This window comes from Ipomoea nil, unplaced genomic scaffold, assembly GCF_001879475.1.
Source record: "Ipomoea nil cultivar Tokyo-kokei standard unplaced genomic scaffold, Asagao_1.1 scaffold1421, whole genome shotgun sequence".
In the NCBI taxonomy this organism is placed as follows: domain Eukaryota; kingdom Viridiplantae; phylum Streptophyta; class Magnoliopsida; order Solanales; family Convolvulaceae; genus Ipomoea; species Ipomoea nil.
The window spans coordinates 5,403,250-5,680,917 of NW_017617849.1; the positions used below are offsets into that span (position 1 = coordinate 5,403,250).

The window sequence follows — 277,668 nt, forward strand, 5'->3', positions numbered from 1 at the left end:
TACTAATGCCTCTCATTTATATGTATTATTTATTGCTAGAACTTATTCAAAAGATGAAGTAGATTAGTTGGTTGTTAATCTCAAGTACAGTCCTAATAACAACACCTATGTAATGATGTGCAATAACGAAAGGAAAGAAAAAATATCAAAGCGAGTTTTTTTTTTTTTTTTGAAGATTTATTCAAGTTATAAAAGCTTCATATTTTTGTCCACTACTATTACAATTTGCCTATTTGTCTCAATTCCATATATATGAATGATTATTAAGCTAAATATATATAATTTGTTTTGCATATTATATTGCATTAGTGTCAAATTAATCTAGTTGTGCTTCGGTCATTATCAGTCAGAAGCATTAGGCTAAATATTTACAAGAGTGTAGATGAGGAAAAGATGATTATTTATTTGGAATTGAATGATTAAGGGGCTAAAGATTACAAAATTTGGCAAATATGGAGATGGGACGAGAGTATGCCCTCCACATCTTGTTGTTTGTCTACAAGTAGATTTGTTGGTTTAGAAATCAAAGTTGTACAACATATTTCTTATTTATTTCACATAATTTAATTAGGTTAGAATGAATAACACGTCAAAAATAAAAACTTATCTTAAATTTTAAAAAGAATTTTTTTATATATAAATTTTATAACTCATTGAAAAATACTAAATTACTGATATTAGTTTATTACAATATATTTTTTAAAATAAAATGAATGATTTTTATCAAATCGATCATTTTTGTTAATTGACTCACAATTTTTTAATTAATTAATTAATATTATATCGAGATTAATTTTATTCGTGTAGATATTAGCAAAATCAAAAAGTTATATGATATTAGATATATATAGAATAGGTTATTGGAAGTATGTGTGTTGTGGTGGGAAAGCTTATGGCCTATTGTGTGTGGCCAATAAGATTCGAAAATGACACTGCACAACCGTACATCAATTTTGCTTTTACTTCAATGCCTTTGTAGTTTAATGCAAGTGATCCAGTTGCACTTTATCTCTTTATTTTTAAAAAAATAAATAAAAAAAATAAAACTTAGTGAGGTAAAAACACCAGATATACCCAATGGGATCGGACTATTATTTTATCCTCAAGTTCTGGAGTGATCAAAACACAAAATCTTGTTGGCATTATGCTAAATGTTTTGATAATTTGATTATTTAGTTAAACCATTTTCCCCATGCCAGTAGAAATGCTAATGCGTCAATATTATATTCCTAATTGATGATAAATGTATAAAATATTATTATATTTATTCCATCGTCCTAATCGGTAATAAAATCTTCTACGATAATTATTCGAGTATGAAAAGATTAAAACGTGAATGAAAACTTATGTGCCCAAATCATTGGAGAAAGCCTTTGGATCGGAAGATGTCCCAATTGCCTCGCTAATGGAATTCTTCATGGAGTCTTCCCTCAAGTCCCATCGGTAAGACATTCTTATCATATTAAGAATCTTAACGTCATTTCAGTTATATATTCTCAAATTTCAGTTATATATTCTCAAATTTTATATTCATAGAGTTGGGAGTAATTCGTAAAAGAAAAATGTATTTTACACTTCGCAAGTCTAGGAATGAAGAGATGTCAATATTGTAATTACTGAAATATTCTTTTATTTAACACCAAATTGACAGAATAACAAACGGATGACTAAATGGAGTAAAAACACACAAGTCTAAGACTACATTAGATCACCAAAATCATTTAGAACGAGATTGAAAATAGTCGAGGACCATTATGAGTATTAACTCAATATTTATTCAAATAAATTAATTTAAAATTACAAAAATTAATTAAACAAAAACAAAATGAAAAGCCAATCATGCCTTTTCTATCCAACAGACAAAGAAGCTAGCCATAGCTTCTCCATTCAGATGACCAGCGAAGCACCAGAGAAGATGGAGACTACGAGAGGCAGCATGCTTCTCCGTCTTCTTCGACAACCATTATTTTCTAAAAATTAATTTTTTATTTACAAAACAACGCATTAGCATGCTTTATTAATTTAACCCTAACTTTTAATTTACTAGCTCGCTATTTAAATAAGTGTAACAATTTAACAAGTTATCAATTCAATTACATCAAATCAATGAGTTTATATGTTTAATTGTAACTTTTAAAATTCAGGAACATAATTGCTTTTTTGTATAAATTGATTCTATTCAATTTGTTAAATTATGAGAAATTGTAATTATTTCTTTTATTATTGCTACTAAAAGGTATTATGCAATTATTTTTTGGGGTAATATAATTGAGAAACGCCAAACAATATAGAACAACAGCTACCTCTTAACTTTTTGTGCTGAAGCACCTAAATCGTCAAATAGTTGGAGATCTATATACTCTTTAGAGGTGAGCCTTCACCAAAGCATCCCAGTCGTTGGTCGGCTCCAAATTTTGAATTGAACTTGTTGAATAAAAATATCCAAAGTGTTAAATTTGTTAAGAGTGAAGTTTTATTTGGTCTGAAGGACCTTGTAGAATTATAGTCTATTGTATAGGTTTAATATTTTTTTTATAAGACATATTTAGATCAATTTCTCGTGTATATAAAAAAAAATATATTTTTAAAAATTTACATAGTGATGGTTATATCTTTTTCATACAATTGTTTTAAAAATTATTTTTTATTCTGTTGTACTAAAAAAAAAAAAAAATCTTCTTTATTATTGATTATTGAGTGAGGATTGAAATTGATGGAGGGTGATTTTGAAAAGCAAAGCAGGATTTGTGTTTTTTTTTTTTTTGTTTTTTTTGTTTTTTTTTTTTTTTAAGCAACAACAAAAGTTTGACGGAATGTCGGAATTTATCTTCATATTGTATTTTTGAAAGGAAAGGGAGGAAATGCATTAATATTTAATAATCAACCAAAACGAAATATAGACTGATGGAACAAAAAATCATGATCCCGAGACAGATAAAGAACCAGATATTTGTACTAACACAAGAGCTACATGATTTGATTTGATTGATCAACTATAACTCTTTTTTTTTTTTTTTTTTTTTAAAAAAAAATTATTTTACCTATTATTTTCCCCTTTGTGATCATGAGGAAAATTCTTAATCATTATTAGAAAGTATGTACATGATATACTCCATTCATGTGCGATAAGTTACAAATCACTATTCTTTCTTCTATTTATGATTTTACAAATTATGTAGTCATCTATATTAGGGTTTTACTTTTTTTTTTTTTTTTTTTTTTTTTTTTTTTTTTTTGTAACAAAAGTTCATAATACAAGTATAACAATTAAAATGGAGAAAAGGAGAGAAGGATTGGATAGAAAATAGGAGAGGAGATTATAATTAAGGTGATGTGGAGCAATCATTATACCATGGACCAAGGTTCACACTGCATTATGGACCTTGATTCATGTGTTTGTGTTTTGTGTTATGATTTTTTGTATCTTGCGTTATGAAATTCTATATCTGGAACAAATTAGTAATTGTGTCTTATGTTATGAATTTTCGTGTCTTGTGTTGTGAAATTTTGTGCCTATGAACACAAATTATATACCTAAATCAGATTTGAAAAAATAAGTAAATATATAACATTTGTACGCGTCTTGTGTTATAATTTTTTGTATTTTGTGTTAAAAAATTATGTATCTTACGAATATGAATTATGTATCTCGTCTTTTCAATCCAGTTGGGTCCATAATGCTATGTTATGTGTCTTGTGTTTGTGTTATGAAATTCTGTACTAAAGAATATGAATTATGTACTTCGTTGCTTCAATTCATAGTCCATAATACTATGTGGACCCTGTTCCATGATATAAATTGTTTAATGTAGAGGAGTTGGGTCCAAGATTTGGGGGAGAAAAAAGGATAATCATTATGAATGCCCTAATAACTCGGGATGGTAGCTCAAGTGGCAAATGAGCTATCTTTGTGAGGAAGAATTTGGAAATATCCTGATTCGAATTCTCACAAGTGATGATTCCCTCTAGATCAACTCACATAGCCTCCTGGAGTGAACAAGAATTAGTAAACGGATAGAGAATGATTCAGACCACCTCGTGGTAAAAAATTATAAATGTCCTAACGACCCTTAAAACTTTTAAGTACAAGAAAAAGTTCAATAATGATATGAACAAAATAATCAATAAATAGCATTTTTATTATGCATATCATTGTTTCAAAAAAAAAAATAAAAAAAATACACATTAATCATTAGCACGCCTTTCCTTTCGAGCATCCAAAACGATGAACTAACATAATCGCTTAAGTTTCAATCCAACAACATATTCTTGTCCTCAATCATTAACTTTCCCAGTTTTCTCTACTTTAATCAGTGCAAATTGAAACCACATGTTGATCACGTGCTGCAACACGTACACGTACTGTCTGTGTCTCCGTCAATGTCTTACTCACTCATAACTGATGGGGCCCTTTTGTTTAGAGACCAAATTGTCTCGCAAATTATTCTATGCGGAAGGTGGACCAGTCTAAATGTTCACAATTTATATATTTTGAACACATAATATTAACATATGTAATTAATTATTTTATTTTATATTCATAAGTTTCTTTCAAATATTGTAATCGCACAATATTAATAGATTATGATTTGATGACCCTGTATTGTATTTACAAACTTAAAAACATAATTTATATTTTAAAAGTACACAATTACAATACTAAAAATATATAATTTATACATCTTTTAAGATCAGAAGGTGACCCTGATTCATTGTATAACAACCCAAATTGTCTGATATGGGCTTTTAATAGTAACTCTTAACTATTGGGTCAAAGCCTTATGTATATTGGACGTGAGCCTCAAACTATTTAGATAGTGGACACTTAAATTTAGAGATGTGTATGGATCAATTTGAATTTTTGCTCACTTACAATTATGTTAGCATTTTTCGATTATTTATCAAACAAATGGACCATTGGCATTGCACACCCTAAATATGATTTGTTTGGATTATTAGATTCAATTATTTAAGCAATTTAGATTTTAACTCATTTAACTTGCTCTAGATTAAACGTTGATTTACTTTTAAAGCGAATAAAATGAATTAAGAGCAAACGATATGAAATTCAATTCATTCAATATTAATTTTATCCAATATATCATAACTTGTTAAAAAACACAATTGTAATTATCAGTGCGTGTGAGACTTAGGAGTGGATAATTTCCAGTTCAACTAACAATTCCAACTGATTTTATGATCCACAAATTGATATCCACACTGGTCCTTTTCCGGGTTGTACTTTCTAGCAGTAACGTTGGCTTCATTATCCACAATGTCGAGAGCGCTTGTTCTTCGCCCTCTTCAACTATCTCCCGCCGCCAAACCCCCCGACCCAAATCTGTTCTCCTGCTACACTCCTGGTGGCACTGTACAGTTCCAATTATGCTCAAACTCACATCCCAGGAAGCTACGGCTAACAGTTGCCTCTGCTTCCAAGAAAGAACAGCTTCAAGAATCGAAGCCCCAGGTTCAGAAGCAAGGTATGATTTATATCCTCAGCTTTTTCTTCATGTCTACTGCGCTGTCGGGATTTATTGGTGTTAAAGATTGGATCTTTTGGTTATGCTTAAATGTTCAGACGGTGAGAATGATTCATTTCAAGAAAATGGCACTGTTGAAGCGGTTGATCTGGGTTGGTTACCTGCTTTTCCGCATATTTTGATTGCCTCTATGTCCAATTTCCTCTTTGGGTATCACATTGGGTATTTCCTATTCCTCCATTACTTAGTAGTCTTACTTATCAAATTTCTAGGCTGTAATGGTTTTGGAGACTATGATGAACTGAACAGTAGACTTACTTTGTCGCACTTTCCTTCCTAGTTTTGAATTTTTTATTATGATATGCATGCTTGTTTGGTGCAGAGTGATGAATGGTCCTATTGTGTCAATTGCCAAAGAGCTTGGCTTTGAAGGGAATTCACTGCTTGAAGGGCTTGTTGTGAGCATCTTTATTGGGGGTGCATTCATAGGGAGCATAAGCTGTGGATCCCTTGTTGACAGACTTGGATGCCGTCGCACATTCCAAATTGACACAATACCGCTTATACTTGGTGCAATTATAAGGTAGCCTTAGGATTCCTGTTGAAACTGTTCCTAATTTTATTTCCTTACTCTATACTGTTTAATTCTTGTGCACTTCATATCATGAGGGACTGACTTTCTATGGACTGATAAAGTTAAAAATAATGCTTAATATCACTATATTTGAGGTTTCTTTTCTGAGCTTCTACTTTGTGAAATATATTCGTTCTTGTGTAAGAAGTGTTAAGTTCATTCACATATTCGTTCTGTTTGCAAACACCTCATGCCAATCGATGGTGTCTCGGCAATTGTAGCTGTGTTGATACATGACCTTTGTTTGTGGTTGGTTTTCACCGTTTTAATATGTAAGCTCCTCAATTTATGGCAGCGCACAAGCTCATTCAACAGATGAAATACTATGGGGAAGATTTCTTGTTGGCCTTGGTATTGGTGTAAATACAGTTCTTGTTCCTGTGTATACTTCAGAGGTATCCTTTAAATTAGTGAAATGTCGATTCCATAAGGCAATTCTTTCCTACTTGGCTTGCTTAGGCATAACATTTCCAAGTTCTACAAGGCTACAAACTTCTTCGTCCATCTTTTCTGCTTGATCCTTTTTATTTTTTTATTTTTTGGTTCTCCCCTGTAGCCTGTAGCGGAGGGGTGGAATGTTTGCTTTTAGCAATAAGCAAAATTATTGATTAGTAAAGTGACTTAGATAAACGGTGAAAATTTTCCATCTAATATTTTATTAGGCTTTTAAAGAAAAGAAGATACAAGAAGGATGGCTAAAATGAGTAACTGTAATTATAAAGTAGATATTACCATTTCTGTTGATCACTTAATGTTTGTTTTTTAGGTTTCTCCAACAAAACATAGGGGCACACTGGGGACCTTGTGTCAAATCGGTACATGTCTTGGGATTATTGCTTCACTATTTCTAGGAATCCGCTCAGAAAATGATCCCCACTGGTATGGCTTAACTTTATTATTTTTTTTTTCACTCGTTTTTGGTGATATTTTGGGTGTGTTTGGTTAATGGGTTTACACACCAAGAATGAAAATCAAAATCATAGTTAGTGTTTGGTTGAACACAACTATGAGATTTTATTACCCTTCAATTAAAAACCTCATTCCCTAATTAAAAACGGGTATCATTCCATCTGATTGGTAATATGATTTTTAAGTTTGGATTAGTGTTTTTAGATTTTTGTTTTGATTTTTTTTTTTTTCATATCGGTGCTTTGGATGCCATTATATCTGGATCAATTGTCTTGATTTTTTGTTTTTGTATTTTTAAAATCGTTGTTCCTATTATAGGGTCACACATAACCAAACATGCAAAATATTTTTACAAAAACCTATTACCATTACCAAGCATTTGATTCCCATTCCGATTCCGATTCCCATGTGCGAACCAAACACACCCTTTCTTTGTATAGTTCAATTCTGTTTCCTAATGTTTTATTTTTCCATCCAAATTTCAAAGAATTTGCATGAGAAAGATGAAAACATAGTAGATTTAGATGGTAAAGGGAAAGCCCTAGAAAAGTAATCGTAAAGTGAAAGACAGCCATTAATGTTAACAATTTGTTGGTTTCCTTATTATGTCAAGACCTATTCTTGAAAAGACTTGGGGGAACAGTCCTTTTAGTGATTTTCTCTGAAGAACTTATTGTATATACTTGATTACTTGGACCCTGTATAGCTAAACTTGAAGTTATGTAAGGCCTTGTGCTTGTCTGTTTAACCGTGTAATTGAAATTTACCATTACCAGGTGGAGGATACTGTTTTATATTGCAAGTGTTCCTGGACTTTTTCTTGTGTTTGGCATGCAATATGCTGTTGAAAGCCCCCGCTGGCTATGTAAAGTATGTTCCTTCTTCATTTAAAACACAAATATGTTGGTTACTTTTATCTTTGCTAATTCTGCCGTGAAGGGTCCCCACAGGCTGGAAGACTTGATGATGCCAAAGAAGTTTTTAGGAATCTCTGGGGAGCATCCTACGTGAACCAAGCCATTGAAGAATTTCAATCTGTAATAAGAAATGACGGGGGTGACTTGGACAGCAGTTGGTTGGAACTCCTAGAGGAACCACACTCTAGAGGTTGTGTTAAGGTGGTTTTTAAGTGTCTCTCGTGATTTTGCTTCAACATTTGCGCTTTATATACAAACTGTGCCTTCGTTTTACAAATTCAACTCTTAATTTAGTATTTACCCCATACCAACTCATAAATGTTAAACCATAAATGCTTTGTATTTGCAATCAACCACACAACCCGAAGTGGACCTTTCAAAAGATATTCTTGTTTGGTAAATGACTGTTAGCTGATTGGGTTAATTAGAGGGTATAACTAGTTGATAACATTAGCTGATTTTAGAAATGTGTTTGGTAAATTAGTTGTTAGCTGATAGCAGTTTGGTATAATTTCTTTTCTCAAAAAGCTAATTGAAAAAGTTGTTTTGAGCAGCTTTTTGAATTTTAGCATTTTGGAGTTACAAATAGCTAATTAACCAAACACTTATATTGATTTTTTAACCAAGTCAAACAATTAATAGTGGTCAAATAAGCCAAAAAGCTAACTATTTTACCAAACAGGGCCATTAGAACTGGGTTACCCAATAGTTTGGGATTGTTGGAAGAGGCTTAATACATGCAGATAGGTTACATCTTGCTTTAAAAGCGTTGACAATATTTGAAGTTTATTTTCTTGGATACATGTAGAGATGAGACCCGTGACATATATTTTTTAATCTTTCGTATTTCTTTCACATCTTCAAGCTGTAATACGAGTTTATTACCTTATGATGGCAACACAAGTGTTAGTGTTTGATGTTAGGCTGAACTATTTTGATGCTTGCAGTCGCTTCGATTGGAGGTATGCTATTCGTACTTCAACAGTTTGCTGGCATAAACGGAGTTCTCTACTTTTCATCCTTGACTTTCAAAGATGTTGGAATCTCGAGCAGTGCTTTAGCGAGCTTATATGTTGGACTTACCAACTTTGCTGGTAACGACTTAAAAAATTTAGAAAACCGTACTTGAGTGGATATAGATTACATTACACATATACATGTTTTGCATCTATTACACAAGTTTATATTTGCTCACCTACAGGTGCACTTTGTGCTTCGTACTTAATGGATAGACAAGGGAGAAAAAAGCTTCTTATTGGAAGTTACATTGGGATGGTGAGTCAGAAACTCGTTTTACATATCAACTGATTCAGATTAACAGCATGATTCATAGGGTATCAAATTCACATTCCATATACCTGTACAGATTTACACGTTTGAAGTATATAAAGATTAAATTTTGTTATATCTTGTGTAGGCTGTCTCGATGTTCCTAGTAGTCTATGCCATCAGCTTTCCAGTTGACAAAGGCATAAGTGGTAACTTGTCGATATTGGGGAGTCTCTTGTAAGCTTCATTGATGCCTCGAGTATTTGAAAATATAGCATATCAATTGCTCTGAGTAATTGTCTTTTCTTGGAGTTTCTATCTTTAATGTCTTTTTTAGTCACCAATGCTTCATTTTTGCTTTAACTCTTAGATATATATTCACCTTTGCCATTGGAGCCGGGCCAGTAACTGGTCTAATAATACCCGAGCTTAGCAGCAGCAGGACGCGGGGGAAGATAATGGGGTTCAGTTTCTCTGTTCACTGGGTACATCTCTCGGTTTCTCTGTTCAACAATGGAGTGGTAAATGTTTAACTATACACATTCTTTTCCCCGAGCGTCTCTTACTTGGCAGTGAATGAACAGGTGTGCAACTTCCTGGTGGGTCTTTTCTTCTTGGAACTCGTTGAGAAGCTCGGGGTCGCCCCAGTCTACTTGAGCTTTGGTGGCTTCTCCATTCTGGCAGCAGCTTTTGCTTACTACTTCACAGTCGAAACCAAAGGGCGGTCTCTTGAAGAAATCGAGATGTCACTCAATCCAAACTTTCTGGGGAAGAAGAAGTAACGCTATTATTCTCTCGTTTAAAAAGGCGTTTATAAGTGCTAGGTTGATGTGTGGGCAAAGAAACATTGTACCTAGGATGCTCTAACAACATTTGGGCTTCAGAGAATCAGTGGATTCAAGCAAAAGAGAAAACACCAAGGTGAAGTAGGAGGATTATTTCATTAGTTTCTGCAACTGTTTTAATGTACAAAACTATCCCACTTTTTCTTGAAGTGTGCTTCCTCGTTTAGAGGTCTTTCTTTGTCCTTTTTAATGTTTTCCGACAAGGAATCAAGTATAAAGGTGTTTTCTTCTCATTCATTGTATTTACAGGTAGAGTGAAGAATCCAGTGTAGTAACCAAGTAACTTTGGAGCATTAAGGATTATGTGATAAAAATATAAAATAATGTTACTTGGGTAATCCAACTTGGTCGTTGGTTTGTTAACCAGAAGGTTACAAGTTTGACTTTCACTTGGTTTGAGCTGATTAGTTATGAGCAATTTAGACTGATTTATTTCTTTGTGGTTTTTTGTGAGCTAGGGTCATAAGGCGGGATTTACCTAGTGCACACTTTAGATAGTAAGTGTCAATTTTTCTCGTCACTCAAAAGAATAATGTTAAATTTTAATAGTTTGTTTATGAATTGCAAGTGTAAAATGGTTAAGTTGTATGTTAGTGACTTAGTGGGACGAAGAATACATTGAAAAGAGATCTTTTGGATGATTGTATTTGGAAGGCAATACAAATTATTCCAAATTCCTCACCTCTAAAATCACTATTATATCCTCAATCTTGTGGTCCTCACCTCTACCCTTTTTCCCTTTCCTTTTTATCCTTTTTTTATCACTACCACTTTACAATTCTTTTGGATATGCTATGCCCCCATCCAATTTCATCCTCCTTAATCCTTACTATTAACCTATTTTATTTAATTTTATTTAATTAATGATTTATGCACAAACTCGACCTACAATATAGAGTTTTATACATAATATCTCACGTTTAGTGAATATTGACCTGATACCGGTAAAATTTAATATTAAAAAAAAAAGTAATTTTAATTCTATGATTTTGAGCAAATCGTTAATTCAATTCCTCAGACCTCAACTATACACATTACCATATTTGGTCCCTACATTATAGGGTGAGACGGTATCATATGAGATTGTGATAGAATAAGTCCATATGATCACTCTGACTCAATGGTTCAACAGACAGAGTCAAATGTGAATGCATATAAAGAATGTCACTTTGGACATAATCCCTACACTGTCGTTATCCAGATTCAAACATTGATATCTTCTCTTAAATACTATCTACTGAACCAGTAACTTAAGCCTGTGGGACTCAAAACTAACATTTCTATCATCACAACTGAATGATGATTTTGGTAGCGAGAGGAGTGAGAGTTGTAAAAAAAATAGTGTGGTTGAGTAGGTTTGGGTGTTCATGCGAATCGGATTCGGGGAATTGAAAGGTGCATTGCATGTCTCTGTCGTTGGAATGTAACAAAGATGTGTGAACTGTGAAGAATGGAATCAGATTGGAGCCGAAAGCCAGCCGCGCATGCAATAATAATAATTAAATAAAGTTAATTCTCCACTTTATTATTATTTTAAATAAAACAAACAAAAAAAATGTTTAGGACTTCAAGTTCTCCAGAATTACCATTATGGGCCTGCGCAATTCATGGACAAAAACAACCTTAACCCATATCTTTCGTGTTCCCGGCACTCCGGCAGGGCAGCACCAAAAAATCATTAAAAAACAGACAAACAAAACATAATTAACCAATTCAACTTATTATACGTTTAGATGCAAGTAGCATTTTTATTTGTCTCTTAACTCTTCAAAATCAATAATAAAAAAAAAAAGTGCCTTAAAGTCAATAAAAAAAAAATTAGAAGTAAAAATGTTTAGGATATTTTAATTGAATTACGATTCCGCTTTAATTAAAAAGTTTAAGTTGATAGATTTCGAGTATGTGTGAGGGTAATTAGATTTTGATGGATTATAATTTGAGTCTTAACTCTTAAAGAATGTGTTCCATCTTATGAGATGTGCAATATTTTTTTTAATAATAAAAATGTAATATTTTTATGAGTCTATAAAAAGACATTGCATTTTTGTTTATATATATATATATATATATATATATATATATATATATATATATATATATAACACATCCGGTGTTAGACACTCTTAACAATATCTAAAATATTCAAAATAATAATAGAGTAATTTATGAGACAACTTAAATTAGTGTATTTTTTTGTGGTATTTTATGGATTATGATCATAAAAGGTGAACTTAGTATATATTTATATAGTGATGGTAGATTATTGCTCATTTCATTATTGCTCGATTAATTTTGTACGCAGAGATGCCAATTTGGTAGCTCATGCCTTAGCGAAACATATTGGTGCGGCAGGCGCTCGTTTGGTATGGAGGGATAATCCTCCACCTTTTGTCTCGTTAACAGTTTAATGCAATCGGATTTCCTTGGCTTTGAAATATATATATATATATATATATATATAGTGATGGTAGATTTTCTTCTAAATCAAAGACAATAATAATGGAATAGTGAGAGAGAGTGAGAGGCAGTGGTACAGACTAAACAACAAGGCAACAATGATGACAGGCAAAGAGTGTTGAAAACTCATTGAATTCACACCAACCCACAAATCTGATATTTGCAGTAAACACTGCTATCTCATAATCAATTAGCAAAGCATCAATGTCTCCTCATCTTTTATTACACTTACCTACCATGCATATATGATATATCCATCCACCTTTTAAACTCTAATCTCTACCAACAACAACATTAAATATACTACGAGGATATATTATTTTTAAAATATTACATACTACACTGCACAGAACAAAGATGACAGATGATCATCATTCTTGTTGTCAAATTTAATAAAAACAAAACCTGAAATAATTATCTGCTTGATCCCACAGCCAGTTTAGTGGGAAGAGGGAATTGAAACCCCCTTTTCACACCCAAAAGTTGCCCAACTTTGTGTGCCCACATGCAAATGGTACGAGCCTGCGATTAGCTCAATCAAGAGGCTATAATTCCCAACTTTATTTGTGTATGTAATAATAACAATGAATAAAGAAATCAAGAACCACATAAATTAAAGAACAACATAAAATTGATTGGTTGTTCTGTGTTTGAAACAATTCTTTTATTAATTGTAATGATAATCATTCATTATTCAAAGTCAAAAGTATCACATTTACATATGACTCTAACGGTATATTTACAACACTCCAAGCTAGCTCTAGGTGATGAATATAATGATGATGTATATATATTTGTTCACGTTGGTTTAGTAGAGTTACGCAGGGAGTGATAAAATGGAGTTAAGGTACACAATGTGGTCCCTTGAATTGGTTGTTGTTTTGATTGGGAAATGGCAGGACTGCAATCAATGGTGAAAAGGACTACTTTTATTTTTTACTGCTAAATGATATCTTTATGTTGATTCGTAGGTTTAGATGATTTATACGATTTGGTGAATTTGTCGTCTAACGAATGTTAACAGAGGAGGGATATGTAGCTTGATATAAAAATTAGAGAGTACAGTTTGAATTCTACACTCGTACTTCTGTAATAAAATTGTCTAAGACAGATTATTTTTATTCAAAATGTAACTTTAAATGGATCCTTAAGTTGTCAACAATATATGTATATATACACACATTGTGTGTGTATGTATGTATTGTGTTACTTTATTTGGATAATTTCAAAAATAAAAAGATTATAGAAAAAATAAAGGGTAGAAGTGGAAGCCACACTGTCACAGTACTTCACAAGTGTTTAGACTTCCGTAGCACATATTAACAGTCTTCTCCAACAGATTTCAGATAGGTCCCACATTCCCACTCAGCAAATTTGACTACCGATGGCATATCTGCAAATACAACTAAAAACCAAGGTCAAAATATCCAAACCCCCCTCAGATAAATTTCAAAAGGGAAACTAAATCCTTATCACCATGTACGTGTTAGCTTAATTTGTTTCGTTTCGGGTGAGCAATACCAGCGTAACTATCTCTCATCCTCTCTCTCATCATACATTTATTTTTAAATATTATATTTTTCATCATCTAATTATCTCGTAGTATATATACTTAATTAATGAGTTATATATGTGAACATCTTTAACCTTTCGTTCCTGAAAAAATCAAATGATATCTTGGTGACAGAAATAGTTTTTGAGTAATTTAAATTGTCTCTTTACATATAACTTAGCGATTAATAGCCACTAAATCTGTATCACGAATATAATTGAAGGGTCAAAAATGTAAATTTATTGATATTTTATATTAAGAGAGTAATATATTAATCCAACATTTATTCCTTTCAGGAAAGAATAATTTTTTGGTTTTTTAATTTTGCTTCTCTTTTCTCAACTTTCTATATGGTGTTTTGTTGTGTGTAGTAGTGCTGCCCTGCTCTGCCTGGGTGCTTTACTTTCTTCTTTTGCTCTCCTCTCTCTCTCTCTCTCTCTCTACTTTCTCCTCCTTGTTTTTATTAGCTTCTTCTCAAATATTCTGTCCTTTTTCTCTTTTGCATTATCGTTCTTTCTTGTGTTTGATTCTTTGTGTGTAAGACAGTGAAACAGACGAGTTCTTGGTGATCCTCCACCTTCACCAATGGCAATGGCAGAGATTGCTCACCCTCCTATGGAGCAACTCCAGGACCTCGAGTACTGCATAGACTCTAACCCTCCATGGCGTACTTTCTCCTCTCTCTCTCTCTCTCTCTCTCTCTCTCTCTCTTGTTCGCTCTCTGTATGTATATATATATGTATGTGTATCCCATTTCTGTCACTGTGTATATGTGTGTGTATAGGGTATGCGCTTGTTGTGTATGTAGAATGGTTTGATTGTGAAGGGACAACATTGTTTGCCATTTGTGGGTATCGAAATGTACTAGGTAACTCTGTGTGTCTACCCTCGTTTAGCGGTTTCGCTTGATGTCAATACTAGCTCTTTGGTCATTTAGCTTATTGACATTCTCTTTTGTTTTTCAAAACGTTGTCAGATTTTTTTTTCCCCTTGATTTGCTTCTTGTTGATACATGGCACTCGGTTCTCCTGTGTGTCATGGTGAATTTTAGCAAAATGGGTATCTCTTAACAGGAAAACCAGTGCTAGTTTGGGTGTCTGTTGCTAAATTGATGGCAATGGCTGGCACTTGGAAAGATTGAATTTTTCTATGAGCATTTTGTTTTTTTAGTTTTTCCTTTTTGGGGATGAATGTATTATATTGTTTCTTAAGTTCTAAAATTCACCATCAAACTCTTGAATGGTTTAGAATGAGTTATCCAGAAAATGCAGAAGCAATGCTGCTATTTCTTCCCTTCTTTCTCTGGCTAATTTGAAAGGATGCTTTAGCGGTATAAAGATTGAACAAAGTTTGAAACATTGACAAGTTTGTCACGGTTGTGTATTGGGTTGATGACTTTTGAGCAAAGGTTGAATCTTTCAGAATGTGGGCATGACAATGACGGTGTTTCCTACTCTACTTGTCACTACTATTTCGGTCATTTCTTATTCAAGTCAAAAGTTTTTAAAGCTAAGTAGGGCAATGACTATTAGCATGAAAGAAAGAAATATGACAAATAAATCCAAGAAAAAGCAGGAGATGGAAATAATGATTCATTTTTCCTTGTTGGTTTGTTCTTTTTTGAGTTGTTTTCCCATTAACAATAGCTTAGCCCTCTCATTGCGTGACTGGGACATGGGAAAATTAATTCCGTTTAGTTTGCTAAATTGTTGAATATCAATTCTTCATAACCTGGGTATGAGAATGAAATGTTGCTTGTGAATTTGGTAATGGCTATGAGGAAGGAAATTCTTGTCAAGCAAAATCTATATTGAGCACTTTACGTTTCTTATTGCATTAGAGATATGCTGGCAGAGCATTATTGTTTTGCTATTTTGTCATGCCTACTGGCTACTGATGTTGTTTAAGGTTCTTGTCTGCAGCTGAAACCATATTGTTAGCGTTTCAAAATTACATATTAGTACTTGGGACAAGTGCGATGATCCCTACACTGCTTGTACCACTAATGGGTGGATCCGACGTAAGTTGTCAGATAATAACCTAAGTCTCCTTAAATACCTTTTTTGCATAGTTCACTTATTATTTCTTTACCCAGGGGGACAAGGCACGGGTAATACAAACTTTGCTTTTTGTTGCTGGAATAAACACTCTTCTCCAAGCACTCTTTGGAACCCGATTGCCAGCTGTAGTTGGAGGATCCTTTGCATATGTTATCCCCATAGTCTATATTATTAGCGATTCATCTCTTCAACGGATAAGTGAGCCACATATAGTAAGTGAAAACTTTCGCCATTTTCTCTGCATTTAAGGAGTTAAGTTTTAAATTAAGTTGACATATCAATAGATTTAGTTAATATTCAATTTGAGGTTGTTTACAAGGTAGGTTTTGTTTTTGTGTGTTTTTTTTTTTTGTGTTTTTTTTTTTTTTTTTTCATCTTGCTTTCGAAAGCATGCACTTGATGGTTTCGTTGTGTTAAAGGGCATTGCATGATCTTTTATGAGTAACTGGATTGTAGAGATTTATACAAACCATGAGGGCGATCCAAGGAGCGTTGATTGTTGCGTCAAGCATTCAAATAATCTTGGGGTACAGCCAAGTTTGGGGTCTGTTTTCACGGTATGGTGTCAACATTTCATGTTATTATGATTTATGACAGTGATGAGTCGCTATATACTCGACCTTGATACTACTTTTCAATCTATTCTCAGTTTTTTCAGTCCCCTTGGAATTGCACCCGTCGTTGGATTAGTTGGTCTGGGCCTATTCCAGAGGGGATTTCCTGCGGTATGCTCTCATCAACACTACCGTTTTATATTCACTCAAAATATAATGTTATGGTCAACATATTAGTAATTATAGATGTGTTGTCTATCCAAGTTTCTTATATGTTGCCGGGTGCAAATATTTTTGCAGCTAGGGAATTGTGTCGAGATCGGGCTGCCAACACTATTGTTGGTAATTGGCTTGTCACAAGTAAGTGGTTAACTTTTTCGAATGCAGAAAATGGATGGTAGACATACAAGTAACACTCTGCCAATTGCAGTATCTAAAGCACGTTAAACCACTGAGGGACTTCCCGCTATTCGAACGGTTTCCTATATTGATCTGCGTCGCGATTATTTGGATATATTCCGTAATTCTGACAGCTAGTGGAGCTTACCGAGGCAAACCTCTTCATACTCAACTCAGTTGTCGTACAGATAGAGCAAATATCATATCTACTGCTCCATGGTCCGTTGATGTACTGATACGTGTATTCTTCTATTCAGTAATGCTTTTTGATGGGTGTAAATAATACTAAACTTACTAATCATAATCTTAGGTTCAAGTTCCCGTACCCTTTGCAGTGGGGTCCACCTACTTTCGCCGCTGGCCATTCATTCGCAATGATGTCTGCAGTTCTTGTATCAATGGTTGAGGTAACTTTGAGTTCGTGGTGTTTAGATCTAAAGATGTAGTTGAACTTTCCGGTCCATTTATTGTCTGCTAATGAGTAACGTTCATTTAAAAGTTAAAACCCGGATCAAATACATTTTAAATTATACAACAAAACGTTCCATTTTAACTGAGAGTATATGCAGTCAACTGGTGCATACAAGGCTGCATCTCGTCTAGCAATTGCCACTCCACCTCCAGCCTACGTACTTAGTCGGGGGATTGGTTGGCAGGGAATAGGTGTTTTACTTGATGGTCTTTTTGGAACGGGCACTGGGTCCACTGTATCTGTGTAAGAATTTTGATCCTTGTGAGCCATCGGTTTCTTTACGCTTTGATACTTAGCTTTAGGTAAAGCTTAATAGCTGAAATCCCGAATTTATTTCAGGGAAAATGTGGGACTCCTTGGACTGACTCGGGTTGGAAGCCGTAGAGTTGTTCAGATTTCTGCAGGCTTCATGATATTCTTCTCGATGTTAGGTATAGTGTGCTGTGTGGTTCTCAAGACGAGACTAGAATGTTTGTTAATTTTACGCTTCTTGCAGGGAAATTTGGAGCTGTTTTTGCGTCTATACCTTTCGTGATATATGCTGCATTATACTGTGTTCTGTTTGGCCTTGTAGGTACGCTATTACCAATCTATATATACCACATATCGCTATTGTCACCTTTAAATGTCTCAACCTTTCTGCAGGCTCTGTAGGCTTGTCGTTTCTTCAGTTCACAAACATGAACTGTATGCGCAATCTCCTCATCACGGGCCTTTCACTCTTCCTAGGAATCTCGATTCCTCAGTTCTTTAATGAATACTGGTCCCAAGGTCGCCATGGCCTCGTTCACACCAATGCCGGATGGGTGAGTTCTATCTGAACCATCAAAAACCAGTCCATCAAGAATGGTCTATCTTGTGTTTTCCTCTAACGTCTAGCATTTTGCATAACGATTGCAGTTCAATGCATTCATCAACACGATATTCTCGTCCCCGCCAACAGTGGGGTTGATCGTGGCGGTGTTCTTGGACAACACGCTGGAAGTGGAAAAATCGAAGAAAGACAGAGGGATGCCATGGTGGGTGAAGTTCAGAACATTCAGAGGTGACAATCGAAACGAGGAATTCTACACTTTGCCGTTTAACCTCAACAGATTCTTTCCACCTACATAGCCAGATAGAAACCTTGGAAGAAAAAGAACAGAGCGGTAGTTACTGTCTTAGGCAAATTCAAATTCAATTAACATGATATTCAAATGATGTTTGGTTGAGCTTAATTCATCTCCTGTCCAGTTCCATATCCTAGCTAGACAGATAACTGATGAAATCCTAATTGGTTTTGTCGCCTCAACATTGGGTTTTTTTGGGTTCTTGTGGGGTAGCAAGGTCTTCATGATAGGGAATGTAGAGCACTAGAGCTTACTGCAGATTGATTGATGCTTTGTAGGATTTAAATTTCTATAAAGATAACAATGATGTAGAGATCTCAATGTGTTCTTTTAGGCCCATATTCAACTTTTATGTCAAGGTCTCAACCAAAAATGTGTTCCGTTTTAACGGGTTATATGCTTAACATGTCTCTTTTATATGTACAGGTCGAATACTAAAGTTGAACGATGTATTTTGTCTCAACTAAATGTTAGATTATACATTTATATTTTAGTATTGTTTTTTTTTTTTTTTTTTGAGTACTACTGACTCTAGGGTTCGTAGCCGTGACCTTTCTCATTTGGAAGAGCCACTGCCAAATTACTTGCCTACTTGGCAAATTTTAGCAATTGATGTCTTTTCACTTAAGTCTATGTTTTTTTAGCGGAATTGCTATCGATGAGTGGTATGAGGAGGTTGCCCTTGTTCTCGGTCTGTCAATAAATCTTGACTCACAGTTTGGTAGTCTGGGCCAATTGGCACACGAAGTGCACTAAGTTTATGGAATGCTCGTATGGTCATCCTTGTGAGCAATATAGCCATTAATGTGCAATTTAACTATTAGCTTAGACTTTTAGTTGAGATGGAGCATATGCTTCAATTTGGTATCAGAGCCAAACCAAAGGAGCATATGCTTCAATTATCCTCATCCTCAATATGGTACTCATCATTGAACCAGTCAACTCATAATTCTAAGACACAGTTTCTTGTTTTAGAAAATATAATTTGAGCAATCTTACTATGTTTAGGGTGAGCAAGTTTATGATTATGTTATTGATCTTTAAGAATTGAGTTTTCATGTATAGTGAAGGGCATTTAATATCCAAACTTGTGTATAAACCTTGAACAATGCATTGTAAGTTGTTCAAGTCTTTTAATACTCAATAGTCAATACACTATACTCTTCACACAATTACATTCTTTTGTTCTTAATGAGTATATTGTCCGACCTTTGACCCCGTGTCAAAACCAATAACTAACATTCATGGTAATTAAATAAGCATAGAAAATTGTAGGATGAATGAATTTGGGCACATGGGAAACAAGCATGTACCTCTTGCATTGTGCATTTTTTGTCTTTGTGTTTTTTTAATGAGTTAGAATAATAGAAGTATCCAACTCATTTAGGGGAAAGTGGAACCAATCATCAATCATTCAATCAAAGCTAGCTAGGGTGGCACCACCATTTTTATAGCTCCATGATTGCCAAAATGGGAGAATAAACTGCGTTGCTACCAATATTATTCTCGTTTCTTGCATGTGCTCACTGCCATTTCTTTTTGTTGCCTAGCTATTGTTCCCATGCTACCTCTATCTCAACTATTTTTTTTTTCTTTTTTTTGCAATTTACCGCATATATTTTTGGATACGTTGCACATTCCTACCTACTTTACTATTTTATGCATCACCCCCCCGCACCCCACTCTTAATAATGATTTAATTTACTAGAAAGCAACTTAGATTTTTTATAGTTGACCAATTCAAACTAAAAAGACCAATAAACAGCTCTCACGTGAAGTTAAACTTAGAATATTGTGGTTGACTTATCAAGAAGGACAATAGATAGCTCTTGCGGGTAATTAAACTTGGAATATTGTGATTTGGTTTGTTTGATTTACAAAAAGTTTGCAATCGCTACTCAAAAATGCATCCTGAGTTAAACTTGTCTTGTAATTCTAGCCAGCAAAGGAGCACAAAGAGGTAACCCAACGTAGATTTGCCTATGACCAACTTACTTATACCAAAAATATCAATAAATAGCTCTTATCGAAATTCAAACTTTAAACCATAGTTAGTATTTATATTGTGGTTACTATCTTATTTTAAAATTATTCCTAAGATATAATATATTCCACATTTATTTCATTTATCTAATTATCTTGTGATGGACTATTATTATCTAATTCATGTGTTTCACCACCTCATGTTATACATATGTTATTGTCACGTAAATAACTAAATTTAATATATACCGAGAAATTTTGTGGTCCATCATCGTACATACGTACAAGTAGATGAATGTGTGTGGTGAAGAAAACTTCGTTGTTTGATTAAGAAATTAAAGTTGTAGAAATCTTTGTTGTCCTTGTCTTTTTATGTAACATGTCATGCATCATGAATGCAATCGCTATATTATGGTTCAGGATCTAGTTCAAATTATGTATCTATAATTAATATATTATATACTTTTAATTTATTTACTTACAATTTATATATTATAGACTCAAAACAAAATTAAAATAAATATATAATTAATTTGTTAATTGAATATACATAATATATTAACTACATGTATGCTATATAATTTGAACAATAGTATATAATGTGTATGGTGAACATTAATCCACGATATAATACATGTTATACATGTGTGTAGGCAACATAACATGTCAATAAATTATATTGTGGACCATGAATAAATATACATTTTTAATATACTGAATATAAATTATTTGTGTATTGAAGATTCATCATCTGTAGTATATGAAATAATGTACCTTAAAAATAACATTTAATTTAATTTATTAAAAATATATTTTTAGTATAATAAAAATGTACTTTATATTAATTGTCGATCTTAGGCCATCCACACCTGTGGATAATGCACAAATTCTAAGAAAAAGAGAGCTAAGTTGGCGGAGAGAGAGGGTTGAGATTCATTTGTAAGGGAGGAAAATAATGGCAGAAAAGTGAGACCCACAAAAAAAAATGGAGCAGTCGTGACAGCCTCGCGTGGCTGTCACAAGTGCGCCTAGCGGGCGCATGTACTGCACGTGTCTGTTAGGCAGGTCAAACACGTTGATAGTGTTTATTTTATTTATTTATTTTTTAAATTCAATTTTACTTTTTTTTCCATTCCATATTTTTTTTTCCTAATTACACTCACAACTCTTCAAAAATTACAAAAAAAAAAAAATTACTATTATGGATGCTCTCACAAAATCGATCATGGTCCAAAGAATAAAGATTGATAACATGTCATGTAACATGAGAATACACATACGATTTTTTCTACGACGATCCAAAGCGCGGTTGGATTCGATGGATAGAGTGCGTGGGCGCGTAGCGTTGTCTTATTCCTATTTTATTATTCATACTTTAATGGGCCCTACCATGATATCCTGTCCCGATAATTCATAGATGGGGCCCTTTCGCTAGATAGCCCGGATTAATATGCACTAATGATTTTGACATTTGGACTTTGGAGACCACTGTGGCTTACGCGTAGCGGCGCAGGCATCTTTAACCCCTTCTCCATTTCCCACGTCACTATTTCCATTTTCTTATATAATATTTTATAGTTATAATATAAATAAATTTTGGGCGAATATCATATCTTTTTGAGATTCTTATTAAAGATTTAATATATTTAAGTAAAAAAGAAAAAGAATAATTATTTTGATTTTAGTGGAAGGGAATATAAAATTGTTTCGATTTATTCTCTTTATAGATTTTAGAACAAGTTTATAGAGTTCAAGATATAATTACGCGTTGAGATATTTATTTATTAAAAAATGAAAAAGATGGCTGCGGTTGTTATTATTGTAATCAAATTCATTAATGTATAAATTTGTGAAGATGGTCTGCGAAGTTACGAAACCTACTGTCACAATCTACAAATCGAAGATTCGGCATCTTTCCATATTTGTCCCTTGCGATTTGTTTTTATTACGAAATGAAATGAACTTACCAATCTCCCCCAAATTAAAATAAATAATGCTATTTGATGGATTAATTGAAACCGGTATGAGTCAATAAATTTTGGATAATGAACCAGAACGAAATAACGTGAATGATAAAGAAAAGGAAAAAAATGTCAAATATGCTATTGAATTTTTACGATTTGTGTAATTAAATCATCGAATAAAAAAGTATACAGTTGAACCATTAAACAAATAAAAATAATAAAAATAATATTTTTTACAAGTTACTTCTAAATGTTCGATAAAATATGATGTATATATAAAAAAATTATTTTTTAAAAAATAAAAAAATAAAAAAAATCAAAAGAAGGTGGAAACAGGATGTCTCCCCCTTCGTCTGTTGTGGATGAAGGGGGAGGCAGTCATGGTTATCCCCCTCCTCCGTTCGATCTAGACAAAGGAAGGAGCAACCATGATTATCTCCATCATCGTCTAGGATAAAGGTGGGAGTAGCCATGGCTACCAGCCTGCCACCATATTCATCCACAACAGACGAAGGTGGAGGTAGCCATGACTGTCTCCACATTCTTCTGAAATTTAAAAACAATTATTATTTTTAAATAAAAATAATAATTAAAATAATTTTTATATATAATTTGACATTATGACATATATTTAACGGAAATTTAGAAGTAACTTGTAAAAATGCTATTTGCACAATTTTTGAATTTATAATAGTCTAATTCTACACCTTTTTGTTTGATAGTTAAATTGCACAAAGTGCAAAAGTTCAATGGCATATTTGACACTTTTTCCTAACCAAAATGACAAAGAATGATTTGAGATTACTTGTTGAATGATTCATGTATTATAAATAATAAAAGAGACATAGTAATAATTAGATAAAGTTCTATACTTTCTCAAACAATTTTAACCTATAAAGAATCTAAGTCCCCACCACCGGGGTTTGAACCTATGACCATCCATTTAGAATAGTAACCGTGATGTCATCACACTACATGATAGTTGACCGGGGGTTCTACTTAAAACACACATCCTAACAAATTTCTTGTAAATAGGGCGCTTCCACAATTAATAAGTCTACGCCTAATTGACATGTCAACTGACCTTGAAAGTTGACCTCGTCAGTCAAAAATCTGTGTGGCCTTGCTTCTCATGCCCTGTCGGGCCCCGGTGGTTGAGCCCGAGTCACAATTAACTTAACATCGTAACTCGTAAGCTGACAAGACCTTTACTTCCCTGGGTAGCCTTTGATTAACCTCGGGTATCTTAGGTATACCTTCTAACTTCCGCGACCAACCCCAATGTTGGCTTTCGGTTCGCATGCTTCGTCTTGGATTCGTGCTATGTCCCTTGGACTTAAAAGCTTAGACATATTAATCACTATTTCTTTCTTCTTTATTTTACTTTCTAATGTGACAATAAAATTTTCTAATTTATTAATTACTTATAAATTAGTCGATTCTATCTTACATTTATAAAATACTTTTATTAATCAAATATACACGTAACCAATCACATATTGTCATGTATGATGATGAATATCGGGAGGAAATGTATCTATCACTCAATTAAATTAGGAATTATAGATATATAGAAAAAAAAAAAAGTTTTTTCGCACTTTTAGTCCCACGAGTATTGTGGTACTAACAATGTTGTCCACAAAATTTTCAAAATTTGCATAATTGGTCCACGATTATCAATTTTTAGTGCAAATAATCCTTTGGTGAAATCTCCGTCAATTTTTACGAGAAAAATATTTTCCCTTTATAGTGGGGTATAATGGTCTTTTTCAATTGTAGCGATTTGCTGGAAAGACTATTTGAGCTAAAAAAAAATTGATACTCGTGGACCAATTATGCAAATTTTGAAAGTAGTGGATCAACATTGTTAGTGCCACAATACTTGTTGGACCAAAAGTGCGAAAAAAAACTATAAGGAGAAAATGTGGTGGTAAAAGGAAAATACCATTATGTCCCTAATATAAAGAAGAAATAAAATTTTTCGGTGAAAATTTGATAGAGATTTCAATTGAACGATCATTTGCACTGAGATTTTAAACTCGTAGACCAATTATGCAAGTTTTAAAAAATGTGGATCAACATTGTTAGTGGACCAAAAATGCAAATAATTCTAGAAAAAATAGTAATTTATATTTTGATATCGTCATGACAAGATATATATATATATATATATATATATATATATATATATATATATATATTCACATTTTTTAAAGTATTATTGACTTTATTATAAATCACCAGAATTCAAAGAGAACTTCAGAAATACTATCTAAGTACAATGTGCTTGGCATTCATTCGCATTAATATTCATAGAGGAGATTGTGACTTCATTCAGACCCCCACAAGTTGTAACCACAATGGAACTAAATGATAAAATAATAGGTTTAAAAAAATGATAAAATAATAAGATTTTGGTAGTTTATTTTATCAAAGGATATTTTAAATCCTTATTTTTATATAAATAATTAAATAGTGATACTTTTAATCTAGTCAATCACCATGTCATATGCCATTTAAACTTTGTAATCACCACATCCAATATCATTACAAACTATGGAATAATAAAGACTCAAAATCACACTATTAAATATTAAATCTAAAACTTTTTTTTTTAAAAGTTTACAATAAATCTCACTACTATTACATTAATACTCGGTTAACATTAACATGAAAATAATTAAATTATTCACATTAACAAAAAAAATATTAGCCTGAATATGAGTATTTAGAGAATATCCAAAGCCATTGACAAACGTTACATCATTTTATATTTATAATTATTCATAAATTATCTGATTCCACAATAAGTTAATTAAATACTCCATAAAATCAAATCATATAATATAAAAAATTTAAATTTAGTTATTCTCAATACCTTATTCATGGGCAGCTGGTTTTCTTTGTCACAAAAGAAAAACGATTGAAAAATTTAAAAAGTAAGTATTTAAATGATCTCTCGACATCCCTTGACCATAACATAATTCATAAATCAGTTCTCGACTATGAAGTTTAGCAAAGAGTTAATACCCAAAATAGTCCCTCGACTATGTCGTAATTACCAATTTAGTCCTTGACTATCATTCTTACCCAATTAAGTCCTCAACTATACAATTTTTACCCAATTTAGTCCTTTGTCAATTTGACTGTTTGTTGACTGTCAAAAGTGGAAATAAAGTTGTAATTTTACAAGTTTTCTCCTTCCTCCTCATTTAGCAGCGCCAAACCGTGCAGTAATAAGCTCCGGTTGGGTTCTAAACCTGTCAGTATCGAAGTAGTGGTTATGCATCGGATAGCCCATGAATTTGATTTTCAACGATTTTTTGACGATCGAAATTTGATCGGAGTGTATTGCTGCATGGTTTGGCGCTGCTAAATGGAGAGGAAGGAGAAATCTTGTAAAATTATAATTTTATCCCGACTTTTGACGGTCAACAAACAGTCAAATTAATACAAAGGACTAAATTGGGTAAGAATTGTATAGTTGAGGACTAAATTGGGTAAGAATTGTATAGTTGAGGACTTAATTGAGTAAAAGTTACATAGTTGAGGACTTAATTGAGTAAGAATGGTAGTTGAGGACCAAATTGGTAATTATGGCATAGTTGAGGGACCATTTTGGATATTAACTCTTTAGCAAATTAAGTCCTCAACTATTCAATTATTATTGAATAAAATCTTCAACTATTAAATTCTTACTTAATAATGTGAGCACATAGCCATTAATGTGCAATCCAACTATCAACTTAAGCTTTTAGTTGAGATGGAGTACATGCTTCAATTTGGTATCAGAGCCAGGCCGGGAGCGTGTGAGCACATAGCTATTAATGTGCAATCCAACTATCAGCTTAAACTGAATTATTGAGTAAGAATTGAATAATTATAGACTTAATTGGTAGGCAAGCACCTTGTGCTCAGATGACATATAGTGATCTTTCTTATGTGGGAGGTTATGAGATCGAGGTTGAGAAAGTATGTTTGAATATATACTAGAAGGATATTTTGAATATTTATTCAAAGTTAGAAGAAAAGGGAAAAAAGAAAATGAATATTACTCAAATTTAGAAGAAAAGGGAAAAAGAAAATAAAAGACAGATTGATAAGAGTTTGTTATAACGATGCACATTCAAGGTGCGTCATAATCTAACTGTATCTGGACGTGATCGCACGCGCTACGGTGTCGCGTGAAACGGTTTTCAGGAGTGATAGACTTCCATGGAAGCTAGCTGTATACGGTATTTGTATATTATACTATTATTATCAGCTAGAACAGTATAATACGCGTTGTATACGGCCTCACGGCTCTCTTTCTCTATCTCTGTGTGTTGACGACGACGAAGCTGGCGCGGGAAGCAAGTGACCTGATCCACAGGTCCGTATTTACCTTTATGCCCTCGCAGACGACATTAACTGCAGAAGAGATAACCTCCAATTGAATTCCCTGACGCACGCTTTTTTGCTCTGCGTTCGTCTTCCTGTGTGTGTGAGCAATCAATCACTTCCTTCATTCACACCTTTAATGGCCGCCTGACAACCTGCAATTGCTTCCTTTTCCGAATTTAGTTGCGTGTCCTCTCTCTCTCTCTCTCTCGCCAAACGCGCCTTTCACTGTGTCTATGCTACTCGGTGCTCCCCTCTTTTCTTCTTTTGAATTCTCATGGAATTTGCTTGATCTCAATTTTTCATCTTCAGGTGAAAATACGACAGTTTTTGAATTTGTTGGAAAAAACTGAATGTTGTAGAAATTTTGATTTTGATTTTTTTTTTTTTAAATTTTCTTTTTAAAATTTGATTGAAGCAGTGGTTGGTGAGGCGGTGAGAGTTTAGAGTCAAGGGGCAGGGCTGGAAGTGTCATTGTGCAGTTGATGGGGAGCCGCTGTGTCTTTCCGTTGACAAGCTTGCAAATTGGGTATACAGTTCAGCTTAATTTTTCTTTACTTCTTATGGCTAAATTTATGATCGAATTTCAATTTTTGTTCTTCCGTCTTTCTCATTGTCTGATTGGTGTTTTGTGTTGATGTCAGTACTCGATTTAATAGACAGGCTGGAAATTTAGTACATAATATAGCCCGCAGGTGTTGAATATGAACCCACGAGTGCGGATGAAAAATTTTGTATATTTGAATTCATTGGTTGGTTAATGTTAGAAACCATTTGTGTCTTGTCGAGCTTGTATACATAAGCAGATCGGATAGTTAATGTTTTAGAACTGTTAGAAATAGGTACTCTGTTATAACATTATGGAATGTCAGTTTTTTTTTTTTTTTTTTTTTTTTTTTTTTTTTTTTTTTTGCCTCTAAGGTGAGTGACATTTCTTGTTCAGGGGATTTCTTATCTTAGAGGTGGGTAATGGGGTTCCTAATTGTAATTTTTTGTGATTCAAAATTGATGTGTGGATTTTCATAGTTTTTTCCTGATTCTGGATAGTTGTGAGCATCTCAAAGGGGTTTAAAGATAATATGTGTAATGTGAAATGGTGCTGTTCACATCTTGGTTTGATCTCAAATAGCAAACTCACTCGTGTTTTACTGTTTACATGAGTGTGAGCATCTCATTTACTTTCTCTCTTGATTTACTTTTTGTTTGTGTTTTTGCAGGGATTTGCAATCTTATCTTTCACATCTTAACCTTTTCCTAGCTCTTGAGAGTAATAAAATTTACATATTGGTGGACAACCGGCCATGGTTGAAAGATCTCATCTCCCGCCCTACACACTTGTGGCAGTTAATGGTCACCAAGGTAGCTAACTACGGAGTATATCTTTTGTATCACTAAAGATCTGCAATTTTTTTAGTAAGTTCAATGGTGGTATTGTGTTTAATTATTATCTTTAAAAATAAAGTCCAGGATGTCCCCTTTTGCAAATACTAGAGGCCGGAAGGACAAACAGGGTACAGGAAATATGCAGGAAATGCAAACTAATTCAGAAGCAAGTACAAGTGAATCTGACAAGGTTAAAAGATGGTTTTCTCTGGTTGATGCTGCAACCTTATCCAGGAAAAGGGCACTATTACCTGTGGAGAAATTGAGGAATTCTTTATTATCAAATAGCAAACTGCATAGGACCTTATATGGGTTCATTGTGTTTGAAGTTTCTTGGAATGATGTCCGTGGCCTAAATTATTTAAATGAGCTTCAGGTATCGTTTGTTCATCTCCCATCATATGTTAGTATGAAATCATATGCCAAACCACCAACTTTCCTTTGATTGCAGACAGATACATCACTTGCTATAGAGGCTAAACTCATGAGAAGATGGGAATTTGATAGTGTATCACAAGCTGCTCGATGCATACATTTGTGGTTCCCAGGGACAGACACTGAGCAAAGTATTTTGGGAGAATACTTGAATACAATAGGTATGCTTTTTTGAGCATGGTTTGTTATGTCAATGAAAGTTATTCTACATATGCCTCTGTAAATATATGAAATAATCTCTGTTTCTATATCTGCGAGCAAATCAACTCTAAGAAGAGGAATGATGAAAATGAGGGGAAAAGGCCCTTGTCATCTTTAGCTTTGTTGTATATGCAGATGATATATATTAAGTATGCATGATTGTGTAGTCTCATGGTTGAACTTTTCTGTCTATGTTTATCCATATTGTTTAAACTGTTGTTTATGACACAAAGTTGATTGATAATCTTATCTATTTTCTGAAAAGATGAGGGTTTTCAAGATTGTATTATGTATTAATCTTCTTGTAAAACATCCTGTCTTGTGATTTATAGAGTTTCTATAGTACCTTTGCAAAGTCTGATCATTCTTGCACCTTTTATTGAGAATGTACAGGCGAGGTGTTTTATGACGCTGAAGAAAATATTTTGATGACTAGTGACATAGATGGAAGTGTTGCTACAGTTGATGATATATGTGCCAAAGATGAGAGTCCTTGCGGTTCAAATGCAAGTTTTAGTCTGTACCCAGAAACAATAGAAAACAATCCATTCTGTACACCACCTGCAGCTGGACCTTATAAGAGAAGGAAAGTTTTGAAATACTGCACTAGACCCAATGTGTTCTCTGAAGAATCATTTTGTGAAACCATTGGATCACCAATACATTCACAAAGTAATTATTCAAGTGAGAGTGAGGATGTAGTTGAAGCTACTCAGTACAAGGATATTTTGATTTTGTTTAGGTTTAATGATTGCGACCTCCCTTTTAAATTGAAGGACATTATCATGTCTGATTTGCGGCTTCTTACCCTATTGGAGACAGGGCTTCCATCATGGGCTATCTTCCTTCAGTCTTATCCAGGATTTTCCCGTCTTTATCGTCCATGGATGTGCCCTCTGGCAAGATTTTTATATGTGATAATGTCAGTAATTACCGTTCTTATAGGATTTTATGATCTATACAAAAATGTGCCTCTTCTCAAAGCAACAGCATCTCATTTGTTTGGACCCCTTTTTGATTGGATAGAAACATGGGAAATGATATCAAGAATTAAGTACTTGGGGACAATGTTGTTTCTTCACAATTTTGAGAAGGCCGTTAAGTGGTTCCTCATGATGACACGTCCTATTCAGTCATTTCTTTCATTTCTCACACGGCCAATGGCAGGACCATTACTTGGGTTTTTGGACTTCTTCCTTCCTTTCTGGAACATGTGTACAGAACTTGTGGGGAGTTCTTTTTCAATAATATGGATGACATTGGAGACTTCTTGCAGTCTGGTGGGAGAATTTGTTGAGATTCTATTTTTGCCATTCTGGTTTCTTCTGTCTGTTATCTGGAACATTGGTAGGCAGACATACTGATTATGGTTCTCTTTGGTAATTTTTTTTTTCTCTCTCTCTCTCTCTCACTCACATCAAATCCATGCTTGATTGCAGTGACATTTTTGTTAAACCCTATCTTTTGGCTTCTATGGGAAATACTCTATTCCCCCATTCGCTTGGTCCTGGGATTGTGCAGTCTCGTCTCTGGCTTATGCATTTGTATATATAGTGTGGTTCATGACTTGTGGCTATTTTTGAGTAGTCTTATCCGGTTCACTTCAGAGGTGGAGTCAACAGTGACTTCGTATGAGGTTTCCATGTGGCGTTCACTTTGGAATGACATTTTCTCCCAGGTTGGTCTGTTTTTAGTGATTCAATTTCTTTGATTGGACTTCCACTAACCGTTCTAATACTCACTTAGTTGCCCTGTTAACTTTTATTCCGCATATTTGGTTGATAGATTTTCCGTGCTGTTCGAAGCATTTTTAATGTTCTTGTTGCCGCCTTGACTGCCTGCAACAGGCATCGCCTGAGGTATGGTTTTAGAAATACTCAAATACACTGTGTGTTCGCCTGATTTTTGAAATTTACTTACAGATTACATCTTGCAGCACTTATAATTATTTACAAGGATTTATTCAAAGATTATGTTGGCCGGGTAAGAGTATCTGCTCCAAAGACTATAGTAACAGTAGACAAATATCTCTGGCTCAAAGGATGGTGAGTCTCATTAAGATTCTGTTCAAGTCGCACTTTCTGAGCTTTCTGTTACACAGTTTTACTTCCATCAAAACACAAAATCACTTACTACTATAAGTTCATTATTTGGTACATTACTTAGAAATGAACTTTCAGTATACTAAAAATGAACATTTATTCATGGTCTACATTGGACATAGTATAATTTGCCCTAGTCCACAATCACCGTAACCTTTTGTATCCAATTTCGGAAGCTCTAGGCTTTAGCAATTAACTACTACAGACTTTGATTAGATGCGCTATTTTTCTTGCACAATTGCAGTTGGATGATGAAGAAGTCTATCAACACGGACGGAAATTCAGAAAGAGTAAGAAATGATGTGATGATGGGAAGGAAAAGATCCTCACAATGTACAGAGTAAACCAGGGTCTGAGGTTGACAGTTTTTTTTTTTTTTTTTTTGTAGAGTTGAAGCTCCACATTAAAGAAAATAATATCATACGGAAAATTTGTTTAATTTTTATACCCTTTCATTCTGTTCTTTAATCTTTGTAAGTGCTGCCACTGTTGTAGCTGAGGCATGTACATAAATGTATATATAGAGTTGTAATTAGTTTATACTCCGTAAAAATAAAATAACAATGTAGCAGAAAGCACTGGCACCTAATAGGTGGTCGAGTAATTCGAGTATAACTTCTTCATTTTTTTACTTAAGAGCTGTAACCATAGAAACGAAGGAACTCCACTATTTCTTTATCTAGTTCTATTTTTTTTTATTTACTCTATTTTTTTTATACATAATAAAATAATAAAATTTTTTATGTCTTTCTTATTCTTGTTTCGTGGTAAAACACCTAAAAAAAAAATCGTGGTTGGGAAGGTTATAGTAGCAGAAGCCATTGGAATTTTTATTTTATGCATTGGAGAAATTCGTTTTGTTAGTATATTCGAAAAAGTTTCATTTAATCCATGACCAAAATTAAATGGGGATATATATCTCAAAGACGCCGAAAAAAAATGCATTTCTTTGCATCAAGTTTTCGAGGGGCTCATTCAAGGCTTACTCGAATTATGACTCAACAGGAAAAAAGAGCTTTGGTTTCAGCTCATCGGGATCAAGTTTTCGAGGGGCTCATTCAAGACTTTACTCGAATTATGACTCAACAGGAAAAAAGAGCTTTGGTTTCATCTCATCGGGATCAAGTTTTCGAGGGGCTCATTCAAGGCTTACTCGAATTATGACTCAATAGGAAAAAAGAGCTTTGGTTTCATCTCATCGGGATAGGGATTGACAAAAGAGAGATTTTCATCGGTTGTGAATCACTCGTAATTCGTGAAAGAGAAGTATATCCTATAGTTAGTGAGTTGTTAGACTATTATAATTCCACGAACTAGTCAACTACATATGTTAGATGGTTAGTTGAGTACATAGCTGGAAGAATATAGAAAATGAGCAACCAAGCAGGTAAAAAATACCACTCGGCCGAGTTAGGTACCGACACAGCCTAGTTGGGGACCAACTAAGCAGGGTTAGGCACTCAACTCGGCGCCTAGTCGGCCGACCAATTAAAAACCGCCTAGGGTTGTAATCGTCTCGGTCTTTAAGGACGCGTAGGCCAATTTTTACAACACTGTAAAATAACAGTTCGAGCTCAAGAAAAATATTTAGTTTGAGCTAATAAAACTTTGTTTAACTGATTACACCTATACAACATATACACTGGTCGTGTAATCGTCAATCGTCAAAGGTGCATATAAAAAAAAAAATCCATTTCGCCTATGGTTCTACAAGTGCATATGTATATTGCACTTGACAGGGATTTTGAATACACAATGCAGTTATCAGACCAATGATGCGAGAAGATGCATGTAAAATAATTAGATATTTAGCATGGGACTTAAAGAGGTCAAATAATATGTCTAATTATATGTTTTCGATTAAGCAGAAGAGATACCAAAAGCAATCTGTTAGGTCTTGCTACATTGCAAGAAACATTTGACATTTTAAATTCAAGGTAAGCTCAGGCCACTTGAGCAAACCATATCATGCTTCATTAATAAACTACTACACAACCCCAGGTTATGCACAACCTAGGAAATTCACTAATGTCAGTGAAACTTCAAACATCAACATAAGCTATCTTCAGCAAGAAGTATAGAACGCTTAGTGGTTCCCTCCAGTTTGATGAAGCATTGCATCGATTTCATCACCATCTTCCATCTCCAGCTGAAACAGTGAAGGGGGGAAAATGACAATGACATAAGCAGATGACAGAAAAGCAATAATGCAAACCATCTGATCACAAATTGTTCTCTTTGCTATGTGAGATAGTGTATCAGGCATTCAAATGTAGTGCACATTAACGGGGAGAGAGAGAGAGAGAGAGAGACCTCATCTGGAGTCTGCTCTGCTCGAAGACGGCGCCCATCAAACAGGAAAGCTATAGAGTTGAAATCAACTGACTGTCGATCACAATATGCATTCATGAGCTTCTTCAGTTGAGTGCTTCTTTTGATCCTAAAGAAGACCTCATTGCCATCCTACATTCAACAATGCCATTCAATCTTCAGTCAGCTTTTCAACCCTCCTATATCACTTACCATTTCTTCATCTTTCACGGCAAGATGGATGATGGAATGAACAAATAATACAGCCTTATATCCATGCACTTTTTGTTTTACAAAAAATGGATGATCAAAATGAACCAACAAAATCCAAGAGCAAAGATCCACATAACATTGCATAAATAAGGTACACATTTAAGAATAACTGAATAACAAACCATTCAACAAAAGAAACTGAAGGGATATAAGTTACTAGAACTTTCCAAATCATAGGCGCTCAGTACTATAGAACATTAAAGTGAATAAAAGAAAAGAAAAAAGCTAGCACAAGCCAATCCCATACAACATTACTCCCCAACTAAATGATATTTATGTCTACAAAAAGAAGCTGCAATTACTAACTGTAAGACTTGAGAGGGATACAACTACAAAAGGTTAGGAGGTGGTGGCATGCATTAGCAGAAGTACTAACCTACAAATTATGTTATACAATGCCAAAAACAGAACAATGCAAATATTCCTACAAAAGAAGAATGTGGTTCATTATTCATACAATCACAACAACGATTCCCATAGTTAAGTCACGACCTGTGTTCGCTAATACATGATTTAAGTTGCCATAATTCAATAGAAACCGAGAACATAATCTGAACAAATTACTGTAATGAATCGACAATGTTACCAGAACAACACAAACCTCACTTCAATTCACTCAATACTCCCGTTTGAGTTCATAATTTATAGAACATAAGGAAGCAAATTAGTAAGAGAATACACAAAATGCAAACGAGGAAATCAAAGTATCAAACAGTAGCATCACAAAACATAAAACAGTAAACAATCAACAACAAATAGATAGATAATCAAAAAGTTATACCGTAATTTTTCTAAGAACAAACCCTAAGTTAACAGACATACATATATATACACGCACACACACAAACAGACGCCTAGACATATATAGAGTGGGGATACGGCAAGAGAACAACCTGTCCTTTGACTTTAAGGTTGATGTGAGCAGCCTGATCGGCTCCGGCTCCGGCGCCGGCGCCAGGCTTCTTATCTGCCTCCGCTCCCTGCGACATTCTCTCTGCTCAGTGCTCACTCTCGTTGCTGTTCTGTTACACTTACGAGACTTGGAAACTGGAAAGGCAACAAACGCAAATGGTTACAGAATTTATTTGATCCCACCATTTTGCTTTAAATTCACGCTATATTTTTATATTTATATTTATATTTTTTTGGTGGAATAAATACAATCCGGCCCAATGGGCCCAGAATCAAGAAGCCCATTAATGAGAATACAAGCCCAATTCTACTATTCTAACGGAACATGAAACAATGCGAATCTGGAAAAAGCAATTTATTCTAATGACAATAATTAGCAACGGGAAAATACAACGTTACATTTTGTTTTTATCACAAAACGGTCGAGCTTAGTGGGTCCCTGTTGCTGTCATGTAGTGGGGCCACGTACTGTATTTGGTCATTAGTGGGCCCACTTGCCACCGCTCCAATCGCAAGAACACTCCTTTATATGATCTACAGCTATCATCCACCATCTCCACTGCACTGCAACTCTGCAATCGACTCTGTTTCATCTACCAAAGCAAGAATTTAGCTTAGCTTAGCTTAGTAGAGCAGAGAATGGCGAACTTCGTTTTACTTTATCCTTTTCTCTTACTCCTTTCAATTTTCTCCATTGCAGGTGAGCTCTGATCTTCGTTATTATTACTTGTTTGATTACATTTCAGTCTAATTATGGAGTGATAGTGATGATATTGTGTTTTTTGCAGATGGTGGTTCCGTCGGAGTGAACTACGGACGTATTGCTAACAACCTCCCGTCCGCCGTGAAAGTGGTGGCGCTACTCAAATCTCAGGGGCTTGATCGCGTCAAGGTGTACGACACTGATCCGGCGGTTCTCAAGGCGTTTTCTGGGTCGGGGATAAAGATCACCGTTAACCTCCCAAATGAGCGTCTCTACTACGCCGCAAAGCGGCAGTCGTTTGCGCAGTGGTGGGTGCGGCGTAACGTCGCCGCCTACCACCCGGCTACCCTGATTGAAGCGATTGCGGTGGGAAATGAGGTTTTCGTTGATACTCATAATACCACCCGGTTCCTCGTACCGGCTATGAAGAATATCCACCAAGCTTTATTGAAGCTGAAGCTCGATGGCGCCATCAAGGTTTCGTCCCCCGTAGCGCTCAGCGCGTTGCAGAGCTCGTACCCGTCGTCGGCCGGGGCGTTCCGGTCGGAGCTTGTCGAACCTGTTATTAAGCCCATGCTGGATTTCCTTCGCCAAACCGGGTCGTATTTGATGGTTAACTGTTATCCCTTCTTCGCATACGAGTCGAACGCCGACGTCATCCCGCTCGACTACGCCCTCTTCCGGGAGAACCCCGGCGTGGTGGACGCCGGCAACGGGCTCAAATACTTCAGCCTCTTTGACGCACAAATCGACGCCGTTTTTGCCGCCATGTCCGCGTTAAAGTACGATGACATCAAAATGGTGGTGACTGAAACCGGCTGGCCGTCCAAAGGCGACTCCAAAGAAGTCGGCGCCGGCGTAGAGAACGCCGCCGCGTACAACGGCAACCTGGTGCGCCGAGTGCTCACCGGCGGCGGGACCCCCTTAAGACCTCACGAAGAACTCACCGTATACCTCTTCGCCCTCTTCAACGAGAACAAGAAGATCGGGCCGTCGTCGGAGAGAAACTTCGGACTGTTCTACCCGAACGGGAAAAAAGTCTACGACATACCGTTCACAACGCAAGGGCTAAAGGGGTACCACGACAGGCGGTCTCCGGCCGCCGGCGGCCACATTCTCTCCAAATCGGCTCGGGGAAAGACATGGTGCGTGGCAAACGGGAAAGCCGGGAAAGAAAAACTTCAGGCCGGTCTAGACTTCGCTTGCGGAGAAGGTGGAGTTGATTGCCGTTCGATCCAACCGGGTTCCACGTGTTACAATCCTAACACTCTTGAGGCCCACGCTTCGTTCGCGTTCAACAGTTATTATCAGAAGAAGGGAGGAGGGATCAGCGCATGCAACTTCGGTGGAGCAGCATACATTGTATCCCAGCAACCAAGTACGTATTCTAATTTCTAATCATTTTGGTATCATTAAATTATAGGTCAAAAATGATAAAAATTAAGGTAATTTTAGATATAACTTAAATTGAGTGATTTAAAAATATATAAATAGGCGGGATGTCGGGTGTATGTACGACAGACAGCACGTGATACGTAAGAGGACTGTACGGAAGACTTTAATGTCATCGATCGAAGTCGGACGTTGTCAGCAACGTCATTAGATTTGTCGAAAAGTGGGCAACTGAGTTGTCTTCTTTACAGATCGCACCCACTATTTTGTTTGGATTGTTGTGTATTTTTGTTGTTGACTCGGAAAATTAAAGCTTATTATTTCTACTGTGATTGCAGATTTTGGGAAGTGTGAATTGCCCCACTAGAGATTGATGGTGAAAACACAATACTCAGCTCAGATTCTTCTCCAATGTTTTGGTTTGGGATGCTAAAGTTACGTATGCGTGTGAAATATTGTACGAGAAATTTTGAAATTGATTATTGTAAAAAAACAATTTCTAGTTTTACTATTATCATCATGTATTTATTAGTTGCGAGTGAATGTTTTCATTTACTTTTTTTTTTTTTTTTCCGTTGGGGGTTTGGCCATTTCGCAGGATGCATGTGCATTATTAATCTATAAGTTGTCCAAAATCTTCAAAATTTTTGAGTTTTTATTATTTATTTGTTTATTGACTTAATTAATATTTATCATCAACACAAAAAATTAGCTCGATTCTCTATCTTCATACAAGTATAAAGTATATGCATTATTAACATATAAGAGGCCAAAGTTTTAATAACTTTGATGGCATAAATCCAAATGAGGCCCAACGATGGTGAAGGCCAGAAGATAGGTTAGCAATCCAGTCTATAGTTAATTCGGTCAATTTAATATTGGAGACAACACTTACAAATTAAATGAACGATTCTCAAAATTTGATAAATCCTTAAGTTTGACTGCTCTACACAAATTTTACGTTTTCCATCTTTTTTTTTTTTTTTTGAATGCTACCTTTTCCACCTAAACATTTAGGTACCCACTTATTTTTTCATATTTATTTGGGCTCATGTTCTCATATACAACTAAGAAGCTTCATCTCGTCCTGAAAAAATTTGTTGCGTGGATTGAATATTATTATACCAAAAGATCATGAATTTATTTACTATTAACATCTTTTCGGTCAAATTCATTAAAAAATAAAAATAAGAGGCTTCATCTAATTATTGGTTTTAGGACTTTTAGGAAGTCTACAGAGGGCAATACAACCGGAAGATTGGTGAATTTACCGGAGAATAAAGAAAAATGAAGAATTTGTGTTGCTAGAAAGTAGAATACAAAATAGATAAGAAAATGACACGATGATTTTTACGTGGAAATCGAAAGTAAAATACGGATCTTTTTGAGCGGTGTCAAGTCTAAATTCACTATATATTTTGGTAGGTGCTTTTGTACATGTTGGGTATAGTAGCTATTTTATATAGGTAATGTGGGGGAGGGATGAAACTCTTGTATATCTAGAGTGATATAGAGCCTTCTTGTATGAGGAATTGAAGAGTGATGAAATGAACTCTTCATAAGAGTGGAAGAGTGGTGCAGAAGAGTCCTCTATGGAAGAGTGATATAAGGAAGAGTCCTCTCTTGTCAAGAAGAATAATGTGTGGCCCCTTCCTTGTGCTCTTCCGATCCCTTCTTTTATAGTAGTAAGATTAAAAGTGTCTTTTGGGTGAGTCAATGGGGTAATAAATAGGTAATTAATAGGATTTAATAAGAAAATAATAGGTGATAATGGGGTAGACGTTGGGTGGCTAATGGGTTATTACTAGCAAGTTATAATGGGGTAATTATTAAGTGGTAATGGGTTGATAGAGCATCCTTATCAGTTGAGGATATTTCTCAGTTATTTGTGGGTCCCAGCATCCACCTCATCCTCCACTATCTCATTCAATCACAAAAAATCCTTCTTCACATCAGTTTTGAGTTATTTCTCAGTTTTTTATGGACCCACCATTTAACCCATTATGTTTAAATTATTTCTCTTACCTACTGGGCCCACAAATATACCATATTTTGCAGGAGAAATATTTTTGAAATAACTCCTCACCACATCAGCTATTAACTTTGGATGTAGAGAATTAAAGTAGAAATAACTCTTAAATAACTACTAGTGTGAATGCTCTAAGGGATTTTATTGTGAGTAATTATGTTAGGGGGTTATGGAGAGATTTAGGTGTTTGATCAGATTTAAGAGATCTAATCAGAACTAGGCAATCTAATCGAGTTCTCGTATTAGGTATCCTGTATCCATCACTAATAATAAATCAAAAACAAAAAGAGCCAAATTTGTGAGACACGACATGTTATTCCCAAAGAGATACATGAATCCGAATCGAGCAGTGTGTATATATAGTTAACGACTAGTACGTAGAAGGTAATGGTTGAAAAAGAAAAAGGACGAAGCACTGCACGTGGCTCTGAGATGGCCTCTCACGTGATTTTGCAATTGCTCCCAAATTATTCACACTGCATGCATTGAATGGTCTGCTAACATGAGATGATGAAATTATTAAGATTTTTTGTTGTATAATTATGGTGCTATTGACAACAATTATACAGTGTAATCATAAGTTTTAATTAGTATTACGAGTTCGATTATTATAATACTATCCTAATTGAATTTGTGATATAGAATTTTTAGTGCGATTTAATTCTTTCGCATAAATTATAAACAATTACATGAGAACAGAGTTTTTTCTCATAATATTATCATAATTCACTGAAAAATTAGTAGTATAGAAGAAATCTGGGTTAAATTTGAATCAGTATAATAACGATTGTTGTTTGAATAAAAAAATAATTAAAACATTCATTTTCAAAATTGATCGAATTAACCAACAATTGCATTGGTATATTAGACTAAATAATAATTTCTTAATGTCAAGTATCTTGTGATTTGACGGTTAGCATGTGTGAGTTGTATATTTTGATTAAAAATTCTAGTTAATTTAGTGAAACTCATGTCTGATCTCAATCTAAACTAATTGAAAAATTAAGTTTTTAAAATGCTAAAATAGACTCTCCAACTATGTTTTAACATAATTTTTTTCGAAAGCCAACACCAAAGTAACTGCATTAATTCAAGAAAGCACCAACAAAAGTCAGAGATTTACGAACAAAAACCAGCACGAGAACCAACTACTTCAGCAAAAGCTTGAGCAAGTTGATTTGCTGACAATGTGTTTAGAATAGCACGTCAATCACTAACCATACAACCAACTAACATATGCAAATGGAGACATTTTGTTTATACTTCTCATTATAATACATCTCATGGGGAAGGAGAATGGTTGACGTATAACCAAATTGCATTTTCATTTCATTTGTTTAACCATTCAAACAAAAAAGTCTAACATCACGGTTAGTCGTCGCCACGTTTGGGGTGGTGAGTGACTCAACCAAAATTTACAGATTTTAGAACGCAGAAATTCACAGGAAAAACAAACTTTTCTCCCCCCCTCAAGTTCGCATCTCCACACATTTTATCAATCTTTCAAGAAATTATTATTATATATTTTTCCATCTCCTTTTTGTTCCAATTTTTGGTAATTTTAGCAATCGAATTCCTGACAATGGAGCATTGAATTAGAATTTTTTGGTGTTTTGTTTTCTTTTCTTTTCTTTTCTGGCTTCTTAATTCCAGCAAGAGGCCAAGAAAAGGAGAGGGAAAGAAAATATAATATCAAAATATTGGTTACGAATTTTTTCGTGATCATTAAAAAAAAAAAACTTTAAAGATGGCAAGCAAATTGAAGAAGGCGATTGGGGCAGTGAAAGATCAGACGAGCATTAGATTAGCAAAGGTTTCCGGCAACAATTCCTGGAATCTTGATGTCGCCGTCCTGAAAGCCACCACCCACGACGATGTTCCGGTGGACGAACGCTACGTGTACGAGGTGCTCCACCTGGTGTCGGCCAACAAAGTGTACGCGGCGGCCTGCGCGCGCGCCATCGGCAAGCGGATTGGGCGGACGCGGAACTGGGTGGTGGCGCTCAAGTCATTGATGCTGGTTCTGCGGATCTTTCAGGACGGCGATCCTTATTTTCCCCGAGAGGTTCTGCACGCCATGAAACGCGGAGCTAAGATTCTCAACCTGTCGAGTTTCCGGGACGATTCGCATTGCAGCCCGTGGGATTTCACGTCCTTCGTTAGAACATTCGCGCTGTACCTAGACGAGCGTTTGGACTGCTTTCTCACCGGGAAGTTGCAGCGGAGATACACGTACCGGCCGGAGACGGAGGATTCCGTGGGGCGGAGCAAAAAGGTGAACGTGCCGGTGCGGGAGCTCAAGCCGGCGATGTTGCTCGATAGAATTTCGTACTGGCAGAGATTGCTGGAGAGGGCGATCGCCACCCGGCCGACCGGCGCGGCGAGGACGAACGGATTGGTGCAGAAAGCTCTTTACGCGGTGGTGCTAGAAAGCTTCGATCTGTACAAGGATGTTTCCGACGGGCTGACGCTTATCCTCGATAGCTTCTTCCATTTGCAGTATCAATCTTGCGTGATTGCTTTCCAGACATGCATGAAAGCCGCGAAGCAGTTTGAGGAGCTAAGCGCATTTTACTCTTTGTGTAAAACCATGGGCGTCGGCCGGTCATCGGAGTATCCCAGCGTCCATTCAATCTCGCCGGAGCTCATCGAAACCTTGCAAGAATTCCTCAAGGATCAATCAAGTTTCCCGCCGCCGACTAGTAACCGTTCCGGTTTGCTTCTCTGGGAGCCGTCAACTCCCAGCAGCGCAAGGTCCATAAGGCACGAAAGCAAATTTGAATTATCCTCTACGTCGGAGAGATGGCCGGAAAGAATGTCGACTGAAGAACACCACAGTACACAACGGTGCACCTCCTTAGAGGATCTTTTAATCGCCACGGCGGAGACAAACGCCAAGACTGGCCCTCCAATTTCCATTGATTTGGAGGCGTACTCTGATCAGTTCGAGAAGCAATCGTTTCGGCTGAGCGACTCCGGGTCTACAAGATCCCTGCCGGTATCGGATTCCATGGCGGATCTCTTATTCTTAGATGACTGGAAGCCCGACACAGATCATCAGAGCAGAGAAGATAATAATAATGAACAAAAAGAAAACATTTTTATGAGCGACGATTCTTCCAAAGGATGGGAACTCGTACTGGCCGAAACCATAACATCATCATTATCATCAAAGACCTTCAATGAAGAACAAGAAACCCCCGCTCGCGGCTCAAGCAGCGGTTGGGAGCTCGTGTTATTCGAAACACCGCCGCCACACCGGTCGGAGACATTGTTTGACCAAAACCCACTGTCATTGCAACCTAGTAACAACCTAAATCGTTTGTCTTTGGATGCATTGTACGACCAATATCCACTCCCGGTATCCCACCACTACAATCCTTTTCTCGAAGACGAATTTCCCATAATACCAACCATGGTTTCGCCAACAGCTTTCCCTACCCACATATTTTCTCCTTCTTCTTCTTCAGCTCCGTCGCCGACATTTCTTGCAACTCCCACATTCTCTGCTCAAAATCCCACAGAAACACAGTACGAGAATGACCCTTTTGCAACGTTTTCCGACAACAACCTAGGATTCACCGGACCAAACATGACCCAACAAAACTATCTTCATGAACAACAGCTATGGTTACAACACCAAAACAAGATCATAGCAAAGCATATGGCTTGAACATCATCATCATCAACATCATCATATCTCAGCTCCATGTATCAAAAGTTACAGCGAGTTTATATATCATTGTATGTACATTGCCATCCATTTTCCCTCTTTCCCGATATATCTCTAACAAGCTTTCATCTTATACGGAGAGTTGTGTACATATGTTGTATTATAAACCTCATCAAACAATATTTTTACTGTAATTAAAATTGTGCTCCGATCTCTTGTCAGTTTTTTTTTTTGTGTGTGACCAAAGAAACCAGCAATTAAGGGTATACAGTGGTAAACCTCACATTTATAACCCTATTGAGGTAAAACAGACTAAGTTGTTCATAGCAGCTTGAAAGTCAATAGGTCACTTCAATGACAAGAATTTGAATTTGGAACTTAATGATTACCAAAAGAACAATCTGAACTTGACTAGGTGTATTACTCATTTTAAAAGCATTAAAAGTTGACCAATAAAGCTGCATGAAATTAAAGTTGTAAATTGAAGGAAATAAAGTTTGTGAGAACACAAAGTAGAGTTTTGGTTCTGGGCAACAGCAAATTAAACCAACAGGCCAGCAGGAATGGTCTAAAAAGTAAAATCTCAGATATAAAATTTCCTAGATAGCTAGTATTATTATATTAAGAAGAGAAATATAATTGAAAAATCAATCTAGCTAGCTTCCATAATTATATTAATGTGTGTCGTTTGATATGTAGTGTTGTCTCTGAGATCAGAGCAATGGAGACCTGTGAGGAACACCTTTCCTTGTGCGCTTGCGCCGCGTTTGTGTGGTGCACCCAACTTCTTCATCCGCCGCTACTTCCAATTCTGCATCAACCCTAACCACCTTGTTGTTTGCAATTGCCTTCTTCATATGGCTTTCCACCTTAAAAATCGAAAACTAATTTATGTCTGTCATTAGAAACTTCAATTCATGTGTAAAATATATAGGTGGTGTATGCAATGCAGCATTATATATACCTTGCAAGCAAGACAACAGAAACGATAAAGACGAGGATCATTCAGTCTTCTCCGGCAAAGATCACAAGCTCCACCTTCGTCAACCTGTGACCCGGATCCACAATGCGGCAGCGGGTTTAAAGACACAACCCATTTTTTGTTGCACTTGTACGGCTGTATATATATATGTCCATCATCACACAAAACTCTTTTCTTCAGTCATTATATTCCAACATTTTTGCAGTATAATATAATGAATAATTGAATATACAGCAAAAATAACCAGTTGACTCAAACTACAAATGTTAATAAACAATTATTTTTTTTAGATTACAGGAATAAATTAAAAACACTAACAATGAATATATTAAAGTCATGTTGAATCTCCAAGTTTTAAAAGTCAAAACACACTACAATATTAATGTTTAAAATTCATATTAATTCGACAATTCATACACATAATATTATTTTTTAAATTTAAAAATATAAGAAATAATATAATATATATTTTTTATTTAAAAAGGCTTGACCGTGGGTTGGCGACTTGGCCCATAGCCTTTGTAGGCTATGGACCACTGCAGGCCAAGGCCCATTTGACATACTTTTGTCACCCTAACCCGTTTCACTATGAGACGAGTGCAAGTCAATACGCAAATTTTGACCCTCTTAAATCTTAACATCGCTATATATATAATGTAACCTGAATGTTGGAACAGTCGATATGAACCCCCATCTCAGCAAGGGTAACGACATCTCTGTAAACATGTCTATAAATCTTCAACAACGTATGGCTTTCATGGCTGTCATCCGAGGAGAGGCAGTGTCTGCATGCCGCAACGTCACAGGTTATGCAGTACCAGTTCATTTCATTCTTTTGAACTTCCTCATGAACCAAACACGAGCTGAAGAAAGTCCTTTGCAGGAACAGCTCAACCCATTTTGGCAACTTCATCATCTCATCATCTTCATTTTCAACCATTTTTCCCTTCAATCGTACGTACAGAAATTAATATATGAAACAAATTTTGTACCGTTGTCTGACTAATTTATTATGACAGCATATCCAAGAGTTGGACTTTTTTTTATTTTATTTTATTTTATTTTGTGCCAAGTAGAATAAAGAGGGAAGGGGTCGAGATTCGATAAGAGAAAAGGAAAAATGAGGGAAAAAATTTGACAAAAAGGCAAAAAAAAAAAGAAGTTATATTTAAGTCTGCGATTTTTGGGCGCGGTAGTGAACCAAATTAAACGTGAAAGGTGCACAATAACTTTTTCCCTTTTTTTCCATCCCGTGAGTACTACAAAAATGTGGTATTTGCAAGCCCCCCTTCCCCCCCCCCAAAAAAAAAAAAAAAAAAAAAAAAACTAAACTAAAAGCTCACCCCAGTCCGTCTAAAAATCCCCTCCCGTCCAATTTATTCCTATGAAAAAATTCCCCCAAAAATCCCTTTTCAGGATGCACTAACAACAACGAGAACAATAAATCATGTCAGCTAAATAGAAATTAGTTATATACACTAATTAGACACAACCATTTACAATCTAACTATTTTTTTTTAATACAACAGAACGTGTAAATAACAATTCAAGAAGTTTTTAATGATATAGAAATGTAGCAAAAGAGAGCATGAGACATACCTGTTGAATTGAGAGAGAGAATGAGGTATTCATTTCTGATGTCTTCTACTATACAAGAAAAGAATGAATTGAAAGAAGCTGGCCTGGACTGATTATATTAATGTATAGCATTCAGATTTTGGAAAATTTAACGTTAAAATATTGCATTTGACAGTAAAAACAAATTAAAATCTAGTCAAGATTAATCGTAATGATGATGGGTCCATTTAATTTCTACAAAATCTGGTGACATATATCTAGGTGGCAGATCGATTTTAATTATCTTCATTGATTCTATTGCAAATATTCATTTATTAATTTAATACTATAATTGTAATCAATAGATTATAGAATTTTTTTTCGATGGTATCGAATACAATTTGTATAATATACTTGATTATAACGAATATTATTATTATATAATTGTAGTGATCGGCATTATAGACTTTTCATATATTATATAGTCATTGCGCGCTACGATTGAAGGGAAAAAATTAATGAAAATAAATGAATTGATGGGCATCTTATAAGCACAAATAAAAAATACTAAAATAGTTTAATTCACATTGCAAACTAATTAAATTATGTAAATACGGAATGGAAACTGTTTTTTTTTTAAGTAAAATGGAAACTCAATCATTATGTTTTGCTTTATAACCATTTTGAGAAAAGGTACATACCGCAGCATTAATGCTAGTCTAAAAGAAAAAAATCATTTTATTTTTTTCAATTTAAAATTTAAATCTGCCCTATTTTTAATTTTTAATATTCAATTTGTAACCAAAATAGTCCGAGTGTTTACACAATCACTCTAAGATTGATTTTTAGTGAATATTTTTTCCTATTTGTGTAGGCAGATTTAATTATTTGGACTTTTGACTTTTTTTTCCTATATATCGCATATAGCCCACGCGTAATTAATAATTTAATGAATATTGATGGATATATTAAAAATGGACCAGGAGCAAACTAACCCGGTGGAGCGAAGTAAGATGGGTTCGGTTGGACTCAGGGTATCGGGGTAAGGCCCCGCGCTTGACCCCTAGCCGCCTAGGCCGAATCTCGTGCTCGTCCTAGGCCTCGGCCGCCGGTACCAGGCAGGGGCCTGGCCACGAGGCCAAGCGCGGTCCAAGTTTTTACAACTAACTCCCCCTTTTTTGGGTGATGATTAGAAAGCAATTAGTATAAATAATCATGTAATTATCTTGTTAAGACATCACTTATTCTCTTGTAATATCATTACACAAACATTAATACAATCTCTATCTCCGTGATATACATTTATTGTCTTTATCACTTCTCATTTACCGTATTCATTCGTTCTTTTACTTACTTGGGTATTTGATATGACTCACCCGGGTCAGTTTAATCCATCAAATATATTGATATAATTAAATCGGAAGGTTGTGTTTCAGTAGGTTGAGGAAGTATATGAACAGATATTACAATGTAATAGAGCCAGTAGCATTCAAAAAAAAAAAATCGGAAGGTTGGCATAATTGAAAAATGGATTACTATGTGACTATAAAGTCAACGATACATTCATGATAAGTAGTGTGTGTCATATCTAGCTATTGTATTTATTTATAATAAAAGCAAGTTCTAAAATTCCTTTTGATTAGTTTATTGGTAATTATTCTATGTGGCAGTTTTTCATTGGTTAAATAAATTATATTTTTATTATAATTTTATTATTGGTTTTCATATTGCGAAATTCTTATCTTTTTATGAATTATTATATAAGCTCTATTTATCATCAACCACTGGACAATTTAAAAATAGAATAAAAAGTCTAAGAGAAGTGAGACCATGGACATGCTCTTTTGATAGCTTTTATTTAAGAAAATGCAAATGGAATAGAAATAAGATATAGTAGTTTGAGTATTATGTCTATAAATTCTCAAGGCATTCAAACAAATTTACAAATTCAATTATTGTTTGGCCACAACGTAATTATATCCCCCTCATTCAAGATTTACCCCGGCGCGGCCACCATTTAACAATCCAAGGTCTGTAACATTTCTCTTCCTCTAATTTACAAAGTAATTTTCATTCGCTTAAAAAAGAAATTATATTTTCACCATCCATATTTTTACACAAGAATTAGATTCTTATTAGACAACAAATCTTGGAGATGTACAATGGTAACTCAGCTGAACTCAGAGACTAGACCTTGTTTATTGTGCACAAGGAGTCCCTTATTTTGAGAGGTTGCTCACACACTACCGCGGGTGAGATTCGATCACTGGACATTCTTCCCAAACTTCACCCCTATGACCAACTGAGCTGCCCATACAGGCTAATAAGAACATAATTCATGACCAATGACCTTGTGGTTCAGTGGCATGAAATTGCTCTTTCAAATTGAAGGTCATGGATTCAATCTATCTCCAATGGAGACGATATGCTTTTAGTAGGCTGAGAAAGTAGTTATGAACAGAGAGTCAGAAACATACATTTAAATAATTTTAAGATTTTTATTAAGTGGTGAATTGGATGTTGTAAATTTTAAAAAATAAAATTCACATTTCATCCACTTTTGACGAATGTGGATCAGATCGAAGCAAATTTGGCGAATTCATCCTCACCCTTATGAAGAGGAAGTGACCAGTTTTGAGAGGATTCTATAAATAAGATTTGATATGTTTATAATTTTTTTAAAAAGGAAGTAATAATCAATGTTCTACCTTATTAGAGTTTATTATTGCGTGTGCGTTTCTCAACATGTCTTGTTTAATAAATTACACAAACATATAAAAATTTAAAATAAAAGCATACCATTTTATTTTTAACTATCCATATAGTTGAAAATTATAGAAAACTCCCTACCACTATTAAAGATGTGCAAGAAATAAACTTTACTATTGTGTAATAGTCCGCAAATCACACTAAAAATACTCTGTGCGATGAATTCGATCGGAAACATGTTGACAAGAATCAAACCGAAACCTTCTTATACAAGAATCATGGTTTACTTACTCAATAACATCTTTCGAGCAATTGTATATATATGTTTAATGTTTAATGTTTAAGTAGAAGAGAAGCAGGCAGGTTGCATAATTAATGGTTATAGTTTATAGGTAGACGTAGCTTTAGAAAAGTATAAGCATAACAACTCAATTGGTGGTTATTCATGTTCCATATCAAGTCTCATTAACTTTCTTTTTGAGTTCCTTGGCTCATTTCTTCAGCAGCCATAAATATGCCCACCAAACACCGTCCTCCCCTGATCTACTCCCTCACTCAACTCCAATCATTTAATTTCTTTCTTTTTTTTTTTTTAACTAACTTAATTGTGAATGCAACAATACCAACTCTGAGTATGTGATGTTAACTACATATCTACTAGAGGTGGCCACAGACCGATTCAAGATCGAACCATTGACCTCATGATTGATCTCGGGCTAATATCATCGTCAGTTTTTTTATTGATAGGCTGGGTGTTGGCAATAATAAAAATTGAACTCATGATTTTTAGTACGAGAATGTACCTTTAATCTTTCAGGACACTATCGACATTATATTTCAAAAAAAAAATCAATTGGTTAGTTTTAAATATTATTGAAACTGCCAAAGGCCTTGTGGTCGAGCGACATAACTGTGGCCCCTCAGATGAGAGGTCTCAGGTTTAAGTCTCAATTTGAGGACATTGACTCTTTGTGCTTTCGTAGCCCGACAAAGTGGGACTCGATTCATGTTCTAGCTATCCTTTCATGGGTATAGAGCGTATTCATGGATCTATATAAGAAATTGACTCATTCGCCGGTTCATACAAACAAATGTGCATTAAATGTATAGTGACAACACGTTGATTTTTATCGATAACATAGATATAGTAGGTGATTCCTTTCAAACTATTGGTAGAATTGCAATTAACACAAAGGCCGACATATTAGAACAATGTTGGATTTTATGTGAATTAGGCATGACGTAGTGGTATGTGAAGGTTTTTTGTTTTTTTTTTTTTAATAAACAAATAAGAATGTGATGTATGTCAAATCTTTTGTATATTATCTAAAATGTAGAGTTTTTCATTTTAAAAATATTTTCGTGCAATTTCTTAATAAATCTAAAGTTTTTTTCAAAAGTTTTGCCCCATTTCATAATTAACAAGAAACGGAGCTTACAATTTAAATTTCAAAAAGAGATAATACACAAAATAATCTTTTAATTATCTTATAATTCTCAATTTGGACTTCAATTACCAATTAATTCAAAATAACCACTTGACCATGCAAAAATTTAACCAATTCAATCCTTAGTAAAATAACAGAGAGGGATCATTTGAGCGGCATAGCTGTGGCCTTGTGGTCATGACTAAAATTTTGCATAGTTAAGGGATTATTTTGTGTAAATTAATAATCAGTAACTAATTTAAGAATTATGACAAGATCAAAGGGATCATTTGAAGTATAAACTCTTTAGAAAACTAAATATTAATCAAAATTATGTAGAACTCATCTTGCATTTTTTTTTAATTATAAATAACTACTCAATTTCCTCTTTTGCATTTTCAACGCTAAGAACTAATATACTCCCTATCCACGTTCTTGAAACCCCACCCCGATCCCTGTCCTTGTTTGCGCCAGAGATAGGAAAAATTTTCGAGTTCTACTACATGTACTCCTAAATTCTACTCACTCACTTTTATTTCATGATATGACAAACAATGATTGAATACTTTGAACATGTGAGTCATTGGAAAAGTGTCTATATCAAGAATTTGTGAGAGGGAGTAGAAGTTGGAAGTAAGAAATGGGAGTCCATATAGTATTTTCCAAAAGTTTCTCATCTTTGTCCCCACAATGATTTTTCAAAGACGAAGTTGGAAGTAAGAAACATGTGTCCATATAGTATTTTCCAAAATTTTCCCATCTCCATCCCTGCAATGATTTTCCGAGACGAAGAATCTCTTTCCTCGATCAACTCCTAGTCAAACTAGTATAATTCTTAATATTTTAAGTAAAAAATTCAACTGTTAAATTTTTAATCTTGAAATACTTAAACTCTTATTGAATTATCAATATCAATCAAAATGTCAAACATAATATTCAAAAAATTATCATGCAAATAATAACACAATACATCCCGTATCTAAATACAATACACACCATCTACAACCTTAAAAAAATAATAACAATAATATATTATTATGACATTAAAAAGTTAGGGAAGGAATAGGATGGGAAGGGATATCCACGTCCCCATCCTCATTTCGGACGAAAAATTAAAAATATTTCTCATCCGCATACTCGTAAGGGTAGGAATCGAGAATCCCAATGGAAGACCAGAAAAAAATAAATAAATAATCAACACATCTTTAAATACTTTTACATTAGTATCTATAATAACGTGAAATCCGTTATCATTTTTCATTTGTAGCTACATATTAATTAGTAATTAGTAATTACACAATTGCATAGGAATTATATCCCACTGGTCAGTGGTGGCATTGAATTATTATTATTATTGTAGTGACAGTGCCCTGGCAATCTGGCATGTATAAATTGAAGTTAAGTCATTTCCTCGGCTTCACTCCCTCTTAACCGCCAGCTGCTTCCTCTGTTGCTTCATCACTTGTTTATTAATGAACAGTCTTGAACTCCGTGGACACGCACTAACAATGGCCGCACTCCACCCCCTCTCCCAACTACTCTTCTTATGCCTCGCTATTATTATTGCCTCTGCCACGGCTGCCAAATTCCCGGCAGTCATAGTGTTCGGCGACTCCTCCGTGGATTCCGGCAACAACAACCAGATCTCCACCCTCCTCAAGAGCAACTTCGAGCCCTACGGCCGCGACTTCATCGGAAAACGCGCCACCGGGAGGTTCAGCAACGGCCGGGTTCCGCCCGACTTGATTTCCGAGGGCCTCGGCCTCCGCCCTTTCGTCCCTGCCTACCTTGATCCTGCCTACAAGATTTCCGACTTCGCTGATGGCGTCTGCTTCGCCTCCGCCGGCACCGGATACGACAATGCCACCTCCGATGTCCTGGTATCCAAATCTGTTGAGCATATAGCTATTAATGTGTAATCCAACTATCAACTTACACTTTTAGCTGAGATAAAACACATGCTTCAATTTGATATCAGAGCTAGACCAAAGGTCATGATTCGACTGGGCGAGCATATAGTGCAATCCAACTATTATGAGACAAACTCAATATTTTTTTTTTTTTTGTTTATATGAAACAAACTCAACATTTTTTTTTATTTATATGAAACAAACTCAACAATTTCTGTTTATATGAGACAAACTCAACCATTTCTGTTACAGAATGTGATACCGCTATGGAAGGAAGTGGAGTACTACAAGGATTACCAGAAGAAGCTGAGAGCCTACGCCGGAGAAAAGAAAGCGAATCACATAATCCAGGAATCTCTGTACGTGGTGAGCATCGGAACAAACGATTTCCTGGAAAATTACTATCTGGGGGGCCGGCGGTCGGCCCAGTACACGGTGGAGCAGTTCCAGGTGTTCTTGATCGGGCAGGCGGAGAAATTCGTGAGGGAGATATACGCGCTGGGTGCCCGGAAAATCTCGCTGGGAGGGCTGCCGCCGATGGGGTGTCTGCCATTGGAGAGAACCACGAATTATTTAGGCGGGCATGGAAACGAATGCAATGAGGAGTACAACGCGGTGGCGCTGCATTTTAACGGGCTGTTGAACGGCCTTGTCAAGAAGCTTAACAAGGAGCTTCCTGGGATTAAAATTCTTTACGCTGATTCTTACTTTATCTTGCTTCAGATCATCAGAAAACCTTCTGCATTTGGTAATTTCTTCTTGCCCTTCTTCTCCTTCCCTTTAGTTACTTATTAATAACAAATAAAAATTTTTAAAATTATATTTTTACAAGATGATGTCCTTAGACAAAAAAATTACGGAGTATAATTTTCTCTAAAAAATTATTTTCAATTTAACACATTAAAACCTTTAAAACTAGATACATTTTAAAAATAGAAAATTTGAAAAAATAAAGAATTAAAATAAATGTTACTTTATTTTTTAAAAAATGTTATTTCCTGGTCTGATTTTGATACAGAGTACTAAATTAAATGACTGCACATTTATGTGCTATATAATTTTGGTTATGGTCAAGGACTGGGTACCTTGTACGAGACCATAATGGGTGGCAGATGACCCCCGGGCTAATCTTCATTTAATTCTCAAGTGTGGTCCATTCCTTTATATATAAAATATAAAATACTCCGTGAAAAGATTAGCCAACATCCACCTCCCAATTCCAAACATCTCTTTATTACAAAAATTATTAAAGTATTGTTTAGCATATATTATATAAACTAAAAATGTATAGTTTAATTGTCACTTTAAACTTTTAGTTGAACATATCATTCAATTTGATATGATATTAGAGTCCGATTCATGCAAGAGAAGTCATATAACTCTCAACTTATATCTTTAGTTGAGACGAAACACATTCTTCAATTAATATAAAAATGTATTAAATTTGAGTTCATTTCATTTAAATATAGTTTTACCAACACTCTTTATAGTTGAGTTGGTCACACCGAGTCTTTCTAGTTGGTTTAATCTTTTTGTGTGGTTTGCGGATTATTGTATCAGGGTAAGGTTTATCCCGTGCAATTTTCCCTCATCACCAAATAATAATAATAATATTCTGTAATAATTTTTGCACATTTGGTTTTAAGTTTTAAAATTAAAATTGCGATAATAATGGAAAGAGTCAAAGTTAATAATGTATTCATCCATAAATTCATAGACAATAATTAATGTGCATCTGGTGGCTGTAGAGATTTGTTAAGTACAGTGGATTAATTGGTGTTCCAGAATATATGAAACACTATCAATTTTGTTAGGTGCACTTAACACAGTTCACTTGTTATTAATATGTTGAAAAATGTAAGTTGATGGATCTGAGGTTATTAGTAGATGGGAGTTGGATTTGTATTAATTGTTTTAGTTGATTATGTAAATGTAGGGTTTGATGTGGCATCATTAGCTTGTTGCGGGACAGGGATGTTTGAGATGAGTTACTTGTGTGACAAGATGAACCCGTTTACGTGCACGGATGCAAATAAGTATGTATTCTGGGATTCCTTCCATCTCACCGAGAAAACCAACCGGATAATTGTTGATTACTTGATCAAATATCTCATCCATCAGTTTTAGTGGACTGCATGTGCATGTGCCAGGATACTATCCACCAGTTGCTTTGATTACAACAAGCTTAAATTTGCGTACCATATTATATTGGTCTTAGCCGTACGGGGAATACACTGAATGTCAGGAGTTAAATCTGTATTAGGACTATGTTGTATATGTTTTCAATTAGTATTGTTTTTGTTTTTTGGTACTCGTTTTACAAAAGACTTGTACTTGAGTGCAATATGCCTATTATTTTCTTAGTTCATGGATGTGTTTCCTCGTATATATAATACAAGTTTTGATTGATGGATGGATGCAAAATATTTGATAATATAAATAACATTTGAACATGTTAATTAATGCATGTCCAAGCAAAGCTAGTAATAGATTGCATATACAGGTTATGTAATATATAGCACGTTGAAGAGTTTGTGGTGGCAACTGGCAAGTTGATATTTGTTACACCTAACCACTAATAATCGACGAATAGATTTGCGCCTCCATTTTTGTTCACTAAATAAATAGCCGTCGGGATATATGAAACCTTAATTGGGAAGGGGTACGTGGTTGGACTATCCCCGGTCAAGCACCTGTCGCGGAAGCTACAAGTCCTTTTCATTATTATTTTCTCTTTTGAAATTTGGTATTCTTCTAATCTTCTTTCTTAAATCTGTAATTAATTATACAGAACCGCACTCTGTTTCCTCCAACCACCTACCTGCGTGGCGCATTTGCTGCCATTATACACACACTTTATTAATTAATCGTAACTAACTTAAAAGAGAATAGCATACCACAATGCTACTTGCAACGTGATTCCACATGGTACGAGTATCATTGCATTAAATATGTTTAAAACTTGATTAAGTACAAGATATTAACACATTATCTAACCTGTTAAATCCTCAAAAATTTAAAGTAGAGAGTACCATTCTTTATAATGTTGAAAGAGGAAGTATTGAAGTTTAAGATTCATCCTTGTTAACTGTATCATCTCCCATAAGTTCTTCAAGGGAAAACTCATCCTCTTCCATGATTTCCCCATCTTTACCGTCCCAAGGTTCGGTCTTTACAATTGTAGGGGTGCCAGTTAAAGGCAAATTTCTTCCCCTACCCCCTAATTCTCCAATTTCTCTCACGAACTCTCTGCATATATGAAAATGGTCATGGATCACATTTCAAATCGCAATATCACATCAAGAGCAAAGAAATTAGCTTGGACAAGCACTTACTTAATATGGTCGTGTTGAAATGAACTCTTAAGGGGTGCATATACTTGGTTTTTAACACTTAGGACTACTAGCGCAGGATAGCCATAGCCACCAACACCAACATGCTTCTCGAGATCTGGTTGCTTACCGGCAGCAGCCCAAACATAGCTGTAATTATCATTAAGACTGGTTAAGCTTGACAGCCATGTCAATTTATGAATGAATTTTGTGTCTACTTGCATTGCATTAGTTACGGAGTACTTATTAGCTTAAGCCTTCCAGAAAATAATAAATCAATCAAAATAATTTGCACATTATTGCACTTACCTGTAGGGCTTCGTTTTGAACTTCTCAGCAACAGATAACAATGTCTCAAGGTATTTGTTCCTTCCCTCTGCCTTGGAGTCCAAAATGTCAGGGAGAAATGCCACAAAGCAAAGAGCAGCAGAGCTACATTTTTCTTCCATAACATCCTATATGAAGACATTGAGAAATGTGTTGAATAATGGTATGAATGGACAAAATTACCCATGAAAGAACTCTAGGAGTAAAGCAGGAATACCGGTCCAGTCAATTCAGTTACTTCAGGAGGAGAAACATTTATCTCCAGCTGCTCTAGTGCATATGATTCAATTGCAGAGGCAGTCCTTGCACCATTATAAGGTACAGGATGGTCCTTGTCAGCACCAAATACCAAAATTGTAGGGAACCCTTGGACACTGAACCTGCTCATCAGAGACTGGAAACTAAACCCATCAGATCTCAATCCATTTGAAAAATCAATAACCGACACAAGATTCATGAAAATTAACTTCCCATTTTTTCTTCGGCCTCAGGCAATTATAATATTTGCAAACGAATAAAATATGCACTCTGATATGCATAATGCCGTCTTAGAATGTGCAGTTTACAACTCACCTTCTCTGCATCACAGTCTACATGGCCCAAATTCACCTTCCCCTTGAGGTTCTTTGAAGCTTTCTTCCACTCAGGAGCAAGCTTCTTGCAGTGGCCACACCTTTGCAGAACAAAATAGTAATCAAAATACTATATGTAGACCATGTGGTCATATGAGCCAAACACATTGCCTAAAAACAACTGAAATAGTCTAGGAAATGCGCTCTTGACATTCACATGTAGACACAAAAAAAATTGTGCAGAATAGGATCCTTATTCATGAAGGAGCATATCATTGTATACTTCTTCATCTGTCCATTTCTGACTAAATTACTCCTGTGGTCACCGAAATTTCACTTAATCTGCACCTTGATCCTTAACTTTCAAATTTTCCTGTCCAATCCCCTAACTGTGAGTTTATGATCAACAGGTACCTCACTAATGGCATAAGGGTATTTCATTTTTGTGAATGCCAACTAATAAAATGCAATTAAGGTGCAGTATACAGTCAAAGATGTAACTTATGTCTGTTTATGAAGGAAAAAATTCATGCTAGGAGAATATGAAGGAGGCCACTGAGAAGAAGAGAGATTAAACAAGATAAGGCAATAAGAGGGGCAGAGATAATTCCTTCCATTTTTAAATAAGCAGATAAATGTTAGCCCTATAATAGTATAATTAAGTTGGAGCAGTCAATTATTAATCTAATTAATCTTGCCTTGCCTAAGAATACTATCATTCAATTTTTGACATTGCAGGCTTGACCTGAAAGGAAACTTCACTCCCATTTAAAGTCCGTCAGGCAATGAACATGCCAAGGTTCATTGGTCCAAGGAGGTGGCTCAGTGACCCAAGTTCGTGGCCTTCATGTTCAATTTCCAGGGTCAACATCAGTTCAGTAATCCAAGCATTTTGCATTTACAATCAACAAAGTAAGCAAGTAAACAGCAATATAGAAATATGCAGGAGCACAGGAGAAATCAGGTGAAACCGTGAAACATTAAGAGAGTTAAAATTATGAAGTAGGCAACTTACCAAGGTGCAAAGAACTCCACAATCCAGAGGTCTTTGCTTTTAACCACCAAGTCATCAAAATTTCTTGAGTTCAATTCAACTGAAGCACTAGGTTCAGACTTTTGAGAAGACCCTCCGGTTGCTTTTCCATCTAACCGATCCTTCAACAGATTCCTAATCTGTATATGGAAAATTGATCGTAATCATCTTCTTCTGGTTGGAGTTGCAACAGAAACAGAATGTGTACAGATGCCCTAAGACCATTAAGGGCTAAATATAGTCCAGAAACCATTCTAAACCTACAACTTTTCCACAATCAGATATATATTGTGAACTAACTGCAAGCAGTCTAATGTTATATTTTAGGTAGATATGTTGTTTTTATTATTTTTTATTTTTTAAAAATCCTTTATATTCCGATATTCTTATTTATCTATTGACTAGCTAAATCAAGGACAACCAACATTTAATCGATCCCAATTTTACCTATGCTGCTATGCAAAAAAAGTCTAACTCAATAAGTTCAATCATAAATTCCCTGTCTACTCCTAATTGCCAATTCTGGCGTTAACTGAAATTTAGGTAAAAGGAGGGACGTGGGGAACACATAGGCTATGGAGAAAAGGACAATTCAATAATTTGAAAATTGAAATATATACTTCTGACAATTTTAAGACTGACAGTCTCTTCAATAGAGAAAGTCATATTCAGAAAAAAACTTGTATAAGCATTTGCAGTTGTTCTGAAGCTAGTTAGAGCATCTACATCAGTAGATAATGTGGGGAGAATGCAGCATTAATTCACTCAATTCAAATTTATAGCTAATGTGGGGGAGAATAAATTTGGGAAGAATTCATCTGCAAAGTTGAGGATAATGGCAGAAAAGAAGAAGAAGAAAAAAAAAAAAAAAAAAAACATGGGCTGCTGTGCGCGTTTTGCGCACAGCAGCAGCCCACACGGGCGCGCCTGACCCTTCTGTTTTTTTTTGTTTTTTTTTTTTTTTTGATTTTGGTTTTTTTGCTTTTTTTTTCCTCCCCTACCCACATTCTCCCTCCTAATCACTCTTACATTATCCCCCAATTCTCCCCAACCATTGTGGATGCTCTTAGTAGGCATAAAACTGAAGCAACCTTATACTCCGTATATTGCAAGTTAAATATTTCAAGATATCAGAAAAAAACAATACAAAATGAATAGAAAGTTATAGCTAAAGCAGTATCATGAAATGGGAAAAAATTTAAACAATCTATTGCGGTTGCAAACAAAAATAAAAGAAAAATGTACATCAAGGATCTTTGTGTGAAACCTATATAGCCATTCAAATTGTTTTTCAAGCACACTAGATTTTAGCTTGTTCAATTACAATGCTCATCACTTAAAAGTGGAGTGAACAGAGAGAAAACCATTGTTCTGAATTAATATTTCTAACTTATTACATAAAACAGTAATTACCTGTGCCTTTACGAAGTCAACCATGGATTTAGCCTCCCTTGCGCCTTGATAATCCACAGGCTGCTTTCCAGGTACAAAAACCTTAATGGTAGGAAAGCCTTTAATGCCATATTCCTAGAAGACAAGAATGTCAAATTAGCATCAATCAAATATATCCATCTTTGAAATATCATTTCAGCACATCATAGCTCTACATACACTCAAGAGATTGGCATTACTGCTGAAGCAATTGCATGAAACTACTACCGGTCCTATCAGATCAAATTTAATAATATCCCATGGTCCAAATATTATCTATAACATTAATTACTAAACTCACTACATACCTACAAGTTGTGTAACCGTTAAAAGAGATTTTATACAATTCCAAATATATGTGCAATTGTGCTGGTGTACGGATATGTATCTCTGTCACCCTCACTCTTTTCGAACTAGTACTTCGTAATACTTGTCGTTACTTATTTCAGCTCAATCCTACAAAAGCATTGCCCTAGTCTGTGCTCATCAATTCGGATAGGATTTTCAACGATACAGAGAAATTGGAAGTAAATATAGTAGAGGGAATTGGGAAAGGTTACCTGAGCAAGGGAGCTGTGAGCATCGGCATCTAGTGCTGCGACGGTAGCGACGCCTTTCAAGACAGAAGCGACCTTCTCATACGTGGGTGTTAACGCCTTACAGTGGCCACACCACGGGGCAAAGAACTCTACCAACACTACGCCATTGGAATTCAGAACCTGAAGACAGTATCAATAGAATGGAGAACATCAATTTCTAGCAAATTGCATTGATAAAATGCGATGAAAATCGGAACAGATCTACAGAAATGAAATTGAACAAAAATAGAGACCTTAGACTTAAAATTAGAAGGATTTAACTGAAGAACGGGAGTGGAGGGGCCATATAGAGCATTAACAGTTGTGATCAGTGTAACTAACAACAGTGGCAATGGTAGAAACCTCGCCGATCGTTCCATTCGATCTCTTCCTAATTCCTTCGCTGTTTGTTTCGTTTGGGAGAGTGATGGCGGATGACTGCAGAATAGTAGAATACCCAGCTGCACCGGGAGTCGCGGAGCAAAATAAAAATGAATTAAAATAAAAAAAATGACGATGCTCTGAACGGAGCTGCTGCGTCAGAGACTGCGTGTAGCAGCCAATTACTAGCCTCCACGTCAATCAAGTGACCTATGGCTTCCCCAAACAGTCTCCTTATTGGCGCTTGCTCCTCTAATATGATTAAAATCTAAAAATCCATTCGGTGATCTGCGTAATTGTGTCGTTTATTATTATTATTTTTTATATTCAATAAAGTTATATTTATTTTTTTCATTGTATACCATTATTAAAATATTAAATAGTTTTATTAAGTGTATGATTCATGTTGATTTTACGACTTAAAGACAATCCATGGCAGTTCACTATAACCACTCGGTTTAAACAAGGAATGATATGATAGAATATAAAATGTAGGTTATTGCCATTAAATATAAAGAAAATCGATCCCTCAATCCTCCGCGATATTTATAAATCTACATCACTCATAAATTTTACTAATTATTATACATGAATTTAAGATAGTAGCAAGCATCATTTAAACCTTCATTATTGAGGGATGAACTCAAGAACAACTACATTTACTCCATAACTATATATAGCATCATGTTTTAGCCCTTTCGATTGCCTCAAGCTAATCGAACGAACCGACTATTAGATTGATTGAGTACAACCAGCCAACACTGAGTATGACCATTGAGGCCAGGAGCCCATACCCAATCTCTCAACCCATTATTTAGTCCCCCACTGTATGATCTTCACCATGAATTCGGTGACTAACTGATTTCCCACCCTTAATTAGGGATTTCAAATGATTTAACTTACCTTATGCGTTTCCATCGTTTCATAATCCCATCACGAGTTTTTTCACCTTGCAAAGCCATGAATTAAGACTGATGAGCATATTTGATACCTTAATTTAAATAAGTTTTATTGGTTAATTTTATTATTTATATTTTATATTTCATTATTTTTAGTATATTTTATTATATTAGGATTAGATAAGTTAGTTAATAAATTGTAAGTATAATTAGTCTTAATAGTTAATAAAATAAATAAATGAACTAGGGCCCACTTGTTTAAGTAATCCTAATCACCCATTACTTCCTCTTCTTTTTCCTTGTACGTAAATTTAGTAATTTATATTTTGTTTCTTTTTTGTTTTGTTTACGAACGTCAAGCAGCGGAGCAGAAGGGGAGCGCAGCAAGGCTTTGGACCAGACGACTTTGAGCGATTCATTCGCGAAAGATTTCTGGAGGAAGTTAAACAAAACTTTTTGAAGATGAAATTGAAGAGAAAGATGCGATAAGAGCATAAATTTTAGGGAAGATTGTTGATTTGGAACCCTATAAAAGGAGAGCCATTCTGATGTATTTTGAGTAGATTGTTCCTTCTAAATTCTTAATATTTTAGAATAGTTATTCTATGTCTAGCTAATTTTCTTAATCTGATTCAAGGGATTGAAGTTTGAGTTGTGAATTTAGGGAGGTTCTATTTCAATTAATTTGTTGGATTCATGTACTTCCTGCTCTTTCAGAATAAATTTTACAGGAAGACTGATAGTAAATTAAATTGACAACTTACTTTGTTATTGTTTTCCTATTGCTATCTTATGAGTTTATGATCCGTAATTGTCATAGATGATTAGACTGAGTAGTTTGTATTAATTATTTTGCTTTAATTAGCATATAAAGGCTAGGAAGACTAAGTTGCATATTGTAGCTATCTCAATATGTAATTTAGGCTTAGTTATTTTCCATTTAAGTGTAATGATGTTATTGGGCGAATATGGAACGCTATCGTCCCCAGTTCATTCAATAGCAGTTGTTGGTTCGAATGCTTAGTTTGAATCAATTAAATCAGGGAGATCAAATACTAGTTATGGCTATCCTAATTAGTCTTTGGCTAAGTACTTGATTCTGAATTTTACTTGTAAGAGCCAATGATCTAAGTCACATCTTTAACGTTCATTTTCCCTTGAATCAGAATTCAACATCTCTGAACTCGTTATTAATTATTGTCTATTTTATTTATTCTTCTCAAATCCCCTAATTTTCCCTACTTTGAGTCATTTTATTTTAATTAAAGGAACGAAATTCATTAGTTCTCTTGGGATTCGACCTGGTCTTGCCACTACTACAAATTAGTGGAGTGAGTCGGAATTAAATTTGTAGGGCTTCGACAACCCTGCCAAAGACCACATGTCAAAACCTTACATACTTTCACTAGCTATAAATATGTCATTTTCACCATATTTTTTTTTACCTTTACTATGCTTCCCTCAAGTTTTCACCGTTGCTCCATTTTCTTCGTCCACCCGACTAGTTATGTTGTCTCGTAGCCAAATGTACATCCGACGCTTGTGCCCCCAGTCTGGAATGACTTTGCAAATGGCCCATACATGTTTGTAGCCAAATTTGCGACCATATTTTGTTGTACTCCTCAATAGCACGTCGTGTACAATAATATCCGCATCGCTAGCACCGATAAGGCGCATTCCTTGTAACTTACAATAAATTGCATGAAATTCAAAGCTTTTAGAACGAATAAGACCCCAATGCATCTTTAATCTTTGTTGAGTTCTCCTTGGCCCACCGTTTCGATGATTGTCGTTGTAATATTCTTCGACGCGCTTCCAAAATGTTAGGTCCTTTTGGTCATTGCCAAATTTTTGATATTGTGAGATTGTCATATGAGTGCGTGTCAACATTTTGTCGTCCTCTACTCCAAACTTCTCGACTACCTACTCTTCGAGTTGGGCAGTGGTGGAAATTGAGAATTGTGTGAAGATGCAGGTCGGGAAGAAGAAAAATTGAATTGAGAATTTTGATAACTTGAATCGCCTCTTTCAGTTTCTATTGTGATATGCAAAACAAATTGTGTTGATATGAGATGTAGTGATTGAGAGAATAAATGGTATTTATAGGTTAAAAAATAATAATAATTAGAGCAATTTATTATTATTTTTAAATAATTGGCTGTTGACACCGGCAACGACCGAAAATATGACCGTGTCATTGGCAACAACCAAATGGCATTGAACTGAGAGTGGCCGTCAGCTGGGGGCTACTCTCAATTGTCCAAGCGGACGCGTGTAACACACACGTCTGCTTAGGGACGCCCGTGAGACGCAATTGCATGTCTATCAAGTCATTTTTTAAAAAAACTGCAAAAATCATGTTTTTGCAGGAATAAAACTCAACAAAAAATAGTCTCCATATTTATTAAAAATCAGTCAACAAGTTTTGTACTGTGCTAAAAATTAACAAAGTATCTCTATTGAGGTTACTCTTATGATTTAGTGACCGTTGTTAGCCTTTCAAACGAAAGGTCACAAGTTTGAGTCTCACTTCAGTGGCGGCTCAGTTCAAAGTTAACATATTATGTGGAACAATTATGGATAGAGTGGATTATATAGTAGTTAACTAAAATACGGAGTAAATAAATAAAGTACACGTGGTGTCAAAACATGCAGTCTAATAATAATTGGAAAATTGGAGATACGACATTTCTTTCTACAATTGTTTATCCTGCCATGTAAGGTGGTTAAGTCAATCCCCTTGCTTGTTGCTTCGCCGCCATATAAACCCTTTCGCCGCCTGTAGCTTTGACGCTGCAGATTGGTGTGGAGATTCGTTAGTAGGCAAGTAGTTATCCATACCCAACTCAATTCCAACTACATACTTCATACGCAATTAAGTAACATCATATCGTCATCTGTCGTTGCACAACCGATTACCAAACGCATAGCGAACAAGCCTTAATCCCAATTCCCAATACTGTTTTGTCAGCCACCAAATAAGGTCATTGCCGTATTGGTAGACGAATTGGAAATTGATGCATGAAGTTTTAATTGGAGTTTAAAATATTTTTATTATTTTTAACGATATTTTAATATTTTTTTAGTTACCGGTAAACAATATATTACATATTAACATTTGACAGAACAATATAATATATATATATCTGGTGCAGTGGTTGATATATAGACTATTAAAACCCACTGAAAAAGGCATGCTTAATCTATTAGAATGGGTGCTCGCTAGCTAGACTTGGTTTGGTTCAATGCCAGGCAAAATGAAACTATGTCCGCATATTGCTTGGCCATAAGTTTTATCGAGCCCGGATAATCTTAACCAAATTGATTAAGTTGTTGACTTAATAACCACACGTTACAAGTTTGATTTCTAGCTAGAGTGACCGGACTATTAATCTTTTTAGTTTGAACCATTCACTTATAAATAACCTAAATTGTTTATCTCTTTGTGATCATTTGTTAGTTAGGATCGCATAGAGTTTACGCATTGCACATCTTTAAATAGTGATTCAGAGTTTTCCTCGTCATACAAAAAATAAAGTAATATAAAAATATTTCCTCCCACATGAAGGCCATTTAATTTGAACATAATGTGTGTGTGGTCTCACTAATCAATTTAGTTTTTTTTAATTACGACAAACACATCCTTTAATTACTAGTGTCGATATGATCTTTTTATAAGGAGAATACAACATTACTATAATTATATGTGTTAATTTTATGAACGTAAAAAATTATAACTAATAGCGAAAACATAACTAATTTTATTTTTTTATACATACTTACATAGCAGTGTGCGCCACGTTTCAATACTAAGATGCTAGCTATGCTCAAGCCTCCAACCCTCTACCAAACAGTTATCATAGAAAAAATGGTAAACCAAATATTAAACCTTTACTTAATATTTAATAATTAATATATAGCTAGAAAGAAAGCGTGAGCTGAGGCAAGCAACCAAGTGGTTTTCTTGATGATTAATTGTGGTTTGATATTTAATTTAGTATTAATTAGTTTTAGATTAGATTCAACAGTACAGCTGAACGATGGCTATCGAACATCGCCAACTTCTTGACCTGTCTATAAGGGTAATCTATCTGTACGTAATCATATGGTAGAAATGATTCAATTTATGCATCATATTCTCGTCATTCCATTTGGCACATTAATTAGCTAGATTCTTTAATTTAATATTTTTGGTTACCAAAATGACTATATATTTTATTTTCCTGATGTATTCTTTTTTACACTTTTGATCAGCGAATCTTGTAGCTCATACACTTGCGTGAGCTACGGGCTCATTCTAGTTACCAATTTTGGGGTGTCTCTCCACCCGGCCCGTTTGTATTCGGTCCCTTATTGAAGCTTAATAATATTTCTTTGTTTGGATTTTCAAAAAAAATAAATAAATAAAATACTCAGACGGAATATTGAAATCTAACCCCTTAAATAATGAAGAGTATTAATTACGAGTTGATTTTCTAAAACATAAGAAAAACAATCACCAAAATAATAAGGAAAACGATCTCCGGCCCTAAAATTAGTCCAGGATTGCCCAATTGTACTTCTCATAAATGCGATAACGTGTCCTCTAAATTTCAAACGATACTGAGCTTGGACCGATCAATTGGCATGAGTCTGACCACCCGAACCGAGGCCAAATATTAAACTGCTTATACCTAAGTATCTAACCCATCAAATACAATTGAGTTAATACTCAAAATGGTCACTTGACTACTTCATAATTACCAAATTAATCATCAACTATCAATTTATCCAAAATGATTCCTCATTTATATATAAAATTTTACTTATTTTATTCCTCATTACTTACACTGAAGACTAAATTGAGTTTTTTTTTTTTTTTTTTTTTTTTTTTTTTTTTTTTTTTTTTTTTTTTTTTTGCATAGTAAAGGAATCATTTTGGGTAAATTGGTAGTTAAATAAGTGTTATCTCAATACATTGCTAATTATTTAGAGAGAAATGAAACGTCTCTATAAACAAGGATTTGATATGATTATATATATATATATATCCTCACACGTACGTATGAAATTATTTCTAGTACAACTTGTATCCTTTAGGCTTTATCTAAACTCAATGATATGCATGTGTTTTATTTGTTCTGTATTTTGAGCCAACAAAGGAATTGTTTGTTATACACAAAAACCTAACAAATTTAACAAGTATACAAGTTGTGTACTTAAAATCCAAGTCAGAAGTCACCATTGATGAGATTGGAAGGTTTGTTGAAGTATCATTTTTGTGATACATAATATATATGTATAGTATTAGGAACAAATTGACTTTGCAATATTTGCATTATTAAGATACCAATTCCAAGAAGCAATTTGTTCCTAAATCTTTTGTTTAGATTACATGGAAACTTGACTGCCTATCTACTTTTTTTTTTTTTTTTTTTTTTTTTTTTTAATGTGATGAAGTTAGAAAACTTGCAGTTATTATTTGAGAATATGCACGGGGTATAATAGCTCACTAAGAAGATCTTGTGTCTCAAGCTCAACCAAGAAAATATATTGATAATGACCAGATTTGGTAACATAGTTAGCTTATCAGTCAATTCAATTTTGGCTTATTTGACCATTATTAATTGTTTGATTTGGTTAAATAATCCATAAATGCTTGATTAATTGCTCCAAAATGCTAAAATTCAAACTGCTCAAAACATATTTTTATCAGTTTTTTGAGAAAGTTATTTCGCATGTAATTAGCTATCCGCTGACAACTAATTTATCAAATTGTTTAATTTTCTACCATCAGCTAATGTTATCAATTAGTCTAACATACTAACCCAATCAACTAACAATAGCTATCAACTAATAGCTATTTACCAAACACCCGCTATATATAATCGAGCTCGTGACCTTCTAATACGATAATTATGTTCCACCTACTTAGCAATCCCTTTGCGCCAATACCTATCTACTTCCCTCATCCTCATATAGTCATATGACATTTTCCAATTTCAACTCTATTTTCATTACAGTCCAATTCCATCTGCACACAGTAATCTTCTTCAATCCATCCATTCCTAGGTTGCTTCTTGGAAACCAATAACGCATTTACTTTTTACAGATTGAAAGTACGTATATGTTTTTGTCTTCTTTTTCTCCTATGATTTCACCCTATGTAGTTGTTGCCACCTAATAACTAGCTAAGACATATATACGTTTACCATTCTAATCCGGGTACTAAAATAATAACTACTCTTATTGACTCCACAAATACGTATCCATGATGTTTTTTTCTCCTTTAATTAATGTTAATCATCAATTTTCATATACATACTCTTTTGGACCATCATATCAAAAATTTAGAATTTTTAAAACTTCTCTGAATATTGTTGGGGTAGGCGGGTTGCAAGAATGTGGATGTTCATAAATTTCAACCACTTCTGATGGGTTGCCGTATTAATTTAGCTAGTTGTATTGTAATCTTAGTTTAAAAAGTTGAGATTTCCAACTTTTAAGTTAAGAGTTTAAGTCTCAAGAATGATATTTGCACTCAATAGAGTTCATATACATATTACTATTAATTACCATCGAACATACGAATGCATACCAAAAGATATATTAATTAATGCATAATAGTTTTTTTTTTTTTTTTTTTTTTTTTTTTTTTTGATAACGAGTAAATCCGCAATTACTATCCGAAAGTGTATATACATGAGGTAAACTCAGCTTTCGTGTAATAACTTACAAACTATAATGGAGAGGTAAAGTACACAAAAAAATTTGTGTAACAAATTAAATCGATAGAATATTTATAAAAATTAAACTCGTGACATTCTGGTAATACATAATTGTATTTTTTATCTTGCAGACCATAGACGGTATGCCGCAGCCAAATAAAGGCTTCGGATTTCTTTTCAAGATCCAGCTCAACAAGCCAATTGGCATCCATATATATATACACATAAATTCCATCTTTTTCTTAATTCAAACCTAGGAGTACAATTTTGGTTGTTGAAATGATGATCTCACGGATGTAAAATACACGCATTTGAATTAACCTTATGTTTTGAACTAAAATGTAAATATCGGTCAATATGAGATTTAAAAAAAAAAAAAAAAAACAAAAAACAAAAAACTACTGCACATAGAGTACTAAAACAACAAAAGAATGAGTCAAATGACGTATTACAATGTTGAATATTTTTTTTGGTAGGGATTAGAAAGTTGAATAATGGCTTATTATTAGGATAATGCGAGTCAGATGTGTTCTTTAATCTGCAAGGACTTATTGATGTCCAACTTCAACCGTCTGATAACGAACCAACCTTACGTGCTATATATATTTTTTAATGTATATCATTTTCTTTGTTACGAGAAAATCTACAATCATTACGTAATAACGTACTTTAGATAAACTCTCTTCTTATATAATAACATACAAATCACACACACAAGAGATAAACCGCATTAAAAAGACTTATACAACTGACTCAACTGAGAGAATGTTAACAAGAATCAAACTACCCAATAATTTTCATACTCATTTTAATTTATTCCTTAAACTAGTTGTTCACGCAATCGTGCGTGGAAATGTTATAATGTTATATATTACAGCTCCTAATTAAAGGAGTGATTAAACATAATATAATCAAACCTTGACCAATTAACGTTGTCCTTTGATTAACCACTAATTAATTTAAGTTGCCGTCTGCTTATAGAAGTGTACAACCTCGATCTTCCTATGGTTATATATATAAGGGGACTCCATCCCCATTCCCTTCCATTCTTCAAGAGACAACAATAATATTCCTAGCTAAGCTCCAGACATTCTCGTACTTAGCTTAGCTTAGTATTATTGTTGTCGTGAAATGGCTCGTTCCGTTCTTCTCTTAACATGCGCCATTTCTCTTCTTCTTGCTATGGCGTCCGCAGAAGTTGTCGAGCATACGTTTAACGTAATTACCATCTCTCTCTCTCTCTCTCTCTCTCTCTCTCTCTCTTTCTTTGCATGCATGCATGCACGATGTTTAGCTAGATAGCTCGAGGTTATGTATGTTGCGGGTTGAAAATGCATTTTCACTATTAATTAATACGACTGCAAAGTAAGAGGATGACTTTTACATGTCTTAAATTAGATTAAATCTGATCGAATTAGTCTTATTGTAATAAAAATATCTTATTTCTCAAGTGAAACTGGATGGTCTTTATGTATTTTTTTTTTAAAATAATTTGATTCATATTCCATGGAATTGATATATATGATATATCAAATATAATGCTACCTAATCATATAAGAATGTCAAACTAAATATGTATGTAGCTGTCATTTGATTTTTTTTTTAAATTTTTTTTGGGGGTACAGTTTGGAATAAGCTTTGTACTATAAATTTTTATTTTAATATTAATTAGTGTAATGCATGATGCAATATATGGGTACAGGTGAAAAACCTTACCTTGGAGAGGCTATGCCGGAGACAAGTGATCACTGCGGTAAACGGTAGTCTTCCCGGCCCGATTATACGCGTGAAAGAGGGTGACACCCTCGTCGTCCATGTCCTCAACAATTCACCATACAACATCACTATTCATTGGTGAGTACTAACTTCATATATAATAAGACTTTTTTGGTTTATGCTTGCCATTATGAACAATCTAAACTGATTTAATTACCTTTTTGTGGTCATTTGCCAGTTAAAATTACAAAGTATTAGTCAATTGCACACTTTCAGACAGTAACTCCGTCCTGATTTTTCTTGTTAAAAATATGATTGAAAAATGCCACAACTTAACCAACTAAATATTTTTAAATTTGAGTGGAACTATCATGCATTGTGATGTGATTTAAGAATGATTATAAAAGATAATAAGAGTTGACTATCGCCATTGGAAATATTCTTAGGTACATCTGAGTAATGTGTGTTTACGTTGAGTATTAGTTTTAATATTAGTTAATTTACAGGCATGGAATTTTCCAGATATTGAGCGCTTGGGCAGACGGGCCGGAAATGGCAACTCAATGCCCGATCAGACCGGGCCACAGCTACACCTACAAGTTTAACGTGACTGGACAAGAGGGAACTCTGTGGTGGCACGCTCATTCCTCGGTTCTACGCACCACCGTGCACGGCGCGCTTGTCATCCGCCCTAGAAACGGCCGCTCATACCCTTTCCCGAAGCCTTACAGAGAAATCCCAATCGTGTTAGGAGAGTGGTGGAACGCCAATGTTGTCGACGTGGAGAACGCGGCGCTGGCCATCGGCGGCGCCCCCAACAGCTCCGACGCTTACACCATTAATGGCCGCCCCGGCGACCTCTATAATTGCAGTTCCGATGAAACGTATAGGCTTAAGGTGATACCCGGGAAAACGTACCTTCTGCGGATCGTCAACGCTGCACTCAATAACCAACTGTTTTTCAAAATCGCCGATCACAAGTTCAGAGTTGTGGCGGTGGATGCGTCGTATACTAACCCGTACGACACCGATGTGGTGGTGCTAGCGCCGGCGCAGACCGCCGATGTTCTCTTAACGGCCAGTCAGCCGCCGGCTTTGTACTACATGGCGGCGCACCCTTACGCCAGCGCCGCCGGTGTGCCGTTTGATAACACCACCACTACCGGAATTGTAGTATACGAAGGCGCGGCTCCCACGGCCCAGCCCAAAATGCCGGTATTACCGGCCTTTAACGATACTCCAACTGCCCACAAATTCTTCACGAATCTAACCGGGCTGGTTACGGGCCGGTTTTGGTCCCCTCCGCCAAGGGAAGTGGACGAGAAGATGTTCGTTACCATCGGGCTGGGCCTCGCCGCCTGCGCAAACCCCGGGAACGCCACCTGCAGCGGCGGAATAAACGGGCAGCGGTTTGCCGCCAGCATGAACAACGCTTCCTTCCGGTTCCCGACCAAGATGTCGATGCTGGAGGCGTTCTTCGGCAACGTGAACGGAATCTACACCACCGACTTCCCCGACCAGCCGCCGGTGATATTCGACTACACTAACGCGAGCAACAGCTTCAATCCGGCTTTGTTAACCACCACGAAATCCACGAAGGTGAAGAAAGTAAAGTTCAACGCCACAGTCGAGATTGTGCTTCAGAACACGGCTTTGATCGGCGTTGAAAATCACCCAATACACTTGCATGGCTTCAATTTTCATGTCTTAGCTCAGGGCTTCGGCAACTACAACCCCTCCGTTGACCGGAGAAAGTTCAACTTCTACAACCCCCAAGAGCGAAACACCATCGCCGTTCCCGTCGGAGGCTGGGCCGTCATTAGATTCCGAGCCAACAATCCAGGTAATATTTAATTACTTACTTTTTCTAATGACTAGAAAGAAAATAACCATTATCTAGTGTGCACATGATAAACTGCATAGTTGTCGCTTAGGCAACCTCTCAAAGTGAGGGGCTTCTTGTGCGCAGTAAACAAAGGTTTAGGCTATGTGGTTCATGTTAAATCTAATAGTCTGACTAACTTGTTTGGAGTTGTCCTAATTATTTACTTTTAATTGTATATGATCAGGAGTATGGTTGATCCACTGTCATTTGGATGTACACTTGCCGTGGGGTTTGGCAACCGCCATAGTGGTGGAGAACGGGCCGACGCCGTCAACCAGGCTTCCGCCGCCGCCACCGGATCTACCTAAGTGCTAAACAAGATTCAAAGCGATCTTCATTATTATCTCATTGATTTGTTATTGTTCATGTATGTGAGGCATTGAGTGTGGTTTGTGAATAATTCTTTGCATTAAAAGTCAATTATCTTCTTCGATTCTTTCCGCAATATAAGCATAAATGTATTTTCACTAATTACTTTGCAACAATTTTAATAAATTATGTTATTCCCTTCATATTCCAATTTTCATACGGAGTATTAGTTTTCTATATACTAATTGTTTATTTTATTTTATTTTCGCGATTTATACAATTTATGGGAGAATAAAATGAAGGTTCAAACAATGGGCCTATGGAGTTACCCCAAAACATGGGATTTATGGGCCCAAGCCTTTTCGTAGCAGACTAGCAGTGACTTCTGGATTTGGGCTTCAATCCACTTCAAAAGTGGCTTCCGCGACCGAACCAATCGTTATGCTGTGAGCACGTACCCAACTTGCATGGTGCGCACGAATTTATATCCATAATTTTTATACTGTAGATCTATAATTTTTAAACTTTCAGACTCCAGTGAACTAAAATTTATACTTTAGAAATTATGAATTTACAGTATAAAAATTATAAAGATACGCGATAACACCCACGTCCCAAATCAACCATAAAGAAAACAATGATACGTGCATACAACAACGCCAGTCGTGGAGCTAATTTGGGAATTGGGTATTTGCAGGCAATCAATAAGTAGTCATTACGCACCACTAAATATGAAAATATTTATAGATTTTTGAGTTTGAAATAGGATAAAGTACACCACAACTTGCGCATCACGTCGATATTGAAAGATATGCATACTTGAGCTGTACGCGGACATCAGAAAAAAAAATGCTTCAGATTTTTTTGGAAAATAATTTTGTGTTTTTTAAATTGTGATTATTATTTACTGGTGGTAGTTGTCAAATTAAATGTCAATTTAAATGATTCTTAATTTGACAATCACTCATCAAAAACACGTGGTGCAAGACTGGCAAGACATAATTTTTTACTGTTTAAAGTGTGTAGTACTCCATATTATTTTAACTAGCATTTTATATGCGCGAAAATTCATGTCCAATATTAGAATATTGATAAATACAAATAATTAAAAATTAGAAAAAAAAGGTCAAATAAACCCTTTAATTTTAGTCAAAAGTGCAATTACGTCCTTTAACTTTAAAAAGTGCAATTAGATCCATTCAACTTGCTATTTTGGTGCATCTAAGCCCAATATCAAGTTATTCACCTGGAAGAATCGGTCAAAAAGATTCCGACGATATTTTCGGTAATAATTCCAGTGACAACAATTTTTTTTAAAATTTTTTAATTTTTTTTTTTTTTTTTGTAAAAGATGTCCTACCGGAGAAGGCGACCAAACACACTATTTTTAAATTAAAATGTAATATTTAGGGTATAAGAAGTTAATTATAAAAGAAAATGTAGATGAAACTCGATTCGTAAGACAGTCTCAGGGTATTTGCTTAACAATCATAATAGAATGACAAATACTCTGTAATACTTTGTATCAATTATATAAATATTGTGCAATCGCCAATCGACTCTATCAATGTTAGTATAAACTCTAAACATGCATGTTTACCTTCATAATAGAATGATAAATAATACTTTGTATCAATTATATAAATATTAAGCAATGGACTCTCACCTGCGTTAGTATGGGAGCAACATCTCAAATGAAGGGCTCCATATGTGCAATAAGCAAACGTCTAGTTTATGCTGATAAGTTGAGTCACAATGATTTACCCATCCACAATTATATCGGATCGGATTGTGCGACACTTGAGGTAGACAATTCTACCTTTTTTTCACGAAATATTAAAAAAAAAAAATTGCAATCCGTAATTAATATGGTCATAGTGTATTATTATTCGACTGTTTTGTTTTTTTTTTTTTTGTTTTTTACTTTTACAGCCATTAATATAATAAATCACTTTAAATACACCCATTTCCCAATTATGCTTTAATTATGCCGGCTAATCACATCTAATTGTCCGATCATAATGCCAAAGTTTGAGACATACGAGAAATAAACAATATAGTAAATACAAATGAAATCAAAAGAAATCATTCAACAAAAAACGAGGATTTCGGAGTAGTTCCAATTGGAATTTGCAGAAGACGGAATCATATGGAGACAATCAATACAAATGAATGAATTATAAATTTTTATATCCAATAAAAGAATTGAAATATCATTCATTTTAGGAATAAGGTCAAATAAGATTCAAATTAACCACTGCACGTAATTTGAAAATGCAATTAGGCCACTTGACAAAAAAAAGTATAATTAGGTCACTGAACACTCCAAAAGCGTGCAATTTCACATGATAGCAGGTTACCATCAATTTTAGCAGGTTACCAGCTTACGTGGCAGCTGAGTTGGTATTTTTAATAATTTTTAATAAATTTTAACACTTAAAAAAAAAAAAACTACGGCATGGCTGGTCGTTTTATTTATTTATTTTCATTTTTTAAATTAATTATTAAAAATTATTAAAAATGTCAACTCAGCTGCCACGTAAGCGGGTAACTTGCTAAAATATATGGTAACCTGTTATCAGGTGAAATTGCATACATTTGAAGTGTTCGATGGCCTAATTGTACTTTTTGAAGTATTCATGATCTAATTGTATTTTTTTTTTTTTTTCGTGTAGTGACCTAATTGTATTTTCATGTTACGTTCTGTGACCAATTTGAACCTTATTCCTTTATTTTATTTGTTTGAATTAATGATGGTGATGGAGAAATGTGACCTCAGCCCAAAATGTTAATAAATAATCTTTTAAAGGTTGTTGATATTTGAACAAATCTTTGGGGTTAATGCATGTTTGAATGTTTGATTTTTATTTAGTGGGATGAATAAAATAGTTAAAAGCTTTTCTATATGTTTGATGTTTGATTAAATGGAACGGTTGATATTTATTTATTTATTTATTTTTACCTCCTTATAGTACAGGTTAGGTGAATACTAATTACTAGATTTATCCAAAAGAGAAAGTCTATAGTCTCACTTTCCTCATCCGCTGTCTTGTCGCCATTACAAGCGTTTTTTTGTCTTAAAAATAGGAAATTAATTCCTACCGTTTGAAGAGTTCTGTTGAGCAAGTTTAGAAAGTTTCAAATGCATAAATTTGAATTAATTTTTATAATAAATTGAAACGAAACCAATAATTTTCTTGGCCCCAGAAGAAAATATTGGTTTTTCTCTAAATTTTCGGATGCCTTTTTCTTCGATTTTTCGTGTTTCTCTCATTGTCTGTAAACAGACCAATCATTGAAACCGATCCGTGGCTCCCTGCCACCATTTTTGTACTCATTCTTTATAAATAATCTATCTTGTCATCTGTTGTTGGGTTTCTTTTCTTTCTTCTCGCTTGAATTTCGAACGTTGAGGGCCACTGGGGGGTTTGAGAATTGATTGATTCCTGCGATTGTTGATAGAGAAAAGGATCGGAGGAGGAAATGTACGGGGGGGCGGTAGCTCACACTCAGAGCAAGAAAGATTTGGCGTTGGAGTATCAAGCGCAGATACAGATTCTCCGGCCGAGCATTCATGCCCGGAGGGCGAAGTTGACGGTGAAATTCCAGGATCTGTACGGGTTCACGGTGGAGGGGAATGTGGACGACGTGAACGTGCTGAACGAGGTGAGGGAGAAGGTGAGGCAGCAGGGTCGGGTGTGGTGGTCCCTGGAGGCTACAAAGGGCGCTAATTGGTATCTGGAGACGCAGGTCGCCTCCAATCTCAAGCTCTCCACGCTCGGCAACGCCATCGCCCTCAAGCGCCTCATCCGCAAGGGAATTCCGCCGGCGCTCAGGCCTAAGGTCTGGTTCGCCCTCTCCGGCGCCGCCAAGAAGAAGTCTACGGTCCCGGATAGCTACTATGATGACTTGATCTCTGCCGTGCAAGGCAAGGTCACCGCCGCCACCAAGCAGATTGACCATGTCAGTTTCTCTTCACTCTTTAAACAATTTTTTTTTTTTTTTTTTTATATTATTATTATTATTTGGATTGGATTGGGATGATTTCATGAAAGATCCCATCTTGTTGCTAATCAGGTTCTCAAGTGGCAGCCCCAAGATTTTAGTTGTAATAACCCTATTGTTTATGTCTATTTACTTACATTTGCTAAATCCAATCCATTAGCTTAATACCTGCTGAATCTGGATAAAGATTATCAAACCCCCGCACGGGTAGCTCAATTGGTTCCTGGGCGGTAGATTCTGGGCGATGACACAAGATCAAGTGGTGGGCTCCTTATGGGCACGAGACACTGGTCCTCCCACCTAATGGGTTGTTACCATGATTTACCCTTCTACCATCTTGGTGTGAGGGGATTTTGCCTTTTATGGCAAAAATTATCAACCCTTTAAGACATGATCTGGCAATGTTGTGATTAGAAGTATAAAAATTCTCTAGACAGCTAAACTAATTGATGTGATTGAAAGAAACTCCAAAACTTAATATTTTAGGAAACAGGTGCAATCAGTTTAGCCCCACGATGTTGAATTGTGCATATATCAGTGATATGCACGAGACTGCATGTTGGTGTTTCCTTGTATAGTAGTTGGTTAGCGTTATTTACCAAATTTCTTCTTTGACTTAGAACTCCTGATAATTACCTCTCTGTGTAACCTGAATTTCTTCCTATTACCTTTGGTGGCCAGCTCCTGCAAATTTCCAGTCTTTCATATAAACACAGATGAAACTTTTGTATATCACTCTCGTAGCATATGTATATCTTAAATTGTTAAAATTCCCCATGTTATAAAAGTATTGGAATAAAAGCTTCTATTTTTGTCCATCAGTTTTATGGTTGAACAAAGGAAACTTTTCTAAATTGATGAGGAAGGATGGTTTTTATTTTCATGGACAGAGGTCTTTTAGCAGCCCAGAAAATCATGGGCATTAACATTCAGAAAAGGGGTTTATTTTTCTTGCCCTCCATTCCCATTTTAGATTTGAAGGATATTTAAATGGCTGGCCTTGATCTAGTTTTCAAGAAACATGTTTTTGTTTAATGCTTTTTTAAGTATCACTTCTTATCATTTGTAAGTTACATGTATTTTCAGGATCTGCCACGGACTTTCCCTGGTCACCCATGGTTGGACACTCCAGAGGGTCATGCTGCTCTTAGGCGTGTACTTGTTGGATATTCTTTCCGTGATTCTGAAGTTGGCTATTGTCAGGTGGATTTTCTGTCTTTTAAATAAGATTATACTTGAATGGCTTTTGTCATATGTCTTTTAAATAAGATTATACTTGAATGGTGCAGGGGTTAAACTATGTTGCAGCTTTGCTGTTGCTTGTGATGAAAACTGAAGAAGAAGCTTTCTGGATGCTCGCTGTCCTTTTAGAGAACGTGTTGGTTAGCGATTGTTATACAAATAATTTGTCTGGATGCCATGTGGAACAAAGAGTGTTTAAGGATCTGTTAACCAAAAAGTGTCCAAGGTGTCCTCTCTTTTCTGACTTCGACAATTTAACTTGTATATGCTTAGTTTTTCTTTTTTTGTTTCTTAAATAAATTTAAACCCATCTTTTGATGGTTTTCTGTTGTGGCTCAACTCAACTATAAGCTTTAATCCCGCTCTTGTATTAAGATTAACGATGGGAAAAATGCAGGGTAGCGTCTCATTTGGAATCTCTGGAGTTCGATGTTTCTCTTGTTTGCACGGAATGGTTTCTTTGCCTCTTCTCCAAAAGTTTGCCTTCTGAGGTGCCCCTCCCTCCTTCCCACCTCTTATACGTAAATATGGCCTACTTCTTAATGTATGTAATTTCATTTCAGACAACCTTGCGTGTTTGGGATGTGCTATTCTATGAAGGAGCGAAGGTCCTATTTCACGTGGCATTGGCAATTTTCAAGGTGAATGGTCTTTATAATTTATATAATGGCCCTATTTGGTTAATGGCGGTTAGCTGTTAGTTGATTGGGTTAATTAGAGGGTATAACTAGTTGATAAAATTAGCTGATTGTAGAAAGGTGTTTGGTAAATTGGTTGTTAGCTGATAGCTGTTTGGTATAATTTCTTTTCTCAAATAAGCCAAAATTGGTTGATAGGCTAACTATTTACCAAACAGGGCCATTATCTTCTTCATTACCGTTTTTCATACGCTTTGCCTCTTGCGAATGGAAATGTGTTGAGAAGGGTTGTAAAGTTTTCTAGTTATGATTGTAGATGAATGAGGAAGAGTTGCTATTGACACATCATGTCGGGGACGTGATTAACATCATACAAAGAAGCACTCATCACCTTTTCGATCCTGATGAGCTAACAACGGTATTGCTTTACTTTCCCCACTCTCGTTCTTGTGTTCTACCAATCTTCTCTGTATCTTACAAGATGAGACTAATCCAACCGTTTTTTGGCCATTCTGATTCATAACACTAGTGAAACAATGTCTAATATTTAGTCACGGTTCAACTACTCTTCTTAGAAGTAAAAGCGCGTTTCTTCATGAACATTGCAGGTTGCTTTCGACAAGATTGGGTTTATGACAATCACCAATATATCAAAACAGCGGAAGAAACAGGAGTCAGCAGTGATGGCAGAGCTTGATCGGAGATTTCGACGGTTCAATTCATTAAATGATGGGGAGGAGGTTTAATGAATTGTTGGTTTGTATGTAAAGTGTAAAACATTGTTATCAGGGCCTGCTGCTGTTGCTGCCTTCATAGGACATGAAATTATGTTGGCTGGGCAAAGCAGTGCAGTGGAAATGATGTCTGTGTTTTAGGCATCATAAAATGCAAAGTTCTGTAAACTTTTATACCAACTGAAATATCATCAATGGAATCTGAGAAGTTTAAGGATATATATTGCTTGCAAAAATGATCATTTCCTGAAACAGTATCAGAGCTGTGTTGAGAAGTGCAGAATCTGTGGCTTGCAAAATCACCACTTCATTCATGGTTTCTTACCTCTTTTTGGTTATGGAAATTCTGCTTTATATTCTGCACAACCATTCGGATTCGAGCCAAGCCCCAAGCTGCTTAAAACACTATAAAATTTTAATTGTTAATGTGAAATTCACATAAGATGTGTAATATTTTTTTATAAGATTTTCATATGTATCTCTCGAGTTTATAAGTGGGAACTTAAAGAATTAATTAATTAATTACAAACAAGACATGTATAAGGGTAGGACAAATATTAAAATTACAATCTACCATAACATTTACCAATAAGTAACCTTGTTTGAATTGAAGAATTCGTTTTGTCCAATCCTACTTTTTTACTAAATGGGACAATTTTTCTTGCAAGTATTGTATCTTGTTTCCTAGATAATGAAATTAAAACTTTTTTTTTTTTTTTAATATCTAAAGTGACATGCATTCACTATAAATTTGTACAAAGTTCGTATTTAACTTTTGACCACAAGATCTTAATAGAGTTAAATCAATTTTCTTTTGACAGAGACAAATTCACAATTATGATGGACAAGTTTATGTAACTACTAATAACTTATCTTATGCTTTTATTCAACAAAGAGGTTCCTTATATAGAAAATCTGGTAGGAAACTTACAAAATTTTTACAATTCCTAAGAGATAACTATTACATGAAAAGTCTTCAAACTTAACTATTAAGTTACAAAAAGTCTTTAAACTTAGTACACAGACGTACAATAAGATAAGATCTAATTAGATCTAACTTTGTACAATAAGATAAGATCTAATAAAGTGTATTTGTGACATTTGTGTATTTATTTCTTCCATCTTACATTTTTGTCTTTCTTCCTCCTTTATTGATAAGGCATTTCTTCTTGATTTCTTTTCTCACCATCTAATAATATTTTGCCACTGAATTTGATTTCATCTCTTGAGACAAATTCACAATTATGATGGACAAGTTTTGTCTAAGTATCTATACATATGTAATTAAAAGGATTGCATCCCAATCCCGAGGACTCTGACCATTCTATATTTATACAATGGTGGTTATTAGCCAAGTTTAACTATTAATTTATTTTGACTTGATTAATCAGTTGAGTTGTTCTACATGTGTAATTTAGAGTTGATAACATTAATGCGAACGGAGATACAAGAAGCTTTTATTTTTCAAAAAATTGAGTTGATAAAAAAATGTACTTTTGTACAAAATTTTACAGCATTATTGGAGATGTTGAATAAGGACGTCTCCCTACTAAGTTGCCAATTTGAGAATTGAATATACTACGGAGTATAGTTTTTCTTTTCTATTGCCTCATCTTAAATTTGGTGGTGTGGAGACAACTATTGATTTTCAGACTCAGCCTCTCCTTCGCTTTCCTCCGCCACAACTTCAACAACAGTTTTTTTCTGCAAGCTCCAGAGCATGACGCTTGCTGTGAGAGTGAGGATCATCTTCTGGTTCACCTGTGCCAAATGACGTAGTCCATTCAGAATCTAGCAACTTGGAACTAATTCAGCTGCCTTCAATGGAATCTTCTTCAACATGATGATGACTTACCTCCATTATGTCCTCTGGCAATAAAAAGATTGAGCATCCAAGCTTCCGGGCAACACTGATTATATAATTGGCATTGGCCTTCTGATCCTCCTCTGCAATTGCCAACAATCATCATTTACTGCAAATGCTCATTGCACTTTTACAGGGTTGAGGCCTGTGATTGATATGATGATGGGGACCAAAATCTAATATAAATAACCTCAACATTCCTACCTGTTTCCCCCTTGGTCACAAGGCTCCAGTTCACCACCCTTGGCTCCACAGCACTTAGAAGTTCAAGAAAGAAAACTCCATTTGAAAGACTTTTATCCTTGAAGCTCTCCATTTGAGAGCTCCTGCCTGCACTCTTCACTTTGCTGTTTGCCCAATTCAATATGTCATTGTCTGTTATCTCCTTTCCTTGAGAACGAGATCTCAAGTTTTTCAATAGTTGGAGCATGTTAAACCTCATCAGCTGCCAAAGATAAGCTGAAAAAGAAGACAATTAAGTACTTCCACAAATTAACTATTTAATCATTTATTTTAGACCGAATGGGGAAAGGGGTAGGTAGGAGATCAAGTACACTTGCCTACTATCAACTTCTTGTTTCCTTGGACAATATCATTCCCAGCTACATTCACAAGTGACAAATTTACTTCTTTTCCAATCCTTATAACTTGGTTGCAATTCTCAACCTTAGGAAATGGCAGTTTAATTGGAGGTTTTGTAGCTTGCTTCCAATTAACTGATCCAGGGAATACTTTGTCAAGGACTTCCAAGAGAACCCATCTGTGCATAAATACATAACAGCCTAGTAGCATTTACAAAGTTCAAATAGTATCCATAATTCATAAAACTATAGCTTACCCGGTTCGAACATCCTCAAATAAATTATTGACATATGTTTCAATTCCAAGGCTGTTAATCCACATCCGAAAGCATCTCTCGTCCCTAGAAGTTTCAGTATCATCTGTCATCATCTCAGCAAAAGTCGTCGTCTTTGTGTTGTTAGTAGATAAGCCATTCCTGTAACAAAACTCATATATCAGCTATTAGAAGAATGCAAAGGACATTTCTTAGGTGAAACATGATTTGCCATAATATATTTGATCCAAAGGGCTACAACAAGGGCAATATAAATATATGTTAACAACCAAGTGATCTGATGTTAAAAGGACTAAAGAAGAAAAAAAAACATATGTTTCTGCAATGAATTATGCCAATGAAACAGATTAAAGGCATAATTTCATTACTATGCCACTTATGCAGTAACTAGCAAATCATGAGGGATGTGGGAAAAGGTGAAGTTCCCTTCTCAAATACAGTAATTGAAAGTTGACTGAATCAACATCAGCATTGAAGAAACTCTGATGCAATTCTTCAAGCTTTCCCTTTATCTTTTTCTTGGCTTTCATCCTTTTAAGTTTTAACCACCAATGTGGTTGGACATGTCACGAATAAAATGCAAGTAACACATTAAATATTATAAATAAAGTAAAGACATTCTATAAGTGTGTATTTGCTTTTTAACCACTTCATTCATAATTTTTCTTGTTATATGTGATAGCATTTTTTTCTAGAATGTTATTAATAAGTAATAACACGTCAAATTTTAAAGGATTTATTCATTGCAATACATTAATTTAGTTAATAAAAACAAGGAATAAGGTTCAAATAGCCATTCAACTGTACACCAAATTGCAATTGGGCCATCAATTTTTTTAAAAAAATACAATTGGACCACTGAACAACACAAATTCATGCAATTCAACCCGAAATGACCTGTTTACCTGAAAACATTCTGACGGTTACTGAATTAAATAAAATAATTAGTTACAATAAATAAATAACCCTTCATCTCCGGCGGAGACGACGGGGCAAGCAACGTCTCAGGCCGTCTCCTCGGCCATGGAGACGGCCCAAGACGAAGCCGCCCCTTCGTCTGTTTTTTTTTTTTTAAATTATTTTTAAAAATATTTTTAAATTCTATAACCACCATATCAACATGTTTCTAGGTAAACAAATCATTTGGAGTTGAATTGCATGAGTTTGCGTTGTTGAAGGATCCAATTGCATTCTTTTTTTATTTGATGGCCCAATTGCAGTTTGGTGTACATTTGAGTGGTGATCCTTATTCCTAAAAACAATTAATTTATACTGATATTTGTGTATTGTTTGTTTCTGAACATTCTTTATAGCAATCCTGTGCACTATCATGGTTTATCACGATCAAGATAGTTCCAGAACTTATATGAAGGAAGATTAAACAAGTTAAAATCTCTGACCTGTGTTGGAATATTTGGGCAACAAATGCAAGATTTAAATTTGTTGACCCCTCAACGATGTCAGTTGGAGTAACATATTTTATGCAGTCCAATTTCTCTGCTTGCTCGATAATCAAATTTGCTCTTTCAGTAGGATCGTTCGTTTCAAGTGTTGCAGTTGAACCAAATTCAGGTGCAAGAGCATTGAGCAGGCGAGCATAGGCCTCTCCATCCTGCAAGTGAAAGAGCTTTTGGTATTGCCTAGAAAATTAATTGCTACACTTCCAAAGCATAGTTTGAAAATGTAATTAATGAAGAATGTTGAATTTTACAAATAAGATCCGCCTGTATATCTTTCTTAATTGTGTTGGGAATGTGAGAGGTTTATGGTCATGTGATGTTCTGGTGTTTATCTTCATTAAAATATCAGTCTAATCTAAGTGATACTGAAATGTGCAAAACTTAGCTCTGATGTTAGCATGCAAACCTCACCTTCAAATCAGATGAAAAATTTGTAACCTGCTTCTGATAGCCTGTTTTTTGCAGATGAAAGTTCATCCATTTCAACAAAACTTTTTCTGGAGACAAGGACATGAGCTCCTCCACATCCTGAAAATTTTATTATAATTATTCACATATTGAACAAATGCAACACATTAAACTATCAACTATTTATAGTATAAGGCATACAAAAACCAATCAACTTCTAGCTACCTTACTGTCCTCCACCAGTTCCACAAGTTGAGGAGTATTCTTCAGGTTCAAATCAGCTAATAATTGAATCTGATTCACACAAAATGAAAAATGGAGAAAATTAAGCAAATTGACACCTGCCTTCACTTCAGTAGTTTAATGACAGAAACATTGTGAAGTTGTAATATACCTTGATAATTTGAGAAATCAATCCAAGGATGAGATGTGGCTAATAAAAACAACCAGAAAAGGGGGAAATTTTAGAAGTGTTTATATTTATAACAGAATCTAGACAAATAGCTTAGACTTCACATACTCTTCCTTCAACTAGATCCTGCGTGCCAATGTTAACCACGGTGCAACCAATAGCCTTCGCAGAATTTAGACATAGCGTATGGTTTTCATTTCTTTCCCAAGGATTAAGAACTTTCTTGGTATTAATAGCTCGTTCATCTATTGTGTTAGGGACAGCAACATTGATGAGTTTACTGCATAGAACCAAATCAGTAAAGGGATCAAAAGATGCTGAAGGATGATAAGACCTTAATTAAATAATTGAACAAGTCCTTTCTCCTTACCACAGAAGAACACCATCCTTTGCAACATCAAACAGTGCATTTGTAGCTGGATCCATAGGCAGATAGTTTGACAGGAAACTATCAGCTTGAAGAAATCTATTGACGTGCGCAACATAAGAGGCCTTCTCTGATTCACTAATTGAATGACGGAGTGTTGTTGTGGTGGACTTGAGAAAAGAGGTGGAGGTTTTAAATTTTGAACTAGTGGTAGTCGGTTTCTTCGTGACCTTTGATTGTAGACCGTGATATGCCTGTGCAGAAAGAATCAGGCTTAATGTAAGCAGTAGAATCATATATTAACTGAATGTGGTCTGTGGAGCATAGTAAATGCAAAAAACAAACAGATGCCCAAAAGAAAATAACATGGTAGCACACTGTCAAGCAAATCTCTATTTACCTATAACATAACACAGTAAATTATATTACCATGATGAAATGAAAACATTGTATTAAGTATACATGAAATTGTTAAAGGGGGAAAAAGAGTAAATATATATATGCAAAAAAAAAAAAAAACACACACACACACAATTTAACAACACCTCATACTCACCCGAAGAAAGGATTCAAAATCAATTTCTTCATTTGCATTAGGAATTGACTCGCTCAACATGGTCTTAATTTGTTCTTCATTGAATACCCCAACCAAGCCCTTCAATTTGCACATAACTGGTGGCAAGTATCCAACAGTGAGCTTCCCAGCCTGACTCTTCGCAGAAGCATACTGTGGCACCAATGCCAATGAAAATAACCAACAGATCCACATAAATGTAAATAAAGCACAGTAACACCAACCGGGGAAAAAAGATGATCATGATGAGAACATAACGACAACTGTGTAGGTGAATAAAGAAATACTAAGCACCAAAAATGACAAAAAATTTGAAGAAGAAAGTATAAGTGCAGTTGACGTACAGTGGCTTTGAGGCCACGCAGCTCCACTTGCGTAAATTGGCTCTGAAGCACAGGATCGGAAACTATTACACCCTCATAGCTAGACATTTTTGTGTCTTCTCGCTTTTTAAAACGCAATAATCAATCAATAATCCCCTGCAACGATTAAGAGATGAAATATGCATCGAGGAAACAAAAGGACAAACACAGTGCGCGCAGATTGAGATATCACATTATTGCATCAAAAAATAAAAAAATAATAAAAAAAAAAAGGTAGTGCAGCACAAAGCTTAGCATTCATATATCGGATTTTAACTTTTAATTAACCGCGTAATGAGTCCAGGAGCACTTTTTGCCAGAAACGAATCAAAGAGCAGGATACAAACACATCCTACTTAGGAACAAGGAACAGTCCTCTGTAATGTAGTGGTGCGAGTGTATCTATAGGTGCAGCTTACTATTACAGACAGATGTCGATCTCTAAAACCGAAAATATTCCAAAAATGGAAGAGAAGTTAGAGTAACACATGCAATTAAGCATACCTTCTGGAACGAATCAGATTGTCATGGCGAGTAGGGACGATGAGGAATGTGATTGCAGAAGCGTCTCTTCATTTGCTGTCTGAAGAGAGATGGGAATGAGAGAGAAGAGAGGAGAAAAAACCGTTGGGCCTATCAGACCCGCGAAATTCTGGTATGAAACCAGCTTATGGAGTGGTTATAACTATAAATAAATAAATAAATGCATTTTTATTTTATTTGAACTTCATAAGTCCAAGCATGTGATATACAAATACAAATTGTATAATATATGCTAACTAATTAAGATATATGCACAACTATTTAAATTCCGTTTTTTTTTTATTTAAAAAAAACATATTAACAATGTTTGTGGGATAATACAAATATTATATTATTAAAAAAAATTATAAAATGTTGATTAGTACTGCTATAGTATCAAGTGCTTATTAGCAATTGTTTATAATTGGGAAAATGCTACATATACTCCCATTTTGTACTCTTTGTGAATGTTTCTACTGACTCTACATATACTCCCATATAATGTTTCTTGTACTCCAAGTGCTATTAGCAATGTTTCTTGTGAATACTTAATAAGTTTATTTTGGGGTGACGAAGAAAATCCGCAGTCACTACTCGAGGGTGTACACGGGGTAAGCTTTGCGATATGATTCAAACTTATGACCTTGTAGTTACAAGTTTGTATCTTTAATCATCTTGGCTGGGGTTATCCCACTTAACAAGTCTGTTGATTTTATTTCTAATGGATGAACATATGCTATATATACCGGTTAAAAGGTTCATGTAGGCAGACACATATTGTCAGATAGGTTCCTTTCTAGTTGTTTGGTAAATGCTAAGAGCAATCCCATTTGTGATTTAAAAAAAAAAAAAAAAAAACAAACTTATGGGACCCTAACTAATGTGGAGGAAAGAGAGCCTAGGAGAGATTCTAGGAACCCTAGCTAAATACGAGAAACACAAGTACGACTTGCATTTCTTGTGTTTCACACACACACAAAAAAATATATATATATTTATATTAATTTAAGAAATTCTATTGAGACTTGCGTTTTTTTACCACAAACACAAGTCTAATAGAATTTTTCGTAACAATTAGATATAGTTTTTACCATTAACTACTATGAGATCTAAATCTCATTTTTAAAAAATACAATTATTTTAAATAAATAAAAATAAAAAACCCGGGCCTAGCATGGGACCAACTCGGGGTAGGTCTTGCACGGGAGTGACCCTGAATTACCTTGGTTAGTCCCAATTTGTGTTATCCTAGATCTAGACTTTGGCCATCTCTAATACATGCATGTTCTCTTTTCGTGCTCCTCCCAAAAAAAAAAAAAAAAAAAAAAAAAAAACTCTATAAAGCCACCAATGAAATTGTTCTTACATATTTAAAAGAAATGAAATGAATAAAAATTGTAACTCACTTCAAAATAAAATAAAATATGAAAACGCATGTAATGTTATTCCCACGGCTACCGACCACGAGGAGAAGATTTCGCCAAGCATATGAGCTGGCAATCTACCAATGAAGCAGTGCATTGGCAATTGACCAGTAGGTATCCAAGGCCACATCACTTCTCCATTATGCAATCCTTCGTGTTCGGTCCCCCATTGTTACATCGAATGTTGTATTATTAGGAGTAACATGGGGCAGTGCAACCTGAGGGACATCATGAGAAACACACAGGAAGTAAGAAAACAAAAAGAAATGATAAAATTAGACAAAGAATTAAAACGAAAAAAAAAAGGAAATCTTTAGTGGTTGGGATTTGGAAGCAAGCAAGCTGACAGAGAAACCCCAACTCACATCTAAACTTTTCCTTAAAGACTCCCTCATTCCAAGTTATTTTTTTATAATTGAATATAATCATATCACCAATTTCACCATCATTTTCACTACAACAGTCGCACTCAGCTCAACGGTCAATAGTAATGCCCAGTATTCCCTTTTAACAAAATAAATACTCTCCCCCTCAGCCTTTGTCTTCCACCTCCAAACCCCTCTCCCCTCTCTCTCTCTCTCTCTCTCTGAGTTGCTCAACTCAGCTCAGTTCTCCCCAGGTTAGCTCTCTCTCTCTCTCTAGTTACAGACCACCCTCTTTTCATTTCAAATCTTCTAGTTTTGTTTGTGTAGATTTGGACCCCAGATCTGCTTCTGTTATGTTGAATTAACTGCTATATCTATAATCTATCTACATTGTGTGTGTGTGTTTGTAATGTAGCTCTGAATTCTGGTTTTCTTGTGCTTGCATCTAAAAGGGTACCTGAATCTGTTTTGTTTCTGATTGTGTCCTTTTCTTGGAACTTACGGCAGAATGCTGAGATCTACAGCTTCTGTCGGCTAAAGATTACAACTTTAAAAAAGAAATACAGTACTAATCTGAATCTGATATCCCAATTCCCAAATCCCACTTCCCAGCATGTCTGTATGTACTTTCCTTGTTCACGAAAAGTGACATTCTTTTTGAGATGCTGGGTTTTAGTAATTTTTTTTATTGTTCTTTTAATATTCTTTCTTACTGAACTGAATCATGAATGCTTATCTTATGTGCTTGTCTGTTAAAGGGTGTCTGATCTTTTCATTAGTGGCTTCTTATTATCCTTCTTCTGGATGGAATTGATGTCCAAATGTTGAGATCTTACATATATCTGGGGGCTAAAGAATGTGACTTTATAGCCGTGCAATCCAACTGCTTCAATTTGGTATCAGAGCCAGACCAAAGGTCATGGTTTGAATCTCATCGCCATCCATAAGCGACTATGGTCCACGTGTTGCTTGGAACCCACCTCACACGTGAGGGGTCGCTTTTAGTTGAGATGGAGCACATGCTTCAATTATAAGTAGTATATTTCTAGTTAATGTAACTTTAGCAGAAGTAGTATGATTCTAGTTGAACTGTCTTTGGATCTATGTGTTGCCTATGATGTTTGTGATTTCATTTAATTAGGATCTTGCAAATGCAGGGACTCTAGTCTCTAGTGTTTATTCCAGGGAGAGAGAGAGAAGCACATTATCATACCTGTAAGATGGATTACACTTTTGTGTTTGTGATTGCTAGTCTGATGATCTTTTCTTGCTCGATGCCGGCAGTGAATGCCCAAAGCATTTCTCTGTCTCCGGCACCAGCCCCGGCCCCAGACTTTGTGAACCTAACAGATTTGCTATCTGTTGCTGGACCTTTCCACACTTTCCTTAACTACATTGAGACCACCAAAGTTGTGGAAACTTTCCAAAACCAAGCCAACGATACTAAAGAAGGGCTTACTCTCTTCGTGCCCAAAGACGATGCCTTCTCCAAGAAAACGAAGCAGGCACTCTCGAATCTCACCGCTGACCAGCTCAAATCTGTGTTCCTTTACCACGCATTGCCACATTACTACTCGCTCTCCGACTTAAGAAACCTCAGCCAAGTTGGTCCGATCAGTACCTTTGCCGGTGGGCAACTTAGTGCCCTGAATTTCACTGATGTGTCTGGGACTGTGCACCTGAACTCGGGATGGACCAGTACCAAAATTAGCAGTGCAGTTCATGCAACTTACCCCGTTGCCATTTATCAGGTCGACAAAGTTCTCCTCCCCGAAGCCATCTTCGGGACAGATATCCCCCCCACCCCTGCACCCGCACCATCTCCAGACATTGCCCCGGCTGCAGATGCTCCAGCTTCTGACAAAGGCATCAGTGGCGACTCAACGTCTCCAACTTCTTCACCTCCATCGTCTTCCCACAAGATTATGAGCTCGAGTCCTCTCAATCTGATCTTGGCAATCGTGGGTGGATCTGCTGCCTTCTTCCTGTAAACTTTTGTCACACATTGAATTAAATTAATTTATGCTTTTGTAAGAGGATATACCCCATTCAGATTGGTTCACTTGTTCCCCATTTTTTCTGTCATATACAATATACTGGTCCTTCCATTTGGTGAGAATTGTATTGTATTATTCAGGTCGCTTCATTGTTGCATATACAATACATACTTCACCACTCAATAAACTCATCATGATTCATGCATACAACATGAAGGGAATGGCTATCTTGTGCCTCTATATACAAATATATGTTGCACTATATTTAACTTTTTGCTTCGAGTCTCGATTCGAAGGAGAATTGAAGCATGTGCTCCATTTACGAGATTTGAACCCATGACTTTCGATCTGGCTCCGATACTAAATTGAAGCATGTGCTCCATTATATGCTCAACAAGGAGTTACACATATTAAGCTAACCAAACAGAAGTCAAACTGAGATGATAACAAATCTGAGAAATAAACATCTCAACCACAAATTTAATACCTGATTGAACCTCAGCAAATCTCACCATCTGTCTATATAATTGAGTTGCAGCTGGCGTGCAAGCAAGGATCTTCAGGAAAAAAATTACCATCTTTGACATTTGGAAACAGAGAACATCTTGCCATTAAATCATTGATAGTATTACAGTAACAACTAAAAAGCAGAGAAGGGAAGTCGGTATACACTGCACATCAAAGCAAATATAGCAATTGGTAGAACATTGAGGTTCAGTTTAAACTTTACAGTTAACTCCTTTAGACGATAATTCTGTTTGATGAATTGGAGATCGCTTCCCTTTTATGTTCCTAATCTTCTATTAGCGGCACAATTCAAAGAACAACCTGAGACCTCTCATTTAAGGGGCCAAGTTATGCCGCTTGATCACAAGGTATTTGGCTAAAGGCACATAATATGGTACCAAATAACATGATAATCAGGTACAGAGTATGTTGTAGACACATAAAATATTAGTTAACATGTTATGCGTCTGTAGTTAACATATTTTATACCTACTGTTAACAATTTATGTGTTTGTAGTTGTTAAGTTATGTGTATATAATTATCATGTGATGTGCCTTCAATTTGTTTACATGTACAAATTAGTTGTCCACGATGCAAGGTAGACCCTCCTGATCCATGGTATAATCTGTTAATGATCTAATGTAATCGAGTTAATACCTAATTTAATCATTGACTATAATATTTTTTTCTCAATTTAATTTTAAATGACTTTTTGTACTTAATTGTATCATGAATTTTGATGATTTTACTTAATTGAGTCATTTGCTTCTGCAGACAGTTAGAATCAATAACTAAATCGAAAAAAAAAATCATTATAATTTTTGAAAACGAAAAAATTTATTATAGTTGATGACTGAAATGTAGGGATGGCAATTGAACCCGCCCCCGATGGGGAAAACCGTTCCCCGCCCCGACGGGGATGGGTTCGGGGAACGGGGGCGGGGATGGGGGAATTTTCCAATCCCCGCCGGGGACGGGGAGGGCATTTCCCGCCCCGGCCCCGACCCCGATCCCCGATCCCCGCCCCGTCCCCGAATCCCTGACTAATAATATTAATATTATATATAAATTAATATCTCTCTTGTATATATTTAATCATATTCTTGAATTTCCATGTAATTAGTATTCTAGTTTAGGTACATACATTTTATGTTCATTGTTACCGTAATACCGTATATATATCTTGTATAAATAGGCTATGTTTATTTGTTTAAATTATTATTGAACATCAATGTATTATATTCTTCATTCTCTATCTCTGCATATTCTCATGGTATTAGTAGATGATTTTTTTTTTTCATCTTTGCGATTTAAGATTTTTTCTTAACAAAATTGTGTTTCTCTAGTTTTGTTAAGAATGCATATTATATTATGTGTGTTTTAAAAAAAAAAAAAAAAAAAAAAAAAAAAAAAGTAAGCATGAATCAAAACGGGGCGGGGATTCCCCGTCCCCGAAAAATCCCCGCGGGGACGGGGATGGGGAATAATTCCCCATCCCCGCCGGGGAACGGGGCGGAGACGGGGAATGGGGGGACATTTCGGGGACGGGGACGGGGACCCCATTCCCCGCCCCCGCCCCGCCCCGTTGCCATCCCTACTGAAATGGGTAAAATCATAAATAGTAGGTGCATTGGGTTTTATTGTATCCCAGCAATACTCTGCCACCCCAACTTCTTCATTAGTTGGACAAAAATCTGAAACACTTCATATATAGATAGCGACATTTTATATACTATAGGCAAACAATTTACTTAAAAAATAATCAAACTTCTACCAAAATACATATTTATTTTACATTGTAACACTTTTCAAGTCTTTAGCTTCGCGAAGTAATATAATACGGAGTATAATTTTTCGTCATGATTAATTCTTCTATTATAAATTTGTCAAAGTCAATAGTAGTTAATAACATATGGATCAACAGTGACGGGCCATGTGGGGGCAATTTAGCGTGTTAACTGGTAACCAACCAGGTGCATTTAACACCTGTTATACACGCAAGAAATAGTCATTCATAAGTAGCTAAGAGTTATAAAATAGAGGTGACATAAACGATCTTATAAATAAAAATGTATGAACCAAATAAGGTAATCAGAATAATCTTTTCAACGTTACTAACGTTTAACGGAATCTACTATCTACTATACTAATAAGAGCCCAAGAGAGTTAGGCCTATAATCTACTATACTAATAAGAGCCCAAGAGAGTTAGGCCTATAATGGGTAGAAAAAATGGCGGTCACAGATTTTAATCAAATGAATGGCTCAGATTGATTAAAAGATTGATCAGATTTAAATTTTACATTAAAATTTCCTAAAATACCCACACACCGTTACTAATTCAGTTAAAATTTTAAGAATTGTCGTTAGTTCACCGTTAACTTACTCATTGATTTCAATAAAAAAAAAAAAAAGGTCTTAGGTTCGAACCTCATCCCAATCAAAGTTGGCATAATTAGTACTCTATTTTACTCTTATTAAATTATATAAATAATAATTTAGTAGTTACAACAAAAAATAATACATATGCATTTCTTTAATTTAGAATTATGTGTTCACAATGTCTTTATTCAAAAAAAAAAATTATTCATTATCAATAAATTAAATAAGATAAATAACCAGGACTATGTGGTCTAATGGTACCCGGGTTGGACTTTCATTTGGAAGATTATGAGTTCGAGCCTCAGTGGAGGCGTTATTGGTTCTTTGTGTTTCAGAACAAAAAATAAGATAAATAATTTTATTAGTTATATTGTCTTTATTTTTCTTCAATATAAAAATTCTTTATATTCAAATTTATTAATTGATTATATTCGCTACATTGTCCTTACAATGTCTTTATTCAGTGAAAAACAAATTATTAATTATCAATAAATTAATTAAAAGAAATATTTTCATTAGTTATATTGTCTTTATTTTTCTCAAATGTAAAAATTTTTACATTCAAATTCATCAATTGATTATATCCACTACATTATCTATTATCTTTTTTTGTGCACTATTTTTCTAATTAAATATCAAAGTTATAACATAAAATAATGCTATATATTTATTTACCAAGTATTTTATTAATACCATGAAAAAATTAAAAAAATATAATTAATAAAGCCAACCATATTAACTACTTGAGAGATTTTGTGACAAAGAGAGTATTCAAATTACAAAACAAATTGAAGTGAGAACTACCCCGCAATGTTCTTGTTTGACAATCAGCAGTTAGCGATTAACGTTAGCGGATTATACAAGCGGATTTGACCAGCGAATTTATTTAATTATTAACATTGGGTAGAAAAAATGACCGCCAAAATTATTAAATCAAATGAATGGTTCATATTGTTCAGGTTTTAATTTTTTTTCTTTTAAGATTTTCTAATTTATCCTTAATTATATGATTATCCATTTAACTTTTCCGTTAATTCACGGTTAGTTTAATTCTAATATTAAAGTCTTAATAGAACTTAACCACAAATCCTAATGTCGGAATCTCCTCAAACAATATTAGTATATATTTCATATTTTATGCCCTAATTTTTATTTGTTCTCCCTTATGTCCTGTATTTGGTTTCAACTATACCTATACAATTATTTTATTGACAATTATAATCAATATTGACTATATTATCTTGCATTTGTAAACTTAGAATTACCTATTTAACCCGGACGGGCTTAGCTCAATGGTTTAGTAGGTAGTATTTGGGAGAAAAGACCAAGGTTTGAACCTCGGCGCCGGCAATGCGGAAATTATGTCCAAAGTGGGCAGATTCCTTGTGCGTACCAGCATTTGGCCCTGTCTGCTGAACCATTGAGTCACCGTGATTTACAACTTCCCACAATGCTCTGTCGGGTCGGAGTGTGGGGGGCCCTTGGGGTTGGGGACTCAACCTTTGGGAGAAGAATTACCTATCTAAATACGCAAATTCAACCTTCAATTATCTATGCATGAACAATTTCAATATAATCTTGCCTTAATATACTTTAAAGTACTTATTCAAAAAAAAAAACATTGGGCATTATCCCAATCGCGCAATGCGCGTAAAAAACTAGTAATTAGATAAGTCACTAGACCTGACGCAAAGCACTCTTAATCTAACCTGGAGCAGTCAAAACAATTAAACAATCAAATAATAACGGTTAAAGTATAGAGCATTGCTTTATCAAAGAGCAGGAGTTATGGAGGACCAACGCACTTATAAATAAGAGCACCTTAGTTATTAGGAGGCCATTATACTAATTGTTATGTTTTGTAGTTATTGTATAATATAAAATCTGAACCCATGTAACAACAAAAAACACGCTAAACCTGTACTCAAACTTTGAAGCAATACAATTTTGTTTACTTACAAAAATACCAGGTAAGTATGTTACCGCCAATTACTAATTAAAAATAATATGTCAAAAAGTACGTAAAATTTAAAACATTTAACTAAACAAGTTATATCGAAATTTATTTGTAAAACAAATGACATTTCTCGTTAACCTTTTCAAATAACAATTTCCTCTAATTTTTATACCTCAAAGAAATGAATATTTCTCTAAATAAATTAACTTATATCAATAGTCATTCACAAGACATCAATTCAAAGAAAAACGAAGCTTGTGACAAAAATTAGCAATAAAAAGTCATAAAACCCACCTACCAAATCAATGACTATGAATAATGTATGGAGGTTAGTGTATGACTGGTCATCTTAATTAATTTTCCTGCCAATATTATCGAAATAAAAGTTATGTGAGTTATTTAAATTAATGCAGCATGTAAATAACACGTTGAAATATAGTGGTAATTGATCATAAGCACAAAAAATTGATAATCATACACTATATATTAAATGTAAAAAATTTAATAATAATCAAAATGTAAAAATGATGTATAATAATTATTACGAAATTTGTAAAAAGTTCTAATGTATGTATATATAAAAGAAAGAGGAACATATTACACAAACATCAATAATATAATTGGACTAACTCAAAAGAAATCAAAAAAAAAAAAAAAAAAAAAAAAAAAAAAAAAAAAACCTAACGTCGCAAGGTAAGAATAATAAATAATCTCCAAAAATGAAATGTATACAAAAAAAAAAACACAGTGAAAATCATCTATGGCGGCCGGGCGGGCGTCACAGATCGAAGTGTATAGGCCGGCGAGGCGGCTATCTAGACGGTATAGCCGTTGCCGTTGGCGGCGTGGTGGGGAGCAGGGTGTTGCTTGTTGGCGCTCCGGCGCTTGAGGACAATGAACCACGTAAAGGCTTCCAAGAGGGCGGCGACGGCGCCCAAGAAGATGATAACGCCGGTGTAAGCTTTCTTCCAGTTCTTCTGCCCGTCCAACACGTCGAATCCCTCGTACACGTTGATGACGCTGAGGATGATGACCGTGTATCCGACAACGTGGTGGTAGATGTTCCAGTAGAATCTCAACTTGTGGTCGGGCTTCGGCCTCAGGAGCAACGCGAAAACCTGCCATTTCCGACATCATATTGGTTAATTCGTGAAATTGGTAATTAAATTTGAATTGGATGATTAAGTTTGGTGAATTTTGGTACCTGGAGTGTGGCGAGGGCGAAGAGAGTGATGCCGATGTTCCGGTGGGTGTCGTGGGTAACGCCCTTGGAATCGCTGCCGAGCTTTAGGCCGGTGCCCCAGCCGGCGACACCGACGGCGTAAGCGGAGGTTTGGCAAGCCACGTGGAGATAGAACCAGGCGGGGTCGGCTGACTTGGACACTTTCAAGTACCTAGCTATAATCGCGCCGATGGGCATCAATACTCCCCAACTAACGGCGTTTAGCACTCCGTGACGCTGCCGAGAATCCAAAATTCCGATCAGTAATTAGTGAATTCAGATCGAAATGAAAGAAAGGAAGAAAGAAAGAAGAAATTTAAAGCTTAATTGATGGGATTGTGACTCACGTATCTCTTGCGCAGAACAGATTTGAAGGAGTCGCTTCCGCCTCCGGCGGAAGTCTGGCCGGTGGCGAAGTCCACCGTTCCGGTGGAGATCATGTTGTTTCCGGTCTGAGCGTGGGCTTGAGGGGTGGTGCCGGAGAGGGAGCCGTCTTGCCAGGCCTGGTTGAAGCTAGTGCGACCGGCGGGGAGCGCGAGAGTGGCGAAAATGATGATCTGGCCGCCGTTAAACTCCGCCGAGATATTGGACACCCCGAAGCTGAGAGGGCCCTCTTGAAGCTGAGTTACGTAGCTGTTGGGGATGGGGGAGGTGTAGGCGTGGATACTGCCACTGGAGTTTCGAAAAGCCACCAGACACTGCGTTCCTCGCATCCCGGATCCGCCGACGTTCAGCCCCCATGCCACCCAGTTGGAGGCGGTGACCCCGCCGTGGCGGTAGGCGATATCGGCGGTGTGGTTGGACGGGTGGTAGGTCCAGTGGAGAACGGAATTAAGCACCGGCAGATTGTTGCAGGCAGCAAATAGTCTGTTGCCGGAGAAAGCGAAACTCGAACAATTCTGAGCGTAAGACGAAGCCACCAAACTCAAAAACAAGAACAAAACCGCCACAACTTTACCCATTTCAAATCTCGATCGATCACAAACTATCTCTTCTGATTGCAACGCCGACGGGTAAATAGCCAACGCCTTCAAGAAGATAACCGGAGAAGATGAATATAAAGAACACCGGAATAATGGTTCTAGAGCAGAACTGAACTGATCTGATCTTCAACGGAAGTAGAAGGTGGATGAAAGCTCCGGTTGATGAAGAGAAAAAAAAGCTTTTTTTGACTTTTTATAGATTTCCAGTAGAGGAGGAGGAAAGTTATGGGGGGTGGGTGGTGAAACAGAGTGAAGGGTTGTTGACTGCTTCTTCTAAATTTTTTCTGTATTTTTTATTTTATTTTATAATGTTGAAAAATGAAAAACAGAGTGGTCCAAGTCCAAATGGAAATGGCGGAGGGCTGAAAATGAAGCAGCCGGGAAAAAAAGGAAGATGAGGAGAAGCTGCCATGTTTCCATTTCTTCTTCTTAAATTCAAAGCATTCACAATACGCAAGCTTTCTTAGCTTTTAGCTCTTTCCCCACTATTTACTCTCTAAACTTGGCATAAAGTAAGGATTTCAAACTAAGCCTAAGCAAATATGTCAAACAAGTTGCATTTCTTTAATAATAACATAACTTTTATATTTTTGGATACAATAGAATTGAAAAAATCACAACAAATTAAATAAATTTAGTACAATCGATGTCCTTAATAGACATTGATGAGTGTTAGAGTAGTTGGATCGGTGCTTAGACTTAGGTGGTCGAACTCGGAGCCAACTGCAAAGTGCACAGTCGATTTAAGGAGAAAGTAGGTAGATGGGCAAGAGTTTGGTTTGGCGGTTATGGTGTTAATGTTATCTATCTTTCGGGTTTCTCTCCTAATTATGAGTGTTTTAATGACGAGGATTACTTTCCTAGATTTGTGTAGTATAATTAAAGAGATTTATTACTTTAATTATTAGTAGGATAGACATGTATAAATACTTTGGGAAAGGAGGGTTTGATGTTTGATTTTACCATCTTCAAAAAGGCAATAATAAAATATTCTTTAGCTTTATTATTCATTATTCCCTGGTCATTGTTTACAAACTTTATCCATGTAACTTAGCTTTATTATTAATCTTTGCATTATTCTTGTTTGCAATCTGATTGATTGTGCTCCTAGTGGTAAAACCAACATACATACTCATAGTGCAATAAACTTGTGTGCATATTAGATGGTAAATCATCACAATTCTTCACTCCTAAACTTAAAGTCTTTGACTATCCTATGAGAGCGCAATGGCTCATTTACATATTATTAGTCTTAATAGGCATGGATTTGTCCGATTAAAACATATTAGATGGTGAATTATCACAATTAATAGTCTTGCTAAAAATATTTTAGAAACAAAAAAAAAAATGTTTAATGTAAAGAGATATTGACTTATATTAGTGCCTGATTTCTTATGAAATTTTCATATCCACATTATTTTATCTAGCTGAGCTGTACTGCTTCTTTTGCTCGTACAAGAAAAGTACATCAAAGATTATTCAAAGAATACAAATTCAATCCTCCATTCACTCACTATTTAAATATTTAATAGCTCAAAATTATTACAGATATTTGTTATTTATATAAAATTATTCTTAAAATATTTATTTTAGTAGTAATACTCTCATCACTTATCTTTCATAAATAAATCAATTAAGGAAGAAAAAAAAAAAGTGAATCATCCATGACACCAACAATCTATTAATTAATATATCAGAGAGTAGAAAGTTAAAAATGAATTTTCTTCTCCAAAAATTATATTAAAGTCTAAACTACTCACTCAACGAAATTTTTTCGTAAAGATAGTATTATCTCATTATATTTATTGCTTAGCTGTTAATCTTAGTGCCTACCTCTGATGTATCTAAAAAAAAAACCCTAAACTATTTGCCGAACAAATAATTCCTCAATTAGATTCTGTTTAAGGGCTAATTTTATACTAAAATTCTGTGTCCTTATGTTCTCTGATCTTTTGCAGGCCGGTATTCTTGTGTTCATACTATACACCTTAGCAATTCTGTGCACTAAATTGTTACTTTATATGTGTTCATGTCGAAACAATTCCAAGTTGGTTATATTTTGGTGAAAATTATTGAAGAAGAAATAAGAAATTGAAATCATATCTACCTCAATCTTAGCAGATGAGTTTTACATTAAATTTATTAATCAAATTGGATTTTAAAAAGAGAAAATAAGATTAGTTATTTAAGTGGGAATCGTGGCGGACACACGGTCCTCTTTTTGAGCATTTCCAATTTGGACGTTAGCATTCCATGCTTGTTCAGCGAAAGCAGGCTAAGAAAATCAAAAGAACATAATATAAAATTAAATTAAATTAAATTAAATTATTCCGTAAAATGCTTCTAGAAGAAATCGTCAAAATTGGAAATAGAAGTTCATTCGATATTTCAATCATTGAAATCACCGGAGAATTGAAGAATAACTCAATAAATAAAATAATATATTTTTATTTTCTTTAAAGCGTTGAAAGTCAATATGAAGTAACTAATTTACCATTGTTTAAGAAAGTATAAAACAGATACTACCTTGTAAAGAATTATGAATATTTAAAAAAAAAGACTAATTTACCAAATATTTTTCTATATATTGTTAATGCTATCAACTAACACAATTAATTATCAGTTATAAGCTAATTGCTACATACCCCATATTATTTTTCCTAAATTACTAGTAGGATGGTTGAGAAGTATAATTTCATTAAGAAGACAATATGATATTATAAAGTTTTAAACTGGAATAAACAAATAAATAAAATAATGAGGTCATAGTTGACCTCACATGTGCATTAGCATAACGTTCACATTTCTTACTGCGTATCATTTTGTTTGATGTTGGAGAAACCTAAAAAGAAGGCAAGCTGAAAAAAAACCGCAGGGCCCACCACGTGTTGACTCGGCTTAAAATGACGGGGTCACGTAGCGACCAACTCGCTAGAACTAGAAGAAAATTTTGAATCTTATAAGGTGCATGCATATTGCATAGACCTTAATTATTATTAATCAATTAATTAAATTATTGATTGATTAGTCCGAATAATTTCATGTTGTCGTGTGGTCTGAGGTATTACTTTTCCTTCTCCCAAATTGTTGTACTTTTCCTTGTAGTACAAATTGTTGTTATGGTCAATCACCAAAACTTTACCTACCACATTTCCACTCCTATAACATATTAAATTGCAATTTAGCACATTTTTCTAGGTCACCTAATCCCATAAAATGGGTAATACTTTTTTTTTTTTTCTTAATTTGAAACCTAAAATGGGTAATACTATATAAACGTTTACATACATTTTCTAACCCCAATCCCCCTGTAGAATTTTTAACAAATCAATTGAAAAGTACAATCCACATAAACACAAGACATTGTGTGTTGTGGAAGTTTCTTAAAAAGTTTGAACTTTTATCAATTTCATTTTTTTTTTTTCAATTGGTTATCAAGTTTATATGGAGTTGTGTGACAGGCTCCCGAGTTGTGAGAGGGATGTTGGCGATAGAGGCCTGGAGGGTAGCTAAAATACAACCATATTGCTATAAATGCAAAGAGCTCACGAGATATAACTCAACTGGTTGACCAATTCAAAGAAAAATAGAAATTCTCAGGATTGGAGTAAAATAATCTTTTTGCTAGAAGCTTTTAGTTTAACAACCTCAGTGACAATGAAGTGGTTGTTTAAGGCAATTGGAACTGTTCCACAACTACAACTGCGCGTCAGTTCCTTTTGACTGGCAAGCGTTGTCTAGTTTTGACTGTATCCTGTTCCTGTGGTGGGACAAAAACACTTAACAACCATATCAAACCTTGTTTTGCAGGCTTATCAATGGCACAAAAGGTTAAAACTTTGGTGTGCACACGCTTCCTACTCAGCATCTTCCTATTTCGTCTGCTCAGAACTGCTCAAACTAAATGCCCAAAGTGAGCAGATCCCGTGTACGCACTGATATTTGACTCTGTCTGCTGAGCCATTGTTTACAACATTCTAAATGTTCTGTCGAGCCGGGATATGGGGGGCCCTTGGGGTTCACATCAAGCAGAACCGTACAGACGCCTTCCATTTTTGGAAGTTCATGGCCTTTGGGACTATATTCCATCCACCAAGGAAGAAAGTTCTGATTGCATGTACAACAGCAAGGCAAACTTTGAAAACAGAAGATTTTTGTATGTTTCTGTTTTTTTCTTTTCAATTTCCTTTGAGTGGGGGAGGGGGTGGAAGGGAATAGAGATCCCTTCGGACTACTAATATAAGCAAAAGATTTGTATGGAAGCGATTGAAAGAGTGAATTAGTATCTCTTAGTTGACACAATAATCACAGATCATGGAGAGCTATAAATGCTTACCACATTACCGATTAGCCACAAGCTGAGATGCTATTGCAGAGATTGGGACTCACCTCATAAAAAATCTCACAGTAACAAGCTTCCTAAAAGCAATACAAAGACATGTGGAATTTTATTTCACTGAATGGTAAATGTAAAGCTACACGTAAGTATGCCATGAAAACAAAAGGAAAGATTGAGTACAATATACTGCATGCATGTTTGTTCCCCTTACCGCCTGTTTGGTAAAACTTATTGGATTACAGATTAAATAATCAACTTTCGATATGTTTGGCAAAGACTATGGATGATATATTATAGAACACATTTCAGCTTATTAAAGCCAATCCATAAGTTGTCGTAGGTTATGAATTATCCACAATTCATAATAATATTCAGTAATCATAAGCATTACCAATTGGGCACATCTGTCAAATTGTGCCTCTGCGGCTCTGCAGGCACATACCAATTTTCGGAATAGACACAGAAATTTTTTACTTCTCTAAAAATTTTAGCATCGAAGCTATAGATTTGAAATCAGCAATGCCATCATCATCATCATCGGAACAGATTCTTTATCAATTATTAGGCCCTTTGCTGCAACTATGCTAGCAAGACTTTCGTGTGCAAAAGTAAAATTCCAAAAACAAAGAAAGGGATTTTGAACATAGTAGACAAAAATGAAAATGGCAATTTTTCCCCAAAGAGAGGAAAAGTCAAGAAAATAAATCCAAATACGGAACAGGTAAAACGGACTAACACGAAAATTCACAAACTCAATGGAGAAAATGGCAGGAATAAAATGTAAAAATACATATTTGCTACTGTAAAAAGAAGATGTCTTACAGAAATAATTGAATTTATGACTGGAAAAAAGTATTTCTTGTGCATACTTCTCTAGTTTTTTCTCCTTTTCATTTTCATTTTATCATTATTCTATCTTTCACCAACCAATTAGATATTTATGTATATTGAATTCAGTTATTTCCTTCAGTCTAAGCCTCTAAGGGAAACTCAAAACGGAAAGATCTATGGAATTGTTACTAATAGAAACACCAACCAATAACTGATCAATAGACACAGAATAAGTAAAAGTAAAATATGAAAGGAGCCAAGAAGGTACCTTTCAGGTTCAGCAATCACCATTTCAATCTATTCTGCCTGGGGATCCATCAATTCAAGTACTCAACCATGGCTGCCAAAGACAAGGAGCATTGCAATCAAGAATAAAACTCATAAAACACATGAAGAGATTCAAATTTTCAAATGTAAATCAATAAGAAAAATCCTCCATTCAAATTCTAATCACTTCGAACCCCATCTTCAACACAAAAGCTCTAATCACCCCCTCGCCCCAACCCACCAACAGCTAACAACGAAAAGAAGAAAGTATTAAAAGAACACTTCACCAAATTGATCTTCTGTGCAAGGATCGAGTATCAGTATCAGTGTATCACCTTCTGGCTTTCCTATCTCTCCCTGCATCTAGACGTCGTCACTGTTGCAGTGACAGCAAAAGCCGATTACGCGCGTTAATGGGCTTTCTACAACCGCTTCCCTCATTTGTTTTTGTTCTCTCAGCCCAAAGAAATCTCATTTGGAAGTCCATTAAAAATGTGTGCCTTAGAAGATAATGCCTATACAACATTTTACTTGGTATAAATAAAAGGTCTCAAATTTATGATATCCATATCATTATTATGCCAATTTTCATAATCCCAACACTTATAATTTAATAAATAAGACATATCAATCCTTATACCATGAACCAGGATTCATAGTGCACTGTGGATCCTAGTACATGTGTGTCTTATGTTATTAGTTTTTGTGTCTTGTGTTATGAAATTTTATATCTGAAACAAATTAGTAATTGTGTCTTATGTTATAAATTGCTGTATCTTGTGTTGTGAAATTCTGTGCCTATAAACACAAATTATATACCTAAATCATAATTGAAATATAAATAAATATATAACATGTGTATGTGTCCTATGTTATAACTTTTTATGTATTGTGTTATTAAAATATATACTATACCTTACGAGTATGAATTTTAATTTGTACATTGTTTCAATACCTAACAATACTTAAACAAATAATGTTATTATATTGAATTTATAGTACCCATTAATTTATATAAAGTGATATACTTATTTGATTAGAGTACAAATGTAGAAATGATAATGGTAAATCATGAAGTCTAAATTCTTAGCTTTAACGCAAAGGCTAATCATGTCTCCTCGTCCCATATACTCTTTGCTTTGTCCACCCACAACAAAAGATATGATAGCTAGTGGAAAAACACGTTTACTTAATACTTATTTAATTAGTTTGATACACAAGACAGTCACCTAAACGGTACGGTACGTAGGATTCAACTACTTGTTTCAGGGTGAAGTAAAATTTGATTTAATTTGTTAAAATTGTAAAAAGTCTTTACATATATGTATGTAGTTAAAACAACATAATCATATAATTACAAATTCAACCATTTGAATCAGTCAGCTATGAATAATTTTAGTCGACTTATCCTTGGTGATTCTTTGTCACTTAAGATTATAAGTTTGATTTTTGCGAGTAAAGATTACAATGCAGAATTTATTTAATACATATATATCAGTTAGTAGTGAGTACCAATTTTTCTGATTAGTCAAAAACAATGTTAATTCATTCATATGAGAAACGAACAACCATTCATTAACGCCACGCTTCAAAGCAAAGTTTTAAGGCATAATTGGATGGAGGCCACGCCGGTGATAATATTGCATGGGAATTGAGAGTATATGTCCTAAGAAATCATCAAAGTTTTGTATTCATCACTCTCTATCTCTATCCATTATCATGCTTATCACTTTCATTCTCACTTTTTTCTTTTTCCTCTCTTCTCAACCTGCGACGGTGGTGCTCTCCGCCAAGTGCGCCACCGCCACCGCCGCCAAGAAGTTCGAGAAGTGCACTCCTTTGCCTTCTCAAGATGCGTCCATTGCGTGGACCTTTCATGCCCATAATGCTACATTGGATGTTGCTTTTTTTGGTTCTTTTATTTCTCCGTCCGGTTGGGTTGGGTGGGGAATCAACCCCACCTCCGCCGAGATGACCGGAACTCGGGCCCTCATTGCCTTCCCGGACCCGAACTCCGGCCAGCTTGTGCTTCTGCCCTATATCATCGACCCCACCGTGAAGCTCCAGAGGAACCCGCTCCTTTCCCGCCCCCTCGACGTCCACCTTCTATCGTCTTCCGCCGCCATGTACGGCGGCCGTATGGCCACCGTACACGACGGCGCCACCATCCAAATCTACGCCTCCGTGAAGCTGGTCCCCAACAAGACCAAAATCCACTTCGTATGGAACCGGGGAGTGTACGTCCAAGGCTACTCCCCCACCATCCACCCCACCACCATCAACGACCTCGCCTCCGTCACCACCATCGACGTCCTCTCCGGCACCTCCGCTGAATTCCACGGCGGCGATTTCGCCACGCTCAAAATCGTCCACGGTATCCTCAACGCCATCTCCTGGGGAATCATGCTCCCCGTCGGCGTGGTCACCGCCCGATACCTCAGACACGTGCAGTCACTGGGCCCCACATGGTTCTACGCCCACGCAGGTCAGTTATGTTCCGTCTATGAAATGCATATATATAAAGAATGAAAGTTTAAACTTTCATTACTAGAAATTATTGAATTTCTGATCACCTGAAAATGGTCTGTCTTGTTCCGACCACTTTTGATATCCGGAAAAATCTTTGTTGCTATTTTCCACTACTTTTTAATTTCAACTTGATTTAATATCACTTTCAGGCGGTCAAAAATTCCATAATTTCAAGTAGTGTTTAAACTGATCATATCATTTCTTTGGCTTGATCTTTGAACAGGGATACAACTCTCCACCATTGTACTAGGAAGCATCGGATTCGGGATCGGGCTCCGGCTAGGGGAGCTGTCGCCGGGGAGGGTATACGGGCTCCACCGGAAGCTGGGGCTGGCGACATTCTGCCTGGGGATTCTGCAAACGATGGCGCTGTTATTCCGGCCGAAAACGACGAACAAGTTCCGGAGATACTGGAAATCGTACCACCATTTCGTAGGGTACGCGTGCGTGGTGTTGGGAGTGGTGAACGTGTTCCAGGGATTCGAAGTCATGGGGGAAGGCCGATCGTACGGCAAGCTGGCCTACTGCCTCTGCTTGTCGACGTTGGCCGGAGTATGTGTGGCGTTGGAAGTCAACTCTTGGGTCATTTTCTGCCGGAAAGCTAAGGAAGAGCAGCTCAGAAGAGAAGGGCTAATGGGTGTCTCCGATAAGTTCAGCGGCGGCTCTGGCAGCCATGGTTAGTTGTATGATTTTATTTTTTTTTTTTTCTCTCTTTTTTTGAGAGATATTGAAGTAGCAATGGTGTTCAATTTGTGTGTTAAGCACTGTTTTTTTTTTTTTTTTCTTTGTAAACTATGAGTACGGATTATAAAATCAATTTGAAGGCACAAAATATTATTTTAATGAAGAAATAATGCATTTGGTTTACCCATTTTGGAGTATTTTTCTATTATAAAATGTAACACACCAAGTATATAAGGTGGTTTGGTAGTTTTATAGGGTATCGATTAAATTTATGAGAAAATTTTTCTAATGAATGTATTTGATGAAATAATTTGCATGAAAAATTAATTAATATGTTTGGTGTTACCTGAGAAATAAAGAAGAACAACCACATAACGTAGCGATATTGTATGTACTACTTGGATGCAAATTCTTTCAATATATAGTGACATTGTCCTTTTTAACAGCGGAAGACACACCTATAACTTAGTGTCAAACTGTTAAATAATAAACTTTGTAGATTCCGAGTCACCTGGAGAAAACAAAAATTATACATTCCTTAGATGAAATTTATCCCATATCGTGAAATTAGATTTCCAATTGGCCTGAATTTTTTTGAGTCAAAGATTACACTAAACGTGAGAATACTTTTTCCATACCTTTTAAATTCACATGAAAGTTCAAATTTTTTCCAATTACCAAACATCCTCTAAATGAATAAATTATAAATGTGATTCTTCAATTTTTGTTTAAATTGGGTTCCTCCAAGTACAAAATTGATCAATAATTAATTGATTAAATTGACAATTTGTATTAAAATTAAGGATCAACAATTAATGGACCAAATTAATAATTTCTTATCCCAAAAGGCTGAATCCCCAACCCTAAGGGTCCTCCCACACTCCGACCTGACAAAAAGTGTGAGAAGATGTAAATCACGGTGACTCAATGAGTTAGTAGACATGGCCAAATGCCGGTGCGTACAAGGAATCTGTCCACAAATAGATTTTTAAGATGCGGAGTAATTGGGGGCTAAAATGAAAAAAAAAAAAAAAAAAAAAAAAAGTTAATCCAATACAAAATCGGTCAACAATTAATGGACCTAATTGACAGTTTATATTAAAATTAAAGAATGTTTTAAGATGTGGAGTAACTGGGGGGCTGAAATGCAAAAAAAGGTTTATTCGATTACAAAATTGATCAACAATTAATGAGCCTAATTGACAGTTTGCATTAAAATTTAGGGGTGTTTTAAGATGAGGAGCGGAGTAAATAGAGGGCTGGGCAGCAAAAAAATATAATGTCAAGAATGGGATTCGAACCCATGCCCTTTCGGACCAGTACCTGAAACTGGCGCCTTAGACCAACTCGGCCATCTTGACTTGCTGTTTTTTGTTACTTCTGATTATATACATCAATAAATTAATGAACAATAATGTGTATCTAGCAAAAAAAAAAAAGAACAATAATGTATTTAATCATACTTGTTAACATGAAAAATCTTATTAGAGAATTAAGAGCAAACTTTTGGTGATTTTTATCAGACCACATGTGCAAGAAAGAGAGGGGAGAGAGAAAATGGGGAAGAAAAGATAATGAATAATTCTGGAGAATGCTTCATTTGGCTTTTGATTGAGACCCACAAAGATCCTTGATTTGCAGGAGAAAAATTCAATGAAAAACCATGCTCTCCATTTATAAAAAATTAATGCATGATTTTTTCTTTCCGACAAAAAACCCCAAATGGGGATGCTCTTAACAAAAACCATAAAGCAAGTAATTGATTGTTCAAAAAGAGATTCCAAAAGATAGAAGCTACCTTAAATTTAGGTATTCACAGTACAAAAGTATGAAGAAACATTGTGAATTATTGATGGGAACCCTAGGTGGGTTATCCCTAAAATGTATCTATCATCATCACACCAGTTCAAGAACCACCAATACATCCATTTCAGAAACAAAAACCCCCCAAGGCCAAGGGGAACCACAAAAACCAAATCATAAGGACAACAAATCTTGCCTCTCTTGGCTTAGTCAGTCATTTCACTGATAAATCCCACAATTTTATGCAACAATGGAGATCTTAAAACCTATTGTTTCTTGCATGTCGCAATCCCACCTGAGATGTATGATACATTTCTCGCTATATCCCGCAATCTGATTTTACACCTCACTGTGACAAAGAAAAATAAAAAATCGAACTGCTAAACAAAACTCGAACCCCTAACACAATCCCCACCCCCCACCCCCCTGTAAGCTTACTATCTCTAGTACTTCAAAACAGCCACGCTGGTCAGCTCTTGCAAAGGATTCTCCCAACACATTAGCTTCTCATCTTATATATATATATATACTATGGAAGTTACGCAAAATATAAGCTTCACTTGTTACACCAAACTTCAACTTGTATAACATCCTGATTTGCAGTTTTTTTGTCTAGCCACCGAGTCCTGTATCAAAGTAAACGCAAGCATGTTAAGAATAGCACAAACCTGACATTATATATTGACAGAAAAGTAACGACAACACTGAAGGTTCGATAGGTTAACATGCATATTAAAACGAATTGTAGAATTGGGAACGCAAATACCAACATGTTTGAATAGGCTTTTAAGGAACACCCGAGTGGAACAAGACACTTTATTTTGGTTCAAAATTTTCCTTTTATTCATTGTACAATACTCGATTCGAATGTGCAAGACTCCAACTTCATGTAGGTTGATGTAACAAATCTTACATCTGTGGCTTTAAATCCTCGACATAAAGGATCAATATATAAACACTTCACCACAACATCAAGTGTATTATAAGATAAGAGTATGATAATTGGATTATATAGCTAAATATTTAAAAGCAAACTTATAAATATTTCCATTTCCATAGTTAAGATAACTGCTGCACAAAGCCCCCCACCCCCCTCTTTCTTTGGGGGGGGGGGTGCGAGGAAGTGACTAAAAGTGTCGGTCTCTTTTTACTGTGTTCCTTCCATCATCGGAATGGATCATTGAGTTTGTTCATAAAAGAGTGTTAGACAAAACCACATGATTAATACTGTTCCATTTTCTATAAACAAGTACTCTGTAACTCGCATTAAATAAAGAAATTACCAAAACAAATTGCAAGAATTGCCTAATAAGTTCCGTTAGAGTACACAGATATAATATCATATCACTCAAGGAAAATTTCAAGAAACATTGGCCCCCACATATTGACAGTGTTAAAGAGTCACACATTGATAAAATAAAAAAGAATATATGGGTTTATAAGGTCATGGGTTAAACTAACTAATTGGTTGGATTCTATCTTTTAGTGTGGTTTGGCTCATGTGCATTATAGCCCAATTGAGTAACCCTAGCCCAATCTTAGTTATAACATGGCATCAGGGTTAGATTAGCTAATTGGTTGGATTCAAGAACTAAAATTTTTTCACTACTACATATTAGCCAACCAAACACTAAATCAAGATATTAGAACCAATGTTATATGTGCTTGGACATGTTTATGTTCCGAAAAGCAATTGCCAATGGCATCAACAGCTTTGGCTCTATATTTTCATGGGAAAACCAAACATCGACTGGTAATAGCAAATTCGAATTGTTTATACTTACACTTAATAGCATGTACAAACACAAAGATAAATCAGTGCTTCAATGTTAAGCAGGACACATAAAAGTAGTCCCAAGAAAATATAAAAATATTTACTCTTTAAGCCGGAGCTAGCTAACAGAAAATAAAAAGGAAAAAAAAAAAAAACAAATCCTTAAAATAATGTAACCATCAGGACACCTCCTCCAAAGAACGATGGATCCTGTGATCATTTCTTATCTTAATCACCACCTTACTAGGTTTCCTACAGTCCTCATTGTGGTAAAAGAAGCGGCTCATGCCCCTAACAACTAAAGAACCACAAATAAATAAAAGGGAGAAAATCCATCTCAGTATACTAGTACTAATCAATATTATGTGGACACAAGTTAATGAAAATACTTGAACCTAACTAAACACGATGAAACCTATATATTTTGAGAAGAATATGTCTTGAAAGAAGTCAAGAAAGACTACCTTTAAAGGGTTACCAAGAAGCTAACCTTGGGAGGCCTGTCTCTTTGTAACACCATAACTATCAGCATAATGTGCAGAACTTTGAGAGGGCATATCAGAAGGTGAGTTTCCTAGAGCAAAACCAAATGAACCAGATCCATCTCGCTCTAAATTGGCAGGATGCCATGTCGGATCTGGGTACTTCAAACCACCAGTGCTGTAAAAGTCTGCAAAAGATGCATCATAGCCACCATTTGATGAAGCATACGATGATGTAGGTGCATTACTCATTGCAACATTTCTTCCATAAGCTCCTCCAGTGAAACCAAAAGAATTAGCAGCACCTCCATAACCGAGATTTCCACTTTGGCCGGAAATATTTCCTCCACCCTGTGAAGGAATTGTAGAGGAACCCCAAACTCTACTGTTGTTAAGTGCTCCCTCTCCAATGTTCTCATTACCGGATCCCCCAAGATTGTTGGATGTTATGGAATTCGCTCCATAGTTTAACCCACCAGTACCCCACAAATTTGGAGTAGATGAACTAAAAAATGAAGAATTTCCTCCATTCCCTCCATCAAAACCAACAGGACCATTGAACCTACTTGAGTTAGAAACATAATAAGGATTGGAACCCCGTCCATAGCTCAGAGTTCTATTTAAATTTGCACTGCCCCCATATCCTGGGCTCAACCCAGGCTCAAAATTGAGGCCTATGTCATAACCAGAACCAAATGGAGCAAACCCACTCCTACCTCCAGCCATGGGGCCGAACCTACTGTCCATGCTGACTCCATATGCTCCAACTGTATTTGGAGAGTATCCTTGTGCATGACCATTAAGGAAGTTATTAATCCTACTTAATCCATAGTTGTATCCACCTAGTGGACTTCGGATAGGACTTGGCGTTAACTCCTTTGGGACTGCACGCTTCACCTCAACCATCTTACCATTCAGCTGATGAAAAGTCTTAAGCAAGACTTTATCCACAGCATCCTCGGAATCATATGTTATAAATCCGAAGCCCCTTGGCCTTTGAGTATTGTGATCATACATTACCACAGCATCTGTGATTATTCCAAATTGCTCAAAGTACTTTTTAAAGTCACCCTCGGTCACTGTGGATGCTAGGCCTCCAACAAAAATTTTTCTTGTGCGCCCTGGACCAGGAGACCCCTGAAGGCTATTACTGTTTCTGTCCATTGGGCTTTGGTCATCCCTGGGAACAGCTTTCTTTGCCTCAACCTGTACAACAAGAACTCGGCAATGAATGCTAAGCTTATGAAGCGATTATGGAATCAAATTTAATCAAAAGCATAAAGAGTAAAACTTTACAGGGAAATCTCATAATCAATACAATTCGTTCTTGTTTTATTAGGTAGCTTTAGAAGACACGCAATTCCTTTCCAAAACAAATCAATCACAGAATGAACATTGACAAGTGAACACAGCTTACCATCCTGCCATCAATGTTGTGTTTCTCCGTAATCACTCTGTCAGCAACAGCAGGATCCGCAAACACTATGAAACCAAAACCACGGGCACGCCCAGTCGATCTATCCCTCATAATTACAGCCTCCAAAACCTCCCCATAAGTGCTAAAATACTCCTTTAGATTCTCTTCAGTGGTATCCCAAGAAATTCCACCAATGAATAACTTGCCAAGATAAGATTGCATTTTTCTGCCAAATCAATAAATCTCATAACTCAGCAACTCAAAAAAATAGAGGTCAGCCCAGATTATACCATCCCCTTTCACACCACTTCAACACTACCAAAGTTCACTCCACTCCACCACAAAATGCAGACACAAAACAAGAGCATCAATCAATAAAAATCGAACCTTTGCTATGAAGAACAAAGAGAACCTGGAAGATACACTACAATTGGGATACCAATAATTGATGGCTTAAGTGATTCAATCCAGAAACATCGGATCCTGGTAGGATCAGTGGAATTATAATCGACAAGTATACGCCTGAAAAGAAAAAAACAACGAAATGGGCTCATCTAACATTCAGCAAAGACATCAATACAGACCAACCAAGACAGTGAGGGGAAAAAAACAGAAGCTAAACACAATCATCTAATATTGAATACCCAAATCAAGAGGTCGCCGATTGGACAAGAATCAGTAAGATCTAGAGAGGAGGCAGTAGTGCTAGTAGTACTAGAACCGAGGGCGTTTTCTTGCTTCTTCCTCCTTTTCCGATTCTAACCAAACTTAAAACAAAGTTTTATATAAATTTCAGAAACAATAACATGTTCAGTGGAAGAGGATTGGATTCTTACGTTTGAATTTCTTTTCCTTTTTCTCCTTTTTTTTTTTTCTTTTTAGGAGTTTGAATTTTACTTCATTTTTTGGTAAGAAGGAGAAGAAGGAGAATATGTGGTAAGACAAATGGAAAATAAAGAAAATGGGTCTGTAGTATTCTGTGATGACAACTTGGAAGGATTGCTTCTCCTCCATAGCCTTATATACTTTATTATTTTTTTAATTATTATTTTCCAATTTGAATGTTAATTTTGTTTATTCAATTTTTAAAAATAAAAACTTTTAGTGTTTTAAGATAAATTTTTTTCTTTTCATATTACAGCTTTAAATTTGAGATTATATTCAAAATGAGCAAATCTCTTGTGCGCATCAACATTTAGTCATGTTCTAAATGCTTTATCGGATCAGTGTGCAGGGATCTTGGGGTTGGGGATTCAATATTTAAGGAGATGTAAATTCTAAAGGCAAATTATACTATGGAACATGGTCCACATATCACAAAAAAAAAGGTTATTTTTAATATACTTAATGGAAAAGGTACAAATAGGCCATTGAACTATTTGGGAATAGCAATTAAGCCATCAAACTCAAATAAGTTCCAAATTCATCTATGAACTTCAACAAAAAGAGCATTTAGCATTTTTAGCAGGTTAACAACAAGTTTGTGCTGATTGAGATGCAATGTGTATTTTGTTTTTTTTTTTTTTTTTATTATCCTACTAAACATTTGACAATCAAAAAAAAAAAAAAAAAAAAACATTTGACCCTCAATTATAGATTTTCTATTTTGTGCTTTTTCTCTCTTTTGCTGTTATTTGCGGTATTTTTGAATCAGGAAAAATACTATCTGCGTGTAATTTCCTAAACTGAAATTTTCCTTGATCGAAGTTTATACACTGAAATTTTTACACAAAAATACATATATATTACATGCATAATATAACTACAATTTCAATTTAAAAAATTACACGCAGAAATTAATTTGCATTGCTAATATTAGAAATAAATTTAATTTGCATAATATAACTATAATTTGCATTGCGTGTAATTTCTTAATATACTACATAATATATCTATAATTTGCATTGCTAAGCAGAAATTAATATAGAAATAAATTTAATTTGCAAAATATAACTATAATTTGCATTGCGTGTAATTACTTAATATACTACATAATATATCTATAATTTGCATTAATAAGTAGAAATTAATATATATATATATATATATATATATTTTATTACGTGTAATTTTTTAAATTGAAATTATAGTTATATTATGCGTGTAATATGTATATATTTTTGCAAAAGTTTTTCAGTATATAAATTTCAATCAAGAAAATTTTCATTTTAAGAAATTACACCCAAATATTATTTTTCCTGATTGAAAAATACCATAAACAATTAAAAAAAAAAAAAAAGAAAAAAAAGAAGCTATAGTTGAGGGTCAAATGCTTAGTTTTGTTTTTTTTTTTTCTTTTTCTTTAGGATCAAATACTTAAGTAGGATAATAATAATAATAATAATAATAATAATAATAATAATAATAATAATAATAATAATAATAATAATAATAATAATAATAATAATAATAATAATAATAATAATAAATAATAATAATTAAAAAAATATACATGACATACCAATCAGCACAAACTTGTTATTAACTTGCTAAAAATGTTAATTATTTTTTTTTTCCAGGTTCATGGATGAATTTGAAGCTTATTCGAATTCGGTGGCTTAATTGCTATCTCCCAAATAGTTCAATGGTCAATTTGTACATTTTCCCTATACCTAAAGTTCATAACCTTATGTACATTAAAATGGACTTTTAGTATACTAAAATGAATATTTAATATACTAAAAATAAATTTTATGTTAGTGGTCCACGGTATAATCATTGTTAGGTTATTTAAAATTCAATGATTATACCGTGAATAATGGTCCACATTGTAAAGTAGATAACTAACATAACTTTTTTTTTTTTTTTATTTTAAAGTATAGTGAAAATTCATTTTTATTATAATAATTTTTTTTTTTTAATGTTCATTCTTAATGTACTGAAGGTTTACATTAAAAATTAACATTCAATCTATTAAAATGATCATTCATCTGTGACCCATCTTCTATGTGGATCATGATCGTATAAGTTGGCCCAAGCTAGACTAAGGGGCAAATTATATCGTGCACCAAGGCGTACAATGCCTAAAACGACGTCGTTTTGACTTTTTTTTTTTTTTTAGAAATTCTATTTCCCTTTTCTACCGTTAAATTTAATATAAAAAAAATTATCTGTTTCGAATGTACACAAACTCATAACAGAATACACATAAACTCATAACAAAATACACATAACCTAACATAATACATAATACACATAAACTCATAACAGAATACACATAATCTAACATAATACATAATATACATAAACTCATAGCATAATACACATAAACTCATAACAGGATACACATAAACTTTTAACATAATACACATAAAATCTGAACAATAAAAACAATGTCGTTTTGGTCATTGTGCGCCCTGGTGCACGATATAACGACGGGGACTAAGGCCATCAAATTCCAATTGTTATATCGTGCACTAGGGCGCACAATGCATATTGTGCGCCCTAAAAATTCCTTGGTTTGTATGTACATAATATAGTAGAATACACATAAACTCCTAACATAATATACATAAACCCTTAACATACTACACATGAACTCTTAACATAATACACATAAACTTTTAAGAAACACAATGCATTGTGCGACCCTAGTGCACAATATAATTTGCCATCAAATTCGTTCATCTCTTAATATTAAGAATATCAATAATATATGTCGAATGAACCCAAAACACAACCCTCAAACACAATACTAGTGTGTACATAAGATCAAATGAAAACATGGTCGTCTTCCTATAAAAAATAAGGAATGATCTCAGACGTCCATAAAAAATCATTAATGGATAAGGGTTTAGTAAAAAAAAAAAAAAACTGAGGTTAATTTTATAATTATTCAAAACTTTTAATGTATAGTTCATTTTATAATTATTGCAAATTTGAAAATTTAGTAATGGTAAGATCTTAATATTTAATTTTGCAAGATGTAGGGTGTGAATGTACCAACACTTCTTTTGCAATGGGAGGTGTGTTAGTATATGATGAATCATCTATTCTACGATTTATTCCCAAGCAATCATATTCAATAATAACCTTGTCAATACTCGGGACCGTGTATCCAAGATAGAGCCTCCTTGCATGTCATGGCTTCAAACAAACTAAGTTAGGATCTTGAATACACTTAAGATCAGAAGACCATGTAAGTCATTCCTTAACCAATCTTTAAGTGATCTTATAACTGGCGTGAAAATTTATTAATTTCATATTTAGTATAAAATTAATCATCTAATCATTTGTAAAGTTTTGAAAAACCATATTTCTTTTTTTGTATATATTCTTTTTAATCAAGACCTCATTCACACGCACTTGAGTATTGCTCAATATCAACCCCTTTAACTATTTATTGCGATAAGCTTATTATTGTTGAAAATTTTATCATTCTTGACCTATCATATCTCTCACAAGATACAAATAAATTTTGTTGGCTAAAGATTTGCTAGACTACAAAAAAAACTTATCGATTAAGATTGGGTTATATGGGTTTAATGCACTAGCTAGGCAATGGAATAAATGTCCATATGTCTTGATAGCTTTAGACTTGAATAATGCATCGCAAAGAGTTACATTAGAATGATTGTATCTACTGTCTATGGATGTCGCTAACATAAACCAATATGGAGAGTGAAATAGTATGTTCTATGATAAAATCAAGACCATCTCATTGATCATCATCTATAAAACAAATCAGGTTTCTCATAAGTATTATACTTTACTTAGGGATAATAATAATAGGTCGGAATAAATTAGGAGAGCTATATCCACCACTTGAGTCTTGATCTAATAGGATATATACTCCGGATTCGAATTCCCTATACGTCTAAGTTCTTGTTTTATAGTCGGGTCGGAATCAAACAGTTCGGGTCCCGATCTACGGGTCAAACCCGCCCAAACCTTAGGCTTATAAGTAGGGCCTTAACTCTCATTGTTAGGGGTCTTCACCACTCATCCACTCTCTCTACATTTAATAAAAGAAGCTTATTTACCCTATCTTCTCTCCCTTGTTCATACATATTACATATGGTAAATACATTCATTCTACATACGCGGAAATTAGTACTATCATGACTCATCTTAATTCTTATATTTTTTCTACTCATCCACACCTCCAACCCGCATCGGGTAAACTTTTTTCAAAACTTACCCTATCTCATTGAGCGCGGGTGCCCACTACGGGTACAACAACTTATCATCTTATTAATTTTTTAAAAATAATATTTAAATTATTAATACATAATAAAATAATAAAATTTATTAATGATACTAAAACATAACAATAATATATAACAACTAAATTGTTAATTTTTTAAAAAATAGACTTAGGAGTAAAAATAATAAAAAGTTATACAAATTTTTATAATTAGTTGCATACTTATATTTATTTTATTTACTATCATTTAATTGGTTAAAAAACCGATCCGCTTGACAAACTTATGGTTTTAAGGATCTTTCAGAATTATTTGGGCCCTGATTAAAAATTTGACGGGCCTTTTAGTTTGACTCACGTTACTTTTTATTTTATGTATTTTAAGGGTAGTTGTTATATTTGGATCATGATGCAAGGTGGACACGGTCTAAAATTATGTAATTTTGTAGCTTTAGTTTTTTTTTTTTTTTTTAATTAAGAAAAAAATTTACAATCACTCTCCGAGAATATGCATTAGATAAACTCCGCCTTGTTATCATATTCGCCATGGTGATGTTTTTGTATTATAAGAAATAACTTTGGTATTACATATACATAATCGATTAATTGTAAGTATTAACTGCAAGTTCGTAAAAATGGTAAACTCAATACATTAAGTCCAAAATAAAAACTTGTTAATCTTAAACAAATACCGTTTAAAATTATACCATAATCATGATTACATGGTAAACATAGAGTCAAAACTACATTTAAATGCAAACTGAGTCACATAATTGACACTAATAAATAACGAATAAACTACATCAAGTTTATTTACTTACAATTCACTTATTATGAACTTAAAAATGGTTAAAATTACTTGATTTGATCCGCTTATAATTAACAGATTATGTACTTATATATTTAAATTGATGTATCTACAGTTGATTGATCATGTAGCACTGCAAATGTGAGTGGTGATCAAATTGAAGGGAAAAAAAAAAAAAGTAATTCTAATTTTCAATAAAACAAAATTATATTCTAAAATAAAGTCGAATAGTCGTTGACAATGCTATATCTTAACATTTTCCATTACCATCTTTTATTCATGCCATGTGAGAATTACAAGTATAGTTTGAAAAGGATACCTTCCATTAGGCCTTACTAACATTAGATAAGCTAAGGGCTATCAAATATACAACTATATAATAAGGTCCCTTATAGGGGTAATCAAACAAACTTAAAAACGAATCCTTTCTAAACAATCAATCCAATAAGTCAAATAACCATTTTATTTTAAGTAACCAAAGCTCAACAGTTTCTTAAAAACTCGATAAGGAATCGTATCAATCACACGTAACAATATCTTGAAAGAATGGGTCCTTGAGCAAGTCTGATGCAGATGGCCTGGCTCTTGGTTGCCCAATACACTTCTCAATGAAGTCTTTCAATTCTGGGTCCTTCACCTTGTTCAGAGCTCGAGGCTTCACGCCGGCGGTCACCTTCTTGTATATTTTCGCTATACTGTCACACTCGCTGTAGGGTATCTCCAAGGTCGCCATTTCCAGTAAGCACATCCCAAAGGAGTAAATATCCACAAGTTCTGTATAGTTCTCTTCATAAAGCTCTGGTGCCATGTACTCTGGAGTCCCTAGCAGTGTATGCGCCGCATGGTTCTTTGCAACAATGGCCGCCATGCCTAAATCCCCAATCTTTACCTGAAATGTAGTATATCATGTAATTAAGCTTTCTAAAAGTTGATCCATATATTTCCACCTGCTCAATATTTGGATAACACTCCTGGAAATTATAAAATTTCCGACCACTTAAAAGTTATCTTAAATCAAGTCAAAGGAAAAAGTGGTCGGAAATAGCAATAAAGGTTTTTCCGAATACCAAAAGTGGTCGGAACAAAGCTTTCGACTTGATTTAAGATCACTTTCAGGTGGTCCGAAATTCCATAATTTCCAACAGTGAACATGAGAAACTCGACGTCACTATTTGAGGGTGAACACTTGGTAAATCTTATCTTGTGACTCTAGTTGACAAAAGATTAGTAAACCAGACTCAATTGTTTGGTCAATAAATAGCTATGGTTGAGAGCCACAGTCTGACCAACTTAAGTGTGCATGGGATAAACCCACCACCTTATAAACCCAGTCGGTAAACCAGCCTAAATTGTATATTGTTGATGGGCGGAAACCAAAAAGACTAATAAATCGTTTAATCAGAATCATTAATGGTTACTAGGTTAACAATCTGATGGTGAAGTTGTAAATAGAGAATTTTAGTAAGGCTAGAATAGGTACCTTTCCAATGTTGCCATTGATGAAAATGTTGCTGCAGTTGAGGTCTCTGTGGATGACGCAGGGATCATGGGTGTGGAGATACTCCAAGCCTTGAAGTATCTGTCTGGACCACTTCTTGATCGCCTTGACGGAGACATGGCGGTGCTTGTTCCGGTAATCCCTGAGGTTGCCGGAGGCGCACGCCTCGGTTATGAAATTCAGGATGTTGTGCTCCTCGTCCTTCCAGAAATGATACATGACGATGATGTTCTCGTTCTTCAAGCTTTCTAGCAGCTCAATCTCGGAGTGGATCTTGCTAATGATGCACGGATTGTCCATGAACTTTCTCAGCTTAATCTGGTTCCACGCCACGTCTCGCCCTTCCTCCAAATCGAACGCTCTGTGCACGTTCTTCACCGACCCGTGCCCCAGGAGCTCCTCGTACCGCCCAAACCGCCCCGACGGATCAACCTCCGCAAACGCCTCGCCATCTTCGTCACCACTGGAAAATGGCATTATTATAACGGACCAAATATAAGAAAATAAAGTTGTGTTAGGTGACAGGTGCTAGGAAAATTGTTGGGCGGAGACCAGTGAATTGAATTGAAGAAGTGATCCTAACACTACTCAATATGCATGGAGATGAAGTAGTGTAAATTTAGAGGTGTATTGGAGCATATTTATAGTGTTCAAACTTCAAACCTGATCACTACTTTTCCATCGGTGAAAGCAAAAGAAATCCAGATTTTTTTAAATAGTGGTTGATGCAATTTGCAGGGAGACAGCTAGTTCCAGCACTTTAAGCCATGTGACACTCCCATGAAACAATAAATACCAGTGTATATAAATAACATATATTTCTAGTCTAAACCCATTCCTTAAGTTATTGTGGCATCTATTTTTTTTTTTTTGGTCTCAACTATAACGTGACATTCATGAGCTGACCAAACCGCATGCATGAAGGCGAAAGGTAGCGAGGACGTTTCTTGATGGAAAGAAGATGGAGTTTCATGGAACATCCGTGCCCAAAGATCTGCTGTTTCGTGCATGTGTGCAGAATCTCAACGCTACACAAAAACCAGTCATTTTCATATTTCAATTTAATTTCCCAAATCATTTTATTATAATAATATAATGTTGATATTGATGAGAGATTTGGACTTAGGTCTTGATCAAGTAGAGTAATTGGAGGTTGAGATTGGAGTGTAGGGGGTGTGAATTAGGCCTAAGGAGTTAAGGAGGGGGGAAAGTTGAGCCTAAAGAGTCAAGTAGGGGCACAAATTGAACTTATAAATTATTTAACTTAGAAAAAATGTGTCTCAAGCCAAAAAAAATTATCAAAATACAAACATAAATTATTATATATATGTTTATATATCTTTAAATGATCTATCCATACATACAAGAATACATGATGAGTGATGAGTGTAACTAATATATATGTAGGTGATGCAGCTTAGTGGTAAGGCATGCAACAATTATGTGCACGCGCGTTTGACGATGTCTGGAACGAATGTATTACAAAATGAGACAACCTGCATGTTTATTCATGGACTAACTTTCATGTGTGGTTTGTAAATTATTATATAAAAATAAAATTTATTTAATACATATTTTTGCAATAAATTTTTTTTGTCACTCAAAAACAAAACTTTATATGATTATTATACTTTTAAAGAGTAAAATTCATTTCATATATCTTAATTTTATTGGAGGATGAATTTAAAAAAAAAAAAAATAAAACTTATAACTTTCTTCTAAATCAGAACATGTCACAATTAACATGGGTAAAAATGGAATATAAAGTAAGAATTCATGTACGATATGTTTTAACTTATGAGTTATCTTACCTTTTTCCAATTTAAATCTCTCTATTATTATTATTATTATTATTATTATTATTATTATTATTATTATTATTATTATTATTATTATTATTATTAGGGCAATTGGGCGATACACCGAGTTTACAAGTAGCCATTAGCAAATGAACAATAATTTTTTAAATTTAAATTTTATATAACTATGCCATGTTAGATTTTAATAAGGAAAACTTGCATAATGTTGATTCTCCAAATTGTAATATTTTTTTTTTTTTGAATGCTACTAGCTCTATTACATTGTAGTATCTGTTTATATACTTTCTCAACCTACTGAAACACAAAGAGCCAATAACGCCTCCACTGAGGCTCGAAATCACAACCTTCCACTTGGAAGTCCACCCCGGATTCTCCAAATTGTAATATAATCTTAAACTTATTTTATATTAATTAACCAGTTAAACTACTTAGGTCGTCATTAAAAATTTCCGCACTGGATAAGCAGCAGACGAAAAATGAAAAAGTATTTATAAGAAGAAAAATAAAAGGCAGATAAGGATAAGTATCAGTGGATAAGATTAGATCGTGGTGGCAACAAGGACGATTTTAAAAAATTAATTTATTTTTAAACTCCAAAGTAATTATGAAATATGAATTATATTGAACAATTTTAAAAAGTATTTATAAATTCTCTTATACAGCTTTGATAATTTGTGCTTTGTAAAGTTAAAAGGTATAAATAGGATTCCATCCGTCCCATTTTATGTGTATGGTTCAGTTAAGGAGACTTGACTAGAGTTATTTTTATTACAATTTTTCATAATATTAAGTTTAGTATTAGTATATAAAATTTATATATTTAAAACTATATTAAAAGTACTATTCCGTATTAAACACATAAAAATCAAATTTAAAAATAAATAAAAACATACGAAAGAAAATAAGCAAAGAATAAAGAGTTGGTTTGATCCATGAACAATAAGTATAACAGATAAAATGAAATAGATGAAGTATTCAATCAATAAATAATGATTTTTTTTATTTTTTTAAAACAATAATAACAAATTGTGTACACCTTTAGCCGCAAGTGGAATTATTTATTTTTGGGCTTTTGGCATAATTTAGGAGTCAATATAAAAGATTCACTCTGAATTGAAGTTGTGTAAATTCTATTGAGCAATGAAAGATAAATATAGGCTTTGACCTTTTGGTTCTCATATTCTCTCATGTGATTATGATATGATATTAGAGGTTAATCTCCACCTAAATTAATTCTAAGCAATATCTTAATTATTCATACAACTTGATTTCAAGATTCTTGTACTTTACATATTAAAGTGCATTTCTATCAAAATCATCAATTGTTATGCCATGGAACCGTGTTCACCATTCATGGTAAACACGGTCCAAACGGTGACGGTGCCCGTAAGTGGCACCGTTATCCTTTTTTTTTTTTTTCCCCTTAATTAACAACACGACTTTTCTTCTTCATTTTCACATTTCACGGTTTCACTTTCTCTTCGTGCAAGCTTCTTTAACACTCATAAATTATGAATGTGCAGGCATGGATTTATGAATGTGCAGTTATAAAATTATGAATTTTCTTTTATGAGATTATGAATTTTCTGTTATGAAATTATAAATTTTCTATTATGAGATTATGAAATTTTCTGTTATTAAATTATGAATTTACAGAAAATTCATAATTACATAACTGTAAATTCATAATCTCATAACAGAAAATTCATAATCTGTACATAGAATGCAAAACGCCGTTAACAGTATATTAACTTATTTTATTTTATTTTTTCGTAAAAACGACTCCGTTTTGAAACGTGTTGACAAAGCATGGTGAACACGTTTCTACGCATAATTTGCCCAAAATTATATGGTAGTTGGATTTATTACGAAAAGTTATCAAAACACCTCTTACAATTCATTTACAAGTTCAAACTCAAGATTTTAGTTAAAAAAGATTGAAACCCAATCTGGGCTTTCACTGCAGATAAATTTCAGAGATATGTCTCAATCTACAAATTGTCAAGTACAAGATTAATTCCATATCTTCCTTCATAGGATTTCAACCTTAATGGAGACAAGTCTAGCCGAGTTGGTTGGGCGGATAACTACAAATTTCTAAATTTAATTATCTATGCTAGTTGTCTATTAGTGTTCTTGATTTGAGCTGATCAATTATGAACAATCTAGATCGGTTTACCTCTTTGTGATCATTTGTCAGGTAAAATTACAGGACGTCATCACCCAAAATACACATTCTATAGTAATTGCGAACTTTCGGATAAATCAAAGAATCGATCCCTAATGTAAGGCCATTTTTTTTGGATTTTTGTATTTGTATGTAACAGGTGAGGCTATTGGTCGTAATCAATGTTTTCCATAATCATTAACTTGGTGGCAAAGTAAAGTTTGAGTGGTGATGAGGAACGTCACCATCTATGCACGACCTGAGCTTGACACATCGACGGCGACCTCCGTTGAGGTGGCATTCTTCATCAGACTTGACGGCGACCGGCCCAACAAGTTTTGCGAGCTGCAGGTTTGAAACATACAAAAGTGGTTAATCTGTCACGCCGCTGTTGAGTGTTGACGTTATAATAATTGTTTTCCAAGTCAAAGGTTGTAATGATCCCATCGATCGTTGGTGTCTAAATTCCTGTCATAATTTGTGTTAGAGCACAGCATATGAACAGGAACGACAATCATGGCACCATATGCAGTTCGAAAGAAACTATATTTTTGCAGAAAGATAGAAACCTTTTTGATAACCGACAAGAAAAATCTATAACCACTATTCGAGGATGTGCATCAGGTAAACCCTATCTTATGACTTTAGCCAACAAATGACCATAAAGGAGGTAAATTAGACCTAGGTTGCACGGTTTGAAAGAAATTATATTTTTGTAGAAAGATTTTACAAAAAGATGAAAGCTTTTTTTATGACGAGAGAAACTCATAACTTCCCCCTTTAGCCGACAAAGGACTGCAAAGAGATAAACCAGGCTAAGTTGAACATAGCTGACTAGCTCAAACCAAGAAGACCAATAAGTCAGTCCTTTCACTGGGAATTAAACTTAAAACCTTGTGGTTACTGAGCCAATAATCATTGATTGATTAATGGAACAGTAAATTTACTACAGCCACTGCAGAAGATTAGAAAAAAACATAAATTAAGGAAACGCTGAGACAACTAAGGTTACATCTAAGTATGATGATGTTCTTCTGCAGCCTAGTGGCTTTCACTTCCATGCACAGGAAGCAACCAAATCTCTCTTCATCCAACCAAGATAAAGGGCTCCATCTCTTTCTTCAAGCCTGTATTTGCTAGAATAGTTTCCTAACAGAGTCTTGATCGTGGCATTCACCAAAGAACTCAATGGGTACGGAGAAAACCCGGCCATCCTGAACCGCGACTTCCACTTCCCCAGAAGCTCATGCCTCTCCACCCTTTCTGTTCCCTCGCACGCTATAATGTTGACAACATCTCTTGCCAGGCAATGCTGCTCGACATTTATCCGTTCTTTGTGCTCCCGGGGAAGATTGACATCGATTGACTCAAACATTGCGATGTAGTAGTCTAAGGTTTCGAGGAACCGGGGGAAGAAAGGAGCAGTGTTTGTATTGCATTCTTGCTCGACGAGGGTAACCACCTTAGGATTCAGGCTTTTCACGAGCCTTAGTAGCTGGTCCCGGTGGTTAAGTGTGCTCACGCTCTCGTCTGGCATGTGGTGCAGCATGAACGCGAAATTCACAGCCAGTGCTTCACCGGTTCGAATTCCCAAGTCGGATACCTTAACTTCATAGTCTGACATGGATGCAGCGTGGAATTCGAATGGCACTTTGAAGGACTCAGCGAGCTTGGATAGCTTCTTTCCCACGAGGTTTAGTCCTCCCCTACGTGCATAAGCTGAAGTGGAGTCATCTATCCCGGTTATTCGAATATGGGGTGGCCCTCCTGGCCTAGCAGCAAAAGCTTGTATTAGGGTAACCCACTGGCTGCCTTGACCAATCTGGAAATCGATGATGTGAACTCGATTTTCGCCCTTCATTGCTTCTGCAATGGCGCCATTAGCTGACATGTACCCGAATTTGAAGTAGGGGCAAACCTCGTAAAGGATGTGCATATAAGAAAGCAGCTCGAAACTCTCGGGCTCCTTGCATCTCAGGGATTTGTAGATGGAACTCCCCGATGCATCCAACCGTGCAACGAGCCCTTCGAGCACATATGCCCCGAGCCTCTGAATTGGTTCCCCAGACACAGATACCATCTGTCTTAGCTGAGACATCAAGCATTCGGCTTTTGGTAAATCGTTGATGGATATCGCTTTGGCACAGGTAACGAGCACCTGTTTCAAATCCCCGACGGGTATGCCTTCCATCATTTCTCTCCAGCTGTCCAATTCTGGTGGGGCGATAGTGCTTGGCAAGGTTAGTTCATAGCACTCGGGGACATCTGAGTCAGGTCCAAGCATTACACTCTCGAGTTCCTTTAACTTGTGCCTGAAATCACTCATGTCATCCGTAACGGAAGACACACTGATTGGAGAACTATACTTGGTTTCTGGAGATTGGTGTAGTAGGTCCAACGGGTACGATTGGAATTCTTGTTGCAACATGGGACTTCCATACGGTGAGAAAGTGACGGTTGACGATGAGTTGCAACGAGCATGACTGCCATTTTTCGAGGACAATTCCCGATCAGAATAAGCCTGGATCAAGTAGCTGCCCCCGTTGTCACTGCTACTGTGGCTCAGCTGGTCTAAAATTTGAAACTGAGGCACACAGTAGGCCTCGGCCTTTTGCTGAAAGCACAGCGTATTGGACATCCCTGTTCTCCTGAGACGTGATGCTTGCATTTAAAAGGTTTCGATACAGATAACTCATACAACTCTGGCCAAGAATTGATGTAATCGAAGGATCTCTAATAGTAGGAAAAGTAGTTTACCTAAAGCAAAGAAAAAATCAATTACTTGATATGCAAAATTAGCTGAAGAATTGGAAAACAAGTAAATATGCACAAGAGGCCTCAAAATGTAGATCCCACAAGAAATGGAAGCTTTGCACCAACATACTAGACGAGTTTAGCAAGACTGTATTAAAGTTATTGGTTAACTTAGTCAAACATTCATAAAATCAAAGCAACAAGAAAAAAATTTAAAAAAACGAGATGACATTCTTCTCCTTAAAGTCCACAAACAGCCAAACAAGAGTAGCTGTGGAAGTGTCGCTCAATAATTCTCAACGGAGATGAAACGCAATTTCCATATGACTTTGACCAGACACAAAGGTTACAAGACAAGACAACTCCAAGTCATTCTAATTGAACAAAACAGTAAACCTTCTCATTGATCTACAAAATTTTCCAGACACAAAAAACTTCAAAACAAAGTGCAGAAACTTCAGTTTCACTTTGCCAACTACTAAGAAAGCAAGTTCAAACTGGTCCCAAATTCACCTCAAGCAGATAATTATAGCAATTAAGACTTAAAAGCATAATTTTCTTTTATGTCACATAACAATAAGAATAACCTAAGAACAAAAATATTCCATCAATACCTTTCCTTAACAAATCCAGTTCAACTCAATTGAACAGACCTCCCAACTATCTTTCAACCCAATTAGCCAAATCAAGGATGCAACTAAAGTAAAAGAAAACTTAAAAAGTTTGCAAATGGCAGCCAGAACAATTCAATTAATTGACAAAGCATATATTCCAAGGAAAAAGAACAGACCAAAAGTAATGCCACGCCATTCTTGGTGATAAACCTCAGCAAAAAAGATTCCTCTTCTGAAAACCTTGGAAACACCCACCTCACCCCCACCTGGAAACACAAGAAGATAAGAAAGATTCAGCCTTCCCGTGGAAAATAGGAGAGAGTTAACTAGTGAACGGATAAAAATCCCACCTTTGGCAGAAACATGAACTGCCCATTTTGAATCGCAACAAAAACAAAACATAAAAGGAAAAAGAAAACCCCTAATTGAAACAAAATCGCAGAAAGACACTTATAGGATAAATGGGCAACTCAAAGGAGAAACAGAGTACATAATCACTCAATTACAGAAACTGTAAATGAAAAGAACAGAACAGCAGTATCGGTTACCTTATACCAACCTTAAACTGAAGAATCCCGCGTTATCATAAGATTTCTTTCTTTATTACACTCAAAAGCATAGCCGAGAACGATAGAGAAGAAGAGAAGAAGAAGAAGCAGAGCATAGAGCTCCCCTGTGAAGGAATGAAAAAGGTCGGAAATATTATAAAAACATTTGGTTTTGGAAAAGACATTGACTTTGAGGAAAACTACCAGAATGCCATGAGATTTATTACTGCAATCCAAAGTGTACAAAATATGCATTTACGAAGTAGTGTACAATAATTTGTGCACGGAAGCGGCCTAACAGGTCCATGTGGGAGTACTTCTACTATACTATGCCTTCAACTGTTTTATTGATTGAATTTATGAGAGTTCGTATGGTCCAATTGCTTCCCAAATTATTTCGTGAAATATTATAGGAATAAGGTTCAAATTGGCCACTGAACGTAACTTGAAAATGCAATTAGGTCACTGAACGAAAAAAAAGTGCAATTATGCCATTGAACACTCAAAAAATGTGCAATTAGGCCACTGAACTCTCCAAACGTATGCAATTTTACCAGATAGCAGGTTACCATCAATTTTAGCAGGTTACCTGCTTACGTGGCAGCTTAGTTGGCATTTTTAATAATTTTTAAATAAATTTTAATAATTAATTTTAATAATAAATTTATAAAAAATTGGAAAAAATTAAATTAAAAATAAAATAAAGTCGTTTTTATTTTTTAAAAAAATTGTTTAATAAAAAGTTATTATTAAAATTTATTAAAAATTAATTAAAATTTATTAAAAATGCCAACTCAGCTGTCACGTAAGCAGATAACCTGCTAAAATTGAGGGTAACCTGCTATCAGGTGAAATTGCACATTTTTGGAGTGTTCAGTGGCCTAATTGCACTTTTTTTTCGTTCAGTGGCCTAATTGCATTTTCAGGTTACGTTCAGTGGCCAATTTGAACCTTATTCCAATATTATATGCAATTTCACTTATATTCTTTCTTTTCTTTTTTTTTTTTTTATCCAATTTTGGACTTGCATTTAATTTTATCAAGATTAAGTTGTTTCCGTATCTTGTTAAAATTAAGTGCAAGTCAAAAATTTATTTATTTTATATTTTAACTTTTTGATATAACCATTTTTAAAAAAATCCAAAAAGAATGATGAATTTGAACTATTTTAAAAATAAAAACTAGAAATAAAATAATATAAAATAAAATGATTCAAACCAACTGTTCAAATCGGGACTGTCGGTTCATCATTTTCTGAAATTGGGAACTGTCGGTTCGGAACTGGAACCACGGTCACCCCTAAATCAGTTATAACTTATTGGTAATTTGCTATAAACAGTAAAAATAGTATTATTAAACCATTTTTTTCAAGTTTAGTGATTTATTTGGAACTTTTTAGAGTTCGATGACTTAATTGCACTCTTTAATAAAAGTTGCATGACTTATTTGACCTTATCCCAAATAACAATTGTGGGTCAAATTTAGCAGCATGAATTTATCAACCAATGAAAGCGTGACAGATGGGTGTGTGGGTGGGTGGGGGTGTTGGGGCTAAGGCTACAGAAGATGTAACAATCACTACATATGGTACCGTCGAAATAGTTAAGAATTAAGAGCCCCTAAATCCCCTATTAATATCCATTTTTACACCCTACTAATAACAACATAAAGACTAGTCAGCCTATATACGGGAGTTTGTTTTGTTTTGTTTTGTTTTTTTTTTTTTAATTTATTTATTAAAACTCGATTTAAATTTATTTATATTTTCTGATTAATTTCATTTTTTTTAAATCTTAAATTATATAAGCTTTGTCGGACTAATCCTAAGCACATAGAACACTCCTTTAAAATCACTGTGAAAGTAAATCGCGAGTCGCTCAATCAATATCAACCTCAATCCGTCTCGCACTTACCCCTATTTCTCATAATGTTTTTACACGACAACATGAATTATGTCACATAATTCTTTAAATCTTCACCATTGTCATTAATTACCTTACTCAAAATTGGTCTCATGTAAGATGAGAAAGTGAGAAACAGTACATTTTGTTGAGAACCATATCATCATATATATAAATAATGAATGTATATTTAACTATTAATTTAGAATTTTTTTTAATTAAAACCAATGTTGCAAAAAACGCTAGGCGCCGATTTTTTTTTTTAATTAAAAAAAAAATTAAAATTTAAAATTTTCAAAATTTAGTACTAAAATATAAGGTTTTCATAGTTATTTCTTAGAAACTATTTACAAAAGTGGTTGTAAAATTGTTCAAAAGATTGTTGAAACCATCTAAATATATAAAAAAAAAAACTAAAATTAAGAGCTAAAGAAGCATTTTTTTGATAAATTAGTGGACCAAACTGCTTTCGGTGTATAGATCTCAAAAAAATACGCGATTTGAAAAAAAAAATTGTCCAAATCGGACAACCGAGTCAAAAGTTATGTCTTCCGAAAATTTTTCGACATTTTCAAAAAAAAAACAAAAAAAAAACGCCACACCGGCCGGTTAGGCGATCTAGCCGGCCGGCCGCGGAGGAGGCCGCCGAGGCCATTCCTCGCGGCGGCCTCCTACCGCCTAGGCGCGATTTTTGCAACCTTGATTAAAACATTATAACACTTTATTTAATTTGGTATCATAACTAACTCCATATAAAAACATCATATGATAAAAAGAAATTGCGATTTACATGTTACGCATGACCGTTAAAAAGTAATTATCCCGCAAGCACGAATACTTCCTTCAATTGAGTTTCACATCATTTTGTTTTGTTTTTTTTTTTTTTTTTTTGGTTTTGTTTTGTTTTTGGTTTTTGTTTGCATATATACAGGCAGAGTAATAAGATATTGAGAATCAACATCAAAATCTTTTGCCTTAGATACGACGTACAGTTGGGTGGATGTTGGATCTATCTTAGCGTAATGACAATTTCAAATTAAAGAACATGTCTTGTCATGTAATGACATTTTATGGAACAACTTAGCTAATTAAATCACAATTACTGTTACTAATTATATATCCTTGTCCTTTTCTTCTTTCCACCATGACATGACTCCAAAGAGCCAAGTTCAGTTTCTCATAATAACTTATCATCAAATCTTTTTAGTATTTGAGTGATTTTATTTGTTACATGTCACGTTGTTTTATAAATATTCATTATATATAGTTTTAACAAGTTAAAGAGTAATTTATAATACACTCTTTCAATTCATAAATAACCATTAAAAAAAATAATTAAACATTTCACAATAAAAATGTTACGTTTGTTGAAATCAATATATAATATTTACCATCGGTTTCACATTATTTAAAAATTATTTAACCCTTGTTAACAAATAGATTATCTAATAATCAAATTAAAAATATATAAAATAAAATAATACTACATTAGGTACTAACTATTATGTAGTCATATTTATAGGCGAATGTAATTAACCAAGGGAGGTAGGCAAGGGCCTTAGCCCTCCAAAACTTTTGCTATTAATGGGTGTATGCATGCATGTATGTATATGTGTGTGTGTTTTGTGTGTGTGTGTGTGTGTATATATATATATATATATATATATATATATATATATATATATATAATCCAGATCAGGTGCAACAGTCTCCTCAAGTGCGGACGTACAGATAGATCAAGACCATTGGTTGAGCTCATATCAATGACTGGAAATCAATAAAAATTAAAAAAAAAAAAAAAAAAAAAAAAACAGAACAAAAAATATGACGGTATTTTTGTAATTTTATGCAACAAGTATATTTTTGTGATGTACTCAGTGCTAGTTTGTAGTCACTTTGTAGTGATCTATGGTGCACTGTACTATGTGATGTTCAGTAGTGCACCACCAAATACTAGTATATGTGCACTAAGTGTTGTCTGTGGTGCACACTGAAAATACTTGATAGTGCATTGGACACAATGTACCATCAAGCATATATCTAAATGCACCAACATATCATTGAAATTATGAAAATTCCACCACTTTTTTCTTTTTCCATTTTTTTTTATTTCAAGCTGTTGATTTGAGCTTATCTAATTGTATAGATCAATCTGCACATCCTCTTGGGGAGGATCCACACCATAACCAGACCATATGTATGTATGTGTATGTGAGAGTGTGAGCGCGCGCCTCTAAACTTGTTGAAAATTGCATAGTTCACATATTTATTACTTTGTAATAATTTTTATTTAATGAATGCTTAAATAAAAAGAAATAAAAATTGATAGGAAATATTCTCCGGGTATACCTTCAAGTATATTTTAGGCTCCTGTTCGGTATTTGGGTCAAGGTCGGGTGTTCGTGTTCCGATCAGGATCAGGTGTCCAGGTCAATGTCATGCCTCCACCTATTTAAGAGGAGGCCACGCACAAGTTAAGAAGTCTTTGGTTGGCCACATCTCTTCTGGACTCTCTCTCTCTCTCTCTACATTATATTCTCTAAAGATTCAATAAAAGATAAAGATTGAGAGACTATTTTCTGATTCTTCTTACACTACTTTTACATACACAAGTTTATACATTCCCCTTCGATTTCATATGATAGTTGATGGATTTGTTCACTATACTTGCCAGTTCATTAACACTATCAAAAATGCTTTTAAACGAAACTATTTTTTTATGTAATTAATAATTTTCATCCATTAGAATTATTGATAACAAATTTAGATACTTGGCCCCTCTAAAAAAAATTATTGATTCAGTATTTCGGTGTAGCATAACTTAAACATTAATAAGAGATAATATAAAATTTGAGTTTAGAGATTTATAATATAATGTCTTTGGATAATAAGTTATTTGCTTGTTGTGAAGCTTGATTAGGATATGATATATAATGTCTTTGAAAAAGCTTACGTTAAGCATAATTAATCCCGGACTCCTACTCTGCGGTGCACGGTCCTTTAGCAACTTGTAGGCTTTCATCATATGCAGTAATTGTACGCACTAAAATTAATGTCTTCTAAACATCAACGCAACCCAATTTTATAACTATATGCACATTGCGACAAAACACTCCATAATCATCATTTTGGACCTTAATAAAAACTATATGTTACGTATAACCCTTGCTTATTTGTAGGGTGGACTTTTGTGTACGATAATTAGTCTTTATTTGTACACAAAGCGTTATATATAAAATTATCGTAATTTATTATAATGACATACTCATTGACTATTAAAAAAAACGAAAATGAGCACCATAATATGTCGTTTGATGGCAAAAATAGATTGTGAATAAAATAACATTTTTTTGAAATATGTCTATTTATCAATTAATTTATTTTTAAAATTACAAAGACAATTTTATAAAATTAAGAGAATAAGGGTCAAATAGGCCATCGAACTGTACATGATAATACAATTAGGCCACTGAACCCCAAAAACCAACAATTGAGTCCCTAAACTTATCAATTCCTAACAATTCTTCCCATTTGAAGGTTCCAACAAGTCAACAGGTCATCCTCCAAATTAATTATTTTTTTAAAAATAAAATTTAAAAATTAATTATTAAAATTAAAAAAAAAAAAAAAAAAAAACAGATCGGCTGAATTCTGTTTTTTTTTTTTAATTATTTAAATAATTAATTTTAAAATTTTATTTTTAAAAAATAATTAATTTGGGAGGATGACCTGTTAACTTGTTGGAAACCTATAAATTGGAAGAATTGTTTGAAATTGGTTAGTTTAGGGACCTAATTGTTGGTTTTTTAGGTTCAGTGGCCTAATTGCATTATCTTGCGCAGTTCGATGGCCTATTTGATCCTTATTCCTAAAATTAAGTATTCTATTTATCGAAGAATAGTTATTTTCAAAATACTTATGGTATTAATTATTAATGTCTCATCAAGAATAACTAAATTTATTTATTACAAAAGTACCCATGTGATCCATGTAAAAATGCAGATTAATCTCACCCATTCATCTGGGTTAATAAGGGCGGGAAATTAAGGTCTTTATTTTCATTCTATATATCAATCACTACATAAGTTCAATGTAATAATATATTAGTGATAAAAGGCAATTTATCTCTGTTTTTTAAATTTTAATTTGAAATCTCTTTAATATTTTTTTCAAAAGAAAAGAGTGTAATATGTTTTATTTATCAAATTTTCATAGAGGTACACACACACACACTTTGAAATCTTATTCCCAAATAGGTATACTTTTAAATTTATTTTCCAAACAATAATATTTTTAGCACCATTATCACTTTATCACCACCAACTAAGAACCTTAATTATTTAGGAAATAAGTTTTAAAAATATTCTCTTTATTTTTTTTTTTAAATCTACTTTCACATACATTCTTAAAATTTCTTATTTTTTAAATAAATTCTTTAAGAAACATTTTTAACTACGAAAAAGTTAGATAAATATTGACTTGGAAGCTAGCTTCATGTATTAAGACCAATTCCACTGCAAGTAAGCAGAGACTACAAAAAGGTGTTGACTTTAGAAGCTTCATGCATTGACGAGGGAAATGCAGCATTAAGACTAGCTTATTAATTTGGGTTGAATTATTTCAAGTTGAAAGACTTTGTGCCCTCATATTCTCCATCTTCAACTAATTTTCTTTTCTCCTTTTTTTTTAATTGACAATAAAACTCACCGTTACGATTTTAAAATGTGCATTGAGTCAATCATTTTCTTACGTAATAGCTAAAAAATCACATAGGATAGGTTAATTACTTTAGGAAGGACATGTGCAATAAGGGTACAGAAAAAATTCAGTTTTTGATCGGTTTCGGTTATTGATTTTTTTTTTTTTAAATCAATTATTCTGTATTTAAATTATCATACGGTTATTTAGCTTCGATTTCAACTAACTGACATTAAAAATTATAAATATTTTATTGATTAACTTTTCAATCGATTATGTAACCAACTAACTGTTTGCTCACCCCTATTGTGTAACATGGTCAATCTAGAAGATATTACGAAATACATGTTTATTTCAGTTATAAACTAATCTAGTTGTTTGCAAGCTTGTATGAAAGCTTACCTTTATAATTGTAATAATTTAACGTTGTTTGAATCAAACCTCGTATTCGTAGGTTTTGGTAATTTGATGTCATTGAGCAATGGTCAAACTAAGGACGTCGATCGACAATTAGCTCTCATTTGTATGTTGCAAGTTGCAATTTTTTATTGTACTACTTGACAAGAACACACCACTTCATTTTTTTAGTATATAAAATGGTGAGTAAATACTCTTATTTATAATGAATAAGACATCAATAACTGTTTTTTCATCTATTTAAATTGATCAATTATGAATAATTTAACTTTCTGAGCGTTTTTACTATCACTATGATCTTGAACTAACTCATCATGTGGTGAAGTTAGAGTCTTAATTTGAACCGTATATCATTAATACTTTCGTTGTGAAGTCACTGTTTGACAAAGTGACAATAATTTGAGCTACTAAACGTATATATTATAATATTCGATCATGTAACGTCAGGTTCGCGTACAGTTGTAAACATTAAAATAATTTATTAAATCATGCGCGGAGTGTCATTTATCATTAAGCTTAACTGATGTTGAGTTCTGCGATCAAAGTGCAAAACAGATAATTAAAGAAACTTTTGTCTTTTGTGTACTTGACGTTGTCCCCTGGCCCACACTCTTTATCTTCACCACACATTTACTACGTAGTAATTGATTCAATTATTAGAGTTGATTTAGGTTATTTATAATCTTTTTTTTGACTAATAGGTTATTTATAATCTAATTTTGTATTATTTAATTTATTTGTTAGTAAATAAAATTTATAAATATAGAAATTATTACTAATTAAACCCCAAAAAATTAAACATTGATAATCTAAAATTCACTTTTGTACAAAATTGTAAGTCTATTTTATATTTATTGGCAAGAGATTAATGGACTATAGGGAGTTTAGCTAGGCTAGTGAATGTCCAGATCAATAGACCGTTACACCTTCCATGGTGAAAACCAAGCATGATGTGATTAGAGCACATTCCTATGCATAGCCCATCTAATCTCTACTATATGTGTTGGTATAGGATACCTTTTAAAATTCGTATCTCCCGACAAACACCTCATCAAAGGTTAAATTAGGTCCTCTTAATTGGACTAAACAACCATTGTGACTGAATCTAGCCCGTGAGCTAAGATCCTCAAATTGACACAAGGTGCATGCTTGATTGAGCCTTTGAGCTAGGATCATAGTACTTGAGTTAGGGTCGATAACTTATACTGAACCAATGTGTTTGGATTGGATCGTCGTGCTTTTGCGTTAAGTTGAGATGTTTGGATTAGACCGTAGATTCAATTAGACTACCGAATCCTATTACCCTATTCACCATAAAATATTAAAAAGGAATTAAAAGATTATTATAGAATACTACATGATCATGTTGTTTTAATTTCTTCGTAAATCTCATGCAAAGTGACGCTTAGTATAAGATAATCACAACTCTAGAGGTCAAATCATTGTTCAATACACACAAAAACGAATAGAAATAAAATGTAAAATACATGCAAGTAGGCTTAGAGTATTGTGAAATAGGCTCAAGAAGGGTGTCTAAGTCAATTGAACCGCATGCGCATTACGTTATTAATTATTATAATTATTCATTTTGTCGATTTTTTTTATAGACTAAAGCAAATGAAGTGTGTGTCTGTCTGTCTGCGCACGCTTGTGTAAGCACTCTAGCCATGATGTGCCCATGAAAATCTAAGCAGAACGTATATATATCCTTTATCATTGTGAGATTAATCCAAATTTTATTCTAATTAAATTTATAAAATTTGATTAAGTTTAAAGACAAAATTTGATGTAGAGCGCTTTAATGTGGTACATTAGCAATTCACTTCTCAACAACTTTAAACTGTTCAAAAGTATACATAAACTGCTCGGTTGATGCACATAATTCGGGATTGGTAAAAAAAAAAGAACAACTTTAAAGTGTTTGAAAGTATACATTAAATAAATCACACCCGATAAAAGCCACGGCATGCATGTGGGTCCCAATGCCCTCTCGATTGGATTAGTAGGATGAGGTTTTGGGAAAGAAACGCAGGGGCAGGGGAGGAATAAGGAATAAATATTGTAGCATTCACAACTCACACTACACGAACCACAACATCTTTGTCCTAATACGTACAAAGCAATAATGGTAAATTATCCCATTATAAGACGAAATTACCACCCGACAATATGAACAACATATTGACCCAAGTTAATGTCCGTAATTAATTAATTAGTTGTAATCACATGAAATCAACTGTCGTTATTTGAATCCTAAGACGAAAGAGGAATCTGTGCACACGTGTTGAAGAAATTTTTTTATTTTTTTTTTAAAGGAAAGTAAGTTTAGGGAATTACAGAAGATCGAGATTACTATTTACTAACATGGCAGATTGGCAGGGAGCACAGCTACCTTGACTTACTTTGCAAACTCATGGCCGTTTTTGTAGACAGACTTTTACTCCCTGTCTGGTTTGATTTGACCCAGTAAACCATATGCACTTGACAAGTTGTACATTGTGACTTTAATCGATAAAAAACAAAAAGGAGTAAACTAACTTAAGTTTATATAGCCGATCAATTCAAAAGCTCCTGTTGAGAATCAAATTTTTAATCGTATTGTTACTATAACTTGATCAACATGACTGGCTATCTTAAGAAATGGTTTAAAGTAAGAGTTGTTAGGTCGTGTGGCTAGTAAGGATGACAAAAATATATACTCTCGAGTCTCTTGGAGATTTGGTGACCGTTGCTTTATTCCCTGTAGATGCCTACTCCTCTTATCAAAAAGCTTAAAAAGATCTGGAAATCGGCCCAATGAGGTATTGTGTGTGTTGTGTGTTTGGGTCACAAATGGGGTCCTCTCCCCCGCTTACATTCCCCTTTCCGTTCTTGTGAATTGCCATTTGTCCCCCACACCGAACAAAAAAGGAACCAAAGAATGAAAGCAAAAGAGCTGAGTTATGGCTTCGGAGTACGGCAAGCTTAGCCACACAACAATACAGAGCCAACAAGTGTCAAGCCCTGAAATTCGCTACTCCACGTTTTCCTCGAGTCCTATAAAATTTGAAATTCATAACATTTTTTTAAGAGTTAATGTCATATGGGTCCTTCGAGTATATTAGTTTTGTCACGTTTAATTTTACATTTTCAAATTAACTAGTCTTGGTCATTCGACTTATCTGTGGTCTAAGTTAATCACAAATGGTCCTTTAATTTTTAAAATTTAATCAGCCGTGGTCCTCCTGGAAGGACCATAGTAGTTGAAATTTGATAGTTAAGTGACAACAGATGATTAACTTGGACCGCAGGTGATAACAATTTGAAAGTCGATGAATCACGAATTGTCAATTTTAAAGTTTAAGATTAAACGTGACAACACTACCATACTCAGAAGACCTAGATGGTATTAACTTTTTTTTTTTTTGTATAAAAATAAACCAAAAATAAAAATGGGAATTATTTAAATCGATCTAACCACATCTGAATTATAATTTTGTTAGGTGGAGACTTGAGATTCTCACCTAAATTACATTAGAGTTTAAATAAAAATGCGTCATTTATACATGGGTCTGTGGTACATTAAAGATAACTTGTGCAGAGTTGAAACTGGGCCCAGGCCCAGGACCAAGCCCAAAGGAACTTGTAATGTGCAGGAAATATTTGAAGATGAAGTGCTTGGCAGACAGTGGGACGGCAAATTATGCTATGCATCCGAATGCACCATACATGGTGCATACGGATGCAAAAATGACGTCATTTTGCATCAAAACGTGTGTTCTACTTTAAAAAAAAAAAATCAGTTTTGATTTCCAGCAACAACATTATGTTATTCATTTTTTACTTCATTCATTCTAAATTTTTAGTTATGAAATTTTGGATGTATAGTTATGTAATTCTGGATGTATAGTTATGCAATTCTGGATGTGTAGTTATGAAGTTATGGATATGTAGTTATGCAATTCTGGATTTATAGTTATGAAATTTTGGATGTGTAGTTATGCAATTCGGAATGTATAGTTATGAAGTTATGGATGTATAGTTATGTAATTCTGGATGTATAGTTATGAAATTATGAATGTGATGAAATTATGAATGTGTAGTTATGCAATTCTATTTTTTTTTTTTTTTTAAAAAATTGACATCAAAACGATGTCGTTTTTACATCCGGATGCACTATGCATGGTGCATACGGATGCACAGCATAACGATCCCAGTAGAACCTACATATTCATATATGAGTGGGTCCGAATGGATGGCAGATTTGATTTGAGTATTTGACACTTTGGACGACGCAATTGGAGGGGCTATCCGTATAAAGTTCTCTTTACCGTGTCCTCCCGTCCCTTCCGATAGTTTTTTTTTTTAAACCAAATATTATTAATTAATAAGCAAAACATAAAGGGGTTGTAACACAAACTTTGGAGCAATTACGAGAATCAACAACTTTAACAAGTAAATGAGTCACTCGATTAGTATATTATGTTACTGTATTTTATATTAATATTTAACACTACTATCTACATCTATGAATAATATAAAGACTCAGTTTATTTTTGTCCATGACATTTTCAGGCAAATTTTTTTTCAAATTCCAACAGTATAAGGTGGATTCCGGCAAGATTAAAAGTCAATAAGTGTTTAAGTTAGTGAGTTAATTACCGATTTGGTCTCTCGACTATGAGGTTTTCACCAATTTGGTCATCGACTATCAAAAGTTCTCAATTTAGTCCCCCGATTATGCTTCTTTTACACGAAATGGTCCCCAGTCTCCCCAAACTATTTCCCATGAGGACTGACCGGAAAAAGGCCCAAGGAAAAACATTTCAAATCCAGCCACCAACTCCCCTCACCGTGAAAAATAGAAAGCCATAAAAGGAAGACCATGGTATCGTCAAGTGTTCTACATACCATCGGAATCCACACAGCCACCGGAGACGCACAACTTTCAGCGGGTTAGCACCAGAAAGTGACCCACACACCATGTTGCTTGAGAAAAACTCTCCGGTGAACTTGAGGAAGACAACTATCTTACTAACCATAATACCATCCACTCCATCTCTTCTTCTTCATGACCTTCATCTCCATCGCCTTCTCTAAAGATGCCGCCGTCATGTCCAAGCTCCTCGCCTCCCTCTCTCCGGCTCCTTCCGGCTGGTCCACCTCCGCACCATTCTGCACTTGGACCAACGTGAACTACGACAAACAAGTCTACCGGCAACGACGTCTCCATCAACCTCGACTCTAAGTGCGTCTCTAGCACCCTCCCTTCGACATCACCCAACTTTCTAATCTAGAAACTCTTTATGTCCAGAAAAACTCTCTCGCCGGAGCCTTGTCGTCGTTCGCCAACATGTCAAACCTCCAGGAGCTCTACCTGGACAACAATCAGTTCAGCTCAGTTCCCCAAGATTTCCTCTTCGGTCTACCCAAGTTGTAGACTTTCAGCATTTCTGAAAATGGAAATCTAGGCCCTTGGCAAATCCGTACTTACTTGACCGAAGATGATTTTTTAAAATTTCAAATTTACCATTGTAGTTTGACTAGAAAATTAAACTGAAGACCATTTCGTGTAAAGAAAACATAGTCGGGGGACTAAATTGAAAACTTTTGATAATCGAGGACCAAATTGGTAAAATCCTCATAGTCGAGGGATCAAATCGGTAATTAACTTTAAGTTAAGTGGATTGGAATGACTTTCTTATTGTACTTCACTATTGCTTCAGAGGCTGCCCATGCTTTCTACTGGTACTCCCTCAATTGCCTCAAGTTATACTCTCTGCCATTTAATTTAATTTTATTACAAAAATAAATAAATTGTGTGATAGAATTCCGCATAATTTATTAATATTAACTAATTTATTTATTTATTTATTTTTTTTATAATTGATACTTTTTGTATCAATAGCATCATCCAATTGGAATGAATGTACTTTATATGGAACTTGGATTGTTTGAACTCGAATGATATTATTGAAAATGGTTACAAATGAGGCCCTTTAGGGTATTTATACTCATTCCATCTCTTTAAATGAACGGTGGAGATCTACTTGATCATACACTATAAATTAATTTTTAGAACCTTCCATAAATCTCTACACAAACCTATGAATTTATAGATTTTAGAATATTCTATAAATCTCTACACAAACCTATGTAAATGCTTGTAGAAAATTTTACAAACAATGGGAAGTTATATAAAAGTGTAAGAATGATCTAGAATGATGTAGCAAACCTCAAAAATATGTAGCAAAGATGCACGGGTGCTACATTGTTTCATTATTAGTTTGTGTTTCCAATTTACCCTTATTAGATTGTGTTTCCAATTTACCCTTATTAGACCGTGTTTCTTCATCATTGCCAGTTCCAATTTGAAGTCCTTAAGTTTTAAAGTTTTGGTACACTTTGTACTGTTCTATTTAGATATTCGATTTTGTCAACTATAAAGCATGTTTGAATGAGCATGATAAACCAGTGCCTATGTGATCGTGCAATAGTTTCACTGACCATTTGCATAACGTGCATGTCCACTGCAAGTTAACTTTAACAAAACTCACTTTATATTTGAACCAGCTTACATCAAAATACACCCAGTGACGGACCCATAAATTTTGTTCAGTGGGGGCGAAACATTAGAACAAAAGGGATAGCTTAAAACAGATGAAATAGTTAAGAAATTAACCATAAATATTGTTAGATATGAGCGAAGAAAATATGTATAACAAAATATGAAACATAATTAATTTGATGAAATAATTCTAATAGAAAACACATTATAAATTATACATTTTATTATCAATAGAAAACACATTATAAATTACATATATGAAGTTAGTCATAAATATTGTTAGATATGAACGAAAAATAAAAAAAAAATATTTATAACAAAATATAAAAGACCTTTCTTAGACTTACACGCATATTCTACCATCTGGGCTAACTTCACTTTCATTAATATTAGCTTTTTTCATCTACTTATACTTAAACCTTATACTATATTACATACACATATACATACAAGAATTATATATGAGGTAGGGTAGGGTGAGTGGGGGCAGCTGACCCCACTGCCCTCATTGTAAGTCCGCCCCTGAATACACCTAAAGTTAGTAAAAATATACTTGAATTATCAACAAAAGAATATAAATTCTATTTGGAAGAGATTGGAAATTGAAAAAAGTGCATGCACTTTTAGTACTTCACCAATCACCATCAAATAGACAATTCAGAAATAAAAGAACGACGGGCGCGATTTAAGAAAGAAAACAAATATTGTGGGCGAAAACGGAAATATTCTAAAATTTACTACAGTACGACAGGCGCGTAGCGGGGGCTCAGAAAGGATTCGCGTGGGTAGAAGGGCTGCTCCGGATTGAACTAACATGGAAACTCACTCGCATATAATTCAGCAAAGACAATAATGCAAGTGTTGATAGGGAGGGAGAGAACAGCCCACATTCACTCTCCCTTTGCGCTCGAACCAAATTTTGAGCGATAATTGAAAACCCTAATCTCACACAGTAAGACTTTTTGCTACTTTACGGGCTGCTGATTGCATATTTCAAACGACCACTGAAATTTCAGCTGTCTTAGGAATTTCTGCGATCTGTTTTGCTTTTGTTGTTGCTTTTTTAGGTATTCCGAGGGATGAGCAAAGAGAAGCCGCCGGAGCCTCTTGATTTCTTCATTTGGACTGTTGAGGTATTGATTCTTTTCTTCTTTTGATAATCATTCGTGTAGATCTCGTTATCTACTGTCGTTGTATTAAGCTCGAGTTTGTGTTTTTATTAGAAACCTTACTTCGAATCTGATCATTGGCTGTTCTGCTACTGTTCCGGAGCTGTTGATTAATTCTAATCTAGTACAAGTTGAATAGATGAAATTTAGTGTTTTTAGGTAAGTAAGCAATTCGAACTATGAATATAAGTGCTATGTATTTCTGTGGAAACACTAGACAGGGAGAATTTGGGATTTGGATGGCTGTTGCAGTTTCTGTTTGGCTTATATATGGTGGAGATTTTTGTCTGGTTTAAAAATGTTGCACCTTAACGTGATTGAAACTCAAATAGTCAAGGATAAAACATTGGGCGGAGGAGTTTATTTTCAATGTGCCTGTAATAATAATGTACTTTATGAAATTTTGGCAAAGAGTATTCTAAAAGTGAGGTTATGGATTGTAGAACACTTTTTAGCTTATTTAAGTATAGAGTAATCGATTAGTAACTTGGAAGTTATTAATGAATTGTTCATACTCCATAATCATAATCTTTGTCAAACGGTACCGATGACTGGCAATAACTACATGATTGTTAGTCCATTTATCTTGGAGGTTGCTTTGCTCTTTGCTATAATTACTTCTAAATGAATAATAATTTCCTTTCAAAAAAAATGAATAATAATTTGTATTTCAAGCAGACTCTTCTTTGTAAATAGTTAAGGTTTTGTAAAAAGTATTTACTGATTTAGGAGAAACTAAATGGTCCGTTTTTTAATTTGTGCCAATGGAATGTGATGCACTAAGAAAAGTTTTGAGAGCATAAAGTAATCCAACTAGTATAGGAAAAAGACAAGTGCATTGGATATAGCCATATAGGATGTTCTGCTACAAAAAGACACTGAGTTGGAATGCTTTAAGAGATAACTGGATGCCAAGTATTTAGGTGGTTTTACCACAGAATAGACCAGGGTTGGAGTCCATATGCAACAAGTAGCACGCATATGGAAATTTTTTCTTTCTAGAACCGTCTCTTTATTATTAGAGATTGTTTTAGTCTTTTAGAAGCCTCTGGCCTTATAGAGTCCTCACAAGCATGCACACTAATTTTTTTACCTGTGCCTTAGGAACATCTAGATGGGGAGGGTTTTGCATGTATGGGCCAAATTTTGGTGCTAGGCATCTCAGTTTGACCTAATAGGGCCAATTTTTTTTGAGTCATTACTCATTAGTTAACAAAGGAACTACAAACACTCCTCAATGCTTATAGGTTATTCACCCATTTTGAAAAATTAAACAAAAAACCAATGGCTGAATTATTCAGACCCCTTTCTTTGTGGAGTTAAATAAACTGAAGGATATTTCTTAAAATAACTCAAAATTACTTTGTACCTTTTTAATTGTTTTTTCCTCCTTTTGGTTGCCAGGATGTTGGTTTGTGGTTGGAAGAAATAAATCTTGGTAGCTACCGGCAAATTTTTAAAGAAAACGGTGTCAATGGAGAGTACTTGGAAGGAATGTCCATGTTCACAACTGAACAGATCCTACGGTTTATAAGAAGATGCCACATGAAATGGGGAGATTTCATAACATTATGTAAGGAGCTTAGGCGAATAAAAGGTCTCTCTCTCTCTCTATTGGTACTTCACAGTTCTTGTCAATAACCATTTTGTTGCTGCTTGTTAAAAGTTTAGAAAATCTCCAGCTAGCTCTTTGAAATGGCAATGAAAAGGATCACCTGACATTTTAGTCTTGCCCATTTCAATTGAAATAATGGTAGAAATGTAGAATGGCACTATCATATGCATACACCTGAAAAGGTTATGCCATAATTGACAAAAACAGTTCATTGGTGATTATTACGGGCAAATGGCCTACATGCTTTTTGTTGCTGGCAACCAATTTTAGGAGTCTCAAATTCCTAATAAAGCACAGTTGGACATTCTAAGTGCTCTTAGTGTTCCACTTGTTCTGGTTGAGTGAACATAAACCCTATTTGAACTTTAGCCACATAGTTCTCCCATTGATGAGTGCTATTTCTATTCCCCCCTTATACCAGCTACTCCAATTTCATCTTTACTGATTCGAGGCTTTTTCTTCAGTCGCTTGCTTAAAGGGTGAACAGAAAGTTCACCGACCATGGTGGGCCCCCTCGTGCCTCTCTGCAGTCTTTGTCAAGGCAGCCAAGCGTAACCAGCAGTCAAGAGTTGTTTCATTGAAGCTAGAACCTTGACTTGGATGTTCGCAACTGTATGTATACTTTTACTTCCTGGTGGAAGATGCAGTAATAGGGAAAACTTTTTTTTTTTTTTTTTTTTTTGGTGTGGAATTTCTTTGTGTTTTTTGATGGTGTAAGTCGTTTGTTGTGGCTCTTTTGGGGAGAACTACCTCTCTTGTCCAGCCCTCTTATACGTAGCTTTTTAGTCTGTTCACTCTGTTGTAACAAAAGTGTGATGAAATCACGATCATATAAATTTAGTTTTACTTTCCGACTTGAGAACGTCCTATAACTATAAATTTATTAATTATTTTAGTCACTGGCAGCTTATTAATTTGCACGAGTTAGAACTTATAAGAACTACTAGATTTCATTTTTGGTAGAAGTCTAAGCTTAGCCTCAATTAGGTTCTAAGCTTTTTAAGGACTTCAATTTGATTACGTAGTTTACAGTTAATTTAATCTAGTCTAGTTTCAATAAATGTCATTTTCATCGTTTTTATTATTATTATTATTATTATTATTATTATTATTATTATTATTGACAAAACACAAATATAGTATTTATTTATGAAATATCAACGTTATTCTTATTAGTTTGATCCGAATAAAAATAGGAAAGCCAAAGCCCAAGTTCATAAACAATATATGTGGCACACATACATGTTGCAATCGTATACCAGAACCATGACGGATGATACACATTACAAATTGAATTATTGACATATATGTTTATTTTTAGTATATTACAAATTTATATTAATATATTACATATTCATTTTTAGTGTATTATTTAAAAATAATATTGGAACAAAATGTCAAATATGCCATTCAACTGCATAACAAACTGCAATTAGGCATCGAACTAAAAAAATATAAAATTGGGTTCATGAACAACACAAAATAACCTGGACGAATAATTTTTTTTACAATAATTAATTTAAAAAAAAAAAACTAGAACAAAATGGCACGAATTGCCTCCGGTCGGCTTCGTCTCCCTGGCCATGGAGACGACTAGAGACGAAGGTCTTCGTCTTCAGCCGTTCTGTTCTAGTTTTTTTTTTTTTTTTTTTTTTTTTTAAATTAATTAATTATTTTATTTAAAATTATTTTTAAAATTGGTAACCGTCACGTCAACATACTTTCAAGTAAACAGGTCATTTTGGATCTAATTGCATAAGTTTGTATTATTCAGGGATCTAATTGTATTTTTTTGAATTCAATAACCTAATTATAATTTGGTGTGCAGTTAAGTGACCAATTCCACTCTTATTCTAGTAAAAAATTTTAGTACATTACAAATGAATCATGAATATATTAAAAATAAATATTTTATCATGTGGACGGTGTAATTTGTGTATATGCTGAGTTATTACAATGAAATCTTATGTGACACGTGGCGCAACAGATACCAGTATGAGGAGAAGAAAATCAAGGAGGGAATCCAAATCCAACTTATCCATGGAATGAACCAATGAGGTGCGGCTTAGGTGTAGATATTGCAATCCACAAACTATCCCAGTTTCCATATATAACACTCCGCCCGCCCCGATTTCTATTCACTTCATCCATTCGCAACTGCATACCATCAACTCCAACAGAAAGCTAAGAAGAGCAGAAGAATCATCATCAATGGCGAGTTGCGGTATCCAACAATCAGCATTTGCTGGGCAGAGTGCCTTGAAGTCCCAGACCGATCTCCTCCGCAAGGTCGGCAGCTCCGGCAGTGCTCGCTTCACCATGAGGCGTACCGTCAAAAGTGCTCCCCAGAGCATCTGGTACTAAACTATATATAATTACTCTCATCTCTCTACTTCATATCCATATCCATATTCATATTCATATTACAAGTATTTTCCGATCTTACCTAATTTAATTAGATATATATCCATTATTTCTGATATAATTAGATATATCATACTTGATTGGTGTCACTTGTCAGAGTAGATTAGTAGATAGCAATATCCACTATACTATATTTAGGGTTTCTATTTTTTCTTTTCATGAGATTAAAAAAAAGCATCATAAAAACCTTGAAATTCTATACATTTTATTTGTTTACTATTACTATTATTGGATGAAAATTTTAAGAAAATTACAGGTATTGAGTCTTGTATTATATTTTATTTTTACTAATTTTAATAAAGCAAATGATAAAATGTTTTTTTTTTAAAAAAAAATTAATATGTTTCGTAAAATAAAAAATAAAATGAGGGTAAATACTCTGCATATGCCATAATGCGTTGGGGAGAATTTATTATAAAGCGGAGGCTATTTTGGTCAACTTAATAAATTATGTGTGGATGAAAACAGGTATGGCCCGGACCGCCCCAAGTACTTGGGCCCATTCTCGGAGCAAACTCCGTCATACCTTACCGGCGAGTTCCCCGGCGACTACGGGTGGGACACTGCCGGGCTTTCAGCGGACCCAGAGACCTTCGCCAGGAACCGCGAGCTGGAGGTGATCCACTCCCGGTGGGCCATGCTGGGCGCTCTGGGCTGCGTGTTCCCGGAAATCCTGTCGAAGAACGGCGTGAAGTTCGGCGAGGCGGTGTGGTTCAAGGCGGGAGCCCAGATCTTCTCGGAGGGCGGATTGGACTACTTGGGCAACCCAAACCTGATCCACGCCCAGAGCATCCTGGCCATCTGGGCTTCCCAGGTGGTGCTGATGGGGTTCGTGGAGGGATACAGAGTCGGCGGCGGCCCGCTCGGAGAGGGGCTGGACAAGGTGTACCCCGGCGGCGCCTTCGACCCACTGGGGTTGGCCGATGACCCGGAGGCGTTCGCGGAGCTGAAAGTGAAGGAACTGAAGAACGGGCGTTTGGCTATGTTCTCCATGTTCGGGTTCTTCGTGCAGGCCATTGTTACCGGAAAGGGCCCGATTGAGAACCTCTTCGACCACGTTGCTGACCCGGTAGCTAACAATGCTTGGGCTTATGCTACAAACTTTGTACCCGGAAAGTGAAATCACTGATGATCATGAGTGATGTCATTACTTAATTACCTCTTCTGCATGTGAATTTACCTTTCTGTTCCTGTTAAAGTAATGCAAAATCCCACTATCTTCTATGGTTAATATGGTTTCCTCCTTTTCATTTCCCTTTTTGCCCATGCAAACCTCCTCCTTATTATTATTATTTTGGATATATTCCATATCAAATATTATCAACACTTGAATATAAATATTAAATACAAAATTATTGAGAAATAAAAAGTGGAAAGAGATATTTTGACCAAGGACCTTGTGGTCCACTGGTACTCGGTTGCTCTTCTAAATGGAAGGTCAAAGGTTTGAACCTTAATTGCGGTTGTAATGTGTATATGTAGGGTATCCCCTTCGTTATAAAAAAAAAGTGTGATATTTTGAATTTTTAGAAGCTACAATATTCTATTTTTTATGAAATATACTTTTCCAATATGAAAGTATAGACTCTTTGATGCCACCTTGTTAATAAAAAAAAAAAAATTATTATCTTATATAAAAATGTAGCTAAATATAATTTGACACTAGTCTTGATCGGACCCTAGTCCACAAATGATAACAATAAAGTAAATCGATTTAAGTTGCTTATAATTGGTTGGCTAAAATCAAGAATCTCAATAGTTAGCTTCATGAGAAATTGAATTTAAAATCTTGTAATTATCAAATTAATTGTGACTAACTTGATTGAGATTATCTTGACGGAATAATAAATGAGAAAAGAAAGTAATTTTAAAAAATAAATAAATAAAGATATCAAGAATGTACAAGGAGGAGGGATAACTGGACCATGAGCTCCAAAAATCTTATCCAGTTTCTTTAACTACTAACCCCCATATATCATTATATCCCCCTTCTTATCATCTCCACCACTAAAATATCCAGTTTTGTACGGAAAGAATTGAAGATGTTCGAGCACATAACAGCAAACGAAATTGCAGGCTATGGAGTAGGTGCTTTGCTACTCTGTTCCACCATTTATGCCCCCAAGATTGACTCTTTGGTAGCTGCTTCTCAGCGCAGGTGCGTATACTTTCTCTCTTCTCTTCTCTTCTCTTCTTTCCTGCATAAATGAGAAGAAAAGACAATACTTTTGTACTGTGTTATTGATTCTGCAATAATGTTCTTTGTATGGGCAGCTCGTTGGGCATGTGCAAGAGATGCGGCGATCTGAAGCTGATAGCTTGTAGGAAATGTAAGGGGTCTGGGTTTATTAAACAAGGGGGAGGACCATTCAGTCTCATCTTTGCTAATGATGATCCTAATTACCAATTAGTTGGCTCAAAATCAAGAATAACACACTCTTCTTGCTCCGAGTGTAAAGCTAGAGGCCATTTTCTGTGCCCAGACTGCCCAAAGCTGCCCCAATCTTGATCTTCTGCGTTTCACCCTCAGCTTATGTCATGTATTATTGTTTTCCCCTCTTATCTGCTTTGTGTTTAAGGATTTATATTTCTTCTACAGCCTTGAGACATAAGGATTAGTCTTAATTACATGATTGTCCATATTGCTTTTCTATTCTTTTTGAGTAAGAAGGAAACTCATACTCACTATTGACTGTGTGTTAAACCCGTCTTGTGATCCTAGACGTCAAAAGGACCACCAGGAAGTAAACCAGCCTAGCAGTCGAACTTGTAACATTATAGTTCCTAAGTCAATAGTTTGATCCACTTGGCTGTATTATTATAGGAATTGATCAATAATTCATATGCAACAAGAGTTGTTTATTGTATTTAGTTTGTGCAAGGACAATTCTCATTTGCAGTCCAATAGGAGAAAAACAAACACTAGTTCTTTTATTTGGTTAACTGATTTCCCTAATTTTTACAGTGGGAAATATGTGATTCAAATAAAAGTAAAACAGTAGAAAATCTTGAAAAAAAAAAAAAAAAAAAAAAAAAAAAAAAGAAACAACGATTTGTAGGCCTAAAGATGCAGAGAAGTATCAACATCATAGTTTTCAATCTTATGTAGTGTGTTCAGGGTGGTTCTGTTGGCTGACCATACAGGTGGTTGATGTTGTTCATTGAAAGCTCGAGATTCTGGCTTGTTGGGGCACAAGGTGAGCCCAAGGGAGAGTGCTTCTTGATCAACTGCCTCTGAAGAAAAACCGATCTTTTGTTGCAAGTCCGGGGCCATGAGTTGATGAGGAGGAGGGTCGAAGAAAAGCTTCAGCTCCCTCATCTCTCTTTGCTCTCTCGCCCTCTGCAATTGCCTGAATCTTTCTTGCAAGAGAACGATCGAAGAACCCCCCATCACTGTATGATCTTTTCTTTGCCTCCCCATGAATATATAGAAGCTTAGATGTAATTGCTTCTGAATTGATATGAGAATGGAGATGTATAGGAATGGAAGAACGAGGATCAAGAATCCGTTTGTTTAGAGTGGGAATGGGAATGGGGATAAATAGGAGGGGAATCGAGATTTAATCAGATAAAACCATATAGTACAAGTACCATTATAGAATCTTTAGTTTTTGGCTTTACTCCATGGATTTTAGTTTATGGTAGCTTTGGTGCTAATGAGGATGAATCAGTGATGGAAGGCACAGTCCAAGAAGGAAAGGTTAGAATGATTATGTAAGTGAAAGCAGAAGGTTTTAGAAGAGAAAAATGGCAAGGGAAAATGTCCAAAAAGAAGATGAAGAGAGTAGTGGTTTGATGGAATAAAGAGAGGGTATCTGCTTGTCTTTATTGGCATTACAGAGTATAGGGCTTTTGTGCTTTTTGTTGTCTTTGTGTGTTTTCTGCAGAGTCTACTTTGCTGTCATCAGACCATTTTGTGTTAATGTTTTAGGTAGCGACTAAAACTATGAGGTATGTCATTTCTGCGGTTTGTCTTTTTATTGCAGAAACTATACAAAAATGGTGAGTGCAATGGGACAAATTAAGTAGTAGTAACATTATTGTCACCATGTTATTTATGGCGTGTGAATCACGTTTCGTGTCCATTAAAAAAAATAATAATAATACTTACCCCGAGTTCTATCCACATTATGTGTTCAAAAATCTCGTATCTTACATTACTTAAAAAATAACATTTTTGTTTTCAAGAATGTCATCTTTCCTTACGTTACGATTGACTACACTTTAACTAAAATGAGTACTCAATCCTACCAAATCCATATTATATATGTCCTTATTTGATTTGTAGGGATGCATGATTATTTTATAGTTCATTGTTGTTTAAATATTTTTTTTTTGTTAGGAATGATAACTAGTTAACTAAAATTGAATACCCAATTCTGCCCAATCATATTATATACTCACGTTTGGTTTTCATGGATACGAGATTATTTTATAGTTTGTTGTTGTTACATTTCTCATTAGAAATGATAAGTAGCTATTTAGCTAAAATTGAATACCCAACCCTACCAACTTATATGCCCTTTTATTTGGTTTTTAGGGGTGCTGCATTATTTTATAGTTTATCGTTGCTTACATTTCTTGTGTTAGGAATGCCAACTTGTTAACTAAAATTGAATAGCCAATCATATTATATTCTCTTGTTTGGTTTCCAGGGATGCAAAATTATTTTATAGTTCATTGTTGCTTACATTTTTTGTTAGAAATTATAATTGGTTAGCTAAAATTGAATACCCAACCCTACAAACTCATATTATATGCCCATATTTGGTTGTTAGGGATGCGGGATTATTTATATTTCATCGTTGCTTATATTTCTTGTTAGCTAAATTTGAATACCCAATCATATGGTTTTCGGGAATGCGGGATTATTTAATAGTTCATTGTTGCTTGCATTTCTTCCTAGAAATGATAATCGGGTAGCTACAAATTGAATACCTAATCCTACCAAATCATATTATATGTCATTGTTTCATTTGTTTGGTTTTCGAGGATAAGAGACTATTTTATAGTTTATATTTTACTTGTCTTTCTTGGTAAGTCTATTTGAATACTCAACCCTATCTGAATCATATTATTTGCCATATATGGTACAATAAACCAAATGAACCTCATATATTATTGTTCGAGCATCTTCATCCGTTAAATTTTTTTGAGAGGTTTTTTTACATGTCATGTAGACGAAAATTTGCTAGAGCTTCTTACGCACACATGCAACAGCAATTTCTATTTTTTTTTTCCCATGTCATGAATCCCACAAAACTTGAATTTGCGTGAATTAACAATTTTCTCCTACCTATCATCTCCACTTAACCTAAAAAAATCTTGCTCTCACCTAAACTAAGAAATCTTCAAAAACTTTCAAGACATCACTCATGGTGATGCTCTTATAATCATTAGCTCTTATAATAATTATAATTAATGACTTGTGAAGTCTTGGGTGAGGGATACCTCTAAACTCTCAAAACCTCAATTGCATTGCTTTTAGAAGCCTTCAAGCATAATTCAAATCTTTAAATAATCAATCTATAATGCAACAACAAGCTTTCTTTGAGTATTTTAATTCAGTAAGGGATTAGTTATTGTGTCCGGTAGAAATTTTGAATACACTCAAAAAAACTTTTTTCAAATAAGAATCAAATGTTGCAGTGCGAGTCAAGCTAAATCCAAAATAATCTTACAATAGTGAAAATATCGAATGCCATATGCCAAATTTTTATTTTTATTTTTATTTTTTTTAAAAGGAATCTTATTAAAAACCAAAACAACGTCATGTCAAAACCCAAAAGTGACCAAGACTACAAAGAGATAAAAGACTACAGCAAAGAGGCCTAAGGCTAACTAATAAAGGAGATAAACTCTAAACCACCAAGTGGGCCCAACATCCATTCTACAAACCACCTATATTACATGTAAAGCTGGACAATTCCTGGACGTCATGCCAAATTTTATTTGTTTTAAATAATCAACACATGTAAAAAAAAAAAAAAGTTAGTGGCTTATTGATGGAAAATTTAAGATATTCAAATAAATATTTTAAATATACAAATGTATGTTCAAATATTGTAGACACCATTTACTACTTATATTCATCATCAACTTTAATACAATATTTATAAATAAGGACATTTTAAATTAAAAATGAAATGTTTTTAAAATAATAATTAAAAATAAGATAAATCAAAATTAATAGTTAGTTAAAAGTAAAAATGTTATTACAAATTAGACAACTTGATTGAACTATTAATTTGATAACCACAAAGTTTCAAATTCAACTTTTAGTATAAGTATCTTAATATCGAGTGCTGACCATCAAATAATTCAGATACATTTTTTTTTTTGAGTACTTAATTAACTATTAACATACGATTTTTTTTAAAAAAAGTTCTTAAAAGTGAAAATGTAGTAGAAAAAACCCTTAAAAAAAATCAGCATGTAGCCTTTTAGGCGCAGCTCGCCGTTGGTCTTCACTCTTCACGGGCCGAGCGGTCTGCGGTCGCCGGTTGAGACTCTTAACGCGTTTTCATGTGAAAGTATACAAAGACTTCATAAGTCAACGACGTGTTTGACGATCCAGAAATGAAATCGTCCCAGCAAAGGTCGTTTACTCCAGTCAACTATCCTTAAAAAAATGGAGTTTGTCCTGCGCGCTCCCAAACTGCAGGCGCAAGACACAGAGCAAAGGCGGAGCATACCAATTTAGATTAAGCTTCCTACTTCAAATTCAATTTTTCTACCTAAAACCTAGTGGATCTACGTCAAATTTGTGGCTGTGCTGAGTAGTAGGTTTACATGCAGTGTCGTGCTTACTAAGGTTATAAAACAAACAAAGTCATTCATCTGATTTGCGCATTTCCCCATCCATCTTTCTCAGCTACAACTGCCGGCTCTTCTGGGTATTCTTTCTTTTCTCTCTTTTTTCCATTTTCGTGGTGTTTCTTGAATTTCGCCTTTCTGTCTTCATTTTTTTTTTTTTTTTTGGGTGACAAATAGTATTGCAAGGGTAGTTGATTGTTGTTTACTGCTATTATTTCTGGTTGGGAGATCAGGAGATGGGATTTTATGGGATTCATGTTTTGAAGTTTTATGATTTCTTTTACCAGTCTTTTTGAGTTTTGTTTTATGTATTATCAGTTCCTGAATTGCTCTGGAGAATGGAAAATCCTGGAAAGAAGGTGTTGCTTACCTCTAATGCTGATGATGTCTGCAACAATATTGCCTTCCATTTAGCTCAGCGTGGTTGCCAGTAGGCTCCCTATCTCTCTCTAATGCATCTGTTATAGAAAGTTAAAATCTTTTACTCCGTATTATATTAATATGTGAATATGTGAAAGAAGTATAGCTAATATCAGATAGATCATTTCAAAGTAAAAGGTCATTTTTAATGCTATCCCGTGACTAAGCCATAGGTTCTCCAAAGTTAGAATGGTATGTATATGATTCTAGGAAAACTGAATTGTTATTATTTTTGGTAATCAGATTGGTTTTGGTGGGTAATGAAAGAAAATTGAAGGGAGTTGCTGAAATGATAAGGCAATCTCTAGATGGCAGTGTTGTGGTGGAGGTGGTTGGCTTGAATATGGAGGATGAGAGAGAGATAGCTTTTGATGAAGCAGTGGACAAGGCTTGGAAAATTTTGGGCTATTTGGATGCTTTAGTGCACTGCTATTCTTATGAAGGTAAAAATTTAAATATCTAGGGTTCTGCAACCTGTCTGCCCTTCTTCCTTCAGGGACATAGGGATGAAAATGAAACATTAATGTTAGAATACAAACATTGATATTTAATGTTTCTTGACTTTATATAATGATAAATGAATTTGAAAAGATCATGAAAGATTAGGATGGCTTCTGTAGGTATGCATATCTAAAGAATTTCTTTTACTATATACAGCTATATGGGTGGTAACTTATCTGTATTTATATATTATTTGATTACTTACTTTGTGCTACTTGAATTCTTTTAGGAGCAGAATTCTATGCTCATTCTTTCTCTGTGGTTCTTATAAGTCGTGAACCTTTTCAAACATGCTGCTTGATAAATGGTTTATCTATATGCTTACATACAAGGATCACTTTGCAGAAGTTTGTTTTCTATGTCCAGTGTCTGAGTTTTGCATCTTATGTAGCTGCCATCTTCTTTGCCTTAAGTTACACTTATTGAATCATATACTGTACTATTTTTTAACCAAGCTGCTTTGTCACTTCTGATAAAATGCAACAGGGAAGATGCAAGATCCTCTTGAATTAGCCGAAGATGAGTTCAAGAAGATAGTTAAAATTAATTTCATGGCTGCTTGGTATTTGTTGAAATCTGTGGGTAAACGTGTACGGGATAGAAAATCTGGAGGATCTATTGTATTTTTATCGTCAATCATAGGTGCTGAGAGAGGATTATATCCAGGAGCTGCTGCATATGGTTCGTGTTTGGCTGGAGTGCAGCATCTAGTCAAGGTAAGCAATTTTCATGATTCATCAATAGTTGAGCACCTGTTTCAATTTGTATTATAAGTTAAAAGCTGCATTTTTATCATGTAGCATTACTCAATGAATCCTAATCTGTTAACATTATAGAGTTAATCTATTTATTTGCTGGGATTTGATGGGTGACACTAGCGCCATTGAATTTACAGTTTTTGGAGTAGAATTTAGTTAATAAGGAAAGTACACTGCCTAGTGTCGTGACTTTGCTGTTTCATGACAATTTTTGCTTAATTGGTGTTTTACTTTTCCAGTCATCTGCAATGGAGATGGGGAAGCACCAAATAAGGGTAAATGCAATTGCTCGTGGCTTGCATCTCCATGATGAGTATCCTCTATCTGTGGGAAAGGAGAGGGCAGAGAAGTTGGTCAAGGATGCTGTGCCTCTAAACCGATGGCTTGATGTCAAAAAAGATCTAGCTTCAAGTGTCATCTATCTGATCAGTGATGACTCTCGCTACATGACAGGAACCACCGTCATTGTTGATGGTGCCCAGTCTTTAGTAAGGCCTCGTTTGAAATCGTATATGTGATGTGTTTTTGCGCTGTATGTTGTGGCACAGAAATATGTCTACTGGCCTATATCAGAGAATAATTACTAGTACTAGCAATGAATGTAGTTAAACCCTTGATAAAATTGTCTTGTACTTGATATCTGAAATCTGAATAATATATTGGTGTTTTTTTTGGTCTAATTACTTGTTATTCTTCAAGCGTTGTTTTAAGTTGCCTTGAGAAAACAGCGCTGATTAGAAAAATAATTGATTATGACCTTACTTGAACAGGATCTGTTCTATAGGCTCGTACCTCTGTATCCTTGAGTTCTAAGGAGACAGAAAAATAATTGACTCTATCCTGAATGGAAAATTGTGCCCTTGCTCACCAAAGAAATAGTTTCAGAACAGAACCAAATGGATTGGTCTCTATGCATCAGGTCAGAATTTCAATTGTTGAATTGAAATATTTAGAAAATTTTACCAAACACCTCTTGACTGCAGTGTATGACTGTAAGCCCATTATCATTTACCATCTTCTATCACATGGATGTGCTGTGATTTTGGACTACCATATCATGCAGTAGGCATTTATAGAATCTCCCTAACATTATATATCTTCTCACATGATATCAGCAGTTAGGATTCATCATTCGTGTATCCTTAATGTTTTTCCCTCCATTCTTTCTACTTCCTCCACTGAACAGTCTTTTTTGTCTGTATTATATCTATTAATTTTTCTCTCCTGTAATGTTATTATTCAGTTTTTCAACAATAAGCAAGTTGTTTTTCTACTGCTCTATATTTTTTTAAAAAATGTTTGTTTACTTTGAAATCATAAATTGTTGACCGAAGCCATCAAAATCACAGCTTGGACTATGTGCGCCAGTTCTCAACAAAAATCTGTGGAAAGTGAAGAACAAACCAAAACTGAAGAATTTCTTCACAACTTTCACCTGTAGAATGAATACATTTTGAACAACATAAAGAATTATTGACTTGACCAAATCTTGTCTGGGTTTGAGGTTCCTTGGTAAATTCGTTCTTTTAGGTCTAAGTTTGCTATAAATGTTTGAGCATGGAGGAACTCTCAAGCTTAGAGGTTGAAAATGAGAGGAAAAAACAGCAAGAGATGCCTATCCCTGATTTTGGCTATTTGTCTTCTAACATCATACAAAGAATTGTCCATGGCAAATGACATGAACCCCACAAAAATCCCTGTTAAAATAGGCTTGATTCTTGACAAGAGCTCGTGGGCTGGGATGATGGGGCTTAGCTGTGTGTCTTTTGCCCTGTCTGATTTTTATGCTTCCCATGGTTACTACAGGACTAGGCTGGTTCTGCATTTCAGGGATTCCAAAGATAGTGTTATTGGGGCAGCTTCAGCAGGTCCTTTCTTTCTCTTTCTCTCTTGTTTGGTGCTTTTAACACTTAATAACCTGTTCTCATTTCTGTACAGCTTCAAACTTGATAAAAGATGTGGGAGTGCAAGCCATTATTGGTCCACAGACATCCATGCAAGCTAATTTTGTAATTAGTCTTGGAGATGATGCTCAAGTGCCCATTGTTTCGTTCTCTGCTACAAGCCCCTCCCTTTCCTCACTCAGGAGTAAATTTTTCATCCGGGCCACCTTGAATGACTCATCTCAAGTAAAAGCCATAAGTTCAATCATTCAAGCTTTTGGCTGGAGGGCAGCTGTCCCTATATACATAGACACTGAATTTGGAGAAGGCATTATGCCTTACTTAGCTGATGCCCTGCAGGAAGTTGAAACTCACATCCCTTATCGGAGTGTCATCCGTGCCTCCGCCACTGATGATGAGCTTGTAGCAGAGCTTTACAAGTTGATGACGATGCAAACCAGAGTTTTTATTGTGCATATGCCACCAACTCTTGGCATTCGTCTTTTCAACAAAGCCAGAGAGGTCGGAATGATGAGCGAAGGTTATGTCTGGATTATAACTACTGGTATAACTAACCATTTCAGCTTGGTGCATCCTTCTGCCCATAGTTCAATGCAAGGGGTCCTAGGAATAAAAGTCCATGTTCCGAAAAGAAAGAAACTTGAAAATTTTATTCTTCGCTGGAAAAGGAAGTTTCAAAGACATAGTCCTGTAGATTTGAGGGTATTTGGGTTGTGGGCGTATGATGCTGCCAGAGCTCTGGCTATAGCTACTGAAGAAATTGTAGCTAGAGAAATGAATACAAACAACCTGATCGACTCACGGGACTTGAAGGTAACTAGTCTCGTCTCTGAAATTGGTAAGCATCTTCCTCGAGCATTATCAAGGGCTAGATTTGATGGCCTTGGTGGGGATTTCAATATTGTTAATGGTGAGTTACAGTCATCATATTTTCAGATAGTGAATTTGATGGGTAAAAAGTGGAGAGGAGTTGGATTTTGGACGCCAAGGTTGGGGATTACCAAGAAACCGAATGCCCCTATTTCAGAACAACACGATTCTACAAAGGTCAATATTAAAGCCATTGTATGGCCGGGAAATGTTACCTCCATTCCAAAGGGTTGGGTAATACCAACAAATGGCAAGAAGCTCAGAATTGGTGTTCCGGTAAGGAGTGGTTCTAATGCCTTCGTAAATGTGATAAACGATCCTCATACTGGCATGACCACATTTACTGGCTACTGTATTGATGTCTTTGATTCCGTGATGGCAATGCTGCCCTACAATGTTCCTTACCAGTATGTTCCCTTTGCTTTTCCCAATGGTAGTAGTGCTGGTTCATACAATGACTTGGTCTTTCAGGTTTATCTCGGGGTTAGTTTATTCCTTCACTTGTTCTTTGTTAGTTTTTTTTATAAAGCAATATTCTCATTGTTGAGCATATAACCATTAATGTGCAATCTAACTATCAGCTTAAGCTTTTAGTTGAGATGGAGCACATGCTTCAATTTGGTATCAGAGTTGTAATTAGGTTTAGAGTGCTATACCTCTTGAGCAGCTCTCTCTCACTGTCTCTCACACCTTTAGGGAGGATTTCAGCTCTCTATAAATGTAGGGCTAGAGGACAACTGATATGGAAGTTTCCATATACCTCAAACTCTAATTTCTTGATTTCCTAATATATAGGATTCTCAATATCACAGAATATTCTATAACACTCCCCCTCAAGTTGGAGCAAAGATATTGATCATGCCCAACTTGTTACACAAATAACTGACTCGGGTTCCAGTAAGGTCCTTCATGAATAAGTCCCCGAGTTGTTCTCCTGTCTTCACAAATCCTGTGGAGATTAACCCTTGTTGTATCTTTTCACGTACAAAATGACAGTCAATCTCTATGTGCTTAGTTCGTTCATGGAACACCGGGTTTGATGCAATATGAAGAGCAGCTTGGTTATCACACCATAGCTTTGCAGGAATTGGAGCTTTGAAACCAGACTCATACAAAAGGTTGTGTATCCACATCACTTCACTCGTTGATTGTGCCATCGCTCTATATTCAGACTCTGCACTCGAACGAGAGACTACATTCTGCTTCTTGCTCTTCCAGGAAACCAGATTACCTCCAAAGAACACACAATATCTAGTAACAAAATACTTATAACCGAGTTTAGATGTCACAGAACACGGACCCCAAACATCAGAATGTACTAACTCAAAAGGAGCAGACGCTCGTTTGTGAACTCTAGGACTCAAATGCACACGATGGTGCTTAGAAAACTCACACGACTCACAATGTAAAAAAGACAAACTAGAAAACTGCGGACACAATTTCTTCAACAAGGGAAGGGAAGGATGCCCCAAACGACAATGTGCTTCAACTGGAGTGACAGCACCAGAACACGCAACAGACTCCGGCCTCGCTGTGTCAAGAACGTAGAGACCTCCAGACTCGCGCCCCTTACCAATAACCCTCTTCGTCATAAGATCCTGAAACACACAATGATCAGGGAAAAACGTAACGGAGCAATTCAAAACACGAGTAAGACGGCTGACTGAAATTAAATTGAACGAAAAATTAGGTAGGTGCAAGACAGATGACAAAGGAAGCGTGGGGATTGGCGTAATGGACCCAGACCCAAGTACACGAGAGGAGGATCCATCCGCTAAGGTGACAGGGGAACTATGTGGATGGGAAGAGAGCGTGGAAAATAAACTAGAGTTACCTGTCATATGATCTGTAGCACCCGAATCTATAACCCATTTGGATGAGGATGAGAGAAGGCATGTGGTTGTATTACCTGAGTCAGCAATAGCAGTGACCAAAGAGGATGAATGTTTCAAGGATTCTTGGTACTGAGAGAACTTGGCAAACTCATCCGCAGAGACCATGACCGTTTTGGAAGATGCCTCAGGTGTATATGCAATATTAGCAGCAGAATTTCCCCGCTCCCTCAACCACTTCCTACAATCCCTTTTTATATGCCCAGGCTTATGGCAATAATGACATACAATACCACCAGAACTGTACCCCTGAGAATTTCTACTATTCCCACTATGAGGCGGATTGGATGATTGCCCCTGGGAGTTCCCACTACGAGGATGGCGGCCAACGAGAGCACTGCTTGGTGGGATGGTTACACCAGAAAGACTCGGTTGCAATTGCTCCGAACGAATCAAACGTGGGAATACAGCAGCCAGAGTAGGGACGTCTGAGGTACTCAGAATGGCAGACCTAGCTGTATCAAACTCAGAAGGGAGACCTGCCAAAAAACTCATAACAGCCAGTTGTTCACGTTGTTGTTGCTGTGTTTTAATGTCAGTAGTGAAAGGCATAAGCTTATTAAGCGCCTCATATGTTTTCTTAAATTCCATAAAGTATGCCATAAGAGATAAATCTCGTTTCTCAGCACGATAAAAAGACTTGCAAACATCATAAATACGAGTAATATTCCCTTTCCCAGAGTACAAATAATCCAAATACTCCATCAATTCCTTAACAGAACCACAATGACTAATGAAACCAACAATACTCTCATCAATAGAATTACGAATCTGCAGAAATAAACGTGCATCATCCCGCACCCAAGTAGGCTCTTGGTCAGCCAAAGATGATGTTAGGTGATCTGTCTTATCCAAACTAGTGAGATAAAGAGTAATGACTTGAGTCCATTCCAAGTAATTAGAGTCATTAAGCTTACAGTCCGTGATCTTAGAAGTCACAGGAACAATATCAGTGACAACAACAGATTTATTATCAGCCATACCCACCAAAACTTGAGCCCAAACAGATCAGAAACTACGCCAAAAAGTGAGCCTAAGGGGTACGAAACAACCTAACCTTAGAACCGAAGTGGCAATGGTCCAAACTAAGTCCGGAACTGAGACGGCAGGACTTAGGCGACCCTGGTAGACCTGACCGGAGAAGTTTCCGGTCACCGGAGCAGCCACACGCGCCGGCGCGTGACGGAGGAGGCGGCGGTGGTGGTGGCGCGTGAGGCCCACGCGCAGGGCAGAACACCGGGAAACGCTGCAGATGTGGTCGCCGGACGCCGGCGGACCTTTCTGAGTGGGCGGTGACGACAAGAGACCGCCGGAAAAAAAAATTTATTGAAGGGGCTCTGATACCATGTAATTAGGTTTAGAGTGCTATACCTCTTGAGCAGCTCTCTCTCACTGTCTCTCACACCTTTAGGGAGGATTTCAGCTCTCTATAAATGCAGGGCTAGAGGACAACTGATATGGAAGTTTCCATATACCTCAAACTCTAATTTCTTGATTTCCTAATATATAGGATTCTCAATATCACAGAATATTCTATAACAAGAGTCATCACCCGATAAGCGACTACGGTCCACGTGTTGCTTGGAACCCACTGCACACGTGAGGGGGCGTGTTGAGCATATAACCATTAATGTGCAATCTAACTACCAGCTTAGGCTTTTAGATTCTCATTTCTTTCATACTGTTTTGTGAGCAGAAATTTGATGCTGCAGCAGGAGATATTACGATCAGGGCCAACAGGTCTAAATATGTCGACTTTACACAACCATTCATCGAGTCTGGTATTACCATGGTTGTTCCTGTCAAGGATCGGAGGAAGGGAGCATGGACTTTCTTGAAACCATTGACTTGGGATCTTTGGGTGACAAGTGGTTGTTTCTTTGTTTTTATGGGGTTTGTGATATGGATTCTTGAACATCGAACCAATGAGGAATTTAGAGGCTCTCCTCATCAACAAGTTGGCACCGGCTTCTGGTTCTCGTTTTCAATCATGGTGTTTGCTCATAGTACGTAAACCTCTCTCTCTCTTCAATATCAATGTTATTGGGATATCTGGAATCCATTTCATTTATACATAATAACTGGTCGATATTTTCTTGGTGAATTTGTTTTCAGAGGAGAAAGTGGTGAGTCATCTTGCGAGGTTTGTGGTAATCATCTGGTGCTTTGTGGTCCTGATACTAACCCAAAGTTACACAGCTAGCTTGGCTTCAATGCTAACCATTCAGCAGCTCGAACCCGCTGTTAGCAGCGTGCGCGAGCTGACTGAGAGACGTGAAAACGTTGGCTATGCAAAGGGCTCGTTCATCCATCAACTATTAACAATGCAGATGAACTTCAGCGAGTCTCAGCTCAAAGCCTACGACACCTTAGATGAACTGGATGATTCTTTCTCGAATGGAGGTATATCTGCTGTTTTTGGTGAAATTCCTTACATGAAGCTTTTTCTGGGTAAACATTGCTCCAAGTATACCATGGTCTCACCAACGATTAAAACCGACGGATTTGGCTTTGTATGCTCTTTCTTTCTTCTGCTTTTCTCAAGTTATAATTATATACACTCTCATTCTTGGCATTTCTCCTTTCTCCATAGAAATGAAGATTTTCTTTGCAGGTGTTTCCAATTAGATCTCCTCTGGTGCCTGATGTATCACGATCAATCTTGAACCTGACTGAAGGAGGGAGGATATCCGGGATAGAGAAAACCTGGTTCGGGCAGCCAACAATGCCGCCTTGTCCTGATGAATCAAGCACAATGGGATTATCAAACAGCCTGAGTCTTCACAGCTTCTGGGGTCTATTCCTGATTGTTGGGATCGCTTCATCCCTCGCTGTTATCATATTTACATCCATGTTACTCTACCAGCACCGACGCTTCTTGAAGCATTTGCGCCCGAAAGACTGGTGGAGAAGAATTGTCTTGTTACCTAAATGCATCAAGAACTCAGAGCAGAACGATATTGAGGTTTCATCCATTAGTGTTGTTCATGGATTGCCACCACCCACCAACTGAATTCTTGGATTTTCCGAACCCCAAATGTTTGGGATCTGTCTCCTTCCAGAGGTGAAAGAGATTCCTTACAGTGAAACATAGATTTCTAAGAACATGATGCGTTTTGCAGGAAGATATGTAAAAATCTTTCTTAGTTCTTTTTGAGGTTTTCAGAAGAAACTAGCAGGTCGGATTTTAACAGGTGTGGAAAGAATGCATGAGAAAAACATGTTGGAAGGATGGCTCATATTTGTTGACATTCCTAATGATAAACCCTTTGAAAGACTCTCAATTTGTAAACTTGAGAATTCATGATCACGATGAGTTGTTATTCAATCCGCGTAAAAGTTTTAGTTTTCTTAATATGCATTGAAGGTCCTTTGTGTTAGTTGTAAACACTAAACAGTCACCGACTTAAATCATTGACTATGTATTTGTTACCTAAGTTCATCATTCAGTCAAAATTTTGACAAAAAACAAGAGTAATATTGAAAATTCAAGCTTTTATTGTCCTTTTGTTATGAACCTCATAAGAGAGTTAAAGTTTGGTTGGGAATGTTGAACAAAGTTAGAGAAGCTTGAATTTTTATGGTATGAAATAAATAACGAGAGGAACTTGAATTTTTAACATTATCTTTGTATTTGACCGAAAAACTAACCAAAGAACCAAACCAAATCAAAGTAACAAATGCATAGTCAGTAACTTTAGTATAATCCTGATTGTCGATGACTAATTTTAATATGTGGGGAGAGTTGAAAAACAAGAATTTAAAGACATCATCTTTAAAAAAAACGTACAATTTATTCTATTGCTCACATAGTTCAAATATAACTAATATAGCTCAATTATCATTTTCTGATAAAAGTAAAAAGAAAAAAAATCATATTTTATCTCGAGGTCAAGACTCAATCAGAAGATTGTTAACAAAAATCAAACTCTTACTATGATAAGGAAAAAAACCTAATGGAAAGCAAACTCACCCCAATTAATATGCAATTCATAGAGAGTTGTCAAAATGTATTGGGCTTAATCCCTTAATTTTTGCAGAGTTAAAAACAGTCAACTTACCCAAACCGCAAACTCGCAAAGACCCAAACCCACCGACTTCGAATTTTCTTTCTTGGGAGCGAGGCATTGCCAATAGACTTTTCTGTTCTCTATTCTATACAGAACACCCACATTCATCCGCAGCCTCCAATGGCTAGCAGAAAATTAGTTCGGGATTTTTTGTTCTCCAAAACACGACCCATTATCCATCAGCTATTAGTACCTCAGCAGGTTTCTTTGCTTTTGTGTTTTTTGTGTTTTCGTTTTCTTTTCTGTTTCTTTTTTCCCAAGTAAAAATGTTGTTTTTACGTCGTGTAGGTGGGTAGAGGCGCAACAAGTTTAAGGTTGGTCCAGGCATATGGCTACGCGGGTAATCGCCAATTCAGTGTATTCAATGAGTTCTCTCAGAAATTCAAAGGCGAGTTTAACAGGTAAAAGTTCTTTCAAAGAGGGAATTGCTTAGTTTTGTACCTTTGTTAACTTGAATTATTGGTTTTAGATTTTAAAGTTTGTATCTTGGATTGTTTTAATGGTGTTATATGTTTGTTTAAGGTAAATGTATGCTCAGAACCTGGGCTAGCAAGATCAACTCTTACTGGTTCAAGTTGTTAGGGGCTTGTTATTGTTTTTTTTTTTTTTTTTGAATGTTACTAGCTCTATTACATTGTAGTATCTGTTCATATACTTTCTCAACCTACTGAAACACAAAGAGCTAATAATGCCTCCACTGAGGCTCGAACTCAAAACCTTCTAAATAGAAGTCCAACCCGGATACCATTGGACCACATAGTCCTGGTAGGGGCTTGTTATTGTTAATTTGCTTTTATCATAAATACAGAGAACCAACAAAGAAAAAGAAAAAGTTGCATTTTGTTCTCTTTAGTTTAGAATGTTAATATTAATTATCTGTTAAAGTAGGGAGCCTTATCATTCGTACTTTGGTTGAGTAAATTTTATGAGTGTTTTTGTATTTGCTTCTGTTTTCAAGTCGTTTCTCAATTGTCTGGGTTGCAGAAACAAGGAATTCCAACAGTCAGTCAAGGAACTGAAAGAGAAAGCAGAAGAACTGAAAGGAGTTAAGGAAGATCTAAAAACAAGGTAGCTTATGACTTAAAATATAACTATGAATTGTAAAATGCTCTGGCCTTGATTAGAGACATAATGTTGTATGTTAAGGCTGGTGGGAATTTCGTATTAGAACCTGATATGGTGAATTGGAAAATGCAGAACAAAGCAGACTACCGAGCAGTTATACAAGCATGTGGATGGTGTCTGGACAGAGGCTGAGTCTACGGTGAAAAAGGTAGAGATGCAGGCTCCTTGTATTGCTTAATGAAGTAAATCAATCATTGCTTAGATTGCAAGCAAAATTTGAGTTAAAGTTGTTGCCAAAGTGATGATTCTTCTAAGAACTGTAAAATCAGTTGTTAATATGTACTCCCAATATTTTAAGCGTGTTTCAGTATCAAAGGGATTATATCGTTAATTGTGATTACTGATTAGCAACTAATGTCAATATGGTGTGCTAGTTGTTTCCTTCTGATTTCTTACATGTTTTGCTGTAGGTTTATGCAAATGTTGAGGAAAAGGTTTCTGCTGCTAAAGAAGAGGTTTGTACATATCAAGTTTGCCTTGCCTCTGTTACGGGGGTGTGTTTGGTGTTTACTGAGTAGTGGATAATTAAGTACTCTCTATTATTTGTAGGTCAAAGAAACTTTTAAATTTGAGAAGCAAGAATCTCGAGGATCAAATGTTAACTCTGACAGTTGCAGCTCAAATTCCAAAGACACAAAACATTCTACGGGAGAAAAGCAGCAATCTGATATTCGTGATACTGCAGAAACAGTTTTTGGCAAGGTTAGGTATGCTGCTTCTTCCTTTACTTCAAAAGTCTCGCCATCCATCCAGAAACTAAGGGAAGCAAAACCGATTGACTTAGCAAAGAAGGGGTATGCTATTGTAGTGGATGAATTGAAAGGTACTGCAAGCAAGAGGAAACACCTTGAAGCTCCTGTAGAATCCCCACAAGCAAACATTCAGCGGAGCACAAGGACTGACGTTGTTGTTTTACCCTCGAAAAAATCCAGATGGAGTAAGAATTGGGAGGCTTTCAAGGAAAAAGTAATTTACTTATGCACTCATAGTCTTTGAATTGGATGTGTCAGTATAATCTTATTGGCCTTTCCAAAATTCAAGATTGATATCAGTTATTCTTCTTCTCAGATGCAAGGCCACCCCCTCTTTAAGCACATCAGGGGAGCAAGTGAACCTGTAGTTTCAAAGAGTCAAGAGGTTCGTTGAAACACTGAATCCTAACATAATGTTTGTATTTTATAGTAAAAATTGGAAGCTGCTCTTAAGGCCTTATATATGGCTAAACCTGGATGCAGTGTTGCAAAAATCGCGCCTAGGCAGTCGGCGTCCTAGGCGCTCTAGGCGGTCCCCAGGCGCCTAGCGATTTTTTCAACATTGCCTGGATGGCTGGATATGGGTTTTACACTACATCAATACTTGCGCACATATAATAACAAAAGAAAAATATGAAGAGACAAAAATGCCCTTACTAAAAATAGAAAGTCATAAGGACTAAAAGTTTCCAAATTCCAAAAGATAATAGTCTGGGATGTTAAATGGCAAAAACGATAGTCTGGGGTTAAATTTGGAATTGTCACCAAAAACAATGGACTTCTGGTGGAATTAACTCTTTCTAGATGCTACATGTTTTTGACTCTCTTGCAATATGTCTGTTAATTGATTTGGTGTATGTGCTGAAATGGCAGATTGCAGAGGATATTCGGGAAAGATGGGAGACTAGTGATCATCCTGTGGTTCACAAAATCCAAGAGTATGTTATAATTCTCCTGTTTTTAGGGTTGTATATATAGTTAGTGTTTATACGAAGAATTAATAATTTTCCATTTCGATGCAACAGTTTAAATGAAACCGTCTTTGGGGAGTCAAGTACAGCAACGTCATTTAAGGAAATATGCCGCAGAGATCCGTATGCTAACGTGCCTTGTTTTTTCTTCTTATTGCTCCTGGTTTCTGAATAATGTGTTGTGTTAATCTGAAGTGGGTTTCTTCTAGGACATTCTCTTTACCAGATTTTGTTGTGGAGGTTCAAGAAGTGATCAGACCAGTCCTTGAGGGTTTCTATAAAGTGAGTTGATAAAATCTCAGAATAGCTTATGAATCGTTTGGCCCTAATTATGTTGTTTACATCAATGGCTCCTTTTTGTAGCTTTTGTTTTTTGCCTATTTAAAACAATAATTAACTGTTTTCAGGGAGACATCGAAGTACTGAAAAAATATTGTAGCTCCACGATGATTGAGCGGTGTAAAGCGGAGCATCGTGCTTTCAACAGCCAGGGTTATGTTTTCGATAATAAAGTAAGAATACACGTTACGAGTTATGACACAATTCTGGTTTAGTTTATGTTTATCTCGACATAAAGTAATTCACTTTGCTGATATAATCCTCCTATTTATGCAGATACTTCATATATCTGAAGTTGAAGTTCGAGAGACAAAATTGATGGGAGAAACTCCCATAATCATTTTAGCGGTACACACATTTTATCAGTCTATTTCTGACATTTGGATAAATATCCTCCTTTTTCCCTGCCCAGGGGAAAGATCGATGAAGATGACTGAAATACTGATTGGTTCTTTTCCTTTTTTTGGGATCGTGTCACAGTTCCAAACACAGCAGGTCTATTGTCTACGCGATAAACTGGGATCCATAGCCGAAGGGGGGAAGGTAATTTATGAAGTACCGTTATTATGATTTTTGCGACAATTTCAAATCTTCATGCATCAAGATTCACAGAACTAGTTGAGATTGTTGAGCATATAATCATTAATGTGCAATCCAACTATGAGCTTAGGCTTTTAGTTGAGATGGAGTACATGCTTTAATTTGGTATCAGAGCTAGACCAAAGGTCATGGGTTTACTTGGAACCCACCGCACACGTGCACACGTGAGGGGGGCGTGTTGAGCATCATGACTAGTTCACAGATCTTTTCCTCACATTCTTGGATTCTGAATAGAATAATTGTTTTAATCTCACCAACTCTGGTTCCGCCTTCTGATCAGGACGCGATTCACACTGTATACTACGCTTGGGCGATGCAACTGGTGGATCCAGAAGAGGTTGGAGAGGGCGCAATTTATCCGGTTTGGCGGCTCAGAGAGATGCAACAGTTTGGTGTTGCTGCCCTTATATAACACTTTGTGCCTCACCATTTGAGTGGAGATAGCTGTTGTATCAGCCTGTTTGCAGTTCATACTCTCCTGGTGGTGGAGAAAATTTTGGCAGAGAAACTTAATTGTTATAACTTATAAACTGAAAATTCCCATCTTTTTACTGCTGGGTTCATTTGTTGACATGGTCCTCCATGATCACCCTAACATTTTTTCCATTGTACTGTGTATCTCCATCTTCAATTATCTCATAAAATAACCACTACCATCTGTTTCATATGCATTGAGTTTTATATAAAGGAGAAATCGCGATTTTGGTTCTCTTGTTTTCGAGCTATAAATCTAGTATATTACAATATTACAAGTTTCACTTTAATAAGAACGGTCTATTTATTTTCTTGATTTGAGTTGATTAACTATTGATAACTTAAGTTGAGTTGTGATCAATTTTTTACTGACTAGTAAAAGTTAAGAGAATAAAAAATGAGTAATATTCTTCGGTCACTCAAAAGAATCTTGAGGAGCATGAATGATGAATTGATGATGACCCAGTTACTCTGTAGTGATACAATTTTCTAAGCAAGTTGCTGGAAATTTCGTAGGCAACATCGTACCAATACTCGGTCAACGCCAACAAAAAACGGATGACATTTATAGGGCTTTTTATATATTTCCGCCTGAGAAAAAACGCAATCTTTCTCCCCGAAACGATCCCTAAACTAAGCACGGCATTAATCTTGGTCTGAGCTGGGTGAGTATCATCAATTCTCCGTCTATTATCGTCCTCTGTTCCCTCTCCGTCGGTCGGAATGTTTACTTTTGAGTTTTGCTTCAGTTGACTTGTTATCTACTTCTCATTTCCAATCAATTCTGTAATCTGTATGTATAGTCGTATAGATGTTCATTAAAATTGCACGGTGGTGTAGAATTTGCGTTTCCATAAGTTTCACTGCTGTAGCTTGTTGCTGATGTTTGGTTGATAATTGGATGTGTATATGTGTTTGCTTGCCTATTACGTGTTTGATTGATGTCCTGTTGATTGTAGGCTTTAATTTGTATGAGAGGGAAGGCTCCTCAAGGCTGTTTGATTCTGTGATTGAATATGTTGTTACCCGGATCAAATCCCGATCAGACACGGGAGATGCCTGCGGAGAGTGCTGGGTCTGGAGATACACGGCCTGCATCTGGTATTAGGCTTAGTAAATTGGAGGTTGGGAGTGATAGAGTGGAAAATGGGGTTTATGAGCAGTCTGTTGTGCATAGACTGTCTAGTTCAAACAAGGTTTCTCTGCTGGATATAGCCAGAGAGAGAGTGGATGTTGTGTCAGAGAGAATGTACTTGCTTCCTGATGAGTATTTGGAAGAGATCAAGGGTTCCCTGCGAGTGATGCTTGAGGGGAATGGAGGTTCTCAACAGAGGGATGAGTTTATGGCGTTGCAGAGACTGGTACAGAGTAGGTCTGATTTGACTGCCAATGCATTGATAAGAGCTCACCGGGTTCAGCTTGAAGTTCTTGTTGCTTTAAGCATGGGGATCCAGGCGTTCTTGCATCCGAGTGTTAGCCTCTCGCAGACTTCCCTGATTGAGATTTTCACCTACAAGAGGTGCAGGAATATAGCGTGCCAAAGCCAGCTGCCAGCGGACGAGTGTGCATGTGAGATATGCAATAATAGAAGAGGCTTCTGCAACCTTTGCATGTGTCTGATTTGCCACAAATTTGATTTCGAAGTGAACACCTGCCGTTGGATTGGTTGTGATTCATGCTCCCATTGGACTCACACTGACTGTGCAATTCGCGACAAACAAATTGGCATGGGACATTCTGCCATTGGAGCCACTGGCTCGGCTGAAATGCTTTTTAGATGTCGAGCATGCAACCAGACATCTGAGCTTTTAGGCTGGGTGAAAGATGTATTCCAACACTGCGCACCAACCTGGGATAGGGAATCGTTGCTGAGAGAACTTGATTTCGTGAGTAGGATTTTCCATGGTAGCGAGGACACAAAGGGAAGGAGACTCTTTTTGAAGTGCAAGGAACTCATGGACAGATTGAGGGAGGGAGTGGGGGAGGCAACTGCTTGCAAAGTCATTTTGATGTTCTTCCAAGGTACATCCATTGCCTTAATCCTCTGATAGCATATCCACACAATCATTAACTATTGACAGTTCGGGATACTTGCATTACCTTTTATGCTATGTATGCTCACCGTGGCAGATGTTTATATTTTATATATCTATGCTGACTGATCACTATAGCCCGATTGTGGAGAACTTGAATTCGATTGCTTTCTGCTAGTTTAATAGTACCTAGATAAAATTCTTCACGGTGTAATTAAACTATCAGACATTGGGAACTTCTATGTTCGCCATGTCAACAGGTCAGCGAATCATATAGCTCATGTCTTAGCACGGGCTTCCGATTCTGTGTCTGGCTTAGGTTCGTGGTTCTCTGTGCCACCGGCCTGTATCTCATCCCTTATTAATGCTTAATGAAGTTTTCATCTTTTTCTCAAAAAAAAAACTATCCTACTACAGCAAGATGCTTATTCCATGCTACATCTGAACTTTCTATGTTCAAATAATCACGTCATTCAGAAGCATTGAAGTTGTTTACATATACGGAGTACTTTATTACTTTCCTTTTTCGTTAACCACCTTTTTCCCACTTTCAATGATAGTTTTGATTAGGTAGGTAAATTATTGGAAAGTAGATAGATCATAGTAAGTGAGTTAGTATGAAATAATAATAGAATATCGAGTATATGGTTATTTTGATTAATGTACTCACTTTCTCACAGAGCTCGAGATGGACTCATCGAGGAAATTTGAAGCCCAGAATAATGGAAGGATGGTCCCTGCACAAGAGGCGTGCGGCCAAATTTCAGAAGTAGTGCAGGAAGCGGTGAGAAAATTGGAAATGGTGGCCGAAGAAAAGCTGAGGATGATCAAGAAAGCGCGGCTAGCTTACGAGTCATGTGACCAAGAACTAGAGGAGAAGAAAAAGGAAGCGGCAGAACTGAAGCTGGAGAGGCAGCAGAAAAGACAGCAGATAGATGATCTCGAGAGCATTGTTCGACTTAAAGAAGCCGAGGCTGACATGTTTCAGACCAAAGCTGATGAGGCACGACGAGAAGCTGAAAGGATACAGAGGATTGCTCTTGCAAAGTACGAGAAATCCGAGGAGGAATACGCGTGTAGATACCTTAAACTCAGGCTGAGCGAGGCCGAGGCCGAGAGACAATACCTCTTCGAGAAGATGAAGCTCCAAGACAATCCCCGCGCAACAAAAAGCAATAGCATTGAGGACCCTACACAAGTGCTTCTCTCTAAAGTGCAGGAAATCCTCAAGAATGTGTAGCTCCAATTTAAGTTAATAGAAAACCTCCATGAGTGTAAAATACTTCTTACATTGCTTCTGTTATTGTAATTCGTTTGATTCAATGTTGTGGAACAACGTTTGAAGGAACCTTTACATAGTTAATGTGGTTGTGTTGAATAACTCCTCCTGCTTCTATCTTCTTGCTCTGTCATCCTCAAGAAAAATGTTGCTAGTCTTCTTACTAGAAAAATCTCGTTTGAGGTGACGCGTTATAATTGATTGTCAGCAATACTCAAAAAAAAAAAAAAAAAAAAAATTTGTTCTTCGACAATCAATCAATTAAAATTTAGAGTAATATTATTTTTATTCCTTATTTAAGGAAAATACTTGGTGTACTCCCATTTTAAACTTCCAACTTGTACTCCCTCTCACATGCTTTTGATGTAGATACTTTTCAGTGGACCCACATGATGAAAATAACGAATCCTGGTTTGCCACCTCAGAGAGTATAAATAATGGAGTAAATTTTGGGAGTCTATATAGTAAAACTCTTTACTTAATTTACGTAATATTTATTCTTTTTTTTTCCATTAGTAAAACTATAAGCTGTGATAAAAGTTTTATTCTGTATGAACACTTTATTATTGTATATAAGATTTGTTCTACATAACGGCATATAATAATATTTTATTTTATTTAAAATTCATTCTCAATTTCTTAATTATATACTATGGATAAACCAAAAAAAAAAAAAAAAAAAAAAAAAAAAAAAAAAAAAACCTCGTCCGACCCACCAAAACGCTGGTGAATAAATTTTTATTTTTTGGTACAATACAAATAATTAAATAAAAAATGTAATGGAAAAATATTGGGAGAGGGAGAGAATTAGGAGAAAAAAAATGAAAAAGCAGATATTTTTATTGGGGGGAGAGGGAGGGAAGTCGTGAGTGGGACCCAGAGTGACGACGTTGACGTGTCGATCTGAGTTGCTCTCGCGGGGTTTTTCCTACAGATGTCTACAAAGATGATTCGCCAGGCCTAGCTGTCGCGGGGCCCAGCTGTTAGGTCACGGTTCTCAATGCGCTGAATAAATCGGCGATTTGGAATTTTGCGTGCGGCCCGACTTCTTTTTGGCTCCTCGACCTGACTTCAATGATTTTGGAACTATGTGGAGCCACCTATCATATAGTAAAGCTAAATGTCAAAATTTTATGGGACATTCACCATTTTGCACTCACAATGAATATTCACTTTATATTTTCCAAACAAATTCTACCAAAATATTAGTTATTATAATTTTAAAAAATAACAGAAAGTAAATTTATGGGATAATTAAGATTAGTGTTAATTGTCGGGCTGATAGTCCAATTAATACTAATGAGTGAAGAGCAGTAAGTGATAAATGAAACTCAAGATTTTTACGTGGTGAAAAAAGAAAAAAAAAAAACTATGTGTTTTTTTTTTTTTTTTTATGGTGTCAAGCTAAAGAAGTAGTTCTACTATTTTATTGTAATGTTATATGTATATAGTGTTGAAAATTTTGATTAACAAGTGAGTTAATAGAAATAGGACATATTATAACACAAAGGTTTTCAAGTTACAAGTGAGAACTAGTTTACAAATTACTAGAGTTTTTATGTAATTGTAAATGATTGCATGTATATTGAGTGTTAAGACTCGCTATTTATATATATTTAGACAATTTGTCTTATAGTTTTGGACACTATAAAAAATGTGGGTGGCATAATCTAGCATGTAATGCATAGTGTGCTTATGTTTCATTGCCCTGTACTAAGTCATTTATCTACGTTGTGCTAGGCTTTGAATTATTAGACATGCATCCCTATATAAAATATTTTGCATGGTTATGTACTTTTCAATTGTGTCGCACAAATATTGAGTTTCCTTTTGTGTAATAAATTGGCTATTAATATTTGACTTTACCTAGATATTATAACTCTAGGTAACACAATATTCTTCCCAATATATTTAGGTGATATGTTGATATTATATTAATTAACAATATTGAAAAGGAAATACATTAATACTCAAATTGTAATACAATTAATGAAGTTTGGGACACCATTGATAAACTTGTCCTTAGCTCAAGAGATAAATTCTTATTCGATGGGAAAATTTGCCTCATTTGGCATTTAAAGTTAACATTGATGAATTTTTTTTTGAAAAGACATTGATGAAATTAAAGTGTCAAAAGAATGATTACAACAGAAGGTGTGATAAGGGATTGCATTGGGGATCCCTACTCATAAATGTAATACTACACGTCACCTAATATATGTCGATTTTTAATTTACTGATGTATAAAATATTATATACGGCGGTTATAGTAAACAACCGTCGTATATATTATATTAATTTTTTAAATTTTTAAATAGATGTATATACGACGGTTATATACGTAAAACCGACGCATATGTATAAAAAAAACGTCATAGTAACTATTTTCTGTATTAGTGCATGCACATTCATACATATTCTTAGGGAGACAAATTTAATTTTTATGCACATTAGATAATCAATTATCATAATTCTTCTTTTATTGACCTTAAGATCTTTAATCATCCTCCACATTTTAAATTTATTTGCTCACATTGTTGCCATTGCTAGATATAATTTTGTTTAACTTTGTTGTTTTATCCATCCCTTCCCTTATATAATAAGCAATTGTAATATATTAACTTTCATCATATAATAATTATAGTACTTTTATTTTATATTCTAGATGAGCCATTATATGCAATAATTGTTGGACGTATAATATTCCAATATAATAAACGTTTATAGTACTCATGGTTAGTTCAATGATGGATATTTAAATGACAAATATATTATAAAATTGTGATAAATATTTACAAGGAGTTTACAAGTAATATGAAAAGTTATAGCACATAACGTAAAAATAGTTTTATTTGTATTTTTGTTGTTTAAACCTTGTACTATTTTAGGTGAGCTAATAAATGTAATTAAATGATACACTATAATATTATTTGTCAATTCATAAATTTGTAATAACTATAAATAATCATTCACCTAATTTAACCATATTAAATTATTTATTGCAAACAATTTGAAAACAAACAATATTTTTTTTAATGAGTTAATACCATCTGAGGTCCTCCGAGTATAATGATTTTGCCACGTTTAGTTCTAAACTTTCAAATTGATCATCTGTGGTCCTTCGACTTTTAAATTTAACCATTCGTGGTCCAAGTTAACCACCCATGGTCCTTCAAGTTTCGAAATTTAACCAGTCGTGGTCCACTTGATAGGACCATAGGTGGTTCACTTGGACCACTAATGGTTAAATTTGAAAGTCGAAGGACCACATATGGTCAATTTGAAAGTTTATGACTAATCGTGACAAAACTACTATACTCGAAGGATCTTGGATGGTATTAACTCTTTTTTTAAATGTAATTTATAATAACTTTCATTATCCATCATAAATAAATAAATAAATAAATAAATATATATATATATATATATATATATATGTATGTATGTATGTATGTATATATATATATATATATATATATATATATATATATAAGTAGGGGTGTTAATACATGCCAATTCACTTGACGGGCTAGCTTGTAAAGCTTGCAAATCAAATTTCTTTAGCCCTGACTCATACTATGTTGGTTGGCGGATCTCAAAAACAATATATATATATATATATATATATATATATATATATATATATATATATATTTATTTATTTATTTATTTATTTATTTATTTATTTCATTCATCCAAAAGTAAAGAAAAACGTTTTTTTTTTTAATGGGGGATTTTACCCACCATAAAACACTAAAAATAGTGAGTGAAAATTTTCAATCAACATATACAGTGGATAAAAAGTTAGATAGGCGAGTACAACAATTAGATTTTAAAATAAAAAATAAAAAACCGTCCACTTTAACTGATAAAAAAATCCAAAATATTTTGTTCGCTAGCTATTTTGAGCATGTAAGTATATAACCCTACAAAGTTAATGTATTCACTTAAAAGGATATGGATTCATTCATACAAAATCAGAACTGCTGGTGAATCTATTTAAAATCATGTATCAAAATGTTGTGCGTTTACCAGATTGGTCGAGTTCAGCTCATGCTCGATTTGAGACGTGATATTATAACTTACAATGAAGAGATGTATGTGACTAAACGATTAATTTTCACTTACTTATTATCAATTGGTTTTAAGTAGTATATGACAACCAAATAATTAAAGAATTCTATGATTAAGTGTGTTTGACTTACAACATTCACAATAATTTATTATTTTAGTAATCAAATTTTCAACTATTTCGTCTAATTAGAAAATTGAGTATATGGGAATAAAAAATTGAGTATAAAAAAACGTGATATTTTTGTGGGCGATGAATTCTTGACATGAATAAAGTTTAAGCATACATTGAATGTTTTTTTTACTTTTAATGAAAGGGAAATGGCAACGTTCATGGAATATAAATCAATTAAACACTGAAGCGTGTCCAAAATTCCAAATAAAAAAAGGGAATCTTCTAATCATGGCATTGGTATAATTAGATTAGTTTAATGTTGCTTTAATTAGTGCATTTCCTTTTAACTACCCTTTGCCCTTTATTTTATTCCCTCTAAATATAAATTAAAAATAATAATAATTCCCAAACAAAAGGATAAGTCAGAGGGGTTCATAACCGACAAACACTACCCTAGATGCCCCCATCCTCGTATGTCATTCGAATAAAGTGTAGGATAACCATCCCACGTATGATGGCGCATTTTAGCATCTCCCATATGTTCCCGAGTAATTCCCGATCTTTCCTTGTGATGCCCATGTCTCCTCGCCCCGTAGGCCGAATCCTCCTAAAGCAAAGATGCTCTTTTCTTCCTTAATAATAATATTCTACGAAAATATTTATAAAAAAATGTCGTTCGATAATTAATATTTTTTGAGGGACTCGAGTCTGTTTAGCTATTGAAAATGGTTTTAAAAAAAGTCAATTTTTACAATTTTGAAAAAAAAAATGCTATTTTTTCTTGTTGGATGAAAAAGTATAGTTTCACCAACCGAACATTGTAATTAATTTTTTTAATAATTTATTTTCCTTTAAATTTTAGTTCAATTCATAGTCAAATATTTTTCACAAACTAAATAATTAACAAATTGAATAATAAATGGAACTTATAATTTAATAGGTTGCTCTTAGTGAGAGACGACTTGAAATCTTATGATTGTCACATCCTTTTGTTATGACATGCTCCTTAGATTTACGAATTCGCAAGGGGCCTCAGGCCCTACTTAGTAATAACATGACCAAATTGATCATAAGAAGGTTAATCTTATGTGATAAATTTAACCAAGAGGGTGTTAATAATAATTAAATTTATAACCTTTAAGTATTTAGTAGCCTGGTACTCTTTTAGATACTAATATTATTATATTACACCTTATTGATAATAATTTTTTAATTTGGTTTACCTATATTGGTATATACTCGATAATAGATATAATAGTATTGTGTGAAAATTTATTGGTACGAATTGGTATTAATAAACCCTTTCTATATTTAAGGTGTGTTAGGTAGTTAGGTTCATGAGTTTATACATTATTATTGTTTTGTTGATAACTTTTAAAATACAAATATGAGACTTGATAATCCCTTCAATTAAGAATCTCATTCCCTAAATAAAAAATGTATCATTCCATGGTAATTTGATTTTTATGTTTGGATTAGTGCTTTTAAATTTTTATTTTGATTTTTTTGTTGTGCAATTTAATTTTTTGTTCATATTGGTGTATTGAACATCATTATATTATGATCAATTGTCTTAATTTTTTATTTTTATATTTTTAAAACTTTTATTCTTATACATAACCAAACATCAATATTGGTAATCATTCTAATTTCATCACATTATCAAAATGCAAAATACTTTTACCAAAACTCATCATTACAAAGTATTTGATTCTTATTCCGATTCCGGATCTATTTTTTATGTGCGAACCAAACACACTTTTATATTTATTATATATGTATTTTTTTCCTCTTCCCCATGTGAGCAGGAGCTGAGCCAGCAACAACTGGCTCTTTCCATAACCACCCTTTTTTCACCATTCCTTTCTCTGTCTAACTTTATCTCTCTCTCTCTCTCTCTCTCTCTATATATATATATATATATATATATATATATATATATATGTTCATGCAGGTACGGTATACATAGATACGTATGCAACAAGATTATTATATACAGATGGATGTTATATATACACATACGGCTAGAGCCTAGAAACTAAAGAAAGCAGTCAGAGGCAGAAAAAGCAACATTGCTGTGAAACTTCTGTCTTTTTAGAACATCCTAGTTTCAGATGAGTGAAAACGCAAATATAAATTATAATTTTAATTTAATTTTTTAATGATATGCTAACATGGGATTCATGATTGTATTATTCATTAAACAAAAAATGGTCAAATATTTTCTCCAATAGAATAACATATAAACATGTTCAGACAAGAATTGTTTGGAAAAGGGATGAAAAAATTTACTACCTTAATATAGTACAGTATAAAGAAAAATGGTGAAATAGTTTGCATTATTATTTTTTTATTGTTTTCATTTTTGTTTTGTTGGGTTCTCCTAAAGTTCCCACCGGATGATGAGATAATGATGTACCCACCACCACAGCATATGCTCCTCAAAACCAAACTGGAGAGAGAGAGAGAGACTTTTAATCCCCATTCTTATTATTGATTCCAGTTGGATTTGCAGTGAAACCAACTGGATTGGGTTTCATCCATCTCATTTTTCACAGTGGAAGATGATTACGAGATTTTCTTGAAAAAAAGCTGCGATCTTGATGCTTCTCTTTCTCTTTCTTTGGTGGTGTATGCTACAGAAAGCAGGGCTGTGAGGAAGGCTCTCTGAATGTAGAAAAGAAAATGGGCTTCTTTTTCTTCTGTTGTATTAATGATTCCTCCACAGCATACAAAAATAACATCTTTTGGTTTGGCGTGCTTGTCTTTCCTTCTTCCTCTTTGCTCTCCAAAACGGGTAAGGCTTTGATGGGATTTTGTTGTTCCAGTTTGTGAGCATACTTGGTTGGTTACACGCTTCTGAATTGACTAATCGGGTTGGTTATCCCTATTTTGTGGTCCACTATACGCTTATTATTTACTCCGAGAGAGAGAATTAAAAATTTGTGTTTTTTGGTTGGTGTAATGAAATTGGTGTGCGGAAGAATTGACTGAATTTGAGGGGTCAATTAATATCATATTGACTTTTGATGAGCTTCTCTGCTGTGAATGAGTTTGGTCTCAAGTTCTCAAGGCTATATCTGAATATGTGTAATTGGGTTTTGGTGAAGATGTCTATGAACTGTAAAAGCCATGGAATGAAGGGAGGCTTCTCTTCCAAATTCAGGCTCAAGAAGCCAAGAGAATCCCAGCATGGACCAAGTCCAAGGAGGAGGCAATTCTTGTTTCTGTGGCTCTTTTTTGTTGCCATTGGATTCATTTGCTTGTTGATTAGTTCCTCTTATGGGAGTTTGGGGAGGAAGAAGGTAGAGCCCCCCCCACACTTGGATGGAGATACCACCAACTTTTTGCTTCAACATTTCAATGTTAGCAGGGAAGAAATTCATGCTCTGGCTTCCTATTTTCTTGATACAGATCAGGTCAGCTCTTCATTGTTTCAAATTTCCAGACTCAATTAATGTCATATCTCTATATGCTTAGACAGTTTTTCCTTTTTTTGGGTGTTGGGTATGCTGTTCTAAGATCTTGTTCATCATACTAAACTAGCAAGATTAGAACTTTCACTGCTGGGAGTCCTAACTAATTGAAACATCACTTTGAAGTTGAATTTAGTTAAACTGGGAAATTAGAATACTGATTCCAAAGAAAAAGTGAACAAGGTTTAAGGCTTCTTTCATAATATTTAGCTTTTGTGTAATTGGTGAAAGTGATGAATCCCTAATTTCAACGTAGAACTGTTATCGGTTAAAAAAGTTTGCTTTCGTTGTGTATGATTTTTATGGCATCCTTTTACTTATCAAGAGAGACATTTTGAATTATTATTATGATGAGTATAATTAGGACTGTTTATGATAAAATCATGGGGCGGCATTTGAATGTTCTATAAAGAGGGAATGGACGTGGGTTTGGGTTGATAGAAGGATAGGCGGCATAGACCTGGGGCCATATATTGGACATTGTCTCAGCCCTTGAAAGCATTTTGGGAATCTAGTAGCAAATAGGAATAAGATAATTTCTGAATTCTTAGATTCAAATTTTGTCGATTTTGAGAATTTTCATTTTCTACTTGATTTTCCTTGTCTTAGTCTTGATGATCAAATATTAGTCTAATACATTTCTTGTTACTAATTTCTATTCTGCAGATCTCATTGTTAAAATGTAGCGGAAGTCCCAGATATGGATCAAGCCTTAAAAACACTATTACTTGTGTTCTCAAAGTGCTAACTTCAGAAAACCAAGTTTATGAGAAAAAATGCAAATTGGGAGAGAAACTAGAGGCTTATGGCCAGTGTCCTGTTTCAGATGAGAACATTTTTAGGAATATTGACTCTGTACTACAACAGACATCATCTTCAATTTCATCAGACCATCAGTTTTGTGAAAAGGTACAGAGTTCTTTTAGATGGATAACGATGGTCTTGACCATCATGGCATCATGTGCCATGAAAATAAAAATAATCACATCTTTTAGTTCTTTTTGGTTTGCTTCGCTTGCTAGGACAATTGAACTTTGTATTTTCCCTCTTTCCTCCTTATTGTGATATATATTCCAGGAACTAATTCTTCTGCAATTTTATTTTTAAAGCCCTTTTACCCGTTGCACTAGTTTGCTAGATGTTGTGGCATGAATAGTTGCTTCCTCTCGCATGGGTGCACAGTGCCTCAATGTGTCACACATTTGAATTGATTCTGTAGATGTTCCCTTTTAATCTACCTGTAAGAGAAAACTAAGAACCAATCTCAACCTTACATCTGGAAAAATTAGATGGACCAGATCTGATTTTTTTTAAAAAAATGCAGTGGCATTTTCGTAATTATCACCAACTTTACTATGCAAACTTGAACACTAAAATCTGCAATTTTCAGAATTTTCCAGGTTTGCACATTTAGTACTAAAAGATTGCACTTGCAAAAATGCGAAAGTACATTGCACTTAGAGTTTCCATTTTAGAGTTTATGACTGCGTTTTTGGTTTTATTTGGTTTAGTGGTTCACTTTTTACTGCTTAGCATCTAGCATTTACGGTTTAGATTTAAAATTTAGCCTTTTCATTTATTTTATAAAATTTACCAGGTTTGCATATTTAGTTGTTAAAGATTGCATATTTAAGTGTTCAAGTTTGCATAGTGAAGTTGATGATAATTACAAAAATGCCACTGCATTTTTTACAGATGCAAGGCTGAGATTTGTTCTTAGTTTTCTCCTGGGGTGTGTTCTCATGGGATCCAAAGCATATATATATTTGTAATAAAATGACCTGATAAGATAAGATTTGGCAAATTTATATTTCCTATATCATTTACTTGCATCAGGAAACATTGAAAGTGAGAGCACTAGGGGATCAGTGTAAGGATATAGCCTTCTGTTTCACCAAGATATTCTGGTGGATCCTTCTTGGCATTGCTGTGAGCTGGAAACTGCGGTGGTTACGTGCAGAATCTGGTAGAAATGAACAGCAGAAATTAGTTTCGCAGCAAGAATCTTCTCAGCAACCTCAGCTACTACAACACTTGCAACAACAGCAAGCCCATGCTGCTTCTAGAGTTTCTCGAAAGTTGTGGGAAAAGCTTCTCGTTACTTTCGTATTATCTGGTGTGATAGGATCCATTTGTTTATTCTGGTACATGAATGAAGACATCATGTTCTGGAGGAAAGAAACACTGGCGAGCATGTGTGATGAACGGGCACGAATGCTCCAGGATCAATTTAACGTCAGCATGAACCATGTTCATGCCTTGGCTATTCTTGTCTCCACCTTTCACCATGGAAAGCAACCTTCGGCTATAGATCAGGTGATGTTGGTTCTTCATTAGCTTCGGGGCTGCAAAGAGTATATTTGATTATTTTCCATGCTATAATACCCGACCCTGATATTGTTTCCTTACAAGTTGCAGAAAACTTTTGAAGAATACACTGAGAGAACAGCTTTCGAGAGGCCACTCACAAGCGGTGTTGCCTATGCTCTAAGGGTTCTCCACTCAGAAAGAGAAAATTTTGAGAGGCAACATGGATGGGCAATTAAGAAAATGGAATCTGAGGATCAAACTTTGGCCCAAGAATATATGCCTGGGAATTTGGATCGTGCTCCTGATAAAGATGAATATGCGCCAGTCATATTTTCTCAACAAACTGTCTCCCATATTGTCTCGATTGATATGATGTCTGGAAAGGTGTGTTTTTTCTTGCACTGAGCAATCAGCATCCTTTGGGGTTACTGCTTTTAGTTACTGTTGTTACTGTTTTACAGGAAGACCGTGAAAACATATTGCGGGCAAGGGCATCTGGGAAGGGAGTCTTGACATCGCCTTTTAAGTTATTGAAGTCCAATAACTTGGGTGTAGTACTTACGTTTGCTGTATATAACACTCATCTTGCTCCCGATGCTACCCCAGATCAACGTATTAATGCTACTGTCGGGTAGATCATCTGCTTTTCTTGTATAGAGCTTAGATTAAGTAATTTTATTGTTCTTTATGACTTAATTACTTTCTTTTGATAAAGGTATATTGGTGCATCATACGATGTCCCCTCGTTAGTCGAGAAGCTTCTTCACCAACTTGCGAGCAAACACACTATTGTTGTAAATGTTTATGATACAACGAACACGTATTCTCCAATTAAAATGTACGGTACAGATGAGACCGAGACAGAATTATTGCATGTTAGCAACCTTGACTTTGGAGATCCTGCTCGGAAGCATGAGATGCATTGCAGGTTAGTATTGTGTAGAATTCGATACATGAGAAGTGTAGTTAACCGTACATTTGTTTAATTGATTGCTTGCGTTGCTCATAGGTTCAAGCAAAAACCTCCCCCGCCCTGGATAGCAATAGGAGCTTCGATCGGTGTTCTTGTAATCACCTTGCTTGTTGGTCATATATTTCACGCTGCAATAGCTCGGATTGCCAAATTTGAGCATGATTATCAGAAGATGATGAATCTCAAACATCGTGCTGAGGCTGCAGATATTGCAAAATCCCAGGTACCCCTGTTGAGCATATAACCATTAATGTGAAATCCAACTATCAGCTTAGGCTTTTAGTTCAGATGGAGCACATGCTTCAATTACCCCTCGATTTCCTTCGAGGCTTTTCTAGAGTTCTTTTTTAAAATTTTAATGAGCATTTCGTCTTCTGCAGTTTCTTGCTACAGTTTCTCACGAAATCAGGACCCCAATGAATGGTGTTTTAGGTACATAATCTCTTAATCCAGGACTCCTGTTATCCATGATTTGGGTAATAACTGACATAATATGTTTCGTTATTGTTAGGCATGCTTCAGATGCTCATGGATACAAATCTCGATGCTACACAACGGGACTTTGCCCAGACTGCTCATGCTAGTGGGAAGGATTTGATATCTTTGATCAATGAGGTATTGGATCAGGCTAAGATTGAATCGGGACATCTTGAGTTGGAAGCTGTATCTTTTGATCTGCGAGCTGTTCTTGATAATGTCTTATCACTTTCATCTGGAAGATCTCATGAGAAAGGGATTGAGGTACGAAATGGAACTCCCCGTCTCTTATAACTTTACGTATGTTCATATATTATTCCAGCTGTTTTTCTGCTATGATTCTTACCATGGTTTGAATGTTCTCCGGGGGAGAATAGTTGGCTGCTTATGTCTCTGATCAGGTCCCAGAAACGGTTGTTGGAGATCCCGGAAGGTTCAGGCAAATAATCGTGAATCTCGTTGGAAACTCAATCAAGGTTTGCCCGTTATTTCATATTTTTGCCCAATAGGAAACTATAGACGAATAGACGATCTTAATTATATAAGAACTCTTGTTCATATTGCAGTTCACGAAAAACAAAGAGGGGCATGTGTTTGTGACGGTGCATTTAGCAGATGAAGTGAGGTGCCCGGTTGATGTGAAGGATGAAGTCTTGACACAGAGCTTATCCCTCGTTCGAGACCCGACGAACAGATCTTTCAACACGTTGAGCGGGTTCCCGGTAGTTGACAGATGGAGAAGTTGGCAGAATTTCAAGAAGATTAGCGGGGAAGAACGCGACAAGATCAAGTTGTTAGTGAGTGTTGAAGATACGGGCGTTGGAATTTCTCTCGAAGCACAAGGCCGCATTTTCACGCCTTTTATGCAGGCTGATAGTTCAACATCTCGAACATATGGAGGGACGGGAATAGGGCTGAGCATCAGCAAGCATTTGGTGGACCTTATGGGCGGGGAGATCGGATTCTTCAGTGAGCCAGGCACCGGGAGTACCTTTTCTTTCACAGCCGCCTTTTCAAGAGACCAACGAGGTTCGGTAGAAGCCAAGTGGCAACAATACGATCCAGGCGTTCTAGACTTTCACGGGCTAAGGGCATTGGTGATAGATGGCAAAAGAATTCGAGCTGAAGTCACCAGATACCACCTTCAAAGGCTGGGATTAAACGTGGAGATAACTTCCACGGTAGATCATGCATGTTCATATCTATCTACTTGTTCAAAGACAAGGTAATTTTCTTTCTATAATAAGCTTGTTTTCAAGAAAGTGTTCAAAGATTTCATTTTTAGGATTCCTTTGCAGTGAACCCGAGCATTTGGTCATGATTTTCATTGATAAAGACAACTGGGATACGGAGAATTCTTTAAAGGGTCTTAGGCCATATGGCTCAACGACTCTCAATGGAGCCACGCCAAAACTGTTTCTGTTGGCAACAGAAATGAGCTCGACAGAATGCAATCAGCTTAAATCGGATGGGCTAGTCGATAACGTATTAATAAAGCCTATTCGGTTGAGTGTCTTGGCGTCATGCTTGCAAGAAGCTACTGGCTTTACGTATAAGAGGCAAGTGACAATGCCAAAACCCTCGACTCTTGGAAATCTGCTGAAAGACAAACAAATTTTGGTGGTGGACGATAATGTCGTAAATCGAAGAGTGGCAGAAGGTGCCTTGAAGAAATATGGCGCGATTGTGACCTGTGTCGATGGCGGGAAGGCTGCTTTGGCTCTTCTTAAGCCACCTCACAACTTCGACGCTTGCTTTATGGACCTCCAAATGCCCGAAATGGATGGGTATAGTATTATATTCTACTTCATCTTATATCTTCGTGTTAAAATTAGTCCTATTGCCTAGAACCGACTTTTGCTACTCGTTTTACCGTGACATACTGCCATCGTGCAGGTTCGAGGCTACTCGACAAATCCGCAGGCTCGAGAACGAATATAGAGAAACAATAAATTGTGGCGAGATATTGGTTGACGTTCCTGGCAAACTGGCTCATTGGCGTTTGCCAATATTAGCAATGACGGCGGATGTTATTAGAGCATCGAATGAAGAGTGTATGAGATGCGGGATGGATGATTATGTGTCAAAACCATTCGACGAAGGGCAGCTATATTCAGCATTGGCGCGTTTCTTTGGATCAGGATGATTATGTATCTAAACCAAAGGAGCTAGACTGTTCGAGCATCTGACTTTTGACTTTGCTGTGGCTATCGACTGCTTCATAGCATCGGTCAGACTACACTTGGCCTTTTGTCCCATGTGGTAACTCTCCCCTTTCTTAAAAAAATTTCAACGAACATAAGCCCTTATTGTATTTTTATGAACTGAAAATGAAATATTAGTATGTTGTTGCAGGGGATTGTTAATGTCGGTGATGTGCATGTACTATCTTGAATGAACTCGTTTCCAGGAACGAATGCTAACCCCCCGGGGTAAGTAGCTTTTCTACTTTCTCCGTTCAACCTTTTGTTCATAACTTCACGAGGGTGCGTAAAGAAGATAGATTCTGCAACTGTATATATATACGCTCGAATGTGTTGTCAATTGTTTTGTTGCTAACGTGGTCGCATCCCTGAAGCAGCCATGCGTAGTGATCCCGTCCTGTTTGGTTCAGAAACTGCACTGCAATGGCACCCGGACCAGACAAACCATTCGGGTCGAGTTCCCATCTGCACGGGTTTGTATACTTGGAGCCACATGGCAATGAACCAGTGTTGCAAAAATCGCGCCTAGCGATTTTTTCAACATTGCAATGAACATTGGTTTATGGCTCTGTAAGTGCTGATCTGAATATGATTATCCATTCTGTAGTGTCTATAGATAGGTGTTGGTTCTTAAATTTGTAGTGTAGAGCTAATTGTAACCATATCTGTTAAGCCACGGGGTTTTCTATTCTGTAAATGTGATGTGAGTGAAAGGGATTCTTGAGCCTCTTTTTTCGTGTTGTAAGTAAATGACAGAGATGAATGTTTGTATAAGCACAGTTGTGATCATTTTTTTTTTTTTTTTTGGGTTCAGAAATGTGAATAAATCATTATATTCTCTTAGTTTTCTTTTATCCATAATAGCATGTTAACAAGTTATACTACGATGTAATAGGGCCAGTAACATTAAAAAAAAAAAAATGTTAACAAGTTGTAGCTGCAACTCATAATTTCACATGTTTTTTTTTGGAGTACCTGATTTCAATTTTTTTTTATTACTCTGTACATTTTTGGGGTTGTTACAGATCTAAACAATTTAGGGTTATTTTACTAAAAACGACATTCTATTTGAGCAACATAACCCATTTCCAGAAACACGAAAAAATAGCTAGACCTAGTCGGTGTTTAGACTTTAGACAGCCGTCTACCGTTTAACACCTAAGCGTGATTTTTATAACATTATTCATAACTAATCAATTCAAATTAAAAAGGACAATAAATCACTTCTACTAAGAGTCAAACTTTAAAACTTATCAAGTTAATACCCTTCCTTGAAAACTTTGTTAATAATCCTAAATGAAGGTAGTAAATTACAGCAGAATGATGAATTATTGTGGGTCCAAATTTCCTTTGGATTCTCCTCCTTACAAGGAAGTCAGCATCAACAATCTGCATAAAATACAAATTAAAAGGTTATATTACAGCTATCCGGATTATTAAATAACAAATACCTAATTATCTGGACGTTTTTTTATGCTTTTAGAAGGTGACAAGTACGGAGTAATTAATTACTTATCCGCCGTGTCGGGCAAATACAAGAGACATTTTTACAATTGTTTTTTAAAATGTAAGAAAATTATTCACAAATTTGATACAATATTTAACTTTAAAAAAAATCGAGTAAATGAGAATTACATTCGATGGTATCAAAGAAAGTAAATTTTGTCAGAGCAAGGACCCTTTAAATTGGAGATTCATCCTTTTAGGAGAAAAAAATTAAGAAAGTGAATTTTATCCCAGAAAAGTACAATTCTTTAATAAGGTGATTAAGAATATATTAAATTTATTCATTTACATTTTTTTATTTTTTATCTTATATAAAATTATTCCCATCAAACATATTTCTTGAAAATATTTTCAGTGGACCATAAACTTGAGCTTGTAACCCAATTAACTTACTGGGTTGCCCCATTTTTGTTGAAATTATTTTGTTGGTTTAATTAATTAATTTCCATCATCTTCAATTCATAATCTCTATGCGCTTTGGTTCATCTCCGGCCATGGATTCCAGTGACGAGAAGCAAATCAAGAAACGAAGGAGCAGTTCAGACGACGAACATCACCAGCCGGCGGCAAGAAACTCCATCCAATCTCTCCCCCAAGAAATCATGGCGGACATAATTTCCAGGCTCCCCATAACATCTCTCGTCCAGTTCAGCTTCGCCTGCAAATCCTTCAACCACTTCTCGCGCGATCCACACCTCGTTAACCTCCACCTCTCGCGCACGCACGACGCCGATCCCTGCCTGATTTTCCACTCCGACTATCCCCTGAGAAACCAGCTATCTTTCGTTCAACTTTCCGGTCAAAATCTCGACGACGAGACGCAGAAGGCGAGGAGAATCAACATCCCTTTCGCCGCATCCATGCCGGAGTTCTCCGTCGTGGGCTCCTGCAACGGCCTTTTATGCTTGTCGGATTCTCTCCTCAACCAATCCCTCTGCGTCTACAATCCCTTCACCGGAGACTACAAGGTGCTGCCGAGATTCATGGAGTTTGAAGAGCAGCAAGTGGTGATTGGGTTCGGGTTTCACCCCGGGATCAAGGACTACAAAGTGATCAGGATTGTGCAGTATACTAACACTTACCACGGCCAAGTCACCCCATCGCCTTATCGGAGAAGGATTGGGTTCCGGCGATATGACAGATCAGATGTTCAGGTGTTTAGCCTTGCAAGAAACATATGGAGGAGTATAGGCAAGACGCCATATCAGATTGCCCCAAAGTCATCGTCAGTCGTGTTCAACGGAAGGTGGCACTGTTTGTCCCGACTAGGAAGGTACTATATATTCACTATCAAATTATCTAAAATGGTAACCAGCTTCGTTGGTGTGAGTGGTTATATATTCTCATCTATATAAAAGAAGTCGGGAGTTCAAACTCTGCCCTTAATTCGGGCGGCCCCAAAGACTGGACACTCTTTTTTTGCCTGACTAATTCATGTGATATTACTCTGCCGCCTAGGATGCCAGATAGTCATGTGATATTACTCGGCCGCCTAAGACGAGACGTCCAACTAGGGCTCGACCGCCTAGGAGGTGCCGGGCCCAGACGTCCGACTAGGGCTAGGCCGCCTAGGAGGTGCCTAGACGCCCTCCATATGTCCAACTAGGGCTTGACACCTTTCTGCAACTAGGGCTCGACCGCCTAGGAGGTGCCGGGCCCAGACGTCCAACTAGGGCTCGGCCGCCTAGGAGGTGCCTAGACGCCCTCCATATGTCCAACTAGGACTTGACACCTTTCTGCAATGTTGGTTACTACTCGGTAGTGGTTATTACAAGTCAATAACTGGTTATTTGACTTCAATGCACAAAATGAGTTTAATTACAATTTTTAATTCAGACATACATACATATACTTCAATTCTTTCTTGCTAACAGGTACCATGGTGTTGGCAGGGACAGGCTGATCCTGTCCTTGGATCTCGCCGACGAGCAATTCAGAGAGGTCCAAAAGCCGGAGTTCGCACCCTATCCAGCCCGGTTTTGCAGCTACCATCTGGTGGTTGTAAGAGACTGCCTTGGAGTGGCGTTTACCGCGCCGCCTTCCTACGGCGGCAGCCTGGAAATCTGGGCAATGAAGGTGTACGATGTGAAGGAATCATGGGTGAAGGAGTACGCTATAGCGTCTCCCGGTCCGCCACTCAGGTTGTTCAGCAATCAGGATCTGACACCATACGGAATTTGGACGAACGTTCGGTTTGGGAGGGCGTTCACGGTTCTGTGCGTTCTGAAAAATGGGGAGATACTCATAGAGTACAAAAATGGCGGTCTTGTTTCGTATGACCCTCAAACCGGTGTTTTCAAGAATTTAACGTTCCAGGGACTGCCTAAATTGTGTAAGACAATAGTTCATGTTGGTGGCCTTAATTGGATAGATAGATAATACCAAGTCACCTTGAGATTTGGATTAATTAGCAACGTACTGTTAGAGTTTCAGTCTATCAGGATATCCTTTGATATGATGTACATGCACTGTCAATTTTATGTGAATTGATTGTGTTGTTATGAGCAAAAAGATTTGAGAATGTACTAACGCTGTAATTGTCTATCTTTTTGGGACCTTCTTGACCGAGAGCTAGAAGGAGCCCGGGAGTAGAGTAATTCAATATTGTCCGCACGGGTTTAACTCAATGGTTCACAAGACAGTATTTAGGAGAAGAGACCAATGTTTAAATTTCGGCGGTGACAGTTTGGATTATGTTCAAAGTGACAGATCCCTTGTGCGAACCGACATTTGACTATATCTAGTGAGTCATTGAATTAACATGATTTACATCCTCCCAAATGTTCAGTCTAGCCCGAATCACGGGAGTGTGGATGACCTTTTTAGGGTTGGGATTCAATTTTGGGAGAAGAAGAATAAGTGAATCTTCAATTGGTCCTTGTGTTTTAAGAGTATGTTTTGGACTAGTAAGTTAATTCCATTAATAATAATCCCAAACCATCACCAACACATGGTAACTTATTTATATAAAAAATTATTGTTAAATCTAAATAAATTTCCTTGTTTGTTCACTACAAAAATGTTATTAATAAACAACACTATAACAAAAATAATTTATAGTCTAAATTTTTTTTTTTTAAAGTATAATGTACAAGATTGTTCTAACATTGGGTTCTATTCCCATAGCTTGGCGGAATCCTAGTGATTTGATGCACTATAACATGTTAATGTGTTTAATTGTAATTTTCAAAATTTAAGAATCTAATTTACTTTTCGTATAAAGTTACTGCACATAAAAGTACAATTTGATCAAATTGCATAATTTTAGAAAAAGGACTAGGATAAACTTTTCTCCAGAGCGATAGTTCTCTTTGAAAAAAACAAACACCAGTGCGTGGTACATGTTAGCCACGTGCCATTATAAGCGCAACAAATGCGCAGAGGAGGTTGGGGGACACTGTCTCCCACCCTATGTTTTACTATTTTAAAAAAGGAATAAAAGTCAAATAGGGCATCAAAACTGCACATGACAATGCAATTACCGGTGAACCTAAAAAACATACAATTGAATATCTAACTAATAAATTTTATGCAATTCTTCCAAATTGCAAGTTTCTAACCATTCACCCTAAATTTAAAATATATTTGTTTAAAAATAATTATTAAAAAAAAAAAAAAAAAACAGGACTTCGTCTCCGGCCATAAACGAAGAAACATTCTTCATCTCCCGTCATAGACACGAATAACCATTCTTCGTCTCCGGCCAAACTCTTCGTCTCTGGCCGGAGACGAAGTTCTGTTTTTTTTTTTTTTTTTAATTATTATTTTTTTTTTTAAATTTTAAATAATTATTTAAAAAAAAATATTTTAAATTTGTGTTGACATGTTAGAAATTTGTAAAATTAAGGAATTACATGAAACTAGTTAATTTAGTAATTCAATTGTAGGTAATTTTAATATTTAGTAACCTAATTGCATAAATTCAAAGGCCTATTTGACACTTATTCTAATTTTTTTGTGAAAATATTACACGTCGAGTCGGGTCAGGATGGACTTGATGCGGTAACCCGAGCAACTTAAATAACCCCAGGTCGGTTCGGGTCTCCGATTTTAAAATTGGAGGTCGAATCCGCCCCTCCGCCCTTCAGCCCTTCCGCTCTCGCTGTCTTTCGAACTCACTCTCGTTGTCTGAAGAACTCAGGTCATCTCTGTCCCCAATCCCTCTCCATGAATTAATTTTCTACCACTCGTAGCTAAACCTGCACTCCACTATATAATCTCTTTGCTAGGGTTTTGAGCCAGAGAGGAAATCACGGATGACAGATCTCTCTCCCTGAAACAACAATTTTAAGTGCTCGTTTTCTTCCGTTTGTTTGTTGGCTCGAAGGACTAGCCGAGCAGCCCATGCTATTGTGTGGTAATGCTATTTATTACATGGAGAAGTGATTAAGGTAAATTTCAATATGTCGTTGATGTTTTTTCCTTTTAATGTTAGCGTGGATACTTAACTTTGCATCTGGCTACTTTCAAGTCATGGTGTACTCGTTTGATTAATTTTGGGGCTTTTGTATGTAGCTTTTTCATTTTTGTTTTGATTTTTTTTGGTGGGTAGCTTTGGATGGATTTAACCTCTACATGTAGAATTTAAAATTTGTAACTTGGTCTCTTCTGCTTGGAATTATTACTGGTGCATTTTCCAACTTTCTGTCTCTATAGATTAAGGGTCCAGAATATATGTTGCAAGTTTATCTCGGCAATTTGCTAATTTTACTGAATTTCAAGTTTATCATGCATATTTATTGGATGGCCATAAGTAATGACACTTGAGGAGTTGAGGTAGAACACAGTCTTGACAACATTCCCGGGTTTATAGGGTTTAAAACACTCCTTTCAGCTTCTTCTTTTACTGTGCTAATAACAATCTAAGTGACATTCTGAGTTGAATAAAGTAAAAATGATGCTTCATTCTTGCCTTTTCAAGTCATGACCTTTGATTATTGCCCACATTAACTACAGGGACCACTGAGGTTTTGCAAAATAATACTTATTACTGAAACTGGACAAGGAATTTTTTTTGGTGTTTGAGAATAATCATGACTGATGATAAGGCAGAGGATAAGCAAGAAATTGCACAAGATGCACCTGATGCTGTTACTGATATTCATGCAGCAAACAATGTACTTGCTGAAAACAAGGATGTAGTAGACAACAAGACATTATCTGATTTATCTCACATAGATGCTACAGAATTTCCCAACAAAATAATCTCTTCATCTGAGGATGCAAACACTTGTATGGAAATTGAGAACCCTGAGATTTTCCATCCTGATGCTAAGAGTTGTGAGGTTCCCACCATTGAGGGCAAAGGGTTCATCCAACCTCATTGTCATTCTGATGACAAAATTGCAACCTACACTACTGATATTGATCCCTGTGATCGGCCTGACTACATGGGGAAAGACAGCTCCTCACAAGTAAGTGAAGAGGATGAAATGTCTGAAGAATTAAAAAATTCAGTGTCTGGAGTGGAATTATCTTCTGGTAATGGAACTGAGGTAAGGGGTTTGATTGATGAGTTGCCCAGGGATGGGCCTGTTCCAAAGGAGTCATCTACTGTAAATGGCAGCAGGGAAGATGAAGTGAAAAGTGAAGCAAACGTTGAGTCATTGGTAAACAACAAAAGAAAGGACTTGTTGCCTACTGAAGAAGCGAAGCAGGAATATGCAGATGCATTGAATGTCAAAGAAGTGCTACCAACTAGTCAGGTGAATACAGGATTGCCAAAGCCAGACATGGATGTTGACCATGATTCTAATATGAACCTTACTCCGAAGTCATTCCTATTGGATACAAATGCTGTGGGAGTAGATGAGTCTGGAACAGAGGAAGACCAAGCAGCATTTATGAAAGAACTGGAAACCTTCCATAAAGAAAGGTGCTTGGAATTCAAGCCCCCACGGTTTTATGGAGAGCCATTGAATTGCCTCAAGTTAGTGACTCTCCAAATTTAATTTTCCTTTTTACTTTGAACAAGTTTTTGACATTTGAACTAATTTTCTCCCTCACATGAATAAGGCTATGGAGAGCAGTGATCAGACTTGGTGGCTATGAACAGGTTTATTTCATGTTTCATTAGCTTGATATCTTGCTATCACTATCTTTTATCATGACTAGGAAGTTAAAACTATTATACATTCCACTGTTAAAACAAGAAACTGTGAAGTTTGTGGTTGGACCTGTTGCCTACAAATGAAAACAGTTCATCTCAATTTGGCCCTGGATTCAATTCTTCTACGCATCCACATGTTTTATTCTTAATAGCAACTCATCCAAGCAGTAATCTCAATCTAATTGGTGTCTACTTTATGAATTCTACCTCCTTATAATTTCTTTTGGTTTACATCTCCTATTTCCTATTATTACTACTTCGTTACTTCTTATAAGTTATAAGTGCATCCATAGATCTACACTGCACATCTGCAAACAATCCTAATGATTTTCATTCAATTGTCCTTGGTGGGTGCCACCTCACTTCATATAAATTCATTTCTATTACAAACACACATTTCCATTCACATCTTGATTTTCTCCATCTTATAAACATTTTCCTCTTCACTGCTCATCAGTCATTAGTCATCACTCCCCCCTGTCATGAGAGTTTAGCCCCTGCATAACAGTCTTTTTTTCTGAGTATTATTGTTGTTGTGACTGAAATGCAATTTATGTTCTGAGTAATTAGATATATGGAATTCGTTCAAACATTCTCCTTCTGATTGTGCAGGTGACATCATGCAAGCTATGGCGGCAAGTAGGAGAATCATTTAAGCCTCCAAAGTAAGGCAAATTCGTAGTTCCTATTTATTCAATTTGTTTAAATAGTCTTGTCTTTAGACCTGAAACTCAGGACAAGAACAGAGCTGGAGTTTTACATGAACTTGTTCATCTAACCAATGAATTCACCTAAAACATTTAAACTGTAGAAGTAGCATCAGTAACTGATCTGAGGGGTTATTTTGTTTCAATTTCACCATTAGGAATGACTAAGCGTCTAAGCCCAAATTCTCAGAATAAGTCTGGTGGAATATCACAACTTGGATGTACAATTAGGATTTTTAGTTTGCAGTGACATGTTGGTATTTGGGGTTAGTGCCTGGATAATCTCAATGTTGCTAGTTCCCTGTGACCCTGTTAGTCCCTTGTTTGGGTGGTGCCTTGATTTTCAGGACAAGGCCTTTTTCTTTCAATCAGATGGACACAAAATTTTGCCCTCCCTTGGATTATCTCGTGGTTGCTATCAGATTTTGGCATTAGGCATTTCGCTTCAATCCAGAATGGATTATAATCTCACACCATTAACAGATTGTCTATAAATCCACTTTACCTAGTTTTGGACTGTAAAAGGTAAACCGGGCACAACTTTAAAGAGGACTATTGGTCATAATTACCAATGATTAGAAGAGTGGACCAAAATAATAAATTCTTGGGGATGGGGAATAAGGTAGGCAAAGCTTACCTGCGATGGGCTTATGGGGAATATGAACTTAACTTACTTAAGACTGGCACTAAATCTGTCCAAATGACTACCAAATATATAGCTAACTAAAATGGGAATTGGCATTCTAGTTGAGTAGGGAATGAAAAATAGAAATATTAATTCCTTTTCAATGCAAATTAGTTGTCCAGTTAAGTTTGAAGATGGTAAAATTTGCACAGTTTTAACAAATTCAGGAAAAAAGGAGTTTTTTTTGGAAACCAATTGTAAATTGAAATTTCTAATTTTCAGATTTCTGATAGGGTGGGTTGTCATCATTCGGTTGGAATGGATGCTAGGGTTTTAGAGTTGAGGGGGTGGAAATGGTATTTGACTATTTGGGGGATGCATGGGGCTCTCTCTTCTACATGGTTTAGTGTGACCATTCATATGCATGTAAAAAACACTAATTTAATTACTGTTACATTCATTTTTGAACTTTGCAGGACATGTACTACTGTCTCTTGGACATTCCGGTGTTTCTATGAAAAGGTTATGTTCCAGTTTGTAATTATACTAATTGGTTTACTACCTTCAAATTCTCATTGACATTTACTGCAGTCTCTTTTTACATCATTCTTTTGCATATTCCTTTTGGCATATTTTTTTATACATCTGTTTCTTGGTTTCTTATACAATATGAAAGTGCCATTATATATTCCTTGTCATGCTACTGTATTGTGTAAATTTGCAGTATGATGGGTTCCCTATTTCTGTTCTCGATGTCTCATTATGGCAGTACTTATTGCTCTTAGAACATGAAATGATTATATGTTCTCCTTTTGTCATTGCACATTCTTTTTATAAAATTTAAACTTCCATATAACTGTTTTTTTTTTTTTTTTTTTTTTTTTTTTTTTTTTTAAATATGATTTCCATTAGTTCACTGTGGTTTTTCTTCTATATGTCTGCATTTTGGAACTGATGACTTGCTAACTTTGCAGGCACTGTTGGAATATGAAAAGTACAAGATGCGCAGCGGTGAGCTTCCTTTTGCTGACGCATCTTTTTCAGAGCCTTCTAGTACTGGTAACCCGGTAATGCCACATGCCTATTTATTAAGATAGGTTGATTGAATGATTGATGCCATATACATTTTTTGTGAAGAGTGTGCCATTGTCCTCATAAAATCATGGTATATAGGTTGTAGTAGCTGTAGTTATTCTTAATGCAGATTTCAGTTGCATGTGTTGGTTTGTTTAGTTTGAAAATGGTGTTAATTTATTTCATGACTAGGCAATTTGCTTTGTTCCACTGACGACGCTTTTGTTGCTTTTACATTTTATTTCAAAATAATTTCTACGCCACATGGAAACTCATATGCATGTAACTGAACTTATGATTCAAATGAATAATGAGAGGATACTTTTGGTTAGGGATGTCAATTAGCCATACCCAGTGGGGAACCAGATGGGGGGATGGGGACAGTGGACAGGGTATATGCCCCCACCCTGTTGACATCCCTACTGGTCTAGCAATCATGGAGTGACCTCTCATTTATTACTGTCACAAAATCTGCTCAGAATTGTACACTATGGGTCTTTATTTGAATAAACTACAACTTGGCACTAGTGTGGGCTCTCTTTGTTTTTTGATTCCTCAGTTTTCTGATTATTACTAAAGTAGTTACTGGTTTTTGGCGATGAGGAATTCTTACAATTTGATACAATCTAAAAGTGTTTCAATTTGCAGGGTAATCAGGCATCAGGATCGGGTAGAGCAAGAAGAGATGCTGCAGCACGTGCTATGCAAGGTTGGCATTCTCAACGCCTTCTTGGAAATGGTGAGGTTGGAGATCCTATCATTAAGGTCTGTAAAAAAGGTTTTGCACTTCATGTGCTCAAGTCTTCCTCTTTATACATATTTGTTTTGAAAATTTGCAGGGAAATCATGCTTTCTTTTATTGTTTCCTTGTTTTCTCACCTTCTTTCTAGGACAAGAACTCAATTTCAACACCAAAACGCGAGAAACAACTCAAGAGTATTGGTATAAAAAACTTTTCATGACAGTTTAACATTGTTTTTGTATTTTACTTCCTGGTACTTGTTATATATTTTTCTGTGTAATTTTCTTCATGGTTAGGCTTGCTAAAGCGCAAAAAGCTGTCTCCTGTTGATAATGTTGCCAAAGCCGCCACGCGCATGAAAATACCAAAAACACAGTTAAGATCTCTACGGATTAACTGTTCCTTGATCTTTGATGGATTGATCGTTATTGTAGGAACTATTTTGTGTATATATATGAATGATACTTATCTTTCAAAAGATCTAGAAATGAATTTGATGTCTTTCTGAACAATCTCATCCAAGACCCTGCATGACTGTGTCATGCAGGAGCCTTGCAAGTTGCAACTGAGTCCAACTGACTAATTTCTGCTGCTATAGTGCTGATATTAAAGCTAAATGTTCCACACAATACCTTCAATGCTTTTTTCCAGGTAAAGAAACAGACAATTCAGAGTGGACATTTCATTGTGAACTCTTTTACTCATAAATAATTAAAATTAAAACACTGTTTCAAAGATTGATTATTTATGCTAAACAATTATTGTTGCCAACATTTGCACTTCTAGTAGTCAGCTATTTTGTTTATTGCTTTCATATTGTGTAAGATTTATATTTGCTTATGTATGTAACTTCAAGTTTATGCTTGCAGGTCAGAATCAATGGTCGCTGATATTGGGGCTCCTGCTGACTGGGTGAAGATCAATGTACAGAAGACTGTATGTTCTTTATGCATCACTAAATGCCTGAACATATATTGCTGTCTGGATTTTCTCTTGCATGTATATTAATGGGTTTTGGAAAATATGCTCCACAGAATGACTGCTTTGAAGTATATGCTTTAGTACCTGGCCTTTTGCGTGAGGAGGTAATTCAGGAAATTGTATTCAGTATACATATTATTGTTTTTCGGGAAAAATGTAAAAAATGCCCCTCTATAATATGTCAATTATCAATGTCACCCCTGAATTATGAGTGGTGTAAATGTTGCCCCTCAATTATCAAAATGGTGCACATATAGCCCCTCCCGTAACGAACTTGTGGTTCCCCACCACTGTCCATCGCTGGTACTTCGAATCAAGGGAGGGAAAAAACAACTAAATTACATATTTACTCCGATTTAACGGTGTCGTACACTAACGGGGAACCACATGTCCGATACGGGAGGGGTTATATGTGTACCGTTTTAATAATTGAGGGGCAACATTTACACCACTCATAATTCAGGGGTGACATTGATAATTGACATATTATAGAGGGGCATTTTTTACAATTTTCCCTTGTTTTTCCCTTACTGCTGATTTGACATGCTTATATTTTGAAAATGGGAATTGCTCTCTTTGAAACCCTAATTGTATTTGTGCACTGAGTTTGACCTTTTACAAATACGAAGAATGATTATATAAAGATCCTTGTAGTCGCTATTTGAGATCTTTAAAACCTTGAATCCTTGATGTGTTATTTAAGCACTGTGGTGGAAGAAAAATCTGTTGGACAGTCTTGGGCTCTTAGTAAGCATAGAGAGAGAGAGAGAGAGAGGAGTACAGATATCTGAGTTTTTACTGAGGTTGTGCAATTTCTTGGGATTTTCCTATTTAGAATTGTTTGTGATTTCTACTATGGAAATTCTCAACTTGTTTGTGTGAATTCAACATTGTGACAATACACTTATTGATCTTTCACTTACAAAAATATTTCAGGTTCGTGTACAGTCTGATCCAGCAGGACGCCTGGTTATATCTGGCCAGCCAGAACAACTGGATAATCCCTGGGGTGTCACTCCATTCAAAAAGGTTTGGATACCTTGTGATTGAAACCACTTTCCCATCAGTCTTATCTGTTTTTGCACATGAATTTTCATGGTTTATATGCCCAATGAACTTTTAATTCCCAACTTCCTGCTGATTTCTGTCCAACAAAGATATATCATATATACGAACCTTTGCTTGAGAATACTGATATATTCTTCTCCTCGGGCAATTTTGCTAAACTAAAAAATGAATTCCAGGTAGTGAGCTTGCCCTCAAGAATTGACCCTCATCAGACATCTGCTGTCGTTACCCTGCATGGACAGTTATTTGTACGCGTGCCGTTTGAGCAATCAGATATATAAACTAGGAAAGCACTCCATCTTGGATAGTGAGTTTGACTTTTACATGGGGGAAATGGGTGCTGAGATCAAATTTTGTATTGCACAAATTCCTCTTTAGTACAAGACTTAGCTTGTGAATTTTCTTATTGTTCAGGAACTTGTATGCGTATGTAGATTAATTTCTTATACTTCCTGGCAGTTTATGATCATGATACCTTCCGGTGTAAAATAGGACGATGCATATTTCCCCTAGAGACTAGAGTTTAGTTGTGACATTGCATGGCAGTACATACTATGTTACCAACAATGCCCGGTAGGACTGTTTTCTCTTTTAATGCTGCAAAATGTGTATGGATATTCATCTCTGTTAAAAGAAAAAAAATAAAATAAAATAAAGGGTGGAGGGTGGGGAGGGGTGGTCCAAAACGTTATCATCCTCTCCATACAAAGCATGTGAGTACCCATAACTGATCCGAAATGAATCAAGAAAAGAGGGATCCCTAAACAACTTTTGAAGGCACAACAGGTTTGGATTATATCGACAGATCAACAACTTGATGCACTGGAGCGAGCCGTAGAGAGGACAGGTCTTGCACAATACCTTAGGCAATTTTGGACATCATAAGTCATAGCACCCTTGAGAATGACTTATCTTTCTTCTTAACTAAATATCGACTTCAGCCAAGAGTGAGCTCTTCAGTTCGGCATTAGGTGAATCGGACCTTGTAACACTCATAGTAAATTACTTAGCTTTTCTCTTGACCAAGGTATTGACCTTGACCAAGAGCGAGGTCAAACCTTGTAACGTCCCTAGAAAATGACTTAGCTTCCTTCTTGACCAAGGTATCAACATCAACCAAGAGTGAGCTCTTTTGTTTAGCATTAAATTAAATGAGGCCAGACTTCGTAATATTCCTAGGGAGTGACTTATTGATCTTAGCCAAGAGCGAACTCTTTCAAATCTTCTCATTTAGCGAAGTAGCAAAGTAGAAGAGCTCATCTTCTAATGCTTCTCTTATAGCAGAATAAATGAGCTCACCTAGGAGTGGAGTCTTCTAAGTTTTTCCAATCTTCCAATTAACCTCAGGGCAAGGTCTTCTCATTCCTGAGTCGAGGTCACACCTTGGTCGAGACGAACTGAGTCTTCGTGTTTGAGGCAAAGTCCTCCTTCTAAATGAGTCCTCATGTTTGAGGCAAAGAAGACTTTATAACTGAGTTAAAGTCCTCCTTGTGGTCAACACAATGTATACTTTATGATCAAGTTGAGGTATTCCTTGTGGCTAAGACTAAGATGAAGTATGATGTTATATATTTGGGTATTAGAGGAAACATGTATGATGAACGTAACAAATAATAAATAAAAATTTAGATAACACTCCATCATGCATGAGAACTTAATCCCCTCATACTCGTGACCTCATGGGTCATTATTGCCATCTATAAGCTTGCCATTTACCCACGCAAATATAATATGCATCGAGCAGCTATATATAAACAAAAATTGAATGAGAAGAAAGGCTTCTTGAACTATATATGCAGAATCGGCCAAGAGTTCCAAAGATCGAATGAGAAGAAAATTTTATCAGACTATGCGGAGTGGGTCGGACCAAGAGCTATGATTGATAAGAGTGTGTTAAAGTTCAAACTAACCCTTGAAGAATATACAAGCAAGTGAACCTTATTAGGGAAAGCTCTAATCGCTTGCATTGGAACTAAATCCTATCACAATCCTTGTCCTTGTTTGCCATTAAATTAGTAATTAGCTGGTTAGCCTGCCTGATTCTGATGTTCTTGGATATGATTTGGACTAGTAAAATGATTTCATTGAGTTTGACCCTACATATATACCATATATGGGTAATAATCTAATCTCGAAGCCCCCAACATACACATGCTAAACTATTTAATTTAATTTGTTGTTCAACTGTACTAAAACTTATAGATCCATGGGAGATGCATGGTCCGACCGGAAGGTGGAATAATACTGAAAATCCTGTAACCAGAAATAACTGTAATCATGCATATGCTAGTGAAGATATGCTAAGGTTATTGCTTTGCATTGCATGCATGCCCCACCCACTTACAAATCATCACTGCCAGATTTAGGATCTGATCTGCACTTGAAAACCAACAAAAGGAAAAGGGGAAAATCTGCTTCTGCTGACGAATTGAAACTTCACTTTCAACTCACTCACACCAATTCAACCAATCTGCTTTAATTTGACATTTTACTTCTGTCTTCTTCTCTTTTGGCCCTCTCTATATTCGCCACCGCCACCCGTGCACCACCCCCACCCTACTCCTTTTTATGCTTCCCATTTTAATTTACACTATTCTTCTATCTTATGTTTTTACTCCATCTTTAATTTAATTACCCTATGATAATTAACCTTCTTAGATTATATTAATTCCAATTCAAAACTAAAAACAATTGATTTATTATTATTATTATTATTATTATTTGTTTTTTTTTACACTTGTACTATTGGCTTGGCTAATGAGAAAAACACAACGGTTACGTTATCCAAAAGTGCATCATCTTAGGTGAAGCTGGCCTACCCTGTCATCATATATAACTGACCAAGAATCGGACCACAAAAATTGTATTATTCACTTGCTTGTCTTTGATTTATGAAAAAGTCTGTAAACGCCTTATTGTGACCTAATTAGTAAATTAAAGGAACACAAAGATGTAAAAAATGAAAGTAAAGGAAAGGAATAAATATAAAGAATGGTAAAATGACATAAATGGAATACCCTAAACATTTGAGTTTAATCTTTAATTTATTTCTCTAGGATGATGTATTAGAAAATAATAATAATAATAATGGAATATAATGGAGTTGTAAATACAGTGCCTGCCATACGACGTATACGTCCTTCATGTCGTCAAACGTTCACCGCTTTGCAAAGGAACATGAGCGACGCCGTGGAGGAGTCGTCGCCGAGCCTACCTCCGCCTCCGCCGCCGCCATTGTCGCCGAGCAACACCCTCTCATAGTAGTCGACGCAGAACAAGGACAAGGAGAGGTCCACCTCGTTCCGCGTCCAGACTCGTTCCGACGACGAGTCGGCACCGATTCGCCAGCTCCTGAGTCGACTCACCACCGGCCTCACGCACACCATGTACAGCCTGCGGTACCCCCCGAGCGCCGTGACCACCGTCCTCACTCCCTCCGGCGGCGGCGACGCGTGGCGGAAGCACAGATGCTCCCACAGCGAGTCGTCCCGAGATATGGCGCACCACAGGCGGCAGACGCAGGCGGCGACGCCCATGGAACGGCCGTCCAGCCGTTTCAGGATCTCTATCAACACGTCCACATTATCATTGATGCAAAACTTGCAGCTTCTTTTCTCCCTCTCTTCTGCCATGTTTAACACGTTTTCCTCCCCAAAATGCACCGCTATTTCTATGACCTAATCTCTTCGCTTTCACTGTGAAGAAGAAATTAAATTGGTGAAGAGAGGAGAGGAACTGAGGGTTACTGATAGAGAGAAAGTTATGGCTAGGTAGCTAGCTATATAGAAAACTATATACACCTTTTGACTTACTATTTTATTCACCACTTTTTAATTAAACATTATTAAAATATGTTTTCCAATTTGTTGGGTATATCAAAAAAACAAAAAAAAAAAAAAAAAAGAGAGTAACCTCTTTTTTCTATAACATGAAGAACTCAAAACTAACCTACTATTAAGTGGAAGAGATTCATTCATACATAGCCAAAGATCAAGGATTCAATCATTGAATTTGGAGTTAGAGTAGCCTTAAATCTCCATGTCAGTTATCCTTGTGACTGACCAGGAGAAATTGGCTACAGGGCCCTAAATGAGGCTAAGGTCCTAATAATTAGGAGAGAAAATAAATATTAGGCATTCTACAAATTGAGGTACTGTGTTATTGCCTATCTTACACGTCTTAAAATCTGACCATGATTGACTATAGCTAAAGCAACAATATATACAAAAATCATGCACCACTCATGTAGTGAATTACCTCTTTTGGACTGAGGTAGCAAAATGATTTTCTTTTACTCTGTAAGTTATACTTCTCCTTAAAAGTTTTAAGTAAAACACATGATATTGTAACTCATGACATTGTAAAATTTATGATATAGTAAGAAATGTATGGGTTAATTTGTAGGGGAGCTAGGGAAGGGTAGGTGGGGTAGGGGGTATCCAAGGGAGGAGAGAAGTGGACGAGGGAAAGAATCCAAGGGAAGGAGGCTAGGAACAAGTAGGACCAAGGATGAAGGACTTTATAATTATTTGTTTAATAGGGTTAGGGCATAGGAGAAAAATGTTGTTTGTTGTTCTTGTTGTTTGTGTAGTCCCATGGGGGCCATAGCAGAGCTTTGAACCTAGAAAAAATATTAAAATTAAAATTAAAGTCAGATGTGAACGTTATATATGCTTCGATATTTGCTACTGCGTTGAACTTAGCTACTTTATTTGTTTACAACTGGTTGGTTTGTGTTCTTGTGTGTGTGTATATATATATATATATATATATATATATATATATATATATATATATATATATATACACACACTCCATTGTAAAATATATCATGTGTATTCTACATACTCTAAAGAATATGATGTTGAGATATTGACAAAAATAGATAAAAATGAGTTAAATTAGATAATATTTTAAACTCGAGCTTTGTTCGGGAGAGCTTAACAATTATGTTTACCAAACATTAATAATTTTAATTCATTAGTTTATTAGTTTTCAACTTTCAGCTTCAGGCTACTAGTTGTTCAATTTTTATATTGCAGTTAGTTGTTCAATTAGGTTTGCCAAACAATACCGTAGACAAAAATGAGCAAAATTACTCGCTAGTGAATAACAATGTGTTGTAGTCCGATCTGCAATCCAGCTTTTGTCTAGTTACCATAAAAAAACTTGATGAAATGTATTTGTTAAATGCGTCTTGGGAAAAAACTTGACCAAAATACATTAATCGATTTTTTTTTTGTTTTTTGTTTTTTTACAAGTCCCTATTTTTGTCCATTTCATTTCATTTTTGCCTATTTTAATTAATTCACTGTTTGCCTTTTTTTATTTATTTATTTTTATAAACTTTAAAAGTGGTTTATTTTCATCCATTTCATTTCATTTTTGCTTATTTTAATTAATTCCTCATATAATGCATATCTACATGCAAGGTCAATTCCATGTAAATTGAAATAAAACAAGTAGATATACTAATAACAAAATTTTTAATGTTGGGTACTATAAATATAAATAAATAGTGATATTTTTGTAAATAAAACTAATAAAATTATTACTCTATTTATAAAAATATCAACGATTCTTTTTATTTTATAATAGTCTACATTCTTACTATCTAAATTGATAAATAATAAAATGAGCGATGAAAAAAATTAATAAAAATTAAAGAGTAATAATTGATAAACTAAAAAGACGAAAGAAAGATAAGTGATAAGGAAGTCCAATGACACGAAAACAATATGGTGAAATGAGATGATTGAGTGATGGATTTGGAGGAAAGTACATAGCCATTCGAGTGATTGTCCAATGGTGTATGGATTTTTGCAATTTTGGTCTAAGAGCAGTGAAATTAGGAAAAACCCAAATTCCTATGAGACAGAAAACATATTATATATATATTTATTAAAATTTGTGAAATATTTAGATTTGACAATTGACACAGTACTATATCTTTTCCAAAAATCTTCTGATCTTCCATCCTCAACATCACTTCTTCATCACCACCTTCAGCAACTCCCCTTCCCTACCAACTGGAAAAATCACACGCCCCAAAATGAGGTCCAATAAGTCTTTTTTCTATGGCTATATGCGGGTGACGCTGAGATTTGAACTCATGACCTTTGACATGGCTCTGATACCAAATTAAAGCATGTGCTCCATCTCAATTAAAAGTCTAAGCTGATAGTTGGATTGCACATTAACGACTATATGCTCAACAGTAATTAGAATATCTTCGTCATGATTCCAATCCAAATAATTTACAAAAAGTTATATATTTATATGAAGTATGTGATTATGTATTATGATCTGTCTAATATTTGAGACTAATTCAGATTCGTTATGAGTTGCGTTCGCAAAGTTTGACTCTTATTTGAAACAATATTTGATACATAACTCTTTAACATGATACACAACAACACACATACAAGATCAGAGTTAAACTCTAAATATTATCAACGAACCAATCCCATTAACCCTAATGTACAACACATGTGACAAGTGTTTATGAAAGTCATACAAACCACGCACGAGTCAAAGCTAGCTAGCTAGCTTGCAATAAGCTTATATTTATGTCAATTGTTTCACATTACGCCATTAATATAAGGCTTAGGTGTCACGTTTATTGGTAATACCCATACAAGGTTAATTGTTGGGTACTGTGTTGGACGTGTTTGTTGGATGCATATGAAACAGCTGCCGATTCCTTTCCTGCTGAGAGGAATTGGATAACACCAAACATACAATGAAAAGTGGAAATTAAAGGTGGAAGACGACCCGCAAACTCCGCTACCTAGCTTCAAATTGTATATGTATATTCACCTCCATATATATATATATATCCTCAATCGTTTCTTCGTACTGTGTATGTAGACATATATATATGTGATCAATCAAGCTAAGTGTACTTTGTTGTTTCATGTTAACAAGTCAAACATGTCTTTAATGACAACACCCCTGTACTGCTACCAAATACAAATGTTGAGATCATGCAAGTAATTTCATTGTTCCCTTTAATTTGTCCCCATTTGCTTGTCTTATTATTACCTATTTCATTTTCATAGATGCACTTACTTCTATTTCATTAGTTTTTTAATAGTTTTGTTATTAGTCATTTAATATAATAGACACTATAGGAACATAAAAAATTAGTTAATAGCATCACACACTGTATTATCATTTAATGAATTTTATGGTCCATCAAGCATTAATTGTCTATTGTCTTTCATTACGACATCCTCGATCTTTATTTTTGAATGACAAGAAAAACTTGCAACTTAATTGCAATCACTATCACCCCACAGTACAAGATGTGTACTAAGTAAATTATATTCTTGTTTAATAATTTGTAAATCACATGAGAGTCATTACAGCATCCTTATTGAAGATATACAACCCTATCTCCTATCCCACGAGTAAATTATATTCCTATTTTAAATTGGTTGGTTGGGATACCAAGTAACGTGGTATCTTAGAGATATATAATCCTATCTCTTATATATATATCCCCTTTGGTAGACTAATACCCACCGTATGTACGCCCTGTCGGTTGGGACCTGTAGGACACGTAGCCTCCGTTCGATACCAACCGGTCTTGCCCTATTAGGGCATGAAAACTACCCGACCGCCTCGGTCGGGATGGAGTCCTAGGAAGTAGTGGCAGAAGACCCGCGCCACGTGGTGGTATTCCTTGGGCAGAGTGCCTGCGGGTGCATGACAGCCATGCAGTCGGCATGCCGGGACCCCAGATCTTGCCCTCTCGCCCTCTATAAATACCCACATTTATGACGATGAAGGGGACTTTTGACTCTAAACTTGACCGGAACTGATCGACCTATGTGTACGGAACCGTAGAGGCACCCGTATATACTTTATCACCCTTAGTATACCATATATGCATGTCTAGTCCCAAAAGAGTGAATGCAACCGTTATTTTCTGCCAATTATTTCTCACCCAAACATTTTTTTTTTTTTTTTTGAAAGCTACTGATTCAACCAAACATATATTTCAACCATAGTTAACAAATTAATAAACATGAGTACACAACAAAACTATGAAGTATATACATCTAAACGTGTGACTTTTATATACTAGGATAATACTTTACCTACTCAACCATTATTTTTGGGAAAAATAAAAACAAGATTTTGACAACACAATGGAGGCGAGTAGAATAATTTGAAGAAAAACATAGCAGTAGCAGGCTGCCTGAAAAATTAGCAATTGCAAAAGTCAGGCAGAATCAAACAAAGGTTTTTTATATTAAAAAAACTGTCGAAAAATTGTAAGCAGAAAAGCAGGAAACAAATCAAGTCCAAGAGCTTGTAACCAATGCGAGAGAGGACATCCCATTCTCAACTGCTCTCTTAGCGCAACGCAAAACATCGTGGAATCTCGTCTCAGGTTGTTGTTTCATCTCATTAATTTTACAGTACATGTCCGTCGTCTCTGTGTGTTGTTTAATTTGACGTATTTTAATCCCCAGCCCCAAACGAGAAATAACTGTGTAGTGTATGACCTCGATCAAGGGCACACAATCATCTCAAATTCGGATCCTTCCACACAAACCCGCCCCGAAACACTGTTCTGCACCCCATCGGGCCCGGAAAATAGTTAGGGGATTCTCAACTCCGCCGCCCAACGAGAATTGTCGTTTTCCAACATCGAGCCCGGAATCGGAATCGGGCTCTAGTTGAGCTCAGATGGGTCGTTCGCGAGCTGTACCTCACTCCGCCGACGATGATCCCAGCCAGAGGTCCGTTTTCCAAATTTGCAATTCCATATTATTTTTTTGAAGCTTGTTCGAATTATTTAAGTAGTATTTTTTTTTTTTTTGGGTGATTTAATATAGTGCTAATATGCAAATCCAGATTACGAGTAAAGAAAGAGCAGTGGAAAGCAAAAAAGATAATAAATTTGTAATTTTTCGAATTAGAATATATCTTATCATATAGAATGAAAGATGAGACCTTGGGAAGAAAAGTCCAGCTCAATATAAAAATACAAAAATAAAAAAAATTAAAATTTGTCTAATTTAAGAAATCAACAAGCATTCTGAAGCACCACCAGAACTAGTTTTCTAAGCTTGAGTTTTAGCCTTTTGCATAAGTGCCAACTTGGTTATCTTGCATGAAGATGCAAAGGAACAACTTATATAGTTATATTGAGAAATGTTGCATTTTGTGCAGCTTGAGAGAACTAGCGGTCTCTTAAAGGTTTTGTAGCATGCTTTGTTACAATGCTCTTGCTTTCTGCTTAGATTTGTTCAAGTATTTTGGATGAACGGACCTTTCCCTGGAAATCACTTTTTGAATGAGACTGAAGATAGAGTTTCTGAGTTTCATTTCCATAAGCTGCTAGGTGCTCACAGCTGTTGTATTGGGCTGATTATAAACTTAAAAGTATCCATACTTCTATATAATTCGGAAAAAGAAGACAAGGAAAGGTGTTGGGTGTAGTTAAGGAGAAGAGAATGTCACTCTGCAAAAATAGTTGCTATGCATTTTTTTTCCTGTATGCAATAAAGTTTTAATGATTTTACTCTGGTGTAATGTATGCATTCTCCTCTCCCCTTGTAATCTTCAGTCGCTCAAAGAGGAAACGGACTGCCCAAAATGTGGAGAGTTTGGAAACTGGAACAGCAGGTTTGGCCTCCCTTTCATATAACTATTTACCAAATGAAATTCCTTTCTGGTTCCAGTGGTAATAAGAAGCAAAGAGTTATACAAAGGTAATCGCAGTGTCTTTAATATAAAAATCCCTTCCTTTATGTGACAAGTCCATACCATGATTACCATCTACTTTGGCCATAGCAAAAGCAAAAGAATAGAGTAATTTTATTTTATCCACTCAAAGTTATGCAGAAATATTTCTGTGCCTTATTCTGCTACATTTTGTGATCTTGTCAGCCAATTCATTCTTTGCTGTTTTCAGTAACTTATTTTTTTCCTTTACAAGCGGCTCATTCATTTTTTTCATTACATTATAAAATAGGTCAAAGTTTGAGTGATGGGAAAAAGGCTTCATACCACTGTAATTACTGCAACAAAGACATCTCCGGGAAGATCCGTATTAAATGTGCAGTATGCTCTGATTTTGACCTCTGCATTGAATGCTTTTCTGTTGGAGCAGAAGTACAGCCTCACAAAAGCAATCATCCATATAGGGTCATGGTAAATAATCTTAATGAAAATCTTATTATGTATCCTTTTTACATTATTACTATTACCATTATTATTTTTATTTTTATTTTTATTATGCATCCACATTTTTTATCCCCCTCTCTTTTCTCATTGGCATATTATCTTTTTTTTTTTTCCCAGTTCACTCTTTTCTACACATTCTTTTTTCTTATGAAGTCCTTGCTTATTTTTACGAATTTTCCTTTTAATAGGATAACTTGTCTTTTCCACTCATATGTCCTGACTGGAGTGCCGATGAGGAGATACTACTTCTAGAGGTAGACTTTAAAATGGAGTTGGAAAAAAAAATCAGAACTCTGTTTCTTCAGAGATGCTTAGATCTATTAATAGTTTTGTTTTTTTATTTTTATTTATTATTATTATTATTATTATTATTATTATTATTATTATTATTATTATTATTATTATTATTATTATTATTTTACAAATCTGCACTTTGTAGAAATTGATCTCTGAAGGATGAAGAGTCCATTTTCCATTTTATCTCGACCTTAACTTGTCTCTCCCCCATTCACCCTTTCCTACACAGGGTATAGAAATGCATGGATTAGGGAATTGGAGTGATGTTTCAGAACATGTTGGAACAAAAAGTAAACAGCAGTGTGTTGACCACTATAATGCTATATATATGAACTCTCCATGCTTCCCTCTTCCGGTATGTTGTACTTTTAGCATTTCAGCCAATACAATGTTTAAATGCTTCAATCTGAAGTGACAATTATGCCTGCATCATACTCTATTTCACTAGGATATGTCTCATGTTATGGGAAAGAATAGAGAAGAACTCCTAGCCATGGCCAAGGAGCTGGGTGAACTTAAAAAAGGTTTGTTTGCCATTATTCTAGTTGATTTAAGTTTAGCCTTTTCAAATTAAGATTTGATTGAACAGTATGAATGAGAGGTTGTTTTTCTAAATCCAGTGTATCATTAAGTATCTTTTACTTTTCTTTATGTTGTGTAAGTAAAAGCTTGACTTACACTTCTAATAGGTGGTCATGTATCAGTCTCTTAATGACTCCTAAGCTGGCTTTATTGAGGTCCTAGGTTGTTCATTTTTATAAAACATGAAACTGATGAAAGTGTATTTTTCTAATTTCATAATCCCCTTTCCCCAAATCCCCACCCTTTCTCTCTCCCCAACCCTAACAAACAAGAAAATAACCATCAAAAAAAAAAAAAAAAGAGAAAAAGAAAATAACCATCAATCTTTGTCTCTTTGGTTATCCCAATGGTTGACAGTCTTATTTCGTGTTGAGAGCTTATGTATCCTTTATAGTTTTAAGTGTGATTTGGCTTTGAATTTTTTAGGTTATACTGCTGTTGGAGATGTTAATGTGAAAGAAGAGACTCCATTCTTGGGCAGAGTCAAGTACGCATGGATTCTTTACTGCCTCTACCTTTAAGGCAAATAGTTTTATCTTGATTTTCCTTTTGGACTTGTGTGATTAGGATGGAAGATCAAAGAAAAGAAGCTTCAACAGGACGTGCCTCATCTTGCTTAGCGTCTGGTACAGCAATTGTTTTAACTTGAAAGTCTTATTTGTGTCTCCTAAGCTAATAAAAACTAAAAAGGGAAAATATTAAAGATGCTGGTTGAAGAAATTCCAATAGTGATGATGACAGAGGACTCTACATATGCAAAGAAAATAGGCTTTATGGTGTCAGGATTTAACAACCATGACATGTGGTTGATCATTTCATAGTTAATTATGTATTCACAATTTATGTTAGTATGTATGCACAGAAAGAACAACTATTTAGAGAGTGATTAGCTCCAGTATGAATAAGACCTATCTCTTGTAATAACTAAAAATAATGCCTAATTTTATACTGAACATTGTCATTTTATTATAATGCTTACTGAAGTGGAAATTGTCTGAATCCATTCTTTGGTGTTTTGTGCCTGTTATCCCGTGTTGACATAATTTTGTTTCCATAGCGGATGTGGTCCCTGGTGGTGCTCCAACAGGTGCTGGTAAAAGGTTATCCAGCATGGGCCCTAGTAAGGATGGCCATGATGGCATTAAACTAGAAGGTATGAACTGCTCATTCCTTGAATTCGTGTCTGAGGTGTATTGTTTTGGTGCATTACATCTGAAATCTGATTAACATAGTTGTTTTGTAATTTCTGTAAAAAATACAGAAGTGGAACTGCTAATGGAATATAAGATTTTCTGCTTTTAGTTTTATTTTTTGGTTTGGGGGGTGGGGGTTATAGCTTCTGTAGCATACTTCTTTTATGATTTGTGTATCCATGCATGTTCAGGGATTGAAACATGAGACACAAAAAAGAAATTGTAGCGGAGTTGGAGATATTCATATTTTAATTTTGAATATTTCTACTTGAATTAACCAATTACTTCCAATGTTGTATTCTACTGGGAATTATTTTGGAATCCAATCATCAAGACTAAACCTATTTATTTCAAAGTAGATGTGCAGTTGTAGAATTTATAAGTTTGTATTTATGCTATACACACACACACAGAGATATATACATATAAAGTATAAATAAATAAAAACTGATGAATGCTTGTGTAGTTTCCCTAGCCACATATTTTTGGTTTGATGCTAGCAAACAAGCAGTATTTCGCCAAAATGTTCAGATCTGGCAAAGCCCTAAATGTTCAAACCCCTAGCCACATAGTCTCACCCCTATCTGTTAGAGAATTTTTTATTTTCTGTTTGAAGGAAATTTCAAATGTAATCTCTTTAGTTGTACTACCAGATTCTCATGCAGACAGGAGTGTTGGAGAGAAGAAGCCTAGGACTTCAGGAGATGAAGGACCTTCTATAACAGAACTGAGTGGTTATAATTTCAAGAGACAGGAGTTTGAAATTGAATATGATAATGATGCTGAGCAGTTATTGGCAGATATGGAATTTAAGGATACAGATACAGATGCTGAACGTGAACTGAAACTTCGAGTGCTGCATATATATTTGAAGAGGTAAACCTGTATCGTTTCTTTATGAGTAAATTATTCATCTTCCTCCCTGTGTATTTCAAAGACAGCATCACTTCTTACTCCATTATCTTTTGCAACCTCCTTTCGATATTTATCAAGTACTCATGATTTGCACAAGTATGGGCTCCCATACTCTCATACTGAAGATGGTTGTATCAAATGCATTATCTCCCATACTCTCTTACTGAAGATGGTTGTATCAAATGCATTATTTAGCACTCTCTCTTAGTATTTATGCTATTATGTTGTATGAGGAACTTTTGAAATACAGTTTTGTCATTTGGACTGTTTCCTTATCCTGATGCATTTCCTCACTTGCTATCTGGGTGATGTGATTTCAAGACCATGCATTGTATGAGCAAATTGGGCCACAAATGTGTAAATTTTTTTGAACTTACTTTTAGGGTTAATTATTTTGGATTTTGGAAGGGATTTTGCTAATCTGGAATTGATGTTGGCCAAATTTATGATTATCTCTGACTTCTAATTAAAATCTTAGTTCCGTGCTAAATTTTGAGATAAATGCTAATAGAAATTTTCTTTTACTGCAGTATCCAACAGAAAGTTATTGGCACCTTTATACACATGCACGTGTGCACACACCAGAACAAACTCAATGTGGTATACACTATACAGATAGACAAAAATGCGTGAAATTTGTTAGTAGGAAGTTAATAGGATGATAGAAGCAATAAATATATAATGACCAGCAACATGGTAAATAAATTTCCACATTAGATTTGATATAAGTTCTATAAATTATTAAATTATAACATTTGTTATTATGGAAAGTATGAGTGGAACTAGACCATATATCCCTTCATTTTTTTTAAAATTCTGTTTGCATGGGCTAATTTCATTTATTTACTTATTTGTTTTTTATTTGCAGGCTTGATGAAAGGAAACGCAGGAAGGACTTTATCTTGGGAAGAAATTTACTTTATCCTGACCCTTTTGAAAAGGACCTCACCCCAGAGGAAAAAGAAATATGTCGTGGGTACAGGGTGTTTATGAGATTTCATTCAAAAGAAGAGCATGAGGTGTTACTAAGGAGTGTTATTGAGGAACATCGTATCTTGAGAAGAATACAAGATCTTCAGGTTGGATTCACTGCGTAATGTTTACATCATATTCTAGAGAGTTTTCCCTTTTTACCCTAACTTTTATCTTGAAGCTGTATTACCGGTTTGAAAAGTTCTGGTTACTAAGGACAATGCTAACTCCGTAATGGTTGTGTCCTTGTCAAATAGTGTTAGATGAACCAGCACTCTTTGGAAAGACTCTGCCAAGGGCATACAAAAAATCCTTCTTTTTCTATTATATGCCTATCAGATTTACTTGGCAGTTCTCACTTCTCACATTGTGTAAAGTTTTTGTTTTAACTATCTTTACGCATGAATTGTCTTAACTGGTCATATGTTAGAAGTACCCTGGCTTCAAATGGCTACCACAAAATATTGTGTATATGTGACATTATGCTGCATATTTCTGTTAATAAGCTTGTTGGAAATAAACTTCTATTATATATCCTTGCCCAGGAAGCACGAGCTGCTGGTTGCCGAACTTCTGCTGAGGCTGAAAGATATGTTGAGCAGAAGAGAAAAAGGGAAGTGGAAGAGAATACCCGTAGAGTGAAGGAGAGTATGCAGACTGCCGCGAATGGCAAATATGTTCAAAGAGCTAACAGTATTAAAGAAGAACATGACAGCAGCCCCCGAGGAGGTGTTAGAGGGCCTGTTGTATTAGATTCTAGTGGAAAGGACTTTTCATCAACCCCTTCAGAGAATTTTGTTGGAAATGCTGTAGACAATTGGGATGTTAGTGGATTTATTGGTGCTGATTTACTCTCTGAATCTGTAAGGACAGCTTTCAGTTTTCACTAACTTGTTCTATTATGTTATTAGTGGTTAATTGAGAACCTTAATCTCTACCTTACCCTCTTTATACTCTTCATTTTGGAGATTCTGACTATGAATTCCCTGACTGACATGCAGGAGAAACAGCTGTGTGGTGAGATCAGAATTTTGCCTACACATTATCTAAACATTCTGGAAACCCTGTCTACAGGCATTTTAGGTGGCAATATCACAAAGAAAAGTGATGCACATGGTCTCTTTAATGTCGATCCAAGCAAGGTGGACAGGGTTTATGATGTTCTCGTCAAAAAAGGGTTTGCTCCAGCATGATGCTATCATTTTGATCATATCGAAGGTTATCACGAGGTAATTCAAAAGTGTTGCTGAAGAATTGGTGTTAAATAGCCAATTGTGTGCTTCAAGTGAAAGATTGGCAGGTATGGAGCTACTTGTTATAGAGCAGTGATACTAAATAATGACAGTCACAGAATGGACAATTTGATACACATTATTGTTTACTTATAGGACTTAGGTAGCATATAGATTGTATTGATAGTATGTTAAGTTATTCTGACAGACAACAGGACATTTAGGTTGCACCCAAGGCCTAGTAAATGTGCTAGGGTGCAACATCAGATGGGCACTTGGGATGTTGTGTTTGGCTGTGCAGAAGAGGAGCACTGTAAATATGTAACTATTTAATCCCTGCTGTTCTAGTTCTCATTTAGGTGCCTGTTTCCACTTTGTTAAGAGTGTTTTCCTTTCAGCTGAACAGAGATTCTAAAACAGCAGATATGAACAAGCCACAAGTACAACCTTGGGCAATGTAATTGCAGAACAGCTAATTTATTTATTTATGTTCTTTGTTGGAACTGATTACCTTGTTTTCTTCTAGTAAAAATGATAAGTGAGTGGGCAACCCCAACCAAGTTGGTCAAGCTATTGATTTAGTAACCACAAGATTACAAATTTTTAGCAGGAGCGGCCTATTGGCCTTCTTTTTAGTGCATGTTTATTCAGTTCACACCCTCAGACAGATGATGCGGGTGTACTCTTATTACATGTCTAGATTTTATAGAAAATAGAAAAAGGAAATGAATGAAAACTGACTATTTGTTCTGAAGTAAAAAGTGAAAGTACATGTAATATTCATCGTTCTTTTACTTGTTCTTTCTCGACTTTTTCTTGTCCCTTACAAGCCACTGGACAATCATATCTGCCAAGAATGTGAACCCAATTGTCAATCCAGCTACTACTCCAAACCCAAATCCAGCACCTGCAAATTTCCAATCAAACATGGCTTCAGTTTCAGAGCTCTCACCCTGTGATGGTTCCAAAGTATTGCCAACATCTGAACTACATTTCCTTGAGAGTGGAGTTCCACATAATCCAGCATTTCCTTTGTAGGAACTATTCTCGAAAGTGTTGAACTGGTTTCCCAAAGGAATGCGACCGGTCAATTGGTTGTAGGAGAAATCCAGCACTTCCAAGAAAGTCAAAATAGTAAGCTGTAGAGGAATTACACCTGAGAATTTGTTTCTCGAGAGATCTAGAGATTCTAGCTGAGACAACTCTTGCATTGATGGAGGGATCCCTCCATCAAAGGCATTTTGAGACAGGTTAAGCACAATCAACAATTTCAGTTTCCCAATTATAGCCGGGACCTTACACTGAAACCCGTTGTTTGACAGATCCAAGGACACAAAGATAGTCAATATCCTAACAAGCTCCATCTTAGTTCCTTTGTTCATGATGGTCACTGAATCTTGATAGTATTCATACTGTCCAATGACCTTGGGCACTGATTCATTTCCCCCAACCATAACCATTGCACTCAAGCTCTGCAGGAATTCCCTGGACAGCTCCCCTGTGAGCCTGTTGGAAGATAAATCAATTATACCTAAGCTTGGTAGCACAAACTTTGCCCCGGGATGCTTCTCCAACGGACCATACAAACTGTTGTTTTGCAAGACAAGAACTTTGAGTGCTGGGAGTTTCTCTAACCAAAACGGGAATGTATCAGCTATCAAATTGTTCCCTAAATCAAGAACCTCCAGCATTCTGCAGTTGGCCAGAGATCTTGGCAGCTTCCCTTTCAAGCGGTTGCCATTGAGATTCAGAGAGCGAAGACTGGCTGCTGATGCAAAATTAGAAGGCATTTGATGGTATTTGTTGCCCTGCAAGTTCAACACAGACAAAGTTGAAATCCTGACCAGGCAGTCTGGGATCATGCCACTCAAATTATTGTATGAGGCATCAAGAATGGATAAGTTGCTCAGTTTGCACAATCCCACTGGAAGAGATCCTTGGAGAAGATTGCCACGAAGATCAAGAGTTTCCAAATTATTCAAAGAAACATTTGAATGAAACTCAGCAATGACAGATAACAAATTGTGAGAAACATTCACATACTGCAGTGAATTCTTCCATATCCAGCTTGGTGTCTGGCCATCTATCTTGTTATCAGAAAGGTCAAGAAACCATAAGGAATCAAGGCCTTTCAAGAACTTGGGGAACTTAAACATGTTACAGGAGCGCATCACCAGTTTCTCCAGCCATGCATATGAACCATTTCCCGGCTCAAGAAAATCAACTGGATTATGAGAAAGATCCAGCTCATAGAGATTGTTGATCCACAGCCAATCAGGAACATAACCTTGGATGTGATTATCTGAAAGATTTAGGAATTTAAGTTGAACTTGGCTCTTCAGGAAAATTGGGACCTCAGATAAATTGCATTTCCCTAAATGCAACTCTACTAGTTGAGGGAAATCAAAGCTTTTGTCATCAGTTTCAACTGTCAAACGGTTGCTGGAAAGATCTAAAATTGTCAAGTTTTTGAGGTTCTGCAACATCTCTATTTTCACACTACCACTAAAGTTATTAGACGCCAATGATAGACTATTAAGGTTTGGGAGCTCAAAGATTGTTGCAGGTACCACCCCACTCAATTGATTGCCATTCAAAAGCAAAGTCTCCAAAACTGAGGAGGATGCATCAGAGACCTCGTCGAGTTCACCACTGAATTTGTTATCATTAAGGTGCAAGTTTTTCAGAGAAGGCAGTGTGAAAACAGATGAGTGAATTCTACCCGTGAGGAGATTGAACGACACGTGAAAGTCTGCGAGATTTGGCACACTTCCACTATGAAATGGGGGTAAAAAACCAGTGAATTTGTTGTAACTAATATCCAACTCAAAAATTCTAGTGAGGTTGGCAAGTGATGGTGGAAGTAAACCTGAGAAATTGCACCTAAAAATCCACAAACTTTCCAGAAATTGAAGATTCCCAATGGACTTGGGCAACTCTCCATGAAAGTTTGTTTCATAAAGTGCCAAATATTGCAAAGAGCTGTTCTTTGGAAACTCTGGAAACTGACCATTCAGAAGGCCATTTAAAGAAATATCAATGCTTTGCAGGTTTGGAAGGAGAAAGATCTTTTCTGGGAAATCTCCATACAGCTGACAAGAAGCTAGATTGAGACTTCCCAAGTTTACAAAATTCTCCAACAAAGTAGGAACCTCAGAAAGATTGTTGTTTTCTAGCCACAAATAAGACAGAGATTTTAGCCCTCCAAATGAAGGATGGATAGGACCATTGAGACCACAATAGGACAGACTCAAAACCTCAAGATTAGGGAGTGCAGAAGACAAAGCTTGAGACCAGTTAGACCCTTGAGCAGACAGGTCTACATAATCAAGATAAACCACTTTCAAAGCACTCAAATTCCTGAAAAAAGATTCAAGATTCGGTTTTTCCAGCCTGAGACGATGGAGCTCTTCAAAAGCAAAGATCCGGTCGGAGTCCGGGGCATTAAACGTCGGTGGCAATTTACAAACTGGCGTGGAAAGATCAAGCGACACTAACCTCGTCAGCTTCGAAATCCCCGCAGGAACCTGGTCAGAGAAACAGGAATACGAGAGATTAAGATGAGTTAAATTCCTCAGTTTCTCGAACCCTGACGGAATCGGACTCGGCTGGAAATTATTGCGAGCAAGATTGAGACTTTGGAGATGTTGAAGCTTGAAAATGGAAGAAATATGGCCTGAAAGCATACTGGAACTCAGGTCAAGTCCAGTGACATAACCAGCATGGTCACACGTTACACCATTCCAAGAACAACAATCCTCGCCCATATTCCATTCCATCACTTTCGCCGTAGACTGGCCATTAAATGGAGAAGGGGGCGATGGGTGATCGATAACATCTCGTCGAAGCTGCGCCAACGCCATTCTTTGGCTCTCTACACACCGCTTATGCGTTCCTGGCAACGCCGATGATGATAGAACAAGAACACTATGCATTGCAAGAACTATCACAACTAGCTTTAGATGACTGTAAAGAGGTCCCATTTTTTTTTTTTCTTTCTATTTTTCTTGAAAAAAGATAGGAGTAGAATGGGCTAATAGCTGATGTTAATAGCCATGCATAAAGGAATTCTCAGAATTCCAAGTATTTATAGAAGTGTTATATGAAACTGCCAAAGGCAGGCCTTGTGGTCAGGCGTCACCCATTAAATATGAAAGTATACATTAAATATTTATTTAATGTATTTAAGTGATAGTGTATTTTTAAAACATTCTTTTTGAGTTGGCATCTTTCAGCAGCAAATTGGGATAGTGGGGCCAGAAAATTAGTGTGGATGGTAAAAAAAATTCAGAAAATTCCAATGTGTCACTATCTTGATTAAGTGTGTACTAATTAAATTGGATTGAAAGCAATGACCCCATTTAACTCAGAATATGATATGGTGCATATCTATAGCAAGTGTTTGATCGGGTCAGAATATACACCAACCTTAGATCAAAGGTCCTGATTAATCATTAATTATCATGTGGGAGGATATATATATATATATATATATATATATATATATATATATATATATATGAAGATAATTTTTATTTTAAGTGGTTGTATTATGGTATTTCTAGGTATTGTTTAAAGTTTAATAAGGTGCATAAATTTTACATTTAATGTGCATCTAACATTTAAAGTGCATCATTTTAACATTTAATATATGCCACTTCTACACTTAAGATGCATCAATTTGAAACTTAAGGTGCATAATTTTGAACCTTAAGGTGCATTAATTCAACAATGGTAAGAGGAGAATGCATTCAATTCCCATGAAGCCTTTTTTTTTTTTCCCTTTGATTTGAGCCATTGTTGATTTAAGATCAAAGACTCAAATTTCAACACATCTTTTACTTACGGTTATATTCTTTTTCCGTTAGCTAGAATTTTTTTCTCACTGAATTTTTTTCTAGTCTAAGGTTTTTAACGAGACAACTGGCGCATGTCACGAACCGTTTAATCAGATTTTTCAGCCCGAACCCTTCTTCTTCAGCTCGACGTCAAGACACAAATTAGGGGCTACTTAATAGCTTAGGGAATGTATCGCAATTCTAACTTCCCTATACGTTCGTACTCTTGTTTTGTAGTCGGGTTAGGATCAAATGGTGCGGGTCATGGTCAAAATCTACGGGTCAAACCTTGTGCCTATATAAAGGGCATTGGCCCTTCAATTAAGGGAGCACCTCTTGATCTCCACTACTCATCTCTATCTCTCTCTCAAAACACTCTATATACTCTCTAACATAGGGAATAAAATTAAACAAGCTCAATTCCACACAGTAGTTCATATACATTCATATACATAGAATACTAAACACAATTTATATGCATATTATAGACCGTTTATATACACTTGGTATACCCGAGTTGAATAAACGGTATCATGTATTGTGTTAAGAGTTTAAGTGTATTATGTTAACAGTTTATGTGTATTATGTATTATGTTAAGATTATGTGTATTATGATAGGAGTTTATGTGCATTCTACTCTACAATTATGTACATACAAAACAGAGTATTTTTAGGGCGTACGATGCACGATATAAGAATTGTGGGGACTTGGGGTACACATGGGAAAGAGGCAAAGTCTAGGGTTGAGGCAAAAAAAGAAATGCTCTGGACTAGGGGTATGCGTTTCGTTTTTCAGTGACTAATCCCCTCGCTGAATTGTAAGCTCCTCTTTTGGGTGGGACAGTTGGTCTGGAGATTTAAGGCTCCATTCCCAAAGCCAAAGATCAAACCCTTGACCTTTGGTTAAGGATGAATGAGTCCCTTCCACTCAACCACACCTTCCAGGTTGTTTGATTTTTATTTTTATTTTAAAAATCGATTTGGTTTTGGTTTTTTTCAATTTTGAAACACTGCTGGAAATTTTCAATTTTCTGACCACTTTTCCGACCACCAACAAAAGTGGTCGGAAAAGATGAATTTTTTTCAATTTTTCGTCAAGAGTTGAGTTGGACGAAAAAATGTCGAAATTTCCGACTATATTTACCAGGTGGTCGGAAATAAGTCGAGAACTTTTTTTGAACTTTCAATTTTTAAAATTGATTTTAGTGTCGGGAAGTCAGAAATCCTTATTATTATTATTATTATTATTATTATTATTATTATTATTATTATTATTATTATTATTATTTTCTTTCGAAACTCTCCACCCCATTTCATTTTCGCCACTTATCCCTTGTAGGGTTTTTAAATTTACCCCATTTGGCCATTTCTCGCACAACTCATTTCGCACAGAGGACTCAAAAAAAAATTGGACCATTTCGCTAAGCTATTCTCGCACGCCGCTCAGCCATTCTCGCCCGCTCACCGCCAACGTTCGCTCAGCCACCGTCCACCGCCGCGCCGAGCCGCACAGCCACCGTTCCCCTTTCTAAATGTGGTTAGTATTATTAGTTTCTAAAACAGACTCCTTGTCTGATTTTCAGTACGTGAAGCTTTCGCTTAATCGATTACAGTTCTACTTGTTTCTATATATTTTGTTGGATTTTGCTGTTTAGATTTGATGCTGAAAGTAAGATATGCTGATTTCTTCTTTATCTATTTGTATTCATTTCTTCGTAGGTTGTTGATAATCAATTATGGATGCAGTATGAATAATTATATAAACTAATATGATTTCCTCTCTGTTTAAGACGATTTCTAATTTGCAATTCTGTGTTATTCATTAGATCTGATTTTTAGAAATTGAGGTTTTGAGCTGAGAAATTTGTATATTGATTTGTGTAGAATCTAACTGTTTGGTTTGAATTTTGTTTTCATATTATGCTTACATCTTTGATTGTTTTCATTTACCATGTTTATCTTTTCTCTAATCTGTCTGTTTTCATTAGCTAAGCACTTTGCTCCCTAATGCAGCAAAGGTATGAAGTGCCACCCAATTTTAGAAGGTTATTGAGTTCAAAGATGAGAAGACTGCAGAGTTCTGAATGTTCGTCTGCAAGTAAATTTACTTCACACATTTGGTTATAATTAGCCTTTGCCTGTGTTTGAATTATGTACCTCTGCTTGTGTTGTAGGCTGAACCAGAGACAGATGAGGTGTATGCACAAATAACTTTGCTTCCTGAAACAGATGTAAGTTTTAACTCCCTTTAAAACTTTAAGCTTTTGTACTTGTGTGGGTTCACAAGATGCTGATTATTAGTTTATGAGATCATTATGTTACGTTACTTGGTAAGAAGTTGTTCTTTAAGGTTGTGGGAGGCCTTACTAAATGACCTAAGCGAGGGGAACAGAAAGGCAGCATGGATAGATAGGGAGCCCTATGCTTATTGGAAAGGTAATCCCGATGTTACTGAAAAAAGGATGAAGCTCCTCAAGTGCAATGTCTCAGACAATCAGGACTGGAATGCCCATCTTTACACTCAGGTGAGCTTTAATAACGCATTCTGCTCGCCTTTGTGTAATTAAAAGTGTATATATGCAGTCATTTATCTGTTTACTGCTAGCAACTATCGTGCAAGAAATGTATCTATGTGCAAATGCAGAACAATAGTATTACTTCTTTGCATTTTGGTTATGATGCGGTGCTACTCGACTACTGGTTCATGTTCATTATGATTTTAACATTTGATGCTTTTGGCTCTTAAGTTTATTCATATAGTATTCATTTGGCATAAATCTCAAATATACATGATTTACTACTGGTTCATGTTCTAGTATTCATTTTACTAATGACGGCCTTCATAGTTCATATATACATGATTTATTCACTATGCTATTCTTATTGATGTTTGCATCCTAGTTCTGCCCTTTCATGTATGATGTGTGGATAGAAGTATGAAAATAGAAAGCTTTCCAATTTCACTAATTCAACATTTATTATGAAATAAAGGTAATTCACTTTTCATCCCTTGTATGTGATCATTGTGATGGCAATTCTTTTTTTCCCCATTGAGTTACAAAATTGACAAGAATGACCTCTCAATTGATAGAAATTGGACAGAAATAGTCCCTCTGCTGGTATCTAAATTTGGCTTGAAACTTAATACATCATCTTCCTGGCATTGTGTTCTTCTTGAAGTTTTATCATCAATGCAAACTCGCTTAAAGTTGTTTGCTTTTTTATTCAGTGATTGGACGTCTCTCCTACAGGAATTTTTACCTAGACAAATTGCAATTACTCGTGCGAAGAGGGAGTGGGAATTGGACATCGTTCTCGGTATCAATTGATGGTAAAAACTTTTAATTTTAGGTTGAATTTCAATAAAAGTTCAGAACTTGCAAGAAGATGTGTGCTCGTTCCTTTATCCGTCAAATCCTCTTTCACTCATCATTGAACCCAAAAGTTTCTCCCGTTTTGTGGTAGCCATTTATGGTTTAGAACTTTAAAATAGATGCTTATAACTCATTTGTAGCAACGCTTAAGAATAGACCATTTGTAACAATTGTTTCAAGCTTCTTATAACTCATTTGGAAGCTGAAACAATTGCTACAAAACCTTATTAGCATGCATGTTTAGCTAATATTTTGGCAAATGTATTTTTGATGGTGAAACAATTGCTACATCTTGATTTAAATGATTGACTAATGTTTGATTTCCTTAAATTGTTAATTGTATTGTAGAATTTAATATTGTGGTGATGAAATTTGTATAATTGTAATAGGTCTAATTCATTTGATATTTGTAGAATTTAAATTTTTTTTTGTTAGTAAATCTTACCGACCACTAGGTGGTCGGTAATTCAATTTTTTTAATTTTTTCTTTGTAAATCTTACCGACCACCGGTGGATGGTAATTCCGACCAATTACCGGCCACCAGTGGTAGAAAATATGCTCTCTTTATCCGACAATTAATAGTTCCGACCTCCTAAAAAAAGAAACCGGTATTTCCGACCACCTTGACTAGTTGTCGGTGATAGCGTGAGCTTTTTTTCCGAATCCATAAAATGGTCGGTAAGTTGGTCGGAACTGTATTTCCGACCGAAAATCTCCCTTTTCCGACCACTTTGCGGTGGTCGGAAAAATGCAGAATTCCAGCAGTGAAACAATGAGACCATTCAATTTCAAATTTTAGTTCAATTTAATTTATGTTTGGTTTGAAATATTTCGGTTTCGGTTAAGTTTAACAATTCAAACATTTTTTAGTTCTCTTGTGCACATATTTATTTTCGCTAATAATTTAAATTTAAAAATTAAAAGATCTAAACAAAAAGTCCACAAAGCATATTTCAAAATTTTCAATATAAAATAAGTTCAAACCAAACTGACATCTTTACCTGTTTGTCTGCCGTCCGATAGTAATATCACAAACTCGTAAAGAAAATTTGAGAACAAAGAACAATTGTAAAAATTTGAATTAATGAATTGAAGATTTAATATATATATATATATATATATATATATATATATATATATATATATATATATATATATATATATAGGCGGGTTCAGGTGCGGTAGTGTCTTACGGTGCGGTTATTTCTTACGGTGCGGCAACACCAATAGTTCACCAAATATGCACCATCAACGTTAGGAAATACACCACACAAAACAGAGTAAACAGAGCCCTGCATCACCAAACACACACCATTAGGTGTGAGTAAAAACACCATACACTGTTCGGAAATACACCATTGGGGGTGGTGAGTTATATGATGTGGTGGTGAGTTATATGATGTGTTTTTTTGAGTCTGTGGTGTATTTTGTGATGTTTTATTACATTTCATTGGGGTGTGTTTTTATTACACTGTTGGTGCATATTGTTAACACTGTTAGTGTATTCTGAAATTTGACCGCACCGCCGCACCGTAAGACCCCGCCGCATATGAGCGCTCTTATATATATATATATATATATATATATATATATATATATATATATATATAATCGGCCGATTTTTAATATTAAACCAAAACCAAACTATTCGATTTGATTTCAATTCGATTTGTCTCGATTTGAATAACCCGAACCGAATGTACACCCTACTCTGGGCCATATGCTAATAGTATAGAAGGCATGGAATAATTTCAACTTGACATCATCAACTCATCAATTCAAGCAACCTAATTTTTTCATTTACTACGATTCAGTGTCTTGTAATATATCTTGTAAAAATTTATTCAAGAATTTTCAATCTGTCCCTATTTTGATTTATAAATTTAATATAAAGCCATGACCCCACTTATGATAGAGCAAAATAGGATATGATGCATATCCATAACTACCTGTTTGATAGGGTGAATTTTATTAATTTAAAAAAAAATTACAAAAGAGAACTTTTATTCATCAATTACGTGATATTTTCAAATTTAATTTCAATTAATAATGTGATCATATTTTTAAAATTATATTCATTTCATTTCACCAGGACTATGTGGTCTAATGGTACTCGGGTTAAACTTTCATTTGAAAGATTATGAGTTTGAGCCCTAGTGGAGACGGGGCGTTATTGGTTTTTTGTGTTTCAATAGGTTGAGAAAGTATATGAACAGATACTACATTGTAATAGAGCTAGTAGCATTCAAAAAAAAAAAAATATTCATTTCATTTCATTTTCATAAAAAAAGAATAGTTAAAAAGTAAATTATTACGGAGTATCTTTCTTTTGTTACTTTTTTTTTTTGAAAGTAAATCAATTCGATTTATAGATGTGACGGAACAAAGTCAGGAGGGAAATAGTCCCAGTACAAACTGTTAGTCTGACTATAGGCTATTATAGTTAATGAATGAGCTAAAAACTTATAAGATCGCGAAATAAAATGGATAGAACAGTAATCAAAGTGCGTGGTGATTGATTAATTTTGGTTATTTTATATAAGAATCATGAATATTAAAAAAAAAAAAAAATAGTTGGGTCACACTTGTGTGAAACCGCCTCACGGATCCTTATCCTTATCCTTATCCGTGAAAGGAGTCGGGTCGGGTTAGACCAATATGCAAATGTAATACTAAATTACTTTTAATTAAGAATGAATGAGTCTCTTCCACTCAACCACACCCTCAGGCGTTTGCTTCTTGCATCTAATACTCCATTCAATTTTCACAATTTCACTTTCCTAAATATAGTCTTCCAGGCTCTAGCCTTGTTCTCAGATGACATGTAGTGACTCTCCTATATGGAGAGGTCATGAGATCAAGCCTCAATCAAAGCAGTATAGATGAACAGATATTACAATGTAATAGAGTCAATAGTACTCGAAAAAAAAAAAAGTCTATAATTCCACTTCCTTGAAACAAAGATAATTCCACTTCCTTGAAACATCCTATTTTCACAATTTCACTTTCCTAAATATAGTCTTCCAGGCTCTAGCCTTGTTCTCAGATGACATGTAGTGACTCTCCTATATAGAGAGGTCATGAGATCAAGCCTCAATCAAAGCAGTATAGATGAACAGATATTACAATGTAATAGAGTCAATAGTACTCGAAAAAAAAAAAGTCTATAATTCCACTTCCTTGAAACATCCTTCTCACAAGTGTGAGAATTCCAAAAGATAATTCCACTTCCTTGAAACATCCTTCTCACAAGTGTGAAAATATCAAAAAATTCAAAAAAAAAAAAATTATATACTTTCCTTCATTAACTTTAAAATTTACCTGCATTTGGGAGGATGTAAATCACGGTAACTCAATGACTCAGCAGACACTAGACAGGGCTAAATGTCGGTGCGTACAAGGGATCTTCCCACTTTAAGCATAATCTCCCATTGTCACTGCCCGAGGATCGAACCATGATCTCTTTTAAATACTGCCTACTGAATCATTAAGCTAAACCCGTACGAACACAATAGTCAAATTACCTTGTTTGGTGCAGTGGAGCACTCCAATGAAGTGGGGCAAATGAGAAAATTAGAATGGTAAATTAAAGATATTTTGCTTAATAGTGTGATGAAACAAGTTGAATACATGAGGTACCAAGACTATGTGGTCTAATGGCACCCGGATTGGATTTCTATTTGGAAGGTTGTAAGTTTGAACTTCAGTGGAGGCGTTATTAGCTTTTTGTGTTTCAGTAGATTGAGAAAGTATATAAATAGATACTACATTGTAATAGAGTTACTAGCATTCAAAATAAAAAGTTGAATACATGAGGTGAAAGGACTGTCATGATCATCAATATCTAAGATGCATGAAAGAAAATACAATAAATAAAAAGGTGACTTTATTTATTCAATTATACCATGCCATGTAAGTCACCGTGTATGATAAATCAAATTTATCAATTGAGAATTTTAAAAAAATCACAAGTATTTAATTGATATATATTTTTGTATTTTCTTATAATGTTAAAATAAAAAATAAAATAAAAAGTGAGAGTATGAGTAATATTTTTGTTGGATTAATATTTTTTTTGAGTGACAAGAACAATCTGTAGTCATTACCCGTGAATGTGCACGGACTAAATCATGTTTTATGACCTTAGTCGATATTGTTGGGTTAATACTTAACAGGTCATTTGGCAAGCAAATCAAGGGTAAGTTTGTCTATTCATTATCTTTTTTCTATACTTTTTTCTATACATCCGACATAGAATAAAAGTTATTGGGGGAGGGGTGATAATTAGAGTTCCATGAAATGAGGGATTACAATCCCTTCTAAAGGCATCCATAGTCGATTTCACTCTTTTTTCTTAACCGGTGATGTTCTAGGTAAATAACGTAATTTAAAAAATTAAGGATTTAGGTAGCAAATGAATAAAAATTTCATATATCTAAGACCTTGTGGTCCAATGGTACCAAGTTGAACTCCCACATGGGAGGTTGTAGGTTTGAGTCTCAGTGGGAGAGGAACAAAGCAGCTTCGTCCCGCACAGGCATATCAAGGACAATGAAAATTGACCTTGAAAAAGCCTATGATAGGCTGTCTTGGAATTTCTTGCGCAACACTTTGACGGAGCTTGGCATCAACAATCATTGGATTAATATCATAATGGAATGCGTATGTACCCCGAGACTTGCTATTCTCTGGAAAGGGGAACAACTAAACTGGATTTATCCAACAAGAGGTTTAAGAGAATGGGACCCCGCAAAAATTGGAGGGCTGAAATCTCTCACATATTTTTTGCTGATGATATGGTTTTAGTTGCAGAAGCCACTGTGGACCAAATGAAGATTGTGAGGCATTGTTTAGCCGAGTTTGAGGAACTTTCAGGTCAAAAAGTTAGTTTGCAGAAATCCCAAATCTTCTTCTCCAAGAATATTGATTCAGAGCTCTTTCAAGCCATTGCACAAGAGGCAGGAATCCCAACTACGAATAATTTATGACGGTATCTCGGGGTCCCTTCAGTTCATGGGAGAGTTACTAAGAATCTCTTTGTACCTTTAATTGATAAATTTGACACAAGACTAACAGGTTGGAAAGGGAAGCATATGACTTTGGCAAGGAGGGTAACTCTTACTCAAAGCGTCCTGAGTGCAATGCCTTACTTTATGATGCAATCTATGTATATCCCTAAAGGAATTTGCGACACCATTGAGAAAAAAAAAATAAGATCGTTTATTTGGGGGGACGGTACACGTACACCTAGTCAGCTGGAACTTGATCACCATGCCAAAGGATCGTGGAGGGCTAGAGTTCAGGAAAATTGGAGAAATGAACCTAGCTTTCCTGGCTAAAAACGGTTGGAGGATCCTAACAGAGAAGGATAAATTCTGGGCCAAGGTTCTGTACGAAAAATACATGCATGCAAAACCTAGCACCCAAACCTTTAAGTGGAAACAGAACATCTCAAATTTATGGCGAGGATTGTGTGCGGCTAACCATATCCTACGGGAAGGGCTGGGCATACGTAAAAAAACGGCAACAAGATGGCTCTTATACAGAGGAGTTATACTGGAAGCTGGAGAGCAGTGGTCGTTGCTCAGTAACTTCAGCCTACACTCTAGCGACTAAGGTGGAGAACGAGGAGCAAGATAAAGCCTGGAAATCCATCTGGAAACTCAAGGTACCAAGGAAGATCGCCAACTTTGTGTGGTTACTTAAGCATAAAAAGTTGATAACAAACTTGGAAAGAAGAAGGAGAGGGTTCACAACAGATGCGAGATGCCCTCAATGCAGACACAACGATGAAGACATAAGCCATTGCATACGTGACTGCACCGAAGCGAGAATAATCTGGGAAGTATTTCTACCCCCTGGGGCTAATAGATGGTTCTATACTATGAATTATGATATGTGCCTGAATTTGAATGTTGCAGGAAAATTGAAAAATGACGCACAAGAAGACTAGAACATCCTCTTCTCGCTAATAATTTGGTGGGTGTGGAAATGGAGATGCAACGCGGTGTTCAGGAAAGAATAAAGAGACCTGAGCAGCAAAATTGCATGGATACGTGACCAACGAATGGAGACTCAAAGAGCATATGATCGCCAGGAATGTACACACATAGCGCATCCAATGGAGGGTGAGACCAACTGGAACAACCATGGTTGCAGTATTCTACACACCGATATCTCTTTCACCTTAGAGGAGCAGCTGGCCGGTTGTGGAGGTATCTTGCGAAACCTGATAGGCGATTGGTTGAAAGGTTTCAATTGCATGACGAGAATTAGCAATGCTACTGAAGGTGAACTTTGGGCGATTTACCTCGGCCTAAAATAGGCTTGGGAGATTGGTCAGAGAAGGGTCAAAGGGCTAACGGACTCCCTACAGGCGGTGCTTTGGCTCACCAGCGAGACGGAACCCCTAGGAAATTGCGGGAATCTGATCAGATGGTGCAAAGATTGGCCGGAGAGTGAGTGGACGGTCATTATTGAACATACACCAAGGAGGAACAATGTTGTTGCAGATGAGCTCGCTAGAATGGCTTTGCGAAGACACTGTGATTGAATTGAGTTCCACGAGCCACTAGAGTGCATTATGGATCACTTAAGGAGAGACCGAGGGTTCTTCACAGAAGGCTTTAGGTCTTAGTTTTACAGAGATCACCCCCTTCTCTTCTTTTCAAAAAAAAAAAAAAAAAAAGGATATGATGCATATCCATAACTACCTGTTTGATAGGGTCAATTTTTATTTTTATTTTTTTTTTAATTACAAAAGAGAACTTTTATTCATCAATTACGTGATATTTTCAAATTTAATTTCAATTAATAATGTGATCATATTTTAAAAATTATATTCATTTCATTTTGATAAAAAAGAATAGTTAAAAAGTAAATTATTACGGAGTATCTTTCTTTTGTTACTTTTTTTTTGAAAGTAAATCAATTCGATTTATAGATGCGACGGAACAAAGTCAGGAGGGACATAGTCCCAGTACAATCTGTTAGTCTGACTATAGGCTGTTGTAGTTAATGAATGAGCTAAAAACTTATAAGATCGCGAAATAAAATGAATAGAACATTCATCAAAGTGGTGATTGATTAATTTTGGTTATTTTATATAAGAATCATGAGTATTTAAAATAAATAAAATTAATTGAGTCACATTGTGTGAAACCGCTTCACGGATCCTTATCCGTGAAAGGAGTCGGGTCGAGTTAGATCAATATGCAAATGTAATACTAAATCACTTTTAATTAAGAATGAATGAGTCTCTTCCACTCAACCACACCCTCAAGTGTTTGCTTTTTGCTTCTAATACTCCATTCAATTTTCACAATATCACTTTCCTAAATATAGTCTTCCAGGCTACAGCCTTGTGATCAGGTGACATGTAGTGACTCTCCTATATGGGGAGGTCATGAGATCGAGTCTCAGTGGAACCAGTATAGATGAACAGATACTACAATGTAATAGAGTCAATAGTACTCAGGAAAAAAAAAAAAAAAAGAGGTAGTCTTCCAAATAATTCCACTTCCTTGAAACATCCTTCTCACAAGTGTGAAAATATCAAATTCCAAAAGATAATTCCACTTCCTTGAAACATCCTTCTCACAAGTGTGAAAATATCAAAAAATTCCAAAAGAAAAAAAATAATTATATTTATATACTTTCCTTCATTCACTTTAAAATTTACCTTTGAAATTAATAGAATAACAATTTTGAAACAATAAAAGTAAGCATATATATTTTTTTCATTATTTGTCAATAGTTCAATTACCTTCTCCCAAAATGTTGAATCTCTAACCCCAAGGGTCCCCACACCCCGACCTGAGAGAGCATTTGAGAGAATGTAAATCACGGTAACTCAATGGCTCAACAGACATTAGACAGTGCTAAATGCCGGTGCGTACAAGGGATCTTCCCACTTTAAGCATAATCTCCCATTGTCGCTGCCCGAGGATCGAATCTTGATCTCTTTTAAATACTGTCTACTGACTCATTAAGCTAAACTCGTGTGAATACAATAGTCAAATTACCTTGTTTGGTGCAGTGGAGCGCTCCAATGAAGTGGGGCATATGAGAAAATTAGAATGGTAAATTAAAGATATTTTGCTTAATAGTGTGATGAACAAGTTGAATACATGAGGTGAAAGGACTGTCATGATCATCAATATCTAAGATGCACGAAAGAAAATACAATAATAAAAAAGGTGACTTTATTTATTCAATTATACCATGCCATGTAAGTCACCGTGTATGATAAATCAAATTTATCAATTGAAAATTTTTAAAAAAATCACAAGTATCTAATTCATATATGTTTTTTGTATTTTCTTATAATGTTAAAATAAAAAATAAAATAAAAAATGAGAGTATGAGTAATATTTTTGTTGGATTAATATTTTTTTTTTGAGTGACAAGAACAATCTGTAGTCATTAATTGTGAATGTGCACAGACTAAATCATGTTTTATGACCTTAGCCGATATTGTTGGGTTAATACTTAACATGTCATTTAGCAAGCAAATCAAGGGTAAGTTTGTCTATTCATTATCTTTTTTCTATACATCCGACATAGAATAAAAGTTGAGTAAATACCAGCGGAGGTCCTCTAACTTTGGTGGCACTGTCACTTTTAGTCCTCAATTTTTAAATTAATCACTCTTAGTCCTCTTACTTTTTGTTTCTAGTCATCTATGGTCCTTCCGTTAGACTTGACCATCTAATGCCGTTTTCTCAAGGATAATTCAGTCCTTTCATAATTAATGTATTAATTATTATGTTTGTCGAGTCATACCGAGATATCCCGATGTCATTTTGGCACAACCTTCGTACCAGCTTTTGTACGTCATTTTGATTCACGAGCTGGTTTTGTACACTAGCTGGGGAAACCATTGTTTGACTATTGTTATGAGGAAATTAAACATAATAATTAATAAATTAATTATGAAAGGACTGAATTATCTTTTAGTTAGAAAACGGCATTAGATGATTAAGTTTAACGAAAGGACCATAGATGGCTAGAAATAAAAAGTAAGAGTACTAAAAGTGGTTGATTTAAAAGTTGAGGACTAAAATTGACAGTGCCACCAAAGTCGGAGGACCTCCGCCGGTGTTTACTCAATAAAAGTTATTGGAGGAGGGGTGGTAATTAGAGTTCCATGAAATGAGGAAATTACAATCCCCTCTAAGGGCATCCATAGTGGTTTTCACTCTTTTTTCTTAACCGGAGATGCTCTAGGTAAATAACGTAATTCAAAAAAGGAATAAGTGCCAAATTGGCCACTGAACGTAACGCGAAAGTGCAATCAGGCCACCGAACTTTAAAAACGTGCAATTAGGCCATTCAAAGCTCCAAATACCTTCAATTTCACCTAGTAGCCGGTTTTCAACTCTTTCTTCCGGTTATCTGATGACTTGGATGATTACATGGCAATATATATTATTTTCATTTAATTTCCTTTGTTTTTTTGCTTCCAGCGTGTAAGAATTAAGAAACAAACCACTCTATTATTTTTCATAAGTTCATCTTCTCAACAATGGCATAAAAGAACAAACAAAATTAGATGGAAAACACAGAAGAGCAGAATGATGCAGAAACCAACATGATTTCAAACAAGAACTCAAAATGTTACTATACATAGATTTGGAAACCAAGATTAAATCAGGTAAATCAATCGGAACTTGACACAGTGTGGGGCTTCCCAATCTTGTTCCCCCAGTACCCTCTCCTCACCGGAATCACAGACGGCGATCACCCGTTCCGCGACCTCCGTGGTCTCCACCACGCCGGCGTCCTCCAAAACCACGGCCAAATCCCCCTCTCTCAGCCATGATTGGTTCTGATAGTTGATGTTAAGATGAAACTAACAAAAGCAGAGTAAAAAAAAAAGGTTTACGGACTCTCAAGATCTCCCAATTCAACCTCACCACCACCGCCGTCAACGACACCACCCACCTCACCACCAAGCTCAACCTAACCCTCTCTGCCAAAAACCCTAACAAGAAATTGATCTACACCTACGACCCCATCTCCCTCACCGCCTTCGCCCCCCAAGTAACCCTAGCCAATGGCTCCTTCCTGGGTTTCCCAATAGACCCGAATAACATCACAATAATCCACTCACCTCCCAAGTTCTCGACGCCGATTTCGTCTCCGAACTCAATTCAAATCTGAAGAGAAGCTGCGGATTGACCACAGGATCGTCATGGACACCATGGTTGTGCTGATGCTTGAGAAATTGCAGAGAAATAAGAGAAATCGAAGAAGAAATTAGAGTGGTTTGTTACAGCTGAAAGTCATAATATGTTGAAGAGGTGAAATTTGTTTCTAACAGTGATGATGTTACAGCTTTGTTTCTAACAGTGATGATGTTACAAATTTTCTTTTAATTTCAATAAAAGAGAAATTGAAGAGGGTTTACACGTGGAAGCAACAAAACAAAGGAATTAAAAGAAAATAATATATATTGCCATGTAATCATCCAAGTCAGCATTTAATCGGAAGAAAATGTTACAAACCGGCTACGCGGTGAAATTGGAGGTATTTGAAGCGTTGAGTGGGATAATTGCACGTTTTTTAAGTTCGGTGGTCTGATTGCATTTTCGCGTTACGTTCAGTGGTCAATTTGACCCTTATTCCTTTAAAAAATTAAGGATTTAGGTAACAAATGAATAAAAATTTTATATATCAATGACTTTGTGATCCAATAGTATCAAGTTTGAACTCTCATATGGAAGGTTGTGAGTTTGGGACTCAGTGAAACCGCTCTGTGTAGGCAAAAAAAAAAAAAAAAAAAAAGAGTTCGGTAAAAAAAAAAAACCGAGTGTAAGAAATAAGAGCTTGACAGACTAGAAATTTCCAAGTGAATGGGGAAAGAAAGAAAGTGGACACACAATTTCTTGGTCAATGTAGAAATATTGCAAAGAAATTTTCAAAGATGGGACCGCAATAACTAATGTTGCCACTAGAGGACATAAACTTCTTTCTGCATCAATAAACAGAGGTAGTGCCAACCAATATTGGGTTAAAGTATGAGGACTTGGAAAAGTTTGATCTGCATTCCTTATTTCACTGTAAAAATGTAACTATTTAATCCCTGCTGTTCTAGTTCTCATTTAGTAACAAGAGATGACGATACACCGCAGATGCCTGTTTCCACTTTGTAAGAGTGTTTTCCTTTCAGCTGAACAGAGATGCTAACACAGCAGATATGAACAACCCACAAGTACAACCTTGGACAACGTAATTGCAGAACACCTAATTTATGTTCTTTGTTGGAACTGATTACCTTGTTTTCTTTTAGTAAAAATGATAAGTGAGTGGGCACCCCAATCAAGTTGGTTAAGCGGTTGATTTATTAATTACAAGATTACAAATTTTTAATAGGAGCGACCTATTGACCTTTTTAGTTTAGTTTGTTAACTAATTTACCTCTTTATAGTGCATGTTTATTCAGTTTACACCCTAGACAAATGATGCTGGTGTACTCTTATTACGTGTCTAGATTTTATTGAAAACAGAAAGAAATTAATAAAAACTGACTTTTTGTTCTAAATCAATCAGAACCCGTGAAGTAAAAAGTGAGAGTACATGTAATATTATTCGTTCTTTTACTTGTTCTTTCTCGACTTTTTCTTGTCCCTTACAAGCCACTGGACAATCATATCTGCCAAGAATGTGAACCCAATTGTCAATCCAGCTACTACTCCAAACCCAAATCCAGCACCTGCAAATTTCCAATCAAACAAGGCTTCACTTTCAGGGCTCTCACCCTGTGATGGTTCCAAAGTATTGCCAACATCTGAACTACATTTCCTTAAGAGTGGAGTTCCACATAATCCAGCATTTCCTTTGTAGGAACTATTCTCGAAAGTGTTGAACTGGTTTCCCAAAGGAATGCGACCGGTCAATTGGTTGTAGGACAAATCCAGCACTGCCAAGAAAGTCAAGATGGTGAGCTGTTGAGGAATCACGCCTGAGAATTTGTTTCTCGAGAGATCTAGAGATTCTAGCTGAGACAACTCTTGCAATGATAGAGGGATCCCCCCATCAAAGGCGTTTCGAGACAGGTTAAGCACAATCAACGATTTCAGTTCCCCAATTATAGCCGGGACCTTACCCTGAAACCCGTTGTTTGACAAATCCAAGGACACAAAGATAGTCAATATCCTAACAAGCTCCATCTCATTTCCTTTGTTCATGATGGTCACTGAATCTTGATAGTATTCATACTGTCCAATGACCTTGGGCACTGATTCATTTCCCCCAACCATAACCATTGCACTCAAGCTCTGCAGGAATTCCCTGGACAGCTCCCCTGTGAGCCTGTTGGAAGATAAATCAATTATACCTAAGCTTGGTAGCACAAACTTTGCCCTGGGATGCTTCTCCACCGGACCATACAAACTGTTGTTTCTCAAGACAAGAACTTTGAGTGCCGGGAGTTTCTCTAACCAAAATGGGAATGTATCAGCTATCAAATTGTTCCCTAAATCAAGAACCTCCAGCATTCTGCAGTTGGCCAGAGATCTTGGCAGCTTCCCTTTCAAGCGGTTGCCATTGAGATTCAGAGAGCGAAGACTGGCTGCTGATGCAAAATTAGAAGGCATTTGATGGTATTTGTTGCCCTGCAAGTTCAACACAGACAAAGTTGAAATCCTGACTAGGCAGTCTGGGATCGTGCCACTCAAATTATTGCGTGAGGCGTCAAGAATGGATAAGTTGCTCAGTTTGCACAGTCCCACTGGAAGAGATCCTTGGAGAAGATTGCCACGAAGATCAAGAGTTTCCAAATTATTCAAAGAAACATTTGAATGAAACTCAGCAATGACAGATAACAAATTGTGAGAAACATTCACATACTGCAGTGAATTCTTCCATATCCAGCTTGGTGTCTGGCCATCTATCTTGTTATCAGAAAGGTCAAGAAACCATAAGGAATCAAGGCCTTTCAAGAACTCGGGGAACTTAAACATGTTACAGGAGCGCATCACCAGTTTCCCCAGCGTTGTAAATGAACCATTTCCAGGTTCAAGAAAATCAACTGGATTATGAGAAAGATCCAGCTCATTGAGAATGTTGTTCCCCAGCCAATCAGGAACATAACCTTGGATGTGATTATCTGAAAGATTCAGGGTTCTAAGTTGAACTTGGCTCTTCAGGAAAATTGGGACCTCAGATAAATTGCATTTCCGTAAATGCAATTCTTCTAGTTGAGGCAAATCAAAGCTTTTGTCATTAGTTTCAACTGTTAAACTGTTGCTGGAAAGATCTAAACTTGTCAAGTTTTTGAGGTTCTGCAACATCTCCATTTTCACACTACCACTAAAGTTGTTGGACGCCAATGATAGAGTAATAAGGTTTGGGAGCTCAAAGAATGTTGCAGGTACCACCCCACTCAAGTGATTGCCATTCAAATTCAAAGTCTCCAAGACTGAGGAGGATGCATCAGAGACCTCGTCGAGTTCACCACTGAATTGGTTATCATTAAGGTACAAGGTTTTCAGAGAAGGCAGTGTGAAAACAGAAGAGCGAATTCCACCGGTGAGAAGATTGAACGACACGCGAAGGTCTGAGAGATTTGGCACACTTCCACCATGAAATGGGGGTAAAAAACCAGTGAATTTGTTGTAACTAATATCCAACTCAAAAATTCTAGTGAGGTTGGCAAGTGATGGTGGAAGTAAACCTGAGAAATTGCAAGTATAAATCAACAAACTTTTAAGAAATTGAAGATTCCCAATGGACTTGGGCAACTCTCCATGAAAGTTTGTTAGATAAAGTGCCAAATATTGCAAAGAGCTGTTCTTTGGAAACTCTGGAAACTGGCCATTCAAAAGGACATTTGTTGAAATATCAATGGTTTGCAGGTTTGGAAGGAGAAAGATGTTTTCTGGGAAATCTCCATACAGCTGACAAGAAGCCAGATTGAGACTTCCCAAGTTCACAAAATTCTCCAACAAAGCAGGAACCTCAGAAGACAGATTATTGTTGTCTAGCCACAAATAAGACAGAGATTTTAGCCCTCCAAATGAAGGATGGATAGGACCATTGAGACGACAATGGGACAGACTCAAAACCTCAAGATTAGGGAGTGCAGAAGACAAAGCTTGAGACCAGTTAGACCCTTGAGCAGACAGGTCTACATAATCAAGATAAACCACTTTCAAAGCACTCAAATTCCTGAAAAAAGATTCAAGATTCGGTTTTTCCAGCCTGAGACGATGGAGCTCTTCAAAAGCAAAGATCCGGTCGGAGTCCGGGGCATTAAACGTCGGTGGCAATTCACAAAACGACATCGTGGTAAGATCAAGCGACACTAACCTAGTCAGCTTCGAAATCCCCTCAGGAACCTGGTCGGAGAAACAGGAATACGAGAGATTAAGATGAGTCAAATTCCTCAGTTTCTCGAACCCTGACGGAATCGGAGTCAGCTGGAAATTATTGCGAGCAAGATTGAGACTTTGGAGATGTTGAAGGTTGAAAATGGAAGAAATATGCCCAGAAAGCATACTGGAACTCAGGTCAAGTCCAGTGACATAACCAGCATGGTCACACGTTACACCATTCCAAGAACAACAATCCTCGCCCATATCCCATTCCATCACTTTCGTCGTAGACTGGTCATAAAATGGAGCATAAAATGGAGCAGATGGCGATGGATGATCGATAAAATCTCGTCGAAGCTGCGCCAACGCCATTCTTTGGCTCTCTACACACCGCTTTTGCGTTCCTGGCAACGCCGATGATGATAGAACAAGAACACTATACATTGCAAAAACTATCAGAACTAGCTTTAGATGACTGTAAAAAGGTCCCATTTTTTTTTTTTTGTTTTTTCTATTTTTCTTGAAAATTGATAGTAGGAGTAGAATGGGCTAATAGCTTATGTTAATAGGAATAATAGCCATGCAAAAAAGGAATTCTGCAGAATTAAAGTATTTATAGAAGTATGATATGGAGGTACGTCTGTATTAAATATTTATTTAATGTAACTTTTTAAGTGAATGTATTTTTTTAAACATTCTTTTTGAGTTGGTATCTTTCAGCAGCAAATTGGGATAGTGGGGCCAGAAAATTAGTGTGGATGGTAAAAAAAATTTAGAAACTTTCAATGTGTCACACTGTCACTATCTTGATTAAGAGCATCAATATTTGTGATTATTATTTTTTTTTGGATTATAGCAGAAAAAAAGAACTATTCACATTTTGGCCTTCCCAGTTCCCATCAGCTTTATCATTCTTCATGCGCGTTTGTGGCGCAATTCGCGTCTCAGCGGGTGCGTGTTTCTCACATACTTGCTGGCGGTCACTTTAACTTTTAAACAATTTTCTTTTAAAATGTTGTCAGCTTTGTTTTATTTTTCTTTTCTTTTCTCCCATATTATCTTTTTTTTTTAATCACATACAAAAACTCTTAAAAAAATTAAAAAAAAATTCACTACTATGAATGCTCTAAGTATATATTTATTGGATTGAAAGCTATGATTCCATTTAAGTCAATGTTGAATATGGTATATGGTCCATACAACTTGTGTGGACCATGGTCCATGCAATAACAATTGTATCTATAGTAAGTGTTTGATCGGGTTAGAGAATATACACGAGCCCTAGTAGATCAAAATGTCCAGATAATTGAAAGCATGTGCTCCATCTCGCGGGCCGGTTTCTTTTTATGGATTCCCATAGTATTTTTTTTTTTTTTTTTATCGGGTGACATGAAGATTTGAACCCATGCCCTTTGGCAATAGTTATGCCATGGACTTGGGTCCACCTTGCGGTCAAAATACACAATTTATATACTGAATGTTCACAATTTAAAAAGTGAACATTCAGTATGTAAATTGTGAACATTTAGTATATAAAATTGTGACCATTCAGTATATAAATTGTGAATATTCAGTATGAAATTGTGAACTTTTAGTATTAAAAATTGTGAACCAGTATGTAAATTGTAAACATTCAGTATATAAATTATGTATTTTTCGACCCGAATCCACCTTGCAAGGAGGACCCGGATCTACAGAATCATTTGTCGACCTTTGGCATGGAATTGTCTCTGATACCAAATTGAAGAATGTGCACTATTTCAACTAAAAGTCTAAGCTGATAATTGAATTATACATTTATGTTTATATATTACATATGCTCAACACAAATTAATCATTAATTCTCATGTAATGAGCAAATCTCATATATATATATATATATATATATATATATATATATATATATATATATATATTGGTAGGGAATATCCCGACCGACATAGCTTCACCACGACCGAGGAGTCTTTGCCTCTTTCTCCTTGTCTTTGCAGGTAACAGGTCGGGCTCCTTGAGAAGAACCCGGTCGGGAACCGACCGGGAGTCGCCCGAGCGAGGGTGTCAACCCCGAGCGGTAGTCCTTCGGCGAGAGAGCTGATTAAAGACACGTGGCGACTCTTTACATCGACAGGCAGGGCACCCAGGAGGATGGCACGTGGTAGCTACGTGGAAGACATGCCGAGCAGCTGGGATCTTGTCTCCGGCACAGCGGCTATAAATGCCCACAGTAGCTACAGTGTAGGGGACTTTTGGACGATCGATAGGTTGTTATTAGAGAATCCCGACCGCATTCAGTCGGTACTCAGAGCAACCAAGTAGATTGTACTTAGGAACTCTACCTTGGTCAATAAAGACTTTACCCGCTTTAATTGGTCTTGTGTTATTTATATTGCTTACGTAGAATTAGCAGTATCATTTTGGCGCCGTCCGTGGGGAACCGTGCAACAAGCCAACGTCTTGACGAGCACCCGATCACCATACCAGCATGTATCCGTGGGCACACAACAACTTCGCCGACGACCAGGCGGATGCAGCGAGCTCCTCCGACCACTACGCTACCCAACAGCAGGGTCAGACGATGGACCTCAACCTCAACCTTTCACCACCGCACCTGTCAAATGCTTACCCGGCCGCCCAACAGCCGGTCAACTACATCCAACCGGGATACCCACCACCCGGTCTGCCATACCAGCAGCAGCCGATGATGTATCCCGCCCAGTACCCGTACCCGGTCCCACCTCCACCATACGGGTACTGGCCAGGCCAACCGATGTGCTACCCTTCCCCGGTCGGTTATCCACCATATACGCCTGCCTATACAGCTCCAGCCGCCGCCCCTCCAGTACCACAGATCGCACAGGTAGAGCCGCAGCGTCAGTCCACTTCCCGGGCTCGACGCTCGGCTCATTCGCGGTTGGGGTCGGGGGGTGCCGATGCGATGGAGGCACCAACTCAGGCCGTTCAAGCGGAGGACCCCGAGGAGGTTGCCCGTGCGGTAGCTTTCGATCGCCTCCGACCAGAGATGCGCCAGCGTCTGGGACCCCAGGACCCGAATCCCAGGCAAGAGGACGTACAAATGCAGGAAGCTAGCCACGAGGCTTCGTCCGGGTACAGCGGGTCGAGATCACATCGACGTCGACGCGCTCGGGATACAGCCCAAGCCGCCCAGAACGCCGAGCTCAACGAAACCCGAGGATTGCTCTACAACCTCCAGGCTGAAGTTGCGCAGCTCAGGAGTGCGTATCCTACAGCACCCCCGGCCGACCGATCGACCCTACACCAGACGCCTTTTACAGCAGCGGTAATGGCTCAGCCTTACCCGCTCGACTTAAAGGTCTCGGGAGAGAAGAGTTACGACGGTCGGACAGATCCTGAGGCTCACGTGAATGATTTTTTCAGCAACATGATGTTGAAGGGCGTTTCAGACGCCGTGATGTGCAGGGCCTTCTACTCAACCCTCACCGGCCGGGCAGCAGAATGGTTCCGAACCCTGCAGCCGGGGTCAATCGACAAATTTGAGACCCTGGCGATCAAGTTTGTACGGAAGTTCATTACGTCCAAAGTGGTGAGGAAGTCTTATATGTACCTCGAAAAGGCCAAGCAGCTCGAAGGGGAAAGCTTGACCGACTTCCTCATCAAGTGGAAGGCAGCGGTCGGGGAGGTCGAGCCCATGGATGATGCGACCGCCATTCACATGCTTCACATCTCCCTCCGGGCGGGGTATCTATACCAGGATTTCATCCTTCACCCCCCGACCACATACGAGGAGGCCCTCCGAAGGGTCACGGACTACGCCAACGCTGGTGAGGCGAATGCCGTGAAGCGTTCACAAGAGGTCGGGTCTTCGTCCCGTAAACCGGCCGGCCGGACGGAACATCGGTCGGGAGATGACAATCCCCGACCCCGCACCAGGCATGGCGAGTTTACGGCCCTGAACCGATCCGCAGCGGAGGCCATGCAATATGCCCAGTCCTGCAACCTCATCAAACTCCCCCATCCCGATCGAGACGGCCCTGATAAGAGTAAGCATTGTGCTTACCATCGATGCGCCGGGCATGACACCGAGGAGTGTACCCACTTGCGCCAGTTGCTGGAAGATTTGCTCAATTTGGGAAAATTGGACAAGTGCGTGGGGAAGAGAGAGGAAAGCAAGAGGAATACCGAACGGAGGGATCACAGGCGATCTCATCACCGCTCCGATCGGTCGGGTCAGGACCGAAGAGACGATCGAAGGGACGATCGTCATGAAGACCGACGGGACCCCGATCCCCCGACCAGCAGTCGCCCGGTCGGCAAGCCCACCATCCATGTCATATTTGGTGGGCTAGAAGATGCATCTCGATCGAGGACGAATTGCCCGGTTGCGATCGTGGATTCCCGAGAGACCGGGAAAAGACAAAAAATGGAGCCCATAACCTTCACCCTTGAGGACCAACCTAGCAGCAGCGACCACGGCATGGAGGCGCTGGTGGTCACGATCGATGTCAAGGGGACGGATGTCCAAAGGGTTATGGTGGACACGGGCAGCAGTGTGAACGTCCTTTACTTGGACGTCTTCGAGAAGCTGGGCCTCGACAGGAAGGAGCTGACTCCGGTCGGTGTACCACTGTCGGGATTTACCGGGGCCTTGATCTACCCCGAGGGAAAGATAATGCTCCCCGTAGAGATTGGCACGCCTCCAAAGTCGATCAAGACGGAGCTGGAGTTTGTTGTGGTCAACCTCCATTGTGTCCACAACATAATCTTGGGCCGACCCGCCATCATGAAGATCGGGGGGATAATTTCCATGCCCCATCTCTGCATGAAATTTCCCACCCCCAATGGGGTCGGTGTGGTCCGTGGCGATGTCCAGTCCGCCCGGAAGTGCTACACTCGAGCGGTCAACAGACGCGATTCCGGTCCGTCTTCCCGGGTGAATACTATAGCCAAGGAAGAGGCTAAAGTACGGAAGGAGCAACCCGAACCTTCCGAGGAGATAGAAGAAGTTCCCCTGTCCGAGGACCGCCCGGATAGGAAGATTAAAATTGGCCGGGCCCTCACCCCCGAGCTCCGAGCAGCGGTTCTGAGCATACTCAGGGAGTACGCTGATATTTTTGCGTGGGGACCCGAGGACATGCCCGGGATCGATCGATCGGTCATTTGTCATAAGCTAGCCGTCGATCCCGCAGCGAAGCCGGTCGTGCAGAAGACACGACACCTATCTTCCGATCGCCGCGAGTTTGTCAGAGAGGAGGTCAAGAAAATGGCGGCGATCGAGCACATCCGCCCGGTTATTTACCCCGAGTGGGTGGCAAACATTGTTCTAGTTCCAAAGCCCCCAGCTTGGAGGATGTGCATAGACTTCACGGACCTCAACAAGGCCTGTCCGCTCGACCCGTATCCATTACCGAGCATTCATCAAATGGTCGACGAGACGGCCGGGGCCGAGTTGATGAGCTTCATGGATGCCTTCAAGGGATATCACCAAATAATGATGCACCATGAAGACGAGAGCAAGACAGCCTTCGTAACCCCGGACGGGCTGTATTGCTATCGAGTGATGCCGTTCGGCCTCCGGAATGCAGGAGCGACCTACCAGAGGATGGTCAATATGCTCTTCGCCGATCTATTGGGCCGGACGATGGAGGCTTATATTGATGATATGCTGGTCAAGAGTCGGGACCGGTCCGACCATACTCGGGACCTCCGGGAGTGCTTCCAGGTCATGAGGAAGTACCAGTTGCGGCTGAACCCGACCAAGTGTACATTCGCGGTTCAGACCGGCAAGTTCCTCGGCTACATGATGACCAAGAGAGGAATTGAGCCCAACCCGGCCAAAGTTAAAGCGATTCTGGACATGCAACCACCTTCTACCGTTCGGGAAGTCCAGCAATTGACCGGTCGGTTGGCAGCCCTTAGCCGGTTCCTCTCCAAGTTAGCCGAGCGCGCTTTACCTTTCTTCAAGGTATTGCGGAAAGTTAATGGGTTCGTCTGGGACGAAGAGTGCCGAGCAGCTTTTGATGAGTTGAAGGAGTACCTCATGTCACCTATTGTGCTCTCAAAGCCCGAGCTCGGAGAAGAGCTAGACGTGTACCTCGCCGTCTCCGATCGTGCAGTAAGCGCAGTATTGTGCCGAACCGATCCGGAAGGGGTCCAGCGACCGGTGTACTATGTAAGCCACGCGCTACATGGTCCCGAGCTCCGGTACTCCCGGTTGGAGAAGGTCGTCTATGCCTTGTATATAGCCGCGAAGAAGTTGGCTCCTTATTTCCAAGGTCGAGCGATCCGCGTTTTGACCGATCAGCCGATCGGACCAGTCCTCCGAACCGCTTCATCATCAGGCCGCCTAGTCAAGTGGGCGTTAATGTTGACCCAGTACGCGATCGAATACCGACCAAGACCTGCTATCAAAGGTCAAGCCCTTGCTGACTTCTTGGTCGAATGCACCGCCCGGGATACTCGACCCCCCGAGGTTGCCGATCCCGAGGCCGAGTGGTGGTCGCTGGCTACTGATGGGTCAAGCAGCAAAAAAGGAGCAGGAGGAGGAGTAGTAATCACGAGCCCAGAAGGATTCAAAGTTTATTTTGCTCTCATGTACCAGTTCAACCCGACCAACAACGAAGCCGAGTATGAGGCGTTCGTAAATGGCTTGCAATGCGCTCGGGATTTGGGGGCTGAATACATCCGAGCCCAAACAGATTCTGCGCTCGTGGTCGGGCAAGTTCTCGGAGATTATGAGGTTAACGGAGAACGTTTACAGCTATACCGAGACCTCGCCATGGAGAAGCTTGCACAGTTCCGGGGGTACACCGTCCGACATATACCCCGATTGGATAACGCCGATGCGGATATCTTGTCCAAATTGGCCCAAGATGCCCCGGAACACATGTCGAAGATAGCTCGGATCTTGGTGATCCCCAGACACAGTATCCATCGCTTGCCGGTCAATCCAATCCAACCGGGGGAAGATAGCTGGATCACCGATCTGAAGGAATATCTCGAGCACGGTCGACTCCCAGACGACCCGCAGCGTGCTCGAAAAGCTAAGCTGAGAGCCCCGAGGTTCCAAGTCGTAGACGATCGTCTATATCGACGATCGTATGGAGGCCCTCTCATGCGATGCCTGACCGCGTTTGAGGCGGAATTAGTGATGAAGGAGCTTCACTCGGGAATCTGCTCCTCACACCAGGGAGGTCGATCCCTGGCCCGTCGTATCATGCTGATCGGGTACTATTGGCCGTCCCTCCAGCTAGACTGTGAGAAGTTAGCTCGGGAATGTGAGACGTGCCAACTGTACGCCCGGATGCCTGGACGACCGGCAACGTTCTACCAGCCTGTCACGACTGCAGTTCCTTTCGCTAGGTGGGGGGTAGATATTTTGGGCCCCTTTCCTCAGCTGTCCGGTCGAAGAAGGTTCGTGATCGTCGCCGTTGATTACTTCTCTAAGTGGATAGAAGCCGAGCCCTTAGCCACGATCACATCTCAGCAGTGTGCTCGGTTCCTTTGGCGCAATGTCGTTTCCCGTTTTGGCGTGCCCGTACATCTCATCAGCGATAACGGTCGCCAATTTGTGAGCCAATATTTTCAGAATTTCTTGGCTACGATCGGGACGACTCATGTCCGGTCGTCTGTCGCTTACCCGCAGGGAAATGGGCAAGTGGAAAATGCTAACCGGACGATATTGGAAGGTCTAAAAAAGAAGTTACACTCGGCCGGTCGTAGTTGGGCCGATGAGTTGCCATATGTCTTATGGACTTATCGGACGACCCCGAGGGAGGCTACTTTGGAGACCCCTTTCGCCCTGGTTTACGGTGCTGAAGCCCGACTTCCGATCGAGGCTTGGATCCCGACCGATCGAGAGAGAACCTACAACGCGGAGGATAATGAACACGCCATGGTTGTGGATCTCGATGCGGTCGAAGAAAAAAGAGAGCTAGCCGCTCGGCGTATGGCCGAGTACCAGAAGCGCGTCAAGAGCTCGAAGGACGTTCGGGTCAACCCTCGTTATTTTCAAGTCGGAGATTATGTCTTACGACGAAGGGAGGCCAGTCAACCTTTAGAAGGGGGAAAGCTAGCTCAGAACTGGGAAGGGCCGTACATCATCAACGCTGTCATCCGGCCGGGAACATACCGACTAGAGACAACGACGGGTCGGCTAATACAGGGGACTTGGAATTCCGAGCACCTCGTTCTTTTTAGGCATTAGCCTATCTTTTGTAATTTTAGACGAAGTGGGGGCTAGACCTGCGAGTTAGTCCCGGTCGTCATTTCTATGTAAATTTTATGGTTGTAAAATTAGTTCAACCGCCTGCGAGCGGGAAAGTTTAATGTATATACGATCGGTGATTGCTCGACCGTTTGTATGCGGCGGCACGATCGGTTATTTTCTTTCACCCTCATGAGCAGATCAATTCAACATTCAATCGATCGGGCGAAGTCTGTCGACCGGTCAAAACGCGCTCCATATAGGCGGACGCTCAAGTCACGCCACCGATCGGGGATGCCAGGAGCTCTCGGCATTATTCCCCGGTCCGTCCAACTTCTTTCCACGACTGCACCCACTCGTGCCTCGAGCGCACAATCGTGTGGGGGCTGGGATGAAGGAAGTGTTTGCAGGCCCGTCGTTCAGTTACATCCTGACCGAAGAGGCTTGCGTATTTTTCAAAACTTCGTCAAGGCCTAAGAACCGGGTAATCCCGCTCAGGTTGGCCAATTTGACGGCGAGTACTTACGGGCCCGTCGCTCGGTTATATTCCGACCGTAGGGGCTTATGGATCTTCACCATTTTCGGCAAAGGCCTCGAGATCGGGTAAACCCGGTCGTGTGGCCAAGTTGACGTCGAAACCTCAAAGCTCCGATCGGGCCGTTGGGCCATAGGATCGGGTCTCGAACAAGTCAAGCTATGCAAGACCGGGCCATAAGGCCGCAAGGTCGAGCATTGAGGATCGACATTTCTACGTTATTTAAAAGGAAAAGCAAGGAAATAAAAGACGAGCGGCACGAGATAGAGCAAAAATAAAACTTTATTAAGTAGCAAAAGGTGCCCGGTACAATTCGGGACCGGGCTCCCGATCGATCGTCATTACAAAAGGGGGAGACAGCCTAGTCTACTTCTTCGCCTCCTGAGCGCTGGTGGTCGCCTCTTTTCCGCTCGAGGCGGCCGCCGACGAAGCCCCAGGTTCGGTTGCCTTGGCTTTCGGGGTCGGGGTAAAGGGTGAGGGACCGGGATCTGCCACGTCCGGGGGCAAGGCCGACAAGACCAGTTGGAGATCATCGGCGTCGAGGGCCTCCTCCAACCGCTTGCGGGTGCGTTCGAGCATTTTCTGCTTCCCGGCCGTGAAGGCCCATTTCCCGAACGAGACGATCAACTCGTTCCCGACCTCGTCTCCTCGGGCTGCTGTTAGGAAGGCCGTGCCCAGCTCCTTGTTCTTGAAGGCTGCCCGCACCAGCTCGCTCGGGTTCTCGAGCTGCGCCTTCAGCTCCCTGGCCTCCCCAATCGCCCGGCTGGCGACCTTCTCGGCCAGCGCCCGCTCCTCGTCACCCTTCTTCAGGGCCTTCTGCGTTTTCTCCAGCTCGGCCTGGAGTTCCTTGATCTCCTTCAGACGGCGAGCGGCCGTCTTCTTGTGGTGATCGGCCTCCTCGGCCAGCATAGCTTGACCCTGAAGGAGTTGGGTCGCTCGGGAGATCTGCAAGGCAAAAATGGATATTCAAGATTAGCCCGATCAACGATACTTGGGCAAAGAGAGATTAAAAGTGGGGACTTACCTCAGCAAGATCGTAGCCGATCCGCTCAGCGACCTGGGTCGGGGTCATCTTCCCCAGGTCCGCTCGGGCTGGCGCGGCATTGCCGATCCGTGCCAGCACGGATGTAGGCTCCCTCTCCCGCCCGGCCGAAGGGGTCGGGCTGTGCTGTTCACGGCGGCGCTTCAGGCCGCCCACCTCGGTCGCGCCCTGATCGGCGACCTTCTCCTTGCCCCGGGCGACCTCCACCCGAGTGACTAAAACGTCCGGCTGCTCCACGATGAAGCCCTCGCCCGTCGTCACGGTCGAGGCGCTCAGAGGTCGGGCCGATGGGATCTCTTTCTCCCCGGCCGCCTTGGTTTTGGCCTTCTTCTTCCCGCCGAGCGAGATCTTGACGGGTGGGGGAAGGGCGGTGTCTTCATCACCGAACTCAGCCATACCTGCAACGCAAGAAAGTTAGTTAAGATCGAGGTAATAAACCCGGTCGAGAGAAGTAGCTCGTGCCAAACCTTTCTTCTTTCGTTTTGACGGCTTGGCGACCGTCACGCCCATCGGAACGGGCAGATACTTCTCCGGCAGCTCGTACGTGGGGGGCGGGAGCATGGCAGCTGCGAGACTGTCAGCCGTCCGGAAGATGGTGTACTCATGAATCTCGCTCGAGATCCGAGCAACCGTGTCCTTGAGCGCCTGAGTCTCGTCTGGCACCACTTGTTTCCGGAAATGTGTGCTCCAGACGCGATCGACCGGGAAGACCCAGGGCTCGTACTTGAGGGAGAAAATCCTGTTTTTCCACCCCTTGTTGTTCCCGGGCAAGCCTCTGATCGAGCACCTATCCGTTCGGGACTGCAGCATCAGGAAACCACCCCCGTAGCGGCTCGGGAGAACCTTGATTTGGTAGATGAAGTTAAACAACTCCATCGTGCACTCGGCCTCGTGCCGAGCGCATATCTGTGGGAAGCAGGCCAGGATCCGATGTGCGTTCGGGCAGATCTGGGCCGGGACGACTCGGTAATAGGCCAAGAAGGCGTTCTGGAGGGGGGTGAAGGGAACGGCGATCGGGGCCGTCAGGGAGTCGTAGTGCATCCCGATCCACCTGCCCCGATGCCTGTCAACTACGTTTCCCAGCTGCCGGCTCGTGTCGAATTCTGCCCGACCCCGGAGCATCTCGGCAATGCGAGCCGCCTCGCCTTTGGACAGCAGGCTCATTTCTTGCTCGACGCTTTCGCTGTTCAAGAATTCAAGCTCGACAGCTGGTGCGGCCGGCCCGGCCGGGTCTTCTTCGGTCTGTTCGGGGGTATTTTCTCGATCACCCCCTCGAGGAGCAGCTTCCGGGTGGTCCCCAACCACCCGGGTGGGCGTTTCCCTAACGCCCCCGGTTGGAGAACCTCGCCCGCTTGACGTGGTCCTCTCTTCCTCTTCTTCGCTGGAGCTCCCCGATCCGCTCGAACTTGAGCTTGACGATCCAGAGGAGCTTGATGCGTTGTCTCGCTCGGCGGCTTGCTCGGGGGCTGGCGTCGCTCGGGGACTGGCGTCCGGGGTGTAGGACATAATGTCCACCTCCTCGTCGCTGATGTGCTCGACCTCCTCGTCGTAATCAGCAATCGAGGCGTTTTAACTGTCTGAGTCCGTCATACTGATCTACCTAAAGGTCGGTCGGAGTTAGTAGGGACTTGAGACGTCCGGGACAGTTAGTTGACCTAGCAGTTCTACCTATAAATGAGAGCCTAAGGTAAAGAGGAGGGTTGAGAGCTTACCGATTGGAGGGAGGTCGAAGTTTGAAGCTTGAAAGTTGAAGTTTGCCTGTTCGACTGCCTTGCTAAAGCTGCTCTGCTCGGGACTCTCTGAGGTTACCGACTGATGCGAAAGAGTGAGGAAAGTTCAAATGAGGGCCTCAAGGGCCAATTTATAGGAGGACATTTAGGCGGGAAATGGGCCAACTTGCCTGACACGACCCGCGCTGAATCCGAGGCGACGGATGGGATCGCCAAGGCCGGCGGAGGCCGACACGTGGCATAGGGGGGAATGACAGCTGGCCGGTCGGTCTAATGCCTGACGGTTGGGCTTCTTCATCCCGTCCCGTTTTTTCCCGACTGATCAAAAAGGCCCGGGCTGGGGGGCTCTTGGTAGGGAATATCCCGACCGACATAGCTTCACCACGACCGAGGAGTCTTTGCCTCTTTCTCCTTGTCTTTGCAGGTAACAGGTCGGGCTCCTTGAGAAGAACCCGGTCGGGAACCGACCGGGAGTCGCCCGAGCGAGGGTGTCAACCCCGAGCGGTAGTCCTTCGGCGAGAGAGCTGATTAAAGACACGTGGCGGCTCTTTACATCGACAGGCAGGGCACCCAGGAGGATGGCACGTGGTAGCTACGTGGAAGACATGCCGAGCAGCTGGGATCTTGTCTCTGGCACAGCGGCTATAAATGCCCACAGTAGCTACAGTGTAGGGGACTTTTGGACGATCGATAGGTTGTTATTAGAGAATCCCGATCGCATTCAGTCGGTACTCAGAGCAACCAAGTAGATTGTACTTAGGAACTCTACCTTGGTCAATAAAGACTTTACCCGCTTTAATTGGTCTTGTGTTATTTATATTGCTTACGTAGAATTAGCAGTATCATATATATATATATATATATATATATATATATATATATATATATATATATATATATATATATATAAATAAGGGATCAAGTGCGAAAGCTCAATCTCCCAGGTGAAACATGCGAATTAATCATAGTCATAGATCTTGACAAATCAACACTTTAGAATGAAGATTTAAAAAAAAAAAAAAAAAAGTGATGGCATTATAATAATTTTGCGTATTGTTGAAAGTTTAAGGTGCGTAATTGTAAAGCTTATATTTTTTCTTAGGGAAAAGGGTCAAAAAGACCCTTTAACTTTTGATGAAAAAGCAATTAGGCCCTCAAACATTAAAAAAGTTCAATTACACCCTTGAACTCTTTAAAGTTGTGCAATTAGACCTATTTACAGGCAATGAACAGGTTAGCAGGTAAAAAAATTAAAAAAAATTTTATTTTATTTTATTTTATTTTTTCCGCCGGCGACGAACACGTCGCCGCCGACGGATCTGGAAAGAGGCTCCATCGCCTCCTTCCAGGCTGGAAGGAGGCAACGGCGGCTGCCTCCTCCCAGACTGGAAGGAGGAGGCAAACGTCACCTCCTTCCAGTCTGGAAGGAGGCAACGCCCGCCTCCTTCCAGACTAGAAGGAGGAGATGACGCCGGCGGCCTCCTCCTTCCAGACTGGAAGGAGGCAACGTTGCCGCCTCCAGCCTCCTTCCGATCTGGAAGGTGGCGGTCGTTGCCTCCTTCCGGTCTGGAAGGAGGCGGCCGTTGCCTCCTTCCAGACTGGAAGGAGGTGACGTTTGCCTCCTCTTTCCAGTCAGGGAGGAGGCAACCGTCGTCGCCTCCTTCCAGCCTGGAAGGAGGCGACGGAGCCTCTTTCCAGATCCGTCGGCGGCGACGTGTTCGTCGCCGGCGAAAAAAATAAAATAAAATAAAATACATTTTTTTTTAATTTTTTTACTTGCTAACCTGTTCATTACCTGTAAATAGGTCTAATTGCACAACTTTAAAGAGTTCAAGGGTGTAATTGAACCTTTTTAATGTTTGAGGGCCTAATTGCTTTTTCATCAAAAGTTAAAGGGTCTATTTGACCCTTTTCCCTTTTTCTTATAAGTAATTGTTACGCTTATGTAGAAAATGTAATACTTTTGATGAAAAATATAATATTTTTACATTAAAATGTAAAAGTATTATATTTGTCATCAAAAGTATTATATTTTTTCATATAAGTAATAAATATTTTATTCATTATTTAGTACTCCGTATTATATTTCATTTTGACATAATTCATCTCATGAACAAGAATACATGAACCCGTCTCACACAAATTTTTTACTCATTATTTTATTGTAAGGATTGCAAGTTGAATTCACAATAGCGAAAATGAAATATATTTTGCTTTCTAGATTAAAAGTAAACGTAAACGTAATTTTTTTTTTAGGAAAGCGTATGATAACCTCGATTGGGGATTCTTTGAATTTACTCCTCGCGAATTTGGTTTTCCTGACAATTTTATTACTTTAGTCATGTTTTCTATTTCCCATGCTAGCATCTCCATTCTCTGGAATTGAAGTCCAAGTTTTTACCATCGTGCACCACGTTCGAGATTGGAGAGTAGGTGATGGTAAAAAAATAAAATTTACGTTTACTTTTACTTTTTCAAAACGTTTTTTTGTTTTTTGTTTTTTGTTTTTTTTTTTGTTTTTTGTTTTTGTTTTTTGTTTTTTGTTTTTTGTTTTTTGTTTTTTTTTTTTTGTTTTTGTTTTTGTTTTTTGTTTTTTGTTTTTTGTTTTTTTTTTTTTTTTCATTATTTGTCAATAGTCCAATTACCTTGTTGTTTGGTGCAGTGGAGCACTCCAATGAAGTGGGACATATGAGAAAATTAGAATGATAAACTAAAGATATTTTGCTTAATAGTGTGATGAACAAGTTGAATACATGAGGTGAAAGGACTGTCATGATCATCAATATCTAAGATGCATGAAACAAAATAAAATAATAAAAAAGTGACTTTATTTATTCAATTATACTATGCCATGTGAGGGTAAATGATTGTGTGATCATAATAAAAAATATATTTTTAATATATTAAAAGTATATTATTTGTGTAGTAAAGTAAATTATACAAAATAATATACTTTCATTACTTAAATAATGTACTTTTCTTGAATACAATCATTTTAATATATTAAAAATATATTATTTGTGCACTGAATTTACATTATTTGATAATATAGTTCACACAATAATGATTGCCATGTACCTCACCCTGTACGGGCCTGTATTTATTTATTTATTTATTTTCTTGGGTGAGCCTATATATAAATCAAATTTATCAATTGATTTAAAAAAAAAATCACAAGTATTTAATTGATATATATTTCTGTATTTTCTTGTAATGTTAAAATAAAAAATAAAATAAAAAGTGAGTATGAGTAATATTTATGTTGGATTAATAATTTCTTTGGAATGACAAGAACAATCTATAGTCATTACCTGTGGATGTGCTCTAAGTAAATGTTTTTCTCTTTTTTTTTTTCACTCTTTCTCTTTAATTGGAAATGCTCTAAGTAAATAATGCAATTTTAAAAATAAAGGGATTTAGGTAGGAAATGAATAAAAATTTCATATACCAAACAGTACGTGTAAGAAACAAGAGCTCAACAGATTAGAAATTTCCAAGTAAATGAGGAAAGAAAGAAAGTGGACACACGATTCCTTAGTCAATGTAGAAATATTGCAAAGAAATTTTCAAAGATGGGACAGCAACAACTAATGTAGCCACTAGAGGACATAAACCTCTTTCTGCATCAATAAACAGAGGTAGTGCCAATATTGGGTTAAAGTATGACTATGAGGACTTGGAAAAGTTTGGTCTGCATTCCTTATTTCCTTTAGTATGTATGTTTTGTCTTCTTCTCTTTCTCCCTCTTGATGTAAAAGATGGAAGTATTTGTTAATTCTAAATGAAAAGTCAGGCCCAATCTGTCGAGTCATTGAGTCACCATTACATCCTTCTAAATGCTCTGTTAAGTCGGGATGTTGGGGGCCTTGAATTGGGGTTGGAAATTCTTTTGGGGAGAAGAAGTATTATTTGTTAATTCTATCCCAAAGCATAGATTTAGTTTATGAAAAGTCTCATTTAAGATTTACTTTAGTGGTAAGGTAAGGGTTTAATTTTTCTGTCATGAACATTGAGGTGTTTGTGTTTGGGTTAAGCTCATAGTTCGCATAAATGTACAATTTAGTGTTGAATCTCAAAATTAGATCGACTTAATTTTTGCCAACACCTTCTCAATTAAGCTCGTTTTGAAGATTTGTAGACTATAGTGATATTTTCACTTTTAATTCTCAACATTAATTTGTCCCATAGTTAGTCATTATTGACTTTTACAAGTATTATACTCCATATATTTAACTAGTCCTAAATACTTAAAATGACTGAAAATTTTGCCAAATCTCACACTACTACAATCAAGAGCATTTTGAACATTTTAGATTAAAAGTGAAAGAGTGAAGCCTTTAACAGTTGGGAATTAAAAAATGAAACAGATCAAAATCAATGGTCAAAAATGAAAAATATCACTATAATTGATAAATCAAAAGTGAAATAAATTTGTAAGTATTCCTTTTAGACTTGGAATGTATTTTGGTATATTTCTTGTGTTTAAAATTTTTGTATAAATTTTTTTTTATTAACTAACGTTGTTCTACCATTGTATATTGAAAAAAAATGTAAAATAAGTTTATAAATTGAGTGAATAATGTAATTGAGTTTAAATGCTACCTATTTAGCATATTATGGAACACTAATTTGGCATTAATTATGGTTCCACATAAACTATTTTCAAATGAGGAGTGATTTGGTGATAAATAGGGCAATTTTAAATAATTTTTTTAATCAAATGAAGAAGATAATTTTTAAAACACCTTCTGTTGATGAGGTGACAGGGCTGTCATGATCAATGAGGATCAATCAATATAATCAACCTCTCACTCATGACTCATGTGGTCAATTATAAGCAAGAAAATTAGAATAGTTATGCATCTATGATCAACACTTTGAAGTATTCAAATATGGCACATGCATGCATCCTATGAGTGCAAGGATCAATACTTTGAAGTATTCAAAGTATGGCACCATGTACCAAGAAGTCACATTATGTTTGTGAAAGGAATAGTCGTTTTTACCTGATAAAAAATACTACTAGTGCCATGACGCTCTGAATTTTTTTTAGAGTGTGACTGTGTGAGAGTAGTTCAAATGAATTCAAAAATGTATATGACAAAATATTAAAATTTGATATAAAGCAAATATATTAAGGGTGAAAGAAGTTAGAATAAAGTCTCTTCAAAGAATGTATATGACAAAATATCAAAATGTGATATAAAGCACAAATATTTTAAAGGTTAAAAAAAAAAATTGCGGAGTAGAATAAAGCTCCTTCAAAAATGTATATGACAAATTAAAATATTTAAATTTGATATAAAAATGGTGGAATAAAATCCCTCTCCATTTGTGAAGGGGTAGAAAAAGCTAAAATAAAGAAAGGGTTGCTAGTGGGGTTCAAACTTCAAACCCATGGCCTATGTTACCAAATTTTAAAAACCAAACAAGTAAGCTATCCAAACATCACCAAGCATCTTATATTCAGATGGTATGTAGTGACTCTTCCATATGGGAGGTCATGAGATCGAGCCTAAGTAGAGGCAGAGGCAGTGTTGACTCATTGTGTTTCAACAAATATAAAGAGTATAGATGAACACATACTACAATGTGCAGGGCCGATTTTTAAATTTTTGTGGCCATGTTTGAGTAAATAAATAAGGCTCTACCAAAATTAAAATGTTTAAAACAAATACCGTAATTTTATTATCAAAATATATAACACAAAAAATTTATCCGTGCATCGCACGCACACTGCACGGATAATGGGCAATTATTTGCTCGAATTCAAGCAAGGATAACATAAAAAAACACATTCGATACAACCCATTTCATCAATTGCACTATATAATATTCGTTGTTATAATTTAAAGATTATAACAAATCTTTTCCGTGCAACGCACAAGTAAAAATAGACATATTATGGAATAATAATAATAATGTGCACAAGTTTTGAACATTAGACCTCAAAGTTAAAATACAATAAATACATGTTCCTATCATTTTTTTATAAAGCCTTTTAGGTTTTTGGTTTAATTAAAAACGTTTAATTTTTATTACTATACTAACTAGGTAAAAATAAAATATTGAGCTTCTAAAATTTGGGGCCCCTCTAAAATTTGAACCCTGTGCTGTAGCTCAGCTTGCACAGCCCAAAATCCGGACCTGACAATGTGTAATAGAGTTAGTAGCATTAAAAAAAAAACAGTCTAGATCAACCTACCCCAGTGGGAAACTATTTAATCAGTTGATATTTTGTTATTTTGAGTCACTGCTACTGTTAATTCCACCAAACCTAAGGAATCCAATGGAAAGAAGGGTATTTTGGCGGGAGAAGAAGAAAAGAGGAGGAGCAAATGATTAAATTGCCCTCAAGATTTTATTCATTAAAATTTTCTAGCCACTTTTCACCGGAAATTTGGCCGGATGCACTGAAATTGATAAAAATTGAATAGTTACGGTACTAAATTGACAGTTTTGAAACTTGGGAGCTGAAATTAACAACACCCCAATAGTCATATGACCAAAAGTGAAATTAACTCTCTCTCTCTCTCTCTCTCTCTGAGGTCACTCATCATTAGGTACGGATAAATGTAACACAAAGTGTTTAGAAATACACCATTAAGTGTGGTGCATTGATGCATTTCATGATAGTGCATTTTTACATACTTAATGATGAATCCGCACGGAAAGCACGGTTTGCATTTGAACCAATATATATAGTATATAATAGTAAAATATGTACTAGTGTGTAATTATTTTTAAAAATTTGTAATTAATTTTTTACTATTTTTAGTTATAAACTAATAAGTTTATTTTTTAAAAAAATTAACAAAATTTAGTTATTATATTTAAATATTCTTATTACTTTATGTTTTAATTATCATCACGTTCATACAAGTCAATAAAATTTGATTCCAATGGAAAATCTGTGATTTTTCATATTACAGTTCAAAGAAATCATACAGTTCTATTCAAGTTATGTTGTTCTTCAAGCACAAGTCTAAATACCAAATCTTCCAATCATACAGATTTCATATAACAAATTTATTGGTTTTGCTTGTACCAACAACAATTTATTGATTCTTTCCCACCCACTGTACAGCCTATAATCAATTTTCTGGGGGAAGAACTGCCTGAACATCATTCTTCCTGGGCATCAAAAGAGGCCACAACAGAAATCATGTTGGAAACAAAAGAATCTGTTACAACCCAGAAGGTTGTAACAAATGACTATGCTTTGAGTGACAGCCGAAACTCCAGAAAGTAAGTGAGAGAAGGCATAGGTGTACGTACTTCGAGGGGCATCCAAACTCGAGAGGGAGAGACTAAAGAACAGCAGCTCGTATAATTTAATCAATCTTCACCAGAAAGATCTCCCCACCGGACATTATGCTTTGCAGCGAGGTAATGTGCTCCAACAGGGCCCCGACTTCCATATGGATACAGCTCTGGTGCAATCTTCTTCTCTTCCAGCTCTTTCAAAAGAGGTGTAAACAACGCCCATGCAGCATCGAGCTCATCGCTTCTAATGAACAGCCTTCGTTCTCCTTCTATTGCGTCCAAGAGGAGCCGCTCATAGGCATCTGGTATTTCGGTTGGATACCTTGGCAAAAGAAATCAAGAAAATGAAGTAAACCACTTTCAAAGATTAGAGAAACCAAGCACATTCTTATATAAACTGTTTTGTATAGATAAACACCACTTCTTGATCAATTAATTGGAACCTTAAAAAAAGGCCAAGAACATTCTTATATAAACTATTATCATATCTAGTTATATTCATAAACTAAGGTATCATATGCAGATGTATGCTGAATTTTGGGGATACTGAAATGTTGAATGAAAAATCTTACTTCGCTTTGTAAAGCAGATTAAGGTCACTGCGGTCAAGTCTCATCCCGAGACCCGGAATCTTGTTGTTGATTTTCAAGTATATGGCTTCATCTGGTTGTAAGCGAAGCACTAGCTCATTTGTTGCTTTATCCAAATCAGTTCCAAAGTTATTTTTGTACAAATTGCCAGGAACGTGTCTGAACTGAACCCTGATCTCTGCTCTGGATTTCCATAAGAACAAGAACACAGGTTAATTGTTATTGACAATTCGACATTGGAATCCTCAACAAGACATAAATTTGGAAAAATCAATGTTAGGAATACGACAATCCACATACCGCTTAGTGTGCAGAGCTTTCCCCGCTTTCATAAGGAAAGGAACCCCATCCCAGCGGGCATTGTTAATAAAGAGTGCTAAAGCAGCAAAGGTTGGAGTAATACTGTCCTTGGGCACGGTTGGATCATCGGTATATCCTGGATGGGACTTAAGACCCTTGCTGTGGCCTTTATACTGGCCTATAACCACATCTTCAAGCTGCAATGGCCTCATTGACCTTAAAACTTTCACCTGAATCAATTAGGGTAATCATTAAATTACAATAATTTCTTTCAAGCCATCTAGGATCAGAACATCTCAAACTCTATAGTCATTCATTACAAAGGGATGGATAACAAGAGAGGTAGAATATGTACGAGGACGACACATATGGTAAAAGTACGAACAAGGAATGATTTGTATGCTATTGAAAACCTTTTCATTTCGGACATCTTCAGCATCCAAGCTGACAGGTGTTTCCATTGCAAACAATGCTAATATTTGAAGCAAATGATTTTGCATAATATCTCGGATGATCCCGTAATTATCAAAGTATCTGTAAACAAGGGAGTGAGTGCTGGATCGCAAACTCAAAACTTAACTATTATATTCAAGTTGCAGTAGTAGCCAGACGAGCCTCACCCTCCTCGTCCCTCAGTACCAAAATCTTCAGAGAATATAAACTGCACATTGCGAATGTAATTTCTGGACCAGAGAGGCTCAAAAACAAGATTTGAGAAACGAAGAACTGAGAGATTCTCAACAAGCTCCTTTCCCAAGTAATGGTCGATTCTTAATGAAAAAAATAGAAAGAAAGACAAAGTCAAGCTTTCCCATTATCACTAAACTTCCCAATAAAAGAAAAAGTCGGGACTGAATATACCGGAATATTTGCTCTTCAGTTAAATACTTCATTAGACATCTTGTCAACTCTCTTGATGATTCAGAATCACGTCCAAATGGTTTTTCAACAATGACCCTCGTCCAACCACTTGTTGAAGACGCTTTACCACTAGCACATTTCACCACATCCACAAATATATTTGGAGGTATTGACAAGTAAAACAACCTGTTAGATACTCTATCACCCTAAACAGAAAATTGTATTGTTAGGAACTCTTTATAATGCACTAATCATAGAAAAGCAAGATAAAAAGAGAAAACTGGTTTTTTATCAGATTTTAGAGGTGGTTGTTGATATCATACAAATTATTTGGTCTAAGCAAAATTTCTAAATTGTCTTTGGCTCTACATTTCCTTCTTCATAGAAATGATAGTGCAATGTAGATTATTAATCAAATAATTTTTAGTTCCATGTCTTCCTAGACTTCTTTTGCCAATAAAAAAAAATTGTACCTCCTTTTCTTTTAGTTTTCTGTCCAATTCTGCAAAATGATCCTCGGAACTGTATTGACCGGAGTGATAAAAGCATCTTTTCAGAAACTGTTCCATCTTGGCATCACAATTCTCCCTGCACGCTCTCATCAAATGGACCAAATTAACAATTCCTTAACTGTGAAAGTATTACAATGTTTAATGTCAATAACAAATTCAAACCTCTTATCAATTCTGCAAGTTAAAGTTGTACTGATCATGTGCCGTAGTTCCTCATCATTCATTTTAGTCCGAGCATAACCAAAGACGACAAAATTCTGCAGAGTAAAAGCAGTATAAGTAGCTGTAGCCGGAGCCTCCAATGTATATAACACGGGAGAAAACTAAAGATTTGACCTCTGGAAGACAATCTTCATAAAAAAGTGCAAACAAAGCTGGAAAGATTTTCTTCTTCGCAAGGTCCCCGGAAGCTCCAACAACAGTTATGCTGAGCATGGACTCTGCTTTTGCTAACTCAAATAAAGGAAATTCTTCTGGCAACATTGCAGCTGAGCCTTTTTCAAACATCAGACATTCTTTTTAAAAAAAAAATTTGGGGCACTAAGTATATTTGCACCATATTAAGCCAATTAGTAAAGTTACGGTTTTTAAGTATTTATGCAACTACTCAAAGATGGTACTTCAATTCCCAAATCAAATAAAGCTATACAAAACCAATTGAACGATACCCAATTTGAGCAAATAACAAAAACAGACGATAATTGATATGATAGGTGTAAAGAGTGCAAGGAAACAAAGCTCACCATCTTGCAGAGACACGGAAACGGCATTGAGAGGGTAGCCATTGGAGGACATGAGCTCAAAATGCTTCCTTGGTTGGATTTGACCACAAATTCCCGAGACCCAATTCAAGGAATGGATTCTGCGCGGCAAAACAGCGAACTTTTTCGAATAACAAAACGTCTCGCGGTGGAATGCGGAGGAAGAACAAGGGCTAAATTGCAACAGCCTAGCCATGCAGTTGTTCATCCAGAAACAAGCTCCGCGCGAAGCTATTTGGGTTTTAACAGAAGAATTAACGTGAAAAACAAGTGTTAATGTGAAATGGTTATGGATTTTATAATGTATTGGAATTGGATACATAGAACATGAAAGAATAGCGATTAAGATTTGGTGATGAGCTAAGAAGTGTTAGAGGAAAGTGAGAAGAGGTAGAGTAAGATTGGGGCCCTTAATTTGAAATGGTGATATTTTATGTGAGGTCAAGATTTTTCCTCCTCTTTCGTGGATAGACATTACTATATATGATACTGTACTATATCCGAAGCACATTAATTGACCGCCATTTTATCATTTTAACCTCAAATTAAATAAACACAAGATTACAAGTTTGATGGGATAAATAATTTTTGAAAGAAAAAAATTCATTAAATATAAAGATCAACAAATAAAGCATTAAAAGTGAAGGATGAAGACGGGTGAAATACCAATTAAGCTCCACAGTCTGACAAAGAACCGGATTCACAAAGCAGTTCGTATACTATTTAACAAAAGAGAAGAAAAGAATTATGTGAGTAAAATTTCTCATAGCTTCTTTAATATCATTAATAATATAATCAGACTTGTAAAAGAGTTGTATGAAGCTGTATCTTGATCAAAAAAGACTTGCCGTGGATCAACTTCATCAAGTTGTATATATGTAGTGATAGAGGCACACTAAGTATTTATTTGCTTGATATCCCTGGGATTCAACAAGTTAGCTAGTGATATGAGGATGTCCATGAAATAACATGAAATATATATATATATATATATATATATATATATATATATATATATATATATATATAGATCCGCCTTAGTTGATGTTTGTTGTTGCCTGAATCTGAACTGCTTGCTTGTATTAGTGATTTTGTATCTCACATCTACTCAACTCTCCAATGGCATATACGACTTTATTTTTGAGCAGTGAGAAAAAGAGGACCTTAAATAGCTGGAGACCATCAATGCAGCAATTCAAAGGTTTCCTATTGTTTCACTGTTTGCACTAATAGGTTTTATTTTCTAATGAAAGGGACATGTTTGGAATTGTCAGGCTAATGAAACCTTTCATTATTCTTCCAAAAGGCTGAATCCCAACCCTAAGGGCCCCCCGCACGCCGACCCGACAGAGTATTTGGGAGGATGTAAATCATGGTAACTCAACTGAACATGAACCTTTCATTATTATCTCACAATGAAATGGACATGTTTGGAATTGTCGGGTTAAATCTTATATTGGGTTTCATTTGATAGGATAAAACCTTTCATTCTCTCACTTGTGCAAACATCAAACTCAAAGTACATGATAGCACCAACCATAATGATAATGTTTTTATTAGTGCGAGTATCCATTATGATAAAATATAAATTGTCTTCAAGCACTTAATTAGGAAACAAAAACTTAATGAAATGAACCATATGTTTATTTCAAGTCTATGAAGTATTTTCAAAATTAATTTCATTTACCAAAAAAAAAAAAAAAAAAAGTAATTTGGTATGTGAAGCATGATTCTTGTTCTAAAAAGTTACAAGTTCGATTCTTATCAACTCTTTCGCGGTTAAGCCCGTTGCACAAGGTCTTTCTAGTATAATTTATGAACAAATTGCACTTTTGGTCCTGTGAGTATTAGGGTATTGACAATTTGAGTACGTGACTTTCAAAACTCCCAATTTAAACCTTTAACTATGCAATTATTGATAGATTTGGTCCTCTGGGCCAAATTGCCGGCCAATTTTGGCCGGAAAAACATAAATTGGTTCAAATTGTTTTTTGACGAGGGTAAAATTGTCATTTCACTCTCTTCTTCTTCATTCTCCCCCTTCTTCTTCGTTCTTCTTCTTCGTTCTTCTTCTTCTTCATCCGGGCAACGATACTATTTGATAGTGATGGTGAGGAGGAAATTGTTCCATTAAATGAAGAATGTAATGAATTTGTTGAAGCCAACAATATAACCATGTCGGGCAACGATACTGTTGTCAATGCTGATGTGTCTGCATCCAGTGGTGGTCATGAGTTGACCATGCCAATCAAAGTGTGCGTTGAGAGACAATTTTCTTCACCAAAGAGGTTGGATAGGTTGAATTGCCTAAGAACTGAAGAAAGTGAAGAAAATGTAGAGGAAATGAATATTCATTATGGCAAGAAATTAACCAAAACGCTTAGTGGAACAGAGAAGATTGGCCTGAGTTGGCCAGAGACACCACTAGATCTTCTAACTCAGTGTGTTTTAGAAAGACCTAATTCCTTTAAATCTAGGAAATCATTTAAGGCTTCATTGTCTATTGGAACATATGGTTCTTTCAAATCGACCACTTATGGCTAAAATAGAATGCAATCTGATGTGACTTCACTTGCAAAAGTGGACCTTGAATCTTTAATAAAGCGTATGTTTTTCCGGATGAAGAACGAAGAAGAAGGGGGAGAATGAAGAAGAAGAGAGTGAAATGACAATTTTACCCTCGTCAAAAAACAATTTGAATCAATTTATGTTTTTTCGGCTAAAATTGGCCGGCAATTTGGCCCGGAGGACCAAATCTGTCAATAATTGCATAGTTAAAGGTTTAAATTCGGAGTTTTGAAAGTCACGTACTCAAATTATCAGTACCATAATACTCACAGGACCAAAAGTGCAATTTGTTCTATAATTTATTTATAATTTGCGGGCTATGGACTATTAATAAGAGCAATATTCACCTAGTGTACACCCACCTTTGAGTAGTCGCGGCAAATTTCTCTAGTTATATAAAAAAAAATCATTTCACTTTTTTCTATTTTAGTTTCCTTTTATTTTTAAATTCCAAAGACATTTTCATGTTTCATTGTCTTTTTTTAAAAAATCTTAATTTTTTAAAATTCAAATATTGGACAAATATTTACCCAAAACGGTGGTACTGTGACGCATTTATTTCGCAATATGAACAGAATAGGATGACATCATTATTAGTGAAAATTGACTCACTCAAATCATTTGACCAAGTCGTATTCCCACTCCCCCCGCAAACCGACAGACGACAGCTAATTAAATGGTAAAACAGCACTTTAATGTATATAATAATTATAATTATAAATAAATTAAACTTTAGTTGTCACTAATCTGTCTTACAAAAAATCAACAGTAATCGTCTTACATTCGGATATGTCTGTACTCTGTAATCTTTTAAACCCACCAGCTCGCACTCACGACAAAATAAATAGTTGTAATAATTATTATTATTTTTACTATTATTATATGAAAAATAAAAAATAAAGCAAATGTCAAATTTTCAACAGGTTGTTAGGATTTGTAATAATAATAATAATAATAATAATAATAATAATAATAATAATAATAATAATAATAATAATAATAATAATAATAATAATCTGCATTTATTCCAGCTAGCAAATATTACTAAAATGCTCTTGTTTTATTACTGCTGCTAATATAAAAGTATAAAACCCTAGCAGTTGGATTACTTTTAATCCATTAGTAGTACTCCAAGTTTTGGTCAATCGACAATTTTTAATATGGGATGGACCGAAAAAACTATTTTTATTGGATATTATTAATTTATCTATTACTTTTTTAATCAAATTTTGTATCATTTAATGTAATTTATGGCAAGTGTTAATGTGCATTGTATTTTCTTTTTTAGACTAATTCTTTTTGTGCGGGTAAGATCTCAAGTGTAGCAAAATATACTTTCGTTGGTTTTAAGATAGTTTGTAGTCACGTCATCTCATATATACCCTCATGAGTTGTGCCATTATACTTTTTTTTTTTGTTGTTGAAAAACGCGATATTCCGACCACTCAAAAAAGTTGTTGGAAAAGTAAGGTTCATGCATGCGCCTTGTGTGAAAAAAATCGACAACCAGAAAAGTGGTTAGAAATTTCAATTACTTTTCCGGATGATCGGAATTAGCGAAAATGACTTTTCAAATACAAAAAAAAGGACAAAACACTTGCTTTTGACCGGAATTCTTAATTTTTGATAACTTTTGAGTAGTCAATAATCTAAATATTTTCAGCAATGTTTAATGTTATGACTTATGATTAAATAACAAATGTGATAGTGAAAAATAATCAATAATAATATGTAGAAAATGACTCTTCCTTTGTATTAATTATTGACACAATTTTGTTAATGCCTAAATGTTTCAAAAATATCAAAGTTACATCATTCGTGGTCTTGAACATCGTTTTCAAAGTATAGGACCTCATAATCATACAAATAGGTGACAATGACCTAATTTGTAGTCTAGTTTCCAATAAATATGAATATAACACTTGATGAGTATGAAATGTACTACTTATATACATGATGCTTAAAACTCTAAATATTAGAAGATTTGTCTATTCAACTTAGGGGCCAAATCACTAAATCTCAACTAATTAATCATATCGCACCAATAAGATAAATGCATATCCTACAACTCCAACAAGTTACTCATAACAAATAAAGTAAAAGCAAATAGTACTATTATATTAGTATTACCAACCACCAAGAGATGTAAATATAGAAAGTAGTAGGTATCAATACATATAAATTAGTTATTGTTGATAAACCTATAAAACAGCTAATGTAGATATGTTTGTGTAGTTGTATATATCCAGTACTACAGTACATATTATTATTATATTGTTGTTAAAATAAGGTTAGCTCTTTGTCAAATTAAATTAATACAAGTTATTTGTCAATTATACAAGGAAATTACATGTAACAGTGTTAAGCCTTATCAAAAACTAATTTTCAAACTGAATATGGTCCATACAAATAATTACTGTACTTATATTGAAACCTCTTAGTTGGACCATTGACTTGGCAATTTGGCTTACCAAGTCCTATACTACAAAGGCCAAGTGTCCAAAACTTTTGAGCAAGGGCATGTGTCTACCCCTTCGTTACTTCAGGGATAACCAGGGTATGTTTTTTCTTTTGTAGGCATCATATCCTATATTTTTATCATTGTAAAATTATTTTAAATTTCGTTCAGATTTGATTCTAAAATTTTTAACATGGCACACACATATAAAAATCAATATAATCCTACAACTTTACAGTTACATTAATTGTCCATTTATTTAATTTACTATCCCGAACTACCTAGTTGAGCAAGGGTATATATATAGTACGTTGTTTGGGAAAATCATTTGTTTGCCCCTTATATGACTTCATCTAGAGCTAAATAAAAGTCGGTTCTTCAATCTTACAGTTGCATTATATTATTCATCGATTACTTGAACTTTACAGTAGTTACATTACCAGTTCATTTATTTACTATTTCAAACTATCAAGTTGAGCGACGGTAGTTTGAAAAAATCATTTGTCTACCCCTTAGTTATTTCATCCGAAGCTAAATAAGAGTTAGTTCTTCAACCTTACAACTGCATTATTTACTGATTAATCCGAACCAATTTACCGATTAATCCGAACCAATGAATTGAGTAAGGGTAGTTTGGGAAATTCATCTGGGTGCCCCTTAGTAAGGGACTGAATAATTGCAGCCAGCCACAAATTAACCCCCCCCCCCCCCCCTCCAACCAAGGGCAGTTCGGGGAAATCATGTGTCAACCCCTTTCGTCACGCCAGGGAGTGGACGCCTCAACAACACTATATAAACCCACTCTGTCTCTCCAGTCTCCACGCTCCAAACTGCACCTTTCAAAATCTCCATTTTTCCCCATCACTTTCTGGGTTTTTATCTCTCCGATCAAGACATGGATCACAACGTGAGTGCAAATCGTCATCAGTTCAACTTTCTGAGTGCGACTTTTAAGGTTGTTGTCTCAGTTTCCCTGTTCTCCTTCGTAATCTCTCAGTATTCTTCCCTGATTCTGCCTCTCCTCCTCCACTCCGCCGACGAATTCTCCTCGTCCTTCTCAGTCAACCACCTCTTCCGCTACAGCTCCGACAGGAACATCGTCTTCCTCCTCTGCAATGGGATTCTGGTTTTCATCATAACCAATTCTGGAGTGATTGCCACGCCGCCGCGCAGCCATGAAAGCCGACGGCCGGAAAAACCCACCGCCAATCCTATAGTGATTGAAGTAAAAATTGCAGCAGCAACAGCCGAAGAAGAAGAAGAAGAAGAAGAAGAAGAAGAAGAATTGACAAGGAAAAGGGGAGATGAAACTCATGAAAGGGTCATTTCCATTCATCATTATCAACAAGAAGAAGAAGAAGAAGAAGAAGAAGAAGAAAGGAAGAAGGGAGATGATGAAATAGTACAGATTTACAGTGATCATCACCATCATGAAGAAGAAGAAGAAGGAGGTGAAGAAAATGAGGTTGGTTATGATGATGATGAAGGGGATGATGATGAGCTGAAGAAGAAATGCGATGAATTCATAAAGAGGATGAAAGACATCATGAGGAAGTAATTTTTAAGAATTAGATGATGATGATGTTGTTGAGTGGATAGATAAGGGAGTTAAGCTTGTTTAGCCAATAGGATATGATGATTAAGAATTAGGCATGTATTTATTAGTATTACTGTTCTATTTTTTTCCCTGTTTCCTTCTTTCTACATCTGCTTCCCCTTTTTCGAAGGAATCAATGAAAGATTTTTTCTAAAAAAATTTGGTCCCAAAACCTTCCAAAAGATGTCATCCTTAGGCCAGGCAAATGTTACATATAATTGATATACTCAAATTAAAAAATCTATAAACTCGATCAATTTGATTGGATTGCCCTCAATAATGTCACCTTATTTGATCAAACAATTAGCAAACTTTAGAAGAATCAACACAATCCATTCCTCTCCCATATGGGAGGTTATGCGTTTGAGTCTCAGTGAATGCGGTATTGACTCTTTGTGCTTCAATAGATTGAGAAAGTAGTTATATGAACAGATACTACATTGTAACAGAGTCAGTAGTACTAAAAAAAAAAAAAAAAACACAACCATTTCTCAAAGATGGGACTCACACCTCATGTTCAAGATTGTTCATAATAAACATAGATATTTTAATATTAATCTCAGTTTTATTAACTCAACAAAATTTTCGTCCATAAATTACAGAATTCTCAAGAAAATTAAATATAAAAATATATATAAATTTCATGAGACCTTCAAAAATCTTAACTAAACACCAATAGGGACCAATACGAAGAATCACAAATGTCTACACGACTACACCATCTAATTATTACTCCATAATAGCTCGACTTTAGAAATTTAAATATAAAAAAAAAAAAAAAAAAAAAAAAAAAACAAGAGAAATATATTATTTGTACTAAAATTTTGTATAAATTGATTGATGTGTGATGCATATCATTAACCACTACATAGAAGCATCACTAAGTAGAGAGTCTCCTCTCTTGCCTTTATTTATTACTAAGCAAATTTAAAAAAAAAAAAAATACTTATCTATTTAACTCAGGATATCATCAATCATTTCAGGTTAATAAATATAGATTGTTTTTAATAAATTCATAACTTTAACTTATCAAATGGTGATTGTTACATAACAGAACAAATTAAAGAATAAAGAATTACAACAATTTTGGGAGTATCACCAAAAGAGGTACACTAACGATAAAGTTGGTTGGTTAAGGAAAGATTTGATGTGAATAATGGAGATTTGAAAATGAAATTTGAAGGGTTGATTGAAGCATAATAACAATAATAATGTGCAAAGATGAGGCTTAAGATTGAGTTAGGCAATAATATAATGAAAAACAACATATATACACATAGATGACGTGGACGATCCACCATCCATATGCATATATACATTTATCTAATTATAATTATAATAATTATAATTGCAAAACATTCACCACCTTTTTCAACCTGGGCTGTAGCCATGTATTTACGTAGTTTTATTTTATTTTGTATTGATTGAAAGGAAGGTGGAAAGAAGTAGCCAACCTTGACTTTGAATATTCGAAGTCTTTCACAATATGACAGACAAGAAAATTCTACGTTTTACGTTCACACGTTGTAGTAGACGACTTAGTAGTATACGACTTAGTAGTAGACTAGTAGTAGTAGTTAAACACCTCCCCTGTGTTCTGCCCCGAACCATTTAACAAAGACTTGACTTGGACTTCTTACACTCCTTGTCAAAAAAGATGTACACTGAGTCAATCTTAACTGACAAGATATATTACAATGAAATTAATTTATGTTGTTCATAGCTACCAGTTCAAATTAAGGAGCCTAATACTAATAGGTCGCTCTTGGTGAGAATTGAACTTGTAATCTTGTAATTATCAAGTGAATAGTCTGATCAGTTTGGATGGGATCGGATTGGGCCCATGTAAGTGTTAGTTCTGTTGAATATAATCGTGGAGGACTAGATTCTTTTAATCTTTTTGCATTGAATTGATACTTTAGAGCATCCTCGATAGGGGGATTTTGAATAGGTTTTGCAGATTGGGTTGCTTATGTGGAGGAGATAGAGTAGGAGAGAGAAGCTTTTGGGTATTCCGGCTAACACCTAATTTTTATCTGCACAGTGGACCCCACCAAAGTTGAAAACTGTCGTATTTGTCGCGTGAAGTGAACTGAAGGCTCCTAGCCGGACGTGTGCACTCCACGCGCTTGCTGGGCGCGTAATTTCCTTTGGTTTTTTTTTTTTTTTCTTTTACCCCTTTTTCTTTCTCATGTTCTCTTTCCTAGTCACGGAGTCACCTGCAAAAAACTCTTCAAAATCTATGCCTATTGAGGATGCTCTTAGCTCATATAAGAAATCACGAATGGTAACTCGATCTCATAAATGTTAGTTATTGGGTATGCATATATATTTGTTTCTACATACCAATGTTTGTGTGTTGCTATACTAAGATAATGATAACATATCATATCAACCCCAAATATTTGCAAATCAGAATATATGATTCTGTTAAAATCTTAAACAGCGATGTTGTGCTTATTAAACATGAGCTGGTCTCTTTTTACTTTATGAGATATTTCTTCCCCTGCCCCCTTGTCTTTTTCAGTTTTCTGCTAATCTTATCTCTAGAAAGATTGGATTGGTAATGTCCACTTAACATTACTTCAAATAATTTTGGTCTTTTCTTTCAAAAAATTTTGGCCTTTCATTGCAATGGATTGCTTGTTTACAACTTGGTAAATTACCTTTTTGCCCCTAGAAATAACAATTATCCCAAAATGCAGTCAAATAATTTATGGAGAACAAATTTATTTTTTTAATTATCAAAATCGAGAACTAAATTTAATATTAACTCGTATTTTTTATTTTAATAACTATTCGCCCAATCAACAAAGATCGTATCGAGCAAAATAATTCTCGCTCATACCCGGCTCACCATTTCCCCAATCTAAATGGCTAGTTCACAGAGTAACTCCAGTGAAGATGGCAAGAGATCCACACTTGTACGTGATCACAAGGTTATGAGTTGTAATCCTTGCCCCCTTAGTTTGAGCCGGTGGGTAACCTAGGCTGGTTTACTTTCTTCCAGTCCTTTACCGACTACGGCACAAGGTAAAATTTACTCACTCAAAAGAACTGGATTGTGAAATTTCCATCGTCATCCTAAATGGCTAGTTTACGTGGCAAGAGCTACTTCAAGAGTGACATCTCAACTGCCCAATACAAACATGAGAGGCTAACTTAGCAGAAAATGACTACCCACCGGCTATTGTAGTTCTCATGCGCTGAAACCATCCAATTATCAAACAGTAAATAGGAAGGCATGATTTTCCAGTTTTCACAACCGACCAACGACTCCTTCATTGACTTGCCCCACACTCAATCCTCGTTACCTAAAACCAAGAATCCCACTTTGACTGTTTTGTATTATAATTACCGTTTCAAAAAAAAAAAAAAAAAAAAAAAAAAAGATGGCTTCTTGTTCGTGTAACTAATCTCCAACAATTTCATTGTACCTGCTACAGAATTACCTCTGCTTCTATGCAAATATCCATCAACTTTAAACCAACCAGTTTATATACTCTCTACCGACTAACAGAAACTACACTCCATATCATGAAGACAACTATGTTATGTTCCCGGACATTCGGCCGGTTGAGTTTAGGTATAGTTTCTGTATCTATAGTTGACACATTCTATACCCGCAGTTGATAGTTTCTGTACCTGCAGCTATCATATTATGTGTCAGCAATTATCAAGTTATTTGTTTACATATACAAAAACGGTTAACTATAGGTACATAATGTGTTAACTGAAGTTACATAATTTTTGTATCAAGGTTCACAATGCAATATGAACCCTGGTCCATGGTATAACAATTTCTCGTTTCCACCCCTAACGAAATGGCAGCACCACCAAATCCCACCACACCAGTCAAACAAAGATCTTGAGATGGCATGGCTGACAGTGATGCTTGTGCAAAATCATGGTTGAACAAAGAAATACAAGGACAAGATGTTTTTATCTAACATCTACTTATAAACTTTCACAGATAACTCTTTCATCTGCACTCTGAATGGATAAAATGAGTAAAGCAGAAACAATCTAGTGATCTACCACATTAAGGACAGTTCAACGGCTTTTACATGGAAGTAGTTAGAAAGGTGGAGAATGGTAAAAGAAGAAAAGCAAATAGGCAATTCATCTCAATAAAAGGCATGCTACTTACAAGTTCATATACACTTACTAAGCTGTTAGTGACCTCAAAAAGTAAAAATTGTTTTTTTTAAAAAAGTACAAACATAACCATCCAGAAAGCTAATCTTGCTGAAGGAATATTAAGATCTGTATTAATGGCCTCTATGTGGTTTTTCCACATTGAGAGTGCCATGTATTTGCTAATAACCAAAACAAAACTATTTCTTTCCTCTAAAGAAAAAATAGAGGTGCGTGGTATAGATACATTAACCAATGGGTGCCATGTTTCAACCCTGAGTTTCACTGACATTATTAGGTACCGAACTCAAAGTAACTTCTTCAACGACAGGCATGCTTTGTACATGTTCAAGAAGCTGTCTGAGTTCTCGGTCAACATAACTAGCACGCTCCTTAGAGATCAATGATTCTGAAAATATACTTGCAGTGAGAGCATGGAAGGCTTGAGAATATTCATCGGTGTTCGTTTGAATGATTGAATCGCCAAAGGGAATTAAGGAGCTCTCCATCAGCCACCTACGGGGAAAATATTTCCCGGGAATCTGGAAGTAGTTCTTTATTAAAAGCAAACGAAGGCAATGCCTGCATAAGATGCCAGAATGCTCAAACTCCTTACAAGAACAGTGAACTTGTTCATTTTCTGGAATCCAAATCACAAAGCACTCCGCTTCCATTTTCTTATAATGTCTCACGAGATATGAGCCATTAGGCAATTCTGTAACCGAATACTGCATCGAGAGCACGATCTCATGTTGCATGGCACTGAAAGCATATGGTGTAAGAATACTCCTAGCATGTTCTTCTAGAGGCATGCAGGTTTTTATGGGCATATGAAGAAGCTTTTCCTTGCTATGGTTCATAAAGCTGATGGAAACACTGACCTGAAAAATAAATCACGGGGACTTGGTAATATTTTCAAAATGTTTGATAATATAGAGAAGTAGAAAATAAAGGTCATACTAACCTGCTCAAAAAATAACTGCAGATTTGGTTGTTCACTCAAGATATGTTTCAAGAATGTTTCAACCAACTTTGAATACTCGGGAGTCATAGAATGGGCCAGGAAAAAATTACGAATATATGAAATTGGCCAGGACATTCTGTAAGCAAATAGCAGAGCAATGTGTTTATCTGATCCAAGTCCATATCGAGCAACCAGATGATTCCATTGATGTTCAAATTCATCTACATTTTCTAATTGGCTGATGATATCAAATTCAGATTTGAATTCTGCATACTGCACTCCAAGTGGCGTAGAGAACCAACTAGACAATTTCGGGAGAATTTTCCAAAGACAAATAACATGCTTTGTATTAGGCATCTCATTTGCTATAGCATCCCTGAGCTCAGAATCTAAATCAGTGACAATTGTCTCCGGCTGTCTTCCTTCCATACAATGAATAAAAGACTGCCAAAAAAAAAAAGACTCGTAACCAAATATATTATTGTATACAGATTCAAAACATATCGTAAATCTCCATGTTATATGTCCAAACCTGTAGAGCCCAAGAGAATGACTGTGATGTCTCATCCTGCAGCAGAACACATCCAAGAAAAATTGCCTTCCCATGATTGTCAATTGCAAACCACACACCAAGCAGCATATTATATGTGATAGAGCGATATGTGGTGTCAAATGTTACCACATCACCAAAGATTGCAGCTGCCCGAACTGCATCACCATACACCCACGCAATATTTTCAACTTTTCCATTTCCATCTGTGGTATACTTGTAAGCAAATTGCTCATCCCTCTCTTTCGCAGCCTTGCAAGACTCAAGCAGGTCAAAAAGGTCATTTTCCCTTTTCTCTGTGATCAGAGCATCATTTTCTTGAACAGTTTTCTTACACGTCCTAACAAAGTTCCTTACGTCTTTTTCTATAAAAGGCAACTGACCAGGCCGAACTCCCTTTTCTAACTCCAACACCTTAACAATCCTGTTCACAGGAAACCCAGCTTTGGACAGTAAAAGAATGCGCTCTTGATCAGGCTCTTGAATTTTTCTATACGCAGGAAGGAGCCGTACTTGATCATCTTCTAACAATTCATGGTTGTGAACATTACTGAATTGAGAAACATACCATTGAGCTACACCATCAACAAGTTCCTTCGTCAAGTAGAGTTTTGCATCACATCCACACCGTACAGACTTTCTGTCCCTAGGGTGCTCCACGTTGGCCTTTTTCCTAGGCTGGTTAAACCCAGACCTGTAACACACAAAATCCCTTCGATAAACCCCCAAATTTTGGCTCTCAGTTGAACGTGCTTTGCGTATTGAAAAACCATTCTTCCTCGCAAAGCTGCTATAAGACTCATAAGCTTCATCGTCACTTTTAAATATCTGGCCAACGTATGGAGTACAGATGTTTTCTTGTGACACAAAGGATGCCAACCCGCTCTTTGCCATTTGAGCACCACTTGTCACCTGATCATCCCCATCACATTTAACATAACACTTCCAATCTCCACAAGGGCACTGCTGTCTTTGAATCCAAATGTTATTCAATGTCTTTCCAGCCATTATTAAGGAAGCAATATACACAACCTAAGTGACAGTTTTCATTCGATTCTCATTTGACTCAAAGCATGAATTATTAGTAATTACCACCAAGTAGTTCAACACTTCCAACTGCCACTCGGTCCACTCCCCTGTCTGATTAAACGATTCAACAATAACTAAGAGGAGTACAAACTAGAAATCTCAGCATAAAAACGGATACCCACAGCACAATGAAGAGAATAATTCAATAAATAATCAAAAATTAAGACTGGCATCAAACTTTCTAAATTGGGTTTATCCTAAATGGTTTAAAAAGAAAGAAAGGCAAAACATTTCATCCAATTCTAGAAAAAGAAATGCGATACTGATAACTGCATAGTATAGTCAATTACTAAGATAAATAAGCAAATCAGCCACTAATTTGGAAGACGATTGAATAATGGGGAATGATGAACTCAATTATTGAGTCGAAACCCGAAATGAATAAGTGATTGTATATACCGGGAGTAAGAAAGTGGAAATCTTGACAACAGCGACGATGATAGTGTGGCTGTGATAAAATTTCCGACGAGCAGCGACCTGTTCCACCTACAGGCTACGACCATACTATTTTAAGTTCTTAACTTTTTGCGGTTTTCTTCACCTCTTCGGTCCCTAGTCCCTACTATAATAATTTCTTGGCCAACTTTCTTCCTGGTAGATCTACAAGAAGTTGGGAAATTATATCATAACCCCGTCTCTAGGTTTATCTTGTAAGAGAATTATCTTGCAAGTTCGTTTTTAACAATATAATGTGTTTAAACACAAATTCTGTATTACAGATGTTAAAAATAAATATATAATATATTCTTGTATGATTATACAAAATGAACTGACGAAAAGGGATTGATAATTCTAATAGGTCGGGTGATACTTTTATAAAATGGTTTCTTTTTGTGCATAGTAGCATCGGCTAGAAGTTAGAATTTTTAGTCTTAGAATTTTATTTATCACCAAATTTTGGACAACTTTCAAGTCAAGTGAGCTAGAGTGGATATTCAATTAATAATCAAGTCAAAACAATCAAATTCCTTAATCAATAATAGAAGAATGTCTATCTTGAATAGTTAGATGATTTAATTCGGAATATCTCTTGATAAAAAAAACACCTATACTTATCAATTCTTTTTCTTTAGTGAATTTTTCGACCAATTTCATAGTTCCATTCATTCTAAAGTAAAATATATAGCTTAAGTTTGGAACATCTACATCTCACATTTTATGAGTACTTTTCATCTTAAGTGAGGAAAAATGAATAATTTTATCAACAATCTTGAAGTTTGGGCTTAATATTTGTATTATATACTACATGATGAAATTAGATTTTTCCACTATAGGATTATTTGATAAACTAGTTCAAAATATAAGATAATGCAATAATAACATGAAGAATTAAAGAGAATATTATCGGCGAGAGAAATTACTACATCAAAGTAAGGACACCAAGTCCTTTTTTGAATACTGCTAACTCTATTACAATATAGTATATGTTCATACACACTTTCTCAATCTACTGAAGCACAAAGAGTCAATACCTGAAAACTTAAGCAATACTACTGACTCTATTCCAATGTAGCTTCTTTTGGCACACCTATTCCCATGCAAATTATTTCACAAAAATTGTTTAAAATCATTTCAGGTAAGACGATCTCATAAAAGACCAGTTACAACAATAATCTCTTAGCACCGCATCCAAGACAAAATTTGTCTGAATTGAGACGATCTCACACAAGCCACCTACTGCAATAGCAACTCCTAGCACCACATCTATGTCAAATCAAGAGTTGGCACCACATTTAAAGTGCATTATCTCATAAACCAATCAAATGCTCGTGCAATCATCATCTAGCTTGTTGCGCCTTGCCATCAACAGAAAAAGGCAACCATCAGAGCCCCACCATCTCTGATCTGTGTATAAGCTATCAAGCAATTCATTTCATTCAAGCAGGCAAATCTGGAATACATCAATGCTCTTGATTCTTGAACCACACAGAAGCATGAAAAGGAAATCAAGACGAAAAGAAAGCGAAAACAGAGAAAGAGATAGTGAATTAGTGGTTTCACCTAGTCGTGTAATCTGCCATCACTCAAGGTTCATGAGGGAAGAATGTAAATGACCACTGCAGGAAATAGCAGGAGCATCTACAAGTAGTTATAGAAGATATGGAAGAAGAGCTGTAACAAAGTTTTAACGGAAATCAACAAGGATCACTTGTGAAATATTAATTTCCGCAAGCATCAACAAGAGCCAATAAATTTAAGAAAACAACGACAGATAAATACTAAAGTACTATAACTAATCCGCAAATATAAATTTCTTATTTTTCTCGTAGCATCAGTTGTTAGGGTGTCAAAGGCTCAAAGCACTCATCATAGCATAACAGTTCATCAATGGCATTATCCTTTACCTTAGCACAACGTTGAAAAATGAAGTGCTATTCAATATTCTCTTATTTTACTCATGATAGATTGTCCAAAGATTCATTGAGCTAGTTGATTAGAAGCTTTATGTCACTATGACAAAAAGCACCTAGAGCAACTTCAAACTTACATTCTCAATTTGTCCACAAAAACCAGTCACTTCTGCATATGCAGGTTAAAATGATATATACACATATAACTTACTTCATATTCCATCCCCGCTCAAAAAAAAACAAGGACAAGATTCTGAAGCAAGAACAAAAGAAAAGAGAAACAATGTTGAAGCAAAGCTGCAAAGGCACACAGTTTCTAGCCCAAGCACACGAAAGTCAACAAGCATGGTAGTGGCAAACAATTGAATCGGACATTCAGTGAAATTGAGAAAATGAAGGATTTAAAAAAAAAAAAAAAAAAAAAAAGAACTGGATTTGTGTCAAAATACTGCAGCAACTTTGATTTTTCATGGTGGATGGCTTAAATACGTAAAAGTACCATGAGGTCTTCCATAAGTTTTACATTCGTGTACCATCTGCAGGTGTTTCATACAGAGTAATAAGTCAAACCTCTATAACAATGACAATGAAGCTTGAAAAGCCACTACTCTGAAAGTAAATGGCATATCCTCAAGCATACATCTTAGCAAAGTCCATACACATTTGACGATCTCGCAGGTCTCCCCAGCCTCCCCAACCTTTGAACCCAGCCTGATATCCTGATTGGTGCTCGTGAACATGCACTCCCCAATCTGATCTGATGTTGGTAACCTTATCATCATCTACAAGATCAATTGACACTTCACCATTATCAATGCAAGCTACTTTGTCAGCCCCTTGATGCAAGCCGCATCTCCCAAAATGAACAGCACTTGTCTTTGGCCCACGTAATGTGTAAACAGGCGTACCAAATGAAGGGTAAACTGTGGCCCACATTGTTATATCCCAGTTATAATCATCAAATGAACAAAATTTTGCTGCCTTCATATGTATTTTATTCCATACAGTTCGATTAAAGGCATAGCCCACATTTCCCATCCTTTCTGCTATCAAAGCATCCCATCCCTCTCCCCTCGACTTCACTTCAGATGGTGCCAAATTTGCTGCATAGCAATCCGGGCACTTATCGGGCTTCAGTTCAGCAAGAAGTTGCAAATTGCGATATGCATTTGGGAAAATGAAGTGGTCCTCCTCTATGAAGAGGATATGGCCTACATGATTACGAGTCTCCTTTAGCCCATCCCATACAGTATTCATCATCCACCACCAATGATGCTTCAAAGACACAATCTTTGGTGACCGGTGGTTCCCATACTGATCAGGAGTCCCTTCACAGTGCTTCTCAGCTGGGTCATCTGTATCCTTACAATCTCGGGGTGACACACCAGGAAAACTGCCATTGAATATATGGGGAGAGTAAGGAGAAAATATCTGTTTCACTTGGCAGAATTTGATCCCTTCCACAATCTCGTTCATCTCATCAAAGTACCCATCATGACTAACAATCAGCAGAGTTTCACTAATCCCTGTAACCCGGGAGAGGCTATCAACTACTACCCGTAGATACTTAGGCCGGTTATGAACATACAAAACAATCACAATATGATCCTTGGCCAACCTAGGATACAAATCCATGTTCCTAGGAGGCAATTTGTTTCTCACCTCCAATGAGACAGACAGACTGTTTTGTTTAGGAAGATTCAACTTCACCTTCACCTTTTTTGTGGGCGGGGGTCTACTAAAATCCTCAATTTCAAAACTTTCAAAACCCTCATATCTATAGCTGGTAATTAACCCAGAAATTGTGTTGGTCCTAAGAAGCACTAACAACAATAACACCCCTAATACAATCAGCAGCATCCAAGAAATCAACCGACGAAAGGCAGCGTCTTTAATTCTACCCTTCCTATATGAAGACATCACTTTCATCATCCCCATCTCAAAAATCAAAACATTCCCCAATAAACCTAGCTACCCAATCTTTCAACAGAGCAGACAGATCAAATCAGTAACTGGGAATCACTAAAATGCATCAGTAACCGTCGTTTATAGCGGAAATTGAAACGTATTACATACCCAGGAAGTGAAATCCGAGGCTCTGCAAATCTGCACTGATGAACTCCAGAGAAGACACCAAACCCACTACAAGAAAACCTTAAAACCACGAGGCGTTGACCGAGTCTTACCCAAACCCAGGGATGAAAAACCCTCGCCGGGATTTCTCGGGAAGACTTGGAATGTACGTATGTGTGGAAGAAGATGGAGAAGTGGATGCTAGAAGTTGGAAAGACTTGAAGAAATTTTGCGGTGTTGAGAAGGCAGAAGCAGACACATTTATTGGAGCACTATTCCATTTTGCGTTTGGTGTGGAAAATGGGAATGGAGGCTTCGAGGATCCCTAGGTGGTTGCGTGACAAACGTGCCGTACCAATCCAAATTTTTTTGATAAATACAAATTAAAAAAATCAATTATTTATGGTGTTGCTATTTACACCACCCTTTAACTAAAACTAGATATAAAATACCTTGAAATTATAAAAAGGTAAAAACTTTTAATAATTAATAGGTGGTGTAAATAGCCAAATTGAAATACATTTTGCTATTTGCACCACCTGGTCAAACTTCAATTAATAATTTATTAATTCAATATTTTATTAATTAAAACATTTATAAAAAAAAAAAAAAAACGAAACGTCACCTTCTCCGGTGAGAAGGCCGAGGAACTGCCTTCTCACCGGAGAAGGCAACTGGGCTGCCTTCTCCGGTGAGAAGACAGCCCAGTGGGTCGCCTTCTCTGGCTTCTACCTGGATTGCCTTCTCCGGTGAGAAGGCAACCCGACTAGGTGGGCTGCCTTCTCACCGGAGAAGGCAGCCACTCGCCTTCTCACCGGAGAAGGTGACGGATTTTTTTTTTTTTTTTTTTTTTACTTTGCTGCCTTCTCCGGTGAGAAGGCAGCCTAGTGGGTCGCCTTCTCACCGGAGAAGGTGACGGGTGGGTTATCTTCTTCTTCTTCTTTTTTTTTTTAATTAATATTTTGAGGATAAAAAAATGGAATAATAAATATTAATATCTGACCACATTTAATGATGTTGACTTTTCTATTTGCACCACCTACAAAGTTATTATACCTATTAAATAATGTGGTGTAAATAGCAAATAGGGTGGTGCAAATAGAATTACTCATTATTTACTGTCAAAGTGGACCAGGATATCAAACACTCATAATAAGATTCAAATATAAAATACATTATATATTACAATTGAATATATTTTATAGATTATATGATGGTTAACGGCGTAATCAAAACATACTTGAATAGGGTAAAAATGTGAAAGTTTAAAACACTTTGAAATGATATAAAAATATTTATAATAACATAATAAATTAGATTAAATAATTTGAATAAAAAAAGACACTATATTCATAAATATTTTTTAATTTTAACTTCTTTAATAAATTTTAATTTTTTTTTAAATTAATTCGAATACGATGAAGTATAATATAAACTTATATACTACATTAATTAAATGATTCATAAAAAAATAGACTAAACAGCATTTAATTTGTCTTGTGAAGGATGAAAGGGGTAAAATAAAAGAGAAAAGGGGAAAAGTGTCAAATTATCTCCCTACGTCGATTAGATAGTGCAATTAGGTCCCCTAACTGAAAAAAAAAAAAAAAAAAAAAAAAAACTCAATTCAGATCCCTTAAACCTTTACAATTGTTCAATTAAGTCCAAAATAACTTGTTTAGCAGGTTAAGTCTTCACATCGTTGACACGTGTCTTTTTAACAAATTGTATTTATTTATTTATTAAAATATATATTATATATAAAAAAAATAAAAAACACATCACAGGCGAGACCTCCTTTGCCAATGTTCTTCTACAACACTTACTATGCAACCGATATGTTGTTGTTTGTGGCTCGCCATTACTGCTCAGCTGCTGGGGAGGGAGGTTGCCGGTAGGAGTTGATGATGTTGGTCGGAGAACTAGTTGCCATCTACGCCGGAGGAAGCTCGCCGGGGATTCGATCCATCCACCGCCGTTGTCTGCCAAACTGGCCATTAACGCCGGCGAGAGAAGAGGTCGCTGGATATGTTTAATTCGTCCCAGCCCCCCGTCCACCATAGATGCTTCGCTGCTCACTGTACGCTGGACAAGAACGCCGGTAGAGGAGGTCTCGCGCGGTGGCTGTGTTTTTTGTTTTTTATTTTTATTTTTAGTTTTTATATATAATATATTTTTTAATAAATAAAAAAATTTATAATAAAAAATATTTTTAAAAGACACGTGTCGACAATGTGAAGACTTAACTTGTTAAATAAGTCACTTTGAACTTAATTGATCAATTTTACAAATTTAGGGGATCTTAATGAAGTTTTTTTAGTTAGGAGATTCAATTGCACTATTCAATCGATTTAGACGACCAATTTGACACTAAACTATTAACATCATCATGTTTAAAGTTTCGACAAATTGTTTTCAAAAAAAAAAAAGTTTCAACAAACTAAGCTATTCAAAAAGTTAGTAATTTATGCAAAGGGTGGGGGAAGGGGTACCATTATATTGTGGCTCCGCTATTGTTTAATGAATCCATGAACTTTTTTGTTTTTTTGTTTTTTTTTTTTTTCTTTTCTGAATGAATCCGAACACACCATGTAAATAAGTAAAGAATGGAGCAGAAATTGAGATTAGTGGAGTATTACTCAATCCAAATATCAAAGTTTTAATATTAATAGAATGGGTGGGGCCAAATGTTCCAATGTATGTAAAAAATATAAATGCAAATAATTGTCAAGATCTGAGCATTCAATATTTCAATCTGCCACAGATTCAGCACATTTACTGATTTACATTTATATATCTCTTCAAAGGCATGCACATTAATGGAAGCTTCACAATTCTAAACGACAGTAACATCATGGGTAGCTGATATTCGACATAGTAATCATATATATATAATGTGAAAAAAACAAAAAGAGGAATTCCAGAATATGGAGGAAAATTTCCTACTTTTTCTGATGGTGAAGAAGCTAATTAAGAGCTCTGCTAACCTAGTAATCCAACAAGAACATGTTTGTGTTTAGTTTTTAAGGTTGTGTAAGGACTTGTAAAGTAGCAGTGTCACGTATTTTGAGCGGAATCTATGTGTTGAAGTTAGAGCCACTGTGGAATGGGCACGGCGCCCTCTCTGGATGAACAGATGGTTCAAAACTGCAGGTGAAGGCTTTTCCAGGCTGCTGCTGCTGCAGCCGCTGGTGGATGAAGATGGCGACGGGTGATCCAGTGGAGATTGTTGAAGGAGAGGAGGCAAATCGGGCACCTTAACGCTAAAGTCTTGTGCTGTGAAGGGTGCAGAGTTGTAGGATGATTCGGGGGAAGGCGGGGAGTCTGGCCAGCTGTTGTTGTTTGGAACCTCCGGAACTGTATCCTGCAAAACACACACTTTCCTTAAAACCGATTCTCTCCCTCTCGGGAATTCTTGGATCGGAGCAGGGCATATGACTATCCCCAACAGCTAGTGATAATGCTAATTGGAGTAGTGCATAGTAAACTATTACTGCTTCTGTTTCCTCCTTGTGATTCTTGGTTTGAGTCAGTCAGCTATGTGCAACTTAGGTTGGTTACCTCGGTCTGATTCTTTACTGGCTAGGGTTATAAGGCGGGATTTACCTAGTGCACACCCTCAGATAGTGTGCCAAAATGAATTGGATATGGTCATCATGTTCTAATTGGAGTTGAGAGTTAAGACAGATGATCAAGTTTGTGGACATGTATAGGAGACATCAAACAAACATTCTAATAAGATATACAATGATTGAAGATGGTACCTGCAAGTCCAACACATTGAAGACATTACCCAAATTGTCACATTCGCGTGGAAAATCCGCAGCACATCTCCATTGTCCATCAACTATAAATCTGAAATGATAAACCCCAGCTGGAAGCACTTTCATGATGGCAAAGACATCCTTGTCTGTTCTTTGTAAGTGTTCTCTGATTGCAGCAAACATCATTGGTTTAACAACTTAAGCATGCATTAAACAATGAGAAGACAACAAAAAAGGAAAGGCAAGAATAATCGGGTAGGGGTAGGGGTTCGACTCCCACCAACAACATGTTGGAGCTAGCCAGCTAGGGCTCATTTAGACCCTTGGGCTCCCCAGATTGGAGATTGGGCTACCCAAGTTGGTGAAAGTGTCAAGATGGATCCCTTATGCACAGAGTTAAAGATAGAGACTAACTGGAAGGCTGCTTAGCCAACCCATGATTTACCTCCTCTAGAGATTTCTGGACAGGGATTCTAGAGGCTAAGATTAGTCTAACGTAAGCTGGAAACGTTTGACTCATGGTAGGGTTTGACTCCCACCAACAACATCTTGGAGCTAGCCAGCTAGATCTCATTTAGACCATTGGGCTCCCCAGATTGGAGAAAGTGTGAAGATAGATCCTTTGTGTGCAAATTTAATGACATAGACTAACTGAAAGGCTGCCAACTCATGATTTACCTCTTCCAGCAACTCTTGGACAGGGGTTCTGGGAGCTAAGACTAGTCTAACGTAAGCTGAAACCTAATATTAATGTATCCAAAAAAAAAAAAAAAAAAGGGAGAAACAAACATCTTGCCTGGTCTTCCAGTCATCCCATGATCCCTCAACAGCAACTTCATTTCCTCCATGACTCCATGTGATCATTGTTGGAACCCCATACTCTCTTGTCTTTTCCTTAGCCTCATCACTACTTCTGTTTTGCATTATTTCATCAGGCCATTGCAAAGGAACAACTGGAGCCTAAAACAACATAGTAATATATACTCCTAAAATTAGTATGCAGTACAACCTACTTTCAAATGAAAAAAATAAAAACAAGCAACATTTGTACTGCACATTTCCCTTTTCCAGCACTGTCTGCACTGCACCCCAAATTTCACATTGAAAATGATGCTTTCATAAATCAAGAATGTACATTTCTTTTCTTGAATTGAATCCCTGGCAACCGTTTATTGGCTTTGATATGATGGTCCCATCTCATTATGAGAGTAAAAAATGTCCATACTATATTCTTTTGTCCACTGAAAGCACCAAACACCCCACTCCAAGAAAAAGGTTAAAAAAAATTGCAGTATCTTTTACATTCTTAATTCATCAAGAACTGGTAAAAAGTTAAAAAATAATAAAAAAATTCTCAGTTCTCCACATTCAGAACCAAACCCACCTTGCAGCTTACCTTTTTCTGCATACATTCTTTTCCAAAAAAAAAAAAAAAAAAAGTTATTGGAGTAAAAGGAATTTTCTCAAACAATAATTGACAAAAGATTCTAGAGAGGTTCCAATTCTGTGGAGTGTCTTTCCACAATGACAGCAGGTATGTATTATATGTTTTTCCTCATAAAAAAACCAGCCACCCAAAGCCAAAGATAATATCTTTAATAGTCACAACAATAATGCAAACACATTTCAGCCCAAACTGATGAGACCATTAACACACCTAATCTTTGGCAACATGTCAAGAGAGAATGAAAACACAGTACCCCCAGAATTCTTAGCTTGATATATTATTATCCTTAAAGATCTGATAGTATATATAGATAATATATATGTAGAGGCCACAGATAGAGAGGGAGAGAGATTGATTACCTGAGGAGTGAAAATCACTGGAGGGTAGTAAGCCCTAGGAGTATGAGGAGGAGATTGAACCATGGAGGAGTGTGCAGGCAATGGAAGCTGCCCACTTTGTGCAAACTCCATGAACTCTCCTTCTTCCTCCTCTTGATTCTTGACCCCAGACTTCTCAACATCATCCTCACCCCTCTTCCCACTTACATTACCCATCACTGCAGGAAAGAAACAAAATTTCAAGAATCTGAAACCACAGATCAAACCCCTCCCCCCCACCACTTCACATCCAAGAAAATGAGTATATATCTACATATGGAAAAAAAACCCACAGAAGCTAGCTAGCAAAGGACTCCAAAGACAGGATTTTTATGCTATAGATTGACAAGGGAAGGAAGCCAAGAACTTAAGAAAGTGAAGATAGATAAACCTCCACCTGTGTGAGGTTTTGGTTTGGTGAAATACCCATACTTTAATTTCTCTCTCTATATATGTATATATGTATGTAGAGGCCAGAGATCAGAGAAACAGTGTATGGACTATAGTATACATACCAAGTGTAGCTTTAATGGGCACCCAAAGAAAGCAAACACATAAATTAACTCAAAGGGCAGGTAACATGAATGCTGTAGCTCTGACATTGATTGATGGAAAGCTTATTTTGTCATCTCCGGCCTCTCTTTCACCCTCTCTCTCTCTCT

General features: G+C 36.3%; 36 protein-coding genes, 4 long non-coding RNA genes and 1 other non-coding gene across 64 annotated transcripts in view; 23 read left to right on the top strand and 18 right to left on the bottom strand.

The window, feature by feature from the left end:
- Positions 1 to 5,205: 5,205 nt before the first annotated feature.
- Positions 5,206 to 10,618, top strand: LOC109187704 (probable plastidic glucose transporter 1). 2 transcript variants are annotated; one of them, XM_019337976.1, is made up of 13 exons: positions 5,210 to 5,483; positions 5,582 to 5,705; positions 5,866 to 6,066; positions 6,413 to 6,512; positions 6,884 to 6,996; positions 7,803 to 7,896; positions 7,977 to 8,133; positions 8,891 to 9,037; positions 9,145 to 9,218; positions 9,361 to 9,449; positions 9,583 to 9,697; positions 9,797 to 10,133; positions 10,307 to 10,618. In XM_019337976.1, exons 1-12 carry the CDS (start codon positions 5,276 to 5,278, stop codon positions 9,992 to 9,994), a joined length of 1,620 nt encoding a protein of 539 aa, XP_019193521.1. In that variant the 5' UTR covers positions 5,210 to 5,275; the 3' UTR covers positions 9,995 to 10,133; positions 10,307 to 10,618. The 2 variants fall into 2 exon arrangements, with proteins under 2 accessions (XP_019193522.1, XP_019193521.1); XM_019337977.1 differs by lacking the exons at positions 9,583 to 9,697; positions 10,307 to 10,618 and having other exon boundaries at positions 5,206 to 5,483; positions 9,797 to 9,989.
- A 3,828-nt stretch (positions 10,619 to 14,446) lies between these two features.
- On the top strand, positions 14,447 to 19,055 carry LOC109187705 (nucleobase-ascorbate transporter 1). Its single transcript, XM_019337978.1, has 13 exons — positions 14,447 to 14,733; positions 15,989 to 16,086; positions 16,162 to 16,338; positions 16,583 to 16,683; positions 16,776 to 16,851; positions 16,981 to 17,040; positions 17,111 to 17,298; positions 17,390 to 17,486; positions 17,649 to 17,794; positions 17,891 to 17,982; positions 18,048 to 18,125; positions 18,197 to 18,357; positions 18,452 to 19,055. Exons 1-13 carry the CDS (start codon positions 14,652 to 14,654, stop codon positions 18,662 to 18,664), a joined length of 1,569 nt encoding a protein of 522 aa, XP_019193523.1. The 5' UTR covers positions 14,447 to 14,651; the 3' UTR covers positions 18,665 to 19,055.
- Positions 19,056 to 26,886: 7,831 nt separating this feature from the next.
- Positions 26,887 to 31,889, top strand: LOC109187701. 3 transcript variants are annotated; one of them, XM_019337970.1, is made up of 10 exons: positions 26,887 to 27,299; positions 27,409 to 27,516; positions 28,205 to 28,346; positions 28,450 to 28,746; positions 28,822 to 28,966; positions 29,400 to 30,353; positions 30,446 to 30,684; positions 30,792 to 30,865; positions 30,943 to 31,051; positions 31,353 to 31,889. In XM_019337970.1, exons 2-10 carry the CDS (start codon positions 27,473 to 27,475, stop codon positions 31,407 to 31,409), a joined length of 2,061 nt encoding a protein of 686 aa, XP_019193515.1. In that variant the 5' UTR covers positions 26,887 to 27,299; positions 27,409 to 27,472; the 3' UTR covers positions 31,410 to 31,889. The 3 variants fall into 3 exon arrangements, with proteins under 3 accessions (XP_019193515.1, XP_019193516.1, XP_019193517.1); XM_019337971.1 differs by having other exon boundaries at positions 26,888 to 26,979; XM_019337972.1 differs by lacking the exons at positions 26,887 to 27,299; positions 27,409 to 27,516 and having other exon boundaries at positions 28,254 to 28,346; positions 28,455 to 28,746.
- A 1,046-nt stretch (positions 31,890 to 32,935) lies between these two features.
- Positions 32,936 to 34,794, bottom strand: LOC109187708 (small ubiquitin-related modifier 1-like). The gene is made up of 3 exons (XM_019337982.1): positions 34,585 to 34,794; positions 33,422 to 33,571; positions 32,936 to 33,257 (listed from the first exon to the last, which is right to left on the bottom strand). The coding sequence occupies exons 1-3, from the start codon at positions 34,678 to 34,680 to the stop codon at positions 33,195 to 33,197; spliced, it is 309 nt and encodes a 102-aa protein (XP_019193527.1). The 5' UTR covers positions 34,681 to 34,794; the 3' UTR covers positions 32,936 to 33,194.
- A 348-nt stretch (positions 34,795 to 35,142) lies between these two features.
- LOC109187706 (glucan endo-1,3-beta-glucosidase 13-like) lies at positions 35,143 to 37,241 on the top strand. Its single transcript, XM_019337979.1, has 3 exons — positions 35,143 to 35,303; positions 35,392 to 36,684; positions 37,037 to 37,241. Exons 1-3 carry the CDS (start codon positions 35,243 to 35,245, stop codon positions 37,063 to 37,065), a joined length of 1,383 nt encoding a protein of 460 aa, XP_019193524.1. The 5' UTR covers positions 35,143 to 35,242; the 3' UTR covers positions 37,066 to 37,241.
- Positions 37,242 to 40,299: 3,058 nt separating this feature from the next.
- On the top strand, positions 40,300 to 42,601 carry LOC109187572 (clathrin coat assembly protein AP180). The gene is made up of 2 exons (XM_019337800.1): positions 40,300 to 41,806; positions 41,837 to 42,601. The coding sequence occupies exons 1-2, from the start codon at positions 40,475 to 40,477 to the stop codon at positions 42,398 to 42,400; spliced, it is 1,896 nt and encodes a 631-aa protein (XP_019193345.1). The 5' UTR covers positions 40,300 to 40,474; the 3' UTR covers positions 42,401 to 42,601.
- Positions 42,602 to 43,113: 512 nt separating this feature from the next.
- LOC109187415 lies at positions 43,114 to 44,322 on the bottom strand. The gene is made up of 3 exons (XM_019337601.1): positions 44,044 to 44,322; positions 43,365 to 43,448; positions 43,114 to 43,269 (listed from the first exon to the last, which is right to left on the bottom strand). The coding sequence occupies exons 1-3, from the start codon at positions 44,320 to 44,322 to the stop codon at positions 43,114 to 43,116; spliced, it is 519 nt and encodes a 172-aa protein (XP_019193146.1).
- Positions 44,323 to 50,483: 6,161 nt separating this feature from the next.
- On the top strand, positions 50,484 to 53,394 carry LOC109188367 (GDSL esterase/lipase At4g26790-like). Its single transcript, XM_019339013.1, has 3 exons — positions 50,484 to 50,955; positions 51,238 to 51,733; positions 52,922 to 53,394. Exons 1-3 carry the CDS (start codon positions 50,548 to 50,550, stop codon positions 53,110 to 53,112), a joined length of 1,095 nt encoding a protein of 364 aa, XP_019194558.1. The 5' UTR covers positions 50,484 to 50,547; the 3' UTR covers positions 53,113 to 53,394.
- Positions 53,395 to 53,904: 510 nt separating this feature from the next.
- LOC109188366 (protein disulfide isomerase-like 2-3) lies at positions 53,905 to 58,729 on the bottom strand. The gene is made up of 9 exons (XM_019339012.1): positions 58,513 to 58,729; positions 58,241 to 58,399; positions 57,663 to 57,776; positions 56,232 to 56,389; positions 55,218 to 55,317; positions 54,862 to 55,038; positions 54,627 to 54,772; positions 54,321 to 54,467; positions 53,905 to 54,234 (listed from the first exon to the last, which is right to left on the bottom strand). Exons 1-9 carry the CDS (start codon positions 58,636 to 58,638, stop codon positions 54,054 to 54,056), a joined length of 1,308 nt encoding a protein of 435 aa, XP_019194557.1. The 5' UTR covers positions 58,639 to 58,729; the 3' UTR covers positions 53,905 to 54,053.
- Positions 58,730 to 67,283: 8,554 nt separating this feature from the next.
- On the top strand, positions 67,284 to 70,357 carry LOC109187281 (laccase-7-like). Its single transcript, XM_019337455.1, has 4 exons — positions 67,284 to 67,463; positions 67,948 to 68,099; positions 68,468 to 69,804; positions 70,031 to 70,357. The coding sequence occupies exons 1-4, from the start codon at positions 67,377 to 67,379 to the stop codon at positions 70,159 to 70,161; spliced, it is 1,707 nt and encodes a 568-aa protein (XP_019193000.1). The 5' UTR covers positions 67,284 to 67,376; the 3' UTR covers positions 70,162 to 70,357.
- Positions 70,358 to 73,237: 2,880 nt separating this feature from the next.
- Positions 73,238 to 76,993, top strand: LOC109188239 (TBC1 domain family member 2A-like). The gene is made up of 7 exons (XM_019338827.1): positions 73,238 to 74,118; positions 75,247 to 75,363; positions 75,450 to 75,628; positions 75,800 to 75,893; positions 75,966 to 76,043; positions 76,357 to 76,458; positions 76,649 to 76,993. The coding sequence occupies exons 1-7, from the start codon at positions 73,639 to 73,641 to the stop codon at positions 76,784 to 76,786; spliced, it is 1,188 nt and encodes a 395-aa protein (XP_019194372.1). The 5' UTR covers positions 73,238 to 73,638; the 3' UTR covers positions 76,787 to 76,993.
- Positions 76,994 to 78,222: 1,229 nt separating this feature from the next.
- On the bottom strand, positions 78,223 to 83,711 carry LOC109188238 (fimbrin-5-like). Its single transcript, XM_019338826.1, has 14 exons — positions 83,582 to 83,711; positions 83,060 to 83,194; positions 82,698 to 82,868; positions 82,145 to 82,395; positions 81,883 to 82,054; positions 81,757 to 81,795; positions 81,588 to 81,656; positions 81,366 to 81,482; positions 80,895 to 81,106; positions 79,477 to 79,635; positions 79,199 to 79,398; positions 78,843 to 79,097; positions 78,630 to 78,721; positions 78,223 to 78,535 (listed from the first exon to the last, which is right to left on the bottom strand). The coding sequence occupies exons 2-14, from the start codon at positions 83,144 to 83,146 to the stop codon at positions 78,413 to 78,415; spliced, it is 1,947 nt and encodes a 648-aa protein (XP_019194371.1). The 5' UTR covers positions 83,147 to 83,194; positions 83,582 to 83,711; the 3' UTR covers positions 78,223 to 78,412.
- A 1,811-nt stretch (positions 83,712 to 85,522) lies between these two features.
- Positions 85,523 to 87,590, top strand: LOC109188240 (fasciclin-like arabinogalactan protein 7). Its single transcript, XM_019338828.1, has 2 exons — positions 85,523 to 85,642; positions 86,546 to 87,590. The coding sequence occupies exon 2, from the start codon at positions 86,609 to 86,611 to the stop codon at positions 87,377 to 87,379; it is 771 nt and encodes a 256-aa protein (XP_019194373.1). The 5' UTR covers positions 85,523 to 85,642; positions 86,546 to 86,608; the 3' UTR covers positions 87,380 to 87,590.
- A 5,455-nt stretch (positions 87,591 to 93,045) lies between these two features.
- LOC109188325 (cytochrome b561 and DOMON domain-containing protein At5g47530-like) lies at positions 93,046 to 94,700 on the bottom strand. The gene is made up of 3 exons (XM_019338953.1): positions 93,801 to 94,700; positions 93,436 to 93,690; positions 93,046 to 93,349 (listed from the first exon to the last, which is right to left on the bottom strand). The coding sequence occupies exons 1-3, from the start codon at positions 94,413 to 94,415 to the stop codon at positions 93,047 to 93,049; spliced, it is 1,173 nt and encodes a 390-aa protein (XP_019194498.1). The 5' UTR covers positions 94,416 to 94,700; the 3' UTR covers position 93,046.
- Positions 94,701 to 98,003: 3,303 nt separating this feature from the next.
- Positions 98,004 to 100,325, bottom strand: LOC109188326. Its single transcript, XR_002055384.1, has 4 exons — positions 100,161 to 100,325; positions 99,875 to 99,946; positions 98,773 to 98,855; positions 98,004 to 98,543 (listed from the first exon to the last, which is right to left on the bottom strand). It is a non-coding gene; the product is annotated as an uncharacterized LOC109188326 (long non-coding RNA).
- A 1,136-nt stretch (positions 100,326 to 101,461) lies between these two features.
- LOC109187297 (cytochrome b561 and DOMON domain-containing protein At2g04850) lies at positions 101,462 to 103,244 on the top strand. The gene is made up of 2 exons (XM_019337475.1): positions 101,462 to 102,358; positions 102,626 to 103,244. Exons 1-2 carry the CDS (start codon positions 101,518 to 101,520, stop codon positions 103,081 to 103,083), a joined length of 1,299 nt encoding a protein of 432 aa, XP_019193020.1. The 5' UTR covers positions 101,462 to 101,517; the 3' UTR covers positions 103,084 to 103,244.
- A 1,122-nt stretch (positions 103,245 to 104,366) lies between these two features.
- Positions 104,367 to 104,447, bottom strand: TRNAL-CAG. The gene has a single exon. It is a non-coding gene; the product is annotated as a tRNA-Leu (tRNA).
- Positions 104,448 to 104,849: 402 nt separating this feature from the next.
- On the bottom strand, positions 104,850 to 109,486 carry LOC109188320 (heterogeneous nuclear ribonucleoprotein 1-like). Of its 4 annotated transcripts, none has more exons than XM_019338943.1 (5): positions 109,207 to 109,486; positions 108,950 to 109,084; positions 108,563 to 108,788; positions 107,154 to 108,351; positions 104,850 to 105,515 (listed from the first exon to the last, which is right to left on the bottom strand). In XM_019338943.1, exons 3-5 carry the CDS (start codon positions 108,782 to 108,784, stop codon positions 105,502 to 105,504), a joined length of 1,434 nt encoding a protein of 477 aa, XP_019194488.1. In that variant the 5' UTR covers positions 108,785 to 108,788; positions 108,950 to 109,084; positions 109,207 to 109,486; the 3' UTR covers positions 104,850 to 105,501. The 4 variants fall into 4 exon arrangements, with proteins under 4 accessions (XP_019194488.1, XP_019194491.1, XP_019194489.1 ...); XM_019338946.1 differs by having other exon boundaries at positions 107,128 to 108,351; XM_019338944.1 differs by having other exon boundaries at positions 109,399 to 109,433.
- A 5,232-nt stretch (positions 109,487 to 114,718) lies between these two features.
- Positions 114,719 to 116,727, bottom strand: LOC109188322 (probable serine/threonine-protein kinase WNK11). Of its 2 annotated transcripts, XM_019338948.1 has the most exons (3): positions 115,994 to 116,727; positions 114,996 to 115,402; positions 114,719 to 114,941 (listed from the first exon to the last, which is right to left on the bottom strand). In XM_019338948.1, exons 1-2 carry the CDS (start codon positions 116,486 to 116,488, stop codon positions 115,031 to 115,033), a joined length of 867 nt encoding a protein of 288 aa, XP_019194493.1. In that variant the 5' UTR covers positions 116,489 to 116,727; the 3' UTR covers positions 114,719 to 114,941; positions 114,996 to 115,030. The 2 variants fall into 2 exon arrangements, with proteins under 2 accessions (XP_019194493.1, XP_019194492.1); XM_019338947.1 differs by having other exon boundaries at positions 114,719 to 115,402.
- Positions 116,728 to 120,833: 4,106 nt separating this feature from the next.
- LOC109188354 (scarecrow-like transcription factor PAT1) lies at positions 120,834 to 124,060 on the bottom strand. Of its 2 annotated transcripts, none has more exons than XM_019338994.1 (3): positions 123,926 to 124,060; positions 123,543 to 123,632; positions 120,834 to 122,755 (listed from the first exon to the last, which is right to left on the bottom strand). In XM_019338994.1, the coding sequence occupies exon 3, from the start codon at positions 122,664 to 122,666 to the stop codon at positions 121,050 to 121,052; it is 1,617 nt and encodes a 538-aa protein (XP_019194539.1). In that variant the 5' UTR covers positions 122,667 to 122,755; positions 123,543 to 123,632; positions 123,926 to 124,060; the 3' UTR covers positions 120,834 to 121,049. The 2 variants fall into 2 exon arrangements, with proteins under 2 accessions (XP_019194539.1, XP_019194540.1); XM_019338995.1 differs by having other exon boundaries at positions 123,915 to 124,060.
- A 14,256-nt stretch (positions 124,061 to 138,316) lies between these two features.
- Positions 138,317 to 141,117, top strand: LOC109188464. Of its 2 annotated transcripts, XM_019339162.1 has the most exons (4): positions 138,317 to 138,429; positions 138,545 to 138,610; positions 140,051 to 140,243; positions 140,726 to 141,117. In XM_019339162.1, the coding sequence occupies exons 2-4, from the start codon at positions 138,557 to 138,559 to the stop codon at positions 140,854 to 140,856; spliced, it is 378 nt and encodes a 125-aa protein (XP_019194707.1). In that variant the 5' UTR covers positions 138,317 to 138,429; positions 138,545 to 138,556; the 3' UTR covers positions 140,857 to 141,117. The 2 variants fall into 2 exon arrangements, with proteins under 2 accessions (XP_019194707.1, XP_019194708.1); XM_019339163.1 differs by having other exon boundaries at positions 138,330 to 138,610.
- Positions 141,118 to 142,353: 1,236 nt separating this feature from the next.
- Positions 142,354 to 143,935, top strand: LOC109187621 (chlorophyll a-b binding protein 5, chloroplastic). Its single transcript, XM_019337857.1, has 2 exons — positions 142,354 to 142,618; positions 143,154 to 143,935. The coding sequence occupies exons 1-2, from the start codon at positions 142,473 to 142,475 to the stop codon at positions 143,803 to 143,805; spliced, it is 798 nt and encodes a 265-aa protein (XP_019193402.1). The 5' UTR covers positions 142,354 to 142,472; the 3' UTR covers positions 143,806 to 143,935.
- A 674-nt stretch (positions 143,936 to 144,609) lies between these two features.
- On the top strand, positions 144,610 to 145,381 carry LOC109187622. The gene is made up of 2 exons (XM_019337858.1): positions 144,610 to 144,843; positions 144,960 to 145,381. The coding sequence occupies exons 1-2, from the start codon at positions 144,728 to 144,730 to the stop codon at positions 145,192 to 145,194; spliced, it is 351 nt and encodes a 116-aa protein (XP_019193403.1). The 5' UTR covers positions 144,610 to 144,727; the 3' UTR covers positions 145,195 to 145,381.
- A 3,924-nt stretch (positions 145,382 to 149,305) lies between these two features.
- LOC109187620 (3-oxoacyl-[acyl-carrier-protein] reductase FabG-like) lies at positions 149,306 to 151,860 on the top strand. The gene is made up of 5 exons (XM_019337856.1): positions 149,306 to 149,581; positions 149,820 to 149,931; positions 150,165 to 150,364; positions 150,909 to 151,138; positions 151,420 to 151,860. The coding sequence occupies exons 2-5, from the start codon at positions 149,840 to 149,842 to the stop codon at positions 151,696 to 151,698; spliced, it is 801 nt and encodes a 266-aa protein (XP_019193401.1). The 5' UTR covers positions 149,306 to 149,581; positions 149,820 to 149,839; the 3' UTR covers positions 151,699 to 151,860.
- A 142-nt stretch (positions 151,861 to 152,002) lies between these two features.
- On the top strand, positions 152,003 to 159,037 carry LOC109187616 (glutamate receptor 2.7-like). 3 transcript variants are annotated; one of them, XM_019337850.1, is made up of 5 exons: positions 152,003 to 153,048; positions 153,119 to 154,437; positions 157,543 to 157,852; positions 157,962 to 158,359; positions 158,461 to 159,037. In XM_019337850.1, exons 1-5 carry the CDS (start codon positions 152,769 to 152,771, stop codon positions 158,857 to 158,859), a joined length of 2,706 nt encoding a protein of 901 aa, XP_019193395.1. In that variant the 5' UTR covers positions 152,003 to 152,768; the 3' UTR covers positions 158,860 to 159,037. The 3 variants fall into 3 exon arrangements, with proteins under 3 accessions (XP_019193395.1, XP_019193396.1, XP_019193397.1); XM_019337851.1 differs by having other exon boundaries at positions 157,962 to 158,363; positions 158,461 to 158,564; XM_019337852.1 differs by having other exon boundaries at positions 157,962 to 158,249; positions 158,461 to 158,564.
- On the bottom strand, positions 154,413 to 154,844 carry LOC109187623. Its single transcript, XR_002055289.1, has 3 exons — positions 154,831 to 154,844; positions 154,633 to 154,635; positions 154,413 to 154,490 (listed from the first exon to the last, which is right to left on the bottom strand). It is a non-coding gene; the product is annotated as an uncharacterized LOC109187623 (long non-coding RNA).
- Positions 159,038 to 159,915: 878 nt separating the features above from the next.
- Positions 159,916 to 164,412, top strand: LOC109187619 (mitochondrial import inner membrane translocase subunit TIM44-2-like). The gene is made up of 14 exons (XM_019337854.1): positions 159,916 to 160,117; positions 160,205 to 160,317; positions 160,901 to 160,984; positions 161,114 to 161,189; positions 161,452 to 161,496; positions 161,591 to 162,007; positions 162,110 to 162,178; positions 162,667 to 162,731; positions 162,819 to 162,887; positions 162,974 to 163,046; positions 163,172 to 163,276; positions 163,380 to 163,451; positions 163,584 to 163,646; positions 163,984 to 164,412. The coding sequence occupies exons 1-14, from the start codon at positions 160,037 to 160,039 to the stop codon at positions 164,113 to 164,115; spliced, it is 1,464 nt and encodes a 487-aa protein (XP_019193399.1). The 5' UTR covers positions 159,916 to 160,036; the 3' UTR covers positions 164,116 to 164,412.
- Positions 164,413 to 164,665: 253 nt separating this feature from the next.
- LOC109187618 (OBERON-like protein) lies at positions 164,666 to 167,587 on the top strand. Its single transcript, XM_019337853.1, has 3 exons — positions 164,666 to 164,842; positions 165,136 to 166,199; positions 166,891 to 167,587. The coding sequence occupies exons 2-3, from the start codon at positions 165,194 to 165,196 to the stop codon at positions 167,448 to 167,450; spliced, it is 1,566 nt and encodes a 521-aa protein (XP_019193398.1). The 5' UTR covers positions 164,666 to 164,842; positions 165,136 to 165,193; the 3' UTR covers positions 167,451 to 167,587.
- A 6,430-nt stretch (positions 167,588 to 174,017) lies between these two features.
- Positions 174,018 to 181,343, top strand: LOC109187615 (histidine kinase 2-like). 4 transcript variants are annotated; one of them, XM_019337847.1, is made up of 15 exons: positions 174,018 to 174,472; positions 174,786 to 175,094; positions 175,818 to 176,060; positions 176,988 to 177,467; positions 177,570 to 177,845; positions 177,923 to 178,092; positions 178,177 to 178,389; positions 178,471 to 178,657; positions 178,815 to 178,866; positions 178,946 to 179,175; positions 179,289 to 179,387; positions 179,478 to 180,136; positions 180,210 to 180,698; positions 180,808 to 181,173; positions 181,254 to 181,343. In XM_019337847.1, exons 1-14 carry the CDS (start codon positions 174,389 to 174,391, stop codon positions 181,055 to 181,057), a joined length of 3,741 nt encoding a protein of 1,246 aa, XP_019193392.1. In that variant the 5' UTR covers positions 174,018 to 174,388; the 3' UTR covers positions 181,058 to 181,173; positions 181,254 to 181,343. The 4 variants fall into 4 exon arrangements, with proteins under 4 accessions (XP_019193392.1, XP_019193391.1, XP_019193393.1 ...); XM_019337846.1 differs by having other exon boundaries at positions 181,267 to 181,343; XM_019337848.1 differs by having other exon boundaries at positions 174,019 to 174,551; positions 174,660 to 175,094; positions 181,267 to 181,343.
- Positions 181,344 to 183,000: 1,657 nt separating this feature from the next.
- On the top strand, positions 183,001 to 185,123 carry LOC109187260 (F-box protein At3g07870-like). 2 transcript variants are annotated; one of them, XM_019337427.1, is made up of 2 exons: positions 183,001 to 183,894; positions 184,514 to 185,123. In XM_019337427.1, the coding sequence occupies exons 1-2, from the start codon at positions 183,092 to 183,094 to the stop codon at positions 184,998 to 185,000; spliced, it is 1,290 nt and encodes a 429-aa protein (XP_019192972.1). In that variant the 5' UTR covers positions 183,001 to 183,091; the 3' UTR covers positions 185,001 to 185,123. The 2 variants fall into 2 exon arrangements, with proteins under 2 accessions (XP_019192972.1, XP_019192971.1); XM_019337426.1 differs by having other exon boundaries at positions 183,002 to 183,894; positions 184,496 to 185,123.
- Positions 185,124 to 186,664: 1,541 nt separating this feature from the next.
- On the top strand, positions 186,665 to 194,546 carry LOC109187924 (AT-rich interactive domain-containing protein 6-like). 3 transcript variants are annotated; one of them, XR_002055329.1, is made up of 15 exons: positions 186,665 to 186,762; positions 186,851 to 187,012; positions 187,578 to 188,550; positions 188,637 to 188,676; positions 189,343 to 189,395; positions 190,539 to 190,584; positions 191,037 to 191,129; positions 191,785 to 191,901; positions 192,027 to 192,078; positions 192,175 to 192,253; positions 192,477 to 192,529; positions 192,748 to 192,814; positions 192,913 to 192,963; positions 193,796 to 193,888; positions 194,104 to 194,546. XR_002055329.1 is itself a non-coding variant. In XM_019338336.1 (14 exons), the coding sequence occupies exons 3-14, from the start codon at positions 187,655 to 187,657 to the stop codon at positions 194,206 to 194,208; spliced, it is 1,692 nt and encodes a 563-aa protein (XP_019193881.1). In that variant the 5' UTR covers positions 186,665 to 186,762; positions 186,851 to 187,012; positions 187,578 to 187,654; the 3' UTR covers positions 194,209 to 194,546. The 3 variants fall into 3 exon arrangements, 2 of the variants coding, with proteins under 2 accessions (XP_019193881.1, XP_019193882.1); XM_019338336.1 differs by lacking the exon at positions 192,477 to 192,529; XM_019338337.1 differs by lacking the exons at positions 192,477 to 192,529; positions 193,796 to 193,888; positions 194,104 to 194,546 and adding an exon at positions 193,376 to 193,441 and having other exon boundaries at positions 192,913 to 192,997.
- A 2,366-nt stretch (positions 194,547 to 196,912) lies between these two features.
- On the bottom strand, positions 196,913 to 197,675 carry LOC109187926 (F-box protein SNE-like). The gene has a single exon (XM_019338338.1). It carries the CDS (start codon positions 197,557 to 197,559, stop codon positions 197,077 to 197,079), a length of 483 nt encoding a protein of 160 aa, XP_019193883.1. The 5' UTR covers positions 197,560 to 197,675; the 3' UTR covers positions 196,913 to 197,076.
- Positions 197,676 to 202,092: 4,417 nt separating this feature from the next.
- Positions 202,093 to 209,828, top strand: LOC109187923 (transcriptional adapter ADA2-like). The gene is made up of 14 exons (XM_019338335.1): positions 202,093 to 202,328; positions 202,411 to 202,680; positions 203,511 to 203,569; positions 203,919 to 204,097; positions 204,319 to 204,384; positions 204,657 to 204,782; positions 204,876 to 204,951; positions 205,436 to 205,496; positions 205,577 to 205,635; positions 206,067 to 206,162; positions 206,856 to 207,078; positions 207,986 to 208,196; positions 208,635 to 208,952; positions 209,091 to 209,828. Exons 2-14 carry the CDS (start codon positions 202,628 to 202,630, stop codon positions 209,280 to 209,282), a joined length of 1,719 nt encoding a protein of 572 aa, XP_019193880.1. The 5' UTR covers positions 202,093 to 202,328; positions 202,411 to 202,627; the 3' UTR covers positions 209,283 to 209,828.
- Positions 209,829 to 210,112: 284 nt separating this feature from the next.
- Positions 210,113 to 213,304, bottom strand: LOC109187416 (receptor-like protein 12). The gene has a single exon (XM_019337602.1). It carries the CDS (start codon positions 213,302 to 213,304, stop codon positions 210,113 to 210,115), a length of 3,192 nt encoding a protein of 1,063 aa, XP_019193147.1.
- Positions 213,305 to 215,431: 2,127 nt separating this feature from the next.
- Positions 215,432 to 217,870, top strand: LOC109187927. 2 transcript variants are annotated; one of them, XR_002055331.1, is made up of 5 exons: positions 215,432 to 215,696; positions 216,173 to 216,257; positions 216,334 to 216,390; positions 216,510 to 216,684; positions 217,389 to 217,870. It is a non-coding gene; the product is annotated as an uncharacterized LOC109187927 (long non-coding RNA). The 2 variants fall into 2 exon arrangements; XR_002055330.1 differs by having other exon boundaries at positions 216,173 to 216,245.
- Positions 217,871 to 229,134: 11,264 nt separating this feature from the next.
- Positions 229,135 to 232,224, bottom strand: LOC109187417 (receptor-like protein 12). The gene has a single exon (XM_019337603.1). The coding sequence runs from the start codon at positions 232,222 to 232,224 to the stop codon at positions 229,135 to 229,137; it is 3,090 nt and encodes a 1,029-aa protein (XP_019193148.1).
- Positions 232,225 to 250,327: 18,103 nt separating this feature from the next.
- Positions 250,328 to 254,077, bottom strand: LOC109188288 (glucose-6-phosphate 1-dehydrogenase, chloroplastic-like). The gene is made up of 10 exons (XM_019338906.1): positions 253,614 to 254,077; positions 253,207 to 253,364; positions 253,033 to 253,127; positions 252,832 to 252,946; positions 252,359 to 252,564; positions 252,118 to 252,267; positions 251,911 to 252,031; positions 251,498 to 251,727; positions 251,180 to 251,380; positions 250,328 to 250,929 (listed from the first exon to the last, which is right to left on the bottom strand). Exons 1-10 carry the CDS (start codon positions 253,951 to 253,953, stop codon positions 250,680 to 250,682), a joined length of 1,866 nt encoding a protein of 621 aa, XP_019194451.1. The 5' UTR covers positions 253,954 to 254,077; the 3' UTR covers positions 250,328 to 250,679.
- A 10,296-nt stretch (positions 254,078 to 264,373) lies between these two features.
- On the bottom strand, positions 264,374 to 267,585 carry LOC109187202 (putative protein FAR1-RELATED SEQUENCE 10). Of its 3 annotated transcripts, none has more exons than XM_019337330.1 (4): positions 267,394 to 267,528; positions 265,888 to 267,045; positions 265,356 to 265,799; positions 264,374 to 265,272 (listed from the first exon to the last, which is right to left on the bottom strand). In XM_019337330.1, the coding sequence occupies exons 2-4, from the start codon at positions 266,911 to 266,913 to the stop codon at positions 264,661 to 264,663; spliced, it is 2,082 nt and encodes a 693-aa protein (XP_019192875.1). In that variant the 5' UTR covers positions 266,914 to 267,045; positions 267,394 to 267,528; the 3' UTR covers positions 264,374 to 264,660. The 3 variants fall into 3 exon arrangements, with proteins under 3 accessions (XP_019192875.1, XP_019192876.1, XP_019192874.1); XM_019337331.1 differs by having other exon boundaries at positions 265,888 to 267,068; positions 267,394 to 267,497; XM_019337329.1 differs by having other exon boundaries at positions 265,888 to 267,585.
- A 1,440-nt stretch (positions 267,586 to 269,025) lies between these two features.
- On the top strand, positions 269,026 to 269,747 carry LOC109188319. Its single transcript, XR_002055380.1, has 2 exons — positions 269,026 to 269,280; positions 269,345 to 269,747. It is a non-coding gene; the product is annotated as an uncharacterized LOC109188319 (long non-coding RNA).
- A 14-nt stretch (positions 269,748 to 269,761) lies between these two features.
- On the bottom strand, positions 269,762 to 271,750 carry LOC109188318 (alpha-1,6-mannosyl-glycoprotein 2-beta-N-acetylglucosaminyltransferase). The gene has a single exon (XM_019338942.1). It carries the CDS (start codon positions 271,281 to 271,283, stop codon positions 269,976 to 269,978), a length of 1,308 nt encoding a protein of 435 aa, XP_019194487.1. The 5' UTR covers positions 271,284 to 271,750; the 3' UTR covers positions 269,762 to 269,975.
- A 2,356-nt stretch (positions 271,751 to 274,106) lies between these two features.
- The window catches only part of LOC109187264 (SNF1-related protein kinase regulatory subunit beta-2-like), a 3,644-nt gene continuing 82 nt past the window's right edge, over positions 274,107 to 277,668 (bottom strand). Inside the window, exons 1-5 of one of the 4 annotated variants that reach the window (XM_019337430.1) lie at positions 277,522 to 277,668; positions 276,989 to 277,185; positions 275,979 to 276,142; positions 275,183 to 275,348; positions 274,107 to 274,782 (exon numbers count right to left, since the gene is read on the bottom strand). The exon at positions 277,522 to 277,668 is cut by the window's right edge and continues 82 nt beyond it. In XM_019337430.1, coding sequence (XP_019192975.1) covers positions 274,435 to 274,782; positions 275,183 to 275,348; positions 275,979 to 276,142; positions 276,989 to 277,183 — 873 coding nt within the window. In that variant the 5' untranslated portion in view covers positions 277,184 to 277,185; positions 277,522 to 277,668 and the 3' untranslated portion in view covers positions 274,107 to 274,434. The other 3 variants (XM_019337434.1, XM_019337433.1, XM_019337431.1) reach the window with 3 other exon arrangements.

What these genes read in the sequence shown, in the direction of transcription:
- LOC109188354 (XM_019338994.1), bottom strand. Translation starts at nt 122,666, where the DNA reads ATGCAAGCATCACGTCTCAGGAGAACAGGGATGTCCAATACGCTGTGC.
- LOC109187620 (XM_019337856.1), top strand. Translation starts at nt 149,840, where the DNA reads ATGGAAAATCCTGGAAAGAAGGTGTTGCTTACCTCTAATGCTGATGAT. An exon ending in GCACTGCTATTCTTATGAAG is followed by an intron (nt 150,365 to 150,908) that starts GTAAAAATTTAA and finishes AAAATGCAACAG; the next exon opens with GGAAGATGCAAGATCCTCTT. An exon ending in GAGTGCAGCATCTAGTCAAG is followed by an intron (nt 151,139 to 151,419) that starts GTAAGCAATTTT and finishes TTACTTTTCCAG; the next exon opens with TCATCTGCAATGGAGATGGG.
- LOC109188318 (XM_019338942.1), bottom strand. Translation starts at nt 271,283, where the DNA reads ATGGGGATGATGAAAGTGATGTCTTCATATAGGAAGGGTAGAATTAAA.
- LOC109187417 (XM_019337603.1), bottom strand. Translation starts at nt 232,224, where the DNA reads ATGGCGTTGGCGCAGCTTCGACGAGATTTTATCGATCATCCATCGCCA.
- LOC109187621 (XM_019337857.1), top strand. Translation starts at nt 142,473, where the DNA reads ATGGCGAGTTGCGGTATCCAACAATCAGCATTTGCTGGGCAGAGTGCC. An exon ending in AGTGCTCCCCAGAGCATCTG is followed by an intron (nt 142,619 to 143,153) that starts GTACTAAACTAT and finishes GGATGAAAACAG; the next exon opens with GTATGGCCCGGACCGCCCCA.
- LOC109187701 (XM_019337970.1), top strand. Translation starts at nt 27,473, where the DNA reads ATGGGGAGCCGCTGTGTCTTTCCGTTGACAAGCTTGCAAATTGG. An exon ending in ATTATTTAAATGAGCTTCAG is followed by an intron (nt 28,747 to 28,821) that starts GTATCGTTTGTT and finishes CTTTGATTGCAG; the next exon opens with ACAGATACATCACTTGCTAT. An exon ending in TATCTCTGGCTCAAAGGATG is followed by an intron (nt 31,052 to 31,352) that starts GTGAGTCTCATT and finishes GCACAATTGCAG; the next exon opens with TTGGATGATGAAGAAGTCTA.
- LOC109187281 (XM_019337455.1), top strand. Translation starts at nt 67,377, where the DNA reads ATGGCTCGTTCCGTTCTTCTCTTAACATGCGCCATTTCTCTTCTTCTT. An exon ending in TTGTCGAGCATACGTTTAAC is followed by an intron (nt 67,464 to 67,947) that starts GTAATTACCATC and finishes ATATGGGTACAG; the next exon opens with GTGAAAAACCTTACCTTGGA. An exon ending in TACAACATCACTATTCATTG is followed by an intron (nt 68,100 to 68,467) that starts GTGAGTACTAAC and finishes GTTAATTTACAG; the next exon opens with GCATGGAATTTTCCAGATAT.
- LOC109188288 (XM_019338906.1), bottom strand. Translation starts at nt 253,953, where the DNA reads ATGTATCCAATTCCAATACATTATAAAATCCATAACCATTTCACATTA. An exon ending in TTCCGTGTCTCTGCAAGATG is followed by an intron (nt 253,365 to 253,613) that starts GTGAGCTTTGTT and finishes TGTTTGAAAAAG; the next exon opens with GCTCAGCTGCAATGTTGCCA. An exon ending in ACTGAAGAGCAAATATTCCG is followed by an intron (nt 252,268 to 252,358) that starts GTATATTCAGTC and finishes TTTTTCATTAAG; the next exon opens with AATCGACCATTACTTGGGAA.
- LOC109187297 (XM_019337475.1), top strand. Translation starts at nt 101,518, where the DNA reads ATGGGAATTGAGAGTATATGTCCTAAGAAATCATCAAAGTTTTGTATT. An exon ending in ATGGTTCTACGCCCACGCAG is followed by an intron (nt 102,359 to 102,625) that starts GTCAGTTATGTT and finishes ATCTTTGAACAG; the next exon opens with GGATACAACTCTCCACCATT.
- LOC109188320 (XM_019338943.1), bottom strand. Translation starts at nt 108,784, where the DNA reads ATGCAATCTTATCTTGGCAAGTTATTCATTGGTGGAATTTCTTGGGAT. An exon ending in ACAACATTGATGGCAGGATG is followed by an intron (nt 108,352 to 108,562) that starts GTAAGCTGTGTT and finishes CTTGTTGTACAG; the next exon opens with GTTGAGGCAAAGAAAGCTGT.
- LOC109188325 (XM_019338953.1), bottom strand. Translation starts at nt 94,415, where the DNA reads ATGGGTAAAGTTGTGGCGGTTTTGTTCTTGTTTTTGAGTTTGGTGGCT. An exon ending in CTGTTCTGCGCAAGAGATAC is followed by an intron (nt 93,691 to 93,800) that starts GTGAGTCACAAT and finishes GATTCTCGGCAG; the next exon opens with CGTCACGGAGTGCTAAACGC. An exon ending in TCGCCCTCGCCACACTCCAG is followed by an intron (nt 93,350 to 93,435) that starts GTACCAAAATTC and finishes CGGAAATGGCAG; the next exon opens with GTTTTCGCGTTGCTCCTGAG.
- LOC109187708 (XM_019337982.1), bottom strand. Translation starts at nt 34,680, where the DNA reads ATGTCGCAGGGAGCGGAGGCAGATAAGAAGCCTGGCGCCGGCGCCGGA. An exon ending in ACCTTAAAGTCAAAGGACAG is followed by an intron (nt 33,572 to 34,584) that starts GTTGTTCTCTTG and finishes TGTTGAATGTAG; the next exon opens with GATGGCAATGAGGTCTTCTT. An exon ending in CAGAGCAGACTCCAGATGAG is followed by an intron (nt 33,258 to 33,421) that starts GTCTCTCTCTCT and finishes TCACTGTTTCAG; the next exon opens with CTGGAGATGGAAGATGGTGA.
- LOC109188238 (XM_019338826.1), bottom strand. Translation starts at nt 83,146, where the DNA reads ATGTCTAGCTATGAGGGTGTAATAGTTTCCGATCCTGTGCTTCAGAGC. An exon ending in AAGGATGGTGTTCTTCTGTG is followed by an intron (nt 82,055 to 82,144) that starts GTAAGGAGAAAG and finishes GGTTCTATGCAG; the next exon opens with TAAACTCATCAATGTTGCTG. An exon ending in GCCCAAATATTCCAACACAG is followed by an intron (nt 79,636 to 80,894) that starts GTCAGAGATTTT and finishes GTTTTGTTACAG; the next exon opens with GAATGGCTTATCTACTAACA.
- LOC109188464 (XM_019339162.1), top strand. Translation starts at nt 138,557, where the DNA reads ATGAGCAAAGAGAAGCCGCCGGAGCCTCTTGATTTCTTCATTTGGACT. An exon ending in TCTTCATTTGGACTGTTGAG is followed by an intron (nt 138,611 to 140,050) that starts GTATTGATTCTT and finishes TTTGGTTGCCAG; the next exon opens with GATGTTGGTTTGTGGTTGGA. An exon ending in GGAGCTTAGGCGAATAAAAG is followed by an intron (nt 140,244 to 140,725) that starts GTCTCTCTCTCT and finishes CTTTTTCTTCAG; the next exon opens with TCGCTTGCTTAAAGGGTGAA.
- LOC109187619 (XM_019337854.1), top strand. Translation starts at nt 160,037, where the DNA reads ATGGCTAGCAGAAAATTAGTTCGGGATTTTTTGTTCTCCAAAACACGA. An exon ending in GGGAGGCTTTCAAGGAAAAA is followed by an intron (nt 162,008 to 162,109) that starts GTAATTTACTTA and finishes TCTTCTTCTCAG; the next exon opens with ATGCAAGGCCACCCCCTCTT. An exon ending in TAGTTTCAAAGAGTCAAGAG is followed by an intron (nt 162,179 to 162,666) that starts GTTCGTTGAAAC and finishes CTGAAATGGCAG; the next exon opens with ATTGCAGAGGATATTCGGGA.
- LOC109187622 (XM_019337858.1), top strand. Translation starts at nt 144,728, where the DNA reads ATGTTCGAGCACATAACAGCAAACGAAATTGCAGGCTATGGAGTAGGT. An exon ending in GTAGCTGCTTCTCAGCGCAG is followed by an intron (nt 144,844 to 144,959) that starts GTGCGTATACTT and finishes TTGTATGGGCAG; the next exon opens with CTCGTTGGGCATGTGCAAGA.
- LOC109187924 (XM_019338336.1), top strand. Translation starts at nt 187,655, where the DNA reads ATGACTGATGATAAGGCAGAGGATAAGCAAGAAATTGCACAAGATGCA. An exon ending in GAGCCATTGAATTGCCTCAA is followed by an intron (nt 188,551 to 188,636) that starts GTTAGTGACTCT and finishes CACATGAATAAG; the next exon opens with GCTATGGAGAGCAGTGATCA. An exon ending in TCCGGTGTTTCTATGAAAAG is followed by an intron (nt 190,585 to 191,036) that starts GTTATGTTCCAG and finishes CTAACTTTGCAG; the next exon opens with GCACTGTTGGAATATGAAAA.
- LOC109187260 (XM_019337426.1), top strand. Translation starts at nt 183,092, where the DNA reads ATGCGCTTTGGTTCATCTCCGGCCATGGATTCCAGTGACGAGAAGCAA. An exon ending in TGTTTGTCCCGACTAGGAAG is followed by an intron (nt 183,895 to 184,495) that starts GTACTATATATT and finishes TCTTGCTAACAG; the next exon opens with GTACCATGGTGTTGGCAGGG.
- LOC109187616 (XM_019337850.1), top strand. Translation starts at nt 152,769, where the DNA reads ATGAGAGGAAAAAACAGCAAGAGATGCCTATCCCTGATTTTGGCTATT. An exon ending in AATCATGGTGTTTGCTCATA is followed by an intron (nt 157,853 to 157,961) that starts GTACGTAAACCT and finishes ATTTGTTTTCAG; the next exon opens with AGGAGAAAGTGGTGAGTCAT. An exon ending in AAACCGACGGATTTGGCTTT is followed by an intron (nt 158,360 to 158,460) that starts GTATGCTCTTTC and finishes TTTTCTTTGCAG; the next exon opens with GTGTTTCCAATTAGATCTCC.
- LOC109187618 (XM_019337853.1), top strand. Translation starts at nt 165,194, where the DNA reads ATGTTGTTACCCGGATCAAATCCCGATCAGACACGGGAGATGCCTGCG. An exon ending in CATTTTGATGTTCTTCCAAG is followed by an intron (nt 166,200 to 166,890) that starts GTACATCCATTG and finishes ACTTTCTCACAG; the next exon opens with AGCTCGAGATGGACTCATCG.
- LOC109188240 (XM_019338828.1), top strand. Translation starts at nt 86,609, where the DNA reads ATGGATTACACTTTTGTGTTTGTGATTGCTAGTCTGATGATCTTTTCT.
- LOC109187704 (XM_019337976.1), top strand. Translation starts at nt 5,276, where the DNA reads ATGTCGAGAGCGCTTGTTCTTCGCCCTCTTCAACTATCTCCCGCCGCC. An exon ending in ATACTTGGTGCAATTATAAG is followed by an intron (nt 6,067 to 6,412) that starts GTAGCCTTAGGA and finishes AATTTATGGCAG; the next exon opens with CGCACAAGCTCATTCAACAG. An exon ending in TTGGAAGTTACATTGGGATG is followed by an intron (nt 9,219 to 9,360) that starts GTGAGTCAGAAA and finishes TATCTTGTGTAG; the next exon opens with GCTGTCTCGATGTTCCTAGT.
- LOC109188366 (XM_019339012.1), bottom strand. Translation starts at nt 58,638, where the DNA reads ATGGAACGATCGGCGAGGTTTCTACCATTGCCACTGTTGTTAGTTACA. An exon ending in TTCAAAACGAAGCCCTACAG is followed by an intron (nt 54,468 to 54,626) that starts GTAAGTGCAATA and finishes TGATAATTACAG; the next exon opens with CTATGTTTGGGCTGCTGCCG. An exon ending in TTTCAACACGACCATATTAA is followed by an intron (nt 54,235 to 54,320) that starts GTAAGTGCTTGT and finishes TCATATATGCAG; the next exon opens with AGAGTTCGTGAGAGAAATTG.
- LOC109187572 (XM_019337800.1), top strand. Translation starts at nt 40,475, where the DNA reads ATGGCAAGCAAATTGAAGAAGGCGATTGGGGCAGTGAAAGATCAGACG. An exon ending in AGAGCAGAGAAGATAATAAT is followed by an intron (nt 41,807 to 41,836) that starts AATGAACAAAAA and finishes ATTTTTATGAGC; the next exon opens with GACGATTCTTCCAAAGGATG.
- LOC109187415 (XM_019337601.1), bottom strand. Translation starts at nt 44,322, where the DNA reads ATGGTTGAAAATGAAGATGATGAGATGATGAAGTTGCCAAAATGGGTT. An exon ending in TCGACTGTTCCAACATTCAG is followed by an intron (nt 43,449 to 44,043) that starts GTTACATTATAT and finishes TCCGGGTCACAG; the next exon opens with GTTGACGAAGGTGGAGCTTG. An exon ending in TCTGTTGTCTTGCTTGCAAG is followed by an intron (nt 43,270 to 43,364) that starts GTATATATAATG and finishes TCGATTTTTAAG; the next exon opens with GTGGAAAGCCATATGAAGAA.
- LOC109188239 (XM_019338827.1), top strand. Translation starts at nt 73,639, where the DNA reads ATGTACGGGGGGGCGGTAGCTCACACTCAGAGCAAGAAAGATTTGGCG. An exon ending in CCACCAAGCAGATTGACCAT is followed by an intron (nt 74,119 to 75,246) that starts GTCAGTTTCTCT and finishes ATGTATTTTCAG; the next exon opens with GATCTGCCACGGACTTTCCC. An exon ending in CTGAAGTTGGCTATTGTCAG is followed by an intron (nt 75,364 to 75,449) that starts GTGGATTTTCTG and finishes TGAATGGTGCAG; the next exon opens with GGGTTAAACTATGTTGCAGC.
- LOC109188367 (XM_019339013.1), top strand. Translation starts at nt 50,548, where the DNA reads ATGAACAGTCTTGAACTCCGTGGACACGCACTAACAATGGCCGCACTC. An exon ending in ATGCCACCTCCGATGTCCTG is followed by an intron (nt 50,956 to 51,237) that starts GTATCCAAATCT and finishes TTTCTGTTACAG; the next exon opens with AATGTGATACCGCTATGGAA. An exon ending in CAGAAAACCTTCTGCATTTG is followed by an intron (nt 51,734 to 52,921) that starts GTAATTTCTTCT and finishes ATGTAAATGTAG; the next exon opens with GGTTTGATGTGGCATCATTA.
- LOC109187705 (XM_019337978.1), top strand. Translation starts at nt 14,652, where the DNA reads ATGGCAATGGCAGAGATTGCTCACCCTCCTATGGAGCAACTCCAGGAC. An exon ending in CACTAATGGGTGGATCCGAC is followed by an intron (nt 16,087 to 16,161) that starts GTAAGTTGTCAG and finishes TTCTTTACCCAG; the next exon opens with GGGGACAAGGCACGGGTAAT. An exon ending in TTCACACCAATGCCGGATGG is followed by an intron (nt 18,358 to 18,451) that starts GTGAGTTCTATC and finishes TAACGATTGCAG; the next exon opens with TTCAATGCATTCATCAACAC.
- LOC109187706 (XM_019337979.1), top strand. Translation starts at nt 35,243, where the DNA reads ATGGCGAACTTCGTTTTACTTTATCCTTTTCTCTTACTCCTTTCAATT. An exon ending in TTCAATTTTCTCCATTGCAG is followed by an intron (nt 35,304 to 35,391) that starts GTGAGCTCTGAT and finishes TGTTTTTTGCAG; the next exon opens with ATGGTGGTTCCGTCGGAGTG. An exon ending in CATTGTATCCCAGCAACCAA is followed by an intron (nt 36,685 to 37,036) that starts GTACGTATTCTA and finishes CTGTGATTGCAG; the next exon opens with ATTTTGGGAAGTGTGAATTG.
- LOC109188322 (XM_019338948.1), bottom strand. Translation starts at nt 116,488, where the DNA reads ATGCCATTTTCCAGTGGTGACGAAGATGGCGAGGCGTTTGCGGAGGTT. An exon ending in TCAATGGCAACATTGGAAAG is followed by an intron (nt 115,403 to 115,993) that starts GTACCTATTCTA and finishes ACTACATTTCAG; the next exon opens with GTAAAGATTGGGGATTTAGG.
- LOC109187923 (XM_019338335.1), top strand. Translation starts at nt 202,628, where the DNA reads ATGGGTCGTTCGCGAGCTGTACCTCACTCCGCCGACGATGATCCCAGC. An exon ending in GCTGGGTGAACTTAAAAAAG is followed by an intron (nt 204,952 to 205,435) that starts GTTTGTTTGCCA and finishes TGAATTTTTTAG; the next exon opens with GTTATACTGCTGTTGGAGAT. An exon ending in CTCATCTTGCTTAGCGTCTG is followed by an intron (nt 205,636 to 206,066) that starts GTACAGCAATTG and finishes TTGTTTCCATAG; the next exon opens with CGGATGTGGTCCCTGGTGGT.
- LOC109187615 (XM_019337847.1), top strand. Translation starts at nt 174,389, where the DNA reads ATGATTCCTCCACAGCATACAAAAATAACATCTTTTGGTTTGGCGTGC. An exon ending in CTCTTTGCTCTCCAAAACGG is followed by an intron (nt 174,473 to 174,785) that starts GTAAGGCTTTGA and finishes GTTTTGGTGAAG; the next exon opens with ATGTCTATGAACTGTAAAAG. An exon ending in CAGATATTGCAAAATCCCAG is followed by an intron (nt 178,658 to 178,814) that starts GTACCCCTGTTG and finishes CGTCTTCTGCAG; the next exon opens with TTTCTTGCTACAGTTTCTCA.
- LOC109187926 (XM_019338338.1), bottom strand. Translation starts at nt 197,559, where the DNA reads ATGGCAGAAGAGAGGGAGAAAAGAAGCTGCAAGTTTTGCATCAATGAT.
- LOC109187202 (XM_019337329.1), bottom strand. Translation starts at nt 266,913, where the DNA reads ATGGCTGGAAAGACATTGAATAACATTTGGATTCAAAGACAGCAGTGC. An exon ending in CATTCTCTTGGGCTCTACAG is followed by an intron (nt 265,800 to 265,887) that starts GTTTGGACATAT and finishes TTTTTTTGGCAG; the next exon opens with TCTTTTATTCATTGTATGGA. An exon ending in TGCAGTTATTTTTTGAGCAG is followed by an intron (nt 265,273 to 265,355) that starts GTTAGTATGACC and finishes TTTATTTTTCAG; the next exon opens with GTCAGTGTTTCCATCAGCTT.
- LOC109187416 (XM_019337602.1), bottom strand. Translation starts at nt 213,304, where the DNA reads ATGGGACCTCTTTACAGTCATCTAAAGCTAGTTGTGATAGTTCTTGCA.